General features: G+C 43.4%; 1 protein-coding gene across 1 annotated transcript; it reads right to left on the bottom strand.

Annotated features, from left to right (window-relative positions):
- Positions 1–68,864: 68,864 nt before the first annotated feature.
- On the bottom strand, positions 68,865–274,719 carry LOC126214928 (homeobox protein Hox-B4-like). Its single transcript, XM_049941567.1, has 4 exons — positions 274,480–274,719; positions 274,375–274,443; positions 273,948–274,215; positions 68,865–69,277 (listed from the first exon to the last, which is right to left on the bottom strand). Exons 1-4 carry the CDS (start codon positions 274,717–274,719, stop codon positions 68,865–68,867), a joined length of 990 nt encoding a protein of 329 aa, XP_049797524.1.
- Between the last annotated feature and the right edge of the window lie 13,639 nt (positions 274,720–288,358).

Genomic DNA, 288,358 nt, shown 5'->3' with positions numbered 1-288,358 from the left:
TAATGGGATGAACACGAGCCGTGCACGGCACAGCCTTACTACACTCCTGGAAATTGAAATAAGAACACCGTGAATTCATTGTCCCAGGAAGGGGAAACTTTATTGACACATTCCTGGGGTCAGATACATCACATGATCACACTGACAGAACCACAGGCACATAGACACAAGCAACAGAGCATGCACAATGTCGGCACTAGTACAGTGGATATCCACCTTTCGCAGCAATGCAGGCTGCTATTCTCCCATGGAGACGATCGTAGAGATGCTGGATGTAGTCCTGTGGAACGGCTTGCCATGCCATTTCCACCTGGCGCCTCAGTTGGACCAGCGTTCGTGCTGGACGTGCAGACCGCGTGAGACGACGCTTCATCCAGTCCCAAACATGCTCAATGGGGGACAGATCCGGAGATCTTGCTGGCCAGGGTAGTTGACTTACACCTTCTAGAGCACGTTGGGTGGCACGGGATACATGCGGACGTGCATTGTCCTGTTGGAACAGCAAGTTCCCTTGCCGGTCTAGGAATGGTAGAACGATGGGTTCGATGACGGTTTGGATGTACCGTGCACTATTCAGTGTCCCCTCGACGATCACCAGTGGTGTACGGCCAGTGTAGGAGATCGCTCCCCACACCATGATGCCGGGTGTTGGCCCTGTGTGCCTCGGTCGTATGCAGTCCTGATTGTGGCGCTCACCTGCACGGCGCCAAACACGCATACGACCATCATTGGCACCAAGGCAGAAGCGACTCTCATCGCTGAAGACGATACGTCTCCATTCGTCCCTCCATTCACGCCTGTCGCGACACCACTGGAGGCGGGCTGCACGATGTTGGGGCGTGAGCGGAAGACGGCCTAACGGTGTGCGGGACCGTAGCCCAGCTTCATGGAGACGGTTGCGAATGGTCCTCGCCGATACCCCAGGAGCAACAGTGTCCCTAATTTGCTGGGAAGTGGCGGTGCGGTCCCCTACGGCACTGCGTAGGATCCTACGGTCTTGGCGTGCATCCGTGCGTCGCTGCGGTCCGGTCCCAGGTCGACGGGCACGTGCACCTTCCGCCGACCACTGGCGACAACATCGATGTACTGTGGAGACCTCACGCCCCACGTGTTGAGCAATTCGGCGGTACGTCCACCCGGCCTCCCGCATGCCCACTATACGCCCTCGCTCAAAGTCCGTCAACTGCACATACGGTTCACGTCCACGCTGTCGCGGCATGCTACCAGTGTTAAAGACTGCGATGGAGCTCCGTATGCCACGGCAAACTAGAGATGGGCAAATCTGTTCTTTTCAGAGATTGGATCAGAACTGTTCGCTCCCTGAAATGAATTAGCTCTTTTTCATGACTCACCACTCACTTACAATAGAAAATAAATGGAAGGCACATTGCCCTTTAAACTTGGTTTATTCCAGTACTATACATGTATTTTGATCTTATTTGATCCTATTTTGAAGTAACACAGATAATGAGTAAGAATTTTGTATTGTTTATTGAAATTTCCACGAATTGACAAAGTTTTTGATTATTGATTTATTTTGCACTATCGTGGTTTTTTGGGTGATCGGAAAATGTTGTAACTTGAGATTTACATTAACAATATATTTGGCTATAATGTATTAAAATTTCATTAACCTCATACAAATACATCGCAAGCCATATATTTTTAAAGTGAACGTTTCCTTCCGAAGACGCCTAAAATCGCAAAATCCGTACCAGAATAAGAAAAAAAAATATAAATTTGACTGTAAAACGAAAGTGCTGCATATAGCCTTACGCAGAATAAAACAAGGAAAATATTGGTGTATCACATTTTGCGATACGTTTATCGGTTCGCTCGTAATTATGGCGTAAATTCGAGTATCCATAATAAAAATCCTATGGTAAGAGGAGTCATCAGGAACCTAATCTAATCAGTTTAAACAAATAAAAATAAAATAAAAACGATTGATGTATACATAACATAATAATGTAATATACATAGCGGTATTACTACGAAGAACAATATCCAGTAGAGAGGAACTCCGATGCAGAGGCGCTGAGTCGAGCAGGTCGAGCCGCGAGCTGTATTACTGCATGAGCTGAGACCGCAGAGACCAGAGTGACACCTGAGTCGCTTTGCTCAACGCTCTGGCTAGTCGAGACGGTGGGGTGAGCGTTGAGCGGGCGAGTTCCGAGGGTGGGGGGAGCGGTGAACTCACCCGCTCCGAGCCAAATCGTCGGTTCCCTTGCGAGCAGGTTTTTGCAAGTAGTTCCTATGTTATCCGCATCAACTGCCCAGAGGGCAGGACGTGCGACTGAAACGATCGCCGACAGAGTGCGATGCGAAGTTAAGCTGCGCCAGACACTGCACACGGCAGACGACGCACAGAGACGGCACGGCATATGTGAAACACAAAATCCAATGGGGCACTGCACAATGCAGGCAGCCAAGGTAGAAGCAGGGCAGAGGCCGGCGCTGGCTGTGTTGTGTGGCGTGCACTGTGCTCTGACCAGCAGAGGAGCTGCTGATATGCTCCGTCTCTCTCTCTCTCTCTCTCTCTCTCTCTCTCTCTCTCTCTCTCTGCCGTGGGAAACGTTTGGAGCTACCGTTCTTTTTTTCTGAATCACTGATTGTTCACTCCTTTGAAAGATTCAACTCTATGAATTAGTTCAAGAGCGGATCCCCCATCTCTACGGCAAACTGGCTGACACTGACGGCGGCGGTACACAAATGCTGCGCAGCTAGCGCCATTCGACGGCCAACACCACGGTTCCTGGTGTGTCCGCTGTGCCGTGCGTGTGATCATTGCTTGTACAGCCCTCTCGCAGTGTCCGGAGCAAGTATGGTGGGTCTGACACACCGGTGTCAATGTGTTCTTTTTTCCATTTCCAGGAGTGTATTTTTTCCTCCAGATGCAGTGGTGCGTCTCACCTAATGTATAGTAATGAAATGTCGGGAATACATTCTTCTAGGTAACATGTCAAGTGACTGACACTGTAAGATGACAGGTTAATGTAAAAGCGAGATAAGCGCTGTAAATGCGAATCGCTGGTGCTTTAATAAATTGTGTGATCGGCAGAATGTTGAATTCAAGCACGAAAATGGTCGTGAATTGTGTTCCACAGGTGGCGAATGTCGTTTGGTGGTCTGGAGTTCCTTTCCGAGCACGCCAAGGCAACATGTATATTAAAAATGAAGAAATTCCTCCAGCTGTACTTAAGGTGTCGATTTTACTTTCGCATCTAGTTTCAACGTTGTAAGAACGTCATCTTCAGATCCTATAAAATATGCCATATATACAACAACTAATGTGACATCAGTAACCTATGTTATTATGTAAACAAATATATTATAGACATATTATATAATGGACGACTTCAATATAATTAATTACATTTCGGCACTTCGGCCGTTTTCATAAAATGCAATAATTCTGGAAATTAACAATTTATGTGGTACCAATAAGTACAAATGAAATTATATATACATGATCGTTTTCATTACAGATTAATGTCAAGCATTAAATGAAATGGGAGTATATATATATATATATATATATATATATATATATATATATATATATATACAGGGTGAGTCACCTAACGTTACCGCTGGATATATTTCGTAAACCACATCAAATACTGACGAACCGATTCCACAGACCGAACGTGAGGAGAGGTGCTAGTGTAATTGTTTAATACAAACCATACAAAAATGCACGGAAGTATGTTTTTTAACACAAACCTACGTTTTTTTAAATGGAACCCCTTGGTTTTGTTAGCACATCTGAACATATAAACAAATACGTAATCAGTGCCGTTTGTTGCACTGTAAATTGTTAATTACATCCGGAGATATTGTAACCTAAAGTTGGCGCTTGAAACCTCCGACGTTCAGTTGCGTGTTGCAACAAACACTTCATTGCAGGGGCCCAAACGGCTGCAACATACATCGCGTTTCTACAGAATGATCTGCCAACGTTGCTCGAAAATGTCCCACTGGAAACGCGTCGGCGCATGTGGTATCAGCATGATGGTGCACCTGCACATTCCGCAATTAACACTAGGCTGACCCTTGGCAGGATGTTCGACGGGCGTTCCATAGGACGTGGAGGACGCATAAATTGGCCAGCCCGTTCTCCTGATCTTACACCTCTGGACTTCCTTCTGTGGGGCACGTTAAAGGAGAATGTGTACCGTGATGTGCCTACAACCTCAGAGGATATGAAACAACGTATTGTGGCAGCCTGCGGCGACATTACACCAGATGTACTGCGGCGTGTACGACATTCATTACGCCAGAGATTGCAATTGTGTGCAGCAAATGATGGCCACCACATTGAACATCTATTGGCCTGACATGTCGGGACACACTCTATTCCACTCCGTAATTGAAAACGGAAACCACGTGTGTACGTGTACCTCACCCCTCATGGTAATGTACACGTGCGTCAGTGAAAAAGACCAATAAAAAGGTGTTAGCATGTGGACGTAATGTACTGTTCCAGTCTCTTCTGTACCTAAGGTCCATCACCGTTCCCTTTGGATCCCTACGTAATTCGCTGCTCTCCGATACACACGATCGAACAGCGGAGGAGTGGTACTCAAGCGTCAACTTTAGGTTACAATATCTAGGGATGTAATTAACATTTTACAATGCAACAAACGGCACTGATTACGTATTTGTTTATATGTTCAGATGTGCTAACAAAACTAACGGGGTTCCATTTAAAAAAAACGTAGTTTTGTGTTAAAAAACATACTTCCGTGCATTTTTTATGGTTTGTATTAACCAATTACACTAGCCCCTCTCCTCACGTTCGGTCTGTGGAATCGATTCGTCAGTATTTGATGTGGATTACGAAATATATCCAGCGGTAATCTTAGGTGACTCACCCTGCCTTGCTCATACTGTGGCATCAAGCAGTCAGGCCTGCAAGATGAGTGGTCTGCCAAGCGAGTGGATTCATTCTTATTTATCGAGTAACATGAACTCTCGTACTCACAATTAAGTTACAAATTATCCTCCTGTATGAATAATACGCAACGGAAACGCACATCTGACTATCAGTAATTTACAGAAATCTGACTGTTCACTACGCACTGGAAATACCACATTTTCTTTTTTTTATTTAACGGCTTTTGTCAACACGTGGCCACCGCACTGAATATGAATGGCGCACACATTATAAATTCGGGACATCATGACAACATACAATTCGAAGGAAAAGGCCTCCAATCTTTTTCTTTTCACTATCTTTTTTATTGCGATAAATTCTATAACCTAAACACACAAATTCTATAACCTACAACAATAACGCATGAGAAATTCCGCCCATTGCTAATCAGACATATATACGGTACGATCTATTATTAAAGAATAGTAAAGGGAGGGAAAGGTAGAAACAGAGTTATGTTTGCATAACACTGCATTGACATCATACTAATGTTACAGTGAATCAAGTTACTGAAACAACGTCAATAGTAACGTCGCAATACGAATAATAAGAAACCGGAAAACGAGTATGGAACCTAGTTAATGAAAGGTAGTCTGTAGTGTAAAATATGTCCGATAGCAGGAAGTCCCAGAAAGTGTTTAAGAGGAGGTTTACTATGTTTGGCCCGAAAAAAGCAAGTTGTTTGAGAATTTTTTTCTCGGGATGTGTTATAGTTATCAATGTCAAATTTCCTCAAAATGTTCACTGATATTTCCTCTACAAACTGGAATTTTTTCGATTGAAAATGTCGAACAGCAAAGGCGGAAGTGCCGTCGGAACGAAACAAAATTTTGATGTAGACCTCCACGCGCGGTATGTCACAGGTCAGCCGGCTCGTATGAAATCAAAATTGAGTTGACGTTAGAGAAGTGTGTAAGATTCTTTATGAGTTGTACCTCGCTTAAGTTATTTGGACGGTGGCAAACAAAATGGCGGCCATTTGAAAAAAAGGTTATTTCATCGATTTTTCGACTTCGTCGGCCAAGTAAAAATGTTTATAGTTGATGGATCGGAATAAAAGTGGTACAACTCCTAGACAATTTAGTTAGCTTCGTCCGAAACAAAGAATCATGCCAATCGGTTCAGTAGATTTTAAGTTACCATACCGCGCGATAAAATAAGTCATTTCGAGAAAAACGCGTTTGAAGTTTTGACTACATATAAATACAATATTATGCAACGTACGTTCAATCAGCTACTCCGGGTTCATAAACTAGTCCTTCCTCTTCCTCACAGGGAACGTTCTGCTCGATCTAGGCCATCCTGCGCTGCTCCAGCGCCGCTCGTACGGCCGGTGACAAGCGGTTTTCGGCTGCTTGAATCCGGTGGTCGTCCGAATGCTTGGCGAACTGCGTCGAATAGAGTCCCAAGGTGGCGTCCATCGTTGTCATGGTCTTCAGAATTGCTGAATACCCTTCGTTGAAGCTACTCACTGCCAAGAAAGTCGCAATGTCCATAGTCTTCGCACCAGAATACAAATACACGCGTTCAAACTCTCATTTGAATTTTGTGTGTTTCCTCCGACGCACCGCTACAAGAACTGGTCCTCCGAAAGAGAAAGACTGGTGCGTGAAAATGGCCGATTTCAGGCAGGTGCATTTTTTTGTTCAAGCGCGAATAACAAACATTTCTTTCCGTATTTGGAAAACCGTTTCAGGGATGGATTCTAAAAACTTTTATCGATCCAAAAATGCAATTTTAAACAATATATTTTTGAACCTCCCCTTAACTTCCTTTTACGTATGTTCTAGGCGTTTCAGCCCGGAACCGCGCTGCTGCTAGGGTCGCAGATTCGAATCCTGTCTCGGGCATGGATGTGTGTGATGTCCTTAGGTTAGATAGGTTTAACTAGTTCTAAGTTCTAGGGGACTGATGACCTCAGATGTTAAGTCACATAGTGCTCAGAGCCATTTGAACCATTTGAACCAGCGAAAAGGTGTCTGGAGACGCCCCAGACGGCGGTCGGATACCAACCTCTCTGTGACCCTTGTAACTGCAGTCTGACTTCTGTACAAGTGGTAAATCATCTTTCGCTCCATGTATTTAATCTCTGCTAATTGCAGACTTTCGAATAGTGCATTCCAGGCAATATTGTCAGGAGCAGTGTCTCATATTCGAATAGTGGAAGGGATCGGTTGGTGGGACATGTTCTGAGGCATCAAGGGATCACCAATTTAGTATTGGGGAGGAAGGGTGGAGGGTAAAAATAGTACAGGGAGACCAAGAGATGATTCAGAACAACGTAGGTTGCAGTAGCTACTCTAAGACGAAGAATCTTGCACAGAGTAACATGGAGAGCTGCATCAAACCAGTCTCTGACTGAAGACCACAACAACATCTCCACACACCTACCAACTGTCGAATCCATCATAGGCACAATCGGTGACGTATTAAGCTCCAAAGATGGACAGACAGGTTATTAACCAGGTGGTCATAATGTTTTGGCTTGTCAGTGTATATAGTCTCCACCTTCTATCTTTCCATTCTTTGCTTAGTACTCGCTTCCCTTGAGAGCTCTTGATATTCGTATGCTACACCACTGACCATTAAAATTGCTACACCACGAAGATGACGTGCTACAGACGCGAAATTTAACCTACAGGAAGAAGATGCTGTGATATGCAATGATTAGCTTTTCAGAGCATTCACACAAGGTTGGCGCCGGTGGCGACACCTACAACGTGCTGACATGAGGAAAGTTTCCAACCGATTTCTCATACACAAACAGCAGTTGACCGGCGTTGCCTGGTGAAACGTTGTTGTGATGCCTCGTGTAAGGAGGAGAAATACGTACCGTCACGTTTCCGACTTTGATAAAGGTCGGATTGTAGCCTATCGCGATTGCGGTTTATCGAATCGCGGTATTGCTACACGCGTTGGTCGAGATCCAATGACTGTTAGCGGAATATGGAATCGGTGGGTTCAGGAGGGTAATACGGAACGCCGTGCTTGATCCCAACGGCCTCGTATCACTAGCAGTCGAGATGACAGGCATCTTATCCGCATGGCTGTAACGGATCGTGGAGCCACGTCTCGATCCCTGAGTCAACAGATGGGGACGTTTGCAAGACAACAACCATCTGCACCAACAATTCGACGATGTTTGTAGCAGCATGGACTATCAGCTCGGTGACAATGGCTGCGGTGCCCTTGAGCTGCATCACAGGCAGGAGCGCCTGCAATGGTGTACTCAACGACGAACCTGGGTGCAGGAATGGCAAAACGTCATTTTTTCGGATGAATCCAGGTTCTATTTACAGCATCACGATGGTCGCATCCGTGTTTAGCGGCATCGCGGTGAACGCACATTGGAAGCGTGTATTCGTCATCGCCATACTGGCGTATCACCCGGCGTGAAGGTATGGGGTGTGATTGGTTACACGTCTCGGTCACCTCTTGTTCGCATTGACGGCACTTTCAACAGCGTATAACACTCTCGTCTGCTACTGTTATACCATAACCTTAAAGCTGGAAACAGGTTGTGAAATAGAACTATTTTGTTAAAGCAATTATGGTATTAAGCAGCAGAGCAGTGTTACCCTCTGAGAGGAATTTTGTTATGTTGACCGTGTTGTACCTAACGGAGGTGGCTTATCGGAAATGAAAGTCAGAATTACGTAATTATTTGAACAGTAACAAACAAAATTTTGCCTATCTGCACTGTTCAACGGATAAAGAAAACGGTCGCCAGCCTAACTAGGCAAGAGAATGATTAACATTCTCGTTCAAGAAAGTAGTTATTAGTAACTCTAATGGATAAACACAACCTATACTTGGCCACACGCGAGTGCAATGAACTCTGACACATACATATGTTTACGTGAAGATCGAAGCTAACAACTGGAGCAGCACAAACTATTTGCAAAATTATAAGAGATACCGAAACGCACTATTACTTTCAGGGCTTACACAAACTGAATGTTCTTTATAACGTTATTGTTACTGTACACTGCAGAATCATTAATTGTACATAGGTTAAGTCTCTCAGGTAAATACTTTACTATTTAAAAAAATGAAAATTAATTGGAATCCACTAACAGGTTGCTTCTCATTATCATTTGAATAAAGAAATTATGGTTTTTATAATCAGTGGTCTGCCCATTACTTGTTACCCAGCATTAATGCAATAGACAAACTGTGGATCCTGTTATATTATTAATATGCACTTCCTATACACAAGAGAGACATACACTTAACAAACATGAGTATATAAAGTTACATAACTGCAGTTTTCTACTTTTACTACAGTGAAACACAATGTTGGCCAAATTGCAAGAAACTAACTCATCTTTTAGAATTTACTACTGACAGCAATGTGATCATTTACTAAGCAAAACTTTATAAGCCTCAGTCTGGAGAAATTTTAATTTGAAGTTGGCAACAACACATTAATAAGCAGTTTTACTTGGAAAATTATTTTCAGCAAACAACATTTACTTTAACTCACTCTCTTGCCACATTAACTTTAACTTTCTTTTTACTAAGTTCAAGAGGCATTAATTAGCATAACATTGGTCATAAAAGTTCTTTCAGTAGCGACACTCGGTGATTACTTTAGTTCAAACGTAAAGGAACCTGAGAGGTGTTATGATGAGGAGAAAAATCAAGGTTGGTACATAAATTCAGATATAAATTACCTTATATTTGAGCACAATAACACATCCATTAAGCTGATCCTTCACTGTACATCATTATAGTATTACGTTACAGTGATTGCGCAACGTGGTGGCAACTGCATGTTGGTAGGTGGAATTGCAGGCAGAATTGCTGGACTCTGTCATTTCTTGGTGGCGAAGACAGATACTAATTCCAGAATAGTTCCAGCTATTTATCCATCCATCCGAGGCATTGGAAAGTAGCAGGAAAAGCCTCTCTCGGAACCAGCACAATATGCATCTTTTACATGGCAGTGCACGGACTCGTAGCTCGTCTCCGACTGGTGGCTCGTCCCCGACTGCTGGCTCGTCCCCGACTCGTAGCTCGTCCCCGACTGACTATCAGTTCCACCTTTTCTACATAGGCCAACCACAATTTGCGCGCGCTACACAGTTCCGTTCCCGAGGGGAACCACAACGACTTTTACATACAGAATAACTAAGAGCCCTAAGTGAGGATCAGCAGTTTACATAACAGCAACCAAATGCATTAAATAAAACAAAACATTTACACCTATTGACATCTCTACAAAAAAATTATTCACACAAAATTACAATCATATACAGTAAGTTTTGTTCCCTCCAAATGGGACAAAGCATTTAATAGACAGATACACTACTTTGCATAGAACCAACCCATGACATCAAAGTTTGTATAAAGAAAGCAGTAACAATTTTATGTTATCGATTCAATCACACACATTTACAGAAGCACAGCAATGTAACATTAAATGAAACAAAAGCAAAATAAATCAGTACAGCATTAGAGCTATGGTGTTACAAGCGGACGTTAAATTTCAGATGAGTTACGACCTGTGTCTCTACCCTTCATTCGATCCCTGTGAAACCTTACATTTCAGCAGGATAATGCACGACCGAATGTTGCAAGTCCTATACGGGCCTTTCTGGATACAGAAAATGTTCGACTGCTGCCCTGGCCAGCACATTCTCCAGATCTCTCACCAATTGAATATGTGTGGTCGATGGTGGCCGAGCAACTGGCTCGTCACAATACGCCAGTCACTACTCTTGATGAACTGTGGTGCATGGGCAGCTGTACCTGTACACGCCATCCAAACTCTGTTTGACTCAATGCCGAGGCGTATCAAAGCCGTTGTTGCGGACAGGGGTGGTTTTTCTGGGTACTGATTTCTCAGGATCTGTGCACCCAAATTACGTAAAACTGTAATCACATGTCAGTTATAGTATAATATATTTGTCCGATGTTGTTGTTGTTGTGGTCTTCAGTCCTGAGACTGGTTTGATGCAGCTCTCCATGCTACTCTATCCTGTGCACGCTTCTTCATCTCCCAGTACCTACTGCAACATACATCCTTCTGAATTTGCTTAATGTATTCACCTCTTGGTCTCCCTCTACGATTTTCACCCTCCACACTGCCCTCCAGTACTAAATTGGTGATCCCTTGATGCCTCAACACATGCCCTACCAACCGATCCCTTGTTCTAGTCAAGTTGTGCCACAAACTTCTCTTCTCCCCAATCCTATTCAATACTTCCTCATTAGGTATGTGATCTACCCATCTAATCATCAGCATTCTTCTGTAGCACCACATTTCGAAAGCTTCTATTCACTTCTTGTCCAAACTATTTATCGTCCATGTTTCACTTCCTTACATGGCTACACTCCATACAAACACTTCCAGAAACGACTTCCTGATACTTAAATCTATACTCGATGTTAACAAATTTCTCTTCTTCAGAAACGCTTTCCCTGCCATTGCCGGTCTACATTTTATATCCTCTCTACTTCGACCATCATCAGTTATTTTGCCCCCCAAATAGCAAAATTCCTTTACTACTTTAAGTGTCTCATTTCGTAATCTAATTCCCTCAGCGTCACCCGACCTAATTCGACTACATTCCATTATCCCTGTTTTGCGTTTGTTGATGTTCATCTAATACCCTCCTTTCAAGACACTATCCATTGTATTCAACCGCTCTTCCGAGTCCTTTGCTGTCTCTGACAGAATAACAATGTCATCGGCGAAACTCAAAGTTCTTATTTCTTCTCCATGGATTTTAATACCTACTCCGAATTTTTCTTTTGTTTCCTTCACTGCTTGCTCAATATACAGAATATCCGTTTATCATCTGCATTTCTTCTTGGTGTAGCAATTTTAATGGCCAGTAGGGTAGTATATTCGCAGATGTTGGCACCTCCCTCTTATCGGTGATATTCCGGACCACGCCACTATAGAGCCTGCAGTGCAGTCCATTCAGTCCAGGAATCTCTCCTGTACCCAGCAGCTTTCCGTCTCGGCGGGAGGCCGGCTGCACCCACGCCGCCGCCCCCGCCGCCCGCACCGCCCCCACGGTCCCTGCCGTCCAGATCCGCCCCCACGCCTGCCGGGCAGCCAACCAGATTCCCGGGCCTCGCCCGCAGCGTCCCAGACGCCGTACCCTCGGAGCAGACGCCGCGGTGGCGTCTAGCGGCTCCCGCCGTCTTACGTTCGCCCGAGAAGAGCTGCCGTCCTGCTGTGCTGGGCCTCCATTAATCAATGCGTCTCGCAGTGGTGTCGCGGCCGTTGTCGCAGCCGGCGGGACATGGCTACCACGCAAATAGTAGCGCGCGCGCGCGCGCGCACACACACACACACACACACACATCATACATATGCTGCTGGGAGGACCCGCCTAGACTTCTGGCGTCTCTGCTGCTCCTTTGTCCCACACATGTGGTTTTCATCTGCCTCGTTGCCTACACAGGATCTCCCTGGAGCAGTAATCAACAGTCTGCGTTATTACAGGAAGATCATTTGAAGCGAAAGTAAATAAATAGATAAACTAAAAAATAAATAAAAAGGTGAAAGAGAAAAGTAAAATATGAGAATCGGAAATGGAAATTAAGAAATAACAAAGAAGTTTACGAAAAAAATAGAGCGAATATCAGACACAATGAGGAAGAGAAGAGTTGTATTCGGTGGACACTGGATGAAAGGATAACAAAAAGAATTTTTCACTTCTTTGACGTAAACCCCAAAACATCAAGGACGTGGATAAATGAAGTTAGCCGCGCGGAGTCGCCGCGCGGTTTGAGGCGTCATGTCACGGACTGCGCGGCCCCTCCTGCCGGAGGTTCGAATCCTCAAATGAACGGTAGTTGACTGTGTCTGGTATTTGTAAGTCTTTTATGTGTTAAATCAACTGTGTAGCACTTTTTATAGTTCTATCCTCATGTAATTTATAGTTATATGATAACACTGTCAACATACTCATATGACTTCTAGGTGGGTATATAGAAGCGTTTTTATAGTTTACAGTATGTCTGACTGGAAAGTCTTTCTTGTGTAACTACCATTGTCGTATGTTTGTTTGTCACTGTTTTCTCTTTCGTTGTCTTCCAGTGTGCTTTCCATGTCTTTTAGAGTGTTTCTCACCTTTGAATTTGTTAGCTGGAACTGATTACATTGGGTTGATGCACTCTTAATTATTGCACTTTATCCATGAGTACCACCGTGTTACCTTTATTTGCTTTTTGAGTTTTGTTAGTGTTCTGGAGTGTATATTGCTTTGGTTTCCAATGTTTTCCTTCATTTGCATAATTCTATTTTCGACTTCTTTGCTTCTTAGCCCTCTCGTTAAAGCAATGTTTACTTCATTTGTTGCGTATCTACTTTCCTGTATGAGAATACTCTATGATTCTACCTTAATGTTTTTGATGTATTTTTCGCCTGCCTGTGTATCGACATTGCTCTTCAGACCTTTTGATGCTTGTATTTATCTTTCCTACACAATACGTCTGTATCTGATTTGTTTATCAATTTGTTTTCGGTTGGCTCGTCACATTCTCGTGTCTGGCTTGTTTATTAATGGTGTGGTTTCAGGTATTCAGACGAGTTAATCATTACGTTTTCTAAAGAATATTAGGACAATCAAACCAGTGATCTTCTTCAGGTCCTGCGAGTTGGCTGCACCTAGATCTACATCGCTACTGCTCTGTAAAGTGTATGGAAGAGAGTATTTCCCATCGCATTATTTATTATAACGCTTTCCTGCTTCCATTCATGTAACCAACGTGGTTAAAATGATTTGATGAACGCCCGTGTGTGCTGTAATCACTCTAACATTGTCTTTGCTGCCCCCATGGAAGCCACACGTAGGGGGTTGTTGTATTTTTGTAAGTCCCTAGCTTAACGATTTTTCTGAAACTTTGTAAGCAGATGCACATGCCACAGTTAACATCTATCTTTAAGCACCTATGGGTTCAAGTGTTTCATCATCTCTGCGGCGTTTGAAATTATTTACAGCTGTGTAGATCGCAAGGTACGTGTATTAAAAGGTAACTGGCTTCAGTCATCACATGACATTACAAAACACAGTATATACAGTTCCACACAGTAAATGGAATGACCCCATTAATAAATATAGACTTCGATCAGAAATCGGTAGCTACCGTAGAATATTCAAAATTTCTAGGTGTATGCATTGATGAGGGGTTGAACTGGAAAAACACAATGAGGATCTGCTGAAACGTTTGAGTTCAGCTACTTATGCTATTAGGGTCATTGCAAATTTTGGCGATATACATCTGAGTAAATTAGCTTACCACGCCTATTTTCATTCTCTGCTTTCGTATGGCATCATATTCTGGGGCAACTCATCATTGAGTAAAAGAGTGTTCATTGCACAAAAGCGTGTAATCAGAACAATTGCTGGAGCTCATCCAAGATCATCCTGCAGACATTTAAAGAGCTAGAAATCTTCATTGTAGCCTCACTATTTATATTTCGTGAGGCTACAGTGAAGATTTCTAGCTCTTTAAATAATATATATATATATATATAGTGAGGCTACAATGAAGATTTCTAGCTCTGTAAATAATTTCAATAATAAATAGTGAGGCTACAATGAAGATTTCTAGCTCTTTAAATAAGTGTCTGCAGGATGATCTTGGATGAGCTCCAGCATTTATTCTGATTACACGCTTTTGTCCAATGAACACTCTTTTACTCAGTGATGAGTCTAATATATATATATATATATATATATATATATATATATATATATATATTCAATTATGAAATTTGTTATTAACAATCCGAACGAATTCAAAAGTAATAACAGTGTACATGGCTACAAGAATAGGAGAAAGGATGATCTTCACTACTCAAGGTTAAATCTAACTTTGGCTCATAGGGGGGTAAATTATGCTGCCATAAAAGTCTTTGGTCGCTTACCTAATAGCATCAAAAGTCTGACAGATAGCCATATAGCTTTTAAAAGGAAAGTAAAAGAATTTCTGAATGGCAACTCCTTCTACTCATTAGATGAATTTTTGTATATAGTAAGTGGGTAATTTCCCAACCACAAAAAAAAAAAATTGAGTGTCATGTAATATTTTGTCTAATGTAATATCTTGTATAGACACCTTTTATTAACCTGACACGTTCCACATCATTACGAAGTGTCGTATTCATGATCTATGGAACAAGTACTAATCTAATCTAATCATATTCCATCTTCACATGATCATCTTCTGACCTCTTATAGCCATACTGATGGACAGCGGCCCTAATAAATCTGCCCTGCGATCTAGACTGTTATAATTAATTTCGAAGATTATATTTTTACCGCTGGTATCTCCAATAACGTTTTCGAAAATAACCTCCGTGACGATCCGCAATAGCTCAAATAAACCAATGCCCATTTGTGTCGACGCTGGCTACTCCTTGATAGTATTCTTTGGTATGGATCCTATTCCACTGACAGGAATAGGTCTCCAGTGCTGGGATCGACTTTTTGAAAACGAATATACGGTGATGTAGGTTAAGATCCCAGATATCACGCCTGGCAGCCGTTCACCCCAGTGTGTGCTCGTTTCCAAGTAAGTGACGAAAACATTTCGGCATTTTCCGTGATGCTCAATAACGTTAAAAAAGCCGAAACGCATAGTCTCGTTGCATCGTGTAATGGATAGGATAAGCGATGTATGTACAAAAGTTTCGAGATTCGAATCTCGTCTGGTACAGCTATTATTTTATTTTTAAAACTTTATAGAAATGAGTTTGATCATTATTTTTATTCAGTTAATTGGTTTAAATGTATCGTTTTATTTCTATTCATTTGTCACGTTATGTTAATCACCATTCTTTTTCTCATTTTTTCTTTATTTCACGCTTTTTCCAATCGAAATTTTTGTCAGTATGAATTTATGTATGTTGACTGTGCAGTGCTGTGAAAAATGTGTTTCTCGTTACCAGATGTGCAATATTTTTTTGCTTGGTAATCGTCATACAAACATTTGAAACATAGCCTAAATACCTACTGCACTATGGACAAAATAACGCAGATGAAGATTTACATGGAAGAAGAGTTTATAAGCGTAACGAAATTCAGTCAAAATGAGAAATAGATATAAAGAACACAATAATGCGGACGGAAAGACAGGGTGATATAGCAAAGAAATTAAACAGAAATTATAGCATAAAATTAATTAGAAACACATGAACAAAGATTTCCAGTTAAAAAATGGGAAGAAAAATTAGATCAAATGAGGAAATTGATATTATGATTAAAATGTTATTAAAAATTACGTTTAAATCAGTAATTGAATATGATGATCATCGTCATTTCCCAATAAAGATTTAAGAATAAAAAAAATTACTCTACCTGGCGAGAACCAAACACGCAACCTTCAGTATGTGGAACTACTATCGTATTGACTACACCACGCAGTTAGACTCTTTCACACACATTTTATAACGCTGTTGAGTATCACACGAAATACTGAAATTTTTTTTGTCAATTATTCGCAAATGAGGGGCCACTAGGGTGAATGGCTGCCGTGTGCGATACCTGGAATCGTAACCTACATAACCGTGTATATGGTTTCAAAAAGTCGAAACCACTGTTGCAGACCTCTCCTTCAAAATGGTTAAAATGGCTCTAAGCACTGTGGGAGTTAACATCTGAGGTCATCAGTCCCCTACAGGTAGAACTGCTTATATCTAACTAACCTAAGGACATCACACGCATCCATGCCTGAGGCAGGATTCGTACCTGCGACCGTAGAAGCCGCATGGTTCCGGACTGCAGCGCCTAGATCAGCTCGGTCACAGCGGCTGGCCGGACCTCTCCTTGTAAGTAGGATTCTAGGATAGGGCGCATCAGTGTTTCGTATGCAATCTCCCTATAATAAGTACTCGCTGCATGACGTCCAAACAGACTGTCAAAAATCGTTGATGTCACGCCATTATTTATAACAAGGTTCGACATCTGGCACCTGCTACGCACTTTGGGGCATTTTTTTTTTTTTTTGAGAGGCCGTACTGTGTTTTCTTAAAACGCACGTTCTTTCAGCGTTGAATAAAATGAGCAGCAAGATCATATTAAATTGAGTGCCCAGACACAAATCTCGCTTAAACTGAAGTCTCTGTTCCAGGTTATTAGAGTTCCCTATATCTTTATTTCGATAAATTCATTAGTTACCCAGTGGTAGAAACTTAATGTTTAAAACACGATGCTGGTCTCGTCGTATTTCATTTCGCGGTTATATTCGAGGCAGTGTTGGATGACAGATGACTTTCATGCTTGCTTCAGTCGGGTGTTTGCTGACGCACCTTCCGTCTCTCCTTGAGTCTTCTGTCTGCTGAATACAAGACATGCCAGATTCGCCTTTCGGATACCTAGGTCGTTTTTAACATTCCAAAGAAAAATTTTTGACAATTAATTGAAACCCTCAGCTGCCAACAGGTGTTGTTGTATATACCTCGATGGGGACAGCTGAAAATGTGATCCCCAACTGGGACTCGAACCCGGGATTTCCTGCTTACATGGGAGACGCTCTATCCATCTGAGCCACTGAGGACACCGATGAATAGTAGGACTGCAGGGACGTATCCCTTGCACGCCTCCGGTGAGACCCACATTCCCAACTGTCCACAATCTACATATGTAATGTTCCTAACAGATATTTGCCCATCCACTCATTACTCGCGCCAACTAAGGTGACGATTCCCGTAAGAGTTCGGGCAAGCTGTGCGCATTCGCACAGACGAAGGTCAATGACCAGGCAGCCTTTAACTATATACCTTTGTTGACAGGAGCCGAACGCAATGGACCGAGCGAGGTGACGCAGTGGTTAGCACACTGGTCTCGCATTCGAGGACGACGGTTCAAACCCGTCTCCGGCCATCCTGATTTAGGTTTTCCGTGATTTCCATAAACAGCTTCAGGCAAATTCAGACGTGGTCCCTCTGGAAGGGCACAGCCGACTTCCTTCCCTAATCTGATGGGACCGATGACCTCGCTGATTCCTCTCTTTTCCGAAACAGATTGTATGCCATGTTTCCGTAGATCTTCCAGGAGGTAAGGAAGGTAAGCAATTCTCTTATTTCCTTTTTCTTCCGCAGTCTAACCGTATTTCTCAGGTGGTGATGACTCTGACTAGGAAAGTACTTCAAACCCTAGTTGGAGTGCAGGCAGCAAATAGTTATTGTCACCCTCTATATATTCTCATCCTAATATTCCTACAACGCTCCATGCGAATTTACCCTCGATGCTGTAAGTCTTCCTTTGTGGGCCACTGATAGCATGTGTAGCTTTTTCTGTTACTGCTTCAACGGACTGAAATCTTGTACCTTTCAATGCAGTCTCACCTTGGAGAATACACTGACGATCCAAAACATTATGAACGCTGCCAACCGCAACGCTGAATGCCGCCTGGTGGAGCTGTCGGCACGTTACGCGGTGGTAAAAGTATGTAAGTGGAGCAGATACGGACTGGGTGTCATCCTAGAGAAGATATGGGCTGCAAATGGAGAAATCCATTGAGATAAGCGACTTTTGTCAAAGGACAGATTATTATTATGCAGAGCTTGTGAACGATTATCTCGAAAACGGCGAAGCTGGTGGAATGTTCACGAGCTACTGTCGTGAGCGTCTACGGAAAGAGGTAAAAGGACAGTGAAACTACCACTAGGCGCCAAGTGGTTGGATGTCCAGGACTCGTTGCAGAACGCGAGGTTCAAAAAATGGTTCAAATGGCACTGAGCACTATGGGACTTAACATCTGAGGTCATCAGTACCCTAGAGCTTAGAACTACTTAAACCTAACTAACCTTAAACCTAACATCCATGCCCGAGGCAGGATTCGAACCTGGACCGCAGCGGTCGCGCGGTTCCAGACTGAAGCGCCTAGTACCGCTCGGCCACAGCGGCCGGCCAGAACGCGGGGTTTCAGAGCTTGTCTGCTCTGTGAAGTTGGGCTGGTGATGATCTGTGCCATCTCTGCCTGAAGAGATGCTGGTGTACGCACAAGTGTTTCAGAGCACACCGTTCATCGTTCATTGTTAAACGTGGAGCTCCGCAGCAGACCCAAGCACATGTTGACCAAACGACATCGTCAACTACGATTGCGGTATGCACAGGACCATTGGGATTCGTCCGTCGATCAACGAAAACGTGTCGCCTTTTCGGGTGAATCACATTTGCTACACTAGGTCGCTGGTCGTCTCTGCAAACGCCGTCATCGAGGTGAACGGTGGCTCGAAAAGTGCGGTAGGCCACTGACACAGGCTTGTGGGAGCAGTATTCTGCTATGGTAGACGTTTTCCGACGCTTGCATGGGACCTGTGGTACTAATGGAAGGCACACTACTTGATGTCTTTCCCAGCAGCGATATCATCTTTCAGCAGGATAATTCCCCGTGTCTCCCAGCCATAACTGTGCTACAGTGGTTTGGGCAGCATTATAATGAACTCACGAAGATGTATCAGGTACCAAAAAAGCAAAAGCACTCCATCTTCAGGTCACGAGTGGCCTTCCGGGACCATCCGACCGCCATGTCATCCTCAGCTGAGAATGCAGATAGGAGGGCCGTGTGGTCAGCACACCGCTCTCCCGCTCGTTATGATGGTATTCTTGACCGAAGCCGCTACTACTCGGTCGAGTAGCTCCTCAGTTCGCATCACGAGGCTGAGTGCACCCCGCAAAACGGCAACAGCGCATGGCGGCCTGGATGGTCACCCATCCAAGTGCCGACCACGCCCGACAGCGCTTAACTTCGGTGATCTCACGGGAACCGGCGGCGTATCCACTGCGGCAAGGCCGTTGCCTATCGGCTACCAAATTTGCCAGATGTAAATCCTGTGGAAGGTATGGGGGTCGCTATCGGGCACCATCACTGCGTACGTAAATCAGCAGACAGTTATTTACGGGTTTTACAAGGCCTATGCGTAGACATCTAATGCCACATTCCTCCACAAACCGACCAACAAACTGTCGGGTCCCTGAGATGCAGAATCAGTGGTGTCTTTCGTTCCAAGGACGGACAGACAAAGTATTAACCAGGTGGTCATAATGTTTCGACTTGTCGGTGTAAATTAACGCCACACGGTGCTAGGTCAGGATAATAAGACGTTAACTTCGCTAGAAATCTCTTAACAGGATATGGCATGAACAGGTGCATAGTCTTAAAGCAGAACCCACGACTTCTTCTGTTGTGAATTGGCAGGAGCCAATTCACGGAGCTTGGAGGAAGCCGAAAGGCACGCGTTGAAGCTCACGCAGGCTGGCGTGAGGTCTGGAAAATGACAAGGAATTATAGTAGCCAAAAATAGTTCTTAGCTTCTGGAATACTTAACTTTAATCCATAATTGGAGAACATCGCTCCTGATGATACATAATTACAATCTCAATATAAACTGGTAATGGCGCCTTGCTAGGTCGTAGCAAGTGACGTAGCTGAAGGCTATGCTAACTATCGTCTCGGCAAATGAGAGCGTAGTTTGTCAGTATAGCATCGCTAGCAAAGTCGGCTGTACAACTGGGGCGAGTGCCAGGACGTCTCTCTAGACCTGCCGTGTGGCGGCGCTCGGTCTGCAATCACTGACAGTGGCGACACGCGGGTCCGACGTATACTAGCGGACCGCGGCCGATTTAAAGGCTACCACCTAGAAAGTGTGGTGTCTGGCGGTGACACCACATGTTCTTCCACAATTCGGGAAGTTTTTTGTCATTGAGTTAAGCGAGAACCTCAAGGTAGTAGTTTTTGACTTTCAAGAACCCAGTGAAGATACAGAGTTCCTTGAATATCGAAACAAGCACTGTTCTTGATCGTTTTGAATTCTGATTTGCTCGTTTGAGCTTTCTTTGCTCTCGGCGAAGCTCAGCCGTTCCATTGCATGAATTTATGCTTAGTTTCTGGATCCTAAGTGAAAAACCAATGTTATCACTCTTTCCAACAAATCACGATCATTTTAAATGGTATTCCAAATGTCAGTACAAACTTTTCACGAGCTGCTTCTTGTCCGATCGTGAGAAGTTTGGCACCATAATGAGATTTTCAGTCTATAGCGGAGTGTGCGCTGATGCGAAACTTCCTGGCAGATTAAAACTGAGTGCCGGACCGAGATTCGAACTCGAGACCTTTGCCTTTCGCGGGCAAGTGCTCTATCTACTGAGCTACCCAAACACGGCTCACAGCTTCTGTTTTGCCTGTACCTTGTCTCCTACCTTCCAAACTTCGCAGAAGCTCTTCTGCAAACCTTGCAGAACTAGCACTCCTGGACGAAAGGTTCACTCTTTCCAACAAATCACGATCATTTTAAGTGGTATTCAAAATTTCAGAAGAAACGTTTTCACAAGCTTCTTCTTGATCGATCGTGAGAATTTTGTCACCAGTTTCGCATACACTTTTCTTGTGTTAAATTGGCGATGTAAAATTTGCCTTATGCATTCTTTATCAATTCATACAGTTCCAACAATCGATCGAATGCTGAACCGGTGGTCAGGTCGAATCACATTAACCGACGTTTTCGATATTTTCATCCATTTGCGATGTTGAAGTGCGTCGCGGGCGTGAGTCACCTTCAGCGTCTTCTCGGCTATCTTGGAAACGCTTGAACCACTCACAAACTCGGGTACGTGATAAACAGCTTTCGCGATACATTTCGTTTAGTAACAGACCGGTTTCAGTAGCAGTTTTTCCAAATTTCATGTGAAACTCCACGACAGTTCGTCGCTCTGTTATTAAAATTATGATTTTTCCGGAAAAACAAAATAACAGGTTTTACTCAAACGAAGGCCATCTCAATACTAATTTGTCTACGGACACTAGAGGTGCCATATTCGGCTGAGAGGGCTCCACTCCTTGCAGCTACTGGTCGTTTATCTTTGAAGCACGCGTACTGCATGACAGCTTCAGTCTAATTATTTTGTGGCCACACGTCATAGGCTGCAGAAAAACTAAGTTGACAAGTTCGCTAATACCGTAAAGTACAGAATTAGTCAGTCACGCGGAGAAAAGCGTTCCTGTGTTTACCGTGGATACGACATCTCTTCGTTTGGTTCGTTTCTCTGTTCTGTTTCTGGGTAGCACATCATTTCGCTGTGTGTATTTCCTTTACGCTTCAGCGTCTGGTTGCATTTCATACCTTTGGGTTTTGTTTCCCTTCCTATTTCTGGTGTGTGCTACGAACACGTGTCAAGATGGCGGACTAATTAAAATCTCCAGCACTGCGACATATAAAAAGTGGATGTCTCAAAATGTGAGTTACAAATATTATTAATAATTTTTCAAATAAAATCTCCTCGATTCTAGACCACAATCTGTTATGATGTGATGTACCGGCTACAGCTGTGAGGTCCTTGTAATACTAATCGGGCAACACGACTTTAATGTACCGTCTTCATTTCTGCCCCCATATTTGCGTAATAGGAGTGTAAATAAAATCCATCATCAAATAGCAGGTCAGCAACTGGAAGCAGTTAATTCCATACATTATCTGGGGATAGGCATTAGGAGTGATTTAAAATGGAATGATCATATAAAGTTGATCGTCGGTAAAGCAGATGCCAGACTGAGATTCATTGGAAGGATCCTAAGGAAATGCAATCCGAACACAAAGGAAGTAGGTTACGGTACGCTTGTTCGCCCACTGCTTGAATACTGCTCACCAGTGTGGGATCCGTACCAGATGGGGTTGATAGAAGTGATAGGGAAGATCCAACGGAGAGCAGCGCGCTTCGTTACAGCATCATTTAGCAATCGCGAAAGCGTTACGGAGATGATAGATAAACTCCAGTGGAAGACCCTGCAAGAGAGAGGCTCAGTAGCTCGGTACTTGCTTTTGTTGAAGTTTCGAGAACATACCTCCACCTAGGAGTCAAGCAGTATATTGCTCCCTCCTATGTATATCTCGCGAAGAAACCATGAGGATAAAATCAGAGAGATTAGAGCCCACACAGAGGCATACCGACAATCTTTCTTTCCACGAACAATACGAGACTGGAATAGGAGGGGGAACCGATAGAGGTACTCAAGGTACCCTCCGCCACACACCGTCAGGTGGCTTGCTGAGTTTGGATGTAGATGTAGATGTAGATTTGATGTCGAGAGTGGAGAGTGAGATGACACCCTCTCAGTGGGTGCCGATAACAAAGATATATTCCGTAATGACGTAGAATTGATTAAGAGAAGCGACTGAGATAAAAATTAATGAAAGGCCATTATTAACTGATAAATGCGAGTAACTGAACATAAAATTTTTCGCTATTTTTAACGTTTCCCGTTATTCCTTAGTTGCTTCTCTATTCATGAAGATGTGGTCCATTTGTGCAAATAGATGAAAGACTTTTTATTTGTGCCATACGAATTTTACTTCTTCAAATTTACGTTTGCAATGCCCCATCACACATGTTTGTTTCGTGTGTACAGTAATTGTGGTACATAATGATTCCAGGTAATTTTTTATAGTACAAATTTTTCCTATTCTCTTATTTTCAAGCAAGAAACAACTTTTTCGAACACACTTTTCGTATGGTTAAAATACTATTTTGTTCTGCTTGCGGGTTTTTGATCTTTTTATTCTATATGTATAGCCCTGAAGTTGTACTTAGTTGACCTACGTACACCAGAATGTCCGATTCTCGAAGCCTTTGAACACATTTCTAACGGACATTACACTTTGTGTTGGTATTGTGTGTGTTTATAGTATACAGTTATGCAAACTGTCACTGTGTGCTTTTCGTGCGTTTCTTGTTTGTGATTTCGCCTGCGTATGTTGTTTGATATTCGTCTGCTAACATTTTATTTGCGTCTGTTATCGCGTGTGATGGGGACCTGCTCTGGGGAAAAGTGAGTTTTTGCGTGGAATGAATCGTAATTGTTTTTAGTGCTACGTATCTCAGTCGATAAAAAAGGGACTCGTACAGGGACACTTTGTCTGTTCGTCTCTCCGTCAGTCTGTTAATACACCTTTACTCAGGAACGGACAGACCTATTAAGCAGAAATTTATGCCACATATTAAGATCTACGGTGTCTTAACACTGTAATAAATTTAAGCTTCTAGCCGGCCGGAATGGCCAAGTGGTTCTAGGCGCTGCAGTCTGGAACCGCACGACCGCTACGGTCGCAGGTTCGAATCCTGCCTCGGGTAGGATGTGTGTGATGTCCTTAGGTTAGTTAGGTTTAAGTAGTTCTAAGTTCTAGGGGACTGATGACCTCGGATGTGAAGTCCCATAGTGCTCAGCGCCATTTGAACCATTTTTAAGCTTCTAAGTCAATGTAGTCAAAAGATACGGACATTTATGTCATATATTTTGATAGCCTTGAGAGAGCCAGCCCTGACAAAACTCTACCATCTGGTAGAATTACCGTCAGTCTTCAAGAAGAATATAATAATTCCAATCCCAAAGAAAGCAGGTGCTGACAGATGTGGAAATTACAGAAATATCAGTTTAATAAGCCACGGTTCCAAAATACTAACACGAATTATTTACAGACGAACGGAAAAACTGGTAGAAGACCTCGGGGAAGATCAGTTTGGATTCCATAATGTTGGAACACGTGAGGCAATACTGACCCTACGACTTATCTTAGAAAATAGATTAAGGAAAGGCCAACCTACGTTTCTAGCATTTGTAGACTCAGAGAAGGCTTTTGACAATGTTGACTGAAATACTATCTTTCAAATTCTGAAGGTGGCATGGGTAAAATACGAGGAACGAAATGCTATTTACAATTTGTACAGAAACCAGATGGCAGTTATAAGAGTCGAGGGGCTTGAAAGCGAAGCAGTGGTTGGGATGGGAATGAGACAGGGTTGTAGCATATCCCCGATGTTATTCACTCTGTATATTGAGCAAGCAGTGAAGGAAATAAAAGAAAAATTCGGAGTAGGAATTAAAATCCATGGAGAAGAAATAAAAACTTTGAGGTTCGCCGATGACATTGTAATTCTGTCAGAGACAGCAAAGGACTTGGAAGAGCAGTTGAACGGAATGGACAGTGTCTTGACAGGAGGAATAAAATCGACAAAACAATGATAATGGAATGTAGTCGAATTAAATCGGGTGGTGCTGAGGGTATTAAATTAGAAAAAGAGACGCTTAAAGTAGTAAATGAGTTTTGCTATTTGGGGAGCAAAATAACTGATGATGGTCGAAGTAGAGAGGATATAAAATGTAGACTGGCAATGGCAAGGAAAGCGTTTCTGAAGAAGAGAAATTTGTTAACATCGGGTATAGATTTAAGTATCAGGAAGTCGTTTCTGAAAGCATTTGTATGGAGTCTAGCCATGTATGAAAGTGAAACGTGGACGATAAATAGTTCATACAAGAAGAGAATAGAAGTTTTCGAAATGTCGTGCTACAAAACAATGATCAAGATTAGATGGGTAAATCACATAACTAATGAGGAGGTATTGAATAGAATTGGGGAGAAGAGGAGTTTGTGGCACAACTTGACTGGAAGAAGGGGTCGGTTGGTAGAACATATTCTCAGGCATAAAGGGATCACCAATTTAGTATTGGAGGGCAGAGTGGAGGGTAAAATTTGTAGAGGGAGACCCAGAGATGAATACACTAAACGGATTCAGAAGGATGTAGGTTGCAGTAGGTACTGGGAGATGAGGAAGCTTGCACAGGATAGAGTAGCATGGAGAGTTGCAGCAAACCACTCTCTGGACCGAAGACCACAACAACAACTACAACATTTTGATACTCGCAAACTCACCCATCAAAACCTACAGCGTACTTCGCTTTGACCTAGAATAATTAAATTTGGAAAGAAGCAGGGTTTAACACTACAAGTAAACCAAAAAATTCGAATATTGTTAATCTGTAATTATATTACACGAAAAAATGCTTTTTTCTCGTTTGTTATCCGACTGTTGTCTCTCTGTCCGTCTGTTAAGACTCCTTTTTCTCAGAAACGGGCAGAAGTATGAAGTTTTATTCTTAAACTAAAATCTGTATTCCCTTGGTAATGTAGTAAATGTAAGCTTCTAAGTCAGTGTAATCAAAAGATACCGCCATTTACATCATATGTTCCAAAACTCGCAAACACAATTATCAACTTTCCTTTGATCTAGAATATTCAAATTTGACAAGAAGCGAGCTTTGAAAGTACAGGTAAGAGGCAAAAAATTCGGAAATTTGTTAATACGTTATTACATCTCACGAAAAGAAAATTGTAATTTTTCTGAGGAATGGGTTGACGTATCAAGTCGAAATTTGTGTCACACACTAAGATTTCTGGTCTCTTGGTGGTGTAAAACGGTTGAGCTAAGTCAATGCAGCCAAAGAAAGGGCCGTTTAAGTCACATATTTTGATACTCGCATATTCACTCGTTGAAACCTGTTGGGACTTCCCATTTACCTATAATCATGAAATTTGATAAGAACCAGTGATTCAAATTTCAAGTAAAGGAAAAAAATGACAAAATTGTTAATTTGTAATTACATCACATAAATATTTCTGTTTTCAGTCCTTATGCAACTTGAAATTTAAAATTAATACATTCTCGAAAGTCTAGGAGTTCCCAGCCCCGATATCTTGCCAGTACCAATGTCGATAACGGGCAAAAATCGTTGATATTGTCGGTTCCCCGAACGGATGAAGTTGTTATGTAGTCTGGTTGTGTTCAACATCTCTGTCTCTTATTGCTTTATTGGATAATAATATGATTTGTTACTTACTTATGCTGATTTACACTCCTGGAAATGGAAAACAGAACACATTGACACCAGTGTGTCAGACCCACCATACTTGCTCCGGACACTGCGAGAGGGCTGTACAAGCAATGATCACACGCACGGCACAGCGGACACACCAGGAACCACGGTGTCGGCCGTCGAATGGCGCTAGCTGCGCAGCATTTGTGCACCGCCGCCGTCAGTGTCAGCCAGTTTGCCGTGGCATACGGAGCTCCATCGCAGTCTTTAACACTGGTAGCATGCCGCGACAGCGTGGACGTGAACCGTATGTGCAGTTGACGGACTGGAGCGAGGGCGTATAGTGGGCATGCGGGAGGCCGGGTGGACGTACCGCCGAATTGCTCAACACGTGGGGCGTGAGGTCTCCACAGTACATCGATGTTGTTGCCAGTGGTCGGCGGAAGGTGCACGTGCCTGTCGACCTGGGACCGGACCGCATCGACGCACGGATGCACGCCAAGACCGTAGGATCCTACGCAGTGCCGTAGGGGACCGCACCGCCACTTCCCAGCAAATTAGGGACACTGTTGCTCCTGGGGTATTGGCGAGGACCATTCACAACCGTCTCCATGAAGCTGGGCTACGGTCCCGCACACCGTTAGGCCGTCTTCCGCTCACGCCCCAACATCGTGCAGCCCGCCTCCAGTGGTGTCGCGACAGGCGTGAATGGAGGGACGAATGGAGACGTGTCGTCTTCAGCGATGAGAGTCGCTTCTGCCTTGGTGCCAATGATGGTCGTATGCGTGTTTGGCGCCGTGCAGGTGAGCGCCACAATCAGGACTGCATACGACCGAGGCACACAGGGCCAACACCCGGCATCATGGTGTGGGGAGCGATCTCCTACACTGGCCGTACACCACTGGTGATCGTCGAGGGGACACTGAATAGTGCACGGTACATCCAAACCGTCATCGAACCCATCGTTCTACCATTCCTAGACCGGCAAGGGAACTTGCTGTTCCAACAGGACAATGCACGTCCGCATGTATCCCGTGCCACCCAACGTGCTCTAGAAGGTGTAAGTCAACTACCCTGGCCAGCAAGATCTCCGGATCTGTCCCCCATTGAGCATGTTTGGGACTGGATGAAGCGTCGTCTCACGCGGTCTGCACGTCCAGCACGAACGCTGGTCCAACTGAGGCGCCAGGTGGAAATGGCATGGCAAGCCGTTCCACAGGACTACATCCAGCATCTCTACGATCGTCTCCATGGGAGAATAGCAGCCTGCATTGCTGCGAAAGGTGGATATACACTGTACTAGTGCCGACATTGTGCATGCTCTGTTGCCTGTGTCTATGTGCCTGTGGTTCTGTCAGTGTGATCATGTGATGTATCTGACCCCAGGAATGTGTCAATAAAGTTTCCCCTTCCTGGGACAATGAATTCACGGTGTTCTTATTTCAATTTCCAGGAGTGTAGTTATTTAATGAGCATGTACTTACTGAATGGCACTTTGTTTCCAGATGATGTCCTCATTTTTGAATGAACTCCAGTGGCGAACTTGCTTGGAGCCTAATGTAAGTATGGTTCGTTACATATTGCTGTGATGATTATTTTTGCTTCATGGGTGACCATAGCCACGTAGAATTTTTTTTGAAAGAAATTTTCTCGATTCGACTGTAAACTGTTCATTTATAATGCAATAATGAGTCTCAAATGTATGTTGAAATGTTACAACGTACGTGACGTGTTCGCGACATATCTCCGGGTGTCTGGGTGAAACATATACACTGCTGGCCACCGTACATGCAACACCAAGAAAGACAAGAGGTAGCACAACAAAATTTATTTTGTAGATAACATGTTGACCAAGTATCAAATGATTACGTTTACAGACGTCTGTGACATGTGGTTCCTGCCAGAATCAGTAGCCAGAGTAGCCGCCATTGTTGGAGATCACCGCTGCCACACGTCTCGGCATTGAGTCAAAGAGACGTTGGATGTGTTCCTGGGGTGCAGCAGCCCAAGCAGCTTCCACACGTTGCCAAAGATCATCTGGTGTGGCAGCTGGGGATGTAATCTGGGTCACTCGTTGAGCAACCATGGACCACATGTTTTCTATCGGCGAAAGATCCGGAGAGCGAGCCGGCCAGGGAAGCAATTCAATCTGGTTATTGACGAAGACCCTTTGGACAATGCGTGCCACGTGTGGTCGCGCATTATCCTGTTGAAATATGGCTGTGGCCGAGCCCTGAAGGTAAGGAAGGACAACTGGCTCCAGCACCTCGGATATGTAGCGCCGGCTATTTAAAGTACCGGCAATGCGTACTAGAGGCTTGCGAGAGTAATATCCAATACCGCCCCATACCATAATACCCGGTGCAAGACCAGTGTGGCGGTGCATAATGCAGCTGTCCAGCATCCTCTCTCCACGGTGTCTCCACACTCGAATCCGACCATCGTGGTGCTGCAGACAGAAGCGTGCCTCGTCAGTAAAGACAACGTCATTCCATTCTGCCGTCCACATCCGTCTGTCATCACACCATTGGCGACGGAGACGTCTGTGGTTCTGCGTCAATGGTAGACGAAGCAATGGACGTCTTGCGGACAGACCACTGTGCTGTAAACGGCGTCGAATGGTACGCGCAGACACTGGATGATGCGTTGCAGACGCAATGTGCTGTGCTACGGTTCGGGATGTCACTGAGCGATCCGTCCCTGCCATGCGCACAATTTGCCTATCAGCACGTGCAGTGGTGCACCGAGGTGAATGCGATCGACCACGTCGGTCCGTCGTACCCTCCTGCATCCAACGGTCACATATCCGCATTACAGTTGTTTGGTTTCGTCCAACACGACTAGCGATTTCTCTGTATGATAATCCACAATCTCGGTAAGCCACTATCCTTCCTTTGTCGAACTCGGATACTTGATCAAAAGATGTTCGCTGTTGTCTACGAGGCATAACTGATCGTCTTGTGAAACAACCACAAGGTAAACACACGTGCCGAACGTACACTCGTCGAAATCGCCAAGCCTTAAATGGCGCTATGAGGTGGCGCCACAGGCGCGTGTAATGTGCGTCTGCGCTGAAATTCTAATCAGTTGCATATCTCATCGCTGCAAACCCATGGTGTAAATTTCACTTGATTCGGATGCTTCCTTCAGGGTGTTGCATTTACGGTGGCCAGCAGTGTAGTTACATAAAATGTAAAAACTTGAGAAGTAATTGAGATATTTGCTGTCTGTGTGTTTATAGAAGTGTGGTAACTCAAAATGGTTTTTTACACACCTAATACGCCGCTATACGCCCGCAATTAGTGCTGCAAGAGATATCTAACCTGTATTCCACTTCTGTTCAAGTATTTTGCAGCAATGCCGACACAACACTTGCGGTAACTGTACGAATGCGATGGCGCATATCCAGCAGACCGCGGACTGTGGTATCTGGCACATTAGATTCTTGGTAAACCTCCACAAGTGGAAAAAAGGTCAAATAACCTAATGTCTGCGTTTTTCCCAATCCAGCGATCTGGACATACCTCACAGCGTTCGAAAAATGGCTTGGTGCGCCATCTTGTTGTAAGATCACATCAAGGAATTAGGTTCCTTTCGGAGTATGCTGACGCGTTAGCTCCATACTTAACAGTCATATACAACCGTTCGCTCGACGAAAGATCCGTACCCAAAGACTGGAAAATAGCACAGGTCGCACCAATATTCAAGAAAGGTAGTAGGAGTAATCCACTAAATTACATGCCCATATCGTTAACGTCCATATGCAGCAGCATTTTAGAACATATATTGTGTTCGAACATCATGAATTACCTCGAAGATAACGGTCTATTGACAAACAGTCAACATGGGTTTAGAAAATATCGTTCCTGTGGAACACAAATATCTCTTTATTCACATGAAGTTTTGAGTGCTATTGATAAGGGATTCCAGATCGATTCCGTATTTCTGGATTTCCGGAAGGCTTTTGACACTGTACCACACAAGCGGCTCGTAGTGAAACTGCGTGCTTATGGAATATCGTCTCAGTTATGTGACTGGATTTGTGATTTCCTGTCAGAGAGGTCACTGTTCGTAGTAATTGACGGGAAGTCATCGAGTAAAACAGAAGTGGTTTCTGGCGTTTCTCAAGGTAGTGTTATAGGACCGTTGCTGTTCCTTACCTATATTAACCATTTTGGAGGCAATCTGATCATTCGTCTTCGGTTGTTTGCAGATGACGCTGTCGTTTATGAACTGATAAAGTCATCAGAAGACCAAAACAAACTGGAAAACGATTTAGAAAAGATATATGAATGGTGCGAGTTGACCCTAAAAACCGAAAAGTGTGAGGTCATCCACATGAGTGCTGAAAGGAACTCGCAAAACTTCGGTTACACGATAAATCAGTCTAATCTAAAAGCCGTAAATTCAACTAGATACCTACGTATTACAATTACGAACAACTAGAATTGGAAGGAACACATAGAAAATGTTGTGGGGAATGCTAACCAAAGACTGCGTTTTACTGGCACGACACTTAGAAAATGTAACAGACCTACTAAGGAGACTGCCTACACTACGCTTGTCCGTCCTCTTTAGAATACTGCAGCGCTGTGTGGGATCCTTACCAGATAGGACTGACGGAGTACATCGAAAAAGTTCAAAGAAAGGCAGCACGTTTTGTATAATCGCGAAATATGAGAGAGAGTGTCACAGAAATAATACAGGATTTGGGCTGGACATCATTAAAAGAAAGGCGTTTTTCGTTGCGACGGAATCTTCTCACGAAATTCCAATCGCCTACTTTCTCCTCAGTTTCAATCTGCAGTTCATAACCAATAGATTGTGGTCAGAATCCACATCTGCCCCTGGAAATGTCTTACTATTTAAAACTTGGTTCCTAAATCTCTGTCTTACCATTATATAATCTATCTGATACCTTTTGGTATCTCCAGGATTCTTCCAGGTATACAACCTTCTTGGGGAGAAGAGAAGTTTGTGGCACAACTTGACTAGAAGAAGGGATCGGTTGGTAGGACATGTTTTGAGGCATCAAGGGATCACAAATTTAGCATTGGAGGGCAGCGTGGAGGGTAAAAATCGTAGAGGGAGACCAAGAGATCAATACACTAAGCAGATTCAGAAGGATGTAGGTTGCAGTAGGTACTGGGAGATGAAGAAGCTTGCACAGGATAGAGTAGCATGGAGAGCTGCATCAAACCAGTCTCGGGACTGAAGACCACAACAACAACAACAACTTTCTCCTCCGAGTGCGAAAATATTTTGTTGACACCGACCTACATCGGGAGGAACGATCACCAAGATAAAATAAGGAAAATCAGAGCTCGTACGGAAACATATAGGTGCTCATTCTTTGCGAGTGCTATACGAGATTGCAATAATTGAGAATTGTGAATGTGGTTCGATGAACCCTCTACCAGGCGTTCCATGACCATGGAGACTTCTCCTTAATTTGGTCCGACGGAACAGTAAATAAATAAATAAATAAATGTGATTTGCAGAGTATCCATGTAGATGTAGATGCAGACAAACCTGTGGCACAGCATAAGCTCCAGCATGCCTATGTATATTATTGCATTAACTGTAGGCTCCGTGATGAAAAGTGGGCCTATAGCCCTGTCCTTCAATAATAGACACCGCACATTGACGGTGGTGGTGGGGGGTCAGTTCCTCATTTACAAGAATCGTGAGTGTTTACCGTGCCGTAAGTGTGGAATGTAGTCTCGTCCGAGAAACAAGCTAAATCGAGAAATGCCTTTTTCACCCATTTTTGCTAGAATTGTTTCTGCGAATTCTTTCCGCCGCGTTGTCTTCTCAGGCTTGATTTTTTGACGAAGCTGCAGTTTGTACGCCGGTAGACAAAACGTTTTATGGAGGACATCGTTTACTGTCGAACGAAGTAGCTGTAACTGCGTGATTGGTTGTCGGATTGACTTACAAGAGCTCCGCTGGAAGGACATACGAACGACATTTAAAGCATACTCACAGTTTCTTGAAGTCACTTGTCCCATTTCTTGATTGTTACGTAAATGGGATCATTGTCACTTGGCAGCAGGCCATACTTACGCCGAATACGACGTTGTACCGCTGTAACAAGCTTTAGCTCCACACAGAACATGACTGCGCGTTTTCATGAATAAAGCAGTCACACACATGCGCTCGAGGAACCAGATGCGTCAAGCCAACACATGGCGACGCTTGTAGAAGCAAATCACGAATAAATATCTCGGTAAAATTTTACGAAGGGAAATCTATGATGGCAGAACAGCTGAAATGTGAACCAACGCCTCATACGATTTTTTTGAAATTAAATCATGGGGCTAGTGAGGGGGGGGGGGGGGAATGAGTGAAGATAAGTGATCAGTTTTTACTGTCGAAAGCAATAAGACATTCGCTCTTAATCGTACACGCATAGGCGTTACCAGCATCTGCGCATGAGTGGCCAGTTGTAAATTTTAGCTAATATCTCAATAATGTCTCAAGTTATTAAATTTTATACTATCGTATGTTTAACCCAGATACCCTGTATTTCTTGTCTCGTCGTATTACATGATATGAGTAGATATCTAAGATACATAAGAACATTTCAACATAGACTTGGGAATGGCTATGAAGCCAAAATCATGATTGTGTGAAATAAAATAAACACAAATAAGTAATTGTTACACTTTATTTCTGTCGTACATTCAATGATGTACTTTCCCTCGTTTGGATTTTTTTCCTTTTTCATTAATATCATTAAAATGGTGGAAATTTCCGTACAAAACAAAATTTAAAAAGGCTTAGATGTTGACAGTATTGACATACGGACTGTCATAAAAAGTGTGGGGAACAACATTATTCGGATTTGGAAATGCATTGTTTCAGGGCTATATAAATTAATGAAATTTTCTTCAGCTTCCAGCCATGTCCAGCCATTAAATATGCACAAGCTTTCGGACAACTGCACCTCAAACACTGTCAACTGTTGACAATGGCCAAACAGCCCTCGTCCAAAAGCTTGTGTGTATCTAGTCACTTGATGCTACTCGAGGCTCGAGAGAATGTTTCAACGTCACTGGTAGTCTGACAATGTCAGGTACTATGTCAATTGTAGAGACAGTAAAAGCACATTATTAAGATTTACGTAATTTTCATTTTATAATCACAGTTGCTACTTCTTTTAAACTTCATAGTGTTTAAATGGGAGTAAGGTAGTGTCCGTAAGAAACTGTAAAACATCACATCACAAGCAGTGTTAGATTCTGTAATTTCCTTTATTTACTTAACATATCGATGACACACACATTCTTCTGTTGATGTCTTCCTCGTAATTTTTTTTTTTTTACAATACACACAATTCAGGAACTATCGTTCAGCAAACAGTCTTAAAACACAAAATAAACACAAATAAGTAATTGTTACACTTTAACACAATGTTTATACATTTTTTTCTGTCGTACATTCAATGATCTACTTGTCCTCGTTTGGATTTTTTTTCCTTTTTGATTAATCTCATTAAAACTAGGTTACTTTTAACATCACCCTGAGCTTATCTTTGAACTTACAAATCAAAAATTCTCCATAAGACAGCCGAATGTACGATACGAAGCTACTCTTTGCAAAAACAATGTACCATTTACAATACTATTATCATGCGCGCTTTTCCACAAATACACTCACAAACTTCGATTTACGCTAATGACTTACAAAACTAGTGTGGCACATATTATTATCTTTTCTCATAGTCATTTTTTATCTCTTTCAAGATATTAAATACTCGGTTTCGATCCCAAGCTGTTATTTTTAACCAGTTAAAAATCAACATTCTCCGTTTACATATACACAAAGCTCGCCTGTATTAGACTACAATTAAATTAAAAAAAGTAGTATTAAATAAAGTTAAGAGCTTAGGTGCGGCTCAGTCATCTTCAAAAGCGATTGAATTGATTTTTCATACGCTGCTGAGATTTATGGTAATGTGTCACAACACATAAATGAGATAATTCTTTATTTGTTGATGGTAAAGTAACAACAGATTTATTTAGAAATTGGGTTCGTTTCATAGATACGAAAAGTTTACTCGCTTCAAAACAAGAACAGTTTATAGCGAAGGTGAGTGAGAATATTGTCACTTTAGACAAGTGGGTGAACGTAAACAATATTCCTCAGCTTATCCAAATGTATCTACGAGGCAGTGAGATAACTTTGCAAACTGGCCTACAACAATTTATGGTTAAATTGCGAAAATCAGTTTATAGATTTCCTATTCGAAAATGGAAACGAAGCACTTCACGTTCATAGGAATATGACCGCAAGAAAATATTATTCATTCTTCTATATTCTGTAGCCCTTTTATCGCTAGATAAATTAAAAAATATAAAATATTATACAGTTCTAACGAGACAAAACGCGTCAAATTCTTTTGATATTGTTGCTGGACTGAAAGACTAGTATTTTTCATTGATTATAGGTTCCTTAGTAGCCTCCATCAGGCATTTGATTAACATTGATTAAAAACGCGAATAAGGGAAACAATAAAATCAGAAGTGCGCAAGCTATAAGAATTACCTACGCATTCTCCAAGATAGAGCAATTCACTGTGTCGTAGCAAAGCACCACGTGCTTGCATTTCTAGGTATGCGGCATCTGAACGAATGGTGTTGCAGATATTTTATTTTTCGTCGTATTAGAGAAAACATCATTTGGTTATACGTATTTTCACTGTGTAATCCTTTCACATTGAAAATAAGTGGGAGGAGAATGTGGTGTTCCACAGTTTGTTTCTTTCGCCTCTGCCAAGGTAAGAAACTCTCAGCAACCAGGGTTGTTTCTATTGAAAAGGCACCATATAAATCAAATCAGTGCAACTCAGTAAGCAATATCTAAATTAAACTACAAATTTTGGCATCGAATGTTACTGGTAACTGCTGTAAGTGCAGAGAAAAAAAAGGAAAAAGAGATCAAAATGTTCTTCATCCTAGGGTAAAAATTTTTCAGTAAAATTTGCATTAATGTGTTAAAAATCTGTACAAGTACATAGGTAAGTACATTATCAGTTTTCTGTCATTATATTCGGCTTGATTCCTCAAGTTTCGTCGTTTTTTAAATAATCACATGAGGTCACAGAACTGTCTAATTAAAACAAATGCGCTTAATATGCAGCCTAGTTCGATGAACAAGCTAGTTCTTTTTTGTTAGCATATATGTTCAGCAATATGGTCGTACACAACATGAAAACAAAAATGTATTCAGTGTCAGTGAAACTCAAGGAGCTATATGCAGAAGAACGTTAGGAACGAAGTAGGAAATTAAAAAAAAAAGGAAGTAATAATAGTAATTTAATACCGTTCAGCAGTAGTATTTCAAAGCTAGAGAACTGTTTACGATGTTGCCAAACAGATTTGTGAGACAAACCACATTGTTGCAGTGACCGCTGGAGATGGATTCAAATAAAGTGAAACTGCATGGTATAAGTAAGAGTTTTATTACATTCGCAGAAGACAGTGTTAACCAACATTACTTGTACAAAATTTAGTTCTGATTTCTGTTTCAATGTGTTGTTATTTAATGCTTAGAAATGTGTCGTATTTGTTACAACAACATTTCCTGTCTATACTTAAGCAGAAGTTAGGACATGTGACCTTTTACAGTTCATTGTCAGCAACATTACACCGAACAGTGACCACATGCGCCGGTCTTACTGAATGCTATTTCGGCAGTACAGCTTACTAACTCAATAGGCTAATGGCATTTCGGTACATTTAGTATCGTTGATTTAATAGTCAAACTTTACCCAATAAACATTACAGAACAACCGCGTCTAACGAAACAGGAGTGACTAGGATTTTAAAACTAGCCAAGGTTTGACTGGTCAGAAAGAACCGTCTCCTATATTAGCCAGGAACTGGATACTTTCATACTTAGCTATTGTCACAAATTTGTCTAAAACCACGGACATTTGCGATCTCGCTGCTGATTGGCTGTAGCTTTATGTGTGAAGTTCCTCAAGACGCATAGGACTATACAGGATCCGCTTCTGTACAGAGTAAACTGCAGCATGCAATAGTTATACACACAATGCTGCAGACAGTCACACCGATTAAATGTCTAGTAGGCGTAACGTTGCATGTAAGGACTGTAGGAGGGAAGGCAAATGGCTGACTTCGGTTTACTGGGAGAATTTTGAGGAAAGTGTGGTTCATCTGTAAAGAAGGCTTCATAGACGACCCTAGTCTGACCCATTGCTGAGTACTGTTCGAGTGTTTGTGATCCGCACCAGGTCGGATTAAGGGAATACGAGGTGTGGCTAGAAAAAAACCGGACTAGTACTGGTGAAACAATAAAACGAATGCAATAAGGCTGAAAGTCGCGTGGCCTGTCACGTGACTCTCGCTCCGCCTACTGCTCGAGTTTCATCTGCCTCCTGCACTCAGTCTGCCCGTGGCGTCTGTTTTAGGTAGTTGACGTTTTGTCTGTGCGTCGGAAAATGTTGAGTGTACAGAAAGAACAGCGTGTTAACATCAAATTTTGTTTCAAACTAGGAAAATCTGCAAGTGAAACGTTGGTAATGTTACAACAAGTGTACGGCGATGATTGTTTATCGCGAACACAAGTGTTTGAGTGGTTTAAACGATTTAAAGATGGCCGCGAAGACACCAGTGATGACACTCGCACTGGCAGACCATTGTCAGCAAAAACTGATGCAAACATTGAAAAAATCGGTAAACTTGTTCGACACTTTCCTTGTCAACTCCTGTTAACTCAGACACTGCTCTGATTGTTAAACGGCGATCTTGTCGAACAAGTTTACCGATTTTTTCAATGTTTGCATCAGTTTTTGCTGACAATGGTCTGCCAGTGCGAGTGTCATCACTGGTGTCTTCGCGGCCATCTTTAAATCGTTTAAACCACTCAAACACTTGTGTTCGCGATAAACAATCATCGCCGTACACTTGTTGTAACATTACCAACGTTTCACTTGCAGATTTTCCTAGTTTGAAACAAAATTTGATGTTAACACGCTGTTCTTTCTGTACACTCAACATTTTCCGACGCACAGACAAAACGGCAACTACTTAAAACAGACGCCACGGGCAGACTGAGTGCAGGAGGCAGATGAAACTCGAGCAGTAGGCGGAGCGAGAGTCACGTGACAGGCCACGCGACTTTCAGCCTTATTGCATTCGTTTTATTGTTTCACCAGTACTAGTCCGGTTTTTTTCTAGCCACACCTCGTATATCGAAGCAATTCAGAGGCGGGCTGCTAGATACGTTGCAATACCATGCAAGTATTATGTAGATGCTTCTGGAACTGTAATGGCAATCACTGGAAGGAATGCGCTGTTCTTTTCGAGGAGCACTGTTGAGAAAAATTTTGAGGAACAGCATTCGAAGGAAATGGAATTTGGAGCTGACTGCAGAACATTTCTACTACCGCCGACATACATTTCAGGTAAGGACCACGAAGATAAGTTTATAGATATTAGTCTTGGTACGGAGGCATACAGACAGTCGTTTTGCCCTCGCTCTATCTCAAGTGTAACGGAAAAGCAAACGACCAGTAGCGTTACAGGGTACCCTCCACCACGCACTGTTGCTTCCGGAATACGTATGTAGACGAAGATATAAGGAAAGATGATTAACAAATTACAAAAGGAATAACTCAGGCTAGGAGACTTCCCTTTTGTTTAAAGGGAATCCTTTCGAGTAGCGAAATAGGAATGAAATGGGAATACGTCATCTATGAAACTCTAATTAAAAGCTCTGTGTTGTGTGGAGCAGACATATGGAGAGTTACAGAAAGGAGAAGAATTTGGAGACCAGGGAGAGACAGTCATTGTGAGAATCCAGAAGAGAGAAAATACATAACGAAGACGTTCGATTAGGAATGAACGTAGAAGGGTCATTAAAACTGGCAATGAATGGAAGCAGTAAGCATGGTATGGTCGTTGATTTGAGTGAATTATGATTTCCTGGAGACATATTGACTCTCGACTTTATCGCCGGTAAGGATAGAAGCTGATATAATTAATTAAAATTTGTGCCAATGGTGGGTCTTGAAGCAGGCAATACTGACCATTTCACAAGGGCAAAACCCAAGTGATCCAATGTCTGAACTGAGGTTTGTGTTAGAGAAAGCATTGGACTAAGGATAGACTGTGCATATATGTCAGCTACAACGCCAAAGTGGTGTAGTGTTTGCCTGTCTTTCCAGGAAGAAGAGGACCTGGGTTTAAGTCCCACCCTTGGTACATGTTCTACTTCATTACTTCAGCTTCTGTCCTTATGCTATGGTCATGTCCAACGGATGGACAAATTCAGATTACCTAAGTAGACTATGCTCTGGATACCACGAAAATTGTGGAAAGAGAAAATTGTGAAAGCAATGAGTTTAACAGGCTGAAGTTTCTCATAATGAGGAATGAGAAAGAGCGATCTGTAGCTAAAGAAATTTTTTGTAGCCAAGACCGCCTTCAGAACTGTTTTTTATTGACCGGTTTCGACAGATAAGACTGTCATCTTCAGATCTTTAAAAACGTCCTTGGTTGTACGTCATATTCCACTGAGCGTTCATTGCTCGCGCCATGTCAACATTTTAATGGAGATTATATTGCACATTCCACACAGGTTTCGCCCAAAATAAAATTACAAACAGGAATGTCACAAGTAAAAATATACAAGGCAGAAAAGCACCTTGTGGAACTTGGCATCCGTACATATATACCATAACATTCCTTTGATGCTTATCAGTTATTAAAATCCACAATATATACTAAAAGTCAGCGCTTTTATTCTAAAAAAAAGTTTGAGGGTACTCCGACATGCGGTACAATCCAGCGAAAATCAGTTATAACTGAAGAATGGGATACAACCGGTCTGCTTTTAGCCATGACGTCATCAACATGTCGAACTACCAAAAAAAAAAAAAAAATTGTATCGGACTCTTCAGTTGACTTTACAGCTCAAATGGAGATGGCGATACCGAGAAACACATAAAAATACAAGAGAAAGTGGTATCGAACACTTCAGTTTACATCACCTCAAATGAAGCATGCGATTTGAGCGTACACATGTCCGTTTAGCACTACCATCGCCCAATATTAGCGGGCGAAGGCACTACATGCTTGTCGAACTGCCTGCCAGCGATTCAGTTGTCGAGAACGGTTCCCGCAGCTTCGAAATGCTTGAAACAGTCAATGACATCGATTTTCCCACCAAAAACTGCACTGGTATCGTTCGTATTGCAATTACCAACACGAAAAAATGAAATAAAAAGTTTTCGTCCGTGAAATAAATGTTTGGCACTCTTACAAGTTCTCTACATCGTAAAAAAATTACTTTGTCGACGAAAAAGTTTAGGGGTAGCATCCCCCAGCGTTCCACCAGAAAAACAGCATTTTACGCATGTTTATACCAATGTTTAAATTTAGATGACGAATGAAGCACATCTGGTAACCTTCTCACACTAAATACATAGCGTACTTTTACTGTATATTGTGGATTTTAACAGCTGACAAGAATCAAAGCAATACTATGGTACATACGTATGGATGCAACCTCCACAAGGTGCATTTCTGCTGTGTATATTTTTACTTGTGACAAACCAGTTTGCAATTTTATTTTTGATAAATCTGCTTGGAATGTGCAGCATACTCTCCATTAAAATGCTAACATGGCACGATAGAATATATGTACAACAAAAAACGTTTTTAAAGATCTGAACATGATAGCGTTAGCTGTCGAAACCGGTCGATAAAGAACAGTTTTACTCGCGATCTTGGCTGCAAATAATTTATTTAAGGATCAAGAGAGATAAGAGAAGGCCAGTGGAACGATAGTGCTGGAAACTGGGCATAAGGCAACATCGGAAGGTGTTCTAAAAGTGATACGAAACTAACTCAACGAAGGTACATTTTCGACCTATAATCACTTGCAAAATTTTGCTGTCTGCTAGACTGCGCTAGTAATATTATCGTTCAGTATTCTGTGTACCTGCTCTTCAGCGCGAAAGGTTGTAAAACGATTTGGCAGCGTGACAGCAAGGTACACGAAAGCTAATTACTGTCGTCTGCAGCACGGGCGACACGAGGTATTCTCCTGTTCTAAGACGTAGGCGTTTCGAACCTGCGCACACTTCTTCGTGGCTGCGCGCCCGACGAGGCGTTCCGACGCTTTCCATTATATGTAAATCAGATGCAAATGCGATCGCGGTAGGAGGTGCGGCCCGACTTTTAGCGTTCCGCATTCGAAATGTCGGAAACACCTCGGCCTTATAGTGGGACTCCAGACCGAGATTTCCTGCGAGTTGCGTGCTGTTGAGGTAAAACGACGTAGCCCTACGGTCGTTTTATTCTCGCACGCGGGTCTATGACCGATGTTACGAGGAAAACTGATGTAATTTCCACGGCACGTTTAAAAATCAAATGTTTTTTATTCCAGTCTTTGATCACAATATCAATTCTCTTGACGACGACTGGTTTCAGTCAGTAATGACCATTCTCAGATCTTCAATATAAAAATATATATACACCTAGTGAGCAGTGTGTCTTCCAACACAATACAGCATTACGTATCACAATTATACTATCATACAACCAGGGAAATATACAGGTAAAATACGGTAAAACGTACCTTTTCTACACAGTGTCCTGAAGTCATAAAGCCGTAATGGTATCGTCAATAAATTTAAAATAAGGTGTAGAATAGGCCACATAGTCCACACAGTCATTTTCGCAACTGGCTACTGAAGTCTTTTACTGTATAACAATTGGTTTCTTTAATAGTTATCTATATTTAAAAGTCTGCTACATGTATTTGACCTAACGCGTTTTTATCAGATTACGTTTCTTACGTAAATGATGACTACATGTAAGCCCACAGTAGCGACATCTATGTAGGATGTAGGGAAACATATTTCAGGTAGCTACTGTACTTCAGTAGCCAGTTGCAAAACTGACTGTGTGGACGATGTGGCCTTATTTTAGATTTATGTGAAGATGCTGTGCTGAGTATATTTATACGTTTTGACGATGCCATTACGGCCTTATCACTTTAGGAGATGGTGTAGAAAAGGTACGTTTCACCATATTTAATCTGTACATTTCCCTGGTTATATTGTGATACATAATTCTGTATTGTGTTCAAAGACGCACTGCTCACTAGATGTATATATTTTTATATTGTAGATCTCAGGATGGTCATTACTGACTGAAACCGGTCATAGTCAAAAGAATTGATATTGTGATCAAAGACTGGAATAAAAAACATTTGACAGTATTGGATCATTGTTAATATACGCGAGTATGTTGCAGCTGGTGAAGTTTGAAAACGATTGGTCTAATCCATTACATTTTAAGAACCAGCAGAAAAGGCAATTTTAAGCGCCTACGACCGTCGCTCTCACGTTATTATATGTACCAGAAAATTTTTAACGATATGCACTCTGGACCTGGATGAAAGGGTGATTAATCAATCGCAACAGAAAACGATACAGAAATAAACATTATTAAGATAGACGAAGAAGCCAGGAGTAGGAAAGAAGCTAGACAAGGATGCCCACTATCTCTGTATTTACTAAATGTGTTCATTGAGGACATCATGAAGAAGAAGACAAAGCGAAAAAAAACCAATGGTGAAAGGATATGTTGTATCAGATTTGCTGCTGACAATGTCATAGCAGCAGACTCCTAAATAGAAATTAAAAGTCGTGCCAGACGCTCTTAGACTGCAGAAATTCTAAGAGAAAGAAAGGAAAACGACGGAAGCGATAGTAGGGGAAAATATGGAAGAAATTAAAAGCAATGTAAAAACTGATGATGTCAGAACTGGGCATGCTGAAACTATTGCCCTATCTCGATAGTATAATCATAGAGGATAATAGATGCTTAATGGAAATGGAGAGAAGGATTGCATTGGTAAAACTGGCATTTATGACAAGTAAAGACTTTTTAACCAGCGAACATATGAACATAGAGTCAGAAAATCCTCTGCAAAGTTTTCTGAATGGGATACACTGTTCTATGGGAGCGAAAGCCGGTCTCTGGGTGAAATGGAAAGGAATCGAAGTTGCTAAAATGTCGATATAGCGATAAATGATAAGAACGAGGAGAATGGAAAGAAAATCCACCCTGGATGTCTTAAGGGAAGTGAACGGGGAGAGAAGATACTTTGATGGTCCAGAAAAGAGAAAATTAAATTTATTGGACATGTCATCAGGCATACCATTCGCGAAGGGAAAGTGGTCGAACGGAAAGACGAACTATTTGGAAGACATCGAGAAGAGAACACAATGTGACAATTAGGCCTACATGAGACTGAATCATACAGCCAATAACAGAAGCGACTGCATGCATCGAGAAGGCATTAGCACTTATATGTGTGTACACACTAAGTACCGCCATTTGCAAGCCTAAAAGATTCCTGGAACTCTTCGACACTTCTGTGTGCTTTATTGAATAACACAACCCTCGCACCTCAGCTGCCACGTACTCAATTCAAGGTTTCAGACTTTTCTCTCTTTTCTACTGTCTTGACTGCAGAAGCAAGGAAGTAACTCAGATTAATCCGATTTTCTAATACATATTTGGTAAGCACCGTTATACAGAATCTAACAAAATTATACTGACAGATTTTGAAGGCTTCTAGAAGGTGACTTGAGGAACGAACTGACTGTCCGCAAGTGTCATCATGTGACGATACACCGGGGAAGGGTCATAGACACCTGATTTTTAATTAAAGTTAAGAAAAGCCTAGGAAGAAAGTTAACAATTTGAACCTCCAGGGAGTATCGAGATTGTACGTAGAACTGTCGCGGACATGCTATTATCACAGTAATTATCAGAATACTGCAAAATTTGAACTGGCCGACGTGCAGAAAAACAATACTCCTACTATCCTAGTATATTCCAGGAACCATTTTTCAGGCTTCAACACTACAGCATTGTTCACGAGGTGAGTATAAAGTCCCTGCTGGAAATTCGGAGGTTGTGAGCATCCACTAAATACAACTTCAGTTCCAGATTCACCATGAGAATGGCTCGTGAGAAAATTTCAACAACTAAACAGTAAAAAGACACTCCGTCACAAATGTAGCAGGTATCTGCAGAGAGCGGGAGTAGATGTGGGTGAAACCGGAAAAAAGAAGTGCTCTGCACAATTAGAGAAAACTGGAACAGCGCAAGTAGTAATGAAGTTGCGGTTTTCGAAACGGGAGATCCTGCAGAGAATACATTTTTAATTAAAGTCAATAATTCGCACAAAATTTTAACCATGAACACTATAATAGTATCATTTATTGATTTCAAGAAAAGAATTTGATTTGGTAGACAGAGATATAATACATAAAATCGTTAGAGAACTTGTTGTTAAAGAAAAATTACCAAACATAACTCATGAAACCCTAACCAATACGATGTCTAAAGTTAAATTTATGGAAGAACTATCTTAATCATTTAAAATAAAAACTGGTGTTAGACAAGGGGGTGGTTTCCCACCTTTACTGGTTAATTGCGTTCTAAAAAAAGTGTAAGGATCTGCATTTTTGAGCAAAACATCACAAAAATGAAATAATAATTCTAGGAAGGAAAAGAAATAGAATTAAGGGAAACTGCCTCGCTTATTCAGACGGTTTCGCAATACTTTCAGAAAGTCTAAAAGCGCAGTTATTCAGATAAATGTTCTAAAAGAAATAGCAAACTGAACTGGTCTCAGAATTTCAGCTGAAAAAAAAAAAAACTTAATGATAAATATAAAAAATGCACCGAAATAAATGAATTTAAATAGTTTGGAAACACTATGTAACAGAACGGACTAGTAAAATTTGCAGTAGATGTAAGAGTTAACAAAATGGAGAAGGTGTATGGTCTGACAAAGAATATCTGCAACAAGAAATGCATAGCCAGAAAAACAAAACTAAAACACTATACCACAGTGGTAAGGCCAGAATGATTATACGAATGTGGTTGCCTAACGACGAACTATAAACTGGACGGTACAAACATAGTTGACAGACGGATTGCTAGAACAGTAATGGGTGCAGTACAAACTACAGATAGCTAGAAAATGATAAGTGAAGAGGAAATCTTCAAAATTACAGAGAAAATATCAGAACTGATGGCTAAAAGAAGATTAATCTTTTCCGAATGCTTGAGAACTGGCTCACGAAACAAATATTGCTATATTTGTGGAAGAATATGTCAACAGTAGCATTGATTACAGAAATAAGGAAAGAACTAGAAGGGACTAACATCGAAAGATCAGAAATAACAGACAGAAACTTCTTAATAATGAAATACTAAATTCAGAAGGCTTTCAGTGCAGTAGAAGGAAGGAACTGGGAACAACATGGACAGAGGGAAGGGAAAGACAACATGGGAAGAAGGTGAAGTAGTACTGGAAAAATAGGAAACAACAAAAAAGAGGCGGAGTTGAAGTTGTTACATGATCCTAGTTGGCCAATACGAAAATTTAAAATAAAAGTACTGAAGCAAGTGAAGAAATCCACTGGTTTCCAGTACATACAGTAGTTTTGTGAAAAATGTGTGTACTCAGTGCAGCGCGATATGAGGGAGAACTGCATTCACTTTGGAAGAACTGAAAATGAGCAACTGCAATCTTACTAAAGGAAGTCACAAAATAAGTGGACAGATACAGAAAGAATTTATCAAGTGTTAAACAGATTGGATGAAGAAGTAAGTCTGGGGAAACTGCTTAGAAGAAGTGGACGGCAGATGAATTAAAAATGGAAGGCATGGATGAACGGTAAATTTGACAATGTAGAGAGAAGAAGAGTGTAAAACGAGTTGAAAATTGTAATATTTACGTTGCTTACAAGATTAAAGAAGAACGCAAAGTGTCAATGAACAGAAAATTTGACAGAGATGAGAGAAGAAGACTGTAAAACGAGTTGAAAATTATAATGTCTCGTTGCCTACAAGAAGGGGAGAGCAGATTAATGAGAAATGCAGGGCATCAAAGCACAGCAAATTTAACAATGTAGTAAGAAGAAGACTGTAAATAGATTTGGAAATGGTAAGATTTACCTCGCTTCTAACAGGAGTACGAATAGGGCCTTTATGAAATCTTACACAAATGAGCGAGATAAGCAATGTGAAAGAGTGTTGAATTGTTCGTTGCTGATGTAGCAAGGGAATTAAACATTCCTTTACCGCGCATCTGCAAAGGATACGGAACCTGTGACAATTATAAAAGACGTTCCAGGATCACATGCTACCTCGATTTCAGCGTTGTGCTATTAATACGGAGGACTGAAATTACAACCTCAACAAATGCGTGCAGTTCACACTGGAGCATATTTACAAAATTTTAACACGCCACGAATAATTTAAACCTTTTATTACAGTGATAGTTTTCACTTCCTTTCAAAACAGAAGAGAGCAACAATACATAAGCCTTCCTGTCTAATCATTGTTGGATTATAATGGAATACAGTAAAAATTTCCATGTCATAAGGAACACAAATTCTACCAGGCTACAATCAGTGGAGTTGCCAAGTTCTACGATTCATGTCTATTAAGTATACACTGGTACGTCTCCGCAGCAAGATAGTTGATGTTGCCTATCCGAATCACAACAATATTGCATGTGAAATACAAGTAATTTTTGTTTATCTATTGTTATTGTGAGGCTACAAGATATTGATCATTTTTCTCATACACTATTTCTGGCTGACAGTATATTTGCCTTTTCTGGTGGTTTTATTAATTTGTCTTTGAAGTTGTTGAGAGATGCGGGATTGAGATCAGATCGAGAACTGCCAGTCATATGTCGAGACATATGAGCAGCATGTTTGTCTTTTGGCTCTTAGTGTTTTGTAAGGTGTGTTCGTACAGAATGAGGGCTTGAGTTGCACCGTTGCATGGTTGACGTCAATGGCTGTCTGAAGAGTGTTATTCACATAAGCCAGGTATAACTGCGGACATGCCACATTGCATTTCGACATCCCAACAATTTACATTATAAATGTTCTTGTTGCGAATGTCTTGTGTTCAGTAGCCCTCTGGACTATTCAATTATTAATGCTGATTCTTCTTCAACAATGAGCTCAAATAAAGGAAATAAATATCGTGAAGTCAAGAATTTAAAGAAACTATAGCTTTCTAAAGGACGTTGAGATAATTATCTAGCCGCAAAACTCGCTGCTTTGTCGTCCATAAAATGTGTCCCATACCATAGCAACCGAGTATTTGCGTTGGAAACGTGAAGGTGTGAAATTCATTCGACGTTCCACGGCGTTTATGTAGAGTCTCCGTGGGACTAATTGTAGTTACATACATTACTGCCAGCTGGATAAGAAGCAATGTGGTTTGATAATGACAAGGATAGGAAATAAATATGACGAAGTAAGATATAGTTCTGGCTTTCCAGATGCTATTGATACACTCGCATATCTCGCAACACAGACAGAACTAATGTAGATAGTTTCCCACACTGGTGAGCATTTTGGACTGGGCTGCTGTAGACATAGTAGAGGTCTTCTTCCGTTCTTCTCAGGATGTTCCAAGGCGCTGTAGAAGTCAAAAGCCTAAACAGCACTACCAAACCAGAGCTGTAACATTCCTAATTCGAATACACTTCTATGACTAGTGAATGGTAGTATTTCTTGGGAGCGTTCGTCACGAACAGTGATTCTCAGAACGGCCCATGGCGCCAATTCAGTCAAAAGTCAAGATTGGAGTATCACAACTGCAAGCACAGCATTGCCACTTCTATCACAAACCAGTGATAGCGTTTATTGAGGGGTTTCATAGCGAACTCTTCTTCACAGGAAAGTCTAAGGCGCTGAGAAAGTCACAGTCCACATGGGACTATCACAGCTGCGACCACACCACTGCCAAGTGGACCCCTCTATGACTAGTCGGTGACAGTATTCCTTGAGAGGTTGCACCACGAATGACTCAGAATCAGTAGGCTCTGAGAGAGTCAAAAGTCCGCATGGGACACCAAGAACCCGAGCCACACCATTGACAACTGGAGGACACTTCTGCTATTAGTCAGTGTCAGTGAATCTTGAGGGTTTAATCGTAAACTGTTTGGTCAGTAACATTGGCTACTGTGTAGTATCCCTCGGGAAGGAAATAGGGCGTGAGGCGTTTGGGTGTGCCACTGGTACAAATGAAGACACTCTGCTGATCACTAACTTCTGATGACCAATTGGAACCCAAATCCTGCGTCCTAGAGCAGTGACGGCTTCTCTTGTAAAGGACAGCCGATGTTGAGGAAATCATCGCTCCATTCTCCTGTGGCTTGTGGGCTGGTGAAAGTAAGACCCTACCGACTTTTACATAGATCTCACGAGGACGCTTCCAGCAGTGTATTAGAGGGCAGTGAGACCGTAGTCTGACTTGATGGGCAGCCCCGCTGGACCGCAGACCTGCACGGAGGCCGGAGTCAGCGGCGTCAGGGAGGCGAGCGCCAGTCCCGCCCCCGGGGGCGGTGGGGGTGGCGGCGGGGGCGGCGAGTGCAGGTGCGGGTGGTGGTGGTGGAGGTGGTGGGGCGGCGGCTGCGGCGGCGGCTGGTGCTGCGGCGCCGGCGGCGGGGGCGGTGGGGGCTGGTGGCCCTCCAGGTGGTGGTGGGCGGCGAGCGGCGGCAGCGACACGCCCACCTCCGGCACGACGGGCGGCGCGGGCGGCTGCGGGGGCGGCGGCGGCCTGCAAACACACGCGCCGGGTGTCACGAGCGTGATATCGCACCGCATGCAAAAAGCGAGCAGGGTAAAGCGCGCAGACTGAAAGGTCTCTGTTGGATTCCTTTCATGTTAATTTTTAAATCTGTGGTCATTTACAGCATACATTCCACTTCTAAATTTACTGTGGTGTTTCTATCTGGGAGGAGACTGAGCAGTGGCACGTGTTATTTTTACACATAATCAAGAAGGATATGTCACACTACTACACTTAAAAACACAGTTTATATGTAATTCATGTTACACAGTCTCATGCGGAACCTACATCCGCTTTCTTTTATACAGGGTGTTAGAAAAAGGTACGGCCAAACTTTCAGGAAACATTCCTCACACGCAAAGAAAGAAAATATGTTATGTGGGCATGTGTCCGGAAACGCTTACTTTCCATGTTAGAGCTCATTTTATTACTTCTCTTCAAATCACATTAATCATGGAATGGAAACAGACAGCAACAGAACGTACCAGCGCGACTTCAAACACTTTGTTACAGGAAATGTTCAAAATGTCCTCCGTTAGCGAGGATACATGTATCCACCCTCCGTCGCATGGGATCCCTGATGCGCTGTTGCAGCCTTGGAGAATGGCGTATCGTATCACAGCCGACCACAATACGAGCACGAAGAGTCTCTACATTTGGTACCGGGGTTGCGTAGACAGGAGCTTTCTTTTGCCCCCATAAATGAAAGTGAAGAGGGTTGAGGAGAGCGTGGAGGCCATTGAATTGGTCCGCCTCTACCAATCCATCGGTCACCGAATCTGTTGTTGAGAAGTGTACGAACACTTCGACTGAAATGTGCAGGAGCTCCATCGTGCATGAACCACATGTTGTGTCGTACTTGTAAAGGCATATGTTCTAGTAGCACAGGTAGAGTATCCCGTATGAAATCATGATAACGAGCTCCATTGAGCATAGGTGGAAGAATATGGGGCCCAATCAAGACATCACCACCAATGCCTGCCCAAACTTTCGCAGAAAATCTGTGTTGATGACGTGATTGCACAACTGCGTGCGGATACTCGTCAGCCCACACATGTTGATTGTGAAAATTTACAATTTGATCACGTTGGAATAAAGCCTCATCCGTAAAGAGAACATTTGCACTGAAATGAGGGGTGACACATTGTTGGATGAACCATTCGCAGAAGTGTACCCGTGGAGGCCAATCAGCTGCTGATAGTGCCTGCACACGCTGTACATGGTACGGAAACAACTGGTTCTCCCGTGGCACTCTCCATACAGTGACGTGGTCAACGTAACCTTGTACAGCAGCAACTTCTCTGACGCTGACATTAGGGTTATCGTCAACTGCACGAAGAATTGCCTCGTCCATTGCAGGTGTCCTCGTCGTTCTAGGTCTTCCCCAGTCGCGAGTCATAGGCTGGAATGTTCCGTGCTCCCTAAGATGCCTCTCAATTGCTTCGAACGTCTTCCTGTCGGGATACCTTCGTTCTGGAAATCTGTCTCGATACAAACGCACCGCGCCACGGCTATTGCCCCGTACTAATCCACACATCAAATGGGCATCTGCCAACTCCGCATTTGTAAACATTGCACTGACTGCAAAACCACCTTCGTGATGAACACTAACCTGTTGATGCTACGTACTGATGTGCTTGATGCTAGTACTGTAGAGCAATGAGTCGCATGTCAACACAAGCACCGAAGTCAACATTAGCTTACTTCAATTGGGCCAACTGGCGGTGAATCGAGGAAGTACAGTACATACTGACGAAAGTAAAATAAGCTCTAACACGGAAATTAAGTGTTTCCGGACATATGTCCACGTAACATCTTTTCTTTATTTGTGTGTGAGGAATGTTTCCTGAAAGTTTGACCATACCTTTTTGTAACACCCTGTATACTGTATAAGATAAGATAGTCATCCCCCTTCCCTTCTGTGTGAAAGAATGAATGAGCAAATGTATTTCTAGTTGCGTGCTTGATGGTAGCAGACAAGCCTGTCTGCTAGAGAGCAGTAGGACCAACGTCGGAACAGGGAGCTACCTTTCTAAAAGCAAAGAGGTTTCTATTCTTAGTATGGTCCTGTCCGCCCTAGTCATGTTGGTATAGGAAGCTGCCTCTCTCGTCACTTCCGTTTGTATCTGTGAAGCACCCTCGGGAGGGGCCCACGCCAGTCTGTCAGCGGCGAGCGTCTGAAGCGGTAAGATCTCCGGCTAAGCGCGTCTCTGCTAAGTCCGTAGGACAGTAGAGTTCTTAAATTCAGCCTAACTGAAAATTTAATCACCTTTATTTCAGGTTTAGATCTAAAATATCTAATGTTATCTTAAATTGCAACACAGTGTAATTCGAGTGTGAAGTTCAGAATATCTTCCAGTAGTTGCTTTGTCACTACTTTGTGAGTAAAGTGTGTGGATGATCCGTAACTCTAACTAAGATCATCAATCTTAAATGCAAATGTGCGTGAGATTATAACGTCTCGTCTTGACAATATTTTTCAATATAGCAACTTTTCTTTATGTTCAACCCACGTGGGGTGTACTTTGTGAGACCAGTACCACGTGCTTATACAATTGTTTGACCCATCAGGTTAATAGTAAGATGATAGTAAGCAATTCGAGGTTTTTCTTCTTTAAATTGCATTTCGATGTGATTTATTTTAATCATCAAAATTATTGTCGAGTTACACTCTTTGTGTAAACCAAGTTGACCACGTGAAGCATGTGGCGTAATCATCAAAGTAGCCCTCAGCTATTCTTTTCGGGAAGATTTGACAGAGAGTTAGTATGAATTTAGTATACCAGTGTGTGGTAATTTCATGATGGACAAGATTGCGCTACGAACGTAACTTCTTTGGGTGAAAATTGAATCGGTTGGTTGTGGTTAATTTCCTGTAGCATATGTTTCAACTTTCTTCGTGTGTTATTTTATGAATTTAGTGTTGTATGCAGTCTCCCAATCTTGGCTCCATATTTGATGTGTTCCATAAGATTACAAATTCACATTTTCACAATCCTAAATAAGGCACCAGTTTAGTTATGAATCAATTTTAATATACTGAAATTTTATCGGAAAAATGATCAATGATAAAATAAATGTCTAAATATAAATTGATTTATTTCTTTTTATTTTAATTCTCTTTTATATATATATATATATATATATATATATATATATATATATATATATATATATATATATATATTCCCACATTCCACGTGGGAAAAAATATATCTTAAAAGAAAGATGATGTGACTTACCAAACGAAAGCGCTGGTACGTCGATAGACACACAAACAAACACAAACATACACACAAAATTCTAGCTTTTGCTTTCCTGACGAGGCAGCCGTTGTTTGTGTGTCTATCGACGTGCCAGCGCTTTCGTTTGGTAAGTCACATCATCTATATATATATATATGATGTCGTAAGAGGACTATTAAAAGATTATAATTAATGTTAGTCTGGTTGGGAATTTGGTAAGCTAGACTGGATACCTGGGGAAACAGTTGCTCAGTAATGCAAGGCTAACTTCCCCAGATAGCTCACAGCTTTTAACCCGCTTTTATTGTCTTGAATATCAGCACCGCTTTCAGAACAACTTAATGCATCAACTTTACAAGACTACTAGCTGAAAGTTAAAACCTTGAGCCCATCTGGCACGTACACTTTTTCTGGATATCAGATAATTTAACATCCACTACCGGTCTATTTACGCTATCCTTTTTTTCTTTATTACGAGGGTAATCCCAAAAATAAGGTCTCCTATTTTTTATAGGTACAGAACACTGTTTGTGTGGCAGTTGGTCACACTGTTACGAAGACTGCTTCACGCGCTGTGAGTAAACATGCGCACGCCGCGCTGAGGCGCTCCGTCGTGGCTTGGCAGCCGTTGAGAATGGAGCTCCCGTTGGATGTTACTCCCAAGTGCGAATTGCGCGCAGTTATTCGTTATTAGAACGCAAAGGGCACTGCGCCGATTGAAATCCATCAGCAACTGACGGAAGTGTATGGTGAGTAGTGCGTGGATGTCAAAAATGTTCGTAAATGGTGTAGAGAGTTTGCAGTCTGGCGGTAAAGTCATGACAACAATTTTTTGGGATCGGAAAGGGGTATTCTTGGTCGACTTTATGCCCACTGGGACCACAATTAACTCTGGCAGGTACTGTGAGACTCTGAAAAAACTCAAACGGGCAATTCAGAACCGGAGAAGAGGAATGTTGAGCAATGCGTTCACATTCTCCATGACAACGCTCGCCCACACATCGCTGGACAAACCGTTGCTCTCCTGCAACAGTTTCAGTGGAACATAATCACCCACCGTCCCTATAGTGCTGACTTGGCCCCCAGCGACTATCACCTGTTCCCTAGGTTAAAAGAACATTTGGCCCGAAAGCGATTCAGCTCCGACGACGAGGTGAAAGAAGAGGTTCATAACTTTCGGAACAGCATGGCGGCGAGCTGGTATGACATGGGCATACAAAAAGTGCCGTTGCGTCTACAAAAATGCATCGACAGAAATGGCGATTATGTCGAAAAATAGCTAAATGTTCAAGCTGTAAACTGATGTAGACCATTGTAGAAATAAACAGGTCTATGTATTTATAAAAAAAATAGGAGACCTTACTTTTGGGATTACCCTCATACCTGCACCTCTCACTATGTGGGCCAGGGATGGAGGAGGGGAGGGAGGGAAGGGGGAAGTGGAGGAAGTGAGCTGTGAGCGGAACAACATTCATGGCTTCAGCCAAGAAGAGCTTAAAAATACACTGCCGGGAAAGAAGAATAGTACATCTGGAAAGACGACGTCGGGTTAGATCCGATGACGGCATATGCCACATGCAGGATAATGGGTGTAATGATAATGGTTTCAACGGCGTCTGACAATAATAAAAAAATGGCTCAAATGGCTCTGAGCACTATGGGACTTAACTTCTGAGGTCATCAGTCCTCTAGAACTCAGAACTACTTAAACCTAACTAACCTAAGGACATCACACACATCCATGCCCGAGGCAGGATTCGAACCTGCGACTGTAGCGGTCGCGCGGTTCCAGACTGAAGCGCCTAGAACCGCTCGGCCACAGCGGCTGGCGGCCAACAATGCCGTACGATCATTTCATTTCATTGCGGACTGGTTATTAGCAGTGGGACTATGGCCACGCACACCTCTATCCCGTCTTTCACTTACTCAACAACATCGACGTGCATGGCTGCACTGGTACCGGCAGATGAGCACTTGGAATGGCGCACCCTGGTCTTCGCTGATGAAAGAAGGTTCTACCTGCACGCTAGTTATGGTCGTGTGGACCTAAGACGTAGCGCTGCCTCGTAGAATGCATTCGTTCGAAACACATTCGCACAACAACACTAGCCTCATTGTCTGGGGTGTGGCAAGCTACAACTGTCGTTCACCTTTGGAGTTTCTGGAGGGGACGAAAACCAGCGCTCGGTACATGCAGAATGTTGTTAGATCCGTTCTGCTGCCGTTCTTCCAACAGGAAGGGGATGTGTTGTTCCAACAGGATAATGCTCACCCGCACACTGCCAGTGTAACTTAACATGCTCTGAAGGACCTGCAGGAACTTCTCTGGTCATCACGATCTTGTCCTCAAGCGAGCACGCGTGGGATATGAATAACCTAAATTGGAACCATCACATCGATAATATTGTGAGTAGAGCAAACCAAAGACTGCGATTCATTGGAAGAACACTTACAAGGTGCAGCAGGTCTACTAAAGAGACTGCTAACACCACGCTTGTCCGCTCTATTCTGGAGTATTGCTGTGCGGTGTGGGATCTGCATCAGGTGGGACTGACGGATGACATCGAAAAAGTACAAAGAAGGGCAGCTCGTTTTGTATTACTCCGAAATAGGGGAGATAGTGTCACAGACATGACACGTGAACTGGAGTGGCAATCATTAAAACGAAGGTGTTTTCCGTTGCGACGGAATCTTCTCATGAAATTTCAATCACCAGTTTTCTCCTCCGATTGCGAATACATTCTGTTGGCACCCACCTACGTAAGGAGAAATGATCATAACGATAAAATAAGAGAAGTCAAGGCTTGCACAGAAAAACTTAAGTGCTCGTTTTTCCATCGTGCCGTTCGGGAGTGGAACGGTAGAGAGACAGCTTGAAGGTGGTTCATTGAACCCTCTGCCAGGCACTTCATTGTGGATAGCGGAGTAATCACGTAGATGTACAGTCCTGGAAATTGAAATAAGAACACCGTGAATTCATTGTCCCAGGAAGGGGAAACTTTATTGACACATTCCTGGGGTCAGATACATGATCACACTGACAGAACCACAGGCACATAGACACAGGCAACAGAGCATGCACAATGTCGGCACTAGTACAGTGTATATCCACCTTTCGCAGCAATGCAGGCTGCTATTCTCCCATGGAGACGATCGTAGAGATGCTGGATGTAGTCCTGTGCAACGGCTTGCCATGCCTTTTCCACCTGGCGCCTCAGTTGGACCAGCGTTCGTGCTGGACGTGCAGACCGCGTGAGACGACGCTTCATCCAGTCCCAAACATGCTCAATGGGGGACAGATCCGGAGATCTTGCTGGCCAGGGTAGTTGACTTACACCTTCTAGAGCACGTTGGGTGGCACGGGATACATGCGGACGTGCATTGTCCTGTTGGAACAGCAAGTTCCCTTGCCGGTCTAGGAATGGTAGAACGATGGGTTCGATGACGGTTTGGATGTACCGTGCACTATTCAGTGTCCCCTCGACGATCACCAGTGGTGTACGGCCAGTGTAGGAGATCGCTCCCCACACCATGATGCCGGGTGTTGGCCCTGTGTGCCTCGGTCGTATGCAGTCCTGATTGTGGCGCTCACCTGCACGGCGCCAAACACGCATACGACCATCATTGGCACCAAGGCAGAAGCGACTCTCATCGCTGAAGACGACACGTCTCCATTCGTCCCTCCATTCACGCCTGTCGCAACACCACTGGAGGCGGGCTGCACGATGTTGGGGCGTGAGCGGAAGACGGCCTAACGGTGTGCGGGACCGTAGCCCAGCTTCATGGAGACGGTTGCGAATGGTCCTCGCCGATACCCCAGGAGCAACAGTGTCCCTAATTTGCTGGGAAGTGGCGGTGCGGTCCCCTACGGCACTGCGTAGGATCCTACGGTCTTGGCGTGCATCCGTGCGTCGCTGCGGTCCGGTCCCAGGTCGACGGGCACGTGCACCTTCCGCCGACCACTGGCGACAACATCGATGTACTGTGGAGACCTCACGCCCCACGTGTTGAGCAATTCGGCGGTACGTCCACCCGGCCTCCCGCATGCCCACTATATGCCCTCGCTCAAAGTCCTTCAACTGCACATACGGTTCACGTCCACGCTGTCGCGGCATGCTACCAGTGTTAAAGACTGCGATGGAGCTCCGTATGCCACGGCAAACTGGCTGACACTGACGGCGGCGGTGCACAAATGCTGCGCAGCTAGCGCCATTCGACGGCCAACACCGCGGTTCCTGGTGTGTCCGCTGTGCCGTGCGTGTGATCATTGCTTGTACAGCCCTCTCGCAGTGACTGGAGCAAGTATGGTGGGTCTGACACACCGGTGTCAATGTGTTCTTTTTTCCATTTCCAGGAGTGTAGATGTAGATACGATGTGACGAGAAGTGACTCGTGCGACTTGTCAACCAATAACTCTTCCAAAACTACGTGAACAGGTCGAGCAGGGGTAGCATAACGTTTCGCAGGACAGTATTCGTCATCTGTAAGATCGACTGTATGCAAGAGTCAGCGCCTGCATTGGTACCCGCAGAGGCTACACCACGTACTAATATGGGTGTTTCAACATGGATCAATAAATAGTACCTCAGGACCGATTGTGCCATCGATCTATAAATATAATCATTTCATATACTCTATGCGCACTGTTGCTGCAACGAAATCTTGAGTGAATTGGAAACTTCTAAAAAGGTGTACTATTTTTTTCGGCAGTATAAATAGAATGTCCATTATAATTTTCCAGGCTGTTATGTCGTGGTCTGTTGATGAATTCTGTGTCAATTGCCAACGTTTCGTCCCCGTTTGCGGAGGACATCTTCAAGGGGGTCTTAGCTCGATGGAAGGTCCAACACACCCACTGGCTCGCTACTGACTGCCGCTAAATTCCGTGTCCGCGCGCTCCTGCTCCGCGGCGTGACGTCACGTGTTTTGAAAACGTCAGTGCAATTGACCGCTGTCCGCTGCGGTCGATCGCCGTTGCCATCACCCAGTAGTGGACGAGTGGTACACATCTTCTTCAACACCGGCATCCATATACCGTTTAAATTCACGCCATACTCCTCATTATTGGGGCGTTTGGCGATTTCGACTGTCTCCCTGTAGAGCCTTTCGTAAAATCCGCTTGTGGCCGCTAGTATCGGGTGATCAAAGAGTCAGTATACATTTGAAAACTTAATAAACCACGGAATAATGTAGATAGAGGGGTAAAAATTGACACACATGCTTAGAATGACATGGGGTTTTATTAGAACAAAAAAAAACAAAGTTCACAAAATGCGCGTCGTTTGGTGATGATCGTGTGCTCAGCCGCCACTTTCGTCATGCTTGGCCTCCCAGGTCCCCAGGCCTTAGTCCGCGCGATTATTGGCTTTGGGGTTAGCTGAAGTCCCAAGTGTATCGTGATCGACCGACATCTCTAGGGATGCTGAAAGACAACATCCGACGCCAATGCCTCACCATAACTCCGGACATGCTTTACAGTGCTGTTCACATTATTCCTCGACTACAGCTATTGTTAAGGAATGATGGTGGACATATTGAGCATTTCCTGTAAAGAACATCATCTTTGCTTTGTCTTACTTTGTTATGCTGATTATTGCTATTCTGATCAGATGAAGCGCCATCTGTCGGGCATTTTTTTAACTTTTGTATTTTTTCGTTCTAATAAAACCCCATGTCATTCCAAGCATGTGTGTCAATTTGTACCTCTCTATCTACATTATTCCGTGATTTATTAAATTTTCAAATTTATACTGACTTTTGGGCTACCCGGTATTTATTTGTTCCATTCTTGCAGCTTAAACACAGGCTTCTCGATTCTTACAATAATTATGCAACATATTGTTATTGTTGTTGTTCTTGTGGTCTTCAGATCGAACACAATTTGATGCAGCTCTCCGTGCTGCTCCACCCTGTGCAAACCTCTTCATCTCCCAGTACCTACTGCAGCCTACATCCTTCTGAGTCTGCTTAGTATATTCATCTTTCGGTCTCCCTCTACGATTTTTACCCCTCCAGTATCTCATGTCCTAACAACCGAACTCTTTTTCCATCACGCTGTGCCACAAATTTCATTCCTCCCCAATTCTATCCAGTACCTTCTCATTATTTACCTAAACTTCAGCATTATTCTGTAGCACCACATTTCGAAATCTATTCTTGTCTAAACTGTTTATCATCCATTTTCCACTTCTAAACATGGCAAACATGGCAAAACTGCATAGAAATACTTTCATAAAAGACTTCTGGCACTTACACCATGTTAACAAATTTCTCTTCTTCAGAAAAGCTTTTCTTGTCATATCATCTCCTCTTCCGCCATCATCAGTTATTTTGCTCCCCAATTGCAGATGTCATCTACTACCTTAAGTGTCTCATGTCCTGATCTAATTCCCTCAGCATTAACTGTCTTAATTCGACAACATTCTATTATTCTCGGCCGGCCCCCGTAGCCCAGCGGTTCTAGGCGCTTCATTCTGGAACCGCGCGACGACGGTTCAATCCCGCGTCCGGCCATCCTGATTTAGGTTTTCCGTGATTTCCATAAATCGCTTCAGGCAAATGCCGGGATGGTTCCTTAGAAAGGGCACGGCCGATTTCCTTCCCCATCCTTCTCTAATCCGAGGTTGTGCTCCGTCTCTAATGACCTCGTTGTCGACGGGACGTTAAACACTAATATCCTCCTCCTCCTCGTCCTCCTCTTCTACAATTGCCCTTGTGCTCTTCCATGCGTTTTGAAACAGTTCTTTTAGTGGTACCCTCATAAATAGAGATGAAACATAAGGAAGAGTGTTGTACCTGAAGGATAGTGTATCTAGGAACAAATGATTTTTGTGGCCGTTGTTTCTGTCTAGCGACTGATGAAAAATGTGCACTAACGACAACCATAAGAGGTTTCCGGCATTTTCTACTATTTCCGTTGTTGTGGGACCCGAGACTGTTTTTACCTGTCTTGCAAATGTATTTAACTACCCCTCATGAAAAAGAAAAGAGCTATAGTCTGATTATATTAGAAAGAGTGGAAATTTTTAAATATAAAAAGAAAAAACAGTTCTCGTCGAATAATCAGAATTAAATTACCATAGCATACAGTGACAAATTTTGACTGTTTATGCAATTAAGTATTTGAGCGTAATAAAATTCAGTATTAACCTGGCTTGTAAAGAGAGCGAGGCTCACGAGAAAGACAGGCCGCGGCGCTTACGTCACGAAGGTAGTCCTGAACTCGCTCGCTCGCTCAGCTCGGCAGACAAAATGCGTTTCTAAACCTGTTAGCTGGGCGTCTAAGTACTATCGAGAATTGCACCTTCCACTGGAATCTGCTATTATGAAGTCTTACTGATTAACAATACTACAGCAAAATGTAATATCAATACTCGATATAAATGGTACAACGGCTTGTTTATAGCATTTAGTCTCTTCTGCTTAACAGTACTCATTACATGCTGGAAGTGGTGCCTTATGCAACTGATAATCATTTTAGCATGATTTTATCTTATTGTACGCCAGTACAGCCGAAACAAGTAGGCCCATGGACTTATCATTATAGGAGTAATAACAGTAAGATTCCGTGATAGCGGATTCCAGCAGAAGATTCGTTCGTACGGACACGCCTAGTTACGAGTTAACAGGTGTAGAAACGTAGTTTCTATTGATTTGAGCGAGCGAGCGAGCGCAGGACTACCTTCGTGATGTCTTTCTCGTAGGCCTCGGCCATGAGTCCATGACGTCACACCGTCCGCATAGACAGTTTCCGTTCCGCCAACCTGTTAGTCCTCGTTAGCCGCTCGTGTCGGCCACTTCTACTCTTCCCAACGCCGCGCTGCCCTATCTTCACACCGGTAAGAAAGTGCCGCCTCATACTATTCCACACAGTAATTTGCACTGAACACATTCTGAGTTAAAATGTAATAAATTTGCTTGATACACAAAGGCTTCTGTCCACAAACCAGTACGGATTTAGAAGGCATCGCCCAGTGAAACTGAGCTTGCCGTTTTCGCACGTGTTACCCTACTGTGCAAGCAGAGCCACAGGTAGATTCTATATTGCTAGATTTCCCGAAAGCGTTTGACACTCTGACGCACTGTGCAGATTGTTAACGAAGATGCGAGAATACGGTTTAGATTCCCAGATATGTGAGTGGCTGAAAGACCTTTTAGGTTACAGAACCCAGTACGTTGTATTCGACGGCGAATATTTATCAGAACCAATCGTATAGTCAGGAGCATACCAAGGAAGTGCGATAGGATCGCTGTTATTTTCTGTACCCAAATATTATCTGTCCGACAGGATAAACAGCAGTCTACGGATGTTTGCTCACTATAAAAATATATATATATATATATATATATATATATAAAAATAAAAAAAAGGCTCTAAGCACTATTGGAGTTGACATCTGAGGTCATCAGTCCACTAGACTTAAAACTACTTAAACCTTAGTAACCTAAGAAAGTCACACACATCCATGCCAGAGGCAGGATTGGAACCTGCGACCGTAGCAGTCGCGCGGTTCCGTACTGAAGCGCCTACAATCGCGCGGCCACCGCGTCCGGCTTGCTCAATATCCCGTGGTGTAGAGGGAGGCGTCGTCGTTGAGTGACTGTAGGAGGATACAAGAGGACTTAGAAATTATAGGCGGTGTGATGAATGGCAACTGGATTTAAATGTACAAAAATGTAGGTTAGTGTAGATGAGCAGGAAAAACAAACCCGAAATGCCTTCACAAAAGAAGACGAAGTAAATAGTCCACAATTCGAATCAAGAACAGCTGTCAACATGAGTAACGTAGAAGTAGATATCCTCGGAGTAGTGAAGCAACTTACAGCACTTAATGAAAGTAAGTCTTCTCATTCAGACTGTGTACCAATTACGTTCCTTTCAGAGTATGCTGATCCAATAGCTCCGCATTTAACAAATATATACAACCCTTCGCTCGACGAAAGATCCGTACCCAAAGACTGCAAAGTTCCACAGGTCACACCAATAATCAAGAAAGGTAGTAGGAGTAATCCACCAAATTACAGGCCCATATCATTAAACTCCATATGCATCACGATTTTGGAACATATATTGTGTTCGAAGATTATGAATTACCTCGAAGAAAACGGTCTATTGACACAATGCCAACACGGATTTAGGAAACATCCCTCTTGCGAAACACAACTAGCTCTTTACTCGCGCGAAGTGTTGACTGCTATCGAAAATGGATTTCAAAATTATGCCGTACTTCTGGATTTCCAGAAGGTCTTTTGCCACTGTACCACACAAGCGGTTTGTAGTGAAATTGCGTGCCTATGGAATATCGTCTCAGTTATATGACTGGATTTGCGATTTCCTGTCAGAGAGGTCACAGTTCGTAGTAACTGACGAAAAGTCATCGAGTAAAACTGGCACTGCCCGAGGTAGTGTGACAGGTCCTCCGATGTCCTTATGTATACAAACAATTTCGGAGATAATGTGAGCAGCCGTCTTAGGTTGTTTGCAGAAGGCTTTTGACACTGTACCACACAAGCTGTTGGTAGTGAAATTGCGTGCCTATGGAATATGTGACTGGATTCGTGATTTCCTGTCAGAGAGGTCATAGTTCGTAGTAATTGACGAAAAGTCATCGAGTAAAACAGAAGCGATTTCTGGCATTGCCGGAGGTAGTGTTACAGGCCCTCCGGTGTTCCTTATCTATACAAACAATTTCGGAGATAATGTGATGAGTCGTCTTAGGTTGTTTGCAGATGACGCTGTTGTTTACCGACTAGTAAATCCATCGGAAGCTCAACACAAATTGCAAAACTATTCGGAAAAGACATATGTATGGTGTGAAAATTGGCGATTGATCTAAACAACTCACATGAGTGCTAAAAGGAATCCATTAAACTTCGGTTACATGATAAATCAGTCAGATCTAAAGGCCGTGAATTCAACTAAATACCTAGGAATTACAGTCACGAACAACTTAAATTGAAAGGAACAGATGTAAAAAGGTTGTGGGGAAGGCTAACCAAAGACTGCATTTTATTTGCAGGACACTTAGGAGAGTGCCTACACTACGCTTGTCCGTCTTCTTTTAGAAAACCGCTGCGCAGTGTCGTATCCTTACTAGATAGGATTGACGGAGTACAATGGAAAAGTTCAAAGAAGGGCAGCACGTTTTGTACTATCGCGAAATAGGAGAGAGACTGTCACTGAAATGATATAGCATTTGGGATCGACATCATTAAAACGAAAGCGTTTTTCGTTACGGAGGAATGTTCTCACGAAATTCCAACTTACCCCTCCGAATGCGAAAATATTTTTTTGACGCCGACCTACATAGGGAGAAACGATCACCATGATATTATAAGGGAAATCAGAGCTCGTTAGGAAAGATACATGTGTTCGTTCTTTCCGCGCGCTACACGAGATTGGAATAACAGAGAATTGTGAAGGTGGTTCGACGAACCATTTGCTACGCACTTAAATTTGATTTGCAGAGTATCGATGTAGATGTAGATAATGTTCCGAGTATAGAATTAGTAGTGTGCTGTGTGACACAGCTACTTCTATTAGATATATACGCGTAACGTTGCAAAGCGATATGAAACGGAACGGGCATCTATGGGCTGTAGTAAGGAGAGTGAACGATCGACATCGGTTTATTGGGAGAATTTTTGGGGAAGTGTGGTTCATCTGTAAAGGAGACCGCATACAGGACATTGGTGCGAGACATTCTTGAATACTGCTCGAGTGTTGGGGATCCGCACCAGTTTCTCACTTCCTCTGTTTGCGAGTGGAACAGGAAAGGAAATGACTAGTCCTGGGACAGTGCACCCTCCGCCACGCACCGTACCGCGGCTAGCGGAGTATGTAAGTAGATGCACTAGTAGATGCAGATGTACTCATCAAGCCCTATTTACCAGCGTAATTGGCGCTGTCACTTACAGAATGTCCGATAACCGCTGTTATTGAAAGCTAAGTGCCGTCAGAGAGCCACAGTGGAAAAAAAGTTTCAACGCCATTCTCAGTCACGATAGAAGTGTTCGTGGAAAAGCTCAGCACGGCTTCAGACGTTCGTTAATGAGGCTACGGCTTACAAGGGAACCTCCCCATCGCACCCCCCTCAGATTAAGTTATAAGTTGGCACAGTGGATAGGCCTTGAAAAACTGAACACAGATCTATCGATAAAACAGGAAGAAGTTGTGTGGAACTATGAAAAAATAAGCAAAATATACAAACTGAGTAGTCCATGCCCAAGATAGGAAAGAACAAGGAAACAGCAAGCGTAGTAGTGCCGTGGTCCCGTGGTTAGCGTGAGCAGCTGCGGAAGGAGAGGTCCTTGGTTCAAGCCTCCCCTCGGCTGAAAAGTTTAACTTTTTATTTTCAGTTTATGTGACAAACGCTTATGTTTTCATCACTTCACACCCACAAGAAAACCAAAATCGGGCTAGGTAGAAGAATCTTCTTTCCCATTCGCCAAGTGTACAAGTTAGGTGGGTCGACAACATATTCCTGTCATGTGACGCACATGCCGTCACCAGTGTCGTATAGGATATATCAGACGTGTTTTCCTGTGGAGGAATCGGTTGACCTATGACCTTGCGATCAAATGTTTTCGGTTCCCATTGGAGAGGCACGTCCTTTCGTCTACTAATCGCACGGTTTTGCGGTGCGGTCGCAAAACACAGACACTAAACTTATTACAGTGAACAAAGACCTCAATGAACGAACGGACAGATCATAACTTTGCGAAAATTAAGTAAGTAAACTTCTCTCCCGAGGGTAGACTTGAACCAAGGACCTCTCATTCCGCAGCTGCTCACGCTAACCACGAGACCACGGGGCTCCTGAGCTCACACCGTCCTTGATGTTGCCTATCTTGCACATGGACTACTCAATTTGTATATTTTGCTTATTTTTTCATAGTTCCACAGAACTTCTTCCTGTTTTCTCGATTTATCTGTGTTTAGTTTTTCAAGGCCTATCCATTGTGCCAACTTATAACTAAATCTGAGGGGGGTGCGATGGGGAGGTTCCCTTGTTAGAAAGGAGGAGATGAAGACACCGAAAAAAAATAAAGTTTCGGAGAAAAAGAAAACTTGACCATGTAACAGGAAGTATTGTTCAAATTTTTATAAAACAGTGGGAGACGGTGCAATGAGAAGTCAATCCGTTCATACTCAAGGCAAGAAGAGTACAGTGCTTGATTTAGTCACCCCCTCCCAAAAGAATGGCAAGAATAATTATTATTCCTCTTGCTGAGAGTTGGGATTACATGAGCAGGCGATAGAGAGATTCCTGCTTTTAGATGAGTGGTCTATTTAAGCTTCTTATTAGGTGACTGTGTAATTTCCAAGAATGATTGCCTCTCGAAGTCGCGGGGTCCAAACGATACACATTGAAAGTGCGATCCAAAATCGATCACGCGACTCTGGTGGCGAGGTTATGATCAATTATTTGTGATCGTCATTCTTATATGTTTTCCGTCGTTCCCTTAGTTGCTCTAAGTTACACACGTCCGCGAATTAATGGCAAAAAGGGAACTGTTCCCGTAGCATACACATCACATGGACTTTCACATGACGACAACACCGATAACGACAGAGGTAAGTCGTCTCCTTTGTAATGACTAGTATTTCTGTAACGCTCTTCTTTTGTCGTTGCTGTAGTGACCACCGTAAACATAGTCATAACGTCCGCCACCAAAGTCGCCTGATCAATTTAGGATCGCAAGTTCGATATGTATCGTTTGGACCCCGAGACTTCGAGAGGCAATCATTCTTGGAAATTACCGGTGACTGTAATGTCTTTACGGCTCTATGACATTGTTTTCTGTGTACGGCATTGTTCCTGCTGTACTTGCCTAAGTATTACATAGCTCTGTCTGATTACATAACTTGCTTTACCGCACTCAAACTCCACGTGTTAACTATACGTTTTTCGTTAACGTTGGAGTGTATGTTATTCGTTTTAGTTCTGAACGCGCAGTTCTAGACTGCTATCGTTTTGTCGCTTTAGAACCGTTTTAATACACGTGATTCATTGACAATTCATACAGTAAACATTGCTTTTAATACAGGTGTTAAAATTATTAAATACGAAACTGAATGAAAAGTGCAATAGGCTGCTGTAGCCGTGTTTGTTCAATTATTGACCCAATCAACCAGTTTCACAACTTTTATGTTGTATCTTCTGATATACATAAGTGCTATGTCATATGATGTTGGGAGTAATTACAGAATGCCGCAGACTAACTATTGGCGTGACTAGGCGAAATTCTCAGCCATCAGTTCATCTATGATGTATGTCATGTCCGCATTAAAATCACGAAGTGTCATCGCCATTCTTTTAATGGAAATATGCTATTGTCGGCCTATGTAAATCAACACACATTTCTCCTCATAGATGTGATCCAGGGTCCGTTGGCTTCTGGATCCAGTAAGTTCAAACGTCAAAGACTAAATGGCTTTTTCAGAGAGTAATTATTGTTCCATATATTCTTCAAATCAAAAGAGAGGTTGTACACACGCTTTATAAATTAGCCTATGTTCTTCCTCAGAATTCAAGCTATCTCCATGCCAAATTTTATCAAAATCAGTTCAGCGGTTTAGTCGTAAAAGTGTAACAGACAGAGCTACTTTCGTATGTTCAATACTGGTATGAATTGCGGTTCTACTGTGCTTGTATATGGTACACACGTTTAATACTTCTTCTTAACCCACTTCATTTAACAACAAACGTCAAATTCTTTAGCAGTAAACACTCTGCGATTTTTCCATCCTCTGCAACATGGAAAGTGTTAGTACTGGGAAAAAATGAATAGGATCTTCACTGTAGGAAATTTCATGTAGTTCAATTCAATACCGGAATACATCTTTGCTAGGGACCGCGGTTTTCGAGTTATTCGAGGAGAACATAAAAATATACCTTTAAATGCCCCACTTCTCTCCAACTCCCACGCTGAAACCCAACCTGACAGGGTATTTAGTATGTTGTTCGTGGCACTCTATTCCACTACTGAACAAAGATTTACCGCTACACAAATTTCTTCCCGCATTCGACTGTTTATTGCATGATCTTCGTTGGGTAGGCTATTTGCGTTCTATGCTTTTCTTTTAGACCAGTATTATTTCATTCTTTCTGATATTGCTGCCGGCCGTTGTGGCCGAGCGGTTCTAGGCGCTACAGTCTGGAACCGTGCGACCGCTACGGTCGCAGGTTCGAATCGTGCCTCGGCCATGGATGTTGTGATGTCCTCAGGTTAGTTAGGTTTAACTAGTTCCAAGTTCTAGGGGACTGATGACCTCAGATGTTAAGTCCCATAGTGCTCAGAGCCATTTGAACCATTTTTGATATTGCTTTCCTGTCTTCTTCAGACATTCGGATAATTCGTTTCGTTTTGATTTTGACTTGGAACCTCTCTATAATGTCTGTTTCTTTTTTTCAGTTTGTAAATGAACGTATTTTCTGTGATTTGGAATTCCCTTAATTCATTCCCCGTTTTTTTTAAAACAATTCGGTTTGTTTTTTTCTGTAGTGGAAGTAGTCTGAGATTCTTTTGGTTACTAATTTTGGATTCATTCTGAGGATGAGTGCATATAAATCAGTTCGATTGTGAGTTTTTCGGTTGTGTGGGAAAGATTTTCTTGCTGATGTTGATTAGTTTGCTGTTGTGGACTTTAGGACGTGCGATTTTTTCTAAATATCTTCCTTTCTTCCAACTCGCAGAATGGCAGTTAGAGTCACATGCATGGGACAGTCCATTTCGGAAATCATTAGGGATCCTCAGTGTCAAGAGCATGGCGAGAATACCAAATTTCAGGCGTAAACTCTCACCAGCGACAACGCAGTAGCCGACGGCCTTCACTTAACGACCGAGAGCAGTGGGTTTTGCATAGAGTTATCAGAGCTAACGGACAAGCTACACTGCATGAAATAGCTGCCGAAATCGATGTGAGACGCACAACAAACATTTCTGTTACGACAGTGCGGCGAAATTTGGCATTAACTGGCTACGGCAGTATTCGACAGACGCGAATGCCTTTGCTGACAGCACGGCATCGTCTGCAGCGCCTCTCTTGGGCTAGTGACCATATCGGTAGTACCCTAGACCACTGAAAAGCTGGTCAGATGAATCCCGTTTTCAGACGGTGAGAGCTGATGGTAGGGTTCGAGTTTGTAGCACAGACCCTACGAAGCCATGGATCGAAGTTGTCAACAATCCACTGTACAAGCTGGTATTGGCTCCATAATGCTGTGGGCCGTGCTTACATGGAGTGGAGTGGAACGTTTGGTCCAACTGAACTGATCATTGACTGGAAGTGGTTATGAAACTTCCTGACAGATTAAAACTGTGTGCCGGATCGAGACTTGAACTCGGGACCTTTGCCTTTCGCGGGCAAGTGCTCTACCATCTGAGCATGACTAACGCCCCGTCCTCACAGCTTTACTTCTGCCAGTACCTCGTCTCCTACATTCCAAACTTCAGGCTGTGAGGACGGGGCATGGGTCGTGCTTGGGTAGCTCAGATGGTAGAGCACTTGCCCGCGAAAGGCAAAGGTCCCGAGTTCGAGTCTCAGTTCGGCCCCGAGTTCGAGTCCCGCTCCGGCACACAGTTTTAATCTGTCAGGAAGTTTCATATCAGGGCACTCTCCGCAGCAGAGTGAAAATCTCATTCTGGAAGTGGTTATGTTAGGCTTGCAGTCGTTCACGGACTTCATGTTCCCAAACAACGATGGAATTTTTATGCATCACAATACGACATGTCACCGGACAACAACTGTTCGCGTTTGGTTTGAACAATATTCTGGACAACTCGAACGAATGGTTTGGCTAGCGACATGATAGAATCAGACATTTATGTGGCACAGTCGTAAGATTAGCTGGTGTACAAAATGCTGCAACGGCACCACTTTTCGCTGTGGCCTTGCGGTTGAACGGAATGGACCGTGTCCTCAAAGGTATAAGATGAACAACAAGCAAAACGTATATAGCGGAATTTAGTAGAATTAAATCAAGTGATGCTGAGGGAATTAGACTAGGAAATGACACACTTAAAATAGTATGAGTTTCATCATCAAAGCAGGGAGGGTATAAAAAGTAGACCTGCAGTGGCAACAAAATCGTCTCTGAAGAAGAGACATTTATTAACAGCGAGTATAGATTTAAGTGTCAGGGAGTTCTTTTCGAAGGAATTTGTATGGAGTGTAGCTATGTGTGGAAACACCCGCCAGGGTAGCTGAGAGCGCTAACGCGCTGCTTCCTGGACTCTGGTATGCGCACTGGCCCCGGATAGACTCCGCCTGGCGGATTAACGGCGAGGGCCCGAGGGCCGGTGTGCCAGCCAGCCCGGATGTTGTTTTTAGGCAGTTTTCCACATCGCACGAGGTGAATACTGGGCTGGTCCTCTCGTTCCGTCTGAGTTACATGGCTCGCAGGCGCTTCAGTCTGGAACCGCGTGACCGCTACGGTCCTTAGGTTAGTTAGGTTTAAGTAGTTCTAAGTTCTAGGGGACGGATGACCTCAGATGTTAAGTCCCATAGTGCTCAGAGCCATTTGATTTGGCACCGTTTGCAATTATGAGCTTCAGCACTGTTGTTGTTGCTGTGGTCTTCAGTCCTGAGACTGGTTTGATGCAGCTCTCCATGCTACTCTATCCTGTGAAAGCTTCTTCATCTCACAATACTTCTGCAACCTACATCCTTCTGAATCTGCTTAGTGTATTCATCTGTTGGTCTCCCTCTACGATTTTTACCCTCCACGCTGCCCTCCAATGATAAATATGTGATCCCTTGATGTCTCAGAACAGTCTTACCAACCGGTCCCTTCTTTTTGTCAAGTTGTGCCACAAACTCCTCTTCTCCCCAATTCTATTCAATACCTCCTCATGTGACAATCTAATCTTCAGCATTCTTCTGTAGCACCACATTTCGAAAGCTTCTGTTCTCTTCTTGTCCAGACTATTTATCGTCCATGTTTCACTTCCATACATGGCTATATACTCCATACATATACTTTCAGAAACGACTTCCTGACAAATTTATACTCGATGTTAACAAATTTCTCTTCTTCAGAAACGCTTCCCTTGCCATTGCCAGTCTCCATTTTATATCCTCTCTACTTTGACCATCTTCAGTTATTTTGCTAATTCCCTCAGCATCACCCGACTTAATTCGACTACATTGCATTATCCTCGTTTTGCTTTTGTTGGTGTTCATCTTATATCCTCCTTTCAAGACACTGTCCATTCCGTTCAACTGCTCTTCCAAGACCTTTGATGTGTCTGACAGAATTAGAATGTCATCGGCGAACCTCAGAGTTTTTATTTCTTCTTCATGGATTTTAATTCCTACTCCGAATTTTTCTTTTGTTTCCTTTACTGCTTGCTCAAGATACAGATTACGACTTCAGGAGGTATGCCATGACTTTTGTCACCTTAGTGAGAAATACAGACCGTAGAGACTGACCTGTTGGCCGTCCTCTTGGCGCTGGCGGTGACGGCGGCGCCACCTCCGCCCCCGCCGCCCCCGCCCCCGGCTTCCTTGGCCCTCGACTTGCCCCCCTTGCCCCCGGAGGCGGCGGCGACGGGCGCGCCCGCCGGGTTCGTCTTGCGGCGCACGTTCTTGGTGTTGGGCAGCTTGTTGTCCTTCTTCCACTTCATGCGGCGGTTCTGGAACCAGATCTTGATCTGGCGCTCGGACAGCACCAGCGTGTGCGCTATCTCGATGCGCCGGCGGCGCGTCAGGTAGCGGTTGTAGTGGAACTCCTTCTCCAGCTCCAGGATCTGGTGGCGCGTGTAGGCCGTGCGCTGGCGCTTCGGCTCCATGCCCGGCTGGTACGACCCGTTCGCTGCAACACACACAGTAGGGGGATTAATAAAGGAAGAGGATACGTACCGGAAACTGCCACGGGACCCGATATCAAGAATAATGAGGAAGGCATCAGAGCTTCTAAAACAGTCAACACTGGAAGAGGGCGTTATTAAGAATCTCCTCCCACAGGCGCCGAGACCACCCACGCTTCATGGACTACCCAAATGCACAAACCGGAGTCTTCTCTTCGTCCCATTGTGAACACCATTGGGTCACCCACTTACAGACTGGCAAAACACGTGGCCAGCCTCCTTGCACCACATGTGGATCGTTGTGTGCACCATATCAAAAACTCAACAGAAACAACTGCGTCTTAGCCATGGATATATATTGGTTACTTTTGATGTGGTCACCCTGTTTACACGTGTTCCGGTCAAACACTGCACAGGCTGGTCCATTGATAGTGACCGGGCCAAATATCTCACGAAATAATCATCAAACGAAAAAACTACAAAGAACTAAACTCGTCTAGCTTGAAGAGGGAAACCAGATGGCGCTGTGGTTGGCCCGCTAGATGGCGCTGCCACAGGTCAAACGGATATCAACTGCGTTTTTTTTTAAATAGGAACCCCCATTTTTAATCACGTCGTGTACAGTTCTGCCACTGGGGACACGAGAAATTACGGGACGATGACAGATTTTTTGCACGCGTTCTATTTAGCGACGACGAGTCATTCACCAACAGGGGTAACGGAAACCGGCATTAATATGCACTATTGGGCAACGGAAAATCCACGATGGCTGCGACACGTGGAACATCAGCGACCTTGGCGGGTTAATGTACGGTGCGGCATTATGGGAGGAAGGATAATTGGCCCCCATTTTATAGATGGCAATCTAAATGGTGAAAGGTTTGTTGATTTCCTACGTAATGTTCTACCGATGTTACTACAAAATGTTTCACTGCATGACAGAATGGTGATGTACTTCCAACATGATGGATGTCCGGCACATAGCTCGCCTGCGTTTGAAGCGGTATTGAATAGCATACTTCATGATAGTTGGATTGGTCGTCGAAGCACCATATCACGGCCCGCACGTTTGCCGGATCTGACGTCCCCGGATTTCTTTCTGTGGGGAAAGTTGAAGGATATTTGCTATCGTGGTCCACCGACAACGCCTGACAAGATGCGTCAGCGCAATGTCAATGCATGTGCGAACACTACGGAAGGCGAACTACTCGCTGTTGAGAGGAATGTCCTTACACGTATTGCCAAATGCATTGAGGTTGACGGACGTCATTTTGAAGATTTATTGCATTAATGTGGTATTTACAGGTAATCACACTCCAACATCATGCGTTCTCAGAAATGATAAGTTCACAAAGGTACATGTATCACATTGGAACAACCGAAATAAAATGTTCAAACGTACCTACGTCCTGTATTTTAATTTAAAAAACCTACCTGTTACCAACTGTTCGTCTAAAATTGTCAGCCATATGTTTGTGACTATTACAGCGCCATCTGTTATAAAGCGAAAAATGTGGTCCATTAAAACATTCATCTTTCTTTACGTACTACACGAATATGTAATAAAACTGGGGGTTCCTATTTAAAAAAAACGCAGTTGATATCCGTTTGACCTGTGGCAGCGCCATCTAGTGGGCCAACGGTAGCGCCATCTGGTTTCCCCCTTCAAGCTAGACAAGTTTCGTTCTTTGTAGGTTTTTCGTTTGACATTTATTTCGTGAAATATTTGGTCCGGTCACGATCAATGGACCACCCTGTATATGGCAAAATGTAACTAAAAGACAGGAGACATCAAGGAATCATCGCTTCCGTAAATGACGGGAGTGGGCCGCGGTAGACGTTAAAATTACTGAGGGAATACAGTACGCAACTTCAGATGGATGTAGGCTGCGGTATTTGTGCAATGGTGATAAGACCTGGACAGAATAGCCCAGTGTGAAGAGCCGGATCAAACCAATTGAAATCCTAAAGATGTAAACGATATTCTGATGCTTTTGCGTTTGTATCTGTGCTTTTAGGTCTAAATAACGATATATCGCCGCAACGTTTAAGTTTGATATCACTGACATCTAAATACATAACATACATTATGTTGTACACTAAGATAAATTATTTTTCTCTGGACAGGAACAGTAACATTCAGAACATTACATCGCCTAGTAGAAAAACTCGTCACTTCGAATGCACTGACAATAATTAACAGTTGATGTATTTGTAACTTTGAGGCACCTGACATGCTGATGAAATGTGTCGTGTCAATAAAAAATTGGATAATAGTATTAAAGGTACATAAGTTTAGTTTTAAAATTTTTTTCAACCTATAGTCCCTTTTTTGGATAAGCACATATTCCAAATTCTTGGTACCTTACAATCCATCCATAACATAAAAAATGTTGAGCTCTCTAAAAAAACTTCTAGGAAAACTATATGCTTGTGCAGCATTTTCACAGGTTTTTATTAAATACTAGCTACTATCCACTGCTTAACTCACTTATCAGTAGGTTTGTTATGATGAACGAAGGTGACTAAGCACTCCGTCTGCAGGCAACAAGTGGCCCATCGGGACCATCCGACCGCCGTGTCATCGTAACTGAGGATGCGGATAGGAGAGGCGTTTGGTGAGCACACCATCCTCCCGGTCGTTATGATGGTTTTCTGTGACCGGAGCCGCTACTATTCGGTCGAGTAGCTCCTCAATTGGCATCACGAGCCTGAGTGCACCCCAAAAAAGGGCAACAAACAGCGCATGGCGGCCCGGATGCTCACCCATCCAAGTGCCGGCCGCGCCCGACATTGCTTAACTGCGGTGATCTGACGGGAACCGGTGTATCCACTGCGGCAAGGCCGTTGCCCGAAGGTGAGTAAGCAAAATAGTAATTCTACGATATTTTTGTGTGTATGTAGGTGTAGAAGCTTATGTACTAAAAAGTATGCAGTGCTGGTGTCCAGGTATATAATGAATGTGTTTCTATTATTTTGCTGTATGTTGAATCTGAAAGCATGCATAATATTTTCGAATTATATTTCAAAAATACCTCGATTCTTTACATTTGTGCAGAAGTAGAGTTTTTAGGGCTTTCTCGTTCTCACCTAGTACTGCATGTGAGGTTTTGTCACCAGAGCAGTGCATACCAACAATTTCTCCATTCCACTTTAATGCATTATGGTGTCTACATTTTTGGTTCCCTCCGCCCCCCCCCCCCCTCCCCTATGACGATTAATTTATGATTGACTTAGTTAATAGGTAATAATCAAAGGCAGCCTCAGCAAAAGCCTCCCGCGTTCAACACGTAAAGGTAAGACTCCCTGTACAGCCTTTACATGACGCCGTGGCGTGAGTCTTGGTAGCTCCCGCGTGACGTTTAGCGTCTAAAATGCGACCGGCTTGTGATCGTCCTGACGTGTTGCACCCAAGTCCCGGCGGACTTCTCTGAAGTCTGTTGGTTTTGAGTGACTTTGGCAGCTTGAGGTCTCTTAGTACAATGGGATAAATCAGACTTATATCTGCGAGACTCGTAGTAATAGTTTTAAATATGGGTCTTGGGCTTACCGTCTGATTTTATTATTGTATCTCCAACAAAACACTCCACCTATGCCAGATGGTGTAGGGACTCAATATCATAAACGATGCGCACAATAACATTAGATTTTCAGTGTCACGGAATAATGTATAGACACTAAGAGTCGCCGACCATCGCGCCAGATCCGTCTGCATGTCACTCACGTATGCCATATTTAAAAATGTTGATTATACTGAACAAGACACAGCCCTCAGGGTTGAAGCTGTTTCCATAACAAACCAAATACTACCGGAATACGTTCAGCGGTAGAGTCGTGAAAAGGTAACAAAGTGGGTTGCTTTCGCTATTAGTGATACTGATATTAGTATGGAAGTATTATTAAACACGCTGAGAACTGAAAAAACATTGTATTGATTACGTTGAATCATATTACGTAGAAGAGACCCACCAATGAAAGAATTTACACAAATACGACGAAATTCAAAAGTAAAGAGGAAATAGCCCTTTCTAAGAGTAATTACTTTCATTAATTTGCGTCATATCCTACAAACCAATAAATATCTTGCACTACTCACTCAGGGTTCAAGCTATCTCACACCAAATTTCATGGATATCGTTTCACCGGTTTAGTCGTGAAAAAATAGCAGAGTTACTTTTGCATTTATAAAATTAGTATCGAAGTACAGATTGCCGTGGATTAAACACGTTCATGATTGTTTAAGCATTGTATCGTAGCTCTTGCGTATCAGTAAACTGAAATGACATATTCCATATTCCTAGATTTCCAGAAGGCTTTTGATTCCGTTCCTCACAAGCGACTGTTAACCAAACTGCCTGCATATGGAGTACCGTTTCAGTTGTGTGACTGGATTCGTGATTTCCTCTCAGAGACGTCACAGTTCGTAGTGACAGATGCTAAATCATGGAGTAGAACAGAAGTGATATCTGACATTCCGCAAGGTAGTGTCATAGGCCCTCTGCTGTTGCTCATTTACATAAATGATCTAGGTGATAATCTGAGCAGCCCCCTTACATTGTTTGCAGATGACGCTGTAATTTACCGTCTAGTAAAATCATCAGACGATCAATTCCACAAAGTGATCTAGAGAGAATTTCGGTATCGTGCGAAACAAAGCAAAGTGGGAGGTCATCCAGATGGGTACTAAAAGAAATCCGATAAATTTTGGGTATATGATAAACAGCACAAATCTAAGGGCTGTCAATTCGACTAAATACCTAGGAATTACAATTACGAGCCACTTAAATTGGAAAGACCACATAGATAATATTGTGGAGAAGGCGAAACAAAGACTGCGCTTTGTTGGCAGAACACTTAGAAGTTGCGACAAACCCACTAAAGAGACAGACTACATTACACTTGTCCGTCCTCTGCTGTAATATTGCTGCGCGTTACGGGATGCTTACCAGGTAGGATTTACGGAGGCCATCGAAAAAGTGCAAAGAAGGGCTGCTCGTTTCGTGGTATCGCGCAATAGGGGTGAGAGTGTCACTGATATGATACGCGAGATGGGGTGGCAGTCACTGAAACAAAGGCGGTTTTCTTTGCGGCGAGATGTAGTTACGAAATTTCAATCACCTGCTTTCTCTTCCGAATGCTTAAATATTTTGTTGACACTCACCTACGTAGGGAGAAATGATCATCATAATAAAATAAGAGAAATCAGAGCTCGAACAGAAAGATTTAGGTGTTCCTTTTCCCACGCGCCATTCAAGAGTGGAATGGTAGAGAAGTAGTATGAAATTGGTTCGATGAACCCTCGGCCAGGCACTTACGTGTGAATTGCACAGTAACCATGTAGATGTAGATGTAGATGTAGATGCGTATAGCTTAACTGGCTAGGTGATCCCGGGTTGAGATGTTCCGGAGCTTGGTGCAAATCTTTTCATTTGACTACATTCCGTGACTTGCACACCGATGGTAAAATGATTATGAGGATAAGGCAGATATCCAGACACAAGCAGAAAATAAAAGAAACGACCCAGTTGGGAACTAACCTCGGAAACCCACGATCGGGAAACAGCAACGCTAAACGTATGGCCGCGACGAGACGACATAAATTTGAACGCAACAAACAACTTACGAGGGACGCGTGTCGCTCAGCGGTTAAAATACGTCAGGCTTGTGACTGATATTAGTATGGTAGTCTGGATTAAACAAGTAGAGGAGTGTTTAAATGGTTCAAATGGCTCCAAGCACCATGGGACTTAACATCTGACTTAGAACTAGACTTAGAACTACTTAAACCTAACTAACCTAAGGACATCACACTCATCCATGCCCGAGGCAGGATTCGAACCTGCGACCGTAGCAGCAGCGCGGTTCCGGACTGAAGCGCCCAGAACCGCTCGGCCACAGCGGCCGGCTAGAGGCGTGTGCTAAAGATTATACTCATTACTTTGAATCGTATTACGTAGAACGTGTTAACCAATAAAAGCATGTTCACAAATATGATGAAGTTTAAAAGTCAACGAGTAGGCAGCGATTGCAAAGAGTAATTATTGTTCTATATTTTGTATTCTAAAGTAGTCTATGCTCTTTAAGCTATCTTCACACCAAATTTCATGGATATCGGTTGCGCGGTTAAGTCGTGAAAGCGTTACAGAGTTACTTTCGCATTCATAATATAAGAGGGCGCTCCACAGTTGTAACACGTATGATGAAGAACGTGCTTATAAGTAACTCCACTGTTTCAGAAGACGACTGCACGATAGAAAAAGACATTAAATAGACGTATATTAGCACGGGTGCTCAGTACGGGTACCATTTCTAAGGCAGTAAATACTGTTGCAGAACCAAGTGCGAGCAACAGTGCTGGCTCGTGAATATAATTCTGCGTGTTCATAAATTTTTAGATTCAGATGAATATGAGAGTGTGAAATTAATACCATGTGCTCCATAGCTGTTATGCCTGTCAACAGATTTATAGAATTACAGCCACTGTCAATAATAATAATAATAACAATAATAATAATGCGTAAAATGACTGAAAATTAAATAATTCTTTTTGTGGAATTTTGTTGTTCTATACATAATTAAGTTTATGGGAAGGACGAAATATTGTTTAAGCCTTCGCTACTCTCCGTTCTGCAGTTTTGTTTAAGTGGGAGTTTTTGAGCTTTCTTCATTTTCTCGAACAAATGTAAAAGATTCCCAATCCGTGTATCAGTTAACGAATTAACTTCTGGGCTGAAAATCAGGCATTCTCGCGTTAGAGCCGCATAACGGCTTCAGTTTATTATACACTTCTTTGTTAAATGTTCACTTGAACTCACTTTCGTCACTTTCTCAGTCAACAGATCTGGCCTGTAGGCCCTTGTACGTTTGTGTTTAACGCTTCCTGGTAATTTCCGTTTCTGTTACCACTTAAAACAGATTCAACAGAAATAATTGGCAAACAACGCTGTACAATCGCAATAAAGTCATGAGACGTTCAATTGACTCTTTTATTAGAACATGTTACGCGTTTCGGGATTACACCCATCCTCAGATAACACAAGCTCCAACTCCTTTCTAAATACCAGGCGTACAGCCTTGACATCTCAAGGAAAGTGTCCAATAACATATAACTATAACTGCGACGAATAGTTATAGTCATATGTTATTGGACACTTCCTTTGAGTTGTTAAGGCTGTACGCCTGGTTGATTTCAAAGAGTTGGAGTTTGTGATGTCTGAAGATGGGTGTAGTCCTGAAACGGGTAACATGTTCTCATAAGAGTCAACTGAACATCTCATGACTTTATTGCGATTGTACAGCGTTGTTTGCCAATTATTAACATAAAAATGATCGCAGGCCTCAGACGGGATTTTATGTCCTGTATATCAGATTCAACAGTGCTCATGTTGTCACTGCACACGAAATCCGATTCCTGCACAGTAAACAACCAACTCCAAATGCAAACTGCAATTTGTGGAAATGATTAATTCAAGTAGTACTGTCTACCAACATAGTCATTTGATCAGAATGCAAATGAGGCGCTGATTGCGCTAAGGGCCTAAACCACACCGTCGTCGATTCCATATTTAAGTGAATATCAGAGAAACCAGTGAGACAACTTTTCGTGAATGTCCATAAATATAAAGTCGGCCTACAGCACACACTAACATGACCCACCATAAGGTCAACAGATGTCAGAAGCATGAGTAAATGCTACAGTCTCACAATCGACGATGTTGGGGTTTACGATCTCAGTGCCTAAATAAAGTACTGTATGATAAAGTCCAGAACTTGATATACTATTTCTCGTTCAGAACTGGACAGAATAGGTTTTTATGCCAGTATAACTATAATATATACAGACGTCAGATCTAATTTCACTACAGAGTGAGTGAATTGGCATATCTGAGCAGAGTGATATCGTCTAGCGGGATTTATGCCAAGCGAACGGGAATAAACATTTCCTGCAGCGTGCTGCCACCTGGTGGCATAGACGTAAACTTGTAGTTGAGTGGAGAGAGGTAGCTGTGTACGCCGTAAATAATGCACGTTCTTTATAAAATTTGCGTTTATTTAGCCCGTGAATCAATTACGTCACTCCGGTTGTGCATGCACAAAAACCCCTTAAAACGTGCGCATCTGAGGATGCGCTCATGACCCTGATGCCAAGTTCCATGGTGCGTAGAAGAGCAGCGATGTAGCGTAGCGAAGTAGATTTAGTGCATCTATAATACGTTCAATAGCATTCAAAGAAATATAACCAATTAATGAGCATGGTCTCAAAAGTTAGGGTGCTCACGTACTCCGTGCTCTTACACTACATCCGTTACCGACGAGCTGTACATTGAATTCGCTTTCAGCTTGGGAAGCCGCGGCGGCTGCAACCCCACTCTGTTCATTTGGTTGCCTATCTGCAGGCGCGGACTAATTTGATGCAACAGTACGGAGCGGATAATTTGTATATACGTTCTGACACACCTGCTCCCTAGTGGTTTCTTCTGCAATTACACCATGGCATGTATTACGAATCGAAACTTGGAAGGATGCTGTTTCAACTAATACGAGTAATTTTTCAGCGTGTTTTGTAGTTTTCGCACGATCGCCTTCTGAAACCCCAGAGATACTTCTCAATGACCTTGTATACACTATCAGCTGCTGTATAAACTTTACTGAAATGTGCTACTAGCTTCGGTTTATATGGGTGATGTTCTGGCATTAGACAAAAACTCTTTTTAATATTTTGCTCTGTTATGTATGAAACATACCGTATTTTACGGACTATAAGAAACACTTTTTTCTCCGAAAAATTGCCTCCAAAATTCGGGTGCGTCTTATACTCGAAATTTATATTAAAATGTACAGTGTTTCATTTAAAATTCTCTTCTTCTTCCTTCTTGGCTCTACAGCTCATGATGAGCCTTGGCCTCTTCTACAATTTCCTTCCATCTCTCTCGGTCCTTTACCAATACTTTCCAGTTTCTATAGTCCATCTTCCTAAGATCTTCGATTACTCCATCTTCCCATCTGGCTCTTGGTCGACCACGCCCTCTCTGCCCTCCTGGCTTTCCTTGTAATATTCTTTTTGGTACTTCTGTATCATTCATGCGAGCCACATGTCCCGTCCACCTCAGTCTGGATGATTTCACTATCCTTCTGATGGGTTGGTCTTTGTATATGGTATACAACTCAAGGTTGTATCTCCTCCTCCATCTTCCTCTTTCACAGATTATGCCGATAATTCGTGTAAGTACCTTTCTTTCAAATGCATCCAGTGTTTCAATATCACAAAAAAATAAAAAAGTTGTTATATTAACTTAAGTATGTTGTTAAATTAACCTAATTATGTCATGTATTGGAAAATTTGACTCGTTCCACATCATTACGAAATATCGTATTCATGATCCATGGAACTAGTATTAATGTAATCTAATCTAATCTAATCTAATTTAGTTGTTAATGCCCAGGCTTCAGAGGCATATGTAAGCACTGGTCGTATAAGTGATTTATACATAGTTAATTTCGTGGTACGAGTCAGGAGCCTTGAGGATAGAAGTCTTGTTAGGGCAAAATAGGCTCTGTTGGCTAGTATTAATCTCTGCTTAATTTCATAGGAGGTATCATTTAGATGTGTAACTGTCGAGCCAAGATACTTGAAATGCTCAACTCTCTCAAATGTATAATTGCCCATTGTTATTGCATTTGGCATATTTTCTCTATATGCTTTTCCAGCTGCCATATATTTTATTTTTCGTTCATTAATAATTAACCCCAAGTTCCTACTGGCCTGTTCAAGAGCTGTAAATGTCTCTTCCATTGCTTTTAGGGTTCTTCCTATTGTATCCATGTCATATGCTTAGGCCAGTATCTGCACCGATTTATAGAAGATCGTTCCTCTGTTCAGAAGGTTTGCGTTTCTCATCACCTTCTCCAGGGCGGCATTAAAGAGAAGGCATGCCAATGCATCCCCTTGTCGCACTCCATTTTCAATACTCAATGTGTTGGACATCATTCCTCCTATTCTTACACTACCTTGTGTTTCGTTCATTGTCATTCTCACCAGCCTTGCCAACTTTCTAGAGATTCCCTGTTCATCTAGAGCTTGATATAACTGCTCTCTATTTATGCTATCATAAGCTGCTTTGGGCCGGCCGCGGTGGTCTCGCGGTTCTAGGCGCGCAGTCCGGAACCGTGCGACTGCTACGGTCGCGGGTTCGAATCCTGCCTCGAGCATGGATGTGTGTGATGTCCTTAGGTTAGTTAGGTTTAAGTAGTTCTAAGTTCTAGGGGACTGATGACCACTGCAGTTGAGTCCCATAGTGCCCAGAGCCATTTGAACCATTTGATAAGCTGCTTTGAAATCTATAAATTTGGAGTTGGCACGCATCACCTCTTTAAAATTCTCACCAGTCTTAAAAATGCCCATATATTCGATACCGTGGGAAACGTACCTCTATCGGGCCAACACTGGATTCAACCGGCAGCAGAAGTGAACCGATGCGACGAACATTAATTGAGGGGATCACAAGCTTGCTAACACTGTTTCCCTTCCGTCCCACCATTAAAAACACTGGACACTGTCCAGCCCATGATGCGACATTGCAGTCTACGGTACCGGTGAACTTGAAAGTGATTTTTGTTATCGGTAAAAGTGCAATATTTTTGTTAGTAGCTCTTTCCGTAATGCAAAAAATTAAATGTATACATATGATGCAGGCTATACATTTTAAGCAATGGCATATGCAGAAGAACATGGGAACAGAGAACGTGAGCGGGATTTCGGCCCCACACCAACAGAAAAAGCCATTCGCGATTGCCTGGCTAGTAAAGAAGAACTGAAAAAAATGAGGAAAACTAAATGTGCAAATACAGGGTGTCACAAAAAGGTACGGCCGAACTTTCAGGAAACATTCCTCAAACACAAATAAAGGAAAGATGTTATGTGGACATGTGTCCGGAAACGCTTAATTTCCATGTTAGAGCTCATTTTAGTTTGTTCTTCCACCTACGCTCAGTAAAGCACGTTATCATGATTTCATACGGGATACTCTACCTGTGCTACTAGCCTTTACAAGTACGACACAACATGTGGTTCATGCACGATGGAGCTCCTGCACATTTCAGCCGAAGTGTTCGTACGCTTCTCAACAACAGATTCGGTGACCGATGGATTGGTAGAGGCGGACCAATTCCGTGGCCTCCACGCTCTCCTGACCTCAACCCTCTTGACTTTCATTTATGGGGGCATTTGAAAGCTCTTGTCTACGCAACCCCGGTACCAAATGTAGAGACTCTTCGTGCTCGTATTGTGGACGGCTGTGATACAATACGCTATTCTCCAGGGCTGCATCAACGCATCAGGGATTCCATGCGACGGAGGGTGGATGCACGTATCCTCGCTAACGGAGGACATTTTGAACATTTCCTGTAACAAAGTGTTTGAAGTCACGCTGGTACGTTCTGTTGCTGTGTGTTTCCATTCCATGATTAATGTGATTTGAAGAGAAGTAATAAAATGAGCTCTAATATGGAAAGTAAGCGTTTCCGGACATACGTCCACATAACATATTTTCTTTCTTTGTGTGTGCGGAATGTTTCCTGAAAGTTTGGCCGCAGCTTTTTGTAACACCCTGTAGAAGACTGAATTCAGGATGGTTTGAACTAGAAGAAGTATCGAAATGGATTCGAGTAAAGCGCCAAAATGGCACTGGAATTAATAAAAAGTGATTCAAGTCCCCCCTCGTAAGCTTGCGCTACAGCGTAATGGACTTAGCATGCGAACCAAAACCAAAATATCTCAGAAAGTTCCACAAGGTCACGAAGAGAAAATATTATTTCCATCGGTTTATTATTCAATATCGAAAGAAGACCAGTGTAGAACCAAGCAAAATAGCGAATATGGACGAAACGCTTCTGACATTTGGCGTGCCCAGTAACAGAACTGTTGCCATGAAGGTTGCCAAATCTGCAATTGTAAAAACAAGTGTACACGAAAAAATACTCTGCGCTGTTGTGCTTTCATGTTTGACTAACGGTACTAAACGTAAAACAGCGATTATTTTCAAGCGCAGAACAATGCCAAAACCTTATAAAATACCGCCAGGTGCCGTTGTTCACATACAAGACAACGGTTGGATGGACGAGGCTAGTATAAAATTATGAATTAACATAGAGTGTGGGTGGGAAGTAAAGGTGTTGTATTGAAGAAGAGCTCTCTTCTTGTGCTAGATCAATTAAGAAAAATTTTCAAAGGTGCTATGAAAGAGAAATCGAGACAGGGAAATACAGAGCTTCCTTTTAAAAAAAAATATTTAAAGTGTGTATGAGAGAGGAATGGAAAAAATGGGTGATGGATGAAAACCATCATGAATTCACGGTGAAGGGAACTTTACAACGATTTACAATCAAACAGTGTGTCGTTGGATAAAACAGTCACGGTCTACAGTGAGAAAAGACATTATTGTTAGATATTTCAAGAAGTGCGGCACAAGTAACGCTCTCTATGGCAGTGGAGACCATCTTATGTATGAAGAGGACAACGATGACGACGAAGAGGAAGAAGAAGTTGAAGAAGAAGAAGAAGAAAGTTCAGACGTCGATTTTCTTGAATTTTAAAGGTCTGTTCTGTTTCATACGCAAAGAATTTTTTTTAGTCTGGCTTTTCGGTCTAATAATAAAAATAGTAAAAATGTTACTTAAAAATGCTTAAAAATTAAGGTGCGTCATATAGTCCTTAACGTGTTATTGTCCGTAAAATACGGTAGATCCTTCAATCCTGGCTTAAATAGGCAAACAATATTTGTATTATACATTGACGGAAAAAAATGCAGCACCAAAATATAATTAATGTAGAGTAATGTAATTTGCGGAATACATTTGTCTAAATAACATATTTAAGTGGTTAAAATTAGGCCGCGCGGGATTAGCCGAGCGGTCTAGGGCGCTGTAGTCATGGACTGTGCGGCTGGTCCCGGCGGAGGTTCGAGTCCTCCCTCGAGCATGGATATGTGTGTTTGTTCTTAGGATAATTTAAGTAGTGTGTAAGCTTAGGGACTGATGACCTTAGCAGTTAAGTCCCATAAGATTTCACACACATCTGATTAAAATTTGAAAAGCACAGGTTAATACAGCGCGAGAGAAGCTATTGTGATGGCCCAGCAGTAGAAGCAGGAAGAATTTTACCCAATTCCACCACTTGTTCGGCATAAGCGAGGCACAACTCACTTTTATAAGTGAATGTGACAAAAGACTGTTCTTTGACGGTTTTAGCTAACTCTCAACAACACAAAAGCCTGAAGAAGGTCCCAGCAGAGTGGTCGAAGCGTCTGTCATGTAGAAGGAACTCAATACAGGATTTGTATCAATTGGATTACGATGAGGAATAATTCTATTTATTGCATCAGAAGTACTATTCTTTGTTTCATTTTTCTGAGCATTTTTTAGAAGAAGACTAGCACCTACTATTGAACATGATGGAACCTACCACACTAGAAGATATTACCACAATGAATTTTCACTCTGCAGTGGAGTAAGCGCTGATACGGAATTTCCTGGCACATAAAACTGTGTGCTGGACCGAGACTCGAACTCAGGGGGCAGAACACTTGTACGCGAAAGGCAAAGGTCCGTAGTTCGAGTTTCTGTTTGGCAGACAGTTTTAATCTGCCACGGAACTCCATAGAATATTTGACATTCAGTGACAACAGCCACCATTTACATACCAGAAGAAACTTCTCGATTCCCTACCTTGTTAAATTGACGTCATTATCAACGCTGGAGTTTCTATTACAAAGGATTGGCGTGACTGATTTCACTCCAGCGTGCTACGTTAAAGAGTGCACTCATACTGACATCACCAAAACTTCAGTGGAACTTAGGTGAATCGGGCCCTATACCCCTTGGCCCTATGCAGAAGCAATTGTATGGATGTACATGTGGCTCCGAGCACTATGGCTCTAAGCACTGTGGGACTCAACATCTGTGGTCATCAGTCCCCTAGACTCAGAACTACTTAAACCTAACAACCTAAGGACATCACACACATCCATGCCTGAGGCAGGATTCGAACCTGCGACCGTAGCAGCAGCGCGGTTCCAGACTAAAGCGCCTAGAACTGCTCGACCACAGCGGCCGGTGATGTACATGTGTATGTAGTCCCTTGTAGTGGAAGGGTCTATAATCAAACGACTAATCAACATCAGAGGGGTATGGAGTTAGGCAGTGGTGGAGTGGGAGTGTATTGGGAACTGGTGGCGAACAGAAGAAAATACTGTAGCTGCCTATGGCTCCGGTCCCCGGAACAGACAGGGACCCACCGCGAGAAGCGGCCGGTGCCCCTTAATCCCGCGGGATATCTCTCCCGGGGATCTTAATAGCCACGTCTTGCCCGGCGCGCCAGACAAAAGGAAGAGCCGATCGCTGGGGGATTCCCCGAGATGCCGGGGAAGGGACTGGCAGGGCGGCCAACCAAACAGCAACGACACTCCTGCCGCCCAGCGGAGAACTCAGGGAGGAAAACAATAAAAAACGAGACAAAGAGATGAGCCTTTATTTTTTATATCTACGAGCCCCTCTGTTGTCGGAGCTGCGGCAGGTGGCGGAAGAGTCTGCGAACAGGTAGGGGCGGCGAAGAAGGGAGAAGGAGGTAGCGATGAGGAGGCAGAGAAAAAGAGTAGGAAGGTAGAACTGGGCAGATGAAAATGAAACGGTGCCAGTCGGCGTGCGGCAGGTGGTGGCTATTGTGTTGCGCGCGGCAGGGGAATACAGATCAGGACGGCAATGTCGACTGGGCCGTTTCCCCCGAGATCGATCGATTAATCGATTCAGTGCCGATTGTAGTTATTGCGTGTCTTTGTTGTGACTGTCGGTTTGTGCTTGGAGGAAGGAAGGAGAAGATAAAAAAAAGGCGAGAACAATAGCCGCAGGTGAGGCCGAATAGAGGCAGGCGTGAGGCGTTACACGCGCGAGGTTTATTCCAAGTGTGCGCTGAAGTAAAACGTCTGAGCGGCGAACCTGATGGAACTGCGGGTGTGACTGTGTTAGGTGTCCCAGAAACTCGACCACGCGGTTTCATAAAATTCTTTGGTGAAGAGACACTTCTACTACATAGAATATAAATTGCCTGACGAAGTGGCTAGGTGAGGGTGGTGGCAATGTCTTGTTTATGCCCGAGAAACAGGGAGAGGAGTGAGTTACAAACATATATTCGATTATTCTTACAAGTCTGTCGGAAAGAATTCGAAACAATCTTCAGACCGACCAAGAAGATTAAGGAATAATTAAGAACTGCAAAAGATGCCCGACACCCCCTAGCAACACCTGGGGTATACACAATTCCATGCAATTGTGGACAGGTATATATTGGAACAACAAAAAGCACTGTAAACACCCGCTTGGCCGAACATAAAATAAATTGTCGCTTAGCACACATCGAGAAATCGGCCGTAGCTGAGCATGTTTTTCGTGAAGAGAACCACGAAATTAAAATTCGTTCTAGCACGAACATGGGCGCATGTATAGAGAGGCAATAGAGATTCACAAACACCATAACAATTTTAACAGAAAAGAGGAAGTTTTAAAGTTAGACAAAATATGGATGTCGACGTTGCGCCAGCAGAATGACAATCGATTACTCTTAATCGAGAACGATGACACCTTCCAAAGATAGGCATACAGTCGGCATCACGTGACGAATGGTGGTGCCCTCTATGCGCTCTATGAATGCGAGGGTGCCTGGAGTCTCAGTGGCAGTAGCCGGACGCCCTCAGAAGATGTCTCCCGCAGATGGAGACGAAACGTTAGGTGGAAATTTTATACATCGACCACGGCCTCTCAGCCTGGAAGTTTTAACTGAAGACAACACCGGCCGTGAAAGCCTACATTGTGTAATTAGTACAGGGACTGTTAGTGCTGCTTGTGGATATCGCTGGAGTTCTCGTCTGATGATGGCCCATGCTTGCTCCGTTGGGGCAAATCTGATGGTCGAGGACGCCAAGGCAACAGCTCGACACTCTGTGGAGCAGTATGTGGTCGACCGTTATCCTGTTGGAAAACACCGCCTGGGACGCTGTCCATGAATGGAAGCACAACATGTCGAATCACCAGATTGACGTAAAAATTTGCAGTGATGGTACGTGGGGTAACCACGAGAGTCCTCCTGCTGTTGTACGAAATCGAGCCCAAGACCATAACTGTTGTTGTTGTTGTGATCTTCAGTCCTGAGACTGGTTTGATGCAGCTCTCCATGCTACTCTATCCTGCACAAGCCTCTTCATCTCCCAGTACCTACCGCAACCTACATCCTTCGGAATCTGCTTAGTGTATTCATCTCTTGGTCTCCCTCTACGATTTTTACCCTCCACGCTGCCCTCCAGTACTAAATTGGTGATCCCTTGATGCCTCAGAACATGTCCTACCAACCGGTCCCTTCTTCTTGTCAAGTTGTGCCACAAACTCCTCTTCTCCCCAATTCTATTCAATACCTCCTCATTAGTTATGTGATCTACCTATCTAAACTTCTGCATTCTTCTGTAGCACCATATTTCGAAAGCTTCTATTCTCTTCTTGTCCAAACTATTTATCGTCTATGTTTGATTCCCATACATGGCTACACTCCATACAAATACTTTCAGAAACGACTTCCTGACACTTAAATCTACACTCGATGCTAACAAATTTCTCTTTTTCAGAAACGCCTTCCTCGCCATTGCCAGTCTACATTTTCTGTCCTCTCTACTTCGATCATTATCAGTTATTTTTCTCCCCTAATAGCAAAACTCCTTTCTACTTTAAGTGTCTCATTTCCTAATCTAATTCCCTCAGCATCGCCCGACTTAATTCGACTACATTCCATTATCCTCGTTTTGCTTTTGTTGATGTTCATCTTATATCCTCCTTTCAAGACACTTCCATTCCGTTCAACAGCTCTTCCAAGTCCTTTGCTGTCTCTGACAGACTTACAATGTCATCGGCGAGCCTCAAATTTTTTATTTCTTCTCCATGGACTTTAATACCTACTCCGAACTTTTGTTTCCTTTATTGCTCGCTCAATATACAGATTGAATAACATCGGGGAGAGGCTACAACCCTGTCTCACTCCCTTCCCAACCACTGCTTCCCTTTCATGCCCCTCGACTCTTATAACTGCCGTCTGGTTTCTGTACAAATTGTAAATAGCCTTTCGCTGGCTGTATTTTACCCCTGCCACCTTCAGAATTTGAAAGAGAGTATTCCAGTCAATATTGTCAAAAGATTGCTAGGAACGTAGCTTGGCCTTTTCTTAATCTAGCTTCTAAGATAAGTCTGAGGACCAGTATTGCCTCACGGGTTCCAATATTTCTACGGAATCCAAACTGATCTTCCCCGACGTCGGCTTCTACCAGTCTTTCCATTCGTCTGTGAAGAATTCGCGTTAGTATTTTTGCAGCCGTAACTTATTAAACTGATAGTTCGGTAATTTTCACATCTGTCAAAGCCTGCTTTCTTTGGGATTGGAATTATTATCTACATCTACATCTATACTCCGCGAGCCACCTTACGGTGTGTGGCGGAGGGTACTTATTGTACCACTATCTGATCCCCCCTTCCCTGTTCCATTCACGAATTGTGCGTGGGAAGAACGACTGCTTGTAAGTCTCCGTATTTGCTCTAATTTCTCGGATCTTTTCGTTGTGATCATTACGCGAGATATATGTGGGCGGTAGTAATATGTTGCCCATCTCTTCCCGGAATGTGCTCTCTCGTAATTTCGATAATAAACCTCTCCGTATTGCGTAACGCCTTTCTTGAAGTGTCCGCCACTGGAGCTTGTTCAGCATCTCCGTAACGCTCTCGCGCTGACTAAATGTCCCCATGACGAATCGCGCTGCTTTTCGCTGGATCATGTCTATCTCTTCTATTAATCCAACCTGGTAAGGGTCCCATACTGATGAGCAAAACTCAAGAATCAGACGAACAAGCGTTTTGTAAGCTACTTCTTTCGTCGATGAGTCACATTTTCTTAGAATTCTTCCTATGAATCTCAACCTGGCGCCTGCTTTTCCCACTATTTGTTTTATGTGATCATTCCACTTCAGATCGCTCCGGATAGTAACTCCTAAGTATTTCTTCTTGAAGTCTGAGGATATTTCGCCTGTCTGATACATTTTGCTCACCAGATGTTAGAGTTTTGTTAGGAATGGCCATAACTATAGTGGTAGATCCAATGTGTCTAGCGCGTAGACAGGTTGGTTTCAGGCGCTCAGCTGGCCTATTTCTAACCAACACACAGACATCAGTGGAATCGACGGAGGATCGGCCGTCATCAGAAAACACAACAGACCTATACTCCGCCCTCCAATGAGCTCACGCATGATACCACTTAATTCGCAGTCGGCGATGCTTTGGGGCCAGTGGAATGAACAATGCAGGGCGTCTGACTCAGAGCCCTGTGACCGTTTATTGCGTCACTGCGGTACGAACTGCTGCTCAGACTGCTGCTGCAGATGCAGTACGATGCATCACAGCCACACGCCAAACACGATGATGTTCCCTTCCGGCAATGAAACGCGGCCGTCTGGAGCCCGGTCGTCTTGCGACCCTACCTTACCCTATCCACCGCTGCCAGCAGGCGTGTACAGTGGCTATTCCTGTTAAGCCTTTCTGCAATGTCGCAGAAGCAAGATCCATCGTCTCGTTCAAACTCAGTGAGCTGGTGATAGCGGCGACTTCGTCGTTTTAAAGTCACTCTTGACTAACGTCAACTCACCACGTCAATCTCAAATGTATTTAAGGGTAGGTTTACTACCTTTAGTCCGAAAAAAACACGTTCTTTGAGAGTCTTTTTCTCGGAATGTGTTATAGATATCAATGTCAAATTTGCTCAAAATGTTTATTGATATTTCCTATACAAACTGAAATTTTTTCGACCTGAAATGTCGAACAGCAAAGGCGGAAGTGCCGTCGGAACGAAGCAAAATTTCGATTTAGTCCTCCACGCGCGGTATGTCACAGGTCAGCGGGCTCGTCTGAGATCAAAATTGAGTTGACGTTAACGAAGTGTATAAGATTCTTCAGTTGTACCTCGCTTAAGTTATTTGGACCATAGGAAACAAAATGGCGGAAATTTGGAAAAAAATAGGGCTTTTTGCATCGATTTTTCGACTTCGTCGGCCAAGTAAAAAATTTAACTTTGATGGATCGGAATAAAAGTGGTACAACTCCTAGACAATTTAGTTAGCTTCGTCGGAAACAAAAAATCATGCCAATCGGTTCAGTATATTTGAAGTTACCATACCGCGTGATATTTCGAGGAAGACGGGTTTCAAGTTTTGACTACATGTAAATGCAATATTATGCAACGTACGTTCAATCTGCTATTTCGGGTCCATAAACTAGTGTTTCCTCTTCCTCAAAGAGGGCGTTCTGCTCGATCTGGGCCACCCTGCGCTGCTCCAGAGCCGCTCGTACGGCCGGTGACAAGTAGTTTTCGGCCGCTTGAAACCGGTGGTCGTCCGAATGCTTGGTGAACTGCGTCGAATGAAGTCCCAGGGTGGGGCCCATCGCTGTCATGGTCTTCAGAATTGCTGAATACCCTCCGTTGAAGCTGCTCACAGCCAGGAAAGTCGCAGTCTCCACAGTCTTCGCACCAGAGTGCAAATGTTTGGCGGCTAACTTCGAAACACAAGCGTTCAGGAAGGATGCTCTCTGCAGGAAGCAGTAGGTGGATGAAGGGGAGGTTACTGATGTAGTTAGATGTTGGCTCCGACTTCGATCAGTGGCATCATGTGGGCATAAATGCCCTCCCAGTGAGGTGGCGTAAGGCCATGGCATTGAACAAAGATTATGTTGAAAAATAAGGATTTGTAGCCAAACAACGGGGTATAATTTGGTGCACTGGAATCCCCAATAAAACCGACTCACTTTCAGAAAAGTGAAGATATGGCTAACCGCCGGCCAGTGTGGCCGAGCGGCTCTAGGCGCGTGAGTCTGGAACCGCGCGACCGCTACGGTCGCAGGTTCGAATCCTGCCTCGGGCATGGATGTGTGTGATGTCCTTAGGTTAGTTAGGTTCAAGTAGTTCTAAGTTCTAGGGGACTGATGACCTTAGAAGTTGAGTCCCGTAGTGCTCAGAGCCCCATATGGCTAACCGCACGAGGGCGAGTTTTGCACTCAGCCCACAGAAATCGACGAACAGAGCAAGCAGGGCTGAAGCCTTAACTCTTGCAATTGCTACAAGCCCAGGCTCGCCACGACAAAGCCAGAATTTTCGGCACAGTGCAGCAGCTTTATGGAAGAGGATGGGTTTTGTCAGAAACTCATATTCAGTGATGAATCAACGTTTTTGTGAATGGTACTATGAACAGTCACAATGTGCGAATCTGGGTGCCAGAGAATCCCCATTCTAACGTGTATCGCATTCGAGATTCACCAATTTTTTTTTCTTTTTAGTCTCACTGTTTAAAGTTTACGGTCCCTTTTCCTGCTGCGAAAAGACGGTTACAGGACACATGTACCCGGACAGGTTAGAAAATTGGCTCATGTCACAACTGGAAATCGACAGTGTGGACTTCATCTACCAGTACGATGGTGCTTCAATCCACTTCCAGCACGATGTTCGTGAATTCTTGAACAGAAAATTGAGAAACCGATGAATCGGTCATGGTGGGGTTGATGGTCAGCAATTCATGTCACGGCCTCCACGCTCTCTCGATCTAATCCTATGGACTATTGAACGCCCTTCGTATTATATACAGGGTGATTCAAAAAGAATACCACAACTTTAAAAGTGTGTATTTAATAAAAGAAACATAACATTCTGTTATACATCATTACAAAGAGTATTTAAAAAGGTTTTTTTTTCACTCAAAAACAAGTTCAGAGATGTTCAATATGGCCCCCTCCAGACACACGAGCAATATCAACCCGATACTCCAACTCGTTCCACACTCTCTGTAGCATATCAGGCGTAACAGTTTGGATAGCTGCTGTTATTTCTCGTTTCAAATCATCAATGGTGGCTGGGAGAGGTGGCCGAAACACCATATCCTTAACATACCCCCATAAGAAAAAATCGCAGGGGGTAAGATCAAGGCTTCTTGGAGGCCAGTGATGAAGCGCTCTGTCACGGGCTGCCTGGCGGCCGATCCATCGCCTCGGGTAGTTGACGTTCAGGTTTCATAACCAACCTTTTTCGTAGGACTCTCCATACAGTTGATTGTGGAATTTGCAGCTCTCTGCTAGCTCTGCGAGTCGATTTTCCTGGGCTGCGAACAAATGCTTGCTGGATGCGTGCTACATTTTCATCACTCGTTCTCGGCCGTCCAGAACTTTTCCCTTTGCACAAACACCCATTCTCTGTAAACTGTTTATACCAACGTTTAATACACCGCCTATCAGGAGGTTTAACACCATACTTCGTTCGAAATGCACGCTGAACAACTGTCGTCGATTCACTTCTGCCGTACTCAATAACACAAAAAGCTTTCTGTTGAGCGGTCGCCATCTTAGCATCAACTGACACTGACGCCTAGTCAACAGCGCCTCAAGCGAACAAATGTACAACTAAATGAAACTTCATAGCTCCCTTCATTCGCCGACAGATAGTGCTTAGCTCTGCCTTTTGTCGTTGCAGAGTTTTAAATTCGTAAAGTTGTGGTATTCGTTTTGAATCACCCTGTACATTAACAAGGGGACCCTCCATACTGTAAATCACAGATTTTGATGCGCTTCAAATATGTTGTAGAGGCACTTACGGTCAGTGCCTGGCTATCCGCTTTTTTAGCGACGGGCCTTGGTTTTTGAGAAAATCGATTTTGAAGTTCATTGCGCGCTTTGTATACTCGTAACATGACATATATTCCGAGCAAATCAGCGTATCGCAGCGGTAAAGGTTCAGGGCTACTGCGCTGAAGGTACCGTGTTCGAATCCTGCTCGCGGAGTAGATTTTTGGCGTATTTAATTTTAATTTCGCCTTTTGATTCTTCGTTTAACTCCTGTACTTGTGGATCTTCTTCTGGCTCCACTACTGCAGCAACACTTGGTTCTTCCATTTCACAGAATTTTTCTAACTCACGGCACTAGAGACGCTTTGCGAGCAACTTATGTTGTAGTTAGATGCGGACGTGAAGGAATGCAACTCGCATCCTCATTGGCCGCAACTAGGAGCTGGGGTCCCCGTTACGGCTAACGGTATTCACGGAAGAGGTGACGATAATGGGCCGAGATCGATTTCAGGTAATACAATAAACGAAAGTTGTACGAACATTTCGAACTCCAACTGCGAACCACAAACGGAATGAATATCTGAAAAAATTAATAACTGAATCTATCTTTATAATTTCTCACACTTTGCACTGTTTGTTGGTGTTCTTTTAAATAAAATTGAAAAATTCGGTCGATTTTGAAGGAAAAAAAACATAAGTACATGAGCAGGATTTGAAGACGGTACCTATAGCACGGTAGCTGTGAAATTTTACCGCTGCGCTACGATGACTTTCTCGGAATGTATGTAGCCTAATGTTACAGGTGCACTAACTTCAAAATCGATTTTCTCAAAAACCAAGGCCTGTCGCTAAAAAAACCGAACAGCCAGGTACTCAGGGTAAGAGCCTCTACAACATATTTGAACCGCATCAAAATCCGTGATTTAAAGTATGGAGGGTCCTTTTGTAAGTCGTGCAGTTAGTATCACCTCACGAATTCCTACATTTCTCCAGTACCCAAACTGATCTTCCCCGAGATCAGGTATCAGTGGTTTGGCACCTCTGTAAATAATACGTGTTAGTTTCTGCAAGTGCGAATTATTAAACTGAATATCGTGTTATACTACATTATCTGTTAGTTGATGTTACGAATAAGAAATAAATATTTCGGGAAGAAAAAATTTTCCGTTGTGCTAGATACGGCGTAACTGTTAAAATACTTTCTGAAAATATACTGCCTTACATAAAATGTGAAAGCATGGTCCGATGTCAGTGTAACTTCGCACACGTATGCGATGTCGGAGGGTGCTGGAAGTTGCAATTCTATACGACACGTAGAAAGGCAACCAGATTGTATTAGTGTTGTCCGTGTTTAGCGTCGTTACCACGCCAAGTAGGCTACATAAGGGGCGTGAACAGCGAAATATGCTGAGAGACCACTGTGAAGGTACGGAGGTGCCATATACGCGTGTGAGACAGCGTTATCAGCACCTGGCAGAGTTTCAATGGGACCTCATTGCGGCTCTCCAATTGGCGGGCAGGTCAGGTTTCATCTACATCTACAGAGATACGCCACAAGACACAGTGCGGTGCGTCATGGAGGGTACCCTGTACCGCTACCAGGCACATCCTTTCCTGTTCCAGTCGCAAACAGCCCTATTTTCTAGTGTCTTATCTTTGCAGTTCTTACGCGTAGTGTATGTTGGCGCTAGTAGAATCGTGCGGCTGTCAGCTTCAAATGACGGGTCTCTACATTTTCTCAGTAGTGTTTCTCTAAAAGAACGTCGCCTTCCCTCCAACGATTCCCATTTGAGTTCCCGAAGCATCTCCGTAATACTGGCACGTATTTGGAAACTACTGGTAACAAATCTTCGATGTCGTCCTTTAGTCCAACCTGATACGGATCCCAAACACTTGAGCAGTACTCAATAACGGGTCGTAACAGGGTCTACATGCGGTCTCCTTTACATGTGAACCACTCTTTCCCAAAATTCTCCCAATAAACCGAAGTCCCCCATAATTTCTTCGATGTCGTCCTTTAATCCGACCTGGTACGGATCCAAAACACTTGAGCAGTACTCAAGAATGGGTCGTAACAGCGTCCTACATGCGGCCTCCTTTACAGGTGAACCACTCTTTCCCAAAATTCTCCCAATAAACCGAAGTCCCCCATAATTTCTTCGATGTCGTCCTTTAATCCGACCTGGTACGGATCCCAAACACTTGAGCAGTACTCAAGAATGGGTCGTAACAGCGTCCTACATGCGGTCTCCTTTACAGGTGAACCACTCTTTCCCAAAATTCTCCCAATAAACCGAAGTCCCCCATAATTTCTTCGATGTCGTCCTTTAATCCGACCTGGTACGGATCCCAAACACTTGAGCAGTACTCAAGAATGGGTCGTAACAGCGTCCTACATGCGGTCTCCTTTACAGGTGAACCACTCTCGCAAAATTCTCCCAATAAACCGAAGCCCCCATAATTTCTTCGATGTCGTCCTTTAATCCGACCTGGTACGGATCCCAAACACTTGAGCAGTACTCAAGAACGGGTCGTAACAGGGTCCTACATGCGGTCTCCTTTACATGTGAACCACTCTTTCCCAAAATTCTCCCAATAAACCGAAGTCCCCCATAATTTCTTCGATGTCGTCCTTTAATCCGACCTGGTACAGATCCCAAACACTTGAGCAGTACTCAAGAATGGGTCGTAACAGCGTCCTACATGCGGTCTCCTTTACAGGTGAACAACTCTTTCCCAAAATTCTCCCAATAAACCGAAGTCCCCCATAATTTCTTCGATGTCGTCCTTTAATCCGACCTGGTACGGATCCCAAACACTTGAGCAGTACTCAAGAATGGGTCGTAACAGCGTCCTACATGCGGTCTCCTTTACGGGTGAACCACTCTTTCCCAAAATTCTCCCAATAAACCGAAGTCCCCCATAATTTCTTCGATGTCGTCCTTTAATCCGACCTGGTACGGATCCCAAACACTTGAGCAGTACTTAAGAACGGGTCGTAACAGCGTCCTACATGCGGTCTCCTTTACAGGTGAACCACTCTTTCACAAAATTCTCCCAATAAACCGAAGTCTCCCATTTCCCTTCCCTACCACAGTTCTGTTCCATTTCATATCGCTTTGCAGCGTTACGCACAGATACTTACGATTTGACTGTGTAAGTAGGACACTACTGATACTGTATCAAGCGTTACAGGTTTGTTCTTCCTACTCACCAGTGTTAACTTACATTTTTCCACTTCAGAGCTAGCTGTCATTCGTCACACCAGCTAGGAATTTTGTCTAAGTCGTCATGTATCTTCATACTGTCAATCAACTTCGACAGCTTACCGTACACCACAGCATCATCAGCAAACAACGGCGCACCCTGTCCGCCAAATCATTTATGTATATAGGGAACAACAGCGATACTTTCACTCTTCCCTGGGATACTCCCGACGATACCTCTTTGATGAACACTCGCCGTCGAGGACAACGTACTGGGATCTATTACTTAAAAAGTCTTCGAGCTACTCACATGTCTGTGAACTTCGTTAACAGCCTGCAATGGAGCCCCTTGTCAAATGCTTTCCGTAAATCTAGAAATATGGAATCTGCCTGTTGCCCATCCATAGTTCTCACTGTCTCAAGCTGAGCTTCGCACAAGTGATCCTTTCTAAGACCATGTTGTTTGGTAGACATAACCTCTTAAGCCTCAGGAAAGTTTAATGTATTCAGATTGAGCATATGTCGAAAGGATTCTACACCAAACCGGTTAGGTTTGTGGAGCATTTGGATGCGACCGTGACTCGATGTTGGGCTGTCTGGGAAGGTGAGAGCAGGCATACTCGACGCCTGACCATTACGACACATTACCGACATATTGTGCATCAAGTGCATCTAACCCCTTCACTTCAGCGTCTGCCATCCGAGACGACGTAACCGATCCCCTGTAACACTATGTCATCCCAGACCATTGGTCTGAGACTGGCAGCATCTAGAGTAGGAAATAACGGCCCCATGTGTAAGCTGCTGTTAACACCATACCACAACTGGTTGTGTTGAAGTGGTGCATCGCTGAGAAGCATGGGCGCCTGATGAATGGCATCGCATTGTGTTCAGTGATGAATCGCGGTTCTGCACTACCTGGAATGACTGTCGTCAGCGGCGACCTTGGGAGCGGTCCCAGTCTTTGTTTCGGAGAGGCACAGCTGTCTTATTCTTCGATTCATGGTGTGGGACCCGTTGGGTATGACTTATCACAGCTTGTAATGATTGGGAGTACCCTGACAGCACAACGGTACGTTAGAATCATCTTGCGTCCTCAGGTATTTCGAGCGAGGTGGCACAGTGTAAAACACACTGGACTCAGATTCTGGAGCGCGACGGTGCATACCCACGTCCGGCCAGTCAGATTTTGGTTTTCCGTGATTTCCCTAAATCCAGGCAAATGCCAGGATGGTTCCTTGGAAAGGGCCCGCCCGATTTCCTTCCCCGTCCCTGACACAGTCCGAGCATGTACTTGGTCTCTAATGACCTCGATGTAGACGACACATTAAACCCAATTTTCCTTCCTCTTCCCTTCCTCAGGTGTCAACTCTCATTCCCCAGTGGTGCCAAATTTCAACAGGACAATGCAAGTCCGCAGACGGCCCGTGTTTCTATGGCCTGTCTGCGTGGAGCTTGGTTAAGCCGTGGGCACACGGACCGTGCATCCGAACGTTGAGCGTGCCGAGTTTCTGACGTCATAGCGTGGAATAGCACGGGGCGGAAGTCTTTTCCAACGTGCAGAGCAATATCTGGCGTGTCAGATATTCTGAGCGTACGTCTGAGCGTTGACCAATGAAATGGCACAACGCCACCTACGTCACACGCACGCCGTCTCCCTTCAGTACAGAGTTGTGAGGCGCCATATCGGCGTTCACTTCAAGCCTATACGTATATGTGCCGTTTATAAGCACTAGCAAATTGAGAATCACTGGAAAACCCGTTGTTAACTGTGTGATTCGTTCCAATAAAATAATGAGAAACATCATATTCCTGGCAAAAAAATCATTGTAATTTGCGTATATGAGAGTATACTATTTGAAGGCAGCGACACACTGAAGATCCACCCAAAACGCATTGTTCTTGGTACAATTTGTTATAATTAAATTTCAATTAGAAATATATCTACCATTAAGGGTTTCAGGAAGTTGTAACATGCTAGGATTTGAAAGAAGAAGTGTGTAGTTGGTTTAGCGTAATGAGTAATGCCGGCACGGTAGCTCAGCGTGTTTGGTCAGAGGGTTAGCTGACCTCTGTAATAAAAAAAAATAAAAAATAAAACTGAGTTATTCGATCAACAACGAATTTAAACGGATGTCTTACGACGTCCGCCCCGAGCAGATGCAACGAACAAAAGCGAACAAAGTGAGATTAAGAAAAAAAAAAAGTTGCGTCAGTAATTCGTATCGTGTTGTTTGTTACGGTGGTGGTTCGCGTCTCTACACTCCAAATTTTTTTTCTTAACATTCGCGTTTTTATTAGGTTCTGATACTTTGTTATTAGTTTAATGGAAGTATATAATATTTTATGTTATGTAAATATAAGTTCGTCGTTTTCAGAGGGGTGACTATTCCTTCGGCTTAATCTACAGGATAGCTTGCGCTGCTTGCATAATGATATTTTGTTTTTCTTTTACGCTTCGTAATTCACACGTTCCGAAGATTCTCCTACTGGCTAGGAACAGTGATCAAGTAAGACTGACCTTGGGGTTTTCCTTAAATGTGGGAATGACGAAGTAATGTTTATCTTATACGGAGAAGTATTCCCAATTTGTACCGCACTGTTTGTAATGGACACTTCTACACTCCTGGAAATGGAAAAAAGAACACATTGACACCGGTGTGTCAGACCCACCATACTTGCTCCGGACACTGCGAGAGGGCTGTACAAGCAATGATCACACGCACGGCACAGCGGACACACCAGGAACCGCGGTGTTGGCCGTCGAATGGCGCTAGCTGCGCAGCATTTGTGCACCGCCGCCGTCAGTGTCAGCCAGTTTGCCGTGGCATACGGAGCTCCATCGCAGTCTTTAACACTGGTAGCATGCCGCGACAGCGTGGACGTGAACCGTATGTGCAGTTGACGGACTTTGAGCGAGGGCGTATAGTGGGCATGCGGGAGGCCGGGTGGACGTACCGCCGAATTGCTCAACACGTGGGGCGTGAGGTCTCCACAGTACATCGATGTTGTCGCCAGTGGTCGGCGGAAGGTGCACGTGCCCGTCGACCTGGGACCGGACCGCAGCGACGCACGGATGCACGCCAAGACCGTAGGATCCTACGCAGTGCCGTAGGGGACCCCACCGCCACTTCCCAGCAAATTAGGGACACTGTTGCTCCTGGGGTATCGGCGAGGACCATTCGCAACCGTCTCCATGAAGCTGGGCTACGGTCCCGCACACCGTTAGGCCGTCTTCCGCTCACGCCCCAACATCGTGCAGCCCGCCTCCAGTGGTGTCGCGACAGGCGTGAATGGAGGGACGAATGGAGACGTGTCGTCTTCAGCGATGAGAGTCGCTTCTGCCTTGGTGCCAATGATGGTCGTATGCGTGTTTGGCGCTGTGCAGGTGAGCGCCACAATCAGGACTGCATACGACCGAGGCACACAGGGCCAACACCCGGCATCATGGTGTGGGGAGCGATCTCCTACACTGGCCGTACACCACTGGTGATCGTCGAGGGGACACTGAATAGTGCACGGTACATCCAAACCGTCATCGAACCCATCGTTCTACCATTCCTAGACCGGCAAGGGAACTTGCTGTTCCAACAGGACAATGCACGTCCGCATGTATCCCGTGCCACCCAACGTGCTCTAGAAGGTGTAAGTCAACTACCCTGGCCAGCAAGATCTCCGGATCTGTCCCCCATTGAGCATGTTTGGGACTGGATGAAGCGTCGTCTCGCGCGGTCTGCACGTCCTGCACGAACGCTGGTCCAACTGAGGCGCCAGGTGGAAATGGCATGGCAAGCCGTTCCACAGGACTACATCCAGCATCTCTACGATCGTCTCCATGGGAGAATAGCAGCCTGCATTGCTGCGAAAGGTGGATATACACTGTACTAGTGCCGACATTGTGCATGCTCTGTTGCCTGTGTCTATGTGCCTGTGGTTCTGTCAGTGTGATCATGTGATGTATCTGACCCCAGGAATGTGTCAATAAAGTTTCCCCTTCCTGGGACAATGAATTCACGGTGTTCTTATTTCAATTTCCAGGAGTGTATAAGCATGTGTCATAACAGATTGGACATGGTACTTTCCTTTTCGTGGACGATGGAGGAAATGTGCGTTTTAATAGAGCTAACGTGGGAATTTTACGCGCGCCCGTTTAGTAAACAGTGTGATTTACGAACTAGAAACATCCCGCAACTGCCGCTATAGTGCGTTGTGATCACATATACCACGTTGGGGGGGGGGGGGGGGGGGGGCCCTCAAGTCGCATCATTTCTGAGCGATCGTCAGCACGTTGAACTTAGCACGCTTAACGTTGACGTTCCACAGCACGTTCCGTGTGCCGACGGCTTTACTTCCGTGCCCAGGAAGTTCCCTAGAAATGTCCCCTTCGAACTCGCGCCGGATCAGCTCATACGTTGGATGCCATTCACAACAGTATCAGTGTGTAGATCCAGGCCAGAGAAACTCTATAATCATGTTGACAATTGAGCTCACACTGCCAAATCCTTTATACACTCCTGGAAATTGAAATAAGAACACCGTGAATTCATTGTCCCAGGAAGGGGAAACTTTATTGACACATTCCTGGGGTCAGATACATCACATGATCACACTGACAGAACCACAGGCACATAGACACAGGCAACAGAGCATGCACAATGTCGGCACTAGTGCAGTGTATATCCACCTTTCGCAGCAATGCAGGCTGCTATTCTCCCATGGAGACGATCGTAGAGATGCTGGATGTAGTCCTGTGGAACGGCTTGCCATGCCATTTCCACCTGACGCCTCAGTTGGACCAGCGTTCGTGCTGGACGTGCAGACCGCGTGAGACGACGCTTCATCCAGTCCCAAACATGCTCAATGGGGGACAGATCCGGAAATTGTGCTGGCCAGGGTAGTTGACTTACACCTTCTAGAGCACGTTGGGTGGCACGGGATACATGCGGACGTGCATTGTCCTGTGGGAACAGCAAGTTCCCTTGCCGGTCTAGGAATGGTAGAACGATGGGTTCGATGACGGTTTGGATGTACCGTGCACTATTCAGTGTCCCCTCGACGATCACCAGTGGTGTACGGCCAGTGTAGGAGATCGCTCCCCACACCATGATGCTGGGTGTTGGCCCTGTGTGCCTCGGTCGTATGCAGTCCTGATTGTGGCGCTCACCTGCACGGCGCCAAACACGCATACGACCATCATTGGCACCAAGGCAGAAGCGACTCTCATCGCTGAAGACGACACGTCTCCATTCGTCCCTCCATTCACGCCTGTCGCGACGCCACTGGAGGCGGGCTGCACGATGTTGGGGCGTGAGCGGAAGACGGCCTAACGGTGTGCGGGACCGTAGCCCAGCTTCATGGAGACGGTTGCGAATGGTCCTCGCCGATACCCCAGGAGCAACAGTGTCCCTAATTTGCTGGGAAGTGGCGGTGGGGTCCCCTACGGCACTGCATAGGATCCTACGGTCTTGGCGTGCATCCGTGCGTCGCTGCGGTCCGGTCCCAGGTCGAAGGGCACGTGCACCTTCTGCCGACCACTGGCGACAACATCGATGTACTGTGGAGACCTCACGCCCCACGTGTTGAGCAATTCGGCGGTACGTCCACCCGGCCTCCCGCATGCCCACTATACGCCCTCGCTCAAAGTCCGTCAACTGCACATACGGTTCACGTCCACGCTGTCGCGGCATGCTACCAGTGTTAAAGACTGCGATGGAGCTCCGTATGCCACGGCAAACTGGCTGACACTGACGGCGGCGGTGCACAAACGCTGCGCAGCTAGCGCCATTCGACGGCCAACACCGCGGTTCCTGGTGTGTCCGCTGTGCCGTGCGTGTGATCATTGCTTGTACAGCCCTCTCGCAGTGTCCGGAGCAAGTATGGTGGGTCTGACACACCGGTGTCAATGTGTTCTTTTTTCCATTTCCAGGAGTGTATATTGCAAAACCGCGGTGGCCGACCGGTTCTAGGCGCTTCAGTGCGGAACCGCGCGACTGCTACGGTCGCAGGTTCGAATTCTGCCTCGGGCATGTATGTGTGTGATGTCCTTAGTTAGGTTTAAGTTGTTCTAAGTTCTAGGGGACTGATGACCTCATATATCTTAAGTCCCATAGTGCTCAGAGCCATTTGTACCATATTTATATATCTGACGCTATACTGTAATTACTGAAATAATATCAGATACCATCGCAATTGTGGTGACACCGCCAGACACCACACTTGCTAGGTGGTTGCCTTTAAATCGGCCGCGGTCCGTTAGTATGCGTCGGACCCGCGTGTCGCCACTATCAGTGATTGCAGACCGAGCGCCGCCAAACGGCAGGTCTAGAGAGACTTCCTAGCACTCGCCCCAGTTGTACAGCCGACTTTGCTAGCGATGGTTCACTGACAAATTACGTTCTCATTTACCGAGACGATAGTTAGCATAGCCTTCAGCTACGTCATTTGCTACGACCTAGCAAGGCGCCATTATCAATTGCTATTTATCTTGTGATGCATGTACCGTCAGACCGATGTTCACCAATTATGGATTAAAGTTAAGTATTCCAGAAGCTACGTACTATTTTTGCTACTATAAAGACCTTGTCCTGTTGCAGACCTCACGCCATCCTGCGTGAGCTTAAACGCGTGCTTTTCGGCTACCTGTCATAGTGGATTGGTTGTCTTGCCAGTCCACAACAGCAATTCCCTTTTTTTTTTTTGTTCTGGCAATGGGTTTGTTTCCAGCACAAACGCAGTTCGAAGAATTTAGCGATTTCAACCCTGAGGAGCCATCTTCAGTCCATAATAAGTATATGAATGGCTGACTGTGGATGACCAAATAGTACTAAAGAAAAAGAAAATCATAAGCAAGGAAAGTCACTGAGAGTGAAGTACTGCTTCCTTCCTATGATCAGAAGATGGCCAGTCACGGCAGGAACTAGTAATATCTCGTTGAAACTATACGTGATTGTGCTGGAAAAAAAGATTATTCACGAATAATTATTATTCTCAGAGAGGAATAGTCCGTTCAACCGAGCTTTTTTTAGATTTTTTACTACAACAAAAATATGTATTTGATTAATGCTCTCGGCTCTGACTGGAACCTACAGAAGCTATCATATTCCTCCTGAGAGCAGACTTTGTCGGCCAGACAATAGAGTGCGTGCCAGAGCGTCCGCTGGCCTCTGCTGGAGCCGCCACTCCATCCAAACAAGCTGGAGAGAACTGGACAGCAGTGTGGAGCTGTCGGAATGCTGGGGCCTCGCATTCCCTGCCCTGGACACTGTCCGGCTGGAATCCTGGGGGTGCGGAATCTGGGAGGCCGGAGGCGGCGTGCCTCGCGTTCCGGGAATGGGAGCGGGGGGCGGGGGGCGGAGGCGGAAAAAAAAAGAGAAGGCAGCGCCAGCGGCAGCCAATATACGGCGTCCGGCGGCGTCCCTCCCACAGGGCAGCAGCAGGCTGTTGTTTGGCCGCCGACAGGGGGCGGAATGTGGACGCCGGACGGGACCTGGTGGTGTCAGCGGCGACGGAGGCGGCTGCATGGCTGCGAATTTATCCCGCAGGGGGTTGCTTGCTGAGTCACGAGGGGGGCAGAGACGATGCCAGGGACGGCAGTTCATTCCTGCGAGTCAGTCGCATTACAAAAAAAGTTGTTCCTCCAACCGGACTCTGTGGTATAAAATGAGAACACGGTAACCTATTGCTTGTGCATTAAGAAAGAAAGAAAAATCACATACACACGAAATCCAGTGATACCAGCTGCGACGTAGTCGCTTATATGAACAGTAATCCAATACTGTCTAAAGCTTTTTTTTTTATTCCAGTCTTTGACCACAATATCAATCCTTTTGACGATGACCGGTTTCAGTCCGTAATGACGGTCCTCAGGTCTTTTTTTATACCATGTCCTAAAGTGATAAGGCCATAATGGCATCGTCAGAACATATAGTCAGCACAGGAACATCACATAGATCTAAAATGTGATCTACGTGACGATGCTATGCTGACTATATTTATATGTTCTGACGATGCCATATTATGGTTCAAATGGCTCTGAGCACTATGGGACTTAACTTCTGAGGTCATCAGTCCCCTAGGACTACTTAAACCTAACTAACCTAAGGACATAACACACATCCATGCCCGAGGCAGGATTCGAACCTGCGACCTTAGCGGTCGCGCGGTTCCAGACTGTTGCGCCTAGAACCGCTCGGCCACTCCGGCCGGCTGCCATTATGGCCTTAAGAGGCTCTGGAAAGGCTCAAAATCATGAAAAGTTCAATTTTTACTTTTTTGCGTTTTCTGAATCTGCAGACTATTACCTTTTAATAGATATATAATTTATTCAATTCCGAAGACTACAACTATTTTTAAATTTTTTTTGAAATGTGTTCTACATGGGCGTGACCCACTGTGGCGCTGTTAAACTGCTGTCAAATGGTGTTAGTATTAACGTCCGTGTTCATCAGGTACATTTTAGTGATGTGAGATAAAGTATGTGTTGTGGCTAACCTGTGATGGTTCAATATATATCGCTGGTGTGATTGTCGATTGTTTCATGTTTATTTACTCTGTCGTTATCTCGAAAATATTCGTAATTAATTCTGTTTCCTGAGTCTCTGTTTTGTTGAAGTATAATAATGAGTAAAAGTAAAGTTATTAGAAATCCTCTGAAGGCTTTTAAGAAAAGGAGAAATGTTGGAAAGCCAAAGGTATGTGTTATTACTGTAAACAATAAAGACGATGAAAATCCCCAACATAGCTTATGTCCCAAAGAAGAAAGTTGGTGTAAATATAACAAAGGATTGCTAAATGGTGAAGTGTACACTCATAAGCATAGTCTGCCTCATCCAATAATGGAGGTGATAAAACCTATTTTCAGAGACTTGGCAGCACCTTAACTGTTGAAAAAGTGTATTCACGGAAAAACTCAAAACCCCAATGAAAGAGTAAATAGTGTTATATGGTCGAGAATCCCCAAGACTGTATTTGTTGGAATAGAAACACTTCACTTTGGTGTGTGTGATGCTGTTGCGACTTTCAATGATGGCAACATTGTAAGGTGCAAGGTATTTAGAAATATGGGAATGAAGATAGGTTCTAACATGGTACGAGCGATACTTGCTTTAGACAAGGAACGCCTTCGGGCTGCAGACAGGGCTGTAAAGAGTCTAGAAATACAAGCAAGAGTAAACAGGAGGAGGAACAAGAGGAAGCTGGAGGAGGAGTTTGCAGAGGACGAAGATAATCCATCCTATGGACCTGGAATGCACTAAAAAGTTAATCCAATCTTTGTCGCTCGATTCCCAAAACTTTTATTTTCTCATACTAATTACATGTTTTCTAAGGATCTTCCAAATATATTTGTTTCAAACTTTCAGTAAATGTTACACAGTACCTTCTGCATAATTTAACACAGCCTTTTTCCAAAAAACTGTATATTTTTGAATGTATAAATAAAAAATTGCAAAAAAATGTTGTGAATTTTCATTACAATTGAAAAAAATCATCTTTAATAACTGAACTAAAATTTTGTAAAATCCCTGTGTTAAGTTGTAGCCCATATTCCAATAAATAATCTGTAAAAAGTTCAACTTCCTACCTCAAATACTTTGTGAGGAAAGATGTAATTTATAAGCGTTATTTTAACATTGCAAGTATAGGGCGTTCCGGAGCCCCTTAACACTTTAGGACATGTTGTAAAAAAGATCTGAGAATGGTCATTACGGACTGAAACCGGTCATCGTCAAAAGAATTGATATTGCGATCAAAGACTGGAATAAAAAATCCACTGATATTGTCCAAATTAGCACCCCGGAGAATGGAAACACAGGAACCCCAGCGACGGACATTTTTGTAGTGAGTGGGAATTTTAAGATCTATTTGTATTTTCTTTTAATCCATTTTACCACTTTCGATTCTTGGCGGATCAGTCTATTTATTTACATTTTCAGGGTGAAAAAGTCTTTCACTGATTACAAAAGTGTGTTAGATACAGCAATGTGGTTAGTTGCAAACGGTAGCTTAACCTATAAAGTTTTTTACGCTGTGGCGTTTTCATATGTTTTCTGCCATCGCTAATATTTCACCCTTACTCCGCTGAGACACAGATGCATGAGCGCTCTGGACAAATAGTGGATAAGATCCTTAACTCTGTGTTCACTGTAACCTGTGGTGTGCTTGGTTGACAGTCAATTATGCAGCGTTATACGGCGGTGGGGCATTCTTATTATAGGCACAGTAGCAAGCAGTTGAGTTTTTGAAAAGGACATCTGATATTTGCAAATCTGGGAGAAATTATGTGGAATACTTTATTATGGAGATGCAAATTTCTTAGTAAAGGTATAGATGGAAAAGATTTTTGGAAGAATCTACATCTACATATATACTCCGCTAGCCACCAAGCGGTGTGTGGCGGAGCGCACTATTTGCGCCATGGCCATATCCCCCTCCCCCCCCCCCCTCCCCCGCCTCTGTTCCACTCGCGGATCGCGCGAAGGAAAAACGACTGTCTGAACGCCTCAGTACGAGCTCTAATTTCCCTTATTTCTGAATAGTGATCATTGCTCGATTTGAAAGTTGGTGGTAATAATAAATGGTCTACATCCTCGGTGAAGATCGGATTTCGGAATGTAGTGAGCAGCCCCGTCCGTTTAGCGCGTCGTCTATCTGCAAGTGTGTCCCACTTGAAAATTTCTATGAGATTTGTAACGCGATGGCTAAATGTACCAGTCACGAATCTTGCCGCTCGTCTTTGGACGTTCTCAATCTCTTGAATGAGTGGTAAGGGTCCCATACAGACGACAATAAGACTGGACGAACTAACGTATTGTAAGCTATTGCCTTTGTCGAAGGACAGCATCGCTTCAGAATTCTACCAATAAACTGCAATCTAGAGTTTGCCTTGTCCGTTACTTTTGTAATCTGATCATTCCATCTGAGATCATTTCGAATAGTCACACCCAGATACTTGACTGAAGTTACCGCTTCCAAAGACTGGGTATTTATTTTGTACTCGTTTATTAAGGGCCCGCATCTCGTGGTTGTGCGGTAGCGTTCTCGCTTCCCACGCCCGGGTTCCCGGGTTCGATTCCAGGTGGGGTCAGGGATTTTCTCTGCCTCGTGATGGCTGGGTGTTGTGTGCTGTCCTTAGGTTAGTTAGCTTTAAGTAGTTCTAAGTTCTAGGGGACTGATGACCACAGCAGTTTGAGTCCCATAGTGCTCAGAGCCATTTTTTATTAAGGGGGATTTTGGACTTGTTATACGCAGTAGGTTACACTTACTAATATTGAGAGATAACTGCCAGTCATTACACCACGCATTTATTTTCTACAAATCGTCATTGATTCGTTCACAACTTTCGTGTGATACTACATTCCTGTACACTACAGCATCATCGGCAAACAGTCTAATGCCGCTGTCAATAGCATGAACCAGATCGTTTCTGTAAATCGTAAAAAGCAGCGGACCTATTATGCTGCCCTGGGGCATACGTGAAGTTACGCTTGTTTCTATTGATGTTACCCGTTCAGGACGACATACTGCTCTCTGTCTGTCAGAAAACTTTCTATCCAACCGCATATGTCATTGGATAGACCGTAAGCGCGCACTTTTTGCAGCAAGCGACAGTGCGGAAGTGAGTCGAACACCTTTCGAAAGTCAAGAAATATGGCATCAACCTGGGAGCCGGTATCTAGAGCCTGTTGCGTATCATGCACAAAGAGGGCCAGCTGTGTCTCGCATGACAGCTGTTTCCTAAAACTGTGCTGGTTTCTGCAGATGAGCTTCCCAGAGTCTAGAAAGGTCATTATGTCTGGACACAAAATATGTTCCATTATTCTAGAACAAATCGATGTCAGTGAAATTGGCCGGTAATTATGTGCATCCGATTTGCTACCCTTTTTATAGATTGCAATGACCTTGGCCTTCTTCCAGTACCGTGGAACTTCCCCCTGTTCCAATGATTTCTGATGATGAATACGCTTAGTACTGACGGCAGTAAAATCATAAGTTGACCGGCGTTGCCTGGTGAAACGTTGTAGTGATGCCTCGTGTAAGGAGAAGAAATGCGTACCATCACGTTTCCGACTTTGATAAAGGTCGGACTGCAGCCTATCGCGATTGTGGTTTATCGTATCGCGACATTGCTTCTCGCGTTCGTCGAGATCCAATGATTGTTAGCAGAATATGGAATCGGTGGGTTCAGGAGGGTAATGCGGAACGCCGTGCTGGATCCCAAAGGCCTCGTATCACTAGCAGTCGAGATGACAAGCATATTATCCGCATGGCTGTAACGGATCGTGCAGCCACGTCACGATCCCTGAGTCAACACATGGGGATGTTTGCAAGACAACAACCATATGCACGAACAGTTCGACGACGTTTGCAGCAACATTGACTATCAGCTCGGAGACCGTGGCTGCGTTTACCCGTGTCGCTGCATCACATACAGGAGCGCCTGCGATGGTGTACTCGACGACGAACCTGGCTGTACGAGTGGCAAAACGTCATTTTTTCGGATAAATCCAAGTTCTCTTTACAGCATCATGATGGTCGCATCCGTGTTTGGCGACATCGCGGTGAACGCACATTGGAAGCGTGTACTCGTCATCGCCTTACTGGCGTTTCACTCGGCCTCATGGTATGGGCTGCCATTGGTTACACGTCTCGGTCACCTCTTGTTCGCACTGACGCCACTTTCAACAGTGGACGTTACATTTCAGATGTGTTACGACCCGTGGCTCTACCCTTCATTCGAGCCCTGCGAAACCCAACGTTTCAGCACGATAATGCACGACCGCCTGTACGGGCCTTTCTGGATACAGAAAATGTTCGACTGCTGCCCTGGCCAGCACATTCTCCAGATCTCTAGCCAATTCGAAACGTGTGGTCAATGTTGGCTGAGCAACTGGCTCGTCACAATACGCCAGTCACTACTCTTGATGAACTGTGGTATCGTGTTGAAGCTGCATGGGCAGCTGTACCTGTGCACGCCATCCAAGCTCTGTTTGACTCAATGCCCAGGCGTATCAAGGCCGTTATTACGGCCAGAGGTGGTTGTTCTGGGTACTGATTTCTCAGGATCTATGCAGCAAAATTGCGTGAAAATGTAATCACATGTCAGTTCTAGTATAATATATTTCTCCAGTGAATACCCGTTTATCATCTGCATTTCTTCTTGGTATAGCAATTTTAATGGCATATATAACGTCGGCCCAGTATAGGGCCAAGCAACCGTTAATACTGCTCAGCAGCTGAATAAGATATCTTAAGGACTTATTGCACTAGGAGAAAGTCCTTGAAAGAGAATATTCACTGTTTCATTTGTAGGTAAATTAAGTAGAAAGCTTACAATGTACACACGTGCCTGTGTCTTTTTTTTTTTTTCTTTCAAATAGTAGCTGAACTAACGAAGTTTTTATGAGTACACTTCTACTTGTGCTTTGTCGCCTCAGTTGCAGGAATGGGTAGTGTTTCATTAAGACTGTGCACAGTCACACAGGAATTATTTGTTTTCCAGTACTTGGATGAAACCTTTCCGGACACATGATTCGTTAGACACTGTCCAACAACATGGCCTCCCTATTCACCAGACATGATCCATCTTAAATTTTTTTTGTGCTGCTACGTTAAGGGTAACGTATTGATATGACCAGTTCATGATGTGCAGACTATAGGGGTACGAATGCGAGATGCTGTAGCGGCAGTGCCGGAAGAGACACTGACAAACACGTGCAGAAAAATTGAGTGTCGTGTACACTTTCTACGAGCGACAAACGGTGGAATGGGAAAGTGTAACCATAAAAAACTTGATGAGTTAATCGACCATTTGCAACAAACGGCGCAGCTGTTTCTATATGGTGCAGTTCCTCAGACATAAATTTTTGCTTTCAGGGGAAGAATTCATGCTTACACTATACATTTTTCCCATGTTCCAGTTAGCCGTATTCCATAGTGAATAGACTGGTCATACAGAAGCCAGATGGAGCTATACAACTCAGAAATCGATGACATATTGTATACACAAAGAGCAAAAATAAAGCCAGCTGACTCGATCATGAATAAATACGTGTATCAAAAAGAATCATCCCATTTAAAAAAAAATCACAACTATTACGTTGAGATGCGTAGGTGAACAACGTATTGTTGTAACGACAAACTTCCGAGTTTTACATGGTTCTCGCTAGGTAGCAGCAGTGTCCAGTTCTAGTAAAAATAGTGTAGGGACAACAGAAAGCGTTTTGTGTCCTACGTTTTACGCAGTGCTGGTCAGTAATAACTGTTCAGCGTGACTTTCGTACTGAGTATGGTGTGGATCCTCGTACAGCGCAGAACATTAGACGATGGCATTAACAGTTCCGACTAACAGGATGTTTGTGTGAAGGCAAATCGCCGTGCCGTCCCCGAGTGTCTGACACAGCCATCGAACGCATCCACCATAGTTTCACGAAGAGTCGGCAGAAATCCGTTCGTCGTGCAGCTCGACAGCTCAACATGCCCACGATGTCCGTCTGTTGTGTGTTGCGTCGACGTGTACACGTGAAACAACACAAAATTCGGCTCCTGCAAGCTCTTCCTGAAGGTGACAAACAGCAATGTGTGGAGTTCTGTAATTTCATTCGTGGGAAAATGGAGGATGACAGTTTTCTTCGATGCACAGTGTTCACTGACGAGGCACTATTCCGTTTGCCCGCATCTCGTGGTCGTGCGGTAGCGTTCTCGCTTCCCACGCCCGGGTTCCCGGGTTCGATTCCCGGCGGGGTCAGGGATTTTCTCTGCCTCGTGATGGCTGGGTGTTGTGTGGTGTCCTTAGGTTAGTTAGGTTTAAGTAGTTCTAAGTTCTAGGGGACTGATGACCATAGATGTTAAGTCCCATAGTGCTCAGAGCCATTTGAACTATTCCGTTTAAGTGTAGAGGTGAATCGTCGTAGTGTGAGAATATCCCGGAACAACCACATGGAGCTGTACAACTTGAAAGGGAGACACCAAAATTTAATGTGTTTTGTGCAGTTTCTCGGGGAGAGGTGTACGGTCCATTTTTCTTTGCCGAGAACACTGTTAGAGAAAGCAGATATCTCGATATGCTTCAGAATTTTCTTTTCCCAGGATTGAAAACTGATTCTAAGGACTTTATTTACCAACAGCATGTGGCACCGCATCTGGAAGTGCGGGAATTCTAAAATCTGAATTACTGAATGATGGATCGGTCACCCTGGACCTTACATTACTGGCCTCCAAGATTGGATTGGTTGGGGGAAGAGACCAAACAGCGAGGTCGTCGGTCTCATCGGATTAGGGAAGGAAGGCGGCTGTGCCCTTTCAAAGGAACCATCCCGGTATTTGCCTGGAGCGATTTAGGGAAATCACGGAAAACCCAAATCAGGATGGCCGGACGCGGGATTGAACCGTCGTCCTCCCGAATGCGAGTCCACTGTTAGCCTCCAAGGTCACCGGACCTGACTGTATGTGATTATATCTTGTGGGGGTTTATAAAAGACTATTTATGAGTCTCCATTATCCACAACAATGAATGAACTGAGACACCGCATAACAGGAGCTGTGGATGCTGTAAATCAAGACATGCTCGCTACAGTGTGGGAACAAATTGAATACCGCATTGACATATGTCGTGCATCTCAATGATGATGAAGTCCCATACTCCATGACAGAGCGTAGGGGAACGATGCGGGAGACCCACACTGCCGTACTACGCAAGGTCCTAGTGGAGGTGGTTTGCCATTGCCTTCCTCCGTAATGGGGATGAATGATGATGATGAAGGCGACACAACCAGTCATCTCGAAGGAGGTGAAAATCCCTGATCTCGCCAGGAATCGAACCCGGGACCCATGCTCGCGAAGCGAGAACGCTACCGCTAGACCACGAGCTGCGGACTCCATCTCAAGGGGTGGGGGTCATATTGAACTCGTATGAAAAGGTATGAAAAAAACTTTGTAAGCTTCCTGTTCATAAAAAAAAATCACTGTATACACTGCTGGCCTTTAAAATTGCTACACCAAGAGGAAATGCAGATGATAAACAGGTAGACTATTCATTGCCCAAATATATTATACTAGAACTGACATGTGATTACATTTTCACGCACTTTGGGTGCATACATCCTGAGAAATCAGCACCCAGAACAACCAGCTCTGGCAGTAATAACAGCCATGATACGCCTGGGCATTGAGTCAAACAGAGCTTGGATGGCGTGTACAGGTACAGCTGCCCATGCAGCTTCAACACGATGCCACAGTTCATCAAGAGTAGTGACTGGCGTATTGTCACGAGCCAGTTGCACAGTCAACATTGACCAGACGTTTTGAATTGGCTAGAGATCTGGAGAATGTGCTGGCCAGGGCAGCAGTCGAACATTTTCTGTATCCAGAAAGGCCCGTACAGGCGGTCGTGCATTATCGTGCTGAAACGTTGGGTTTCGCAGGGCTCGAATGAAGGGTAGAGCCACGGGTCGTAACACATCTGAAATGTCACGTCCACTGTTCAAAGTGGCGTCAGTACGAACAAGAGGTGACCGAGACGTGTAACCAATGGCATCCCATACCATCAGGCCGGGTGATACGCCAGTATGGCGATGACGAGTACACGCTTCCAATGTGCGTTCACCGCGATGTCGCCAAACACGGATGCGACCATCATAATGCTGTAAACAGAACCTGGATTCATCCGGAAAAATGACGTTGTGCCATTCGTGCACCCAGCTTCGTCGTTGAGTACACCATCGCAGGCGCTCCTGTCTGTGATGCAGCGACAAGGGTAACCGCAGCCATGGACTTCGAGCTGATAGGCCATGTTTCTGCAAACGACGTCGACTGTTCGTGCAGATGGTTGTTGTCTTGCAAACGTCCCCATCTGTTGACTCAGGGATCGAGAGGTGGCTGCGCCATCCGTTACAGCCGTGCGGATAAGATGCCTGTCATCTTGACTGCCAGTGATACGAGGCCATTGGGATCCAGCACGGCGTTCCGTATTACCCTCCTGAAACCACCGATTCCATATTCTGCTAACAGTCATGCGATCTCGACCAACGCGAGCAGCAGTGTCGCGAAATGATAAACCGCAATCGCGATAGGCTACAATCCGACCTTTATCAAAGTCGGAAACATGATGGTACGCATTTCTCCTCCTTACACGAGGTATCACAGCAACGTTTCACCAGGCAACGCCGGTCAACTGCTGTTTGTGTATGAGAAATCGGTTGGTAAATTTCCTCGTGTCAGCACGTTGTAGGTGTCGCTACCGGCGCCAACCTTGTGTGAATGCTCTGAGAAGCTAATCATTTGCATATCACAAGATCTTCTTCCTGTCGTTTAAATTTCGCGTCTGTAGCACGTTGTCTTCGTGGTGTAGCAATTTTAATCGCCATTTGTGTATATATAGACGTGCCGAATTGGATGATTCTTTTGATACACGCTGTATATCGCCACTTGATAACAAGTAGCTGTGAGGCATACTACACCAAGTGGTTTAATATCACCTCAGCAGGGTTTGCGAGTGGTTGACAGCTGGCGTATAGAAGAATAAAAAGTAAACCTATGGCGGGTGACTAGGACAGCTGTTTTTAGTGACTGTATGAAACGGGTGACGGTGGTGGTTGTGGAGCGCCTAGGTTGGCAGCCATGCAGCGGCCAGTCACGATCGGAGAGGCCGATAGGCCCGCCTCCGCAGCCGGCGGGTCCGTGGGTCCAGATCCCCCGCCGCATCTCCGGGTCCCGCCCCGCCCCCGCCGGGCGGCGGACATCAAAGCGGCCCGCGTCTTGTAATCACGCGGTAGGCAGCCCGCATTGTCTGACGCAGCGACCCCGCGGCGGTAGCAGCGAGTTGTCGGGAGGGACTCTGGGCCCGGCTTGTGGGAACCCGGACCTCTGCAGTGCAGCCTACTGCTGCGAGGTACACGTTTTAGCTCGCAGGCGCACATCTGCTAATCATCATAACTAGTCGTTTAGTACGAAACGTTCCGTCACCCCTGTGTCTCGGAGCATCAGCGGCGTTCCACAAAGACCCAATCGCGGCCGCGGCCAGTATCCTACGTACTATTGGTCGCGTGCCGCACGGAAAACATCGGATGTAATTGGCCATGTTTATTGGCGGACCGGGATTAATTCTGTGCGATACGACGCCAGTTTAATAAGTCACGGTTGCAAAATACTAACGCGAATACTTTACAGACGAATGGAAAAACGGGTAGAAGCCGACCTCGGGGAAGATCAGTTTGGATTCCGTAGAAAGATTGGATCACGTGAGGCAATACTGACCCTACGACTTATCTTAAATTAAGGAAAGGCAGACCTACTTTTCTAGCATTTGTACGCTACGGTCGCAGGTTCGAATCCTGCCTTGGGCATGGATGTGTGTGATGTCCTTAGGTTAGTTAGGTTTAAGTAGTTGTAAGTTCTAGGGGACTGATGACCACAGATGTTAAGTCCCATAGTGCTCAGAGCCCTTTGAACCATTTTTTTCTAGCATTTGTAGACTTAGAGAAAGCTTTTGACAATGTTGATTGGAATACTCTCTTTCAAATTCTGAAGGTGGCAGGGGTAAAATACAGAGAGCGAAAGGCTATTTACAATTTGTAACGAAACCAGATGCCAGTTATAAGAGTTGAGGGACACGAAAGGGAAGCAGTGGTTGGGAAGGGAGTGACACAGAGTTCTAGACTAACCTAGATGTTATTCAATCTGTATATTGAGCAAGCAGTAAAGGAAACAAAAGAAGAATTCGGAGTAGCAATTAAAATCATGGAGAAGAAATAAAACCTCTGAGGTTCGCCGATGACATTGTAATTCTGTCTGAGACAAAAGGACTTGGAAGAGCAGTTGAACGGAATGGACAGTGTTTTGAAAGGAGGGTATAAGATGAACATTAACAAAAGCAAAACTAGGATAATGGAATGTAGTCGAATTAAGTCGGGTGATGCTGAGGGAATTAGATTAGGAAATGAGACACTTAAAGTAATAAAGGAGTTTTGCTATTTGGGGAGCAAAATAACTGATGATGGTCGAAGGAGAGAGGATACAAAATGCAGACTGGCAATGGCAAGGAAATCGTTTCTGAAGAAGAGAAATTTGTTAACATCGAGTATAGAATTAAGTGTCAGGAAGTGGTTCTGAAGGTATTTGTATGGAGTGTAGCCATGTATGGAAGTAAAACATGGACGATAAATAGTTTGGACAAGAAGAAAATAGAAGCTTTCGAAAGGTGGTGCGACAGAAGAATGTTGAAGATTGCATGGGTATCTCGCATAACCAATGAGGAGGTATTGAACAGAATTGGGGAGAAGAGGAGTTTGTGGCACAACTTGACTAGAAGAACGATCGGTTGGTAGGACTTGTTATGAGGCATCAAGGGATCACCAATTTAGTATTGGAGGGCAGCGTGGAGGGTAAAACTCATAGAGGGAGACCAAGAGATGAATACACTAAGCAGATTCAGAAGGATGTAGGTACTGGGAGATGAAGAAGCTTGCACAGTATAGAGTAGGATGGAGAGCTGCATCACACCAGTCTCAGGACTGAAGACCACAACAACAACAACAACAACAACGACAACGAAAATGTCACTGAAAGTCTGCGGATAACTTTGTATGGATGATGGTTGTCACTGAAACAACCGGTTTTTTGTTGTATCGGTTTCTTCAACGTCAGGTTAACCTGCGAGTGAAAACCGCTTAAAATAACCGGTTTCTCAAATAACCGATTTTCGGTATTTTATTTCTCTTAGTTCCTGCAATATTGAAATGTAGTACACTGTCCCTCGCAATGATGACTGCGACCAGTATCCACATGTTCTTGGTCACGTGCCACACGGAAAGTGAAAATTTCATGGCGAACTGTCCATCGGACGTAATTAAAAATGGTCATTGGAGGACCCAGATTAATTGTGTGTGAGACTACACTATCACTGAAACTCAAAAAATGGTTCAAATGCCTCTGAGCACTATGGGACTTAACATCTGAGGTCATCAATCCCCTAGAACTTAGGACTACTTAAAACCTAACTAACCTAAGGACATCAGACACATCCACGCCCCGGGCAGGATTCGAACTTGCGACTGTAGCAGCAGCGCGGTTCCAGACTGAAGCGAATGAAACCGCTCGGCCACTGAAACTCAGTGGACAGCTTTGTATGATGGTGGTTGACGCTGAAACAGTCGGTTTTCGGTTATATTGGTTTCTGCAAGGCGTTTAACCTGGTTTAACCTGAGAGTGAAAACCGCTTAAAATAACCGGTTTCTGAAATAACCGATTCTCGGATTTTTATTTCTCTTACTTCCTGTGATAAGAGTAAAAATCGAACAAGGTTAAAAAATTCTGACTCGGTCTCTTTCAAGGCATGTACAGTAAAAATGGCTCTAACCACTATGGGACTTAACATCTGAGGTCATCAGTCCTGTAGACTTAGAAGTACTTAAAAATTAAACCTAAGGACATCATACACATCCATACCAGAGGCAGAATTCCGGGCTGAAGCGCCTAGAATCGCTCGACCATAGCGGCCGGCGCACGTACAGTAAAAATATTAAAGTAAATGTCAAACAAAAGGAAACTTAGTCGGGCCACCATTCGCTGGTTTTCTCGGAAAGTGTTAAGTGGTTGCATACTACAAGAAAATCGCGAGTATTCTCTTACTGATTCTAATTTTTTGAAACTCTGCTCAAAAATCATGTTGTAAATCGAGGATCGTACCATTATTTGTCCGGGACGAATAGAGGGTGCTAACTGGTGAAGAATTCTGCACCGAGGTGACGGCCGGCCGCGGTGGTCTCGCGGTTCTAGGCGTGCAGTCCAGAGCCGTGCGACTGCTACGGTCGCAGGCTCGAATCCTGCCTCGGGCATGGATGTGTGTGATGTCCTTAGGTAGGTTTAAGTAGTTCTAAGGTCTAGGGGACTGATGACCACAGCAGTTGAGTCCCATAGTGCTCAGAGCCATTTGAACCATTTTTGAACCGAGGTGACGAAAGTCGCGAGATAGCGATATGCGCAGCTACAGATGGAGGTACACAAAGTGTAAAAGGCCAGTGCACTGGCGGAGCTGTTTTTGTACCCAGCTAATTGATCTGGAAAGGTTTCCGAAGTGATTATTGCCACACGACGGGAATTAATAGACTGTGAACGCGGAATGGTAGTTGGAGCTGGACGCATGGGACATTCCATTTTGGAAATCGTTAGGGAAATCAATATTCTCAGATCCACAGTGTCAAGAGTGTACCGAGAATACCACATTCCAGATATTACCTCTCACCACGGACAACGCAGTGGCCGACGGCCTTCACTTACCGACCGAGAACAGCGGCGTTTGCGTAGATGTCAGTGCTAACAGACAAGCAGAAATCAATGTGGGCCTTACGACGAACCCTCAGGCGACACTTGGCATATGACAGCAGACGATCGACGCAAGTGCTTTACTAACAGCAAGACATCGGATGCAGCGCCTCTCCTGGATTCTTGAGCGTGTCGTTGGACCGTAGATGACTCGAAAAGCGTGGCTTCGTCAGATGAGTCGCAGTTTCAGTTCGTAACAGCTCACGACGCCACTGAGCCAAGGACCCAAATTATCAACAAGGCACTGTGCAAGCTGGTGGTCGCTACATAATGGTGAGGACTGTGTTTACATGGAACGGACTGGGTTCTGCGGTCCAACAGAACCGATCATTGACTATAAACGGTTACTCATACAATGCAGGCTTTCACGGCCGGTGTTGTCTTCAGTTGAAACTTCCGGGCTTAGAGGCGGTGGTCGATGTATAAAATTTCCACCGGACGTTTCGTCTCCATCTGCGGGAGACATCTTCTGAGGTCGTCCGGCTACTGCCGCTGAGGCTGCAGGTACTCTCGCATTTATAGAGCGCTTAGAGGGCACCACCATTCGTCACGTGATGCCGACGGTATGCCTATCTTTGGAAGGCGTCATCATTCTCGATTAAGAGTAATCGATTGTCATTCTGCTGGCGAAAAGTTGACATCCATATTTTTCCCACCTTTAAAACTAAAACTTCCTCTTTTCTTTTAAAATTATTATGGTGTTTGTGAATCTCTATTGCTTCTCTATACATGCGCGCATGATATTGGGATGTTCGTGCTAGAATGCTTGTCTTATTAAATTTGGTGCTCTTAGTAGCCTACCTTCTGAGGTCGATTGAGGAGCTACTTGACTGAGCTGTAGCGACACCCGTAACGAAAACTGACAACGGCTGGGAGAGCGGTGTGCTGACCACATGACCCTCCCTATCCGTATAGGATGACGCTTGTGGGTATGAGGATGACACGGCGGCCGGTCGGTGGCCTACCGTCTGACCTTCAAGACCTATGCGGACGGTGTTCGTTTGTTTGTTTGTATAGGCATAACATGTCACATATCTTTGTGCAACGACTTTTGTACAGCTATGTGCTCTCGCTGATGTGTGGAATACCTGTTAAGTATTGAGTTATGTAACGATGGCCTAACAAGCAGAAAGCCAGTTCATGAGGAACTACCAAATAAATATTAGTGTGGAACATTAATAATTTGCGTTCAAGTTAATATTTCTATGTTCCTCCAGGAACCGACGGAATATTCCATAAATATTAAGCCATATAGATTTGTTAGGGCCACTTCCACGCTACAGTCAGGGTACAGTTATTCATTTCGAAATTGTTATCAGCTTCGGAGTAGGTTAACTTTATTTCACATCTCATTTTATGTGCAGCCAGTCTTATTCGTATGGTGCAGATTTATAACTGCGTGCGTATTACACGGCATTTGGAATTTTATTTAGTCGGTTGCTTACGTTGAATCACAGTGCATTTCTCGGGAAACCTTTCTTGGTTATTCATTCTTTCAGAATTCGTTTTGTAATTTCATGAAACATTTTTGTCCGTTAGTTTTGTACGTTCGAGTTTCAAGTCACGTACTGTGACGTCAAGGAATTTAGCCCTGTCCACTGCACTGCACGATACAGTTATTCACTGAACAGCTTATTTAACATACAGTTTTACGTTTTCTAATTAATTTTGAAAATTTTAATTCAAATACAGTTATATAGTTTGAGACAGTTTTGGCAACACCTTCTTATTACACAGCGTTTCCGTGAATACACCACTTGTATTGTTCAGAATAACAGCACAGACATAAAGGAAATTAAAGACAGGAAACCAGTACCAGACCGTTCTAGTTCCCGGCAATTTGACTGGTCCCCGATACATCCAAGAGGTCCTACAAACGCCTGTAAGGCCATACGGGCGTGAAGTCGGAGACAGCTTCATCCTAGTCGATCGCAATGCAAGACCACAGGTCACACCAATATTCAAGAAAGGAAATAGGAGTAACCCAGTGATATGGGTGTGTACTGACCTCAGTTTGCAGTAGGATTTTGTAGCATATACTGTACTCGAACATTATGAATCACCTTGAAGGAAATCACTTATTGATACATATCCAACACGGATTCAGAAAATATCGTTCTTGTACAACACAGCTAGCTCTTTATTCCCATGAAGTAATGAGTGCTGTTGACAAGGGATCTCAGATCGATTCCATATTCCTAGATTTCCAGAAGGCTTTTGATACCGTTCCTCACAAGCGACTATTAATCAAATTGCGTTCATATGGAGTATCGTCTCAGTTGTGTAACTGGATTCGTGGTTTCCTCTCAGAGCGGTCACAGTTCGTAGTGATAGACGGTAAATCATCGAGTAGAACAGAAGTGATATCTGGCGTTCCGCAAGGTAGTGTCATAGGCCCTTTACTGTTCCTGATTTACATAAATAATCTAGGTGATAATTTGAGCAGCCCCCTTAAATTGTTTACAGATGACGCTGTAATTTACCGTCTAGTAAAATCATCAGGCGATCAATTCTAATTACAAAATGATCTAGAGAGAATTTCTGTATGGTGCGAAAAGTGGCAATTGGCACTAAGCAAAGAAAACTGCGAGGTCATCCACATGGGTAATAAAAGAAATCCGATGAATTTTGGGTATACGATAAATCGCACAAATCTAAGGGGTGTCAGTTCGACTAAATACCTAAGAATTACAATTACGAGCAACTTAAATTAGAAAGACCACATAGATAATATTGTGGGGAAGGCGAAACAAAGACTGCGCTTTGTTGGCAGAACACTTAGAAGATGCGACAAACCCACTAAAGAGACAGCCTACATTACACTTGTCCGTCCTCTGCTGGAATATTGCTGCGCGGTAAGGGATCCTTAACAGGTAGGATTGACGGAGGACATCGAAAAAGTGGAAAGAAGGGCAGCTCGTTTCGTGTTTTCGCGCAATAGGGGTGAGAGTGTCACTGATATGATACGCGAGTTGGGGTGTCAGTCACTGAAACAAAGGCAGTTTTCTTTGCGTCGAGATATATTTGCGAAATTTCAATCACCAACTTTCTCTTCCGAATGCGAAAATATTTTCTTGACACCCACCTACGAAGGGAGAAATTATCGCCGTAATAAAATAAGAGAAATCAGAGCCCGAACGGAAAGATTTAGGTGTTCCTCCATTCGGGAGAGGAATGGTAGAAAAGCATTATGAAAATGGTTCGATGAACCCTCTGCACTCAAGTGTGAATTGCAGAATAACCATGTAGATGTAGATGTAGACCACACAATGCTCTAGCAGTGTCTCGGTATATTCAAAGATGTAACATCAACCGAATGAATTGGCTAGCACAGCCTGCAGACATGAATGCAACTGAGCATGCAAGAGACATGTTGAAAGTGGCCATTGCACAGCGACCGAATCCACCTGAGAATGTTCAGGACCTCAATGAAGCTGCCATTGAGGAGTGGGACCTCATATCCCAAGATAAACTTGATGGTCTCATCCAGAGCATGCCTCGCAGGGCGGAAGAACTCATCCGTGTGCGGGGAGAACATACTCACTACTAAAGACTGATAATCATTGTCATGGGATAAAGATTTTCCCTGATTTCGTTTTTAAGATGTACACTTAGGGCAGTGCCTCCACTGTTTATTAATGATTTTTTGTAACTAACCAAATGTTTCAAATGGCTCTAAGCACTATGGGATTTAACATCTGAGGTCATCAGTCCCCTAGACTTAGAACTACTTAAACCTAACTAACCTAAGGACATCACACACATCCATGCCCGTGGCAGGATTCGAACCTACGACCGTAGCGGTCGCGCGGTTCCAGATTGTAGCGCCTAGGACCGCTCGGCCCCTCCGGCCGGCTAAACTACGTACGGCGACATATTTCAACACGCTGTCACAGACTACACTAATGATTTCATTTATTCAGTAGCTTCTCAGGTATTGGAACATACAACTGAATATCGTCGACACCGAATTCGTTTTTTTTTTACCAGCACGTGGCTGATGCACTCAGGGTGTGAACAAATTCCCGACAGAATGAACTCGAGCAGTAACGTCATGTTCCCGCGACAAATGACGTCATAAGCTGGAGCGGTTCATTGATGGACGAGAGATGACTCAGCGTATCCAGCATGAAAGACTTCTTACCGGATTCCTCTTTGACACATGGGCACTCCATTCATCTTCACAGAACGGGGTAAAGTACACCTGTAACACTGCTTCCAAACCATTTTTTTCTTTTTGTGATGCAAATTTCGGCTGAAGCGACCAACAGTTGACAGATGGTTGCAGACGTCGCCTGAAGTGGATGCTGCATTTGCTGATGGGTATCAGAACTGTTTTCTCTCCCTGGCGCCACCGGGCTTCGGGCGCCTGCTGGCCATTCATCATTCCCCCGCGGTGTCTCGCGTCGTTGTTATGACAGACCTCGTCTCGAATCGATAGCACCTGTGTCTTGGTGGTCCTCAGACGTTGTCGACCGCTGATGTTGGACCAGTCTCGTTAGCGTCTGTCGACCCACAGGTTTAGTCCACGTGTTACGGCTCCAGACTCCCTCATCGCAATACCTTGCATTCACGTTCCTACTTTGCAAAAGGTAAAAAAAATGCCTTTCACCAATTGTACCGATCTTCGCAAGACCACTTACTGCGACGGGTCCCGGGTTCGATTCCCGGCCGGGCTGGGAATTTTCTCTCCCCGGGGACTGGGTGTTTGTGTTGTCTTCATCATTTCATCATCATCATCATCATTCGTGACCGTGTCTGGATTGGACTGTGAAAAAATTGGGACTTTGCACGGGCGCTGATGACAACGCTGTTGAGCGCCCCACAAACCAAACAAACCGAACCCACTGCGATTTAATCGGGTGCTTGGTTACCACGCAGCGGAAGTTCAATCTGACTACAGTGTAACATCTACACAGCTGGCTAATAAAATTGCTACACCAAGAGGAAATGCTGATGATAACCGGGTATTCATTGGACGAATATATTATACTAGAACTGACATGTGATTACATTTTCACGCAAATTTGGGTGCATAGATCCTGAGAAATCAGTACCCAGAACAACCACCTCTGGCAGTAATAACGGCCTTGATACGCCTGGGCATTGAGTCGAACAGAGCTTGGATGGCGTGTACAGGTACAGCTGCCCATGAAGCTTCAACACGATACCACAGTTCATCAAGAGTAGTGACTGTCGTATTGTGACGTGCCAGTTGCTCGGCTACTATTGATCAGACGTTTTCAATTGGTGGGAGATCTGGAGAATGTGCTGGCCAGGGCAGCAGTCGAACATTTTCTGTATCCAGAAAGGCCCATACAGGACCTGCAACATGCGGTCGTGCATTATCCTGCTAAAATGTAGGGTTTCACGGGGACAGAATGAAAGGTAGAGCCACGGGTCGTAACAAATCTGAAATGTAACGTCCACTGTTCAAAGTGGCGTCAGTGCGAACAAGAGGTGACCGAGACGTGTAACCAATGGCACCCCATACCATCACGCCGGGTGATACACCAGTATGGTGATGACGAATACACGCTTCCAATGTGCGTTCACCGCGATGTCGCCAAACACGGATGCGACCATCATGATGCTGTAAATAGAACCTGGATACATCCGAAAAAATGACGTTTTGCCATTCGTGCATCCAGGTTCGTCGTTGAGTACACCGTCGCAGGCGCTCCTGTCTGTAACGCAGCGTCAAGGGTAACCGCAGCCATGGTCTCCGAGCTGATAGTCCATGCTGCTGCAAACGTCGTCGAACTGTTCGAGCAGATGGTTGTTGTCTTGCAAACGTCCCCATCTGTTGACTCAGGGATCGAGACGTGGTTGCACGATCCGTTACAGCCATGCGGGTAAGATACCTGTCATCTCGACTGCTAGTGATACGAGGCCTTTGGGATCCACTACGGCGTTCCGTATTACCCTCCTGAACCCACCGATTCCATATTCTCCTAATTGTCACTGGATCTCGACCAACGCGAGCAGCACTGTCGCGATACGATAAACCGCAATCGCGATAGGCCACAATGCGACGTTTATCAAAGTCGGAAACGTGATGGTACGCATTTACCCTCCTTACACGAGGCATCAGGACATCGTTTCAGCAGGCAACGCCGGTCAACTGCGATTTTCGGTTGGAAACTTTCCTCATGTTGGCACGTTGTAGGTGTCGCCACCGGCGCCAACCTTGTGTGAACGCTCTGAAAAGCTAATAATTTGCATATCACAGCATCTTCTTCCTGTCGGTTAAATTTCACGTCTGTAGCACGTCATCTTCGTGGTGTAGCAATTTCAATGGCCAGTAGTGTAAGTGATTCTGTTTACGTATTTTGGGGTCAAATAGCAAAGTTTTGCAGCGAACACATGGTGTGTTGTGGGGCGATCACTCCGTTGCACAAATCATTCAAAAGCAAAGATCGTTTAAACACTGTTTTATAGATGACCGGTTTCAAAACACTAAAGGTGCCATCATCGGATCTGAATGTAGCTGAACATGCATAAATCATTTGGATATAACGATATATGAGGCAGACCAGCTGATATAAAATCATTGTCGTGAAGTAAAAATAGAATGACCATGAGAGCAATTGTTTGTAATTTTTGTTTCTGCGACAATGATGTTATATCAGCTGGTCTGCCTCATGTATCGTTATATCCAAATGATTTATACATGTTAAGCTACATTCAGGTATGTGGTGCTGTACTAATAGTAACGTATATAGTGTAACTCATGGAAGCCCTCCCTCAAACCTGTCATGTTATATCTTCACAGATCCGATGATGGCACCTTCAGTGTGTTGAAACCGATTATCTTGTAAACAGTGTTTAAGCGATCTTTGCTTTTGAATTATTTATGAAATGGGAAAGTCTCTTAGAAATTTGCTACAACAGTAACTTAACACAGAGCTTGATTATAAACAACGGGGCCGGCCGCGGTGGTCTAGCGATTCTGGCGCTGCAGTCCGGAACCGCGGGACTGCTACGGTCGCAGGTTCGAATCCTGCCTCGGGCATGGGTGTGTGTGATGTCCTTAGGTTAGTTAGGTTTAAGTAGTTCTAAGTTCTAGGGGACTTATGACCTCAGATGTTAAGTCCCATAGTGCTCAGAGCCATTTGAACCATTTTATAAACAACACTTTGCATTTCTCCTGCAAGAGGATGAATAAGTCCTTGGGAATACGTATGTTTGAGCGAGCAACACCAAATTATCTTTGAGAGAGGCATGACGATATTACGTGGTTTTCTAGGCAAAGAACTCGTCGAAGGTATTTTCATCTGGAAAGAATGTTCCTTAAACCTTTGTTGACAGAGAGCGGGAAAGGAGAAAATCTGAGCAACATCTTGCTAGATGCTTTGCCTCGGAAGAGAATCCCTTACAAAGGATCGTACGCTTTAATAATAGAGATCCTCTAATTTGTCATCTTGGTTACGCCTCTACTTTTATACGATTATAGCTAACGCATCTTAAACTGATTCTGTCATGATCCATCACGTGGTCTTTGACTATTGATAACATGAAGTCCCTCTATGCACCCACTTCTGAAAGTTGTTTTGGTCCTCATTTCTTGCAGAGTCATCTCGGTATTTTCTGTGATGTTCTCTATCGACTGTCTCTTGATTTTCCACTACGTCTCTGACTTTGTTTTCTTCCAAGGATTACAGCATTTTCTAGTGAACTTTCAAGCCAAAAGTACCTTTGACAGGTCGGGATATTAATTAATAATATTGCGTCGTCAATCACGATTTTTTTATCTATTAATTGCTCTCCAACGGGTTTCGGAGCTACAAATCCATTTTAAAGGACTGTATGGATATAGTGGGCGTTACATCTGCTTTAGTTTTTCACTTAACAGTGACAAAACGAGACAGCTGTTATATTTTGAAATGCGAACATTTTAGGTTAGGCTTTACCATGATTGTTATTGACATTAAATGAAACAAGTTTACTGTTACAAGTCACCGTTTTATTTATTTCCGCGACGTGTTTCAAAGGATTAAACCTCCATCATCGGGTGGATTTACAAAGTTAGTATGACATTTGCGTGTGTGTTGTGTTACGATTTTTAGGAGGAACTTGTGGCACTGCGTAGTGGAGAAGCAAGACACTATTTCAGAACATGATTTTGGATTTCTTCTGACAAAAAATTAAACTGATATCTAATGGCAAACGTAAAATAAGTAAAGTAGAGTACCTCCAGTGGTCAGAGGTTCCTTTCGCTGTCGTAACACATCGCATGTATACTGTCACATTTGTAAACAAATATGGCGTTTGGAATCTGCTGGGTGCAAGGTTCGTATAGCAGAAGAGAAGACATAAACGCAAAGCGCAAAGAATATACATCGTAACAACATTATTAGAGAATAATTGTTTAAAGTATTTGGAGGTGTTTGTTTTGAGGTGTCGAATGTATATGTGTGTACTTCAGGTGGCATATAAATCCAATTTTGACAAGTGAAAGCAGCTTAACATTCGTACTCGTTTATACAGTCAGGTGAAATGTTAAAATGGCTTAACCTTCATACTTGTTAATAACAATCAAGTGAAATGTTAAAGACTTGAAGTACAATAATCATATTGGCTACAGCAGATTCCAGACGCCATATTTGTTTACAAATGTGACAGTATACATGTGATGTGTTACGACAGCGAAAGGAACCTGTGACCACTGGAGGTACTCTAGTTTACTTATTTTATGTTTACCATTGGATATCAGTTTAATTTTTTGTCAGAAGAAATACAAAACCATATTCTGAAATAGTGTTTTGTTTCTCCAGTAGGCAGTGCCACAAGCTCCTCCAAAATATCGTAACGCAACACACACACAAATTTCACTCTTACTAATGTAAATCCACCCGATGATGGAGGTTTAAACCTTTGAAACGCGTCGTGGAATAAAACGGTGACTGGTAACAGTAAACTTGTTGTTTCATTTAATAGCTGTTATATTTAACGAGATAAACTGTATTTCAGGCGAGGTTAGAGAGATAAAGGAAGAGAATTAATAGAAGTAAAGTCCAGTAAGTAACACGTGCGGTGCGGAATAAGTTCCCAACCCAACTCCTGTATAGAGTTTTTTATCAGTCTATTAGAATGCGGGTGGGAGTTACCATAGAGTAGTATCACTTCACGCAGTCTTCCTCATCGTTGTTCTCGGATTGCGTCTGCAAGATCTCTCTGTTGCTGAAAATAAATGGCAGCAGTGATGGTTACTCCTCGTAGTACACCACACCGTCACTGCTCCACCAGATGCGTAACATTATTTTTTGTGGATGCGCGCAGGTTTTTGTGCGGGAAGTTGCTGTTTTATTTGGGTTCAGCCATTTCTTTGTTTTCCGCGTATTGGCATAAAGGCACCATTTCTCGTCACCAGTAACGATAGAGGATAGGAATAGCCGGTGTAGCCGACCGGTGTGGCCGAGCGGTTCTAGGCGTTTCAGTCTGGAAACGCGGGACCGCTGCGGTCGCAGGTTCGAATCCGTCCTCGGGCATGGATGTGTGTGATGTCCTTAGGTTAGTTAGGTTTAAGTAGTTCTAAGTTCTAGGGGACTTATGACCTCAGATGTTAAGTCCAATAGTACTCAGAGCCATTTGAACCAATAGCCGATGTTGTTGAAGTCCCAGTTGATGATGGTTCAAATGGCTCTGAGCACTATGGGACTTAACATCTGAGGTCATCAGTCCCATAGAACTTAGAACTACTTAAACCTAACCCCCCCCCATGAACCATGGACCTTGCCGTTGGTGGGGAGGCTTGCGTGCCTCAGCGATACAGATAGCCGTACCGTAGGTACAACCACAACGGAGGGGTATCTGTTGAGAGGCCAGACAAACGTGTGGTTCCTGAAGAGGGGCAGCAGCCTTTTCAGTAGTTGCAATGGCAACAGTCTGGATGATTGACTGATCTGGGCTTGTAACAATAACCAAAACGGCCTTGCTGTGCTGGTACTGCGAACGGCTGAAAGCAAGGGGAGACTACGGCCGTAATTTTTCCCGAGGGCATGCAGCTTTACTGTATGATTAAATGATGATGGCGTCCTCTTGGGTAAAATATTCCGGAGGTAAAATAGTCCCCCATTCGGATCTCCGGGCGGGGACTACTCAAGAGGATGTCGTTATCAGGAGAAAGAAAACTGGCGTTCTACGGATCGGAGCGTGGAATGTCAGATCCCTTAATCGGGCAGGTAGGTTAGAAAATTTGAAAATGGAAATGGATAGGTTAATGTTAGATATAGTGGGAATTAGTGAAGTTCGGTGGCTGGAGGAACAAGACTTCTGGTCAGGTGACTACAGGGTTATCAACACAAAGTCAAATATGGGTAATGCAGGAGTAGGTTTAATAATGAATAGGAAAATAGGAATGCGGGTAAGCTACTACAAACAGCAAAGTGAACGCCAAGATAGATACGAACCCCACACCTACTACAATAGTACAAGTTTATATGCCAACTAGCTCTGCAGATGACGAAGAAATTGAATAAATGTATGATGAAATAAAAGAAATTATTCACATAGTGAAGGGAGACGAAAATTTAATAGTCATGGGTGACTGGAATTCGAGTGTAGGGAAAGGGAGAGAAGGAAACGTAGTAGGTGAATATGGATTGGGGCTAAGAAATGAAAGAGGAAGCCGCCTGGTAGAATTTTGCACAGAGCACAACTTAATCATAGCTAACACTTGGTTTAAGAATCATGATAGAAGGTTGTATACATGGAAGAGCCCTGGAGATACTAATAGGTATCAGATAGATTATATAATGGTAAGACAGAGATTTAGGAACCAGGTTTTAAATTGTAAGACATTTCCAGGGGCAGATGTGGACTCTGACCACAATCTATTGGTTATGACCTGTAGATTAAAACTGAAGAAACTGCAAAAAGGTGGGAATTTAAGGAGATGGGACCTGGATAAACTGAAAGAACCAGAGGTTGTACAGAGTTTCAGGGAGAGCATAAGGGAACAATTGACAGGAATGGGGGAAAGAAATACAGTAGAAGAGGAATGGGTAGCTTTGAGGGATGAAGTAGTGAAGGCAGCAGAGGATCAAATAGGTAAAAAGACGAGGGCTAGTAGAAATCCTTGGGTAACAGAAGAAATATTGAATTTAATTGATGAAAGGAGAAAATATAAAAATGCAGTAAATGAAGCAGGCAAAAAGGAATACAAACGTCTCAAAAATGAGATCGACAGGGAGTGCAAAATGGCTAAGCAGGGATGGCTAGAGGACAAATGTAAGGATGTAGAGGCTTTTCTCACTAAGGGTAAGATAGATACTGCCTACAGGAAAATTAAACAGACCTTTGGAGATAAGAGAACCACTTGTATGAACATCAAGAGCTCAGATGGAAACCCAGTTCTAAGCAAAGAAGGGAAAGCAGAAAGGTTGAAGGAGTATATAGAGGGTCTATACAAGGGCGATGTACTTGAGGACAATATTATGGAAATGGAAGAGGATGTAGATGAAGATGAAATGGGAGATACGATACTGCGTGAAGAGTTTGACAGAGCACTGAAAGACCTGAGTCGAAACAAGGCCCCCGGAGTAGACAACATTCCATTGGAACTACTGACGGCCTTGGGAGAGCCAGTCCTGACAAAACTCTACCATCTGTTGAGCAAGATGTATGAAACAGGTGAAATACCCTCAGACTTCAAGAAGAATATAATAATTCCAATCCCAAAGAAAGCAGGTGTTGACAGATGTGAAAATTATCGGACAATCAGTTTAATAAGCCACAGCTGCAAAATACTAACACGAATTCTTTACAGACGAATGGAAAAACTAGTAGAAGCCGGCCTCGGGGAACATCAGTTTGGATTCCGTAGAAATACTGGAACACGTGAGGCAATACTGACCTTACGACTTACCTTAGAAGAAAGATTAAAGAAAAGCAAACCTACGTTTCTAGCATTTGTAGACTTAGAGAAAGCTTTTGACAATGTTGACTGGAATACTATCTTTCAAATTCTAAAGGTGGCAGGGGTAAAATACAGGGAGCGAAAGGCTATTTACAATTTGTACAGAAACCAGATGGCAGTTATAAGAGTCGAGGGACATGAAAGGGAAGCAGCGGTTGGGAAGGGAGTAAGACAGGGTTGTAGCCTCTCCCCGATGTTATTCAATCTGTATATTGAGCAAGCAGTAAAGGAAACAAAAGAAAAATTCGGAGTAGGTATTAAAATCCATGGAGAAGAAATAAAAACTTTGAGGTTCGCCGATGACATTGTAATTCTGTCAGAGACAGCAAAGGACTTGGAAGAGCAGTTGAACGGAATGGATGGTGTCTTGAAGGGAGGATATAAGATGAACATAAACAAAAGCAAAACGAGGATAATGGAATGTAGTCGAATTAAGTCGGGTGATGCTGAGGGAATTAGATTAGGAAATGAGACACTTAAAGTAGTAAAGGAGTTTTGCTATTTGGGGAGCAAAATAACCGATGATGGTCGAAGTAGAGAGGATATAAAATGTAGACTGGCAATGGCAAGGAAAGCGTTTCTGAAGAAGAGAAATTTGTTAACATCGAGTATAGATTTAAGTGTCAGGAAGTCATTTCTGAAAGTATTTGTATGGAGTGTAGCCATGTATGGAAGTGAAACATGGACGGTAAATAGTTTGGACAAGAAGAGAATAGAAGCTTTCGAAATGTGGTGCTACAGAAGAATGCTGAAGATTAGATGGGTAGATCACATAACTAATGAGGAGGTACTGTATAGGATTGGGGAGAAGAGAGGTTTGTGGCACAACTTGACTAGAAGAAGGGATCGGTTGGTAGGACATGTTCTGAGGCAACAAGGGATCACCAATTTAGTATTGGAGGGCATCGTGGAGGGTAAAAATCGTAGGGGGAGACCAAGAGATGAATACACTAAGCAGATTGAGAAGGGTGTAGGTTGCAGTAGGTACTGGGAGATGAAGAAGCTTGCACAGGATAGAGTAGCATGGAGAGCTGCATCAAACCAGTCTCAGGACTGAAGACCACAACAACAACAACAAACCTAACTAACCTAAGGACATCACACACATCCAACTGGGTTATATACTACTTTTTTCGGTCCCTTATCATTTCTTCCGTGGTGTTAGGAACGAAGTTGTCTAAGTAAATTACGCCACTCTTACCTTAGTATGACGACAGTACAGAATTTTGCAAACGTAACTCTAGTCTACCTTGCGCACCGTTCACTACTAGTAAACAATGAAGTTTACCTAACATATGTGTGATTGGCAATGCGTATGTTCTCCTTTTTATAGTTCATTATTTAAAAAAAAATAAAAAGAATAATAATTTACAAAGTTCCACGCCTATATTATTATCCATTAGAATAACGGCTTAAGCTTTTATACACTCCCATTTTTTAATCCTGATATTAACCTATAATAAAACGATTGTGCATATACAGCTTCATTTGTATTTAGTGATACCACGTAAATGGCTAATGTCCAGAGTGATGGCATTTTAACGGAAATGACCAAAAATGTAATTAGTTTCATTAAAATTATCCATTATGTAACATGGTTATAATAGAATTGTTATGCATAATAACTCATAAATTACTGTTGTTGCATTGGTTGTTTATGTATGGTATGTTGTATTTAGGGCCTGAAAATGACGCTGTAACAACATCGAAACCAGTTGCCAATAAAACCAACACCTTAATAGAGCTGGAAGAATTACGTCTTTTTTTAGCATATATTATATCAGCTTTCAATTATGGATATACGAAGAGCAAATCTTTCTGGTTGCCTCCGCTGCTGTCACCACTCTAATGAACTCGAACAGAAGAATATGTATGAAATGTCCCAAATGGCTCAAATGGCTCTGAGCACTATGGGACTCAACTTCTGAGGTCATCAGCCCCCTAGAACTTGGAACTAATTAAACCTAACTAACCTAAGGACATCACACACATCCATGCCCGAGGCAGGATTCGAACCTGCGACCGTAGCGGCCACGCGGTTCCAAACTGAAGCGCTTAGAACCGCACGGCCACACCGGCCGGCGGAAATGTCCCAATTTCTCCTCTTAGCACCCCATTTTCTAGCGCCCACAGCTCTATTCGCTATCTCCAAATGACAATATTTAAGCTCAAATAGCAACAGTGAACTATAAATAAAAAATGACAGTCGATAAATAAACCCATAGTAACCGAATCACCAACATACAAAACAATAAGCTACGATCATATCCACCGGCCTAACACATCGTTTCTTTCTGAATGAAACAATCTCGCTGTAGCGGCCACGTGATACGTAAGCGGTACCGTGAGCTGGATGAGCTTGGCCGCCGCTACCCCCTTCGTTACGAGGCAGCGAGCGACCCGGCTTACAGGGTCCAGGCTGCCGCCTACCGCTCCATCATCATCAGCTGACGTTGTCTGGCACGCCCATCGGCTAACACGGCCCGTGTAAACAGCACTGCACACGGCGCCTTACAATCTGGCTCGCAGCGGAAGGTGGCTACCACAAGGCGATTACTAAGAGGTGGGTCATATCGCCTACCTTTGTTACAACGTAAATTAAAGAAGGTTCCAAGCAACATACTTCCATGTGTCATAAAGTTGATTTCCCAAATACAATTTCTGGATAATAAGGTGTACACAGTGTGCTGACGGTGTATTTCCAACATACCTAATTAAAATTTCTAAATATTCGTTATTATTCTAATTATTTATCTCACTCATATTTGTTTTATTTTGTACATTATTATTTTACGTTTTACATTCGTGTGTTTTTTTCTACCGTTATTTAGATTACCGTTTTAAGTATGTGTACTTTGTTAACTGAAAATAATGAGGTTATTATGATACAAAATCATTATAATAGTAACCAGTAAATAAATGCTTTTTACACATGCACATCAAATGAACTTAATTTCTTCAAATAATATACACAATAAGAAAATTCAACAGGATTCCATATAAATTGTCGTGGGCGATCCTCTAAATACTCTGATTTGTATCACGCGTATTTTAGTACAACGGCAAGCCCTGACGAAAAGAACTGATTGTGTATTTGTGTTTGCAGCCTGATTTATCATTCATTAAAACTAGATCTGAAAAACTTCTCACAAAGTTCTTCCAACATCGAAAGTCCTTGTCCTTTCATATTATTATATTATTTAATTATGTTAATTACGTATCAACTTTTATATGAAAAACATTTTTTATATATCATCGTTTCGGAGATATTCCCTCTGAATCCAATATGCCATATTACCATTCAGGGTGCTTCTTACCCTTTAAAAGTGAAATTTGGCAATAACCAACAAGTACGTATTGGATTATTTTGCCCCCTCTACACATCCGCCAAGTTTCATCAAGGTCGTTAATTTACGCTTGTAAATGTACCCTTGTAAGTGACATGAGATTTGTTTATCTTGATAAGTGCCGCAGTAGCGTCTTTCTAGCTGGTCAGCCATGACAATAAACATGTCTCTTAAGGAAAAGAACGGTAAGCCCAAGTAGAACAAAGCTGCAGCCCCATTAAGAAATGTATCTAAGGCAACAAAACGTGAAGCTCCATCGACCCACTGTCGAACACATGGGCTCTGTCATCAAAGAGCTATAAAATATCCAAACCTGTGATCCTCTCCGCGTACTACAAGAATCCAACTACTCGTCCACTCCATCTTCCAATTTACCTCGATAAATTTTGGGTATACGATAAATCGCACAAATGTAAGGGCTGTCAGTTCGAGTAAATACCTAGGAATTACAATTACTAGCAACTTAAATTGGAAAGACCACATAGATAATATTGTGGGGAAGGCGAAACAAAGACTGCGCTTTGTTGGCAGAAAGAAGATGCGACAAACCCACTAACGAGACAGCCGACATTACATTTGTCCGTCCTCTGCTGGAATATTGCTGCAATGTGTGGGATCCTCACCAGGTAGGATTGACGTCCGCTTCTCACCTTTCCGTTGAGGACAAGCTCCAAACACATTGACTTTTGCGTACTTTAATTTTTCCGGAAATCCTGTATTTTGCCGTATCGCTCAACAAACTCGAACTTTCTTTTCAAGTAACTTCTCTGCAAGTTCTACACTGTTATAATAATTATCCATGTAGAGGTAATGCCACATTGCATAAGAAGGTGTCAATAGTTCCATCACTGTTGGTGCTAAAGGCTGTCCAGCACCGAAATATATCTTGAATGAGGAAATGTATCCCGTAGCTCGTTTCGTGTTATGGGGCAATAGGGGTTAGAGTGTCGTTGATATGATACTCAAGTTGGGGTGGCAGTCCCTGAAACAAAGGCGATTTTGTTTGCAGCGAGATCTATTTACGAAATTTCAATCAACCACTTTCTCTTCTGAATGCGAAAATACAGGGTGATTCAAAAAGAATACCACAACTTTAAAAATGTGTATTTAATGAAAGAAACATAATATAACCTTCTGTTATACATCATTACAAAGAGTATTTAAAAAGGTTTTTTTTCACTCAAAAACAAGTTCAGAGATGTTCAATATGGCCCCCTCCAGACACTCGAGCAATATCAACCCGATACTCCAACTCGTTCCACACTCTCTGTAGCATATCAGGCGTAACAGTTTGGATAGCTGCTGTCATTTCTCGTTTCAAATCATCAATGGTGGCTGGGAGAGGTGGCCGAAACACCATATCCTTAACATACCCCCATAAGAAAAAATCGCAGGGGGTATGATCAGGGCTTCTTGGAGGCCAGTGATGAAGTGCTCTGTCACGGGCTGCCTGGCGGCCGATCCATCGCCTCGGGTAGTGCCAATGTGGTGGCGCTCCATCCTGCTGAAATATGAATTGTTGTGCTTCTTGTTCGAGCTGAGGGAACAGCCAATTCTCTAACATCTCCAGATACTGTAGTCCAGTTACAGTAGCACCTTCGAAGAAAAAGGGACCAAAAACTTTATTGGCTGAAATGGCACAGAAAACGTTCACCTTAGGCGAACAAATGTACAACTAAATGAAACTTTATAGCTCCCTTAATTCGCCGACAGATAGTGCTTAGCTCTGCCTTTTGTCGTTGCAGAGTTTTAAATTCCTAAAGTTGTGGTATTCCTTTTGAATCACCCTGTACATTATTTTGTTGACACCAACTTACGTAGGGAAAAATGATCATCATAATAAAATAAGAGAATTCAAGAGCTCGAACGGAAAGATTTTAGGTGTTCCTTTCTCCTACGCGCCATTCGAGTAGCACGAAAATGGTTCGATGAGCCCTCTGCAGAGTAACCACGTAGATGTAGACTGATAAAAAAAAAATAAAATCTCCTCGATCCCGTCAAAAACTGATGAGGGAGATAAAAGGCACTGTGACCAAGCTGTTGGTGGGTGTTGTCCGGCGATCGTTGTCGGTGCCACTGTGAACACAACATTAGAAGCATAGCAAATTCAGCGCTGCAGACGAGCGATGCATTGTATTGGCGACGTGCAACGTCACGGACCAACAGTTCTGCGCGCTTCACCTCCCCTCTCAGCTGATGTTCAACGTTCTCTTCCCTCATGCTCGACACCCAACCATGTTCAATGCCTCCCCCCCCCCCCACTCCACTTGCCGACTCTCCCCTCTCGGTGGGGAAGGGGGGGGGGAGAGGGGGGCTCAGGCGGCCCAACCGTCTACCAGCTGGCTACTCTACTCATTGAGACGTCGCCAGCAACAATGCTCTTTGTCGCCATGACAACCGTGAAGCAACCTCTGCGCCGCTTGGAGGTTTCCGGCTGTGGAGGGGACAGCCTCGTCTTTGAGCCCGATTTGCGACAGTGGTCACAGTCAGTGTATTGTAACGTGCGTATTGGAGGGGGAGGGGGGGAGAGGAGGGTGTTGCAGGGCCAGTGGCAGGGCAGAAGCAGCCGGCGACGACCTGTCTTAATGAAGAAAGGCCGGAAGAGGGGGACCCCCAGCTTGCTTGGCGACTCGCGCTGAATGGGGCCGACTGGAAAATTGATGGAAGTTGCAAATCCGCCAGCCATGGCGGGGTTCTTGCGGGCCAAATCCTCTCTATACAGCCTGAGCTCGCGGACCTTAGCCGGGACAAGGGGCGGAGTACACCTCCTGGCGACAAAAGGGCGGAACGGAAATTGCTGGCGGAAAGTAGTCACTGCGATGCCGGGCGAAATCCTTTCCAGCTGTCGAGGACTGCGCATTGGAGAGCAGTGTCGCGGAAGAGCTGTTTGCGGAAGAGGCGCAATTTCCTGCTCAACGTTGCCGAGCGTCATAGTACAATAGTCTTCGTTTGCTTCTGGCCTGGGTCGTTCTGACTCTATTTCTCAAAGTCTCGGATCCACTTCTTATTTGTACTGTCAATATACATCCTTTCTCCAGGGAAATAATCGAGGTTTTTTTTTTAATTTTTATATTGCCAACTGGAAGTTGTGTAAATGTTCGCATGATAGTTTATTATGTCACGATTTCTTAGCTATATCTAAATATTTACGTTATCGGTTCCGACAAGCAGTTGCCATCTTTAGATGTGCTTAATAGAGTAAACTGCTGTAAGAAGCTTTTTAGTGGATTATGCACGACTGAAGATAACTACCTAGCGAAACTGGTAACTTAATTTTTATTCATCCAAGCAATTATGACCTAACAAATTATTATACGAAACAATCGAGCATTATATTCGACTACCCCGTAACCGTAATTGAGTTGCGTATGCCTATCAGCCAGAACATCAGCTGAATCGCCGGGACCACAATTAACGCTGACAGGTACTGTGAGACTCTGAAAAAACTCAAACGGGCAATTCAGAACCGGAGAAGAGGAATGTTGAGCAAGGGCGTACACATTCTCCATGACAACGCTCGCCCACAAATCGCTCGGCAAACCGTTTCTCCCCTGCAACAGTTTCAGTGGAACATAATCACCCACCCACCCTGTAGCCCTTCTTGGCGCGCAGTGACCATCACCTGTTCCCTAGGTTAAAAGAAGATTTGGCTGGAAAGCGATTCAGCTCCGACGACGAGGTGAAAGAAGAGGTTCATAACTTTCTGTACAGCATGGCGGCGAGCTGGTATGACATGGGCATACAAAAACTGCCACAGCTTCTACAAAACTGCATCGACAAAAATGGTGATTATGTCGAAAAATAGCTTAATGTTCAAGCTGTAAACTGATATAAACCATTGGAGAATTAAACAGGTCTATGTACTTATAAAAAAAATAGGAGACCTTACTTTTGGGATTACCATCATACAAACAAGTGGCAGAATTACCTTTTATTCAGTGAATTGCCACTTCATTGCTTCGCTGTACTTCATCTCAGCCAAAGTCCACAAAAAAAGTAAAATAAATCTGGACGACACTCAACAGTTTGGCAGGAATCGCGTCATTCTGAAGCGATTCATCAAAATTACTTATACGAAATAATCTTAGGGCGTATCGAGGGGCCGGCCGGGGTGGCCGAGCGGTTCTAGGCGCTACAGTCTGGAACCGCGCGACCGCTACGGTCGCAGGTTCGAATCCTGCCTCGGGCATGGATGTGTGTGATGTCCTTAGGTTAGTTAGGTTTAAGTAGTTCTAAGTTCTAGGGGACTGATGACCTCAGAAGTTAAGTCTCATAGTGCTCAGAGCCATTTGAACCATTTTCGTATCGAGGGCCTCAAGTTGTGCCATGTAAACATCCCCTGTGCGAGAGTTTCTCAATTAAAGGCTGTACGTTACAGCTCACACTGCCATATGTGGTTTCCGACATACATGTGTACTACTACCGTGTGATCGTTGCCTTTTAATTCCACGTAAAAGAAGAGTGAGGAGTCATAATAAGAGGATTATCAGAGCTGTTGCAGCTGCGTAAATTTTGAAGCCTAAGCTTGTTGTATTTCAGATCGGCTAGAGATCCTTCCGGATGGGTACATTACTAGACCTCATCTCCCCACGCACCCGACTCGATACAAAATCCCCTCTGAAGGGCAAAGCAGAATTGAAATGATGAATGAAGCAGGATACACTAGCTGCCATTACAAAGAGCGCATCACCAGCTGGAAATTCATGTATTGTTAGATAAATCACATCCTCACAAAAAAATAAATAAGTAAATAAATAAATCCAGATATGCACCGAGTGTTCCGTACAAACTTATTTGTGTACACAGGGTGGTCCATTGATCGTGACCGGGCGAAATATCTCACGAAATAAACGTCAAACGAAAAAACTACAAAGAATGAAACTTGTCTAGCTTGAAGGGTGAAACCAGATGGCGCTATGGTTGGCCCGCTAGATAGCGCTGCCATAGGTCAAACGGATATCAACTGCGTTTTTTTAAATAGGAACTCCCATTTTTTATTACATATGAATGTTTTAGTTGGAACACATTTTTCGCTTTGTGATAGATGGCGCTGTAATAGGCACAAACATATGGCTCACAATTTTAGACGAACAGTTGGTAACAGGTAGATTTTTTAAATTAAAATACAGAACGTAGGTACGTTTGCACATCTTATTTCGGTTGTTCCAATGTGATACATGTACCTTTGTAAATTTATCATTTCTGAGAACGCATGCTGTTACAACGTGATTACTTGTAAATACCACATTAATTCAATAAGTGCTCAAAATGATGTCCGTCAACCTCAATGCATTTGGCAATATGTGTAACGACATTTCCTTCAACAGCGAGTAGTTCGCCTTCTGTAATGTTCGCACATGCATTAACATTGCGCTGACGCATGTTGTCAGGAGTTGTCTGGGGATAACGATAGCAAATATCCTTCAACTTTCCCCACAGAAAGAAATCCTCGGACGTCAGATCCGGTGAACGTGCGGGCCATGGTATGGTGCTTCGACGACCAATCCACCTGACATGAAATATGCTGAATGAGATTTTCACTCTGCAGCGGAGTGTGCGCTGTTATGAAACTTCCTGGCAGATTAAAACTGTGTGCCCGACCGAGACTCGAACTCTGGACCTTTGCCTTTCGCGGGCAAGTGCTCAACCACTTGCCCGCGAAAGGCAATGGTCCCGAGTTCGAGTCTCGGTCGGGCACACAGTTTTAATCTGCCAGGAAGTTTCATGAAATATGCTATTGAGTACCGCTTCAACCGCACGCGAGCTATGTGCCGGACATCCATAATGTTGGAAGTACATGGCCATTCTGTCATGCAGTGAAACATCTTGTAGTAACATCCGTAGAACATTACCTAGGAAATCAGCATACATTGCACCATTTAGATTGCCATCGATAAAATGGGGGCCAATTATCCTTCCTCCCATAATGCCGCACCATACATTAACCCGCCGAGGTCGCTGATGTTCCACTTATCGCAGCCATCGTGGATTTCCCGTTGCCCAATAGTGCATATTATGCCGGTTTACGTTACCGCTGTTGGCGAATGACGCTTCGTCGCTAAATAGAACGCGTACAAAAAATCTGTCATCGTCCCGTAATTTCTCTTGTGCCCAGTGGCAGAACTCTACCCGACGTTCAAAGTCGTCGCCATGCAATTTCTGGTACGGGTGCAATCGATGTTGATGTAGCATTCTCAACACCGACGTTTTTGAGATTCCCGATTCTCGAGCAGTTTGTCTGCTACTGATGTGCGGATAAGGCGCCACAGCAGCTAAAAGACCTACTTGGGCATCATCATTTGTTGGAGGTCGTGGTTGACGTTTCACATGTGGCTGAACACTTCCTGTTTCCTTAAATAACGTAACTATCCGGCGAACGATCCGGACACTTGGATGATGTCGTCCAGGATACCGAGCAGCATACATACCACACGCCCGTTGGGCATTTTGATCACAATAGCCATACATCAACAGGATTTGGTAAACGGTCCATTTTAACACGGGTAATGTATCACGTAGCAAATACCGTCCGCACTGGCGGAATGTTACGTGATACCACGTACTTACTCGATTGTGACTATTACAGCGCAATGTGAGACATAGCCCAAAAAGTGGTCCAACTAAAACATTCATACTTCTTTACGTACTACACGAATATATAATAAAAATGGGTGTTCCTATTTAAAAAAAAACACAGTTGATATCCGTTTGACCTATGGCAGCGCCATCTAGCGGGCCAACCATAGCGCCATCTGGTTTCCCCCTTCAAGCTAGACGTTTCGTTCTTTGTAGTTTTTTCGTGGGATATTTGGCCCTGTCACGATCAATGGACCACCCTGTATGCATTGTTGCTCCATCACGGGATCCAGAGTCTGCACGATTTTTGCATGTTATCAATACTGATACTTTCAAGATATCGATCCTAGTAATTCGCAGACCTTTGGGAATGTTTTAAGTTTAAATTTTTGTCCAGTTTCTCGTTTATTATTGTAATGGCCCCGCGACCAACCGTGGAGTTTGAACGTCCGAACGGAAACCGTTCAGTAGTTACGACGATTTTATTTCATGTAGTTCGATAATTGTTACGCTATATGTTAGCATGCTATGCTAACTGGTAACTGAATGTGCTTTGACATCGTCTGATTTCGTCTGTGTTGCGATTACTGGTAGGATTTGACGGGAGTCTCCAGAGAAGGCAACGATACAGCCGGCCGTAGGGATAATGTTTTTTATGCAAATGTCGAATTGTTCTGTTGAACGCTTCAATGGATATTTTGTGGGATATCGGAACCTCATCCCAAACGCCGGCCGGTGTGGCCAAACGGTTAAAGGCGCTACAGTCTGTAACCGCGTGGCCGCTACGATCGCAGGTTCGAATCCTGCCTCGGGCATGGATGTGTGTGATGTCCTTCGGTTAGTTAGGTTTAAGTAGTTCTAAGTTCTAGGGGACTGATGACCTTAGAAGTTAAGTCCCATAGTGCTCAGAGCCATTTGAACCATTTTTTTCATCCCAAACAATGGCAGTGCAATCCTCTATCAGTTGCCAGTATTACTTTGCCCTGAAACATTACAGATGCCGTATGCTACGTAATTTCACATTTTACTACGGAAATAGCTGTGTCAGATACTGTGCTGTATGTGTGGGAACCAAAGACATTACTCTTTGGATACGAAAAGCGAACATTACCATTACATTATTTCCGATTTTTATTATCTCTGTTGTTGAATATAATGTTAATGTCTCCGAATTTGTTCTTGCTCTGATAAAGACGAGCTGAACTAATCATTGTAAATATTGAAAATTAGGTGGACTGATAATGCAAAGAATGAGGAGTGGGGAGGTTCCTTGCACAGTCGGCGAGGAAAGCAGTATGTGGAAAACACTGAAAGGGCAGCGTGATAGGACAGGGGTTAAGACTTCAAGGAATAGCTTCCATGGTACTAGAGGGGAACAACTGAAGAGGTAGACAGAGATTGGGATACATCCAGCAACTAGGTTGCAAGTGCTTCTCTGAGGTGAAAAGGTTGTAACAAGAGAGGAATTTGTGGCCGGCCGCATCGAACGAAGACTAAACGTCTCAAAAAAAAGAAAAACCATACAACTGACAGCAAACGTACGTGAACTCAGTGTACTGCGATAAACATGGTCGTTAAAACACCCTGTTGACCGAGCATCAATGTAAGGAGTCTGCTCATATAGGCAACAACACTTGTTTGAGCTCCTCCGTGAATAATTTTACGGAGCCAAGTCTATTTAAAATGTTTTTATTGTGTCTGTGAGTATTTCCACCTCTTAACGACTTGGATAGTTTTTTCAATACACTACAGAACTCCAAGCTCCGCTGCGAACTTTCACGTGCCAGTTAAGATATTCCCTGTGTAGTCTCGCCCAGCACAGGAGAAATTTCCTACCAGTGTCAGCGAGTGCGCGGTCTCTGACGCACCATCGACCGCCAGCTGCGAACCGGGGAGCCACGTATCGATAAGCGGCAGTCGACAGCAGCTGTCGACCTCGCCTCGTGGAGGGTGAAGTCACATCGTGTCGCCCCAGCCACTAGCCAAGATATCTCCGCCTGCCGCCGACCACACAATTCCCAAACACCCAGCGTGCCAGAAATACGACAAAGTGTGTCCTCACGTGTGATGCCAGCTGGCAATAACCACACTTGTGCAATGAATACATAAGGCGAGAAATGTACAGAGAACACTGTTAGCACAGGGGACACGGCTTTAACACACTTGTTAAAATATCGGGGCCCAATTATTACAGTCGAACACTTAGATGTACAGATGTACAGTTGTGACGGTTGCTATCGCCTAACAGTTGCAAGACACTAGCGGTCCCAGTGGCGAAGAAGTCGCACGTAGGATAAGTATTTGTTTTTAATTTTTTCTACTTAACATACGAACAAGTCATTAATCCTTAACTCACGAGGTGACTTTCCTGTGACGTGTATAGATTGAACAGTAAGGGAGAAAAATTATAACCCTTCTTGTATATATTTCCCTATATCTTCCCCATAGTTTTCTAATAATTTCGAACATCTTGCCACATGTGACATTGTCGAATGCTTTTTGCAGATCTAACACTCTTACTCTTGACCCGAGATTTTAGCCGCAAGCGATTTGGAATTGCTAATTTCAGTCACACATCATTTATCTTACAATTATTTAAACGTTATTTAAGTACCCTTGTCGATTTTGTTGTACTGAATAAAGTTTGCAGTATTTTACTTATTATCACACAAAATCGCTTACTTCAGGGTGATTTTTTGAATCGTGCACATAAACGAACTGTCAGAAAACTGAATTATGTTCTGAACAATTATAGTATCTCTTTGGTAACTAAATTTTCGTATAAAACTAAACGCTAGCGTTGAAACTTGCACATAAAAATTGCACTCGATAGGTACGAAAGGAAAATCTGGAAAAATGGCATTCAGAGCTGAGATCTACATTTTTCTGTACCAGCACGCACAACACTTTTGATTTCAGTTAACACTTCAAGTATTGTGTTGGAGAAACAGAAATGTTCTCTCACAAGTGTTCTGAAGTTCTTTCTCTGAGTGATCCTTCGCTAGCAGAACTGTGATCATTGGCTCTTGCGAAATCTGCTTTTTCGTCTATTTCCTTATGAATATCACTGACACCACCCTCCATCCACCGACTGACAATTTCATCGTTAAAAGTGGCACGTTACTGCGAACACACTTTGTACCATACTGAAGAAAGCAAGTACGCAGTTAACGAGACGCGATTTAGGAAACCTCAACACGTGTCAAAAACACGTGTCAACAACTAACGAAGTATATGGTAATACGGCCGACGGCAGGACACTGCAGTGTTGGCGATGTAGGGAGGGTAAGCGGGGAAAAGAAAATGGAGAATCTATATGACGACTATCAGTTTGGCTTTAGAAAAGGTAAAGGCACGAGAGAGGTAGTTCTGACAATGCAATTGATAATGGAAGCAAGACTGAAGAAAAATCAAGACACGTTCATTGGATTTGAAGGCCTGCAAAAAGCATTCGACAATGTCACGAGGGTTAGATGTTCGAAATTATTAGAAAACTAGGGGTAAGATATAGGGAAAGACGAGTAATACACAATATATACAAGAAGGGTTATAGTTTTTCTCTCTTAGTGTCCAATCTATACATCGAAGAAGCAATGAGGGAAATAAATGAAAGGTTGAAGAGTGGGATTAACATACTGGGTGAAAAGATATCAGTGATAAAATTTGCTGATGATATTGCTATTCCCAGTGGAAGTGAAGAAGAATTAACGGATCTGCTGAATGGAATGAACAGTGGTTCAAATGGTTCAAATGGCTCTGAGCACTATGGGACTCAACTGCTGTGGTCATAAGTCCCCTAGAACTTAGAACTACTTAAACCTAACTAACCTAAGGACAGCACACAACACCCAGCCATCACGAGGCAGAGAAAATCCCTGACCCCGCCGGGAATCGAACCCGGGAACCCGGGCGTGGGAAGCGAGAACGCTACCGCACGACCACGAGATGCGGGCGAATGAACAGTGTAATGAGTACAGAACGTGGACTGAGAGTAAATCGAAGAAAGAGGAAAGTAGTGAGAAGTAGCAGATATGAACAGAGGAAAACTTAACATCAAAATTTGTGATAGACAAGTAAATGAAGTTAAGGAATTTCTGTACCTAGGCAGCAAAATACCCCATGACGGACGGAACAAGCAGGAGTGGCAAAATGGTCATTCCTGGGCAAGAGAAGTCTGCTGGTAGCAAAAACAGGACTTAATTTGAAGAAGAAGTGTCTAAGAATATGCGTTGGAAGCTCAGCATTATATGGTAATGAGACGTGGACTATGGGGAAAACTGGAAGAGAGGAGAATAAAAGCATTTGAGATGTGGTGCTACAGAAGAATATTGAAAATTAGATGGGCAGATAAGGTAAGGAATGAAGATGTTCTGCGCAGAATCGGCGAGGAAAGGAACATACAGAAAACACTGACAAGAAGATGCGACAGGATGTTAGACCTCTGTTAAGACATCACGGAATTACTTTTATGGTTCTAGAGGGAGATGCAGAGGTTAAAAACTGTAGAGGAACACAGAGATTGGAATACATCCAGCAGGTAACTCAGGAGGGAGATTGCAAGTGCTAATCTGAATGAAAAAGTTGGCACAGGAGCTGCATCAAATCAGTCAGAAAGGAAAAAAAACAATACCACATCTTTACACGTTGATTGTTCCTGGCAAGTCTCTTAAGCTTCATCCTACTCTTCATCTTTACTAAATTTTGATCTGAGTCTATATATGCCCCTGGGTACAACTTACAATGCACTAACTGATTTCGTAATCTCGGCCTAACCATGAAGCGATCTGACTGGAGACTTATCGTATCTCGCGGCCTTTCCCAAGTATATCTCATCTTCTTGCGGTTTTGGAACAGTGTGTTCGCTAAAAAAATGGTTCAAATGGCTAAATAGAACGCGTGCAAAAAATCTGTCATCGTTCCGTAATTTCTAAAAAATGGCTCTGAGCACTATGGGACTCAACTGCTGAGGTCATTAGTCCCCTAGAACTTAGAACTAGTTAAACCTAACTAACCTAAGAACATCACACACACCCATGCCCGAGGCAGGTTTCGAACCTGCGACCGTAGCAGTCCCGCGGTTCCGGACTGCAGCGCCAGAACCGCTAGACCACCGCGGCCGGCCCCGTTGTTTATAATCAAGCTCTGTGTTAAGTTACTGTTGTAGCAAATTTCTAAGAGACTTTCCCATTTCATAAATACCGCTGTTATTGAATGACGCTTCGTCGCTAAATAGAACGCGTGCAAAAAATCTGTCATCGTTCCGTAATTTCTAAAAAATGGCTCTGAGCACTATGGGACTCAACTGCTGAGGTCATTAGTCCCCTAGAACTTAGAACTAGTTAAACCTAACTAACCTAAGGACATCACAAACATCCATGCCCGAGGCAGGATTCGAACCTGCGACCGTAGCGGTCCTGCGGTTCCAGACTGCAGCGCCTTTAACCGCACGGCCACTTCGGCCGGCTGTGTTCGCTATAACTCGGTGATATTTATTGCAGAAATGGAATAGTCTTTCCTTCTCCTGCTACCAAGCTCATACTCTCTCGTAAAGCACTCCGTCTTCAGGCCACAAGCGTCCTACCGGGACCATCCGACCGCCGTGTCATCCTCAGTGGAGGATGCGGATAGGAGGGGCGTGTGGTCAGCACACCGCTCTCCCAGTCGGTGTGATGGTATTCTTGACCGACGTCGCTACTATTCGGTCGAGTAGCTCCTCAATTGGCATCATGAGGCTGAGTGCACCCCGAAAAATGGCAACCGCGCATGGCGGCCTGGATGGTCACCCATCCAAGTGCCGACCACGCTCGACAGCGCTTAACTTCGGTGATCTCACGGGAACCGGTGTATCCACTGCGGCAAGGCCGTTGCCCCATACTCTCTCGTAGCCCTCCCTTTTACAACTCCTCCTATAACCTCATTCCAATCCCCATGATTTTCTTCTCCTTTACATACTGAATTGTCCGTTCAGTATCCTCATATACTTTGTAAGTAGCCTGTTCGTGTGTTGGTAGCGCTATAGATTGTGTTAATATTGTTGACAGCGTTCTGCGCCCTTGGCAAGAAATCCTGTGGTTGGACGGACTAGCAGTTACTGAGTGGATAGGGAAGTGTATGGACGTGATATTCTTAGTGGAGACTCTGTATTGGTAGGACATGCATTGTAAAGTGAGATCAAATGATGTGATTATAAGAAAGTACGCAAGAAAATGAATGATGATGGATGTTTAGTTGATAATGTTTGGGCAGTGAAATTATTGACAACTACGTAATTTTAGGAACAGGATGTCGCATCAATAAGGTAAAATTTTCTAAATACATTGGTTTCTCTTCAACAAAATCTTTCTTTCGCTAACCACATGCCTCCTAGTAGTTAGTCTATAGTAGCTAGAATATTTTTATTCATCTGGCTGTAGTTGTTACTTGCTGTAATTGCTGTAGTTCGTGTTATGAAGATTTTCTGTTTGGTAAGTGACTTATGAAAAAGAATGGGGTTTGCATTATTAGGATTTGTGACTGAAATGAGTTTAGGCAATTATCAGAGTTGGAGGTAGTTTCATATGTCTTTAGTTTTATATATTTTTTGGATTTGTGCTGTTGTTAGGATTTCTTGCAATTCAGAGCGATTCCTTTGTGTTAATTATTGGTAGTCATGTTGTCAATATATAGCAGTCAGCGTTGGGCTTGTATACTGTGGGTAATAAATGACTAGGTTATGTCTGAGTTGACTTTGTAAGGGAAAATTCTGTAGGTCAGCGTTTTAAAAAAAATAATTAAACAAGTAGTTACAACTTTCCCTGTCACTTCATCTTTTGCTTGCGACGGCGGCATGTATACCTGATCTATTGTTGTTGGTGTTGGTTTGCTGTTTATTCTGCTGAGAACAACACTATAACTGAACTGTTCTCATTAACTCACTCTATGCCCTGCCTTCCTATCTATAACGAATCCTAGTCCAATTATACCATTATCTGCTGCTGTTGATATTAGCCGGCCGAAGTGGCCGTGCGGTTAAAGGCGCTGCAGTCTGGAACCGCAAGACCGCTACGGTCGCAGGTTCGAATCCTGCCTCGGGCATGGATGTTTGTGATGTCCTTAGGTTAGTTAGGTTTAACTAGTTCTAAGTTCTAGGGGACTAATGACCTCAGCAGTTGAGTCCCATAGTGCTCAGAGCCATTTGAACCGTTTGTTGATATTACGCTACATTCCTCTGTCCATATATCATTTTCTTCTTTCTGTTTCACTTCACTGATCCCTACTATGTCTAAATTGAGCCTTAGCATTTCTCTCTTCAGATTTTCTACCTTCCGCACCATGTTCAGACTTCTAACATCGTTCGCCACGACTCGTAGAACGTTAGCCTTTATTTAGTTGTTCAGTCTTTTTCTCATGGCCACCTCCCACTTGGCAGTCTCTTCCTGGATATCCGAATGACGGACTAGTTCAGAATCTCCCTTGCAGATTAAAACTGTGTGCCGGACCGAGACTCGAACTCGGGACCTTTGCCTTTCGTGTCCGCAGCTCGTGGTCTCGGGGTCGCGTTCTCGCTTCCCGAGCACGGGGTCCCGATTTCGATTCCCGGCGGGGTCAGGGAATTTCACCTGCATCGAGATGACTGGGTGTTTGTGTTGTCCTCATCATTTCATCTTCATTCATGGAAGTGGCGAGATTGGTCTGAGCAAAGATTGGGAATTTGTACAGGCGCTGATAACCGCGCAGTTGAGCGCCCCACAAACCAAACATCATCATCATCATCATCATCATCTTTGCCTTTCGTGGGCAAGCGCTCTACCATCTGAGCTACCCAAGCACGACTCACGCCCCGTCCTCACAGCTTCATATCAGCGCACACTCCTCTGCAGGTTGAAAATCTCATTCTGGAAACATCCCCCAGGCTGTGGCTAAGCCATGTCTCCGCAATATCCTTTCTTTCAGGAGTGCTAGTTCTGCAAGGTTCGCAGGAGAGCTTCTGTAAAGTTTGGAAGGTAGGAGACGAGATACTGGCAGAAGTAAAGCTGTGAGGTCTAGGCGTGGGTCGTTCTTGGGTAGCTCAGAATGTAGAGCACTTGCTCGCGAATGGCAAAGGTCCCGAGTTCAAGTCTCGTTCCGGCACATAGTTTTAATCTGCCAGGAAGTTTCATATCAGCGCACACTCCGCTGCAGAGTGAAAATTTCATTGTAGTTCAGAATCTTTTGCCAATGGAGAGATCGTCATGACACTTCTTCAATTACAGGCCATATGCCCTGTGGATAAACAATATGTGCCTTTAATGCAGAGGTTTTCATTGCCTTCTGCGTCCTCATGCCGCTGAGAACTGCTCATTCTTCCATCTTTTAGGGCCAGTTTCCGATCCTGAGGGCAAGAGAGTGCCATGAACTTCTGCCCGCTCCTCCACCCTTTTTGACAAGGCCGTTGGCATGACAAGGGTGACTTCTTATGCTGGAAATCTTTGGCCGCCATTGCTCAAAATTTATGCAGTAACGAGGTTCGAATTCGAGACCCAGGACGTTTCGATTAATAGTCAAAAACCGCTAGACCATGCGGCTTAGGAAATGCGAAATTAGCACCGTAACTGGAGATGCATCTGAGGGATCTTCCTAGAAGCCAACAACCGAATTCAAAACCAGACTCGTACCGACTGGTGAAAGAAAGTGATAAAACAATTCGACCGATTAAGTGCAAAAACTGTTTATTAACATTGTAACAGGAGACAAATCTCGGATATATTCCCGTGACTCGGAAATGAAGTAACAATCAACGATTAGAATGTTCCAACACGAACCGAAAGCAACAAAACTATGTAGAAGATACATGAGATTGCTGTCTAGGAAATATTTAGCTAATTTACTATCGTAGTTCTCTATGTATAAACAAGAGTATCAAAATGGTTCAAATGGCTCTGAGCACTATGGGACGTAACATCTGAGGTCATCAGTTCCCTAGAACTTAGAACTACTTAAACCTAACTAACCTAAGGACATCACACACATCCATGACCGAGGCAGGATTCGAACCTGCGACCGTAGCGGTCGCGCAGTTCCAGGCTGAAGCACCTAGAACCGTACGGCCACACCGGCCTACAAAGAAGAGTATCAATTTGTTTGTTTCCTTGTTTATATTTTATTGTTTATAATACCATTACTACGGTTCGTTAGTTTTGGTCCGCTACATAAATGACATACTAACAGAAGCTGGGAGACGCCGATTTTCTTTTATCACAGTATCAGAACCGCACATCTCTGTGTTAGTCTGTTGTGTATTTTATATCCTTACAAAATATAAAATTCATTTTTGCTACAACATGCCTCTATTTCACATCAGTTTTATTCTGATCTTGATGAAATTTTGCACACTTTGCCTTCAAGACAAGCGAAAGGTCACCATCTGCATAAGATTTCGTAATCTGACTTGAAATATATACGCATGTAACACAAAAAGGGAAAGGTTTTACTAAAAATCTCTAAAAGTTCTTGGCTGATATACTTCAGATGTCTACACGATCCCCTAATGAAAATTTGTTGGACATAGGTTATATACATATATTTTAACATATGCTATATAAGAAGTATGTGACCGATTTATTTCAAAGTTCTTGGCCGATTTACTTCAAATTTCTACATTCAGATGAAACAATTAAGAGAATTAATGAAAAGTTAAATCCTAACAAACGATATATATCGCGGTAAACTGTCTGTAATTCCTGTCGCGAAAATAAACTACAGCGGCAATACTCGTCTTGAAGATACGAATAGCATCAGATGTAACTAGATCGCAGAATCAGCGAAAGCTGAAGAATTTAACAGTTACATGATTGAAAACGTTTATTTATCGATTATCCGCCATCGTTATATATGACATACACCTTAGGCGATATTTTAGCCCGTGTTTCACAATTATCTTTATTTTTAAAATCCTCAATGCGATACAAATGCTAAGGCAGGTAGTGGATATAGTACCAACAAAACTCACTAGATCACATACCGATCAAAAGATGGAAAGAACCCGAGATTTCCTGAACCGTGACGTAAGCTCTTCGAACATTTCCAGTCGTGCTCAAACATAGCCCTGTTTGAAAGAGTGAAAAACTAATCTGAAACAATAGAATACGAAATCTCTAAACCTGCAATGACATACCTATCGTAAAATGTAACAACAGATGGCGCAGCTAATCATCTTTCATATTGATGAAGACGTATTCATTCGTCGCAATTCGTTGATACCCAATGATTCAAATATGCCCTTCGATGTAGTTTGCCATGCGGCTTGCATTCCCTATGTATTGCGGTCTACCACAACTGCGGTTGGGTAATTTTGGTCTGGTTCATAAATGACGTAGTAAATAGTAGGATTGTTGGTAGTATTGGTCGAGAAAAAAAACATAATTGAATGTATGAGTGAGAAACTAGGAGGCGACGATTTCATTTTGCTTTTTGGTTATTTGTTTATCATAATATTAGAACCGCACATCTCTGTGTTAGTCCGTTGTGTATTTTATATCATTACAAAATACACTCCTGGAAATGGAAAAAAGAACACATTGACACCGGTGTGTCAGACCCACCATACTTGCTCCGGACACTGCGAGAGGGCTGTACAAGCAATGATCACACGCACGGCACAGCGGATACACCAGGAACCGCGGTGTTGGCCGTCGAATGGCGCTAGCTGCGCAGCATTTGTGCACCGCCGCCGTCAGTGTCAGCCAGTTTGCCGTGGCATACGGAGCTCCATCGCAGTCTTTAACACTGGTAGCATGCCGCGACAGCGTGGACGTGAACCGTATGTGCAGTTGACGGACTTTGAGCGAGGCCGTATAGTGGGCATGCGGGAGACCGGGTGGACGTACCGCCGAATTGCTCAACACGTGGGGCGTGAGGTCTCCACAGTACATCGATGTTGTCGCCAGTGGTCGGCGGAAGGTGCACGTGCCCGTCGACCTGGGACCGGACCGCAGCGACGCACGGATGCACGCCAAGACCGTAGGATCCTACGCAGTGCCGTAGGGGACCGCACCGCCACTTCCCAGCAAATTAGGGACACTGTTGCTCCTGGGGTATCGGCGAGGACCATTCGCAACCGTCTCCACGAAGCTGGGCTACGGTCCCGCACACCGTTAGGCCGTCTTCCGCTCACGCCCCAACATCGTGCAGCCCGCCTCCAGTGGTGTCGCGACAGGCGTGAATGGAGGGACGAATGGAGACGTGTCGTCTTCAGCGATGAGAGTCGCTTCTGCCTTGGTGCCAATGATGGTCGTATGCGTGTTTGGCGCCGTGCAGGTGAGCGCCACAATCAGGACTGCATACGACCGAGGCACACAGGGCCAACACCCGGCATCATGGTGTGGGGAGCGATCTCCTACACTGGCCGTACACCACTGGTGATCGTCGAGGGGACACTGAATAGTGCACGGTACATCCAAACCGTCATCGAACCCATCGTTCTACCATTCCTAGACCGGCAAGGGAACTTGCTGTTCCAACAGGACAATGCACGTCCGCATGTATCCCGTGCCACCCAATGTGCTCTAGAAGGTGTAAGTCAACTACCCTGGCCAGCAAGATCTCCGGATCTGTCCCCCATTGAGCATGTTTGGGACTGGATGAAGCGTCGTCTCACGCGGTCTGCACGTCCAGCACGAACGCTGGTCCAACTGAGGCGCCAGGTGGAAATGGCATGGCAAGCCGTTCCACAGGACTACATCCAGCATCTCTACGATCGTCTCCATGGGAGAATAGCAGCCTGCATTGCTGCGAAAGGTGGATATACACTGTACTAGTGCCGACATTGTGCATGCTCTGTTGCCTGTGTCTATGTGCCTGTGGTTCTGTCAGTGTGATCATGTGATGTATCTGACCCCAGGAATGTGTCAATAAAGTTTCCCCTTCCTGGGACAATGAATTCACGGTGTTCTTATTTCAATTTCCAGGAGTGTATAAACTTCATTTTTGCTACAGCATGCCTCTGTTTCTCATTACGAATGAACAATATTCAAATAAAACCTGAGTTAGTTAAATAATGATAGTTTCAATTTTACTATAAATACTACTTTTGGTGTCTAGAGGAATTTACTACGACACTGATCGCATTCGAGAACTAAGCGATCGAAACGAGGTAACGCCCAATAAGTATGCAACACACCTGAGGTACAAGTAATTCGGTTGCGATCGTAACTGACAAAAGCTACTAGGAAAACTGCTGTAGTTTATGCTTACTTCTGAAAGTCTACAGTAGCCTACTGTAGCTTTATGACTCTAGGGCCAATCACTACGCGTAGCAGATATTAAATATCTCGGGCAACGCCCCGCACTGTAGTTAGAATTCAATAAATGTTACGTAGAGTATTCCTTCTATAAATTTAAACTCCTAGATGTTGCTGCAGTGTACATTTCATTATGTACTAAACGTGATTCGCCTTTTCCTTTGAGATTTAATTTGGAGTAACACAGTTGTGCTTTCATATGTGAGACTTAATAGTTTGGAAAATAGTTGGGGCACTCACTTTTACATTAACAAATTATCACTTATATTCCTCGTTTGTCCGGATGACATCGGACCAGATGAGAGGAAACACAGATTTCGTGAGTGCCGCTTCTCATAATGATGTTGATGGTTGATATTGCTTTCCAACTGAATGCAGTTTGAACACTCGATAGACGTTATATGTTAAAGACCTTCAATCGGTTTCATACATAATGGACTCTAACATCGTGTTGGTACAGGCTCCTAAAAAGGCGCAGTATGCTGTGGACCTCTACTATATCAAACTTTTCAGATTCTAAGTTTTGGGTCGCGATTTTGCCAACGCCCCGTCTCCAAACGAAAGATAAATGGAGCGAAACGCTCGTGGGCTTTTTGCCATAGTTGCACAGGGATCACCGATATTGGTGAATGGATGTACACTCCTGGAAATGGAAAAAAGAACACATTGACACCGGTGTGTCAGACCCACCATACTTGCTCCGGACACTGCGAGAGGGCTGTACAAGCAATGATCACACGCACGGCACAGCGGACACACCAGGAACCGCGGTGTTGGCCGTCGAATGGCGCTAGCTGCGCAGCATTTGTGCACCGCCGCCGTCAGTGTCAGCCAGTTTGCCGTGGCATACGGAGCTCCATCTCAGTCTTTAACACTGGTAGCATGCCGCGACAGCGTGGACGTGAACCGTATGTGCAGATGACGGACTTTGATGGAGGGCGTATAGTGGGCATGCGGGAGGCCGGGTGGACGTATCGCCGAATTGCTCAACACGTGGGGTGTGAGGTCTCCACAGTACATCGATGTTGTCGCCAGTGGTCGGCGGAAGGTGCACGTGCCCGTCGACCTGGGACCGGACCGCAGCGACGCACGGATGCACGCCAAGACCGTAGGATCCTACGCAGTGCCGTAGGGGACCGCACCGCCACTTCCCAGCAAATTAGGGACACTGTTGCTCCTGGGGTATCGGCGAGGACCATTCGCAACCGTCTCCATGAAGCTGGGCTACGGTCCCGCACACCGTTAGGCCGTCTTCCGCTCACGCCCCAACATCGTGCAGCCCGCCTCCAGTGGTGTCGCGACAGGCGTGAATGGAGGGACGAATGGAGACGTGTTCAGCGATGAGAGTCGCTTCTGCCTTGGTGCCAATGATGGTCGTATGCGTGTTTGGCGCCGTGTAGGTGAGCGCCACAATCACGACTGCATACGACCGAGGCACACAGGGCCAACACCCGGCATCATGGTGTGGGGAGCGATGTCCTACACTGGCCGTACACCACTGGTGATCGTCGAGGGGACACTGAATAGTGCACGGTACATCCAAACCGTCATCGAACCCATCGTTCTACCATTCCTAGACCGGCAAGGGAACTTGCTGTTCCAACAGGACAATGCACGTCCGCATGTATCCCGTGCCACCCAACGTGCTCTAGAAGGTGTAAGTCAACTACCCTGGCCAGCAAGATCTCCGGATCTGTCCCCCATTGAGCATGTTTGGGACTGGATGAAGCGTCGTCTCACGCGGTCTGCACGTCCAGCACGAACGCTGGTCCAACTGAGGCGCCAGGTGGAAATGGCATGGCAAGCCGTTCCACAGGACTACATCCAGCATCTCTACGATCGTCTCCATGGGAGAATAGCAGCCTGCATTGCTGCGAAAGGTGGATATACACTATACTAGTGCCGACATTGTGCATGCTCTGTTTCCTGTGTCTATGTGCCTGTGGTTCTGTCAGTGTGATCATGTGATGTATCTGACCCCAGGAATGTGTCAATAAAGTTTCCCCTTCCTGGGACAATGAATTCACGGTGTTCTTATTTCAATTTCCAGGAGTGTAGTAGGTTTGGCTCCGTGCAGGTTGTAAAAGATTGACAACCATAAAGCAACAGGGAATCGTCACCTTGTCAATGAAGGAAATGTGGGGAGTACAAATGTAGAGCGAGACCAAGGGTTGAAACACCAGGCGGGTTCAAGTAGGTGTAGACTGCAGCAATTACGCTGGGTTCAAGAGAGTTGCACAGAGTAGTATAGAATAGAGAGCTATATCAAACCAGTCTTCCAATTGACGACCACAGCAACAAGAGTAATATTCAAGAGAGATCGGAGATCATATGTTATACACCGAGGTGAAAAATGTCATGGTGTACCTATATGCACAATACAGATGGCAGTAGCATCGCGTCCACAGTGTACAACACCACAAGAAGACCGATATCTCACCATCAGTGCCCGCAGACGGCCACGGAGAACTGCAAGTAGCCTTGCTCGGCACCTTAGAGCAACCACTGGAACAGTTGTCTCCAGAAACACAGTCTACAGACGACTGAACAGACATGGTTTATTTGCCCAGAGACCTGCAAGGTGCATTCCACTGACACCTGGTCACAGGCGAGCCCGTAAATCCTGGTGTCATGAACACGGTATATGGTTATTGGAACAGTGGTCACAGGTTATGTTCACGGACGAGTCCAGGTATAGTCTGAACAGCGATTCTCGCCTAGTTTTCATCTGGCGTGAACCAGGAACCAGATACCAACCCCTTACTGTCCTTGACAGGGACCTGTGTGAAGGTCGTGGTTTGATGGTGTGGGGCCGGCCGAAGTGGCCGTGCGGTTAAAAGCGCTGCAGTCTGGAACCGCAAGACCGCTCCGGTCGCAGGTTCGAATCCTGCCTCGGGCATGGATGTTTGTGATGTCCTTAGGTTAGTTAGGTTTAACTAGTTCTAAGTTCTAGGGGACTAATGACCTCAGCAGTTGAGTCCCATAGTGCTCAGAGCCATTTGAACCATTTTGATGGTGTGGGGTGGAATTATGATTGGTGCACGTACACCCCAGCATGTCTTTGACAGAGGGACTGTAACAGCTCAGGTGTATCCGGACGTCATTTTTCACCAGTATGTCCGCCTTTTCAAGGGTGCAGTGGGTCCCACCTTCTCCTGGTGGATGATAACGCACGGCCCCACCGAGCTGCCATCGTGGAGGAGTACCTTGAAACAGAAGATATCAGGCAAATGGAGTGGCTTGCCTGTTCTCCAGACCTAAACCCCATGGAGCACGTCTGCGATGCTCTCGGTCGACGTATCGCTGCACGTCTTCAAACCCCTACGGCACTTCAGGAGCTCCGACAGACACCGGTGCAAGAATGGGAGGCTATACCCCAGCAGCTGCTCGACCACCTGTTCAAGAGTATGCCAATCCGTTGTGCGGCCTGTATACGTGGTGAACATATCCCATGTTGATGTTGGGGTACATGCGGAGGAAACAGTGGCGTTTTGTAGCACATGTGTTTCGGGACGGTTTTGTCAACTTATCACGAATACCGTGGACTTACAAATCTGTGTCGTGTGTGTTCCCTATGTGCCTATGCTATCAGTGCCATTTGTCTGTAGCGCCACGTTGTGTGGCACCACATTCTGCAATTATCCTTAATTTATGAACATGAGTGTAGTAGGTCTACACAGTAGGACGGAAAATGACAGACTAATAAAAATATTATACAAATAGAAACAGTACGATGAGACACAGCCTAAAAAACAGATGGAAGTGCTTAGTAGAATCAGATAAAACAGGGAAAGTCTAATACATGTACAAGATGAAATAGTAATGATATATCACACCCAATGAACACCCTCTTCGCAACTGTATTTCTTACCTGCGGATAAAAGTTGCTTCGGTGTCCGAAAAAAAAAAACAAGAGCAATTTGATTACACAGTGAACTGTTAGTAACACGTGGCATCAATCTTAATTTTCGGACAATGTGTCTGCTGCTGATTCAATGCACTAGCTCAAATGGCTCTGAGCACTATGGGACTCAACTGCTGTGGTCATAAGTCCCCTAGAACTTAGAACTACTTAAACCTAACTAACCTAAGGACAGCACACAACACCCAGCCATCACGAGGCAGAGAAAATCCCTGACCCCGCCGGGAATCGAACCCGGGAACCCGGGCGTGGGAAGCGAGAACGCTACCGCACGACCACGAGATGCGGGCCAATGCACTAGCCTTGTTTTTCTTGCACGATCTTATTTGTGACAATAATGAAGGAGGAAGCAGAGAAGGAGTCTGGTGTTGAGAAGGAAAAGCGAGTGTTCTCGCTGTTCTTATTGGTCGCTTTAGGAGAGCATTTGTTGCGGCGTCAGGGCCTGCTAATTGGTTCGTTTCCAGTCGAAGCTGAGCCGTTGTTATCGAACGCCGGTCGCGTGCCGTGAAGTGAAGACAGCAGGCCGCTGGCCAGTTACGTAAAACTGCTCCCGCCGCTTTCCACTGCAGTCGCGGTTGCTCTGGGAACCGAATGACGCAGTTCTTTGAGAACCGGTTGTCGGCCGTAAGGCCGTAGCTGTTGGAATTTCCTTTCCTCCGTCTCTGCGTAGAGTGCGGCAGAAGTGGATTAGAGATTCAGAGGTGTAGCTTCCACACTTAGGACAAAAGTTCTAGTAAGTCGAATAAGCAATACATCAAGTAGTGAGTAGTGGGAGCGGGGAGGGGGGGGGGGGGGGAATATGGAACGAACACACAAAAGTTTCCGAAGGAGAAGCTGATTTCAACATTGATGTATCCACGTTTTGTGGGAGGTTACCTGTCAGTTTCTATAGATATCTATCTTCACATAGAGCAGTAATTATATGGACTGCCGTCCTGAATATGTTTATTATTATTATGTGCGGTTTGACCCTGTTGGATCACGCAAATCTTCTTGATTCTTTGTTTTCCGCACTGCTCTCATTTTTTCTGCATCGGCTCCCCTCTTCTGTCTATTTTGTTCTTGCTTTCTTCGGAGCTTCGTTCTCCGACCTAACTTCCCATCTGTCAATTTTCTGCTTAAATACATTTCTGTCCAAAATATCTAAATAATTATCTGAGCTTTTTTACCCAGCGTGTAGTCTTAAGTCCTTCTATATATTAAGGAATTTTGTACGTAAATTTTGCTTTGGGAAGCCTAGACACGTTGATATATGCTATAAATTATAATCTTTCATATCACGTCGACGGCGTAAACCGAAAACGGTAGTTACAACGAAAGTCAATTAGATACTTACGCATCTACATCTACATCCATACTCCGCAAGCCACCTGACGGTGTGTGGCGGAGGGTACTTTGGGTGCCTCTATCGGTTCTCCCCTATGTTCCAGTCTCGTATTGTTCGTGAAAAGAAAGATTGTCGGCATGCCTCTGTGTGGGCTCTAATCTCTCTGATTTTATCCTCAAGGTCTCCTCGGTAAAGGTATGTTCTCGAAACTTCAACAAAAGCCCGTACCGAGCTACTGAGCGTCTCTCCTGCAGAGTCTTCCACTGGAGTTTATCTGTCATCTCCGTAACGCTTTCGTGATTACTAAATGATCCTGTAACGAAGCGCGCTGCTCTCCGTTGGATCTTCTCTATCTCTTCTATCAACCCTATCTGGTACGGATCCCACACTGGTGAGCAATATTCAAGCAGTGGGCGAACAAGTGTACTGTAACCTACTTCCTTTGTTTTCGGATTGCATTTCCTTAGGATTCTTCCAGCGAATCTTAGTCTGGCATCTGCTTTACCGACGATCAACTTTATGTGATCTCCCAGATAATTTATGGAATTAACTGCTAAATGTGATTTGAGACTTTCTCGGCGTATTCCATTCGTGAAATCTTCTCGGGTGATCAGCCGAGTAAAGGCGTCGTCTTCTCGCAACGTTTCGAAGGGTTTCGTACCCATCATCTTCAAGCGAAGATGATGGGTACGAAACCCTTCGAAACGTTGCGAGAAGACGACGCCTTTACTCGGCTGATCACCCGAGAAGATTTCACGAATTAACCGCTTCCAGTTGCTGACTTGCTATATTGTATCTAAATGATAAATGATCTTTCTTTCTATGTATTCGCAGCACATTACACTTGTCTACATTGAGATTAAATTGCCATTCCCTGCACCATGCGTCATTTCGTTGCAGAGCATCCTACATTTCAGTAAAATTTTCCATTGTTGCAACCTCTCGATATACTACGATCGTACATTTGAAGCGGGGGTACGTACATGAAATTGACCGAAAGTGTCAATCTTCGGTTGATTTTTTATTTATTAGTATATCTCATATACAATAGGTTCCCAAAGTTACAATGATACAATCGCGTCCAGAGAGCCTCAAAAATAATTAAATGTGTGACGCGACCTTCCAGGCACTCCAATGTTTTGAACAACACTTCAATACCAGCTTAGTGAGCAACGATTCAGAGAACTGCTTTCAAGCAAACGTGCCCTGGATACATCTAGAATGTAATATGTACTCTTTGATTTTATAGATCATCTGTGGCTCTATTCCGTATCTTAGGAACAGTTTTTTTGTTTATGAAGTAGCAATTTTTGCTTTTCCTTGTGCTACTGACGTAGATGGCAAGGCTTTCAGACAGAACCTATTCAGAGTAAGTGTCATGAAAAGCAAAATATGGGCTACATATTGCCATGTGGCGTCTACAGATGAACTTCCCAGTTATCATCTCTGCAACATTACTCGGTGTAAATATCTACAGGCACAGGCGAATAACAACGCCTACATTCACAAGGAGAGGCTTTCTATATTTATCCCTCATGTTGCAAAGCCCACTTACAGGCCTCTGGTCGATCCTGAACTTTTAAAAATGTGTGTTCACGGAAAATACCACTATCTAAATTCACTCGTATGGAAGAGATGCCCTTGAACCACCTTTTTACTGGCTACAGCTCTCAGAATTGCAACTTATGATGCAGTTCTAGTATTAGAGAGATGGTCTTCAAGACAGAAAATTTTTCCCAAGACATCTTGAGAAAAACAGATTTACAGCGCCTCTCTGCAGCTGAAAAGTCAGTTGAAGACCAGGTAAAGGAATGAAGGGAGAAACCAGAAGTCTTGAAAGGAACGAGGTCCCTGAGCAGAAACCTTGGGGCTTCTGAAGAAGCGACATAAGAGAAAACGTTAGGTTGAACTTTAAACCGCATTACCTGAAAATTATGTTTTTTAAATTTTATGTACCTTTCCCTCAGAATTTAGAAAGGCTAGAATTGATTTTGTGCACTTATTTCTACAAATCCAATAAATGTTCTCTTAAGAGGAAATTTCGAAATTCTAAGTGTAAGGTGAGATACACGGCAAAATGTTTGGAATTTTGCTTGAATTTTATATCATACTTGCAGAACTACAAGGTGCAATTATTAAACTACACTCCTGGAAATGGAAAAAAGAACACATTGACACCGGTGTGTCAGACCCACCGTACTTGCTCCGGACACTGCGAGAGGGCTGTACAAGCAATGATCACACGCACGGCACAGCGGACACACCAGGAACCGCGGTGTTGGCCGTCGAATGGCGCTAGCTGCGCAGCATTTGTGCACCGCCGCCGTCAGTGTCAGCCAGTTTGCCGTGGCATACGGAGCTCCATCGCAGTCTTTAACACTGGTAGCATGCCGCGACAGCGTGGACGTGAACCGTATGTGCAGTTGACGGACTTTGAGCGAGGCCGTATAGTGGGCATGCGGGAGGCCGGGTGGACGTACCGCCGAATTGCTCAACACGTGGGGCGTGAGGTCTCCACAGTACATCGATGTTGTCGCCAGTGGTCGGCGGAAGGTGCACGTGCCCGTCGACCTGGGACCGAACCGCAGCGACGCACGGATGCATGCCAAGACCGTAGGATCCTACGCAGTGCCGTAGGGGACCGCACCGCCACTTCCCAGCAAATTAGGGACACTGTTGCTCCTGGGGTATCGGCGAGGACCATTCGCAACCGTCTCCATGAAGCTGGGCTACGGTCCCGCACACCGTTAGGCCGTCTTCCGCTCACGCCCCAACATCATGCAGCCCGCCTCCAGTGGTGTCACGACAGGCGTGAATGGAGGGACGAATGGAGACGTGTCGTCTTCAGCGATGAGAGTCGCTTCTGCCTTGGTGCCAATGATGGTCGTATGCGTGTTTGGCGCCGTGCAGGTGAGCGCCACAATCAGGACTGCATACGACCGAGGCACACAGGGCCAACACCCGGCATCATGGTGTGGGGAGCGATCTCCTACACTGGCCGTACACCACTGGTGATCGTCGAGGTGACACTGAATAGTGCACGGTACATCCAAACCGTCATCGAACCCATCGTTCTACCATTCCTAGACCGGCAAGGGAACTTGCTGTTCCAACAGGACAATGCACGTCCGCATGTATCCCGTGCCACCCAACGTGCTCTAGAAGGTGTAAGTCAACTACCCTGGCCAGCAAGATCTCCGGATCTGTCCCCCATTGAGCATGTTTGGGACTTGATGAAGCGTCGTCTCACGCGGTCTGCACGTCCGGCACGAACGCTGGTCCAACTGAGGCGCCAGGTGGAAATGGCATGGCAAGCCGTTCCACAGGACTACATCCAGCATCTCTACGACCGTCTCCATGGGAGAATAGCAGCCTGCATTGCTGCGAAAGGTGGATATACACTGTACTAGTGCCGACATTGTGCATGCTCTGTTGCCTGTGTCTATGTGCCTGTGGTTCTGTCAGTGTGATCATGTGATGTATCTGACCCCAGGAATGTGTCAAAAAAGTTTCCCCTTCCTGGGACAATGAATTCACGGTGTTCTTATTTCAATTTCCAGGAGTGTATATGAAACAAAATCGTCATAACTTCGGTTTGCGTTAGGAGGTTGAAACTGCGTGGTTGGCCGTGAGGCATGATGGGAATTAGTACGCACATGCAAGGTTTGGTTTAGCGACGAAGCCCACTTTCATTTGGATGGATTCGTCAATAAGCAAAATTGGGGCATTGGGGCGGCTGAGAATCCACATTTCGCCATCGAGAAGTCTCTTCACCCCCAATGGATGATGGTGTGGTGTGCAATGTCCAGTTATGGAATAACCGGTGCGATATTCCTTGATGGCACGGTGACTATCGAACAGTACGTGAAGGTTTTGGAAGATGATTTCATCCCCATTATCCAAAGCGATCCTGATTTAGACACGATGTGGTTCATGCAAGACGCAGCTCGACCCCATCGAAGCAGGAGAGTGTTTGATGTCCTGGAGGAGCACTTCGGGGACCACATTCTGGCTCTGGGGTACCCAGAGGCCACTAGCATAGACCTCGATTGGTCGCCATATTTTACGGATCTGAACAATTGCGACTCCTTTTTGTGGGGCTTATTAAAGACGAGGTGTACAGCAATAATCCCAAAGCCACTGCTTAGCTGAAAAACAGCCGTTCAGAAGGTTCCGACTCTTCAACGGGCCATGCAGAAGTTTGCTATTCGTCTGGGCCACATCATCGCCAATGATGGCAGGCATATCGAACACGTCTTTACCTAAATCCGAATATCCATAGTGACGTTTAAAATGGCTCGGAGCACTATGGGACTCAACTTCTGAGGTCATTAGTCCCCTAGAACTTAGAACTAGTTAAACCTAACTAACCTAAGGACATCACACACATCCATGCCCGAGGCAGGATTCGAAATTCCGACCGTAGTGGTCTCGCGGTTCCAGACTGCAGCGCCTAGAACCGCACGGCCACTTCGGCCGGCGTAGTGACGTTTACATGTTGAATAAAGTGTGTGCACGCAGTACGGTAGTTTGTATCTCATTTATGTTTTTTTTTCTTATAGTTCAATAATTGTCACCCTGTATAAATGAACTACTGCCGGTTTACTGTAGCCCTCGCACCCTCCCATTGATGATTTAACACAGAAATTTCGTCGCTATTAAATACTTAAGGTTCTATGCCGACTTCTCCCAAAGCGAGTATTGCGGCTACGGTCAACGTATGTAGTTTCTGCTGGGAGTGAGCTATCTGTTTTCCGAAGAACCAACGGCAGTTTACTGTACCCGCCGCAACCTCACATTGACGATTTGAAACAGAAACTACGTCGCTATTAAATACTACAGGTTCCATGCCGATTTCTCCACAAGCAAGTAACGCGGCTACGGTCAACGAACTGATTTCCTCCTGAGAGTCAAATATCTTTTTCGTTACGCGCCACTGCCAATTTACTGTAACCCTTGAAACCTCACACTGAAGGCTTAACAAAGGAATTGCTTCGCTATTAAATACTATATGATCCATACTGACTTCCCCCAAGCGAGTAACACGGCTACGGTGAACATATGGATCTTCTCCTGGGAATCAAGTTTCTTGTTTCAGATGCACCACTGAGAGTTTACTGTAAACCTCGCAACCTCACATTGACGATTTAACACAAAATTGCTTCGCTGTATAAATCTCACCATATAAATCTCACCCCCCATGAACCATGGACCTTGCCGTTGGTGGGGAGGCTTGCGTGCCTCAGCGATACAGATAGCCGTACCGTAGGTACAACCACAACGGAGGGGTATCTGTTGAGAGGCCAGACAAACGTGTGGTTCCTGAAGAGGGGCAGCAGCCTTTTCAGTAGTTGCAAGGGCAACAGTCTGGATGATTGACTGATCTGGCCTTGTAACAATAACCAAAACGGCCTTGCTGTGCTGGTACTCCGAACGGCTGAAAGCAAGGGGAAACTACGGCCGTAATTTTTCCCGAGGGCATGCAGCTTTACTGTATGATTAAATGATGATGGCGTCCTCTTGGGTAAAATATTCCGGAGGTAAAATAGTCCCCCATTCGGATCTCCGGGCGGGGACTACTCAAGAGGATGTCGCTATCAGGAGAAAGAAAACTGGCGTTCTACGGATCGGAGCGTGGAATGTCAGGTTCCTTAATCGGGCAGGTAGGTTAGAAAATTTGAAAAGGGAAATGGATAGGTTAAAGTTAGATATAGTGGGAATTAGTGAAGTTCGGTGGAAGGAGGAACAAGACTTCTGGTCAGGTGACTACAGGGTTATAAACACAAAGTCAAATAGGGGTAATGCAGGAGTAGGTTTAATAATGAATAGGAAAATAGGAACGCGGGTAAGCTACTACAAACAGCTTAGTGAACGCATTATTGTGGCCAAGATAGATACGAAGCCCACACCTACTACAGTAGTACAAGTTTATATGCCAACTAGCTCTGCAGATGACGAAGAAATTGAAGAAATGTATGATGAAATAAAAGAAATTATTCAGATAGTGAAGGGAGACGAAAATTTAATAGTCATGGGTGACTGGAATTCGAGTGTAGGGAAAGGGAGAGAAGGAAACGTAGTAGGTGAATATGGATTAGGGCTAAGAAATGAAAGAGGAAGCCGCCTGGTAGAATTTTGCACAGAGCACAACTTAATCATAGCTAATACTTGGTTTAAGAATCATGATAGAAAGTTGTATACATGGAAGAACCCTGGAGATACTAAAAGGTATCAGATAGATTATATAATGGTAAGACAGAGATTTAGGAACCAGGTTTTAAATTGTAAGACATTTCCAGGGGCAGATGTGGACTCTGACCACAATCTATTGGTTATGACCTGTAGATTAAAACTGAAGAAACTGCTAAAAGGTGGGAATTTAAGGAGATGGGACCTGGATAAACTGAAAGAACCAGAGGTTGTACAGAGTTTCAGGGAGAGCATAAGGGAACAATTGACAGGAATGGGGGAAAGAAATACAGTAGAAGAAGAATGGGTAGCTTTGAGGGATGAAGTAGTGAAGGCAGCAGAGGATCAAGTAGGTAAAAAGACGAGGGCTAGTAGAAATCCTTGGGTAACAGAAGAAATATTGAATTTAATTGATGAAAGGAGAAAATATAAAAATGCAGTAAATGAAGCAGGCAAAAAGGAATACAAACGTCTCAAAAATGAGATCGACAGGAAGTGCAAAATGGCTAAGCAGGGATGGCTAGAGGACAAATGTAAGGATGTAGAGGCTTATCTCACTAGGGGTAAGATAGATACTGCCTACAGGAAAATTAAAGAGACCTTTGGAGATAAGAGAACCACTTGTATGAACATCAAGAGCTCAGATGGAAACCCACTTCTAAGCAAAGAAGGGAAAGCAGAAAGGTGGAAGGAGTATATAGAGGGTCTATACAAGGGCGATGTACTTGACGACAATATTATGGAAATGGAAGAGGATGTAGATGAAGATGAAATGGGAGATACGATACTGCGTGAAGAATTTGACAGAGCACTGAAAGACCTGAGTCGAAACAAGGCCCCCGGAGTAGACAACATTCCATTGGAACTACTGACGGCTTTGGGAGAGCCAGCCCTGACGAAACTCTACCATCTGGTAAGCAAGATGTATGAAACAGGCGAAATACCCTCAGACTTCAAGAAGAATATAATAATTCCAATTCCAAAGAAAGCAGGTGTTGACAGATGTGAGAATTACCGGACAATCAGTTTAATAACCCACAGCTGCAAAATACTAACACGAATTCTTTACAGACGAATGGAAAAACTAGTAGAAGCCGACCTCGGGGAAGATCAGTTTGGATTCCGTAGAAATACTGGAACACGTGAGGCAATACTGACCTTACGACTTATCTTAGAAGAAAGATTAAGGAAAGGCAAACCTACGTTTCTAGCATTTGTAGACTTAGAGAAAGCTTTTGACAATGTTGACTGGAATACTCTCTTTCAAATTCTAAAGGTGTCAGGGGTAAAATACAGGGAGCGAAAGGCTATTTACAATTTGTACAGAAACCAGATGGCAGTTATAAGAGTCGAGGGGCATGAAAGGGAAGCAGTGGTTGGGAAGGGAGTAAGACAGGGTTGTAGCCTCTCCCCGATGTTATTCAATCTGTATATTGAGCAAGCAGTAAAGGAAACAAAAGAAAAATTCGGAGTAGGTATTAAAATCCATGGAGAAGAAATAAAAACTTTGAGGTTCGCCGATGACATTGTAATTCTGTCAGAGACAGCAAAGGACTTGGAAGAGCAGTTGAACGGAATGGACAGTGTCTTGAAAGGAGGGTATAAGATGAACATCAACAAAAGCAAAACGAGGATAATGGAATGTAGTCGAATTAAGTCGGGTGATGTTGAAGGTATTAGATTAGGAAATGAGACACTTAAAGTAGTAAAGGAGTTTTGCTATTTGGGGAGCAAAATAACTGATGATGGTCGAAGTAGAGAGGATATAAAATGTAGACTGGCAATGGCAAGGAAAGCGTTTCTGAAGAAGAGAAATTTGTTAATATCGAGTATAGATTTAAGTGTCAGGAAGTCTTTTCTGAAAGTATTTATATGGAGTGTAGCCATGTATGGAAGTGAAACATGGACGATAAATAGTTTGGACAAGAAGAGAATAGAAGCTTTCGAAATGTGGTGCTACAGAAGAATGCTGAAGATTAGATGGGTAGATCACATAACTAATGAGGAGGTACTGAATAGGATTGGGGAGAAGAGGAGTTTGTGGCACAACTTGACCAGAAGAAGGGATCGGTTGGTAGGACATGTTCTGAGGCATCAAGGGATCACCAATTTAGTATTGGAGGGCAGCGTGGAGGGTAAAAATCGTAGGGGGAGACCAAGAGATGCATACACTAAGCAGATTCAGAAGGATGTAAGTTGCAGTAGGTACTGGGAGATGAAGAAGCTTGCACAGGATAGAGTAGCATGGAGAGCTGCATCAAACCAGTCTCAGGACTGAAGACCACAACAACAACATAGAAGCAGAGAGATTAAACACTGAAAATTGAATAGAAATTGCTTGATTAGATTCCTTGAAAAGGTAAATATATTAACTTTTTGAAGATAAAACTCTCGAACGCCATAAAAAAGTTAAACACACATAGCCAAGGTCCTTATCAGTAAATGTGTTAATTTCATTGCCGTATCTCCAAAATTGTGGATTTTGTGCAACTTTTAAACACTGTGTGTTGTTTACAAACTTTCCCTATTACAAAATTCGTACCAGCTGCTGGCAAGCAGCTCAAAAGCTCAGTAAGTTTCAATAGTAGAGTCATTTTTCCTACTACGTACACAATTTGTTCATATATCTTTCTGAGAAAAATTGAAAATTGCTCACTACATTTCTAGCAGAATCTTTCTTCTAGGTGCGGTTATCAATGAAGCGATTCAATACGCGAGTCGCGATTCCACACAGAAGCTAGCCGAATTGGTGGATCACCGAGAAACGTAATTGAAGCGACTTAAGAGCGATGCAACAGCGATACGACTATCTATCGTATCGCTCGGCGCAACGCGGACCTCTGGTTGTTCCACGCAAGTGTTGTGCGTAAAGCGGCGAGGAAAATTTCGAGTCATCAGAAGAGTCTCATGCGGCACGATGTCTGCACTTGTTGTTTGGTTTCCTTATATCATTCTTGTACACGCACTACGAACCACATGGCCGCAGCATCTTATTTCTGAAACTCGCCAATAACGCGATAATTATAACCTTCGGAAAAAGTGCGCTAGGTGCCTGAAACCGGTAAGGGGAAGAAAATTTGTTTTGGATTGGGTTGTTTGGGGAAAGAGACCAAACAGCGTGGTCATAGGTCTCATCAGATCAGGGAAGGACGGGAAACTAAGTCGGCCGTGCCCTTTCAAAGGAACCATCCCGGCATTTGCGTGGAGCGATTTAGGGAAATCACGGAAAACCTAAATCAGGATGGCCGGACGCGGGATTGAACCGTCGTCCTCCCGAATGCGAGTCCAGCGTGCAAATTTGTTTTGTGCAACCTGGTTGCTGATTAGTTCAATAAACCAAAACATTTTCTCATTTACATAAAGCAGTGCTACATCTGACAATATAGTTAAAAACATTTCCTTTTTGCGTAAAAAATTGAAAATCACAATTTTGTGATTCGCGATCGTTCTGTGCGGTGCAATCTATCCTGTTCGATTTTAAGGTAACTATTAGGTAAAAACATTTATTTTTTTCATGTCTTCTAGTCTGGTATCACAACGTGCTAATGAACTGGTTTTCCCTCGCTGTTGCCGATAGTTATTGTGATAATTCGAAATTAAATAAAAGAAAGCGCACATGTGGAAAAGTTTGCAGAAAAACAGTAGCCGCAGCCAGTTTACGTTTGGTGCATTTTAGGTCATACATAGCTGTGTAGCAAATGTAGCTGACTTGTTGAAATTGCTTTTAGCGGTGGAAGGAGAGCTGTTACTCTTTCCAGTATCGCGGAAATAACGTGTACGCCTGACGACCACTTCGTCACGTGTACAGTATTCGGTTCCCTGCTAGGAGACTGAAGAGGCCAAGAAATTTTACTTCAGAAAAAGATCTATATCGGCAAATTAGATCAAAGCTATATTGACTAAGACTTGTTTGTGTAATGAAGAAAGGCCAATATAGGCCAACATATGCCAAAATTAAAATACGTAACAGTTATTGCAGTGAATAGTGTGTGAAAAATAAGTTTGAAAATTTTTGCATGAAAAGTGAGATTAGGTCAGCGCATACAGTGTCATTAGCGAGTAATTCTCCACATGTTGTTCGCGATCAGCTTCGTTCATCCTTTTCGCCATTTGATTTTAAAACTGTTTGAAAATCAGCTTTCAAATATGTTTGCTGGGAGTGCAAAATTATCAGCTACGAACATTGGAAGAAATTGAATAGGTTCAACGAGTAAAGCAATAGACGCAGACGCAATATACACTCCTGGAAATTGAAATAAGAACACCGTGAATGCATTGTCCCAGGAAGGGGAAACTTTATTGACACATTCCTGGGGTCAGATACATCACATGATCACACTGACAGAACCACAGGCACATAGACACAGGCAACAGAGCATGCACAATGTCGGCACTAGTACAGTGTATATCCACCTTTCGCAGCAATGCAGGCTGCTATTCTCCCATGGAGACGATCGTAGAGATGCTGGATGTAGTCCTGTGGAACGGCTTGCCATGCCATTTCCACCTGGCGCCTCAGTTGGACCAGCGTTCGTGCAGGACGTGCAGACCGCGTGAGACGACGCTTCATCCAGTCCCAAACATGCTCAATGGGGGACAGATCCGGAGATCTTGCTGGCCAGGGTAGTTGACTTACACCTTCTAGAGCACGTTGGGTGGCACGGGATACATGCGGGCGTGCATTGTCCTGTTGGAACAGCAAGTTCCCTTGCCGGTCTAGGAATGGTAGAACGATGGGTTCGATGACGGTTTGGATGTACCGTGCACTATTCAGTGTCACCTCGACGATCACCAGTGGTGTACGGCCAGTGTAGGAGATCGCTCCCCACACCATGATGCCGGGTGTTGGCCCTGTGTGCCTCAGTCGTATGCAGTCCTGATTGTGGCGCTCACCTGCACGGCGCCAAACACGCATACGACCATCATTGGCACCAAGGCAGAAGCGACTCTCATCGCTGAAGACGACACGTCTCCATTCGTCCCTCCATTCACGCCTGTCGCGACACCACTGGAGGCGGGCTGCACGATGTTGGGGCGTGAGCGGAAGACGGCCTAACGGTGTGCGGGACCGTAGCCCAGCTTCATGGAGACGGTTGCGAATGGTCCTCGCCGATACCCCAGGAGCAACAGTGTCCCTAATTTGCTGGGAAGTGGCGGTGCGGTCCCCTACGGCACTGCGTAGGATCCTACGGTGTTGGCGTGCATCCGTGCGTCGCTGCGGTCCGGTCCCAGGTCGACGGGCACGTGCACCTTCCGCCGACCACTGGCGACAACATCGATGTACTGTGGAGACCTCACGCCCCACGTGTTGAGCAATTCGGCGGTACGTCCACCCGGCCTCCCGCATGCCCACTATACGCCCTGGCTCAAAGTCCGTCAATTGCACATACGGTTCACGTCCACGCTGTCGCGGCATGCTACCAGTGTTAAAGACTGCGATGGAGCTCCGAATGCCACGGCAAACTGGCTGACACTGACGGCGGCGGTGCACAAATGCTGCGCAGCTAGCGCCAATCGACGGCCAACACCGCGGTTCCTGGTGTGTCCGCTGTGCCGTGCGTGTGATCATTGCTTGTACAGCCCTCTCGCAGTGTCCGGAGCAAGTATGGTGGGTTTGACACACCGGTGTCAATGTGTTCTTTTTTCCATTTCCAGGAGTGTAGTACCTCATTACCAAGTCATCAGAAGATGGACAGAACCAGAAACCCATAATCTCTCTTCCCCCCCCCCCTCTCTCTCGCTCTCTTTTTTATGTATTTTAGGGTTCCGTACCTGACTGACTTATTCACTGACTCATCATTGCGCAGCCCAAACTGCTAAGGATAGAAACTTGAAATTTTGAAGAGGATGTTGATCTTATATTGTAGGCTTCGAAATTCGACTCTTAAGGAGATGAAACACGGAATGAAAGTTTTTTTTTTTTTTTAAATATACCGCTATTAAGGCAGTTTTGATGCAAGCCCTACGAAAATCGGTATTCCGTTTCTCCGCCTGAAGTAAAGAAATGCGCGTTTCAGCATTGTCAGTTTAAGCGCTATGGGAATGAAATAGTGGGTGAAATTTGTTTTGAAAATAAATAATTGTTGCAGGACTAATGTAATATTTTTAAAGCTATATCTATGAAAACTGGTACTTGACTTCTCAATTAGTAATTAAAAAATGCGTGTTTCAGTGCTTTTGCGGATTCAGCTCCTAAGGGGGTGAAATGGGGATGAAATATTTTCTGGAAATATTTTAAGATGAAAGCAGTTTTACAGCTAGATCTATGAAAATATGAATTTGGCTTGTCGGTTAGAAATAAAAAATACATGTTTTTATGATTTTGGCAATTCGACCTCTGTGAGGGCGAAGTGGGGGATGAAATCTTTTATGTAAATATTTCATTATAAATGTACAAAAATTTTTGTTTCGCTTCTTGTTAGAAATGAAAAGTACACATTTCACTGTCTTTGAAAATTCAACCATAAGGGGGTGAAATTGGGGGTGAAATATTTCATTGTGAAAGCATTTTTAAAGCTAATTCTTTGAAAATTGATGTTTTGCTTCTCGGTTAGAAATGGAAAAATATGTGTTTCACTGTTTCTGGAAACTCAGCCACTAAGGGAGTGAAACAGGGGATGAAAATTTTTTATGACTGTATTTCGTTACCAGTATACTATATAAACTTCATACAGCTGAATCTCTGAGAACTGGTATCTTACTTGCCGGTTAGGTATAAAGAAATATGTGTTAGGTAATAAAGTTTCTATAGAAATATCTCCACAAGAAAGCAAAAGGCATGATTAAAAATATCTCGGACTCCAGCTACCAGAATCGCTTCTTGGTCAGAATTGTATAGGGAAAAACCATGCTTCCATTAACTTCATTAGGGTGAAAGGCTTAGAAACTGCTGCAGTATGTAAACAACATAAAAAAATCTATTAAAGAAAATGGGAAAAAAATCTGTGCAGACGAAGAGTCCACGTGACCGAAGGAGTGGCCGCCAAGCTAGTGAATAACAAATTGGTCCAGAAACATCCTGTGACTATTATTCTGCCACCAATCAACTATTTTAAAGCTGTTTTCATCATCGCGTAAATAAACGACAAGTTTGTAAGCTGTCTGCGACGAGGTTGGGTAGCAAAACACCACACGCGTTGCTATCGCCGCCTGCTGCATCTTGTTGCCTGTTGCATCGCCTTGTGGGATCTCCACCGTCGTTCGTATAATCATCGCGTTGCCCTGCCTTTACTTAATCACGTCGTATGGCATATCCTGTCACTGCATTGAGAACCGCGCCTTAGTGATACCAGAAATATGGATGAGAATGAGTGTGAAAGTGCAAGCGCGAATAAACTACCAGAACATCCTGAAGCCCACTAACAAACCTGTAATGTCTTGAGATGAGCTATACAGACTAGAGAAAATGGTTAGTCATGTAATTTGTTCAACTGTGTGCGGCCCATCCATGTATATATAAAGTAGGTTAGGTTTAAGTAGTTCTAATTCTAGGAGACTGATAACCCCAGATGTTAAGTCCCATAGTGCTTAGAGCCATGTGTTTTTGTTGTTATTAAACATCTCGAAAAACACTGGACCGACTTATTTCAGAGTTCTTGGACAATTTACTTCATATTTCTACATCCAGATGAAACAATGGAGAGTATTAATGAAAAATTAAATGATTAACAAAGAACAGATAGGATGTATCAAAAAACTATTATATTATTTGAGAAATTGCTGCTTGTAGTCAAATTTTTCTCGTCTACATACACCGCACCGCATACGCTCTACTAAAGAGCAATAGGACAGTTTTCTTGAGGGAGGTTCCGCAGAGCGACGGATCGTTCGTCCCGCGACATTCACGGAGAAGCACGTCGGGAAGGGCCGATGCTTATCCAGTTTCTCAGAAGGACGGCGCTTCGGCGAAACAGGAAGAAGAGGGCTCGAGACGAGCAAGAGGCTATCTGAAATGGAGATCCGGTTAAAGCCCTATTGGTGGTATGGAGCTCTCTGAAATTCTCCACTATTTCTCAGAATATTGATACTGAATCCGAAGTTTATAAGGATACGATATACTCGTATTTTAGTACCTTGTAAGGTGTGGCACCGTAATGACATTCATAACAAAGCATAAACAATGCAAGAAATAATCAATTAATGACATCAACGTGGAGCCAATACTTAAGGAAGGAGTGAGACTTGTGTGTAGCCTACATTAAAGGCAGTACACAGGTATTTCGGCAAGAAAACTGGTAAGGAACGAGTAGACTACAACTCTAAAGTTTCCGCACAAAATTTTATTATCTTCGTCAATCCCTGGAATCGAGAACTACGACAATTTTTGTTTCTTTAGCTAGATTTCAGTCCGAGGAATGCCAATATTTTCGAGAATGTTTTAAGTCGGACGACAAATAACAATAGAAATCCAGAATGAGATTTTCACTCTGCAGCGGAGTGTGCGCTGATATGAAACTTCCTGGCAGATTAATACTGTGTGCCGGACCGAGACTCGAACTCGGGACCTTTGCCTTTCGCGGGCAAGTGCTCTACCAACTGAGCAACCCAAGCACGACTCACGCCCCGTCCTCACAGCTTTACTTCAGCCAGTATCTCGTCTCCTACCTTCCAAACTTTACAGAAGCTCTCCTGCGGTCCGGCACACAGTTTTAATCTGCCAGGAAGTTTCAACAACAGAAATATTTTTTTGTGTGATACAATTGCAGCTTCACAGCTTCCCGATTTTTTTCCGTTACTTGTACTTTGAGAACTTGCTTATCGTCAAGTTTCATGATTCTTGGTCAACGGGAAGTATCTTATAAGATTTAATGAGCGAGTTTGCGAGTGTCAAAATATGTGACGTAAATGACCGTATCTTTTGACTGCATAAACGTAGAAGCTTCCATTTTTTAATAGCCAAAAGACCGTAGACCTTGGTATGTCGCATCAACTTCAGCCTGATACGTCTACCAATTTCAGAGAGAAAGGCATTTTAACAGACGAACTGACACACATTGTCCGTTTGTAAATGCCAAAATAATTGTTTTTCTTGTAATACACCTGAAAATTAACAATTTATCGATTGTTTCTTTTACTATGGGTGTGAAATCTCACTGTTTGCCGAATTTCATTATTCTACGCCAAAGCGAAGTATCCAACAAGTTTTCATGAATGAATCTGCGAATATCAAATTAAACGCAACCGCCAAAAAAAACTGTTGCAGGAATGTATATTCAAATACAGAGATAAGTAAACATGCAAAATGCGGCGCTTTGGTCGGCAACGCCTATAAAACAGGGTAGTCCATTGACAGTGACCGGGCCAAATATTTCACGAAATAAGCATCAAACGAAAAAACTACAAAGAACCAAACTCGTCTAGCTTGAAGGGGGAAACCAGATGGCGCTTAAAAGTCACAAACGTAGAAGTACGTGGTATCACGTAACATTCCGCCAATGCGGATGGTATTTGCTTTGTGATACATTACCCGCGTTAAAATGAACCGTTTACCAATTGCGGAAAAGGTCGATACCATGTTGATGTATGGCTAATGTGATCAAAATGCCCAACGGACGTGTGCTATCTATGCTGCTCGGTATCCTGGACGACATCATCCAAGTGTCCGGACCGTTCGACGGATAGTTACGTTATTTAAGGAAAGCGTTCACCATCATGTGAAACGTCAACCACGATCTGCAACAAATGATGATGCCCCAGTAGGTGTTTTAGCTGCTGTCGCGGCTACTCTGCACATCAGTAGCAGACAAATTCCGCGAGAATCGGGAATCTCAAAATCGTCGGTGTTGAGAATGCTACATCAACATCGATTGCACCCGTACCATATTTCTATGCACCAGGAATTGCATGACGACAACTTTGAACGTCGTATACGGTTCTGCCACTAGGCAGAAGAGAAATTACGGGACGATGACAGATTTTTTTTCACGCGTTCTATTTAGCGACGAAGTGTCATTCAGCAACAGCGATAACCTAAACCGGCATAATACGCACTATTGGGCAACGGAAAAATCCACCTTGGCTGCGACAAGTGGAACATCAGCGACCTTGGCGGGTTAATGTATTGTGCGGCATTATGGAAGAAAGGATAATTGGCCCCCATTTTTTTGATGGCAATCTAAATGGTGCAATGTATGCTAATTTCCTACGTAATGTTCTACCGATATTACTACAAGATGTTTCACTGCATGACAGAATGGCGATGTAGTTCCAACATGATGGCTGTCCGGGACATAGCTCGCGTACGGTTGAAGCGGTATTGAATAGCATATTACATGACAGGTGGATTGGTCGTCGAAGCAACATACCACGGCCCGCACGTTCACCGGATCTGACGTCTCCGTATCTCTTTCTGTGGGGAAAGTTGAAGGATATTTGCTATCGTGATCCACCGACAACGCCTGACAACATGCGTCAGCGTATTGTCAATGCATGTGCGAACATTACTGAACTACCCGCTGTTGAGAGGAATGTCGTTACACATATTTCCAAATACATTGAGGTTGACGGACATCATTTTGAGCATTTATTGCATTAATGTGGTATTTACAGGTAATGACGCTGTAACAGCATGCGTCCTCAGAAATGATAAGTTCACAAAGCTATATGTATCACATTATAACAAGCGAAATAAAATGTTGAAACTTTCTGTATTTTAATTGAAAAATCTACCTGTTACCTACTGTTCGTCTAAAATTGTGAGCCATACGTTTGTAACTATTACAGCGCCATCTATCATAAAGCGAAAAAAGTGGTCCAACTAAAACATTCATATTTCTTTACGTACTACACGAATATGTAATAAAAAATGGGGGTTCCTATTTTAAAAAAACGTGTTTGATATCCGTTTGACCTATGGAAGCGCCATCTAGCGAGTAAACCATAGCGCCATTTGCTTTCCCCCTTCAAGCTAGACAAGTTTCGTTCTTTGTAGTTTTTTCGTTTGACGCTTGTTTCGTGAGATATTTGGCCCGGTCACGATCAATGGACCACCGTGTATAAGACAACGAGTGTCTGGTGCAGTTGTTAGATCCGTTGCTGCTGCTACAATGGCAGGTTATCAAGATTGAAATTAGTTTGAACGTTGTGCTATAACCGGAGCACGAGCGATGGGACACATCATCTCCGAGGTTGCGATGAAGTGGGGTTTTTCCCCGTGCGACCATTTTACGAGTGTACCGTGAATATCAGGAATCTGGTAAAACATCAAATCTTTGACATCGCTGTGGCCGAAAAATATCCTGCAAGATCAGGACCAACAACGACTGAAGCGTACCAGTTTCTTTTTGCGCTTCAGTGCATTTCGTGATTTGACAGTGTTTACTCGCGTTTCTCCCTAGTTACTTTTTAGTACTGCACCTTCGTACGTTATTGTGGCTTGGACACACGTTTCACAGCATAAATTTATGTTTCTTTTGCCCTTCCGCATGTCGTTTGCTTACTGTTTTGCTTTGGACTGACAAAAGCTTATTTTCCGTGCTTGCAGAACGTAACAACGAATTAAGAATGCGTCTGCCTTTTTGCAGGTATCAAGTTATTGTTTTGCATTAGCACCAACTCAAGCTCAAAATTTCAACAGTTCGGCGTTTTTGAAATGGTTGCGTTTACTCCGTGATCTCTATTGGCTAATTTGTTTTATTTTATCACCCGAACAAGCACAGTTAACACATGTTCTGACTGTAAGGTGAATAGATAAGAAAACTTTTACCCTCGGGTCTCGTCTACCGCTGTGACAGTAATTGTTCGTGATTGGCGGACACATTCGCTGGCGCGGCTCCATGGTAATTACCCCGTGGACTTTCTACTCCAGACACCCGTTAGCAGATACAGTTCATTTGCTTATGTTTGCGTACTCGACTCGTGGAGGACAAAACAGTGTGTCGAGCTAGAGTAACACCAGTGACCCGTTTAGTAATTGCTCTTGGTGAGTAGGAGGAATTTACCAGAAGGGAAGAAATCAAGACTAGCTCAGGAATCCGAGCGTAACATGGAGGTACTATTTGGAGCAGGAGAGATTGGGTTTTAACTTTCACTCGAAGACGGCGTCACAAATGGTTAGTTTGGAACCACGTACCTGGGCCAACTGGGAGGAGCACACCACAGAACTGCTGAAGCGTCTTAACAAATCTCTATTTGCAATGCGAATTGAATTGTGTCAGACATAGGGGATATAAAAATGAATTAGCTGGCATAATATGCTTACTTTCATTCCATAATGTCATATGGGATTATTTTTTGGGGCAATTCATCAAGCCAAGCTAAAGTATTCCGGGCACAAAAACGTGCAGTGAGAGTTATATGTGGTGTGAACTCAAGAACATCCTGCAGAAGCCTGTTTAGGGAACTAGGGATACCAACTACTGCTTCCCAATATATTTATTCCTTAATGAAATTTGTCATTAAAAATATATCACTTTTTCAAACCAACAGCTCAATTCATGGAATTAATACTAGAAATGAGAATAATCTTCACAAGGATTTAAATTCACTTAGTCTTGCGCAAAAAGAGGTACATTATTCAGGAACACACATTTTCAGTGACTTGCCAGCAGCCATAAAAAGCTTAACAACCAATGAAATTCAGATTAAGAGAAGCCTAAAGGATTTATTGGTGGCCAATTCCTCCTACTCCATTGATGAATTTCTCAGTAGAACCATTTCAGTGCAGTAATTTGTTCATTGTAAATAAGTGTGTGTGTGTGTGTGTGTGTGTGTGTGTGTGTGTGTGTGTGTGTGTGTATGTGTGTAAGTACAATCTAACTTCTGCACCAGTTCAGTGCAGTAATGTGTTCATTGTAAATAAGTATTTAGTAGTTGTATTACCTTATAAATAAATAAAAAACTTTATTTTAAATTCAGTGCATTATTATTTGTAAAATGATTCTTTCATACAGCGTTCATTAAAAAATGACGACCATGCCACTTGGGGCCTGTGGAATGGTACATTAGCTTATTTGTTTGAGTTGTAAATATTTGTCATGTATTGTTGTTTTTCTGGCATGTTCTACATCCTGGAGGACCTCCTCACTACGGATCGATTGGAATGAAAGTAAATCTAATTTAATCTAATTTAATCTAATCTGTTTTGTTTCCTCCAGCGCCATTATTCGATACTGTGGCCCGGGGTCTTACATGTGTACGATGCTCGCACACATCTATCTCCAATGGCCAAAACCTTAATTACGCAACTTCATTTTTCCAGTTCACAATTAAGACTTTATGACTACGTCCGAAATGTTGATGTATATTATTACGCCACCACAGGACATGCGCATTAAACACAGTAAAGATCTCTCTACCGTCATCGAACTTCAAAGTACCCCATCCATTGTGACCTCTTACTTTTGTTCCTTCAAAAACCTAATCAAAAGATCTTAAACAACATTCATTGCCCCATTTCATTACGACTAACCCAGTTACTCCTATCTGTGACAAAATTATAGACAAGACTCTCGTTTCTCCAGTGCAGTATCTCTATAGACTAGACTTGTACACTGGAGAGACAAAGAAACTGGTGCACTTGCATAATGTTGTTTAGCGCCCCCGCGAACATGCAGAAGTGGCACAACACGACGTAGCATGGACTCGAATAATGTCTGAAGTAGTGCTGGAGAGGATTGAAATCATGAATGTAGCAGGGCTGTCCATAAATCCATAAGAGTACGAGGGGGTGGAGATCTCTTCTGAACAGCACATTACAAGGCATCCCAGATATGCTCAATAATGATCATGTCTCCGGAGTATGGTCCCCAGTGGAAGTGTTAAAACTCAGAAGAGCGTTCCTGGAGCCACTCTGTAGCAATTCTGGACGTGTGGGGTGTCGCATTGTCCTGCTGAAATTGCCCAAGTCGGTCGGAATGCACAATGGACATGAATGGATGCAGATAATGAGACAGGATGCTCACGTACGTGTCACCTGTCACAGTCGTATCTAGACACACCAGCGGTCCCGTATCACTCCACCTGTACACGCTCCACACCATCGCAGAACCTCCACCAGCTTCAACAGTCCGCTGCTGACATGCAGAGTCCCTGGATTCACTTGGTTGTCTCCATAGCCGTACACGTCCATCCGCTCGATATACTCGTAATTTGAAACGAGACTCGTCCGAGCAGGCAACATGTTTTCAGCCATCAACAGTCCAATGTCTGTGTTGACGGGTCCAGGCGAGGCGTATTGTGTCGCGCAGTCATCAAGGGTACAGGAGTGGTCCTTCGGCTCCGAAAGCGGTGTCGATGATGTATCGTTGAATGCTTCGCACGCTGACACTTGTTAATGTCCCAGTGTAACGCCGGAAATGCATATCCTCCTATTTCCATCTATTGTACCATAATTTTTTCCTTATTTTGTTACCTGAAGATATAACATTTCTGTGTCTTTATATATTGTAATTGTTTTAATATATATATATATATATATATATATATATATATATATATGCATTATGTCGATGTATAATTGGTTTGTTTTGTAAATGTTATTTGTATTTTACGCTGGGTCTTGCCTAGGGAAAACTATGCTATCGAACGAATACATCGAATGGTCGTGTGAAGAACGAAAGTGTGTAGGATCTTTGGTAGTGTTAACTCCGCCGCGTGGAGCGCGGGCAGAGCAGGGAGAGAGTCTGGTTGGAGTAGTGCGATTGAGCAGGTGTGTTGTGTGACGCTCCCGCAAGTTGCTGGGCTTTCGGGGTTTGGCAGCATGTAATTGCGATCGACTGGCTATGGTAGTTTGTAGCACGGTGGCGAGGACGGGAAGCCTTAGCTGGCACACATCAAGAGCCCGTTTCTCCTGGTGATTGTTGAGGTAGTCCAAGACTAACCGTATTTTACTGAATTTCGATGTGCTTCAGAAAGAAAGCTCACTATTAACTTCAGTCACTAAATTAACTTTCGATTTTCCCGTTTTATTAATTCTTTTGCTAAATTAAGTCAGAGTGCAGCGAAATTTATTACTTCTGACAAACTTTCAGTTTTCACACTACACGTGTCAACCTTCAGTTGCCACGCTTCTAGTGCTAATTATATGTGTAATAACCTTTCTTTTTCAGTTACTATAGTAATTGTCCTTAGGACTGGCGACCGTAATTTTCCCCAAATCTCAAGTATCTAATTACCGCTAGTTAACTGTTAACGCAACGGCCGCACATTTACTTTCTTTATTAACTTTACCCCTTTTCAAAATTAATTTCCACCAGTTTCATTTGCATTTTTCCTTTCATTTAAATGTAACCCTTTCCTCCCTCTTTACCGACGGATTAACTTCGGTGACGATTGCTTTTTCCAAATTTCCATTAGGTACACGCGGTTTAATTTTTCACTGTCATTAAGGTCGATAAGTGAGGGGGAGGTTACACCAGTACTGAAATCTGCAGAAATTTGCGGAAGGGTTGCACTTGTGTCAGTTTCAACGATTCTCTTCAGTCGTCCTTGGTCCGGTTCTAGCTTTTTCCGAGCGCAGCGATGTTGGAGATTTGATGGTTTTCCGGATTCCTGATATTCACGGTACACTCGTGAAATAGCCGTACGGGAAAATCCCCACTTCATCGCTACGTCGGAGTGGTGTGTCCTATCGGTCGTGCACCAATATAACAACACGTTCAAAGTCACTTAAATCTTCCTTACCCCCCATTGTAGCAGCAGTAACTGGTCTAACAACTGCTTCAGACACTTGTTGTCCTATATAGGCGTTGTTAACTGCAGTGTAGTATTCTGCCTGTTTACATATCTCTGTATTCGAACACGCATCAGTGATTTTGTCACTTCAGTGTATCAAACAATTGTCTTTCAGTGCTATCGTACCAGGTGGTTATAACTAAAGTGCAACTAACCACGGAAGTCCAGTGTGTGCTGTTATCATTGTATGGTAGCGAAACTTGGTAGATATTGTGATGCGTTGATGTGGAATCGATTTACGCTGGAACGCCGACGCTAAACGGTGTCGGGGTTGACCAATACCTGGACGGGTCACCGTCCGGGCCTGCGGAGTGCTGTTGGCAAGCAGGGTGCACTCGGCCCTTGTGAGGTGAACTAAAGAGCTACTTGATTGAGAAGTAGCGACACCTGTCACGAAAACAGACAACGGCAGGGAGACTGGTGTGCTAACCACATGACACTCGGTATCCGAATTCGGTGACTCGGCAGAGGATGACACGGCGGCCGGTTGGTACTGTTGGGCCTTCAAGGCCCGTTCCGATAGTGTTTGTTTCTCCTAAGTGCAGAACTGGTGCACTGGATGCAAGAAAGCAATCAATCCGTCTTCAGGCCACGAGTGGCTTGCCGGTACCATCCGACCGCCGTGTCATCCTCAGTGGAGGATGCGGATAGGAGGGGCGTGTGGTCAGCACACCGCTCTCCCAGTCGGTGTGATGGTATTCTTGACCGACGTCGCTACTATTCGGTCGAGTAGCTCCTCAATTGGCATCACGAGGCTGAGTGCACCCCGAAAAATGGCAACAGCGCACGGTGGCCTTGATGGTCACCCATCCAAGTGCCGACCACGCCCGACAGCGCTTAACTTCGGTGATCTCACAGGAACCGGTGTATCCACTCCGTTGCCCAGATACAAGAAAGACGTGCAGATGTGGTTCCATATGTCATGGATTAGGAACGGAATGTGGGCAGAAAGTCGAACAAGTGGGAAAGGCATAAGTGTATTTCAACCGCCGCTTACAAAATTTGCTGATTGTGAGCACTGGAAACGTGGACGACAGGCTGCATCCGTAATACGACGTGGTCAACAGCTTCCTGCAAGTGTTTGAGTGGAATCTGAGCCTTCATATACGGTAGAGACCGAACGTGTCCCTGGTAAACGAGGTCTTTCACATATCCCAAGAGTCAGAAGCCACTTGGATTCAGATCAGGTGACCTGCAGGAAACGTTTTTGGAAAACCTCTGGAGATAACGTGGTCGGGTAAGGTTGCATTAACACATCTTTCGTTGGCCGCTGTGGCCGAGCGGTTCTAGGCGCTTCAGTCCGGAACCGCGCTGCTGCTACGGTCGCAGGTTCGAATCCTGCCTCAGGCATGGATGTGGGTGATGTCCTTAGGTTAGTTAGGTTTAAGTAGTTCTAAAAACGGTTCAAATGGCTCTGAGCACTATGGGACTTAACATCTATGGTCAACAGTCCCCTAGAACTTAGAACTACTTAAACCTAACGAACCTAAGGACATCACACAACACGCAGTCATCACGAGGCAGAGAAAATCCCTGACCCCGCCAGGAATCGAACCCGGAACCCGGGCGTGGGAAGCGAGAACGCTACCGCACGACCACGGGCTGCGGACTAAGTAGTTCTAAGTCTAGGGGACTGATGACCTCAGATGTTATGTCCCATAGTGCTTAGAGCCATTTGAACCATTTGGACACCTCTTTCACTAGGCGAATGACATGAAGATTTCACGTGGGGTAGCCACACGCTCTCAGACGCCTTGCACGGTTCGCGTGCCTCCCGCAGGCGGAGGTTCGAGTCCTCCCTCGGGCATGGATGTGTGTGTTGTCCTTAGCGTAAGTTAGTTTAAGTTAGATTAAGTAGTGTTTAAGCCTAGGGACCGATGAAATGGTTCAAATGGGTCTGAGAACTACGGGACTCAACTGCTGTGGTCATCAGTCCCCTAAAAGTTAGAACTACTTAAACCTAACTAACCTAAGGACATCACACACATCCATGCCCGAGGCAGGATTCGAACCTGCCACCGTAGCGGTCGCGCGGTTCCAGACTGTACCGCCTAGAACCGCTCGGCCACTCCTGGGACCGATGCCCTCAGCAGTTTGGTCCCATAGGAACTTACCAAAAATTTCCATTTTCCCTGAAGTGTTGACTGATATTGCATGCAAGCACTGCTTTCTACACAGTTGCGTTCTTCCAAAGCAGTAATCACATACTGTACAAGGAGGTCTCGGAAATTTGCAGACATCGCCGTACACCTAACTGGCTATATGGGTGTATTCTGTTCGAAGAAGAACGGACTGAGAATAAGTGTGATAGTGAATCTACATCACACAGTCACATACGAGGTGCGACAATAAAGTACTGAGACTGATTTTCTTTGCAAGATGTGGCAACCCTGTAGGCTTGCGTAGGCATAATATCTTTGACCTTGGTCTGTAAGCTGCTTCTAGTCCAAGCGGCACATCGATGCAACTGCTCAGTCGTGAGTTGTGCTGTAATAAGTTAACACGTGTTTTGGTCTCTTGTCACGGAAATCGAATGGCAACGGTATGGCATTTATTTTCACGTTAAATTGGCTGAAAACGCGATGACAACTTATGTTAAGCTTAAGAAAGCTTTTGGAGAGGAGGTTATGTCAAGAGCTCAAGTTTCTCGTTGGTATAAAATGTTTAGTGAAGGCAGAATTAATATAGAAGATGAAGACCGCAGTGGACGACCGTCAAACTCACGGACGAATTTGATTCCAATGGAATTATTCATAAAGAGTAGGTGCCTCCTGGACAAACAATATTACTACAGAGATATTTTAGAAAGACTTCGTAAAAGAGTTCTTCGTGTCCGTGCCAACATTGCTGTTAATTGGATTCTGCATCACGATAATGCGCCATCCCATGCTACTCTCTCAGTACAGCAATTTTTAACCTCAAAACATATTTCAGTACTACCACAGCTATCTTATTCACCAGATATCGCTCCGTGCGACTTTTTTCTATTTCTAAGAGTCGAAACGGCGGTCAGAGGACACAATTTTCAAACAACACGAGATGTTCAAAAAGCTGTAACGAGGGTCTTGGAGGATATTACAGAAGATGAGTTCCAGAAATGTTACCATCAATGGCAGAAGCGCTGGAAAAAGTGTGTGCAGTCAGAAGAGAACTACTTTGAAGGAGACAACACTAAACTTGACTAAAACGGTAAGCAACATTTTTTTTCACATCAGTCTCATTACTTTATTATCGCACCTCGTACAGTGAGGGCAACGACTCTTCGCGCAACACGCTTTTAAACAGTACCACAAATTCGACAGTTCTGTGTATTCACTGCAGATTTTAGTACAAAATGTGGCCCGGCATTCCATAGAATATTGCCCTACCACATGTCACCAACTTCAAAAAATGGTTCAAATGGCTCTGAGCACTATGGGACTTAACTACTGAGGTCATCAGTCCCCTAGAAGTTAGAACTACTTGAACCTAACTAACCTAAGGACATCAGACACATCCATGCCCGAGGCAGAATTCGAACCTGCGACCGTAGCGGTCACATGGCTCCTGACGGTAGCGCCTTGGACTGCTCAGCCACCGCGGCCTGCCTCACCAAGTTCCATCCGTGCTAGAAACAGGAGAGTAAATTCAGAACGTTGCTGTAGATCATGAGGTTTCAGATGCTATGCCGTCTGAATCTTGTACGGGTGCCATTGTAAAATACGAGGGCAGTTCAATAAGTAATGCAACACATTTTTTTTTCTCGGCCAATTTCGGTTGAAAAAACCGGAAATTTCTTGTGGAATATTTTCAAACATTCCCGCTTCGTCTCGTATAGTTTCATTGACTTCCGACAGGTGGCAGCGCTGTACGGAGCTGTTAAAATGGCGTCTGTAACGGATGTGCGTTGCAAACAACGGGCAGTGATCGAGTTTCTTTTGGCGGAAAACCAGGGCATCTCAGATATTCATAGGCGCTTGCAGAATGTCTGCGGTGATCTGGCAGTGGACAAAAGCACTGTGAGTCGTTGGGCAAAGCGTGTGTCATCATCGCCGCAAGGTCAAGCAAGACTGTCTGATCTCCCGCGTGCGGGCCGGCCGTGCACAGCTGTGACTCCTGCAATGGCGGAGCGTGCGAACACACCCGTTCGAGATGATCGACGGATCACCATCAAACAACTCAGTGCTCAACTTGACATCTCTGTTGGTAGTGCTGTCACAATTGTTCGCCAGTTGGGATATTCAAAGGTTTGTTCCCGCTGGGTCCCTCGTTGTCTAACCGAACACCATAAAGAGCAAAGGAGAACCATCTGTGCGGAATTGCTTGCTCGTCATGTGGCTGAGGGTGACAATTTCTTGTCAAAGATTGTTACAGGCGATGAAACATGGGTTCATCACTTCGAACCTGAAACAAAAAGGCAATCAATGGAGTGGCGCCACACCCACTCCCCTACCAAGAAAAAGTTTAAAGCCATACCCTCAGCCGGTAAAGTCATGGTTACAGTCTTCTGGGACGCTGAAGGGGTTATTCTGTTAGATGTCCTTCCCCATGGTCAAACGATCAAATTTGAAGTGTATTGTGCTACTCTTCAGAAATTGAAGAAACGACTTCAGCGTGTTCGTAGGCACAAAAATCAGAACGAACTTCTCCTTCTTCATGACAACGCAAGACCTCACACAAGTCTTCGCACCCGAGATGAGCTCACAAAACCTCAGTGGACTGTTCTTCCTCATGCACCCTACAGCCCCGATCTCGCACCGTCGGATTTCCATATGTTTGGCCCAATGAAGGACGCAATCCGTGGGAGGCACTACGCGGATGATGAAGAAGTTCTTGATGCAGTACGACGTTGGCTCCGGCATCGACCAGTGGAATGCTACCGTGCAGGCATACAGGCCCTCATTTCAAGGTGGCGTAAGGCCGTAGCATTGAATGGAGATTACGTTGAAAAATAGTGTTGTGTAGCTAAAGGATTGGGGAATAACCTGGTGCATTTCAATGCTGAATAAAACAACCCCTGTTTCAGAAAAAAAATATGTTGCATTACTTATTGAACTGCCCTCGTAAACAGCAAAACTTTCGGTATTGTTGATCACGGATGGGCAATTCTCGTGACACTCTACGAGCGCTAGCATCACATGTGGCACGTGCTGCAAGGTCAGTTACAGCAACACCATCCTTGTCAATAACTTCCAGCGAGTCAGGGCACCTTCCTCTTCGATGCGACAAACCCAGGTCACCTCAGTTTTCGAACTTATATCATTTTTTTTAAACCGTTTAATGACATCGGGCCTCTCCTCAGACCTTTAAGTTGGCGATGCTCTCTCAATGCAGCACAGTTATTGCGCAGTTCACATAGTTTCACCAACAGCGCACTATCCCGCTTCTCGATAGCCATACCGTTCAATCTCGTTACGGCATGACAAATGGCCGTGACGATGTCATACCGTCATACAGCCTACAGCGCCACATTTTATACCTGGTGGCCACAACTGGAATTAATATTTTCCTGCTTATATGCGCTCCGCATTAACGCATTAGACTAAGTACCAAGTTTTACTGCCACACTATAATTACAGCCGACCTGGATCTATGGCAGTAGCTGCACCTTAACTAAGAGGACGCAGTATTTCGATTTGTTGACAATATACGCTACTGGTCATTGAAATTGCTACACCAAGAAGAAATGCAGATGATGAACGGATATTCATTGGACAAATAGATTATACTAGAACTGACGTGTGATTACATTTTCACGCTATTTGGGTGCATAGATCCTGAGAAATCAGTACCCAGAACAACCACCTCTGGCTGTAATAACGGCCTTGATACATCTAGGCATTGAGTGAAACAGAGCTTGGATGGCGTGTACATGTACAGCTGCCCATGCAGCTTCAAACCGATACCACAGTTCATCAAGAGTAGTGACTGGCGTATTGTGTCGAGCCAGTTGCTCGGCCACAATTGACCAGACGTTTTCAATTGGTGTGAGATCTGGAGAATGTGCTGGCCAGGGCACCAGTCGTACATTTTCTGTATCTAGAAAGGCCCGTACAGGAGTTGCAACATGCGGTCGTCCATTATCCTGCTGAAATGTAGGGTTTCGCAGGGATCGAATGAAGGGTAGAGCCACGGGTCGTAACACATCTGAAATGTAACGCCCACTATTCAAAGTGCCGCCAATGCGAACAAGAGGTGACCGAGACGTGTAACTAATGGTAGACCATACCATCACGCCGGGTGATACGCCAGTATGGTGATGACGAATACACGCTTCCAATGTGCGTTCACCGCGATGTCGTCGTTGAGAACACCACCGAAGGCGCTCCTGTCTGTAATGCAGCGTCAAGGGTAACCGAGCTGATAGTCTATGGTGCTGCAAACGTCGTCGAACTATTCGTGCATATGTTTGTTGTCTTACAAACGTCCCCATCTGTTGACTCAGGGATTGAGACATGGTTGCACGATCCGTTACAGCCATGCGGATAAGATGCCTGTCATCTCGACTGCTAGTGATACGAGGCCGTTGGAATCCAACACGGCGTTCCGTATTACCCTCCTGAACCCTCCGATTCCATATTCTGCTAACAGTCATTGGATCTCGACCAACGCGAGCAGCAATGTCGCGATACGATAAACAGCAATCGCGATAGGCTACAATCCGACCTTTATCAAAATCGGAAACGTGATGGTACGTATTTCTCCTCCTTACACGAGGCATCACAACAGCGTTTCACCAGGGAACGCCGGTCAACTGCGGTTTCTGTATGAGAAATCGGTTGGAAACTTTCCTCATGTGAGCACGTTGTAGGTGTCGCCACCGGCGCCAACCTTGTGTGAATGCTCTGAAAAGCTAATCATTAGCATATCACAACGTCTTTTTCCTGTCGGTTAAATTTCGCGTCTGTAGCACGTCATCTTCGTGGTGTAGCACTTTTAATGGCCAGTAGTGTATTCATAGAGCATCAGACGAGGTGTTCTTCAGTCTCTTTCAGTGTTACCACAGAGAGACAAGTATCATTTTATTTCAGAAAAAGGTAACTAAGTCTTCGTCCAGCGACGAAAAGAAACGCGCCATTCCCAGTCAGTATCTGCAGACTCAGCAACATTTCCCTACAGCAGATTAAGCCCGCAGCGGCATCACCTGTCACCACGATTCGTTCGGCAATACACAGAGCGGGTACCCGCCTACTGTCACACCCTGCAGAATTACGTCACTCAGCCAGATGCCGCTACCAGCTGCACACATCTTGCGAAACACACCAGCTGCAGTGATTTCGCCAGCTCTTCGTGTAGGTATGCGCTGTAATCCAGTCATCATCGACGCTGTCCGCCCGTTGTAGCTGAGTGGTCGGCGCTACGGAATGTCGTACCTAACGGCCCGGATGCGATTCCCGGATTGGTCGGATATTTTCTCTGCTCAGGGACTGGGTGTTGTGTTGTCCTAATCATCATCATTTCATCCGCATCAACACGGAAGTCGCCGAAGTGATGTCAACTCGAAAGACTCAAAGGAGGTGGCTTACAAAACACTTGTTCGACCTATACTTGAGTATTGCTCATCAGTGTAGGATCCGTACAGAGGAGATAGAGAAGATCCAAAGAAGAGCGGCGCGTTTCGTCACAGGGTTATTTGGTAAGCTTGATAGCGTTACGGAGATGTTTAGCAAACTCAAGTGGCAGACTCTGCAAGAGAGGCGCTCTGCATCGCGGTGTAGCTTGCTGTCCAGGTTTCGAGAGGGCGCGTTTCTGGATGAGATATCGAATATATTGCTTGTCCCTAATTATACCTCCCGAGGAGATCACGAATGTAAAATTAGAGAGATTCGAGCGCGCACGGAGGCTTTCCGGCAGTCGTTCTTCCCGCGAACCATACGCGACTGGAACAGGGAGGTAATGACTGTGGCACGTAAAGTGTCCTCCGCCACACACCGTTGGGTGCCTTGCGGAATATAAATGTAGTTGTAGATGTAGACTTGCACCAGGCGAAGGGTCTACCCGACGGGAGGCCCTAGCCACACGGCATTTCCATTTAGCATCGACGTTGGATAAAGACCTTCTGCAGACTTTTCCAACATTCTGGCCTCCAGCCATTCACATGAATGTTGCTTCTGTACATCAATTATGTTATCTAATCACCTTGTCAATCTCTCATTATACCCTCTAAGCACCACAAATGAATTATTCGAATGGGATGAAAGTCGTTAGAGCGATGTACATATAGACACAATCCAATGATTACAAGTTCAGAAAAATTATGATTTCTACAAGAGAAAGATCGTCACAAATTGAGCACAGCCTCTGGCCTTTAAGCAAGCGGTTATTGGGATGACGTTGATTCATAGAGTTTTTGGATGTTGTTCTAAGGGGTATTGTGCCAAACTGTGTCCAAATTGAACGTTAGATCGTCGAAATCCCGATGACTTCCCAAATGATGACGCACTGTGCCTCTCCAAAGCATTGGAAGTATGGGACCTGTCGCCAGGTTTCCGACAATACTCGACCACTGTGGTTATCTGGGGAATGCAGACTGCAATGAGCACAACGCAACGCCAGTCATCAGAGTCCATGGTTCCTGACCACATCACCACTCCAGAGAAGCCGTCTGCGCTGTGGAGCTAATGGTGGCCAACACATGGGACGGTCGTTCACAAGGCGTCGTTAAATTCTTCATTTGTTCGGCCAACAAAATTATCTTGAATTCAATCAAGAATACTACATACAAGGGGTCACCTATTTCAGGAACATTAGCCAATTTTTCATGTATCATATGAAAAATTATTACTTGAATACATAATAACAAAGAAAAACGACGTAATCATCTATTGGTACAAGTACATGGATGACATAGTATGCATAGTTGGATGTCCTCCTAAGGGGTATTTTGCCAAACTGTGTCCAAATTGACCACCTGCATCAGCAACCGTAGTAGTTGAGCGCCTCAGAGAGAACCTGCAGAACGTCGTGAAGAAGTTTCGTGATCATACTATTGTAATAGGAGGAGACTTCAATCTACCAGGTATAGAATGGGATAGTCACACAATCAGAACTGGAGTCAGGGACAGAGACTCTTGTGACATTATCCTGACTGCCTTGTCCGAGAATTACTTCGAGCAGATAGTTAGAGAACCAACTCGTGAAGCTAACGTTTTAGACCTCATAGCAACAAATAGACCGGAACTTTTCGACTCCGTGAATGTAGAAGAGGGTATCAGTGATCGTAAGTCAGTGGTTTCATCAATGACTACAAGTGTAATAAGAAATGCCACGAAAGGAAGGAAAATATATTTGCTTAACAAGAGTGATAGGGCACAAATCGCAGAATATCTGAGTGACCACCATCAAACGTTCATTTCTGAGGAAGAGGATGTGGAACAAAAATGGAAAAAATTCAGAAACATCGTCCAGTACGCCTTAGATAAGTTCGTACCGACTAAGGTCCAAAGCGAGGGGAAAGATCCACCGTGGTATAACAATCATGTACGAAAGGTACTACGGAAACAAAGAAAGCTTTATCATAGGTTTAAGAGTAGTCGAATCATAGCTGATAAGGAAAAGCTGAACGAAGCGAAAAAGAGCGTAAAGAGAGCAATGAGAGAAGCATTCAACGAATTCGAACATAAAACATTGGCAAACAATCTAAACAAGAACCCTAAAAAGTTTTGGTCATATGTAAAATCGGTAAGCGGATCTAAATCCCCTATTCAGTCACTCGTTGACCACGATGGCACCGAAACAGAGGACGACCGAAGAAAGGCAGAAATACTGAATTCAGTGTTCCGAAACTGTTTCACTGCGGAAAATCGTAACACGGTCCCTGACTTCAGCCGTCGCACGGACGCCAAAATGGAAAATATTGAAATAAACGATATCGGAATTGAAAAACAACTGCTATCACTTAGTAGCGGAAAAGCATCCGGACCAGAAGAGATACCCGTAAGATTCTACAGTGATTATGCTAAAGAACTTGCCCCCTTTCTATCAGCAATTTATCGTAGATCTCTGGAAGAACGTAAAGTACCTAGCGACTGGAAGAAAGCGCAGGTCGTTCCCATTTTCAAGAAGGGTCATAAATCAGATGCGAATAATTATAGGCCTATTTCGCTTACGTCAATCTGTTGTAGAATAATGGAACATGTTTTATGTTCTCGTATTATGACGTTCTTAGATAATACAAATCTCCTTCATCATAACCAACATGGATTCCGCAAACAGAGATCATGTGAAACTCAGCTCGCCCTATTTGTCCAAGAAATTCACAGTGCCGTAGACACTGGCGAGCAGATTGATGCCGTATTCCTGGACTTCAGGAAGGCATTTGATACGGTTCCGCACTTACGTTTAGTGAAAAAAATACGAGCTTACGGAATATCGGACCAGGTTTGTGATTGGATTCAGGATTTCCTAGAAGAAAGAACACAACATGTCATTCTTAACGGTTCAAAATCTGCAGATGTAGAGGTAATTTCGGGAGTACCGCGAGGAAGCGTGATAGGACCTTTATTGTTTACAATATACATAAATGACTTAGTTGACAACATCGGTAGCTCCGTGAGGCTATTTGCAGATGACACGGTTGTCTACAAGAAAGTAGCAACATCAGAAGACTCGTACGTACTCCAGGAAGACCTGCAGAGGATTAATGAATGGTGCGACAGCTGGCAGCTTTCCCTAAACGTAGATAAATGTAATATAATGCGCATACATAGGGGCAGAAATCCATTCCAGTACGATTATGCCATAGGTGGTAAATCATTGGAAGCGGTAACGACCGTAAAATACTTAGGAGTTACTATCCGGAGCGATCTGAAGTGGAATGATCACATAAAACAAATAGTGGGAAAAGCAGGCGCCAGGTTGAGATTCATAGGAAGAATTCTAAGAAAATGTGACTCATCGACGAAAGAAGTAGCTTACAAAACGCTTGTTCGTCCGATTCTTGAGTATTGCTCATCAGTATGGGACCCTTACCAGGTTGGATTACTAGAAGAGATAGACATGATCCAGCGAAAAGCAGCGCGATTCGTCATGGGGACATTTAGTCAGCGCGAGAGCGTTACGGAGATGCTGAACAAGCTCCAGTGGCGGACACTTCAAGAAAGGCGTTACGCAATACGGAGAGGTTTATTATCGAAATTACGAGAGAGCACATTCCGGGAAGAGATGGGCAACATATTACTACCGCCCACATATATCTCGCGTAATGATCACAACGAAAAGATCCGAGAAATTAGAGCAAATACGGAGACTTACAAGCAGTCGTTCTTCCCACGCACAATTCGTGAATGGAACAGGGAAGGGGGGATCAGATAGTGGTACAATAAGTACCCTCCGCCACACACCGTAAGGTGGAAGAACGTAAAGTACCTAGCGACTGGAAGAAAGCGCAGGTCGTTCCCATTTTCAAGAAGGGTCATAAATCAGATGCGAATAATTATAGGCCTATTTCGCTTACGTCAATCTGTTGTAGAATAATGGAACATGTTTTATGTTCTCGTATTATGACGTTCTTAGATAATACAAATCTCCTTCATCATAACCAACATGGATTCCGCAAACAGAGATCATGTGAAACTCAGCTCGCCCTATTTGTCCAAGAAATTCACAGTGCCGTAGACACTGGCGAGCAGATTGATGCCGTATTCCTGGACTTCAGGAAGGCATTTGATACGGTTCCGCACTTACGTTTAGTGAAAAAAATACGAGCTTACGGAATATCGGACCAGGTTTGTGATTGGATTCAGGATTTCCTAGAAGAAAGAACACAACATGTCATTCTTAACGGTTCAAAATCTGCAGATGTAGAGGTAATTTCGGGAGTACCGCGAGGAAGCGTGATAGGACCTTTATTGTTTACAATATACATAAATGACTTAGTTGACAACATCGGTAGCTCCGTGAGGCTATTTGCAGATGACACGGTTGTCTACAAGAAAGTAGCAACATCAGAAGACTCGTACGTACTCCAGGAAGACCTGCAGAGGATTAATGAATGGTGCGACAGCTGGCAGCTTTCCCTAAACGTAGATAAATGTAATATAATGCGCATACATAGGGGCAGAAATCCATTCCAGTACGATTATGCCATAGGTGGTAAATCATTGGAAGCGGTAACGACCGTAAAATACTTAGGAGTTACTATCCGGAGCGATCTGAAGTGGAATGATCACATAAAACAAATAGTGGGAAAAGCAGGCGCCAGGTTGAGATTCATAGGAAGAATTCTAAGAAAATGTGACTCATCGACGAAAGAAGTAGCTTACAAAACGCTTGTTCGTCCGATTCTTGAGTATTGCTCATCAGTATGGGACCCTTACCAGGTTGGATTACTAGAAGAGATAGACATGATCCAGCGAAAAGCAGCGCGATTCGTCATGGGGACATTTAGTCAGCGCGAGAGCGTTACGGAGATGCTGAACAAGCTCCAGTGGCGGACACTTCAAGAAAGGCGTTACGCAATACGGAGAGGTTTATTATCGAAATTACGAGAGAGCACATTCCGGGAAGAGATGGGCAACATATTACTACCGCCCACATATATCTCGCGTAATGATCACAACGAAAAGATCCGAGAAATTAGAGCAAATACGGAGACTTACAAGCAGTCGTTCTTCCCACGCACAATTCGTGAATGGAACAGGGAAGGGGGGATCAGATAGTGGTACAATAAGTACCCTCCGCCACACACCGTAAGGTGGCTCGCGGAGTATAGATGTAGATGTAGATGTAGATGTAGATCGTCGAAATCCCGAACTGGTTCAAAGGACCTGCCCATAATGCCCCAGACATTCTCAACACGCAAGAGATCCGGCGGCCTTACTGGCTAAGGTAGGATTTGGCACGCACGAAGCCATGATTAGAAATTCACGCTGTGTGCGGGCGAGCATTACCTTGGCGAAATACAAGACCAGGATGCACAATGAGATTTTCACTCTGCAGCGGAGTGTGCGCTGATATGGAACTTCCTAGCAGATTACAACTGTGTGCGGACCGAGACTCGAACTCGGGACCTTTGCCTTTCGCGGGCAAGTGCTCTGCCAACTGAGCTACCCAAGCAGGACTCACGCCCCGTCCTCACAGCTTTACTTCTGCCAGTACCTCGTCTCCAAGTTTCATGACCAGGATGGTTTGTACCTCTGTGCTGTAAGGGTGTTGTGGATGATAACCAGAGTGGTCCTGATATGAAAAGAAATGGAGAAATGGCAACCCAGATCATCACTCCTGGTTGTAGAGCCGTATGCAAAAAAAATAAAAAAAAACTGTTTCTGAGCACTACGGGACTTAACATCTTAAACGTAACTAACCTAAGGCCATCACACGGATTCATGCCCGAGGCAGGATTCGAACCTGCCACCGTAGCATCAGCGCGGTTCCGGACTGAAGCGCCTAGAACCGCTCCGCCACAGCGGCCGGCGCCGAACGACAGGCGGGATGCTATCCCGCGGCTATCCGGGGCGTCTCCATACACGTGTTCTACCTGGAATCTCATTGACTGGAGGACAATTACCTTGAGTGATGAGTGCCGCTTCGAACTGAGCGCAGGTGACCAGCGAAGACTTGTCTGGAGATCCGCTGGACAATAAAGGATAACAACCTGACGCTCGCTCACCATCCGTCCCGACAGCGAGGAGTGGAGCCATTCCTTTTCATAGCAGGACCTCTTTGGTTGCCATTCGCGGCACCCTAAGAATGCAGCAATACATCAACGATATTCTACGCCCCGTTCTGTTGCATTCATGAGATGCCATCCTCGGCTTACATTTCAGTAACGTTATGCCAGCTCGCACATGGCAAGACTTTCTCCTCTTTCCCTTCGTGCTTGCCTGACCTGACTGGCATCGTCTCCGCATCTCTCCCCAGTTTAGAGTTTGGAGCATTATGACGAGGACTCTCCAAACAGCTTCGGATCTTGACGATCTTACGCGCCAATTGGACAGAATATATGACACGCTGTCCCTCAGGAGAACAAACAACAACTCTATCAATCAATGCCAAATCGAATAACTTCTTACATAAGCGCCAGCGGTGGACCAAAGCGTTATTGACTTGCTCAGTTTGTGAAGCGCTCTCTCTCTCTCTTGAATAAATTATCCAACTGTTCTACAATTGTAATCATTTGTTTTTCTGTACATGTACATCATAAATTTCCATTCCATTCAGATAATTCATTGTGATGCGTCAACTTCTTGTTCCTTTTTTTTTTTTTTTTTTTTTTGTCTAGTTTGTGAAGTTTGTCCAGCGAACAATCCTAAGATTCGGCGAACGAGAGAGCATAGATTTTTTGAGATAGCACGTTCTCAAAAAAGAATCTTCCAAAAGATGCATGATGTTGTTAGCTGTTCATAAATGGTTCAAATGGCTCTGAGCACTATGGGACTTAACATCTGAGATCATCAGTCCCCTAGAACTTAGAACTACTCTAACCTAACTAACCTAAGGACATCACACACATCCATGCCCGAGGCAGGATTCGAACCTGCTACCGTAGCGGTCGCGCGGTTCCAGACTGTAGCGCCTAGAACCGCTCGTCCACTCCGACCGGCTGTTAGCTGTGTGCGCATTAGCGCTAACTTGTTGGAACCTCGAGTAGTTGGTTTCCTCTTCCTTTAGCTGACGAATGAAATCGAGGATCATTGACCAATAACGCTCACAGTTTCTTCAAGAAACAAATCCAATGATGCGCCTGCTGGATGCTGCCAGCGACACTCCAACTTTCTCATCTTCCAATGGGGTTTCAAGCACAGCACAACGAGCCTCCGTTAACCATAATCCTATGTTTTCTGTGCTAACATGACAAGAGAGATGTAAACGATCTGAAGTAACGGATTCGCTTTTCATGATACGCATCTTTCAATTACTGCACCGCTGTACCTACGGGAACAACTTCAGTATTTACTTAGTATTGAGAAAACAGTCTTAACCGCGTTTTTTTGTTTAGTCCCGACCGGTTTCAGCCGATTGCAGGGGCCATATTCAGGGCGATCGAACTGTGAATTTATAATATATTCTTAGACAAAACTAATAACAACCATCTTATAAGAGTCGACTACGTAAATATAATGTTTTACCCGCTGGTCGACTGCTGGTGCAGTCACGTATCAAGGTGTGGCAGGAAACTGTAAAGAATTTACCTTATGCCTCGGTTTATATAGCAAGCTATGAGCACGTGAGCGTAAGCAACGCCTCCATCGATGACCAATGGTAGACGTCTAGGCTTAAAAATTGAAGTATAAATACAGTTTGTGTTAAGTTTACAATTTAAAGAAACCGTGTTCATTTTGAAAAAACACTGTTATATAAATAAACACAAAAGTATATGAAAAAATAATTTTAATTTTAATAAACAACAGCATCAGTTGCACCGTTTAGCCGGCCGGAGTGGCCGAGCGGTTCTAGGCGCTACAGTCTGGGACCGCGCGACCGCTTCGGTCGCATGTTCGAATCCTGCCTCGGGCATGGATGTGTGTGATGTCCTTAGCTTAGTTAGGTTTAAGTAGTTCTAAGTTTTAGGGGACTGATGACCTGAGAAGTTAAGTTCCATAGTGCTCAGAGCCATTTGAACCATTTGCACCGTTTACCTAGAATTTACCTAAGTTTCAGTCGGGATAACCCAGCCTTTTTCAGAGTAACAGTAACTACCGTTTGTCCACAGTGGACATCGTCAAGCTAAAACTACAAATCCATAAATTATCGTCAGACTACAAAACTTACCTGGAACTGCCTCGGCCCCACTTCGCTACCGCGATGCGGCAGCCACGAGTGCTGTACTGGAACCTACGATAATTTATGGATTTATAGTTTTAGCTTGACGATGTCCACTATGGACAAACGTTACTTACGGTTATTCTGAAGAAGGTTGTGTTATCCCGACTGAAACCTAGGTAAATTCTAGGTAAACGGTGCAACTGAGGCTGTTGGTTACTAAAATTAAAATTAATATAGTTGCTGACAGGGCCGCGAAATGTTGAAGATATTTATATGAAAAAACTTTTCAACGGCAAACTTATAAAAGAACGTTAGTTGTCCAAACATCTAACTTCAGTATTTGCCTAACCACTTGATGTGCGCTTGCAAATCCGATATTTTTTCTTTTCCCGACTTGCGTAATGATTCTGCTGGTTTCAGGTGCGTAGCCTCATAAATATCCAACCACTTCTGTTCGCTTCGTTTGTCACCTAATTCGTTCGGCATCCAACACTGAGCCTGTCTGAGGTACAGCAGTTTTCGGCACTTTTTTCTGCAGATGCCTCCTGCTGTAAATCCCTGTAACACCGGTTCCACAAGAAAAATACGTTTCTTCGCTGAAAGCACTGTCTTTTAAAGACAAACAATACATCTGAACTCTACACATCGCATTCGATTGTTTTCATCAGCTGCACCAAGCGGTCAAATGTTACGGAACAGTAGAACGAATTAAACAACAGTCTCGCACCTGTAAAAAAACTGTTCTCCCAACTTGTGTTCTGCTTATGTTCTGTTCTAACTTCCAACTTAACCTGTGTCCATGGTCTACTGCACAGTGACCCTACCATCGCCCTATGCTAAAATCTTAGAACAAGTACAAATATTTTTACTACACCTATTTGTGAATTAAACTATGTCCAGTTTCAGTAATAGTAAACCACAATAATGAGCGGCAGTTGGCAAACAAAGTTTCAATCATTGTCAAAGTGGACGTGATACGAAAAATAAGGGTATTAAGTATATAAAACTAAGTGTGAATTTTCTTTCGCTATTCTTTGCAAAAAATGGTTCAAATGGCTCTGAGCACTATGGGACTCAACATCTTAGGTCATAAGTCCCCTAGAACTTAGAACTACTTAAACCTAACTAACCTAAGGACATCACACACACCCATGCCCGAGGCAGGATTCGAACCTGCGACCGCAGCAGTCCCGCGGTTCCGGACTGCAGCGCCAGAACCGCTAGACCACCGCGGCCGGCGCTATTCTTTGCACTAGATGCGCATGCCCTCTATAAAACTGATGGTATTCGCTGGAAAGGCAATCTTAAAACAACTTTGCAGATGATATAGATTTCTCGTAATCATTTCACGAGTAAATATGCAGCAGTGAGATAGTATATATGACACCGATGTCTTATAGAGAACACCCACATCTATCGAAAATAGTAGGATAAGGAAATCCAAACTTGCGTGTAACTATATAGTTCCCTGAATTTTGGTGTTACGTTAAGGTTGACGACATACAGGTTTGGTCACTAAATGCTGCTCATAAATACGCTACTGGCCGTAAATATTGCTACACCACGAAGATGTGCTACAGACGCGAAATTTAACCCACTGGGAGAGGATGCTGTGATATGCAAATGATTAGCTTTTCAGAGCATTCACGCAAGGTTGGCGCCGGTGGCGACACATACAACGTGCTGACACGAGGAAAGTTTCCAACCGTTTTCTCATACACAAACAGCAGTTGACCGGCGTTGCCTGGTGAAACGTTGTTGTCATGCCTCGTGTAAGGAGGAGAAATACGTAGCATTACGTTTCCGACTTTGATAAAGGTCGGATTGTAGCCTATCGCGATTGGGGTTTATCGTATCTCGACATTGCTGTTCGCGTTGGTCGAGATCCAATGACTGTTAGCAGAATATGAAATCGGTGGATTCGGGAGGGTAAAACGGAACGTCGTGCTTGATCCCAACGGCCTCGTATCACTAGCAGTCGAGATGACAGGCGTCTTATCCGCATGGCTGTAACGGATCGTGCAGCCACGTCTCGATCCCTGAGTCAACAGATGGGGACGTTTGCAATACAACAACCATCTGCACGAACAGTTCGACAACGTTTGCAGCAGTATGGACTATCAGCTCGGAGGCCATGGCTGCGGTTACAGGAGCGCCTGCGATGGTGTACTCAACGACGAACCTGGGTGCACGAATGGCAAAACGTCATTTTTTCGAATAAATCCAAGTTCTGTTTACAGCATCATGATGGTCGCATCCATGTTTGGCGACATCGCGGTGAACGCACATTGGAAGCGTGTATTCGTCATCGCCATACTGGCGTATCACCTGGTTTGATGGTATGGGGTGCCATTGATTACACGTCTCGGTCACCTCTTGTTCGAACTGACGGAACTTTGAACAGTGGACGTTAAATTTCAGACGTGTTACGACCCGTGGTTCTACCCTTCATTCGATCCCTGCGAAGCCCTACATTTCAGCAGGATAATGCAGGAGCGTATATTGCAGGTCCCGTACGGGCCTTTCTGGATACAGAAAATGTTCGACTGCTGACCTGTCCAGTACATTCTCCAGATATCTCACCATCTGAAAACGTCTGGTCAGTGGTGGCCGAGCAACTGGCTCGTCACAATAGGCCAGTCACTACTCTTGATGAACTGTGGTGTCGTGTTGAAGCTTCATGGGCAGCTGTACCTGTACACGCCATCCAAGCTGTGACTCAATGCCCAGGCGTATCAAGGCCGTTATTACGGCCAGAGGTGGTTGTTCTGGGTACTGATTTCTCAGGATCTATGCACCTAAATTGCGTGAAAATGTAATCACATGTCACATCTAGTATAATATATTTGTCTAATGAATACCCGTTTATTATCTGCATTTCTAGGTGTAACAATTTTAATGAGCAATAGTGTATGATATACATATGTTGTAATTGGACAGTACTTACCTCGCAAATACACTTTTAATCCTTTAACTTGTTTCAGCGCCTCAACGCGAGCATTTTAACTTTTCCTGTTGTAGCATCCGAAGTTGGCAATTGTTACCAGAAACCGATAATGATTTTGTCATAAGAAATAATTGTCGAAATGGATATTTTTTTCTAAAAACTTGTCATGTTACAAGGCTTCCTCCCCCCCCCCCACCTCCCCCCATTATCCAGCTACCACAGAAATTGATCCGTTTAATTTCAAGATTTACGGCTACGTTCCGGGCCTCCCTCCCTCCCCCCCCCCCCCCCCACCGCGTCCTCTCCATTGTCTGTCTACCACATTAATTGATCCGTTAGTTTCGTGATTTACAATAAAGTTTATAGTTATTACCAAATAGGAGCTCACCTGAGCAACCGTACACCTGCTACCGCCTTAGTTTCGTTTACCACCGAAAGAGGAAGAGAGTGTCCTCACCGAACAGTGCATTTGGCGAATGGACTGTACCTGCAGTTCTCCGTACTTTAATTCCGTCGAGCACTTGCGGGCTGCGTTGGGGAGACGTATGGAGCACGTCTACATGCTCCAACGCCCATCCAGTGGCTTTCAACGGAAAGGCCCTACCACAAGAACATACCAGCCTTGTGGGGCCAGCATGGGAACATGTTGTGAGAGAATACACTGCCGTCCGTGGTGATCGCACGAACCATTAAGATAGAGTCCCGCCTTTTGTAAAATCCAGGAGACCAACCGAAGTTAAGCGCTGTCGGGCTGGGATAGCACTTGGATGGGTGACCATCCGATCTGCCGAGCGCTGTTGACAAGCTGGGTGCACTCACCCCACGTGAGGCAAACTGAGGAGCTACTTGACTGAGAAGTAGTGGCTCCGGTCTCGTAAACTGACATACGGCCGGGAGAGCGGCGTGCTGACCACGTGACTCTCCATATCCGCATCCTGTGACGCCTGGGCTTTAAGGATGACACGGCGGCCGGTCGGTGCCTTTGGGCCTTCCAAGGCCTGAAATTGGTTGTCTTGCCACTGTGGTTCGGGATCCTTTTGTTAGTTCGCGTCCAATCGCAAGGGAATCTGGCATGAGCGAGAGTAGTGTTGTTCGTGTCTGCATCGCCAGAAATACCATCTTACCATGTCTGTCTCCATCAAGAATCGACTGGTACGAATTGTATGCTTCGCATTGAATTCTGCCGATGCGCTCAACTTCACATTCAGAGGGTTGACGCATAGGGTGGTCCATTGATAGTGACTGGGCCAAATGTCTCACAAAATCAGCATCAAACGAACAAATAAGAACAACAAATCTGTTCGAGCGTGACGGGGGAAACCAGATGGCGCTATGGATGGTCCACTAGATGGCGCTGCCATAGGTCAGATGGATAGAAACTGCATTTAAAAAAAAATAGGTACCCCCATTTTCATCACATATTCGAACAGTACGTAAATAAATAGGAATGTTTGATTTGGAACGTTTGTTTCGCTTTGTGATGGATGGCGCTGTAATATTCTCACAAATGTAGCAACGCACCCGACAGCACTGTGTACAATTCATTATTTAATTATCTATGATAATACGCTTGTTCGGCTGTATGTCACATATTTGTAGATGGTTCAAATGGCTCTAAGCACTATGGGACTTAACATCTATGGTCATCAGTCCCCTAGAACTTAGAACTACTTAAACCTAACTAACCTAAGGACAGCACACAACACCCAGCCATCACGAGGCAGAGAAAATCCCTGACCCCGCCGGGAATCGAACCCGGGAACCCGGGCGTGGGAAGCGAGAACGCTACCGCACGACCACGAGATGCGGGCATATTTGTAGACAATAGGTATATAGGGCCTACGTTTGCATGACTGAGACAACTGTTTTAAAGTTATTCCTGTTAAGTGACTGATGTTCTTCCTTTATGTGTACTTGTCATGCTGTACAGCCATTGCATAACTTTCATTATAACCTGAATATTGTGCTTCGTTACTGGTTTCTTTTACTTATATACATTCATCATCATTTTCTTGGACCTTTTTCCCACTTCAACGTGGGATCGGCCCTGTTACTATGCAATTGGCGATGTTAGTGTCAGTGGCAGGATGCCCTTCCTGTCGCCACCCTGTACCCCCTGAGACGGAATTAGTGTACCCCAGGTGTCTGCATTTAGTGTAAGCCATCACATAGTGTGAACGTTTTCAAATGTCTGCGAGTCGCGTAACTGAGGCAGGACATGGGGACCAGTCCGGTATTCACCTAGTGGGATGTAGAAAACCGCCTAAAAACTACATCCGGTCTGGCCAGCGCACTGGCCCTCGGCTAACCTGGCGGGTTCTTTCACTTATACACATTAAAATGTATAATTTTTTTTTCATTCTTGTAATACTATGTGTGACATCCTATCATGTGTTTATCTTGTAACTTTATTCTATAGGACTGAAGATGAAGTGATTGGAATGTCGAAACTGGCTGCCTCATAAAACATCAAAATAGCGGCTGTTCGTACAGTATTCTTACATTTCATAACCAAGCAAGAAGTGCTCGTTACGCAGCTGAACAGCAATCCTTTCAGAGAGAGTGTAGCTGCTTCAGCGAAATATTTGTGGCACAGCTGGACTTCACGATTTTGAGGGCATATTAAATTGGGTATTGCTTCGCTGTTGCCTGTCGCTGCCTGACAGCGACTAACTGAAAACACCAAGGGCACGAAATCTGTGAGCTGGCCACTTATACATCGGCGCTGACGTAAAGGTCGCTTCGAGCAATTTTCCTGTCGGCAGAATGCAATTCTTTAACTGGACGCAAAGGTTACTAAGACTGCTCGCGAACGGACTCGTGGAGGCGGCTTTCTTCAAGGACGACGACTGCTCAGCACAGATGCGCAGAGTTTCGCAACGCACTGGTCATGGTGAGCGCGGAAACCGCTAGTCGAGTCCGCGTGTTAGCTGGCGTTGCAAGCCACTTCCCGTCCACAGCACTGCGTAGTGAGTAGCAGAGCAGACTGACCCAGTGGAAAAACTGTCCCGTTGTGGGATACATATCCTTCAAAAACAGCTACCAAACTCAGGCTGCACGCAAACTTTACAGATAAAAATGTAGGTTGTTCAGGTATAGTGTGGGCAAAATTAGACAGGGATGAAAAACACACTCTAAAATTTAAAAAATGCTTAAGTAAAAAACTGACTCACCACGAAGATATTATCCGAATGGGACGAAAATCGATAGATGTGATGTACATGTACAGAGAAACAAATGCTTACAATTTCAGAAGAATTGGATGATTTATTTAAGAGAAAGAGCTTTAAAAATTTAGCAAGTCAATAACGCGTTGGTCCACCTCTCTGGCCCTGATGCAAGCAGCTGGTCGGAGGACCCTGCTCACAATGCTCCAGACATTCTCAGTTGGGAAGCGATCCAGCAACTTTGCTTGCCAAGGTAGCATTTGGGAAGCGCGAAGACAAGTGGTAAAAAGTCTCGGCTTGTGTGGTTCAACATCACCTTGGTGAAATGTAAGCTCAGGATGGCTTGGCATGGAGGACACCAAAACGGGGTATAGAAGTCGATGTCTCTGCTGTAAAGATGCTGCGGACAACAACCAAAGGAGTCTGCAATAAATTATGTGAAATTCTGAATGTAGCCGTGGTAAAATGCATGGAGAGAAAGGTTATTTAAAATTTAAACGGAAACCAGACGTCAGTTATAAGAGTCGACGAGGATGAAAGGGACACAGTGGTTAAGAAGGGAGAGCCATCCGGAGTGGGAGTGGCCCGCGGTTCTAGGCCCTTCAGTCTGGAACCGCGCGACTGCTACGGTCGCAGGTTCGAATCCTGCTTCGGGCATGGATGTGTGTGATGTCCTTAGGTTAGTTAGGTTTAAGTAGATATAAGTTCTGATGACCTCAGATCTTAAGTTCCATAGTGCTCAGAGCCATTTCACCCATTTTTTAAGAAGGGAGTGCAACAAGTTTGTGGCCTATCCGCGATGTCACGCAAAGTGTACATTGAGCAAGCAGTGAAGGACACCAAAGACAAATTTGGTGAAGGAATTAAAGTCCAAGGATTAGGAAAAAAAACTTTGACGTTTGCGGACGACATAATTCTGTCTGAGAGAGCTAAGTACTTGCAAGGACAGTAGAATGGAATGGGCAGTGTCCTGAAAGGAGGATATAAGATGTAGGTTAACAAAAGAAAAGCCAGGGTAATGGAATGTAGTCGAATTGAATCAGAGGAGGCTGAAGAATTAGATTAGGAAACGAAACAATGAAATTTGTAGATAAGCCTTTTGCTGTTGGGGCAGTAAAATAACTGATGATGGCCGAAGTAGAGGATGTGGAATGTAGACTGGCAATGGCGTAAAGAGCGTTTCTGAAGAAGAGAAATTTGTTAACATTGAATATAGATTTAAGAGTTAGGAAGATTTTTCTGAAGATACTTGTCTGGAATGTAGTCGTGTATGGATGTGAAACGTGGACGACAAAGAGTTCAGGCAAGAAGAAAATACAAGATTTCGAAGCGTGGTGCTACAGAAGTATGCTGAAAATTAGATGGGTGACCATGTAACTAATGAGAAAGTACTGAACAGAACTGGGGAGATAAGAAATTTGTTGCATAACCTGAGTAGAAGCTGGGATTGGTTGATAGGAAACATTCTGAGACGTCAAGGGAGCACCAGTTTAGTACTGGAGTGAGGAATGAGGAGTAAAAATTTTAAAGGAAGATCTAGAGATGAATTCAGTAAGCAGATTCAGAGGGATGTAGGTTGCAGTAGTTTTTCGGAGATGAAGAACCTCGACCAGTATAGAGTAGCATGGATAGCTGCATTAGTCCAGACTGACTGAAACCACAATAACAATAACATTGGGCAGACCAAAAATAGAAAATCAAACGATAGAACTGGAACCGAAATCTAGAATTCGCGTATTCTAACGCAGAGATCTAACTAATACTTTTTATTCCAGTCATTGATTATAATATCAGTTATTTTGACGATGACCGGTTTCAGTCTGTATTGACCATCCTCAGATCTTTTCTACACCATGTCCTAAAGTGATAAGGCCGTAATGGCATCGTCAAAACATATAAATGCTGACTATGTCGCAGCTGGTGAAAAATATAACTGGTGCACTAAGTACAGTACTTAGTACATCTACACAACACTGCAGTAAGATGCTTGTCGTATGTGTGATGTGTTGCCAACTGCCTCACTTCGACGTCCATTTGCTACCGAAAGAATGGGCGGTGCGAAGTTTTGGTGCAGGCATTTTTGTGCTACTAGTACGTAGCGGATGGTTTGAGAGACGCTACGAGGGAGACATACTGCACCGCATAGAATTTAGTCACAAAATTCCGAGACCCCATGTTCGAAAATCTGTCAAGTCACATACTGTCTCGTCCAACATACACTATAAGGGAATAAAAAAGCGACCCGCCATGAAGGCATTATCCAAATCAGATGGAACTCAATAGATGTACACAGACAAACAAATGAATTAAATTTCAAATTGTAGGCTGTTTAGGTTTTTATATTGGTAACGCCACGTAGCGCTCTGTGCTGTGTGCAGTCTGTGGCTGGGTGGCATTGATGGAATAGTCGCCATTGTAGTGTTGGGCAGTTGGATGTTAACAGCGCGTAGCGTTGCGCAGTTGGAGGTGAGCCGCCAGCAGTGGTGGATGTGGGGAGAGAAATAGCGGAGTTTTGAGAGCGGATGATCTGGACGTGTGTCCATCAGAGACTGTAAATTTGTAAGACTGGATGTCATGAACTGATATATTTATTATGAATTTTGAACACTATTAAGGTAAATACTTTGTTCCTTCTCTATCAAAATCTTTCATTTGCTAACTATGCCTATCAGTAGTTAGTGCCTTCAGTAGTTTGAATGTTTTATTTAGCTGGCAGTAGTGGCGCTCGCTGCATTGCAGTAGTTCGAGTAACGAAGGTTTTTGTGAGGTAAGTGATTGATGAAAGGTATAGATTATTGTTAGTCAGGGCCATTCTTTTGTAAGGATTTTTGAAAGTCAGATTGCGTTGCGCTAAAAATATTGTGTGTCAGTTTAGTGATGATCAGAATAAGTAAAGAAAGAAATGTCTGAGTACGTTCAGTTTTGCTCAGCTGTTTGAAAACCAAATAATGTAAGAGGTTTATCAGCACAGTAATTCATTAATTTTTCTAAGGGGACGTTTCAAAATGGCTCTGAGCAGTTTGGGACTTAACATCGGAGGTCATCAGTCCCCTAGAACTTAGAACTAATTAAACCAAACTAATCTAAGGACATCACGCACATCCATGCCCGAGGCAGGATTCGAACCTGCGACCGTAGCAGCAGCGCGGTTCCGGACTGTAGCGCCTAGAACCGCTCGGCCACAACGGCCGGAAAAATGGTTTTAATTTCATACAAATTGGATGATTTATTCAAGAGAAAAATTTTCACAAACTGAGCAACTCAGTAACGCTTGGCAATGATTGATAGGGTTGTTAGATGTCCTCCTGAGAGATACTGTGCGAAATTCTGTTCAAATGGCGCGTTAGACAGTCAAGACCCCGAGTGGTTGGAAGGTCCTGCCTGTAATGCATTGGGAAGAGATGTGGCCATCTTGCTGGCCTAGGTAGGTTCTGGAAAACACGAAGAAGCAGTAGAAACTGTCGCCGTATGCTGACAGACCTTATCTTGCTGAAATGTAAGCCAGAGATGGCTTGACATGAAGGACATCAAAACAGGGCGTACCATGTGGTCGACGAACTGCTGTGCAGTAAAGGTGCCGGGGACGACAACTGAAGGGATGCTGCAATGAAATTAAATGTCACCCAGATCATCACTCCTGCTTGTCGGGCCATATGGCGTGTGAGAGTCTGTTTGACACGCTACAGCTGTCTGATGCGTCTCCAGACACACCTCCATTCGTCATTGGGGCTCAGTCCGAAGCGGGGCTCATCACTGAATTCTACTCCAGTCTATGAGATTCCAGGCCTCTATTATCAGTGAAGACATGTTGGGAGATGCTCCAGATATTGGTGCAATACCAACATTACTTGTCGCCCGCCATATGGCCCGGCAACCTGCAGTGATAATCTAGGAAGCCATTTAATTTCATAGCATGACTGGTTGTCAGACAAGGCACCCTCACAGCACATCGGTACATCGACGTCATTCTATGCGATGGTTTGTTCCCTTTCATAAGCGTAAAATATGTTGTGCTCTTCAGTCCCGAGACTGGTTTGATGCAGCACTCCATGCTACGTTATTCTATCTCCCAGTACCTACTGCAACCTACATCCTTCTGAATCTGATTACTGTATTCATCTCTTGGTCTCCCTCTACGATTTTTACCCTCCACGCTGCCCTCCAATGCTAAATTTGTGATCCCTTGATGCCTCAGAACATGTCCTACCAACCGATCCCTTCTTCTAGTCAAGTTGTGCCTCAAATTTCTCTTCTATCCAATTCTATTCAATACCTCCTCATCAGTTATGTGATCTACCCAACAAATCTTCAGCATTCATCTGTAGCGCCACATTTCGAAAGCTTCTATTCTGTTCTTGTCTAAACTATTTATCGTCAACGTTTCACTTCCATACATGGCTACACTCCATACAAATACTTTCAGAAACGACTTCCTGACACTTAAATCTATACTCCATTTTAACAAATTTCTCTTTTTCAGAAACGCCTTCCTTGCCATTGCCAGTCTACATTTTATATCCTCTCTGCTTCGACCATCATCAGTTATTTTGCTCCCCAAATAGCAAAACTCGTTTATTACTTTAAGCGTCTCATTTCCTATTGTAATTCCCGCAGCATCACCCGACTTAATTCGACTAAAGCGCACTGAAGATGCTGCAACTGCAGTGAAACATGTTTGGGTTAAAAAACAAAATTGTGTTTTGCTAAAGACGGACCCTATACAAAAACGTATGTATTGTTAAAGCAAACACGGAAAATAGAGCTTCAACCCCAAGATGATTATTGTGAAGCTCTTTTTCTTGAATACAGCAACCAATTTTTTCTATGAAATTATGATAGTCTGTTTGTCTCCTCATGTACCGGGTGATCAAAAAGTCAGTATAAATATGAAAACTTAATAAACCACGGAATAATGTAGATAGAGAGGTAAAAATTGACGCACATGCTTGGAATGACATGGGGCTTTATTAGAACAAAAAAAAAACAAAGTATTGCTCGACGCGTGAAAGATCTCTTGCGCGCGTCGTTTGGTGCTGATCGTGTGCTCAGCCGCCATTTTCGTCATGCTTGGCCTCCCAGGTCCCCAGACCTCAGTCCGTGCGATTATTGGCTTTGGGGTTACCTGAAGTCGCAAGTGCATCGTGATCGACCGACATCCCTAGGGATGCTGAAAGACAACATCCGACGCCAATGCCTCACCATAACTCCGGACATGCTTTACAGTGCTGTTCACAACATTATTCCTCGACTACAGCTATAGCTGAGGAATGATGGTGGACATATTGAGCATTTCCTGTGAAGAACATCATCTTTGGTTTGTCTTACTTTGTTATGCTAATTATTGCTATTCTCATCAGATGAAGCGCCATCTGTCGGACATTTTGTGAAAGTTTGTATTTTTTTTTTGGTTCTAGTAAAACCCCACGTCATTCCAAACATGTGTGTCAATTTGTACCTCTCTATCTACATTAATCCGTGATTTATTCAGTTTTCAAATTTATACTAACTTTTTGATCACCTGGTACATAACATCTACCGATTTCTGTCCCATTTGAATTGTTCCTTCCTGGTTCCTACAGAGAGATATCGTCAGTCTTGCCAGTCCTGAATAGAAGAGGAAGGAGGGCGAATATTATTGCACTATGTTTCCTCCACCACCCCCTGTTAACGCTCTTTGGATCGTTTCTGTTAGTCTGATATACTGAGCCGGCCACTGAAAGGGACGACTGTAATGCTGGAGCTAACTTGGGCAGACGTCCAGACAGCTGCAGCTGCCCTCGGCGGAAACGTCACTCAGCCAGGTGCAACGAAGAGCGGGCCAATTAGGCCTTTAGTTAGCGCCGAGCTGACGCCACGTCTGGGCTCTGCCCGCTGAGTGCGATGCGGCACCACTAGGCTAGCTGCAACTCCCCCCGACAACGAGAACACACCAGGGCTCTTCTGGTAGCCCCAAAAGCTCAAGAGGTTGAATCGTACTAGCCGTTACCAAAATAGTAAACTGGCAACACACATAACACGGTCACATCATATGCGTTTTCACCTTTTATTCAAATGGTTCAAATGGCTCTGAGCACTATGGGACTTAACATCTGTGGTCATCAGTCCCCTAGAACTTAGAACTACTTAAACCTAACTAACCTAAGGACATCACACACGTCCATGCCCGAGGCAGGATTCGAACCTGCGACCGTAGCAGTCCCGCGGTTACGGACTGAGCGCCTAGAACCGCTAGACCACCGCGGCCGGCCTCACCTTTTATTGACGTCTCAAGATCACACACTAGCTTACGATATTTCAGGACACTGTACTGTGATACTTCGACGCATTCCTCACCCCTCTACATGTTTTTTAAATGCATGACACGCAGTAGCGTTTCAGTTTCGCATGTCGGTGTTCCCGTTGCTATAGCTTTTTTTTTAAATCGATTGCGGTTTTTTATTTGTAGTTCAGTGTTGGTATTTGAGTTTGCATACTGTCATCGTTTCATTTGGAGATAGTGAGTGGAGCTGTGGAGCTATGAAATGGACTTTCAGATGGAGATATCGGAACATTTCGAACATATTCTTCTGTTTGAGTTCAGCGGAAGGATGACAGCACCGGAGGCAGCCAGAAATATTTGCGCCGATTATGGGGATATTGTCATTCGACAGATCCCAGCAAGAAAATTGTTTTCTCGTTTGCGGGTGCATCGTTTTCACATTAGTTACTCCGCACGATCAGGAGGATCTTCGGAGCTTGGTGTAAATCGTTTAAAAGCATTAATTCACAATGATCCTCGTAATTGCATTCGAGAACAGGCAGATGTGATTGAGCCGTGTTGGGCTCATGTATGCGTTGGTTTAAACCTTGGTTCCTATTCTGTGTTTGGTTTCCCACAGTTATTGCGATTATGCTGTTGTTCGCTCTCTCCGTGAGAGGCTGCAGCGGTGTGTATCGATATTCGCAAAAAAATGGCTCTGAGCACTATGGGACTCAACTGCTGAGGTCATTAGTCCCCTAGAACTTAGAACTACTTAAACCTAACTAACCTAAGGACATCACAAACATCCATGCCCGAGGCAGGATTCGAACCTGCGACCGTAGCGGTCTTGCGGTTCCAGACTGCAGCGCCTTTAACCGCACGGCCACTTCGGCCGGCCCGATATTCGCATCTCGTACTATCTTTGGTCTGGTGCTTACAGTTTCCGGCTGTGCTGTGTGCGAGCAGTCGGTCGGTTGGCGTGCAGCAGTAAGGAAATCTCTGTGGGGCGTGGTTTGGCCAGGCCCGCTGGCGGTCTCTACGCAGTGTTGGAGTGTTGGAGTGTGTGGGGCTGTTCCCATTGCTACGAGGTCCGTGGCTCTCCGATCCTGGACACGAAAGTTGAGTTTGGATTTAATTTACCACCAAGTCAAGACTGTGTCATTTGGTTCTCGTTGTTGTTTGTTGGGACATTCCTGCGAGCAACAACGTGTGTGTTCGAGTTGGCGAAGGTTTAGCCACCGTCTGGTGGACTCTAACTGTATTTTGTTATTTGCAATTGAAGTGCAACAACGGAATTTTCTGCCTTGTGGCCGTCAACGTCCCGGTTACCTGCCCTGGCCGTTGACGTAAATTTAGGCAGTGTCCTTTCCTCACCGTGTTGTCGCTGTCCAGCACGGTGCGTAGTTTGACAGCTTAATGTATGCTTGGTTGTGGGCGTCCACGCCTTTTACGTTTGCATTGAACTCCCAATTGTGTGCTGGTCGAGTGGAGCGCAAGCCATCTTGTCGGTGGGTCCGTTGACTGCCTGTTGGTTGGGTTGTCGTCGGATCGAGAATGGTTGGGCCGACTGCCTGTCTCACCTAAGTGAACGTTTGTATTTCACGTGCTGGCAGACGCCCGAAACTTCTGAGTGCTGTTACCTGCACTGCCTTTTCTTATTTTCTGTTGTGTGTATTTTTATGGCTCATAGCCGATGGTTTTGAATTAAAATTGAATTGTGTTTAGTGGTGTTTTAAGTCATGGGCCTTCAGCCACTTTAAAATTAAAGTTCCTTGCTTGTCAAGTGTTAGATTGTTTGGGCCTTCAGCCTGATTGAAATATCGTTTAAAGAACAAGCCTTGGGCCTTCTGCCTACTAAAAATTATTTTAGTTATGTTTTCAGTCATGGGCCTTCAGACATTTTAAAATTAAAAGTTTCTTGCTTGTCAGGTGTTAGATTGTTTGGGCCTTCAGCCTGATTGAAATATCGTTTAAAGAACAAGCCTTGGGCCTTCTGCCTACTAAAAATTATTTTAGTTATGTTTTCAGTCATGGGCCTTCAGACATTTTAAAATTAAAAGTTTCTTGCTTGTCAGGTGTTAGATTGTTTGGGCCTTCAGCCTGATTAATATATTGTTAAAGATAAAGCCTTGGACCTTCTGCCTACTAAAAATTATTTTAGTTGTGTTTTAAGTCACGGGCCTTAAGACATTTTAAAATTATAATTCCTAGCTTGTCAAGTGTTAGATTGTTTGGGGCCTTCAGTCCAATTTAAGATAAGGCTTTTGTTGTTTTAAATTTATTTTACCTTGAGTTTTAAGTCATGGGGCCTTCAGCCGTTTTTAAATTATGGAGCTTTGTCTTCAGAGCATCAGACTGTTGAGGACCTTCAGCGTAATTGAAGATAAGGCCTTCTGCCTTGTGTTTTTTATTTAATTTTACCTTGAGTCTTAAATCATGGGCCTTCAGCCGTCTTTAAATTAAGGTTGTTGCTTTTCAAGTGTTAGATTTTGGGTCTTCAACCAAATTATAGAACCTACTTAACGTGAGGCCTTCTGCCTCCTAAATATTCTTTTTGGCGTCTGAATTTTGAGTTAATTTTTTTTTAAATTAAGGTGCCCTTAAGGCATTAGATAGTGTGGCGTATTCAGCCGATAACTAAGTTCAAGAATTTCTACTGTAATGTTTGGTCAAATAAATAAAGTTATATGTGTTCGGGTGTAAGTGACAGCCGCTCATTTTGGCCCCTTTCCACAATCCCAACTACCTGTCCTGTCCTGCGGGTTTAGCAGGGCGTTTCAGTGATGAACTGTGACAATTCTTCCATCTTTCGAAATTTGCATGCAACAGGAAGAGTTAAAAAATCGGGTGTACAAGCTCTAAGCCAAAATCACAAAAATTTGCGATACGTGCATCGCCGCTTGCTCGTCAGCAGTTGGCTCGTGAACAACGCCGACCATTCCTATCCAGTATTGTTACTGATAACGATAAACCGTGTCTTTATGCTAATACAAGGAAAAGAAAGAAATGGTTGAGCCCAAACAAAGCAGTAGCCACCCATACAGAGACCTGCACGCATCCGCAAAATAAAATATTATTCATCGATGCAACAACGAGGGCGTAGTGTATTACAGTTTGTTTCACCGAGGCGTAACCACACCTGCTGACATTTACTGAGACGCTGTTCGGACGCAGTCCAAGAATAACAACCAGGAAGACTGCGTGAAGTGACGCTACTTCATAAAACGCTCGCCCACACTCAGCTAGACTGACAAAAAACGCTTGATTAGGAAGTCAATCCGCACCTACCATTTCCACCTCATCTTGCGCTCTGAGATCTTTCCACTGTCAATCGAACAAACCTTCAACCTTTATCCTTTCCGGATAAAAATGCGCTCTGAACGTGGCTCGACGTATTCTTCTTCACCTCAAAACCGCGAGATTTCAAGAAAAACGGACTCGAGAAGTTACCCCAGCGTTGGTAGACTGTTGCAAATAGTGCAGGGGAGTATATTATTGATGACTAAAATCTCTGTTATGTGCATTTGTTGTGTTTGTTGTCATAAAACGCTATAAACTTCTGTTCCAACCTAATTCATAGGTGGTATAAATTTATACTTACAAACGATCAAATATTAATCACATGCCATAAGATATCGTATCTGTGGAGTCTTCTGAAGAACGAGGCGCCACGCCTTCTAGAGTTTCGCAATGCCACCAGATTTGATGGTCTGGTGATAATGCCGTGTGGCTAGGGCCTCCCGTTTGGTAGACCGTTCGCCTGGTGCAAGTCTTTCGAGTTAACGCCACTTCGGCGACTTGCGTGGCGATCGGGATGAAATGATGTTGATAAGGACAACACTCAGCCCCTGAGCGGAGAAAATCTCCGACCCAGCCGGGAATCGAACCCGGGCCGTTAGGTGTGACATTCCGTCGCGCTGACCACTCGTCTACCGGGGGCAAACGATGGTCTGGTGTCAGCCAAGTAGAGGGAAACTCGCCCCTGCTCGCATGACCACCGCAGTCTTCTCGCATTTCTTTATCAGAATTGTGTGCAGTGTCTACCTTGTGGGGATGATGATGATGATGATGATGATGATGATGATGATGATGATGATGAGGTCCCAAACTCCGAGGAGCGTAGGCGACGATGCGGGAGACCCGTACTGCTGTACTAGGCAAGGTCCTAGCGGAGGTGGTTTGCCATTGCCTTCCTCCGTTCGTAATGGGGATGAATGATGATGAAGACGACACAACAACACCCAGTCACCTCGAGGCAGGGAAAATCCCCAACCCCGCCTGGAATCGAACCTGGGACCCCGTGGGCGGGAAGCGACAACGCTACAGCAAGACCACGAGCTGCATTGACTGTAGTTTTACTTGGTAGACATCTTGGTACTTCGGGATTCAGCAGTGCCTTCGCTGGTGCGTTGATCGAGTGACTTGTTCATCATCTTCGGACAGAATTGCTTATATCTTTCACGAAAGGCTACTGGCCGCTTGCAGTGGTCTCGGTTGTCGTGTCCTCTCACTAGTTGCTGAATGAGTTGGTTATCCTTAGTCTTATTATTGGATATAGGTTCCGCCTTTTTTCCAAAACAGTGTTTTTTATTGTCACCCAGACATGTTTCGGCATCTCTGCGCCATCGTCAGTGGGTTTTGTTTACTGAAAAATTTGACTATATTATATAATTTTGTAGGACCATCTGTATGGTGTCCTGCACCGATAGCTTGTTATGTTTTGTTGTGATTGATCCTGCTTCTTTTGCGTTCTGAGGACACTGCACACACATATTAACGTACGAGGGTTGGAACTTTAATAGTGGCAACTATTTATTTACAGCTCGTACAAAATAGATACGTGTTTCAAAGTTTTACTGACCTTCAAAGTAGTCACCAGCATTGTGTATAACCCGTTGCCAGCGATGTGGAAGTCGTAGGATACTCTTAGCAGTGCCAGTTGTGTTGACAGTTCGAGCAGCGCGGTCTATTGCCCAACGAATTCGTAGCAGTTCCGAAGCGAATGCCGTAAGTGTTTCCTTCAGTTTAGAAATTGAGTTGAACTCACGAGGGCACATGTCAGGGGAGTGCAGTAGGTGGTATAGCCCTTAGCAGCCCCATCAGTCAAACAACTCAGTAACAGCTTGCACTGTACGTGCTTGAGCATTGACCTGCAAAATGATGGTCAGGTCCTGCAGAAAGTGTCATCACTTCCGCCTCTAAGCTGGTCGTAGGTTGTGTTCCAAATATGAACAGCATAGAGACACAGGTGATGACACTTTCTGCAGGACCTGACCATCATTTTTGACAATGCTCAAGCACGTACAGTAACTAAGTTCAACTCGATTTCTAAACTGAAGGAGTCAACTCGGATCTAGGACGAAGAGGAGGAGGATAATGTTCAAGACATCTCGTTTAAAAATCTTACCCACGCCAAACAACGTAACCGAAATTGTTCTATTCTGTTCCAACGTGTCAGAGATTTTGAACGGCTACATCTACATCTACATCTACATCTACATCTACATCTACATGGATACTCTGCAAATCACATTTAAGTGCCTGGCAGAGGCTAGAAAGGTTATTCCTGCTTACAGAATTTGCCTATGTTTTGATTGAGTACAACAGTTTTTGCCACTAAAAGAGAAAGTGCATGCTACAATTTACGAATTAGACAAATACTCAGAATATCGGATTGTTGCTAATCAGTAATGCTGCAGATCTATCGTCACTTGCATGTATTTTCCCATCTAGTAAACATAAATTGTTTTTCCCTTCACTTAACTACTGGAAATGAATAACTCCGAGCTCAGTGAAATTCGATTTCTTTTCCGCATTTGCCAGACTGTGTACAATTATGATACTATTTTGGGATAGAGTGTTTTAGTAAAGAGTACGTCGCACATACAATGTGTAACACGTTTTCTAAAATGTCAATCCTCACTGTAAAGCTTTTTTTAATTCATGACGACAGACAACATGCGAATTCTTAGATGGATGAATAAATAATTAAACACATAAATTAATTTTGATTTCACTTCACATAAAATCTCTTTGCCAACATTAAAAAACATTTGTAAAGGCAAACAAAAACCAGTGAACCCAGACATACTTCAAAAACGGTTGAGAATTTGGGTGGACGCGAATTTCGATTTTGTGGACAACGAATATAGCAACTGAAACCATAATCCCAGAATCGGTATTGGAGTGGTTGGTTACATGAACGACAAGAAGCGGTATTGAGAAATCACTTTACGGAAACCCGAAGCTACAGGCAAACGCCGTTACATATCTTTGTCGTGTATTATGTAGTAAACGGAGGTGTGATAATATCTCTGAAACAGCAGAAAAGTGCTTGTGTAAGGGAAGTTGTCTGCTGTAGAATAATAGTCTTTGGCTTAATGTGGTGAAGCGGTATATTATGTTCAAGCATAATGAGAGAAAAATTACTTGATGACGACGCGGTATGCTGCATATCATCGCTACATCCACATGTAAGATAGTTTTGATTATCATTATGTGTGTTAGTGCAATTTTTCTGCTGTTTTTGGGATTAAATACCCGCCCATAAATACACATTTGCGATTGCTGATTTTGAAAACAGTTGACACATTTTGTTATCGACAGATACATTAATTTTGCATACAATGTCTTTTATTAACTCTATTTTTCAACGTTTAGATGGGAAATACGGAAGCGTCCGATCTAACCCGTCGGCTTTGACCCATGACGTCACAAATATAGCGGAAACGACAATTCCAATATGGCGGATATAGAAACGTTGCATACGTATCACAAAGACGAAAACACATAGAAAAACAACACACACAAAGGTTTCACAAGAACAATCTGCTAACATTGATAGCAAACAAAGATAATAATAAACAAGTGGTACTCAAGGCCAGGCAGGGGGGGGCTGCGCCCCCCCCTGACCCCCCCCCCCCGCCAAAAAAAAACTCCCAACCTAACCTCGTATTCAGGGCTACGCTACAGATCAATGTGTAGGTCAATCAAAAGAAACAAATAAAAAAAAAGAAAAAAAGAATATTGATTCATTAGACATAACGAGTAGCGACAAAACATATAGACCATAAAGATTGAACAATCTAATGGCAAACTGATAAAAGCCTTTAAAACAAAAAGTACAGTAAAAAGGTAAACTATATATTACAGGCCCTAAAACTCCTACTAAGGTAACGTCAACGAGGCAACATCTACAAACACGCCACACTCACAAACCAAACTCCGCGCCGTAATGACGTCACAGACCACAACACCCTTACGTCACGGGTCAAAGCCGACGCGTGAGATCGGAGGTTTCTGTTGACCCTTTAGATGTTAAATAATAGGTGTTGACCGTAAACACATATCTGTTAATGCCTAATTTGAAGACAGTTGAAAATCTTAGTTGTTTAAAGCTGAATCCATGTCTCGAGGTGACAGTCAGTTACGAGACTCCAGTAGAAGCCGTACAAAAGAAACATCTTCAGCTGTTTCATCACTTATTTAGGACAGCGACTCACAGAAATGTGCTGTAATGAAATCTTTCGAAATTGATAATGCTATCGCATTATTTAACATTTGAAAAATGCAACAGTATTTGCCCTCATAAATTTCTGAAAGTCGGAGCCTACAATTTTTTTAGTTTGCAAGATCGCAAAATTACCAATGGTAACCTTCGATGACGCAAGGATGGCAGTTACCGGCAGTCAAACCTATATGATCTGATACGAAAGCATGATAATTCGGTATTTGTTAACGTAGTGCAATTTAATATGAGATAAAAAACGTTATTGCAGTACGTTCTGTTTAGATGAAGAGAAAATTATTTGACTGTAAAGTTAAATTTTTTTAATGTTTTACTAAACTTGGAAATGTTTTGTGACTGAAAGATTAAAAGACCACAGTCGTAGACAATGAGAAATAACATTTGAAGAAACTTTCAGAGGATGAGAATTTTTTACGTAGTTAATATTGCTAAATATTTTTGTGAAACGGATTTTTTAAAATAAATTTATTTAGGTTAATTAGTCCATAAATTACGGAGAATGCTTGAAAAATGCGACGTAAAGAGCTTTTCGTTCTATGGACTGCTCGAGTTTCCCCCATGATATTTATAAAAATTATGCGGAAGACAGCCCGTCGTTTCTTGCTACGAAAAGTTTAACTGGCCCAGTTCAATTCCCTGCCGGCTCGAGTTTTTCTCCGCTCGGCGACTAGGTGTCTTGTTGTCTTTAATTTCATATCGTCGTAGCTAACAATAAAATCGCTCCACTGCAATTTCCATTACCGAGCTGGCTGAATGGGCAAGAACCGAAAGCTAATTTAAAAAAAAGTTTAACGTAAGCGCATTGCTATCTGCCATAAAGCAATAATAAAACGGACACGATATTAGATTAGAGAAATGATCCATTTCATACTGTAGAAAATAATTTAAAGTTTTCAGATATCCATTTGACGTCTGTACTCTTAAAATATGTGCTATAATTCATGGTGTTACTATGGAGAGATGCTGTGCTACATCATGGACTACGTCAGGTGATAGTACCATGTATTGCTCAATCTTTAACTTAAGGAAGACATCATATAATTATAAGATCTTGTAGTGGTTTCAGTCTAGAAAAAAAACTGTTTATTTGTACCGCTCTTAACTTTTTTCTTTCAACAACCAGAAGTAATTTCAATTTTTTACCTGTTTCGTGATATTTTATTAGGATCTGTTCCCAGTTATTACAGGCTCTATGTCCTTATATTTTTTTATCATCTTATTAATACCATGGATTCTCTTTCGTCAAAAAATAGTACGAAGCATGAGTATTATAGTAGTAGCGAAAATATACTTCGCACGGTCTAAAACCACTTAACATTAAAATAGAAAATAGTAAAATACATGGGTAAATAGCACTAGCCATACTAAATTCCCTGGGGAAACGTGATGAAGCTTAAGACCACAAGATTACTGATTTCAGACGCTGTCACTCATCTCCAGATCTGTTAAAAATATAAAAGTAAATTACCACACTATATTCGTAGGTAGACACTACTCTATCTTAGAGGAGAACTATTAGTTTCACTGACATGCATACAAAAATGAAACTGTATTCGACTTCTTACATTTCAGATGCATTTCGATTTTTGCCAAAAATTCTTAAAATAAACGTTTTAGGTTTTTTGTTGTTAACATTTGTAGCATGACCTCCTTTATTTCATGAACTGTTCGGAAAATGGAAAGGGAGATTTTCGGCTAATGAGAACACGCAGCAAGGCACGATTAAACCTCTTAACTTTTGTACCATGCGAGGAACTGAAGCAAGTATTTTTTAATAGAACTGTAATCTTTTTTACTGCTTACGGAAACTTTCCTTCAAAAGATAAGGACATGAATGGAACGCTTGTTGATGTTAGCTTTGAAAGTTTTCGAAAATTCAGTCAGAAAATGTTGTAAAATTGCAAGGCAACGCTGTCAGAATCGGTTACTGAAGTGTAAAAACCGCCAAGTGAGATTCTCACGTCCGACTACGTCGCTATAATGCAAAAAGAAGATAAACGTGCTTCCTCTTGGTCGTACTTCGTACGACACATGTACAGGATCAATTATGATTTTTGTAAACGGAAATGTGTGCTAACTCCTAGCGTATCAGAATGAACTATTTCGGATGTGTAGTGTAGCTCCTCGTGCTAAAGTGAGTAGCTTTTGTGAAAACAAATAAAAAGTCGAAAGACCTGATACAAGTACGAAGACTGATATGACAGCTCCATTTTTCTGAAAACTTGGATAACTACCCCTGAACAAAAGCAATGAAAGAATGAACCCCATAATATCCACTTACACAACTAGTGGTAAAAGTCTGGAGCCTCTCACATCATTTAAATATCTAGAAATAAAAATAGTTGGCGTGAAAAGGAAAGATAATTTGTAAGTAAAAGTAAAGAAGACGAACGGGCACCTACATTTGTTGGGAACACTGTAAAACCTCATCGCATCCATTACCTTAGCACATGGTTGACGCCCTTGTCACTGTTTATAGTGGATATCAAGTACGTGTGACCATATATCGAACTATTTTAGAGATGAGTTACTAGACAGGTAATATGTCAGTGTAGCCCATACCAAAGAGTGGCCCCTCTGTTAAGTTGAAACAGTTGTAATAAATTACAATATCTGATTGAAGACTTAGAGGCAACAATAAACTACGGATATTTTTACATTCGTGGTCCCGCATGTTTATTTCCGACAAGACAGCAACAACGTGCTTATCAAACAGTAGTTACACTCTAAGACAAATAAACGACGCACCATGAAGGAATTATCCGAATGGGACGGAAATGGTGGTGCGTCGTTTTTCTTTTTTTGTTTATTTTTATTTATTTATTTATTTATTTGTCTTAGAGGGTATTTTGATTCAGCACAGTTCACAATGCCTCCCGTCCGAGTTTAATTTATTATCAGATCGACGCTGACAATATTATTTCAGACTTACTGCGTGTACATACTCGGAACTAACTTCGAAGTAGCAGTCATCTATTCAGTCACCAGCTGAAAAAAAATTGCTTCGTCTGGCATTTATTTTCATTTGTTTTCTGTAAACATTCTAGGTCACTCGAGAACATAGCAAAAAATTAACATTGTGCTACTGTAATGCGTCGTTAAAACTGCTTTAAAATTTGTCATTTGTTATTGTTAAATCAAAGACAAATTAGGAATTGATCGCGTAGTTTGCCTGCAGTGAGCCTTTAAGGAGACAAAGTGCAAAAAATGGAAATTTCCCTTCGAAGGCTTTCGTTGTAAGTTTTCTTACGATTTTCGTTAAGATATAATTGAACAACAATGCCTCAAATCGCTTTGTTCATCTTTTGGTAATCTGTCCTCCTCTGATGGGACTGTTTACGATTGCTTACTTGGCTGAATCATGGAAGTTTTCTGTCGGCAAAAAATTTCGGGAAAGTCGACCACTATTAGTAACATTTACTATATCTCATATCAAAGATTTTTTACTGGAATGATGTGAAACGAGTCAGATTATAGGATATGTACACATGATTAGTTTTAACATCAATTGATATATTCTTTTTCAATCCTACTCAAGCAACTACAGTTAAAATAAATTTTGTTACAAGCTACCAGTTTGTAAATAAGATTTCATTTATGGAAAAGAAATGATTTTAGGCTAATTTAGAGCTTGCTTTGCTACCAATCAGACTTTTATGTTGTTATGTAAAATGGTTCAAATGGCTCTAAGCACTATGGGACTTAACATCTGAGGTCATCAGTCCCCTATACTTAGAACTAATTAAATCTAACTAACCTAAGGATATCACACACATCCATGCCTCTGGAACCTGCGAGTGTAGCAGCCGCGTGGTTGCGGACTGAAGCGCCTAGAACCGCTCGGCGACACGGCTGGCTGTTGTTGGGTAAATGATCGAGAAATTTTCATGATGCATGTCGAATTACTTTGAGACACTGACTGCTTTTAAAGATCAGTTTACTTCTGACAATGTGGATAAGGACATTCGGCTCAAATTGTGATTTGAAACCAACTCTATGGAGAAGTACCTACAAGATGTCTAGAGGACAAGTCATCCAGTAAATCAGGAAACTCGCCACTTAATTTTAGAAGATAACTAAACGCTCACAATGTTACGGGGCGTATTTAAAGCAAACATGTTTTGCATCGTCATAGTGGCGCTATTACCGGCAGTCTTACGGGACTAGGGCAAAATTAGAATAGACATCATTTTTCAGATGTAGAAACACGCCTATCAACTTTCGTTTATTTCACACAACTTGTTGTTCGTTTTGTGATTTTATTTTCCCGTCGATGTTTGTTCGTATTACTCGGTAACTGTGTTTAAGCGCTACACTCAGAATGGAACGACTTGGCGTCAATCCTCTGTCAGCTCTAGGATATTTATCTGCCACCATTAGATTTTTCACCTCTGACCATGTTTCTTAGTGGGTAAAATGACGAACTGCACCGAGGTTCCTCAAAGGTCGGGCGAAGGCAATAGCATAGCAACCCTAACAAGGTACGAGGCGTGTTTTTTAAGTAAGAACCGGTTTGAAATTAAAAAAAGACGTGCTGAGATATCTCAATAATTTTATTTTTACATGAAAGCCTGTGCCTGAAGGGGCTCCGGAAAGGCTCAAAATCATGAAAAGTTCAATTTTTACTTTTTTGCGTTTTCTGAATCTGCAGACTATTACCTTTTAATAGATATATAATTTATTCAATTCCGAAGACAACAACTATTTTTAAATTTTTTTAAAATGTGTTCTACATGGGCGTGACCCACTGTGGCGCTGTTAAACTGCTGTCAAATGGTGTTATTATTAACGTCCGTGTTCATCAGGTACATTTTAGTGATGTGAGATAAAGTATGTGTTGTAGCTAACCTGTGATGGTTCAATATATATCGCTGGTGTGATTGTCGATTGTTTCATGTTTATTTACTCTGTCGTTATCTCGAAAATATTCGTAATTAATTCTGTTTCTTGAGTCTCTGTTTTATTGAAGTATAATAATGAGTAAAAATAAAGTTATTAAAAATCCTCTGAAGGCTTTTAAGAAAAGGAGAAATGTTGGAAAGCCAAAGGTATGTGTTATTACTGTAAACAATAAAGACGATGAAAATCCCCAACATAGCTTGTGATCCAAAGAAGAAGACAGTTGGTGTAAATATAACAAAGGATTGCTAACTGGTGAAGTGTACACTCATAAGCATAGTCTGCCTCATGCAATAATGGAGGTGATAAAACCTATTTTCAGAGACTTAGCAGCACCTAAACTGTTGAAAAAGTGTATTCACGGAAAAACTCAAAACCCCAATGAAAGTGTAAATAGTGTTATATGGTCGAGAATCCCCAAGACTGTATTTGTTGGAATAGAAACACTTCACTTTGGTGTGTATGATGCTGTTGCGACTTTCAATGATGGCAACATTGTAAGGTGCAAGGTGTTTAGAAATATGGGAATGAAGATAGGTTCTAACATGGTACGAGCGATGCTTGCTTTAGACAAGGAACGCCTTCGGGCTGCAGACAGGGCTGTAAAGAGTCTAGAAATACAAGCAAGAGTAAACAGGAGGAGGAACAAGAGGAAGCTGGAGGAGGAGTTTGCAGAGGATGAAGATAATCCATCCTATGGACCTGGAATGCACTAAAAAGTTAATCCAATCTTTGTCGCTCGATTCCCAAAACTTTTATTTTCTCATACTAATTACATGTTTTCTAAGCATCTTCCAAACATATTTGTTTCAAACTTTCAGTAAATGTTACACAGTACCTTCTGCATAATTTAACACAACCTTTTTCTAAAAAACTGTATATTTTTGAATATATAAATAAAAAATTGCAAAAAAAAAATGTTGTGAATTTTCATTACAATTGAAAAAAATCATCTTTAATAACTGAACTAAAATTTTGTAAAATCCCTGTGTTAAGTTGTAGCCCATATTCCAATAAATAATATGTAAAAAGTTCAACTTCCTACCTCAAATATTTTGTGAGGAAAGATGTAATTTATAAGCGTTAATTTAACATTGCAAGTATAGGGCGTTCCGGAGCCCCTTAATCTAATTTTCTACATAATTTCTGTCAATATTGAAGCACTTGTCATAACGTTGTACCAGTATTTCAATGTCCTCCTCATAGAAGCCTGCCACCTGACTTGTTAACCACTGCACGACCACTGTTTTGACTCCATCGTCTTAAAAACGCTGACCGCCCACGTTTTTCTTCAAACGCAGGAACAGATGGTAGTCAGTGGGGGCAAGATCGGGGCTGTACGGAGGATGGAGTTTCCCATCGAAAAGTTGTGATGAGATCTTTGGTCTGGTTAGCCACATGCGGACGGGCATTGTCTTGCAGCAAAACGATGCCCTTGCTCAACTTGCCACGTCTTTTGTTCTGAATTGAACGGCGCAGATTGTGCAATGTCTCACAGTAAGCTGCTGCATTGATTGTCTCATTAAAAGTCAGAATTATCACAAGCAATATTCCTTTTCTGTCCCAAAAAACTTTGCACATGATTTTCCGGGCAGAAATTGTTTGCTTAAACTTCACTTTTCTGGCTGAATTTGAATGCCGCCATTCCATGGACTGTTGCTTTGGTTCTGGTGTGACGTAGGCCACCCGTGTTTCATCGCCCGTAACAATTTGGCTTAAGAAATCATCACCGTCGTTGTGGTACCGCTCAAGGAAAGTCAATGTACTATCTAAACGTTTGGTTTCGTGGACACCCGTCAACATTTGCGGTACCCAACGTGCGCACAATTTTCGGTAATTCAAGTGCTCGGTCACAATGCCATACAAAACACTACGAGAAACACTAGGAAAGTCATCCCGCAAGGAGGAAATCGTAAAGCGTCTGTTTTCTCTCACCTTATTGTCCACTTCCGCCGCGCGGGATTAGCCTAGCGGTCTCAGGCGCTGCAGTCATGGACTGTGCGGCTGGTCCCGGCGGAGGTTCGAGTCCTCCCCAGGGCATGGGTGTGTGTGTGTTTGTCCTTAGGATAATTTAGGTTAAGTAGTGTGTAAGTTTAGGGACTGATGACCTTAGCAGTTAAGTCTCATAAGATTTCACACACATTTGAACGCTTTTTTTTTTTTTTGTCCACTTCCTGCACCAAACTTTCATTAACGACCGAAGGACGCTCACTCCGCTGTTGATCATGCACATTTGTGCGGCCGTCTTTAAATACTCTCACCCACTTTCTTACCATTCCATCACTCATAATGTTTTCTCCGTAAACTGCGCAGATCTCACGATTAATATCGATCGCTTTTAGGCCTTTAGCACTAAGAAATCTTATAACAGCCCGTACTTCACAGTCGGCGGGACTCACCATTATCGGAGGCATCTTAAACACTCAGTACATAACGTAAACAAGGAAGAATCAGACTGTAACGGCGTCAGTGCGTAGATTGAGGTACAGGCTTTCATGAAAAATAAAATTATTGAGATATCTTAGCACGTCTTTTTTTAATTTCAAAACGGTACTTACTTAAAAAACACGCCTCGTAATAGGACCACTGCGGTGTGCAAATGAATCATCGGGTTGATGGCAGCTTTATCTTTTTTACTTATAAACTACAGTCCGAACAGGCTTGGCCTACAGACGTCGATGGATACGAACATAGAGGGGCGTGTCATCAGCATACCGCGCTCCCGGCCGTTGTCGGTTTTCGTGGTCGGTCTGTTTGGTGATATAAGTGAATGACCTTCCACAAGACATTCAACATTCATCAAGCAAGATTGATATTTTTTTGTAGACGATATTGATGATGTATACTTAGGTGACAGACGTCATAGGATACATTCTATACTACTGGCCATTAAAATTGCTACACCTAGAAGAAATGCAGGTAATAAACGCGTATTCATTGGACAAATATATTATACTAGAACTGACGTGTGATTACATTTTCTCGCAATTTGGGTGCATAGATCCTGAGAAATCAGTACCCATGAAAACCACCTCTGGCCGTAATTACGGCCTTGATACGCCTGGTCATTGAGTCAAACAGAGTTTGGATGGTGTGTACAGGTACAGCTGCCCATTCAGCTACAACACGATACCACATTTCATCAAGAGTAGTGACTGGCGTAATGTGACGAGCCAGTTGCTCGGCCACCATTGACCAGACGTTTTCAATTGGTGAGAGATCTGGAGAATGTGCTGGCCAGGGCAGCAGTCGAACATTTTCTCTATCCAGAAAGGCCCGTACAGGACCTGCAACATGCGGTAGTGCATTATCCTGCTGGAATGTAGAGTTTCGCAGGGATCGAATGAAGGTTAGAGCCATGGGTCGTAACACATCTGAAATGAAACGTCCACTGTTCAAAGTGCCGTCAATGAGAACAATACGTGACTGAGACGTATAACCAATGGCTCTCCATACCATCACGCCGGGTGATACGCCTGTATGGCGATGACGAATACACGCTTCCAATGTGCGTTCACCGCGATGTCGCCAGACACGGATGCGACCACCATGATGCTGTAAACAGAACCTGAATTCATCCGAAAAAATGACGTTTTGCCATTCGTGCACCCAGGTTCGTCGTCGAGTACACCATCACAGGTGCTCCTGTCTGTGATGCAGCGTCAAGGGTAACCGCAGCCATGGTCTCCGAGCTGATAGTCCATGCTGCTGCAAACGTCGTCGAACTGTTTGTGCTGATGGTTGTTGTCTTGCAAACGTCCCCATTGCTAGTGATACGAGGCCGTTGGGATCCAGCACGGCGTTCCGTATTACTCTCCTGAACCAACCGATTCCATATTCTGCTGACAGTCATTGGATCTCGAGCAGCAATACCGCGATACGATAAACCGCAATCGCGATTGTCTACAATCCGACCTTTATCAAAGTCGGAAACGTGATGATACGCATTTCTCCTCCTTACACGAGGCATCACAACAACGTTTCACCAGGCAACGCCGGTCAACTGCTTTTTGTGTATGAGAAATCGGTTGGAAACTTTCCGCATGTCAGCACGTTGTAGGTGTCGCCACCGGCGCCAACCTTGTGTGTATGCTCTGAAAGGCTAATCAGATGCATATCACAGCATCTTCTTCCTGTCGGTTAAATTCTGCGTCTGTAGCACGTCATCTTCGTGGTGTAGCAGTTTTAATGACCAGTAGTGTAATATCGTACCTGACCTCCTTATGTCCAGCGTAGGGCAGCATTTCGGCGTGGCATGGACTCAACATGTCGTTGAAGGTCCCCTGCAGAAGTGTGGAGCCATGATGCCGTAATTGCAGGATTTTGGGCATGAACTGATTGTCCTATAAATGTTCGATTGGATACATGTCGGGCGATCTGGTTGGCTAAATCATTCGCTCGAATTGTCCAGAATGCTCTTCAAGCCAGTCGTGAACAACTGTGGCCCGAGGACATGGCTCACTGTCATACATAAAAATTCAGTCACTGTTTGGAAACATGAAGTCCTTGAATGGCTCCAAATGTTCTCCAAGTAGCCGATCATAACCATTTTCAGTCGATGATCAGTTCAATTGGACCAGAGGATCTAGCCCATTCCATGTCACAACCAGCTTGCACAGTGCCTTGTTGAGGGTTCCATGGCTTCGTGGGGTCTGCGCCAAACGCCAATCCCACCATCAGATCTTACCAACTGAAATCGGGACTCATCTGTCCAGGCTACGATTTTCCAGTCGTCTAGAGTCCAACCTATATGGTCAGGAGCCCAGGAGAGGCACTACACGGGATTCTGTGCTGTTAGCAAAGGCATTCATGTCGGTCGTCCTGTGCCATAGCCCATTAACGCCAAATTTCGCCGCACTGTCCTAACGCATACGTTCGTCGTACGTTACAGACTGATTTCTGCGGTTATTTCACACAATGTTCTTCTCTGTTAGAACTGACGACTCTACACAAATGCCGCTGCCCTCGGTCGTTAAGTGAAGGCCGTCGGGCACTGCGTTCTCCGTGGCGAGAGGTAATGCCTGATATCTGGTATTTTCGGTATATACTTGACACTGTGGAGTTCGGAATATTGAATTCCCTAATGATTTCAGAAATTGACTGTGCTATTCGTCTAGCTCAGATTATCCCTCCCTGTTCAAATTTAGTTAGTTCCTGTCGTCCGGCCATTATCACGCCGGAAAGCTTTTGGTTCAAACGGCTCTTTGCACTATGGGACTTAACATCTGAGGTCATCAGTCCCCTAGAACTTAGAACTACTTAAACCTAACTAGCCTACGGACATCACACACATCCATGCCCGAGGCAGGATTCGAACCTGCGACCGTAGCGGTCGGAAAGCTTTTCACAGCTCTGTTATACCTAGTGTACGCGATACTACCGCCACCTGTATGTGTCCATTTCGCTATCCAATGACTTTCGTTATCTCAGTTTAATAAATCCCAATAGAAAGAAAGCAACAGAAGAAATTGCAGCCAACGTCCTCAGTTATTTTCTGTCTCCCCTATAGTTTTTACCCTCATAGCTCTCTCCACTATCGTGGAAGTTATTCGCAGATCTCTTAACACATGTCTAATCATACTGTCTCTCCTTCTTGGAAGTGTTTTGCACGTGTTTCTTTCGTTATCGATTCTGCAGAACGTCTCCTCAGTTCTTATCAGTCCACATAACTTTCAACACCTTTCCACAGCACCCCATCTCAAAGGCTTTGATTCTGTTCTATTCCGGTCTTCCAACAGTAATATGATTTTCTTGTGTGCAATGATGTGCACAAAGCGAACTTTCTCGGAAATTTGTTCCTCAAATTGACAATGGTGGTTAGTACTAGTAGATTTCTCTTGGTCAGGATTGCATGTCCTAGTCTGATTTTTATGTTCTACTTGCTTCGTCCGTCATTTTGACTCCAAGTTCGTAAAATTCTTTCACCTCATCTACTTTGTCGTCACCAATTATGACATTAAGTTTATCCTTATTCTCACTTCTACTATCCGCATAACTTCCGACTTTCTTTTGTTTACCATGAATCTGTATTCTGTTCTCATCAGACTCTTCGTTCCATTTAACAGCTCCTCTCATTTGCCTTCTCTTTCACTAAGGACAATAATGTCATCAGCGAATCCTCTCATTGATATCCTGTTAGCCTTAATTTTAATCCTAATCCTGAACCTTTATTTTTCTTTCCTTCTTCGCTGCTTCGACGTATATATTTAATAGTCAAGGAGTCAGTATCACTGTCTTACCCCCTCTTTAATCCGAGCACAACTTTTTTAGTTTGCTATTCTGTTGACCTTTCTTAAATAGCCTTATATTCTCGTTACACTGAGAATATCAACAATGTAATTCATTCGGAAGTCGTATTTCACTTCGGACACAACAGGTGCATTCACGGAATTACTGGTTTTATAAATCTGAATCACAGTTGTAAGCCTATGTATCGCCATGAAGGAGTTATACTCTTTATTGAGAAACAAAGCATCATATCTCAGAGGCAGATCCACAGTCACATTCAACTTCTACATTACAATACATATGATTCGAAATAAAAATGGTTATCAATGTGTAATGTACACAATGGACACATCACGAACGGGTGTGTTTCCGTTTTCAAGATAGTGTAACCAACGTTGATGCTGCAGGCAAATGTTTATGACGAAACGTAAGCAGTATCTGAAACACACTACTCACTCGAATGTTTGTACGTTTTCAAGACAGTATAACCAACATTGATGCGGCAGGCAGATGTTAGTGATGAAACATAAGCAGTCTCGAACGCACAATTGATTCGAATCGTTGTACGATACTTTTCCGCCGTGTAGTTCCTTACCTCAATGTACATATATATTCTGCTGTCAGAATAATTTTGAGCCGGCCGGAGTGGCCGTGCGGTTCTAGGCGCTACAGTCTGGAGCCGAGCGACCGCTCCGGTCGCAGGTTCGAATCCTGCCTCGGGCATGGATGTGTGTGATGTCCTTAGGTTAGTTAGGTTTAAGTAGTTCTAAGTTCTAGGGGACTGATGACCTCCGAAGTTAAGTCGCATAGTGCTCAGAGCCATTTTTTTAATAATTTTGATGGTAAAGTTTTCGGCCAGTCTGCTGGAGTGACTTTTAACTTAATTTTTTGGTTACGTCGATTTTTCCTGATTATTACCACACTTATCGTAAATGCTGATCTATTGTCGTAGGAGAAATAGTGATTGGCGAAGTTTGGAATACGTTCTACGAGATGTGCTCAAAAGAAATTGTTTACTGGAAAGAATTTTGTTATTCGTCTAGATCAATGATGTCACCATAAAAATGGCCCCATCTGACACTGAGGCCAGCGTTTTCTCCAATACCCGAGACACTTTTGGCACTCGATCTTTGGGATACCTTTTATCTCACTCAGCGGAACATTTTTAGTCTCATCAATACTTGTGAAGCGTCGGCCACTGAAGCCCTTTATTTTAGGAACAGAAAAAAGACATATGCGGCATTTTCGGGAGAATATGGTGGCTGGAGCATCATTATAGTATATACATACAAGATATGTAACGGGAGTTTTTTAATTTATACATGCAATTTTCAAAGATTTCTTTTTTTGTCTTGTTGGTACACGTGTTCCTGACGTATGTCTGCATTTTCAGCTGTCTTTTAATGTTTGGTTTATTGTTGACAGCCGAGAAGGTTGTACGTGTTTTCGTGTGCTCGGCGGTTTTTGAACAAATTTTGGAACAAATATTGCTGTCACGCGTTTCATATCCAACACATCTGTAAACATCACTCCATGAGCCAGTTTATATTCCAACATCATCAGCGACGTCTCTCACTGTCATTCAGCGATCGTTCATAATCATTCTTTCCACTTTTTCATCGTCTGATGTGCTGTGGTTTCCAGGGCGCTCGTCATATTCAACGGATTCACGGCCCACTTCGAAACCCTTATACCAATTGCAAACTCTTGTTTTACTCATAGCAGAATGACAAAAAGAAATGTGTAATTTTCTAAAAGTACGCTGCAGTTATTTCATTCTTAAGCAAAATTCAATGCAAATTCTCTGATATGTTCTCATAGAAACTAAATAATCGCCGATACTATCAAAACACACTTGAAATTTTTGACAACTGAGAACAGACTAAATATCTAGTTTTGCTAACACTGTACTCATACATTTCAGACATGTTTACGAACACAAAAACGGAAAAATTTCTAGGATCGGAGTAATGCGCGAAATCAAAAAATTCGTTTTGTTTTTTCAACACACCTCGTATTTTTACATCGGGACAGCTCGACTCACCTGGTAATCTCCAGCACGCTGTTTGATGTACGATGTTCTGATAAGAAACGATGCTGTAGAAACACAAAATCAATCGTTTCTATTAGATAGTTCGTCCAATCAAATTGCAATTAACTTGTGTGCCTCTGAAACATCATCTCAGCTATGCGACTAGAATCGTGATTTTTTTTTTTTATGAGAAAGGACATAATCTGTATCTAACTTTCTCCAAGGAAGTGTGTTAGACTGTATGTCGTTCTTGATCTATATTAATGCTTTGAGTGACAGTGTGAGCAGCCCTCTTAGAGTGTTTGGCTCTGATGCCGCCGTTCACCTTGCAGTTAACAGGACATCAAAACAATCAACAAAATGATATAGACAAGACATCTGAATCTTCCTTAAAGCGGCAATTGACCGTGAATAGCAATAATGTTCTCCACTTGAGCACTAAGGAAATTCCATTTAATTTCTGTTCATGATAAATAACACAAATCGAAAGTTTTCAAAAATGGTTCAAATGGCTCGGAGCACAATGGGACTTAACATCTGTAGTCATCAGTCCCCTAGAACTTAGAACTACTTAAACCTAACTAACCTAAGGACATCACACACATCCATGCCCGAGGCAGGATTCGAACCTGCGACCGTAGCAGTCGCGCGGTTCCGGACTGAGCGCCTAGAACCGCATGACCACCGCGGCCGGCTGAAAGTTTTCGATTCATCTGAAATAATCATTTATTTATCATTTAAACTGGAACGATTACATAGTCAGTGTTGTGGGTTAGCCGGCCGTTGTGGCCGAGAGGTTCTAGGCGCTTTAGTCCGGAACCGCGCTGCTGCTACGGTCGCAGGTTCGAATCCTGCCTCGGGCATGGATGTGTGTGCTGTCCTTAGGTTAGTAAGATTTAAATAGTTCTAAGTGTAGGGAACTGATGACCTCAGTTGTTGAGTCCCATAGTGCTCAGAGCCATTTGAACCAGTTTTTTGTTGTGAGTTAGGCGAATAAAGATTATTTTTTTGGTAGAACCCCTAGAAGGTGCAACAAATTCATTAAAGATGCTGATTACACGCCAATTGTCCGCTCACCGGTCCGTAGTACTGAGAACCATGGGATATTTATTTATCTATTTATCTTTTTTCTTCCAAGAACCATCTCACAATGATATAGGATTTGGCGACGTAATGTAGTGCCAATCAATAGGCCAAAATATAACACAACAGCATACATAACGAGCTGCTAAAAGACAAGACTAGTAGCCTGTGGGGGGAGGACAGGTGTTCTGGCGTGGCCTTGATTAAGGAACCATCCCCGCATTTGCTCTAGCGATCCAAGAAAACCACAGAAAATCCAAATCAGAATGACCGGACTGGAAAGCCCCATCCTCCTGAAAATGAGGTCATCATCCTAAAAGCTGCACTGCCTCATTCATTCTCTGTTGTATAATGATCCTTTATTTACGCACAAACTGTTTCGGGCAACTTGCAATATAAAACGGAGCTTCCTTCTTTACTGCCCACACGCTGAGGACACACACACCAATGATTCCTGGACTGAAAAGATGCTGATGTTCCCCTTGCCTGAATTCTGAACCCCACACTCAATTGTCCGCCTGAAAAACTAAGCCAACGGACATTACTGTCAAGCATTATACTTCTTAACACATGATCCTTGTGAAAGTAGTAAACCATATGCATGTACTGACTGTGACAAGGTACTGTAGTTATCATTTTTTATTACATCTACATCTACATCCATACTCCGCAAGCCACCTGATTGTGTGTGGCGGAGGGTACTTTGAGTACCTCTATCTGTTCTCCCTTCTATTCCAGTCTCGTATTGTTCGTGGAAAGAAAGATTGTCGGTATGCCTCTGTGTGGGCTCTAATCTCTCTGATTTTATCCTCATGGTCTCTTCGCGAGATATACGTAGGAGGGAGCAATATACTCCTTGACTCCTCGGTGAAGATATGTTCTCGAAACTTCAACAAAAGCCCGTACCGAGCTACTGAGCGTCTCTGTTGCAGTCTTCCACTGGAGTTTATCATCTCCATAACGCTTTCGCGATTACTAAATGATCTTGTAACGAAGCGCGCTGCTTTCCGTTGGATCTTCTCTATCTCTTCTATCAACCCTATCTGGTACGGATCCCACACTGGTGAGCAATATTCAAGCAGTGGGCGAACAAGTGTACTGTAACCTACTTCCTTTGTTTTCGGACTGCATTTCCTGAGGATTCTTCCAATGAATCTCAGTCTGGCATCTGCTTTACCGACGATCAACTTTATATTGTCATTCAATTTTAAATCACTCCTAATGCCTACTCCCAGATAATTTATGGAATTAACTGCTTCCATTTGCTGACCTGCTATATTGTAGCTAAATGATAAAGGATCTTTCTGTCTATGTATTCGCAGCACATTACACTTGTCTACATTGAGATTAAATTGCCATTCCCTGCACCATGCGTCAATTCGTTGCAGATCCTCCTGCATTTCAGTACAATTTTCCATTGTTACAACCTCACGGCATACTACAGCATCATCCGCAAAAAGCCTCAGTGAACTTCCGACGTTATCCACAAGGTCATATATATATATATATATATTGTGAATAGCAACGGTCCTACGACAATCCCATGCGACACACCTGAAATCACTCTTACTTCGGAAGACTTCTCTCCATTGAGAATGACATGCTGCATTCTGTTATCTAGGAACACTTCAATGCAATATACAATTGGTCTGATAGTCCATATGCTCTTACTTCGTTAAACGACTGTGGGGAACTGTATCAAACGCCTTGCGGAGGTCAAGAACACGGCATCTACCTGGGAACCCGTGTCTATGGCCCTCTGAGTCTCGTGGACGAAAAGCGCGAGCTGGGTTTCACACGATCGTCTTTTTCGGAACCCATGCTGATTCCTGCAGTGTAGATTTGTAGTCTCCAGGAAAGTCATTATACTCCAACACAATACGTGATCCAAAACTCTGCAACTGATCGACGTTAGAGATACTGTCCACTATCCTAAGTCCTCTAAGTAATCTTTAACTGAAACTTTCTGGTAGATTAAAACAGTGTGTTGGACAGAGACTCGAATTCGGGACCTTTGGCTTTCGCGGGCGAAAGCTCAGCCACCTAAGCTACCCAAGAACGACTCACGACCAGTCCTCACAGCTTTACTTCCGCCAGTATCTCGGCTCCTACCTTCCAAGCTCCACACAAGCTCTCCTGCGAACCTTGCAGAACTAGCACTCCTGGAAGAAAGGATATTGCGGAGATATGGCTTTACCACAGCCAAAAATGGCAAAGCCATGACTCCGCTATGTCCTTTCTTCCAGGAGTGCTAGTTCTGCAAGGTTCGCAGGAGAGCTTCTGTGGAGCTTGGAAGGTAAGGCACGAGGTATTACGGAAGTAAAGCTATGAGGACGCGGCTCGCGCCTGGGGAGTTCGGTCGGTGCCGGCACGATAGCTCAGGGTGTTCAGTCTGTAATAAATAAAAGTGAGTGAACGGATCAACTATGAACGTTCGCCCCGAACAAATGCAACGAATAATAACGAACAATATGAAATTTTAAAAAAAGTCGGTAGAGCACTTGCCTGTGAAAGGCAAAGCTCCCGAGTTGGAGTCTCGGTCCGTCACATAGTTGTAATCTGCCAGGAAATTTCATATCAGCGCCCACTCAGCTGCAGAGGGAAAATTTCATTCTGCTAATCTTTAATTGTGTAACATTTATTAATTGTGAATAACCTCTTACTTCCTATTTAACAAATGTGTTTCAGTAATCCTTTTCACTTCCTTTGGCAATTTATTGTACAATTTTATCCTCTCATATAAAGTGCTGTATGGTGTTTTGAGTCTTTTATTTTTCCTGCATAAATGTAACTCCAAACAATCTTTCGTTCCGTGAAAATACAACTGTTAGTGCAGTATTTAGTAATTTGCTGGATAGGATTCTCAGAAGACAGCGATACACTTCAAATGAGGGACTGCTATTCTGAAACGAAACGCCATAGACATGATAAATGAGTTGGGATGGCAGCCATATAAAAACAGGCGTTCTTCACTGCGATAAAACGTTTTCTGAGAAAATTCATTCGACAGCTATCGAATGCCAAAATATTTTAAGGTCTCCCACTTACATAGGGAGGAATGACTAACGCAGGTACTTAAATGACCATTTCTCTCATGCGCTAATCGAGAGTGGGAAAGCAGAAATATCGTACGGAAGCGGTGTCTTGTACAATCTGCCAAGTACGCAAGCTTGACTTCCAGATGTCTGCTAATATTTTTTCAAAGCTGTTATCACTTTGAGTAACAAATCATATTGTTTCGCCTTTATGTAACTTGCATGTTCATTATAAGAAGTACAATGGTTCATGGATTTTACTCTTACCATCCGCGTTCGCCCAAAAGAGTGATTCTTATTTTCTAAACAGTGATATCTCCGGCAATAGTAAAAGGGTATACATCTGCACGTCATTAAACTATCATCCTACGACAAATAACGCATATCTAATAATTTTTTCATAATGTGGGGCTACAGTCATAATATATTTCTTTAAAGTCAGTACCGCCATTAGTCTGTTTTTTATTTGCAGTGTTACATTTACACGATCATTTTGGTTCAAATGGCTCCGAGCACTATGGGACTTAACTTCTAAGGTCGTCAGTCCCTTAGAACTTAGAACTACTTAAACCTAACTAACCTAAGGACACCACACACGTCCATGCCCGAGGCAGGATTCGAACCTGCGACCGTAGCGGTCGCGCGGTTCCAGACTGTAGCGCCTAAAACCGCTCGGCCACCCCGGCTGGCAAATTGCCATTATCAAGTGTTTTAAAACTTTGAACATAGCTGCTATGGTTCAGTGACCGTGTCAGAATTATATTAGAACAAATAAGCCCTCGGTCACTTGACTTAATATTTGTGACCGAGGGCTTATTTGTTCTAATATAATCAAGTGTTTTAATGTTATACAGTCTCTAAGATGGCATACTGTCGTATTTAAGATATTATGACTGTGGCCCCACATTATGGAAAAATTATTAAGTCTCTGTATTTTAAATACGACAGTATGCCATCTTAGGCTCTGTATAACATTTAAACACTTGATACTGGCACTCTGAAGCCAAAATCACGATCGTGTAAATGTAACACTGCAAATAAAAAACAGTCTAATGGCGGTACTGACTTTAAAGTTACACATATCTCTCAAACGAATAATGGCTTGTCCACCATTATAGATGCAATAGCGGAAACTGAATAACCGTAGGCAGTTATGTGATACCGTGCAGAGATTATGGTACCACGCCAAAATTGCCATTGAAAATAGATATCATAGACAGAGAGGGCTCTCTAAAATCTGCAACGATGTATGGCAGGTGCTCGAGAGGACCACGCCCCCCTCTCAGCAACACAGCGGCCGCGTTCCCGGGTTCGATTACCGGCGGGGTCAGGGATTTTCTCTGCCTCGTGATGTCTGGGTGTTGTGTGATGTCCTTAGGTTGGTTAGGTTTAAGTGGTTCTAAGCTCTAGGAGACTGATTACCATAGATGTAAAGTCCCATAGTGCTCAGAGCCATTTGAGCCAACACAGCGGCCTCACACTGACGTCAACATAGTGTTGAGCGTGCAACAGGTCAGCCCCAGTTCGAGACTCTACTACAACAGTCAACATAACAGTATAGGACTAGAAGTGAACGTACGCTGATCAGCCGGGATATTATGGCCACTTTCCTAATACCCGATATGTCCACTGTGGGACAAATAACAGCGGCGACGTGTAGTGGCATGGAAGCAGTGGGGCCTTGGTAAGTCACTGAAGGGAGTTGGCACCACATGCCCACACACAATTCACCTAATTCCCGCAAATTCCGGGGAGGGGAGTGATGAGCTATGACGCCACATTCAATTGCATCCCAGGTGTGTTCACTCGGCTGCAGATCTGGCGAGTTGTGGGCCCAGCACATCAACTGGTATTGGGTTGGGTTCTTTGGAGGAAGACACCAAACATCGAGGTCATCGGTCTCATCGGATTAGGGAAGGACAGGGAAGGAAGTCGGCCGTGCCCTTTCAGAGGAACCATCCCGGCATTTGCCTGGAGCGATTTAGGGAAATCACGGAAAACCTAAATCAGGATGGCCGGATGCGGGATTGAACCGTCGTCCTCCCGGATGCGAGTCCAGTGTGCTAACCACTGCGCCACCTCGCTCGGTCAATTGCTATTCGCCACTGTGTTCCTCGAACCACTCTATCGTACTCCTGGACTTGTGACATGGTGCATTATCTTGCTGAAAAATACCATAGCCACTGGGAAACATGATCGTCGTGAACGGGTGTGCGTGGTCTGCAACAATTGCACGACAATAGTTGGCCATCATGATTCCTCGCATGAGTTCCACTGGACCCATGGAGGCCCGTGCGAGTGTTTCCCAGAGCATAATGGAGCGGCCGCCAGCTTGTCTCCATCCCGCAGTACGGGTGTCAAGGGGCTCTTCCGCTGGAAGACGACGGATTCGTGCCCTCCCAACGGCATGATGAAGAAGGTATCGGGATTCATGATACCATGCAACGCTCTGCCACTGCATCAACGTCCAGTGTCGATGTTCACTTCCCCATTTCAGTCGTAAGCGCCGGTGTCGTGGTGTTAACATTGGCACATACATGGGTCGTCGGCTGCGGAAGCCGATCTTTAGGACTGTACGGTGCACTGTGTGTTCAAACACACCTGTAGTCTTCCCAACATTATTTTGGATCTTAGAATGAGATTTTCACTGTGCAGCGGAGTGTGTGCTGATATGAAACTTCCTGGCAGATTAAACTGTGTGCCGGACCGAGACTCGAACTCGGGACCTTTGCCTTTCGCGGGCAAGTGCTCTACCATTTGAGCTACCCAAGCACGACTCACGTTCCGTCCTCACAGCTTTACTTCCCAGAGCACTTTCCCGCGAAAGGCAAAGGTCCCGAGTTCGAGTCTCGGTCCGGCACACAGTTTTAATCTGCCAGGAAGTTTCATTATTTTGGATATTTGTGGTAAAATCTTATGGGACCAATTGCTGAGCTCATCGGTTCATAAGCTTGAAATAAAATGAAGTCCCATGCTTCTTTACACAGCGTAGGGGAACGATGCGGGAGACCCGCATCGCTTTACTAGGCAAGGTCTTAGTGGAGGTGGTTTGCCATTGCCTTCCTCCGACCATGATGGGGATGAATGATGATAATGAAGACGACACAACAACACCCAGTCATCTCGAGGCAGGAAAAATCCATGACCCCGCCGGGAATCGACTCCGGGACCCCGTGCTCGGGAAGCGAGAACGCTACCGCGAGAACACGAGCAGCGGACTCCCTAAGCTTACACACTGCTTAATCTAACTTAAGCGATGGACGACACACGCACCCATGCTCGAGGGAGGACTTGAACCTCAGACGGGGTGAGCCGCGCGGACCGTGACAAGACGGCTGAGACTGCGCAGCTACCCTGCGCGGCTACCCAACATTAAAATCAGATGTTAGTTCCGCCACAGTTCGCCGCCTGTCCTGTTTCACAAATGTGCTAGCCTACGACGGCCGAGCCGGCCAGTGTGCCGAGCGGTTGTAGGCGCTACAGTCTGGAACCGCGCGACCGCTACGGTCGCAGGTTCAAACCCTGCCTCGGGCATGGATGTGTGTGATGTCCTTAGGTCAGTTAGGTTTAGGTAGTTCTATGTTCTAGGGGACTCATGACCTCAGAAGTTACGTCCCATAGTGCTCAGAGCCGTTTTTGATCGACGCCCGACATCTGTAATGAAGTGTGGCCGTTCAATCTCACGACGTCTGGGCGTGGTTTCACCTTGTTTTCGCCACGTGTTAGAGACACTCGCCACAGCGATCCTCGACCACCCGGCGAGTCCTGCAGATTCCGAGATCCTCGTTCCGAGCTTTCGGGCCATCGCAATATGCTCTAGGTCAAAATCAGATAGATAGCACACCTTCACCATTCGACACACGCACAGCACGCATCGTGCGTGTGGCTGACCAGCAGTCATTCCTCGGCAGGTGACGCTGCTGTCGGCTGGACGGGTTCATATCGATAGTAGACCAGTGTTTCTAGTGTTCCGGCACATCAGTGTACAGATTGGTCCATTGATAGTGACCGGGCCAAATATCTCAAACGAAAAAACTACAAATAACTAAACTTGTCTAGCTTGAAGGGGGAAACCAAATGGCACTATGGTTGGCCCGCTGTTTGCTGAATTTCATTATTCTACGCCAAAGGGAAGTACCCCACAAGTTTTCATGAATGAATCTGCGAATATCAAATTAAACTGAACCGCCAAAAAAACTGTTGCAGAAATGTGTATTCAAATACAGAGATATGTAAATAGGCAAAATGATGCGCTGTGATCGCCGACGCCTATAAAACAGAGTGGTCTATTGATAGAGACCGGGCCAAATATATCACGAAATAAGCATATAACGAAAAAACTACAAAGAACGAAACTCGTCTAGCTTGGAGGGGGAAACCGGATGGCGCTATTGTTGGCCTGCTAGATGGCGCTGCCAAACGGATATCAACTGCGTTTTTTTAAAAATAGGAACCCCCATTTTTATTACATATTCGTGTAATACGTAAAGAAATATGAATGTTTTAGTTGGACCACTTTTCTCCCTTTGTATAACTACGTGGTATCACGTAACATTCCGCCAGTGCGGACGGTATTTGCTTCGTGATACATTACCCGTGTTAAAATGGACCGTTTACCAATTGCGGAAAAGGTCGATATCGTGTTGATGTATGACTATTGTGATCAAAATGACCAACGGGCGTGTGCTATGTACGTTGCTCGGTATCCTGGACGACATCATGCAAGTGTCCGGACCGTTCGCCGGATAGTTACGTTATTTAAGGAAACAGGAAATGCTCAGCCACATGTGAAACATCAATCACGACCTGGAACAAATGTTGATGCCCAAGTAGATGTTTTGTTTTAGCTGCTGTCGCGGCTAATCCGCACATCAGTAGCAGACAAATTGCGCGAGAATCGGGAATCTCAAAAACGTCGGTGTTGAGAATGCTACATCAACATCGATTGCACCCGTACCATATTTCTATGCACCAGGAATTGCATGACGGCGACTTTGAACGTCGTGTACAGTTCTGCCATTGGGCACAAGAGAAATTACGGAACGATGACAGTTTTTTTGCACGCGTTCTATTTAGCGACGAAGCGTCATTCACCAACAGCGGTAACGTAAACCGGAATAATATGCACTATTGGGCAACGGAAAATTCACGATGGCTGCGACAAGTGGAACATCAGCGATCTTGGCGGGTTAATGTATGGTACGGCATTATGGGAGGAAGGGTAATTGGCCCTCTCTTTTTCGATGGCAATCTAAATGGTACAATGTATGCTGATTTCCTACGTAATGTTCTACCGATGTTACTACAAGATGTTTCACTGCATGACAGAATGGCGATGTACTTCCAACATGGTGGATGGCCGGCACATAGTTCGCTTGTGGTTGAAGCGGTATTGAATAGCATATTTAATGAGAGGTGGATTGGTCGTCGAAGCAGCATACCATGGCCCGCACGTTCACCGTATCTGACGTCCTCTGGTTTCTTTCTATGGGGAAAGTTGAAGGATATTTGCTATCGTGGACCACCGACAACGCCTGACAGCATGCGTCAGCGCATTGTCAATGCATGTGCGAACATTACGGAAAGCGAACTACTCGCTGTTGAGAGGAATGTCGTTACACGTATTGCCAAATGCATTGAGGTTGACGGACATCATTTTGAGCATTTATTGCGTTAATGGGGTATTTACAGGTAATCACGCTGTAACACCATGCGTTCTCAGGAATAATAAGTTCACAAAGGTACATGTATCACATTGGAACAACCGAAATAAAATGTTCAAACGTACCTACGTTCTGTATTTTAGTTTAAAAACATACCTCTTACCTACTGTTCGTCTAAAATTGTGAGTCATGTGTGACTATTAAAGCGCCATCTATCACAAAGCGAAAAAAGTGATCGGCCTGAAACATTCATATTTCTTTACATACTACACGAATATGTAATAAAAATGGGGTTTCCTACTTAAGAAAACGCAGTTGATATCCGTTTGACCTATGGCAGCGCCATCTAGCTGGCCAACCATAGCGCCATCTGGTTTCCCCCTTCAAGCTAGACGAGAGTAGTTCTTTGTAGTTTATTCGTTTGACTCTTATTTTGTGAGATATTTGGCCCGGTCACTATCAATGGACCACCCTGTATAGTATAGTTTATGATGAACGTTGTAGCTCAAGAGAACAGTTTGTTAGTTACTGCATCAAGTGATGGTTTGCTATTCCACGACAGTTGTAAATTATCCAGCACTTCGGTGGCAAAGAAGTGTCTCAGAGTTAAGTAAATATTTTATTCCTATATGTAACAAAGCGAACTAATATTTCATGTTCTAGTTTGGTGATCCCTCTCCAAGAGCAATCGACGAACGCACATTTGTGCCGGACGAAAGTAGTTTCGCCTGGTCACAACAAGCTTCACTCAACATTAGAGTGCTATGCGCTAAAACATCCCTAAATGGCTACCTATCACGTCTTGTTAAATAATTAAATGTAATGTAAGTCTGCTAGCTTTCGTGCCCATTGTTATTGAAAAAATATTCTGGAGTGTTAGGCCGAGTCATATTTCTTTTAAACGATCGACGTTTCGACCCTTCTGGTGCAATCTTCTTCAGAATCTTGTGGTGCCCACTGTAGATTGAGCCCTGTCAGTGTCGTGTTGTCTTATAAAGGGCTTTTCCCGCACTTGTACTGGAGAAGTGCGGTTATTGGGTAAAAATCTTGTGGCTGCCAAGGGTGGGCCGTTGTCATTGGAGAGTAAGGGAAGTTTTCCCGCGTCAGTGCCGAAGAAGGCACTAAAACTGTTGCTACCACTGGTGGGCCAACGTCACTGTACAGAAAGGGAATTTTTCGCACTTACGCTGGAGAAGAGTTATTGGTTAAAATTCCTCCGGCTGCTATTGGTGAACAGTGAGCATTGACTAGAAGCGAGCCGGCTTGGGCGGCCGAGCGGTTCAAGGCGCTACAGTCTGGATCCGCGAGACCGCTACGGTCGCAGCTTCGAATCCTGCCTCGGGCATGGATGTGTGTGATGTCCTTAGGTTAGTTAGGTTTATGTAGTTCTAAGTTCTAGGGGACTGATGACCTCAGAAGTTAAGTCCCATAGTGCTCAGAGCCATTGAACCATTTTTGATTAGAAGCGAAACGGGCAGAGGGAGAACGTTTATCCAAAATATTACGTCCGCAGAGGTGGCTACTAGGCGTTGTTTATATACGCCGCGGCAGTATTCACTCTTGTGATCCTGTGGGATCGGGTATACTGCCAGTTTTCTGCGTCTTCCCAACTCCATGTTTCGACGTCGTAACTCGGCGTCTTCATCAGGTGTTTCATCAGGTAGCAGGAAACACCTGATGGAGACACCGAGTTACGACTTCGAAATATTGTGTTGGGAAGACGCGGACCACCAGCACTCGATTCCAAGAGATGACACCGTATCGCCGGGGAGGTCTTAGAAGTTACACATTCACTGTCCCTCGATGGCTGGGGGGCCACGATGATGTAAGCCTATAGCCGTCCTCTCTATTGAATACACCATTTCATTAACGCCTGGAGTTTGGGGGCAGTCAGGTGCATCGGTTTTCCGTCCGAAAAAGCCTTTTATTTTGTTTTGTCAAAAAAACGGTAACTTAAAGTGAGAAGGTGGTTCCTCGTCATTTCTATTAGCGTAACTAGATTAGATTAGTACTTGTTCCATATATCATGAATACGACACTTCGCAATGATGTGGAACGTGTCAGGTTAATAAAAGGTGTCTATACAAGATATTACATTACACAAAATATTACATGGCAGTTTTTTTTTTTTGTGGGGGTTGGAGAAATTACCCACTTACTATATCCAAAAATTCATCTAATGAGTGGAAGGAATTGCCATTAAGAAATTCTTTTAATTTCCTTTTAAACGGTATATGGCTGTCAGATTTTTGATGCTATTAGGTAAGTCACCAAAGACGTTTGTGGCAGCATAATTTACCCTCTTCGGAGCCAAAGTTAGATTTAACTTTGAGTAGTGAAGATCATACTTTCTCCTAGTGTTGTAGCCATGTACACTGCTATTACTTTTGAATTCGTTCAGATTGTTAATAACAAATTTCGTAAGTGAATATATACATGGTGTTTCAAAAATGACCGGTATATTTCAAACGGCAATAAAAACTAAACGAGCAGCGATAGAAATACACCGTCTGTTGCAATATGCTTGGGACAACAGTACATTTTCAGGCGGACAAACTTTCGAAATTACAGTAGTTACAATTTTCAACAACAGATGGCGCTGCAAGTGATGTGAAAGATATAGAAGACAACGCAGTCTGTGGGTGCGCCATTTTGTACGTCGTCTTTCTGCTGTAAGCGTGTGCCGTTCACAACGTGCAAGTGTGCTGTAGACAACATGGTTTATTCCTTAGAACAGAGGATTTTTCTGGTGATGGAATTCCACCGCCTAGAACACAGTGTTGTTGCAACAAGACGAAGTTTTCAACGGAAGTTTAATGTAACCAAAGGACAGAAAAGCGATACAATAAAGGATCTGTTTGACAAATTTCAACGGACTGGGAACGTGACGGATGAACGTGCTGGAAAGGTAGGGCGACCGCGTACGGCAACCACAGAGGGCAACGCGCAGCTAGTGCAGCAGGTGATCCAACAGCGGCCTCGGGTTTCCGTTCGCCGTGTTGCAGCTGCGGTCCAAATGACGCCAACGTCCACGTATCGTCTCATGCGCCAGAGTTTACACCTCTGTCCATACAAAATTCAAACGCGGCAACCCCTCAGCGCCGCTACCATTGCTGCACGAGAGACATTCGCTAACGATATAGTGCACATGATTGATGACGGCGATATGCATGTGGGCAGCATTTGGTTTACTGACGAAGCTTATTTTTACCTGGACGGCTTCGTCAATAAACAGAACTGGCGCATATGGGGAACCGAAAAGCCCCATGTTGCAGTCCCATCGTCCCTGCATCCTCAAAAAGTACTGGTCTGGGCCGCCATTTCGTCCAAAGGAATCATTGGCCCATTTTTCAGATGCGAAACGATTACTGCATCACGCTATCTGGACATTCTTCGTGAATTTGTGGCGGTACAAACTGCCTTAGACGACACTGCGAACACCTCGTGGTTTATGCAAGATGGTGGCCGGCCACATCGCACGGCCGACGTCTTTAATTTCCTGAATGAATATCTCGATGGTCGTGTGATTGCTTTGGGCTATCCGAAACATACAGGAGGCGGCGTGGATTGGCCTCCCTATTCGCCAGACATGAACCCCTGTGACTTCTTTCTGTGGGGACACTTGAAAGACCAGGTGTACCGCCAGAATCCAGAAACAATTGAACAGCTGAAGCAGTACATCTCATCTGCATGTGAAGCCATTCCGCCAGACACGTTGTCAAAGGTTTCGGGTAATTTCATTCAGAGACTACGCCATATTATTGCTACGCATGGTGGATATGTGGAAAATATCGTACTATAGAGTTTCCCAGACCGCAGCGCCATCTGTTGTTGAAAATTGTAACTACTGTAATTTCGAAAGTTTGTCTGCGTGAAAATGTACTGTTGTCCCAAGCATATTGCAACAAACTGTGTATTTCTATCGCTGCTCGTTTAGTTTTTATTGCCGTTTCAAATATACCGGTCATTTTTGAAACACCCTGTATATATATATATATATATATATATATATATATATATATATATATATATATATATATATATATATTGTGAGGCTACAGTGAAGATCTCTAGCTATAGCGTCCACAGGATGACCTTAGATGAGCTCCAGCAATTATTCTGATTACACGCTTTTGTGCAATGAACACCCTTTTACTCAATGATGAGTTACCCAGAATATGATGCCATACGAAAGCAGAGAATGAAAATAGGCATGGTAAGCTAATTTACTGACATGTATATCGCCAAAATTTGCAATGACCCTAATAGCATAAGTAGCTGAACTCAAATGTTTCAGCAGATCTTCAGTGTGTTTTTTTCCAGTTCAACCCCTCATCAATGCATACACCTAGAAATTCTGAATATTCTACCTTAGCTACCGATTTCTGATCGAAGTCAATATTTATTAATAGTGTCATTCCATTTACTGTGTGGAACTGTATGTGCTGTGTTGTGTCTAGTTCATACAGCATAGACACAATGAGGTAGCTAGGTGCACGCTAAACTAACGCAGACGGGCTTGAAGTTCTGGAACAGGAGACTTATTAATGCACTAAAGAAAAGTACGTAGTTTTATAATACTTAACTTTATTCTCTTGTTGGAATACGTCTCTCTTGAATATTAGTAGGCTATAAGCACTGATACAAATGGCGCCTTGCTAGGTAGTAGCTATGGACTAAGCTGAAGGCTATTCTATCTGTCTCTCGGCAAATGAGGGGAAGACTTGGTAGGTCTAGTCGCAAGCAATGTCGTCCGTACAACTGGGGCGAGGTCTAGTCCGTGTCTTGTGACCTGCCATGTGGTGGCGCTAGGGTTGCGATTACACAGTGGCGACACGCGGGTCCGACATGTACTACAGGACCGCGGCCGATTTAAGTTACCACCTAGCAAGTGTGGTGTCTAGCGGTGACACCACATGCTGTGTTTTGTCAAAGTTTAATGAGAGCCCATTTGCAGAGAACCACTTAATGATTTTCTGAAAAACATCGTTTGCAATTTCACCAGTTAATTGTTGTCTGTTGGGTGTGACAGCTATACTTGTATAACCGCAAAAAGTACCAGCTTTGAATCTTTGTACTACCAGCTTTGCATCTTCACCAACACGACAAACAGTAACAGTAACCTAGTTCTGACCTAACATGGATGTCACTTGAACAAGAATGAAATTTGAATCCCTTAACAACATATACCGCTTAAATGCTGAATCACAAATGGTGAGATGTTTTTAACAAATTTCTTGTGGTCAGGGTAACTAATAAGAGTCACATTTCATTCTGCTGCAAACTGTAATTACGACATTTTGCTATTACTCACATTGCGATCAAAACTTTTTTTTTCTTTCCTGTCTCTGTCCAGAACACAATTTTAAGTAGCCAGAAATATTTACACACAACCGTAGCAGGAATTCGTATTTCAGAATGAAATTCACAAAGATACGTTTCTAAGGGAGATGTTCGGACATTTGAAATATATGTTACAGCAGTTTAATATCGCAAAACAGAATGTAAATAGAACAACGGCAGTATGTCTAACACAAAACAGTTGCATAGATAACATTGCAGAAAATAGGCAGATTCGCAGTTAAAATATTCAGGGCTGACATACAATTTATGACTGATATTTAATGTTCAACATTCTCTTATATTGTGATTTTAATATTAATACCGCTCGTAATTCAATTTTGTTCGTAGTTTCATCTTTTTTATTTTATTTTTTTAAGATGTACAAACTTACTTCATGCTGATGTGCTACTCACAGAAAGCGATACGTCCAAATTTCATGAGCGAGCGGTGTGGCGCAGTGGTTAGCACACTGGACTCGCATGCGGTAGGACGACGGTTCGATCCCGCGTCCGGCCATCCTGATTTAGGTTTTCCGTGATTTCCCTAAATCGTTCCAGGCTAATGTCGGAATGGTTCCTTTGAAAGGCTACGGCCGACTTCCTTCCCCGTCCTTCCCTAATCAAAAATGGTTCAAATGGCTCTGAGCACTATGCGACTTAACTTCTGAGGTCATTAGTCGCCTAGAACTTAGAACTAATTAAACCTAACTAACCTAAGGACATCACACACATCCATGCCCGAGGCAGGATTCCAACCTGCGACCGTAGCGGTCACGCGGTTCCAGACTGAAGCGCCTTTAACCGCACGGCCACACCGGCCGGCGTTCCCTAATCCAATGGGACCGATGACCTCGCTGTTTGGTCTCCTTCCCCAAAAACAACCTAACCCAACCCCAATTTTTTTTTTCATATCAATCGAGAGGACTTCAAATGTAATTACACATGCTGCCCCACGCTAAGACCATTGCGCAACAAATGTAGCTCGTTCGTTCTACATGCATCTGCATCTACATGGGTGCTCTGCAAATCGCACTTAAGTGCCTGACACAAGATTCATCGAATCATCTTCAAACAATTCACTATTGTTCCACTCTCGAACAGCGCGTGGAAAAAACGAACACCTATTTCTTCTCGTGCGAGTTATGATTTCCCTCCTTTATGATGATGATCGTTTCTCACTTCTAGGTCGGCGTCAACAAACTATTTTCGCATTCGGGGGAGAAGGCTGGCGATTGAAATTTCGTGAGAAGATTCAGCCGCAATGAAATGCGCTTTTGATTTAATGATGTCCACCCCAAGTCCTGTATCATTTCTGTGACACACTCTGCCGGCCGGAGTGGCCTTGCGGTTCTAGGCGCTTCAGTCTGGAACCGCATGACCGCTACGGTCGCAGGTTCGAATCCTGCCTCGGGCATGGATGTGTGTGATGTCCTTAGGTTAGTTAGGTTTAAGTAGTTCTAAGTTCTAGGAGACTGATGACCTCAGATGTTGTCGCATAGTGCTCAGAGCCATTTTTTTGTGACACACTCTCCCCTATTTCGCGATAATACAGAACTTGCAGCTCTTCTTTGAACTTTCTCGATGTACTCGGTTAATTCTATCTGGTAAGGGACCCACGCTGCGCAGCAGTATTCTAAAAGAGGACGGACAAGCGTAGTGTAGGCAGTCTCTTTAATAGATATGTTACATTTTCAAAGTGTTCTGCTTCCCCCACAGCATTTTCTGTGTGTTCTTTCCTATTTAAGTTGTTCATAATTGTAATTCCTAGGCATTTATTTGAAATTACTGCCTTTAGATTAGACTGATTTATCAAGTAACCGCAGTTTAACGGATTCCTTTTAGCACTTATGTGGATGGTCTCACACTTTTCATTATTTAGGGTCAATTGCCAATTTTCGCACCATACAATTAGCGTTTCTAAATCGTTTTGAAATTTGTTTCGATATTCTGATGACTTAATTAGATAATAAAAGACAGCATCAGAATGAGATTTTCACTCTGCAGCGGAGTGTGCGCTGATATGAAACTTCCTGGCAGATTAAAACTGTGTGCCCGACCGAGACTCGAACTCGGGACCTTTGCCTTACGCGGGCAAGTGCTCTACCATCTGAGCTACCGAAGCACGACTCACGCCCGGTACTCACAGCTTTATTTCTGCCAGTATTTCGCCTCCTACCTTCCAAAATTTACTTTACTTTTTAAAGACAGCATCATCTGAATACAACCTACGACGGTGGCTCAGATTGTCTCCTAAATCGTTTATGTAGAAAAGGAACGGCAGAGCGCCCATAACACTAACTTGGGGAACACCAGAAATCCGTCACTTAGTACGAATTGTGACCTCACTTACAGGAAAACGGGTTGGCAGAAGTGAGTAGACATATGCCTTCTAGATTTCCTAGAGAGACATTTCTGCTATAGTATGGGTAACAGGTGCATCACAGTATATGAACGAAATGGCGCGGCAACTGGCAACGTGCTCCAAAGTTCAAGTACGCGCTGCAGTGTGATTCTTGTGGGCAAAACGTCTAAACCGCACACAGATTCACCGAGAAATCCTGTCGTTATGTGGACCAAATGAAGTGTGACGTCTCCTCGTAGCGGAATGGTGCCATAAACTAGACCAAGGCCACACGGACGCACAAAGGATAATGATCAAGCAGTCGAGGGACTGATTAGCAGCAATCACAGGTTTCCCAACGATATGGACGTTCAAACAGCGTTTCTCCAGTGATTTCGCGACCTAGGACCGGTTTTCTATAGTCGAGAAATTGAACGATTGGTAAGAAGTTCAGACAGTCGTTTATAGAGACTCGGTGACTCTATTGAAACATAGTGTCGTATGTCTGTGTCACTTGGAGGTGTAGGGCAGCATTCACTTGGTCTGCCATAATGATTTGTAACTTACTTTTTCAAGTCCTATCATATAAAGGTCTATTCGTCTAGCCCTCTATAAATTCCGTCCGCACCCATACCGTGCGCCTTATTGTCTCACGGACCCTGTACAGATCATATGCAAATAGGTGTTCTTCAACTACCGTGGTATCGCTGAAGAACCATCCTTCACTTTATTACAAATATAATGAAAAACTAGGTGTTTCCGGCCACATGTTGCTGTGTCTCACACCCAAACCTCTAGAGCTGCACTAAATTCTTATCGGTTACTGACTGCACAGGCTTGTGATATCAGCTACCGTTTCACCCACCGCTATAAAGCTATGTCACATGCGAAACTTCATATGCTCTGTATATAGCCCAAGACATGGAGATACCAGTAGCCCCGGAAAGCCGTGAATCTCAAGCCACAGAGCTTGCTTGCAACATTCCTTGTCACACATTCTGTCGAAGTCGAAGGACAGTACCGCACGCAGTTAGCGCTTCTGATGTAGGCACGTCACGCTTTCGACTCATATTTTTAGGCTCTTTAAATACGTTCATAAATTAAATTCATCCGCAATAATAACAACGAGCAGCAGCTCGTATGACAATAATCAGAATATTTCCGATGCGTCATTAACCACAAGAATGTTGTTGTTGTTGTTGTGGTCTTCAGTCCTGAGACTGGTTTGATGCAGCTCTCCATGCTACTCTATCCTGTGCAAGCTTCTTCATCTCCCAGTACCTACTGCAACCAACATCCTTCTGAATCTGCTTAGTGTATTCATCTCTTGGTCTCCCTCTACGATTTTTACCCTCCACGCTGCCCTCCAATGCTAAATTTGTGATCCCTTGATGCCTCAAAACATGTCCTACCAACCGATCCCTTCTTCTAGTCAAGTTGTGCCACAAACTTCTCTTCTCGCCAATCCTATTCAATACCTCATTAGTTACGTGATCCACCCATCTAATCTTCGCATTCTTCTGTAACACCTCATTTCGAAAGCTTCTATTCTCTTCCTGTCCAAACTATTTATCGTCCATGTTTCACTTCCATACATGGCTACACTCCATACAAATACTTTCAGAAATGACTTCCTGACACTTAAATCTATACTTGATGTTAACAAATTTCTCTTCTTGAGAAACGCTTTCCTTGCCATTGCCAGTCTACATTTTATATCCTCTCTACTTCCACCATCATTAGTTATTTTACTCCCTAAATAGCAAAACTCCTTTACTACTTTAAGTGTCTCATTTCCTAGTTTAATCCCCTCAGCATCACCCGATTTAATTTAACTACATTCCATTATCCTCGTTTTGCTTTTGTTGATGTTCATCTTATATCCCCCTTTCAAGACACTGTCCATTCCGTTCAACTGCTCTTCCAAGTCCTTTGCTGTCTCTGACAGAATTACAATGTCATCGGCGAACCTCAAAGTTTTTACTTCTTCTCCATGAATTTTAATACCTACTCCGAATTTTTCTTTTGTTTCCTTTACTGCTTGCTCAATATACAGATTGAATAACATCGGGGAGAGGCTACAACGCTGTCTCACTCCTTTCCCAACCACTGCTTCCCTTTCATGCCCCTCCACTCTTATAACTGCCATCTGGTTTCTGTACAAATTGTAAATAGTCTTTCGCTCCCTGTATTTTACCCCTGCCACCTTCAGAATTTGAAAGAGAGTATTCCAGTTAACGTTGTCAAAAGCTTTCTCTAAGTCTACAAATGCTAGAAACGTAGGTTTGCCTTTTCTTAATCTTTCTTCTAAGATAAGTCGTAAGGTTAGTATTGCCTCACGTGTTCCAACATTTCTACGGAATCCAAACTGATCTTCCCCGAGGTCCGCTTCTACCAGTTTTTCCATTCGTCTGTAAAGAATTCGCGTTAGTATTTTGCAGCTGTGACTTATTAAACTGATAGTTCGGTAATTTTCACATCTGTCAACACCACAAGAATAAAGGTATCGAATACTTCCCTTCTCTTTCCACGAGAAAAATACGGTAATACTACAATTAAGTAACTCTTCACGCGAAGATACGGAGTTGTAGTGCAATTTAAAATTCATTTGCTCCCTTCTTCTTGCGGCTTTCCCGCAATTTTTGCCCCTTTCGACAACGAAATGCAGCGCCGAGATAGGTCCACCACGAATTGCGTACAGCTCCACCAAAGGATTTGAATGAATTGTTATGAAAGGTAAGTGTACCTACACCGAGTCTTCTGAAAGATATGATGAAGCTCAATTACAATGTGTTTCATGTAAAACGCTTGTATTACCCAACTGTCATTACAAAATAAGTTTTATGATTGTCAATTTCGCTAATGAATAATCAGCCATCACGTTGTGCCACCAAATTTCTCTTCTCTCCAGTTACAGTGTCTCATCAGTTATTTCATTTAACCTCCTAATCTTCAGCATTCTTCTGTAAAAAAAAAAAAAAAAAAAAAAAAAGAGGTTCAAACGGCTCTGAGCACTATGGGACTTAACATCTATGGTCATCAGTCCCCTAGAACTTAGAACTACTTAAACCTAACTAACCTAAGGACATCACACAACACCCAGTCATCACGAGCCAGAGAAAATCCCTGACCCCGCCGGGAATCGAACCCGGGAACCCGGGCGCGGGAAGCGAGAACGCTACCGCACGACCTCTTCTGTAGCACCACGATGCAAAAGATTCTATTCTCTTACTGTCTGAACTGCTTATTGTGCACTTTTCATTTCCCTTCACGGCTACATTCCGGAGAAATCTCTTCAAAAAATATTTACTATCATTAAATTTGTATATATGGTGTCTGTTCTCTTTGGACATGTCCGAAAGAACAGACACCACGTATGTAATTAAGGCGACGACGGCGAACGATTACTTCAGTGCGGATGCACATCACACACTAACTCCTACGAGAATCGGCGAATACCACGAGTAATAGGTATAGTGGGCGAGGGGCACTACATCAGTAAAATGTGGATAAGTCGAGAATTTGGGTCTGACGGAAGCTCACTAGCCTAGTCGCGATAATTACTGTGTCCAGATGGCACAGTGGCCAGTGTATCTACCTCATAAGCAGAAGACCTGGGTTCAGATACTGGTCCGGCACAAATTTTCACTTTCCCCGTTGATTTAAATCAATGCCCACTAGCAGGTAATGCCATTAATTCCCTTGTATCTTCACATAAATTTATATCAAAATGTTAACTAATTTCTTTTTTTTTCAGAAATGCTTTTCGTATTGTGGCTAGACTGCATTTCATATTCTCTCTACTTCCGACACCATCATTTATTTTGCAACCCAAAAAGCCAAGCAACTACTTTCAGTGTCTCGTTTCCTAATCTAATTCCCTCAGTATTGTCTGACTTAATTCGACTACCCTCCATTATCATTGTTTTACTATTTTTGATGCTACCTTATAAGCAATTTTACAGTCTGTCAGCGACTCCTCCAAGTCCTTTACTGTTTTTGACAGAATTACAATGCCGTCGGCAAACCTAACAGTTTTTATCTATTCTCCCTGAGCTTCTCCAATTTTTCTTTAGTTTCCGTTACTGTATGCTCAGTATGCTGGTTGGGCGACATGTTACAATCCTGCCTCATTCCCTTCTCAACTACAACTTCTCTTACACGTCTTTCGACTCTTATGCTGCAGGCTTGTTTCTGTAGTTGTGTCTTGACATTTGTCTCAAGGCGATTTACTATTCTGGAGGGAGAGCGAGAGAGAGGGAAACACACGATATTCAGATTTGAAAAGCCAACCACGATGTCTAATGCACTCAAAAATATGCAGCCAGTAACGCGGAGATTTCCATAGACCATCTCCGTTTAAACGTCTGACCAACGTAGGCGGCGCTCGACCTTAAAACTCCCATGAGAACTGAGCATCACAAATAATCAATCGCACCAGGACAAAATTCCATGTGACCATTACATTTCGGAACGATGTCTCTCACAATATCAGAAAACTGGAACACATCTGTATCATCACAAGAGGTATCGCCTAATACAAAAATAACATCTCCTCTTGCTTTGAAACGCAAACTTTATTCCCTTACAAAAAAGCAGTTTAAAAGCCTAAAACTTGTATTCCGTATGTGAGAGGAAATTAGTCTAATCAAGTTGCATAAATAAATAAAATAAATTATTTTGCGAGAACCTTCTGACTATTCATCAAGAAATTCGATTAGCAGTGTCTTTAAAGAATAATTGAGCAGAAAAACTTTTAGTGTCCGTACATAACATATTTACGAAATAGTCAGCCTCTTTGTATGTTCGTCAGGAATGGTGTGGCCCGGATGCAAGTAAAATCACTGGATGAGTGCAGAAAAAAAATGCAGAAGACTATTTCCAGACGGTGTGATCGACAACTCAGCTTGAGAGCATGTAGCCATATAAATAAATTTTATATAAATAAATATAAATAATTTTTTAAATGCCTCTCCAAACATTCGTTCGGTTAACAGGGAGCACGCCATAACGTTTTACCGTGGAAGTAATCTATCGAAAATGTAACTAAGTAACTATGTGTTTACAAGTAGAAAATATGCTAATTAAGGAAGAAAATGTCACACAGTATTCGATTAAAGGACTGGCGACACACATCATCAGTTTGTAACGTTAGATAATGGCATTATGCAAAATGAAAGCATAAAATCATTAGCTACCTATATACTCCGCAACCAGTCGTACTACTTTTTTATTTATTTATTTATTTTATATTTATGTTAGGGACTGAAACCCCATGAAGTCAAGATTTGAACAAGAAATCTTCTTCATTTCGTTGGATTACTATTTTCTGCTGACAAGCTGGCCACCTTCAGATCATAAAACATCCTTGCTTAGTGTTGGTGCCCTTACAGCTTCACGCATCATTAAATTACTTCTTAAGGTAACAATATCCGCACATGAGACAGTTAAACACAGGTTTTCATCGTTCGTGGCTAGTGTAATTGAACGATGGTCCTGAAACAAAAACGCTGTGCCTTTACAACTTAGTAATTCACACAATGCAATGCAATGATCTCTGTTACGAAATGATGTAAATTCTGATGGTGTCAGTTACTAAGACGTAACCGCATAATGCGTTCAATTGCACTGGTCACGAACGACGAAAAGTTGTTTTTAACTATGTCACGTATTTATGTTGTTATTTAAAGAATGATTTTAATGAAGCGTGAAGTTTTAATGGCACCAACACTAATTAAGAAAGTTTTAAGATCTGAAGATGGCTAAATTGTAAGCCGAAACTAGTAATCCATCCGAATAAAGAAAATTTCGTATGCTATCTTCAGTTCCTGCGTTTTCAATCCCGAACGTAAACAAAAAATTTACAACGGGTCACGTACTTCTAGCTGACAGTCTCAACAATCAGGACGTGCTATTTATGGTGGATAATACTAATATTACCGACTTTCTGCTTTATTCCATGCGTGTATGGTGCAAAAGATAATTTCTAAAAAAATATTATGTTGTTAGTACTTGTAGCTATTTTCTACAGTTCCTATTTCAGTTACACTTTATCATACGGAGAAAAATTTCGTCTTTTTCAGCTGAATGCTTTATCCGTGTCCATCAAATATGACTCGCCTATTTATAGTTGGCATCGCATTGACCTATAATATAAAGAAAATTATTTAATTACACCTATTTTGATATGAGATCTGTAGTGACACTCGGAAGGTGTGTAGGTACATGACGAAAGACCCCCCCCCCCCCCCCCCCCGGGATATCATAAAGTTAATATGTATTAAAAAAAAATTGAAACACCGATAGATAACAAGCATTAGCAAAGACGTTAATTATGAATACGCGGTAAGGCGCAGACAAATGAAAGAAGAAACTTTCAATTTTTTGCACAGTTTTTTTTTGTTTTTTACACACAAACACGCTCTCGATTGTAGATGGGCGATGAAGATGTGCGATTTCAAATATGAAGTATTACGAGTCCTGTGTATCATATTTGTGCATGAATAATAGAATATTGAACAACAGTATCAAGTTTTTTTTATTTATTTAAGTGAAGTGAAAACTATATAAGGAGGACTTTCTTGATTATGGCAAGCGCCAATGTTCTCGGAGTCGGCTCCCCGCAACTACAATTGAAATGTAAGAGAATCGTATTATATCCTACTAAATTGTTTTTTCATATGAATATTTAATAATATTTAGTAATAATATTTTATTATTTATTTATTTATTCTTTTTTATCAATACAACACAAAGCTCACTTTATTATGTAACTAGTATACGTGAACATTCGTCACTTAACTGTGTTCCTCTCACAGCCTCTGGTAGAGTACATCATAAACTTATGGATACAAATCAGAAAAACACCTACTTTTTATAGAGAACTTATAGTGGAATCAGACAGCACAGTTAAGTTTGACAGTGAGGTCGCTTTGTCAATATCTGCATGGGAGATCAATAAGGATGCTTCTGTCACCCATGTTATTCAACTTGTACTCACAAAGTACCTTTCACAAAGCACTTGGTGACACAGAAAAAGGGCATAAAGATTAATGGAGTCTTCATCAACATCATTCGCAAAGCTTGTGATATAACACTGATTGCTGATAATTTAGTGATTAACAACCCGTCAACATAGTAGATTACAGCAGTAACCTAGGTCTGAATATCAACACGAAAAAGATGCCCTTTGTGATTGTCACATGGACAGCCCGATTCATTTACTAATGCAAATATACGATGCTAGTTAATAGAAAGAGTAGAGAAATGTAACTGTCTTGGAAACGACTGTCTGAAGATTGCTCGCACATGGCGACCAAATGTCGCATAGAGGACATCCATAATCTATACTAGTAGCCTACATAAAAACAAGCCATTGTTTGAAGTTGTGACCAAAAATCTCCAAAAGTACTTTAACGATTCACTTCAGATTTTTCCCCTCATACTCTTATGAACATTTAGAAGGAAATAGGCAGTGTATTTTCTCAATTTATATAGTATATATACATATATGAATACATAAAGGAGAAACGTTGTTACCGAAAATCTTAAAAATTTATCAACCGAGTAACTTCAGATTTTCACATGTTCCTCTACTGAACGTTCGGACGGACATAGAGTACATGTTATTAATATATATGATACGTGAATATATATGTAATATGTAAAGTGGAAACGTTGTTGCCAAAAATCTCGTTCTCGATTGATTCACGTCAGATCTTCACATGACACCCTAATGAACATTCGGACAGACATAGGCTATATGTTTGTAACGTATAAAATCTACATTTACTGGGCCTATAGAAGGGGGAAACGTTGTTTCAAAAATCTTGAAAAGTACTTAAGCGATTTACTTCAAATTTTTATACAATACTCTATTGAACATTTGGTCTGACGTAGGCTATATGTTTTTTACATATATGTGATATATACATGTATTACCAAAAATCACGAGTGAGTGGTATCAGTAACGGCATCCGGTCATCAAATAAGGACAAAAATCATCTTACTGAATTACACAACCAGTTATTGAGTAGGGGCCTACTCACAATTAGCGAAATAACAGGTTAACTGTATCAGGCAGTTATTTCAGTAACTGCTAGTACCGTGGTCATCTTTTTGCCAAAGAACGTATGTTGCACTTCACTATTTTCCTTTCGGTCTTGCTCTGTCTCAACACGAATAATGTTGACATTGACCATGTGATATTCGTAGCAGCAAGGTAACAACTGGTAACTTCTAACAATGAGGGTGACCTGGCTTCCGATGAATGTACTTGTAATGCAATTCGGTTCATCTGGCCGCGGAAAACGTCCACACGTGGACCACATTCTCCTTCAGCATGACAACACGTGCGCCACATCTGCGACAATCCGACGTCTTGGGTTCACTGTCATCGGTCATCCTCCATCCGATTTTCGTCTGTTTCCAAACCTCAAAGAATATCTTCGCGAACTGCTCATTGATATGAAGCGATGCGGGCAGAGGTGAGGTTGTGGCTTCGGTAACAAAGTCAAATATTCTACAGTGACAGTATCAACGAAATGGTCTCTTTGGGAGGAACACGTTCGTTGCCACGTTGAGAAATACCTATCTTGAGAAATAAATCTGTGGACATGAAGAATAAGAATGTAGCATGTTAATAATTTTTGTTTTATTTACAAATCTTTACAAGTCTTCGCATAAAAAATTGGGAGGCATCTCTTTTTAGCACGCACTAGCATACCAATTACATTCGTTTCACAGTACGATGATATAGTAGCTCTCTCGACGAAAAATCCGTACCGGTACCTCAGGACTAGAAAGTTGTACAGATCATTCCAAAACTCCCCGATGAATTGCGGACCCATGTTATCGGTGTAGATTTGCAGTAGGATTTTGGAACATATGCTGTACTCGTACATTATTTGTTATGTAATACAGGTTGATTCTCGCAGAATCACTTTATAGCCGCGCGGGATTAGCCGAGCGGTCTGAGGCGCTGCAGTCATGGACTGTGCGGCTGGTCCCGGCGGAGGTTCGAGTCCTCTCTCGTGCATGGGTGTGTGTGTTTGTCCTTAAGATAATTTAGGTTAAGTAGTGTGTAAGCTTAGGGACTGATGACCTTAGCAGTTGTCCCATAAGATTTCACACACATTTGAACATTTTGAACCACTTTTTATAATGTTATTTATTTACATAGATAGCGCCGTTACCGGTTTCGAACCGATAGGTTCATCACCAGACGACTTGGTCACGTTCAGATACATTTTTGCTGTAGTTTACATTAGTTTTCACTTTCTCTTTCCCCATACCATGAAAATTCTTTGGGATGGTGCTGCCCTACAACCAAAATATGGTATTAGAAACTGTCTGTTCAACTGCAGTTGTGCCTCGTAACGATTTCAAACGATGTAAACAAATTATTAATGTGAAAATGTTTTAGTTGCTTACGTCGACGTGCTTCTATGCAGATGTAGTCCTAACAGAATAATGAAGCATTCTTACAAAATTCGCTGTATGAATTATAAGAACAAAGGATGAAATGTTACAATCGGAAAATATCCGCCACTAGCACTTGAGTTATGGCTCACTACGGAAAATACCCAATCCGACCAAAACTTGATATTGAAAACACGATACTGGAACGAAGCCTTAAATTTTATGATGCGATATCAGCTTGAATAAAATCAATAAATTTCTGCACATATGTGGAACTATAATTAAAGAGTTAAAGAACAAAACGAAGAAAAATAAAAATTAAAGTTTTACAAAACAATGTCTCTGCCTGTGTTACTCTATTGGAACGAATCTTGGGTTTAAAAAAAAGAAAGAAAAGATAAGAAAGAAAGCATTCTGTAGCTGAAATTTCTATAATGTCGAAGGTTACTTAATGAAAGATCTTATAAGAAATGAGAATATATGAAAATTAGAAATATTTAACTTAAACGGCAAAGTGGAAGTATATAGGGAGAAACAGAATTCCAGTCATCGTAAACAAGTACAAGCCCTCGGGGGAAAGAGATGCGTGAAGTCTGACAAAAAGTTAGTCTTAAAAATGTGAACTAGGAACAGACATGGAGCCTAAACCTTGAAATGGAGAATAAAATGAATACGCTTTTTTGAACGTGCGCTCTCGAAACTTCAATATTAACCTTCTCCGTGATATTAGAACGGTGCATAAGTTCGTAGCGTTTTTGTTTTGTATGTCTGTATTCTGATTCTCACTTTTTATCTGTAGTTCGCTGTTGCTGTTTGAGTTTACATATTGTCATTTGGAAACAGTGACTGGAGCCGTGAAAGCTAGAAATGGAGTGCCAAGTAGAGAAATCGGAACATTTCCGACATATTCTTCTGTTTGAGTTCAGTGGCTGGGTGACAGCAGCGCAAGCATCTAGAAACATTTGCGTCATGTATGGGGATAATGCCATGGGACAGAGCGCGGCAAGAAAATGATTTTCTCGTGTTAGGAAGATCGTTTCCACATTAGTGACTATCCACGTTCAGGAAGTCCTTCGGGGTTTGATAAAGATGGTTTAAACGCATTAACCCACAACGACCCAACGTATCAAGACAACGCATTGTTGTCCAAAACACCATCAGTGCCTAAACTCATACAAATAGTTCGACATGGTGCAAAGTAAACAATTTCATCAGTAAGTTGCGTTAGGGACAGTATGCCTATGGCATCAGGCAAATTTTTATTCAATAACTTTTATTGAAACACGCATTATTTAACTGACACGTTTATAAATTTTTTGTTAATACAGAGATTCCCTTGTAACAAGGTCGCCGGTGTACCATTGTAGGCTGCTAGGTTTTGATAACAGGAAGTAACACAAATCGAAAGGAAGCACTAGGTAAATTCGAACCAGAACGTTAAATTAAAAAATTATTGACCTGCGTGAAATTTTCATATGCCACGTAACATAGCTTTTTACTTTATGGATAAAATTCCCATCTCCATACCTTCACTCACTCGTAGAAATTCCCTCCTGAATAATGCTACGGGGCCTACAGCAATAAAAAAGTACGTGGCTTCCAGACTCCTGTCGGAGAATAATTCCATTCTTCCGCCCGTCAGTTAACTACAGTTCCCTTCAACGCTTTATTTTAAGCTACGTCCGTACGCTTTCTGCCGCTTCAGGTAGAATCTCTACTGTTTTCTTCGCTTATCTCGTCTCTCACCATCTACACTTTCGGTCGCCTAACCCATTTCTTCATTTTGATGTAAGATAATAAAGAAATCAATGAAATTTGAGGATGTGCGTTTCTGGCGTGTTAGAATCGCAATGAGGTTCTTTGCCAGTTACAAAAATCTCTGTTGCTGAAGTTGTGACTTCGAAATGTAGGCTAACACAATACAGACGCTGTAAGCGCAATACGTGCAGTTTATTAGGAGAAGGTTGCCGCCGATGGGTCACCTAAAGAAAAGGTGTAATAAAAGACTCGGGTATTGTAATATTTTATTTTCGGCGTAACTTGAACACTCTCTTTTGCATTTTTACTTTAGAAGACAAAGAAGCAATAAATATTGACCGTTAACGAGATATTTGAAAAATAAAATCATGTCTTGTCGGCCCATTCAACGGGACTGATTTTCTTCATTGGGTCACGTACATCCCGTGAATGGTCTCTAGTGTAATAACTGTCGAATACTACACACATCTAAATAAGTGTCAGTACATTTCATATATTTTTACTTTTAGGAAGTTATTGTCGGCGTCTGAAACCGAATAGCATGTATTCGAAACCAAGAAGGCTAAAGGTAGATATTTCGCTTTCGAATAAAAAAAAGGAAAAAGAACATTATAATTACTATCAAAATACTTCTAAACTATTAGAAAATATACAGTGAAAACAATTTCTTAAATTTTGTTCATAGTGCTCTACTTAGGTCTAAGATTGATATGTTTCTTTGTGTCTTCATGATACAACTCATCACTAAGACGGCGAATCTTTCGCAATACTGGGTTCACTTAGTGACTCCTAGAATTCAACTGTTGTCAATATCCACAGAGAAATTGAGCCTGCCCATCTACAACAACCTTACCCTATTAACCAAGGACGAGGTACTGGCAGAATTGAAGCTGTGACGACGGGTCTTGAGTCGTGCTTGGGTAGCTCAGATGGTAGAGCACTTGCCCGCGAAAGGCAAAGGTCCCGAGTTCGAGTCTCGTTCCGCCACACAGTTTTAATCTGCCAGGAAGTTTCTTACCCTATTTCCATTTACTTTAGTGTCTCGGATTACCCAGAATAGCCACTCCGGCTACCATGGATACGGATTTTCTGTTTAAAAAATTGTAAAATAGTAGGCAACTAAATTAAAAATCAAACTAACTTCTATACACGACCATACCTACTCGAATACGTCGCGTAATGACATGTCAGCTGAACACGCCACGAAAAGTACTCGCCAATATATTTCCGTTCCGACTATTTGAGCTGAAGGCTACGTACCTTTTGTTAATTTTCTGTTCATTGCGACCGCAATCGTGCAGTATTTTAAAAATGAAAAATTTTCCGCTTAGACTGTTGAACATTTGACTCCGGGCCCCGTCTTATAACGGACCAATCAAAATGTGCCTACCATGACGAGACGAAACAAAAAGTTCGTTAGTTAGTTGCATGTTACATAAATCATTTGAACAAGTTCTTTATCTAAATGACGTGGCACTAGTCACTGTTCAGTTTATGTAACATGAACAGTCATAACATGTTTTAAACCGTTCCACCTGTGGACCAGAGGACTTAAACCTTTATTCAGTGATTTCAGCTAATTTGCTACACCGAAGAGTTGACAGCAGCTCTTCATTCAAAATCAGGAATATTTACTTCGTCTTCTTTCGTGAAGGACTTTCGAAAAACTGTATTTAGCAACTCCGGTTTGGTGGCGTTCACATCCGCAACATCTCCTTCGCCATCGCGTGGTGAAGGCGCTGATTGTGTCTTTCTGTAAGTGTTGTTTACGTTCGACCAGAATCTCTTTGGATTTTCTGCCAGATTTCGAGACAGAGCTTCGTTGAGGAAGTATTTAAAGCATCTCGCACTGATGTTTGCTTTAAGTTTCGATCTGCTGTAATACTTCGCCAATATGAAGGATTTTGCTTTCTTTTAAATTTGGAATACTTTCTTAGTTCCTTCTGCGACAGGGTTCTGACTTGTTTTGTGTACTATGGGGCCCTAGTTCGGTGAATTACTAATTTATTTCGTATAAATATCTATATTGCTGTCGATATTATTTCTTTGAACGTAAGCCACATCTGGTCTACGCTTTCATAGTTCGGAACGAATGGAGGCTGTCTCTTAGGAAAGACTCAATCGAATTTTCATCTGCTTTTTTAAATAGACATTTTTCGCGTTTATTTTTGGGTATTGCGGTATTCAGTCTCATTACAGCGACCTGGTGGCCACTAATCTCTGTATCCGTCATAATACTCCAGATTTGCTACGGGTTATTTGTTGCTGGTAGGTCGAGAATATTTTCGCAACCATTTATACTTCGAGTGGGCTCCTGAAGTAATTGTTCGAAATAGTTGTATTTCCTATGTACTGCTTTAAAGATCGACTAATGTGCACAACTTGTAATATCCAGTACCTATTCAAAAACGACGAGATGGAATCGAACACACACATTCCGAAATTCCGATGTATTGCAAATGTCAATGCCTCGCTGGAAAAAAAATACACACACAGATTAATATATTATTTATAATCATGTCAGGAAGTACTGATAACATCGTTCTAACATATTTTTAATAAGCTGCAATGCTTACTGTGTTACATTTTCGCTTTTGTGGACTACATTTCTCCCTCGACCCATATGTGACGCCTAATGTAAACAATATGTAGATTTGTTGTATAGCGCCCCTGTGTGATATCAGTGCTTCCTGAAGCACGTGTTGTTAATGTAGAATCAGCATGTTCATTGTCGACGTGCAAATGGTGACCTACCATCTCGAAACATTTGTGACTGTAATGACAAACTCACTCATTATAACAGTAAATGCATAAACGTCACATTTCGCGAAGCACGTACTATGCAAGTTTTCGGGAATAACTGGGAAGCTTTTACCACAATTACATAAATTATACATTAATTCAGTTGTTTTCAACTTGAGTGTGTTACAGATGCTTCATTTCCATTTCAAACATACCTCAATTCGAAAAGTGTTTCTTACACTGTACGAGAACATACTGTAAACATCCTACAGCTGATCATTAAATGCGATGGAGCCATCTGATGATTATCAAAGTATTCGAAACAGCTAGTGTGGCAGGAAACACTAAAATATTTCAAACATATGTCGCGAACTGATTTGTAATTGGTAGCAGTTATACAACCTATAACACTCCAGTGGCAGCTGAATATAAAGATATGTTTTGTAGAAATATAAAATAGCGATCATATCACGCAAAAGATGTCACATTGCGTGTGACTACTCCAGAGCACATTCTACTTGTTTTCCGAACCTCTGAAACCTATAACATAATGGCTCTGAGCACTATGGGACTTAACATCTGAGGTCTTCCGTCCCTTAGAACTACTTAAACCTAACTAGCCTAAGGACATCACACACATCCATTCCCGAGGCAGGATTCGAACCTGCGACCGTAGCGGTGGCGCGGTTCGAGACTGAAGCGCCTAGAACCGCACGGCCACACCGGCCGGCCTATAGCATAATGCTCGGAACCAGAGACCGTGCTTTCATTCGCAACGTCAGACGAAGTACTAATCGAGTATACTCGGAAAAGCACGCAGTACCATTAACTGGCACTTGTTGCACGAAGTAAAACACCATATTCAGGTGCGCTTCACAGCTGACTGACGTACGAACTACATCACGTGTAAAACATCGCCAGAATTTTTAGATTTGCCTTTTCAGAGTTACAAAGTTGTTTGAATGTGAACGAAAAAGAAACAAGCTTTTTTCTCTTACCTTTTCTATGGTCATATTGATGAATACGCACATAAGTGAATGGTTCTATTCTGAATCAGAATTTACGAGGCATTTTCGGAAAATAAGTACCGTTTTGAAAAAAGAACATAAAAACATTTTTCAAACCAAAATTTATTTTTACATGAAAGAGCATTTCTTAAGTTATTTTTTTACATAATTTTCACCATTGTTCAGAGATTGGTCGTAGCGGAAAATTAACTTTTCCATGCCCTCTTCATAGAAAGATGACGCCAATGAAGACAGCCACTGGTGTCCAACGTTTTTTACGTCATCCTCGCAAACAGAGCTTCTTCCTCCAATATCACACTTGAAGTTCAAGAACAAATGGTAGTGAGAAGATGCGAGGTCGGCGCTGTACGGTAGGTGATCGAACTGCTCCCAACTGAATTGGTGCATAAGGTTTTGAGTGACACCAGCAGTACCGGGGTCTGCGTTGTCGTGAAGTAACAGAGTGCCTTTACTGAGTCTGAGCATTCCTCGCCTTCTGTTTTGAACTGCGCACCGAAGTTTTGTACCGCGTTGACTGTCTCTCCTCTAGGTAGGAACTCAGTAAGCAGAATGTCCTGTCTGTCCCAGAACACAGTGTACATGATTTTTATGCTCACAACGTGGTTTTAAATTTTGGTTTTTTGGGGGATAGTGAGTGGCTCCACTCCATCGACGGTCGTTTTGATTCTGGAGTGACATGACAAACACAAGATTCATCATCAGCCACAATTTAAGAATTCGTCTCCCTCATCACTACATCACGTGGGAAATGTCAAAGCACTGCCAAATCCCTTCGTTTTGTGGAAATCCGTGAGCATTTCGGAACCCAACGGGAACACAATTTGCGAAAATTTAACCTATTTGTGACAGTGTTGCAATTTGTGGAAACTCATCGCAAAGCATTATTATTATGAACTATCCGTTTTCACAAATTTTCTCACTCACTTTCTCATCCACACCTCCATTGACAACAAAAGGCCGATGACTCTGTGCTTCGTCATGAACACTGGTTCGTCCATCAGCCACTTTCTCACCATTCCATCAGTCATTACATTTTCACAATAAATCTCTACAAGTTGACTGTGAATTTCAGCTGGTTCTTTGCTTTCAAAAGCCGGCCGAAGTGGCCGCGCGGTTCTGGCGCTGCAGTCCGGAACCGCGAGACCGCTACGGTCGCAGGTTCGAATCCTGCCTCGGGCATGGATGTGTGTGATGTCCTTAGGTTAGTTAGGTTTAACTAGTTCTAAGTTCTAGGGGACTAATGACCTCAGCAGTTGAGTCCCATAGTGCTCAGAGCCATTTGAACCATTTGCTTTCAAAAACCGTATTAGGGAACGCACTTCACAGCTGGCGGGCTCAGAGATTTTCTTAAACATTTTGAATGATCACTAACAAATGTAAACACAACACCATCCAACAGAAAGCACTTCACAGGTGACCAGCTCAGAGATTGTCTTAAACATTTTGAACGGGTACTAACAAATGAAAACACAACACCGTTCGGCTATAATGGGATCAATGGAGAGACGTGTGTGAATGTGTGGAACTGCGACGCTGGTGCAGTGGCGACGTTAGAAGGAAACGGTACCTACTTTTCGGACATGCCTTACATGTTGATTCCTGGACACCAAAACTAAATAAATATAACTCAGGAATTTTTAAAAAATTTTGTCTTATAGATGGTCTGATGCGCCCAACCTCCGACTGTAATGACCTCGATGTCGACGGAACGTCAAACCCTAAAGTTCCTTTCGCGGCTAACGACTACAGTCATTTTTTGCATATGTTCTGGTTTCTTTAAATCATACCTAACTGGAAGAGTGCAGAAAGTTGAAATAAGCAGTTCACATAATATTCAAAAAAACTGGTGATTTCTCAAACGGGGAACAATCAAGAATGGGTGCCGCAAAGTTCGGTCCTGGGTCCTCTGCTGTTCTTAATATATATTAATGACTTGCCATTCTATATTCACGAAGATTCAAAGCTGATACTTTTTGCCGATGATACAAGTATAGCTATTCCACCCAACAGACAAGAATTAACTGCTGAAATTGTAAACGATGTTTTTCAGAAAATCATTAAGTGGTTCTCTGCAAATGGGCTCTCATTAAACTTTGACAAAACACAGTATATACAGCTCCACACAGTAAATGGAATGACACCATTAATAAATATAGACTTCGATCAGAAATCGGTTGCTAAGGTAGAATACTCAAAATTTCTACGTGTATGCATTGATGAGGGGTTGAACTGGAAAAAACACACTGAAGATCTGCTGAAACATTTGAGTTCAGCTACTTATGCTATTAGGGTCAATGCAAATTTTGGCGATATACATCTGAGTAAATTAGCTTACCACGCCTATTTTCATTCTCTGCTTTCGTATGGCATCATATTCTGGGGCAACTCATCATTGAGTAAATGGGTGTTCATTGCACAAAAGCGTGTAATCAGAATAATTGCTGGAGCTCATCCAAGATCATCCTGCAGACACTTATTTAAAGAGCTAGAGATCTTCACTGTAGCCTCACAATATATATATTCACTTATGAAATTTGTTATTAACAGTCCGAACGAATTCAAAAGTAATAGCAGTGTACATGGGTACAACAGTAGGAGAAAGGATTATCTTCACTACTCAAAGTTAAATCTAACTTTGGCTCAGAAGAGGGTAAATTATGCTGCCACAAAAGTCTTTGGCCACTTAACTAATAGCATCAAAAGTCTGACAGATAGACATATAGCATTTAAAAGGAAATTAAAAGAATTTCTGAACGGCATCTCCTTCTACTCATTAAATGAATTTTTGGATATAGTAAGTGGGTAATTTCACCACCCCCTCCCCCCCCCGTCCCCACCCCTCCCCCCCAAAAAAACATTAAAAATGTTAAGTGTCATGTAATATTTTGTGTAATGTAATATCTTGGATAGACACCTTTTATTAATCTGACACGTTCCACATCATTACGAAGTGTCGTATTCATTATCTATGGAACAAGCACTAATCTAATCTAATTTGTATTTCCTTATAGTTTTTGATCTCTATAGCTCGCTCTAGCACTATGGAAGTTATTCACTGCTCACATGACATGTCCTATCACCCAGTCACTTCTTGTCCCTGTGTTCCACAGATACGTTTCCTCGATTCTACAGAAAATCTCGTGATTTCTTGTCTTATCAGCCCAATTATCATTCAGCGTACTTTTGTTATAACAAATCTCAAATGTTTCGATTATTTTCACCATTTTATGAACATTACTAGATTCACTTCGATATTATACTGTGGTCCAGACGTACTTTCCCAGAAATTTCTTCCTCAGATTAAGGCCTATGTTCGATACTAGGGTATTTCTCTCAGCGAGGAACGCCCTCTTTGATTGTGGCAGCCTGATTCTTACACCTCCTTGCTTCATCTATCACTCGGTATTTTGCTTCGAAGGTAGCAGAATTCCTATTTGGTACCCAGTTTTTATGCTAAGACTGTCTCTAATATCATTTCTGCTACTTCTCAACAGGCCGTACTTGCGTCTTGCTTTAGTGAGAAAGTCTTTAGTTTACTGTCCTTTAAACATATACGTATAATTCAGTTGTCCTTCTGGCGATTAAATAAACTCCACATGTTAACTGTGAAAATCTGTTTTGATAAAAACAAAGTAGACATTTGGTCTACTGCAATAGAAAACGTTGAGCTGCCGGCTGCTGTTTCTCAAGCAACACAATCCTAATCTGATTTCATCCATTATAAATGGTTTGTAAAAGCCTGCCACTGTGAAAACAATAGGTTTGTTTACAAATAACTTTCCTGCCAACAGTCACGATTTACTTTCATTTATGTTTTATATGACTCGTTTCGTAGAATGATTCCCGTTTTCAAGTGCGTTTTTCTCTGTGTACTATGCAATTTTTGATGTTTTTGATGTGTGAGGTTCTGCTTTGTTTTGTTGAGTTTACTGCAATGTATAAGAAACGCGCAATTTTTTGCTGATTATCTATCTTTATATGTAGTTACCGACGAAATTTGTAAGACCTTGTACAGTTTTCCTATGGTCCATTTGGCAGAGTCTCACACATGTTAAACATCACATGCAGATTTTCTGCTCACAGTATCCATCGAGATAACTTATATAAAAAAAAAACAGTTACAAAGATGTTTTGAGATGTAGTCGACAAAGATAATGTTATACGTCTTCCACAGAGTACAGCATGCTTTTTTGTACAGAGGGTATTTATCTTAAAAATCTGTATCATAATTTCCTTATATCTAATTTACAGTGGTGCTTATTACTATGTGTTATTACTTTTGTTTAATGTCGAAGTATCTGAATAAATTTACTGATTCACTTTCAAGTTTTTCGTTTAATATTGTATCTTTATATTTTCTGTAATGCGAATATATGTCCAATTCCTCTAACAGATCCATTTTATGCCCTTTATTTAGTCGATGGAGTACTTTCTCATCCTGCTCTACTTTTCCAAATATGTGTCCTGTATTATGCCGGCCGCGGTGGCCGAGCGGTTCTAGGCGCTTCAGTTCGGAACCACGCGACTGCTACGGTCGCAGGTTCAAATCCTGCCTCGGGCATGGATGTCTGTGATGTCCTTAGGTTAGTTAGGTTTAAGTAGTTTTAAGTTCTAGGGGACTGATGGCCTCAGTTGTTAAGACCCATAGTTCTCAGAGCCATTTGAACCATTTTTTATCCTGTATTATGTATGTGTGTGGCTACTGCTGATGTGTGTCTGTTGGATGTCTACGCTTTAATGAGCTCTGTGTACTTACTGTTGAAATTTCGGCCCTTTTGTCATACGTATAACATGGAGCATTTCTGGCTTGTTACTTTCTATATTCCAGAGTCTGACTATGGGTCATGATTAGTTTTTGGGAATCATGTTCTGAAACGCGTCGCGTGAAATATAAATAAAAGAAAATCGTGACGGGTAACAGAAAAGATATTTATAATCAAACCCAAGCACCTAATCGCTGTTATACGTTTTAACAAACTCGCCTTACAGCTTTAACGTACTAAAATGCACGTTTCCGTGACGATTTGTATCAAGTTTCACCTCATTAATTTACATCGTTATTCTATAAGCGCAGAATCTTGTTCTGGTTGTGTTCTCTATCAACAGCCTTTCATTTCCTCTGGCATTTAAAACAAATGCATTCTCCTTTTAAGACATTTTTCGAATATCAAAATTCCTTCCAAGCATGATGTGAGTCAGATAAAATTGTTATTATTACAATAGTCACGATTAAACAACACATGCGTAAGCGTCATACTAGATAGATATGAAGCGTGAGAGAAAATTGTTTTGGTTGGCAGGAGAGCCAACACCGTGTTACTAGAAGGAGGCCGAAAGGCACGCGTTTTAGCTCACGCAGGCTGGCGTGAGGTCTGGAACAGGGCAAGGAAATTAGAATTTAGAAAAACGGACGTAGCTGGTGGAATACTTAACTTTAATCCGTTAATGAAGGACGTCGGTCTTGACGGTACATAATTAATAATATCAATAGTAACTGATAATGGCGCCTTGCTAGGTCGTAGCAAATGACGTAGCTGAAGGCTATGTTAAACTATCGTCTCGGCAAATGAGAGCGTATTTTGTCAGTGAACCATCGCTAGCAAAGTCGGTTTTACAACTGGGGCGAGTGCTAGGAAGTCTCTCTAGACCTGCTGTGTGGCGGCGCTCGGTCTGCGATCACTGACAGTGGCGACATGTATACTAACGGACCGCGGCCGATTTAAAGGCTACCACCTAGCAAGTGTGGTGTCTGGCGGTGACACCACAAAAATCATATTAATGGTCTTTTCCGTCCTCCTCGTCAGAACCATTTCATAATGAAGCTTGATAAGCAAACAAGCTGTCTTTTCTTCCACTAATATTAGTAGAAACAAAAGGGAAGTTCGTTTGCTCTCCAACCACATAGATGAGGTATCGCAGGAGGAATCTTTAATATTCAGGGATACGACAGAACCGGTCATACAAACTAAAAAAAAAAAATTATATTCACTGTCTCTAAAATGTATACCTTAAGAGCTGTGAACACTTGTTTATATTTGCTACCGTGAAACACGTCTCTTGTACTGAACGAATGCTCTTAGTTCTTCAAGGTATGCATTTAAGAGCTAGTGATTTTCGAATTACCGGTTCTGTCATATCCCTGAATATTGAACATTACACCTAGGACACCCTGTATAAAATTGACAGAAACTATTAGGATGACAATTTTTTCTTTCCTCAAACTACAACAGGACGTAAAATGAAACGAAAGGGCATTTCAGAATGCATTTACGTAAAGATATCATCTACCTGTGTACCTAGTTTTCAACGTGATGAGTATAGCGTATGATACATTTGTCACAGCGTTCTCTCTTCTGCGAAAATATGTCTCGTGCCTTCAGCGCAAGCATGAGGTCACGGTTCATTGCACTCCCTCACGTGAGGAAGCCACAAGACTTCGTGGCAACAAGGCAAGCCGACGGTGAAAGAACTTTTTCGGTACATGTGATCCCATGCCTTTTGCAAAATAGTATTCTGGACCTAAATTTATCAGCATAGTGTAAGCATGCAACACATGAAGCCTCAACTCAGTGACGTGTGTCTCTAACTGTATATGTAAACTACCGTAAATTTTGACGTCTGATTATCGTTCCTTTGCACTTGCAAACAAATCACTTCCACAAGATGATGACGTAACAATAATTTTCAGTAATAAAATAAATAAAGCCCAACTGAAGATAGCATAGAAAGTGCTAAGACATGTCTAGGTATAACGAAACAAAAGAAAGTGAATCGGAATTTCCTTCGAATTATAGAAAAGGCTGTTAGCTGACAGTTTATGATACCTTTGTGTGAACTCAGACTGAAATCCAAAACATACTCGTAAAAGTGAAAAAAAAATGGTTCAAATGGCTCTGAGCACTATGGGACTTAACTGCTGAGGTCATCAGTCCCCTAGAACTTAGAACTACTTAAACCTAACTAACCTAAGGACATCACACAACACCCATGCCCGAGGCAGGATTCGAACCTGCGACCGTAGCGGTCGCGCGGTTCCAGACTGTAGCGCCTAGAACCGCTCGGCCACTCCGGCCGGCGTAAAAGTGAATGTCAGGCAATATGACACACAGCGACATTCAGTTTGGCCGAGATAATGGTGTTTTCATAGTTTGCCTCCCTTCTGACTGCACTGATAAAATGTAACCACTGGACGTAACTTTTATGTTCGCACGAAAATCATACCATGCCCAAGAAGCCGGAAGATGGTAGGATGTGATTGAAAATAGGGCTGTTACTCACTGTAAAATAGGTGCACTGATGGGTAAGCTTACTACCATCAATGGCTTTAGATCCACTGGAGTTTTCCCCTTGGATGAAAATGCCTTCGTTGCAGATTTTATGCAACCAGAACTAGCTGCCTTTGTTGTTAATTAATGCATATAACCTCAGGAAATTTGATCTGTGCCTGTCATCGAACCAAGTACTTCCAGCGAACGAGGTTCAGCTACCCTCATCAGAGGCTCGCCTCAAAAAATAATATTGTGGACTCGCATCAGAAGAAGCAAGACAAGGACAAATCAAATAACATTATAGGCCTGGCAACCACAGCTAACAAATTTGTTACATCGTGTGAAGGACAGTCAAACAATTTAATATCAAAGGTGGTAAAATAATCTATAATAAAAATTAGTGAAAGTCCAAATCCGCAATAGCTGTTGTCTGTGTTTCTCTCGGAATGACGACCGGTTTCATACCCTGGAGGTATATCTTCAGGTCATGTAAAACTAAGACTACATATGTCACGAATTCCAGGGAACAAGTGCGCGAAAAAACGTGTTACTCCAATGTAAAGCCTTGGATGAAACGGCAAATGGGCATCCGATCCGAACCATACGTGATCACTAATACATCTACGAAATACATTCAAAAGGCGAACCGGGCAGTACCTGACAATCCACGTATGACAGAATAAAACCATCGTCTAAATCCGCGGGTGATTTTAGTATGCTGAAGGCTCCCAAGGATTGCGTGTCTTAATTCTATGTCTCTCCCGCAGATTTTGACGATGGTTTTACCCTATCACATATGGATTGTCAGGTGCCCTCTCTGATGTCACATGGAATAATATTTTGGGGTAACTCAACACTTAGACAAAAAGTATTCACTGCTCAAAAGAAAGTGTTTAGAATAATGTGTTTGGTTCATAGTCGCACATCTTGTAGGCATCTTTTTAAAAGATTGGGAATTCTTACAACAGCCTCACAGTTCATTTACTCACTAATGAAATTTGTTCCCAACAAGATGGACTAGTTTAAGACCAACAGTGACATTTATGATATGACTGTGTTTTGGAGATGTATTAGTGATCACGCATGGTTCGGGTCGAATGCCCATCTGCCGTTTCATCAAAAGTTTTACCGAGGAGTGACATGATTTTAGGCGCACTTCTACCGTGGGATTCGTGGCAAATATAGTATTAGTTTTATGTGATCTGAAGATATACCTCCAGGGTATGAAACAAGTTGTCATACAGTGAAAACACAATCAACAGCTATTGCGGATTTTGACTTTCATTCAGTTTTAATATAGACTATTTTACCATCTCTGATTTTAAATTGTTTGATTATCCCCTCACATTATGTACAAGGAGGAAACAGCTGTAACAAAGAAGAGAGATTGTGAAAACCGAAGGGGTAAAAGGAAAGTTTCTCCCTCTGAATCATTTGAAGACTCTGATGCTGCAGAAGATTTCGATTCAGATTCTGATGACGTAGCTGTTGATGACGAAAGTGACGACGATGAAAATGCAAAATGTGCAGTGTGCAGGACAACAACGGACAAAAATGGATTAGGTGCATACAGTGGTTTCTGTGGAGCCACAAAAAATGCGATGGACAAATTTCACATACAGCTACATTTATTCGCACACTTTTTTTTAAACGTAAATGTTAATACTCGTGCGTTTCCTAGTAGTAATAAATTTTTGCAATTTCTTCTGTGTCTAGTGATTTCATTACCAACTCTCAGTATTTTGCGTGCCTTTAATGCACAGGGACCATATGTGGATCACCTTCCTCACAAATAAAAGAATGCCAGTTTTTTGTATCACAAGCTGCGACATGGTCGCGAATCGTACAGTGGCCCAGAAACTGTACAAAAAATTTGGTTCTTTCCGTCAGTGATCACAAATTCGTTACGTCTTCAGACTACCGGTATCTTCACAACTGCAAAAAACGTTGGAAAAACACAAATACAACTAGTGGATAGTCTACAGCTTAAAGCAATGAAATAGGACACAATGAAAAATGTTACTGACATACATGTGAAAATTATGCGCTTTAATGACGAGGCATACCTGTTTTAAAAACATATACAAATATAATGAACTCATAGTGGCATCGTCAAAAGATAAACAAAATCAGCTTATCATCGTCGCACGAACATAAAATATTGTGCCCACTAGAGTTATCTTGTTAATAGCTCTACTGTTCATAACAACCTGCTGAACAGCAACCACGAAATGTTTTTGTCGTAAGCTCTTTAGATGTCGCTACTGTAGTTGTACACGTATTCTTCAGTCATGTAATTGTACAATTTGGAATAAAAAGAAGAATACAATTGTTAAAATACGTAGTGGGCTTACAACGTGTATAAGTCATTACAGTAAAAAAAATGCCCATTAGCCTATTTTTTTTGTATTTGTGTTTTTCCCATGTTTTGCTGCAGATCTGAAGATGTTCATTTCTGACACTTCTGACCGAAACAGATAGTCTGAGGAACTAACAAATTTTTGATCTTACGCGGAAACAAAGAAATTTATTCTACTTTTTTGTATTATCATCACTCTTGAGGTGCTTCATTAAGGTGTCGCAAAAGCTGAGCTTAGCACCTATAGTAAACATACTTGGGTGTGTAATGAAGCATGTAGTGTATTTTTATCCAGCGTTATGATGAATTTACAGGTGATAATGAAAATAGGGTCCATACCTGGGTACTTTACCTTAAATACCAAGAGGTATACAGGGTGTTTCGAAATTCCCGCTACAAACTCCTAGGGCTTGTAGACGGGAGTGAGTACATGATGTTTCCAATAGGAATCCACGTCCGGAAACGTTTTGTTTCCGTTCTGCTACGGTTTCAGTTGAGACGTGTAAGTGCTGAGGGAAAGAAAAAATGGCTCTGAGCACTATGGGACTTTACTTCGAAGGTCATCAGTCCCCTAGAACTTAGAACTACTTAAACCTAACTAACCTAAGGACATCACACACATCCATGCCCGAGGCAGGATTCGAACCTGCGACCGTAGCGGCCGCGCGGTTCCAGACTGTAGCGCCTTTAACCGCTTGGCCACCCCGGCCGGCTGAGGGAAAGAGAAAAGTCTCAGAGTTGCTTAGCATCGTAAGCAATAGCGCAGACAGACTGACGTTAATACGTCACACGGTCACCTGATGTCACTTAACGTAATATGCTAGACTCCTGTAGAGACAGAGGAAGATCTGGTGGCACTAGAAACTGACACCAGGTTGGATGAAGAGTGTATACCAGAAGTGTTAATACAAACAGACCTGGTTAAGTGATAAATGGATGTTTCGCTGTTTCATTTCGAATTGTTAACAAGTAACTGTACTGCATCACCCGTAATTCCTTTCCTCAAGCAGCAGTGGCTGAGTTAAACATCTGAACTGAAACCATCGTATAACGGAAATGGTGCGTTTCTGACAACACGGGTTCCTATTCAAAATATTATGTGCTCACACCCCTCTACCAGTTCTAGAAGTTTTTAACGGAAGTTTCTGAACAACCTCTAGACATTTTATGTTTACATATTTCGAGAACGATCAGGGAAGGCGATTTATAAATAAAAGCGAAACGCGTCTGACGAAAAACACACTTTAATTATTTGCAGTAAGCTTAAGACTGAAAAGCCAATAACAATTGATTCTAACATTTGCTGCAGAACATGCCCACACAGAGTAAAGAAGTTTATTGAACGTATTGTTTTCTTTATGCGGCCTGCTGTGCTATGGACACGCTTTATGCTTGGTGACTAAAAAATTGTCCAATATAGTATTCAAAAAGTTCGAGTTACTAGCTTCTTTCTAGGCGTGTATTAACTTATATTTTAAAGTTTTTAACCGTTTGTGAAAAAGGAATTCCTAACACGCGAAACAAACCCGCACCTGTCTTATTACCGATAGCTTGAGTTTCATACTAGCACCATCTCTCACACGTGGCTCGTAATACCAAACCAGCTGTACTGTTCACGGTGGCTACGTGCGTACTTCTGTAATGTCTGCGGCATGGTGAGACAATCGAGACTCTATTATGCTTCTTTGTCGAAGTTAAGGCATGCTAATGAGATAATTTAAGTTAATTCCCATAGTTGCACGGGAGACAGAAATTTAAATAATTTTATCCGGCCTCCCCTCACATAACAGGTGTGGCGCGATTCCAGCCGCTATTGATTTAATCTTGACTATGAATGATGGAACTTCACTCGTAAAATTTACTTTCCCGTTACATAGGTGTTTAAAAAATTAAAAAAAGTCTTGTCAATACTCAGCTCTCATTAATGGCGCTTTATGGTGTGACACATCCATTTTCAAAACCACTGTAAATCTGTAATGTTACACTTTCTTGTAGATATCACCTGAAGACGCATCTCCACTGAGGCGAAACCTGTCGTGACTTTTAATAAATGTATTTTAATTTATTCTTTGATATTGTCGAGGGGGGGGGCCAATATGTAACTGTCGATTTAAAACACGTGGGAGTAGAAATCATACATTAAAATCGCAAATTTTCTTTACTGATTATTGGTTTCTGCTTATTGCTGAGCCATCTTCAGATCAATCTAAAATGTTGTTCAGTGAGTGACACTCGCTACACATCATGGTATTCTTTTTTCTTTTCTGTATTTTTTTAGAGCTAAGTCGGCCATGTTAAATAAAATCCTAAAGTGAAAATTTTAGTTGGTTATGTAATTGATGAAACGTTGTTACCGCGCCCATTTTGTCACAGATATGTACGAACGATCGACAGTAATGACAGTTGCCTCGCCCATGAGTGGTTGTAAACAAGATATTATTTCTAACACTCATATCACCGAGCGAGGTGGCGCAGTGGTTAGCACACTGGACTCGCATTCGGGAGGACGACGGTTCAATCCCGTCTCCAACCATCCTGATTTAGGTTTTCCGTGATTTCCCTAAATCGTTTCAGGCAAATGCCGGGATGGTTCCTTTGAAAGGGCACGGCCGATTTCCTTCCCAATCCTTCCCTAACCTGAGCTTGCGCTCCGTCTCTAATGACCTCGTTGTCGACGGGACGTTAAACACTAACCACCTACCTACCTACTCATATCAGGAACAAGAAAGTGTCTATGCGATAGCTCTTAGTTGGCTGACAGCTGCCACTCAGACGCTTCCTTGTTCCTGATACGAATGTTGTAAACACGAAGGACATTTCGTAAATAATGCACAAGTTGGTATTACTGTGGACTGTTTGATGCTGCAACAATGAAAATTATGCAGTTGGGAACTTGAGGAACAAACACGTGTTTTTGTTTTTTCACTGAGTACTCCAATCTAAAATTAGCGAAAGATAGAAATGTACCCTGCAGGCGTCTCGGGTACTGTAAGTGTTGAAACCAGAGGTCGTATATCAAGAACGAAACTTTACGCAACAAAAACGTGACATAAATCAACAGTGCGTTAAGTGAAGTCTGTGGTGAGTTAACAGTGGGCTGTAGTACAGTTTCACATTGGGTTAATCGTTTTCGTAGTGGTCGTATGAACACAGATGATAACACAAGAATCGGAAGGCCAAAAACGTCAACAAATGAACGAAGTGTGAAACTTGGGGAAGATTTTCTTAAAGGAGATCGCAGTGTGACTTGTGAGGAATTATCTAAAGCCAAGGGAATTTTCTCAACATCAGTATTATGTATTGTGACAAATGATTTGCAGAAGAGAAAAATGTCTACGAGATGGTCCCCCACTATCTGACTGCTAAAGAAGAGCAAAAAGGCAAGTACCGCTGCAACCTTTCTCAAACAATGATTCGACCTTGAAGGTTCAAGGAGTATTATGTCGAATTGTCGCTATTTATGAAACGTGGAGTTGAAATCCAATGAGTGTAGAGCTTCAGATTTTCCGCGTCCAAAAAAATATCGACGCGCTCAATCAAAGCTCAAGCAAATGACTTTTGTTTACGATCACCTAGGAATCATACTGACAGATAGAGTCCCATGTGGAACACGTGTCACAGCAGTGTATTAACGTAACTTCATGCAAAACCTACGCAGAAAGACGCACAAAACCTGACCTTACTTGCTCGAGGCTGCGCCAATCATTCTCCACGACAATGCTCGTCCGTATATCGGCAATGTTGTAGCCCAAAAACTGCGCGACTACGGATGGGAAATGATGCCGAATTCTTCTACACCCCAGACTTAAGTCCACCATACTTCGACTTGATCCCAAAATTGAAAAAAACCTATGCGTGGGCGTCACTATCTTCCCCTGGAAGAGCTTTCTACCACCGTTAGCCCGAGCCAGTAGACAGATGAACAGGAGTGGTGTTCTGGATGGAATAATAGTGCTTCGGAGACGTTGGGATTCAGACGCAGAGAAGCAGGAAGACCACACTGAATGAATGAAAACAGATGTTGAAAGAACCGTATAAGTAAAAACATTAGTGTACATTATTCACGAAATTTCCCTCGTAAATTCAACTAAATACCTAGGTGTTACAATTACGAACAACTTAAATTGGAAGGAACACATAGAAAATGTTGTGGGGAAGGCTAACCAAAGACTGCGTTTTATTGGCAGGACCTACTGCCTACACCACGCTTGTCCGTCCTCTTTTAGAATACGGTGTGGGATCCTTACCAGATGGGACTAACGGCGTACATCGAAAAAGTTCAAATAAAGGCAGCACGTTTTGTCACAGAAATGATACATGATTTGGTCTGGAAATCGTTAAAAGAGAGGCGTTTTTCGTTGCGACGGAATATTCTCACGAAATTCCAATCACAAACTTTCTCCTCCGCATGCGAAAATATTTTCTTGACACCGACATACACAGGGATAAAATAAGGGGAATCAGAGCTCGTACGGAAAGATATAAGTGTTCATTCTTTCGGCGAGCTGTACGCGATTGGAATAATAGAGAACTGTGAAGGTGGTTCGATGAACCCTCTGCCAGGCACTTAAATGTGACTTGCAGAATATCGGTGTAGATGTATAGACGTAGACGTAGATGTAATATTTCGCTTACAACCACTCATGGGCGATACAACTATCATTGCTGTCGATCATTTGTACATGTGTGTGGCAAAATGGGCACTGTAACAACGTTTCATTAGTGATTAATGCTTTCAATTACATAACCAACTAAGATTTTCACTTCAGGATTTTATTTCACTAGGTCGACTTAGCTGTGAAAAATATGAGGGTCACACACTGAACAACATTTTAGATTGAGCTGAAGATGGCTCCGTAATGAGCTGAAACCAATAATGAATAAACAAAATTTGCAATCTTGAGGCAGGATTTTTATTCACACATGTTTTGAACGCTGTTATGAATATCAGTCAGCTACTCTGGCCTTCAAGTAGTTTTCATTGTATAAATCACTCACGATGACCCCATTTCCGCATACTAACATCATCTGGTGCTCTTGCATGTAATATCGTTGCTGTCATGTCCTGTCTTTTAATTATTGGTCTCCTGCTTACATATAAGGAGAAACTATTGATTGTATAATAAACAGGACATAGCAGCGACGATATTACGTGTAAGAGCACCTGATTATGGCAGATTGCAGAAATGGGCTCATTTACATCTACCATCAACATATGCATACTCTGCAAATCACATTTAAGTACTTCGCAGAGGCTTCGTCGAACCACCTTCACAATAATTCTTTATTATTCCAATGTCTTACAGCGCTCGAAGAAACGAACACCTATACCTTTCAGTGCGAATTCTGATTTCCCTTATTTTATTACGGTGATCGTTTCTTCCTATGTAGGTCGGAGTCAACAAAATATTTTCACATTCGGAGGAGAAAGTTGGCGATCGAAATTTCGTGAGAAGATTCCGCCGTAGCGGAAAACGCCTTTGTTTTAATCATATCCACCCCAAATCCTGCATCATATCAGTGGCACTGTCTCCCCCATTTCGCGATAATACAAAACGTTCTGCCCTTCTCTGAACATTCTCGATGTACTTCATGTAACCTCTCTGGTAAAGATCCTACATAGCGCAGCAGTATTCTGAAAGAGGTCGGACAAGCTTAGTGTAGGCAGTCTCTTTAGCAGATCTGTTAAATTTTCTGTATCCTGCCAATAAAACGCAGTGTTTGCTTTGCCTTTCCCCACAACATTTTCTATGTGTTCCTTCCAATTTAAGTTGTTTGTGATTGTAGTTCCTAGCTATTTAGTTGAATTTACGGCTTTTAAATTTGATTGATTTATCGTGGAACCGAAGTTTAACGGATACCTTCTAGCTCTCATGTGGATCACCTCACACTTTTCGTTATTTAGGGTCAATTGCCTGTTTTCGCACCATACAGATCTTTTCTAAATCGTTTTGCGATTTGTTTTGATCTCTTGAGTGAGTTATAAATCAAAAATTATTTAAAGAACAGTGTAGCTGGCTGATACAATAATCGTGGTATTAGAAGGCATATTTTGCACTGCAGGAGCCAAAGAAGAAATTTTTTCTTTCTAAAATTCAGTCTTGATCGCACCACGTATACTACAAGAACATAGATGATCGGTTTCGGTCCTATCACATGAGCATCATCAGACCCATGGCATCCTTCGAAGATGGTAGGTGACATCACAGCAGCTGAGAAGAGTGCACCACCTACAATCTTCGAAGGATGACACGGGTCTGATGTTGGTAATGTGATATGACCGAAACCGGTCACCTATGTTCTTGTAGCATACGTGGTGCGATCAAGACTGAATTTTAAAAAGAAAATCTTTTTTAAAAGTTTTTGATCGCTGTTCCAAAAAATGTTTATTGAAATTGTCCAAAGAAGAAATGTTTTCAAAGTGTTTTAACGGCCAATACGGACGATTTTATTCGCCATGTGAAGTTTATTGAGGTACGGGAGAGATGAAATGCGACTCACCGACTCCAGCGACGTGGATCTTCTTCATCCACGGGTAGATGATCCGCTCCCCGGAGCCCGAGCTGTCGTCCGGTTCCGCCTCCTCCGCCTCTTCCTCCTCCTGGTCGTCTTCCAGGTTATCCGCCCCGCTGGGCGGCCCCTGCGGCTGCGGCTGGGGTTGCGCGGCGGTCACCGCCGCCCCCGGGGGCGGCTGGGCCGCCTGCGGGGGCGGTGGAGGCGGCGGCGGCGGGCTCGGCGTGCCGCCTCCGCTGTTGGCGGGCGTCAGCGGCTGTGGGGGAGGATGCGGGCCGCACGGCTGCTGCGGGCTCGCCATGTCCGGGGGCGGCGGGTAGTAGTAGCCGCCCCCGGCGCCGCCCCCGGGGCCGTAGCCGTTGGCGGTGACCGCGACCGGCGTCGCCGCCGCGTAGTGGTGGTGGTGCGGCTGGTGCACATGGTGGTGCTGCTGCTGGTGCTGGTGGTGGTGCTGGTGGTGGTGGTCGTGCTCGTGGTGGTGGTGCTGCTGGTGGTGGTGGTACGCCTGGTACTGCGCCGCGGCGCTGCCGAAGAAGTCGGCCGGGATGTAGTTGCTCTGGCTGTACTCCTCGCTCGGCGGAAACTTGGGGTCGACCAGCAACTGCTGCGGCTGCGGCGCCAGCTGCTGGTGCTGCGGCTGGTGCGGCGCGTGGTGCTGGTGGTGCAGCTGGTGGTACCCGACGGCGGACACCGCCGTCGCCGCGCCCGCCGACGCCTGGGCTCCGCCGGACGGGTTCATCAAAAACGAACTCATGATCATTAATTTTTCCTGCCGGGCGCCGGCCGCGAGCGGTGCTCTCTGTTCGCCTCCTCCTCTTCCCCTCCCTCTCCCCTCCACTGCTCCCTTTCCCCGTCTTTACCCCCACCCCTCCCCTGCACGACCTACTTTGCTTAGCACTGCCGCACAAATCCCGTATCCTCCAGTCTCTCAAATCCCTCAGCAATCCGCCGCCACTCCCGACACCGTCGCATCCATCATTATTCGCTACACTTGTCAAAAATCACTCCGAACATCCGAGTTTCCGCAGACTACGCTTCGCTTCCATCGCGCGCAGCACGTCACCCGTCAACGCTTCCCGTGTATACAGTCCGCCGCATTCTCTCCGCAATAACTACTACGCCGCTCTATTTCCTCCTCCGTGGCGACGATAGTGCACACGTAGACGCTCGCCGCACGCCGCCAGTAGCGAGGAAAGAAGGGGGCGCGGTTACGCAGACAGGGACAGAGAGAGCGGCACAACGAGGAAGGAAAGAACGCCGGAGTGGGGAACCGGGCGAGCGGGGATAGCCGCAGCGCGCGACAGGGGAGGGGAGCAAAAAAAGCGACTCGCGGCGCTGCCGTCACCGCCCACCCCGCTGCCAATTAGCATACCACGTGACGACGGCTCGACCAATTAGAGCGCGCCGGCGTCAGCCGCCATGATGGATCACCGTCGCCGGACCTCCCCCTACCGGGCCGTCCGCGCTGCCGCCTGGTGGCGAGCCGCGCAACCGACTCCCGCGCGAAAGGCGTGACCCCAAACACCTGTATTTTGTTTCCGCGAGATTTTACGCGCGCCCGTTTCGCAACGGTTTCCTCGCTACTAGACGCTTCTTTATCACTAACAACAAGATAATTTAAATTTTTCTGTTGCTATTTTGTAGAACACAGAGATCACTCTGCAGACCAGAATATAATTGTCAACACGTCGCACTTCAACACAGTGCGAAACTGGTCGCAATTTTTAGACAAATGAACAATGAATTTATATCTCTGCCGAACACGTTTCGCCTAATCAGCAGCGTCTACCACAAATATTGCTGTAGACGTAACAGATAGTGATGCATGAAACTACTTTTGACGTCACTCGCAGTTGAACATCCAGTAGTCACCACCCTGACATGGCAGTAATATTGAAGATAATTGCCATAAAATTAATGACGCAACTTTCCACAGACCACAAATGAACTGATAGGTTAAGTTCAGGATACTATCCAAAAGTCAGATGTACAAACTGCTCACATGAATATCAGCCTGTCGCTGGTGCAGGGAAATAGTTCTGAAGTCATTAAAACACACTTCACACACTGCTCTTTTGATGTAACCCCAGACAAAAGATCATACGAATTTACCTTACAATGTAGGTCCTACATCATTCCAGTATTTTGGAGGTCTCTTCTGCAACACTGTTTCTGTTCGTGACAGTTCTTCTTAGTACAGAAGTGAAGGCACAGAATATGTGGCGACACACTATTCGATCTGCTTTTAGGTATTGTTGTCGGACACTTCCGCGGAAAGCAGTTTTGCGCAAACTTCTCGTCTTCGGTCAGTCACATATTTTTTGGAGGTCTCTTCTGCAACACTGTTTCTGTTCGTGACAGTTCTTCTTAGTACAGAAGTGAAGGCACAGAATATGTGGCGACACACTATTCGATCTGCTTTTAGGTATTGTTGTCGGACACTTCCGCGGAAAGCAGTTTTGCGCAAACTTCTCGTCTTCGGTCAGTCACATATTTCTTTTAAGAAATTAGAGAGATGTTAAAATTTTGTCACCTGTCGCTGAGTAGAAACGGTCGTGCACTTGTCGAATCAGCTGTTCGAAATGAACGCAAAGATAGCTCCGCACATCGCACAAACGCGAACAGCTGTTTCAGGGCTGGCTGCGCTGAGATTTACTGTGTATAGAATTCGTCACGGGTTCCGTCGTACGCGCCTACTCCACGGCTACTGTTAGCGGCCGGGTCGGTTCCACACAACTGAACCGACAACAACGTCCGAGCGCCACACGCAGGAGGGGCAACTCAGTTCGGGCCAAAGCATTTCGTTGCCCACGCGCGCGCCGAAGATAGTAACGCGGGCGGTCCAAAGCTCGGTACTCGCGAAGACGCGCCACCCCGCCGATCGCCGCGAGCGCGGGTTGGAACTCGGCACCCCTCCCTCGGTCTACCGCCCCTCCAGCTCGCTGCACCCCCCACCTCTGTCGCCTCCCTATCACACACTCGCGGAGTTCCCCCATACTACCCGAACGCAGCCCCATTGGACGCTCTGACCATTTTCGCCGCTCCAGGTTTCAGCGGCCGGGAGGGCTGTTGGGGTGAGAAGAGGGGTAGAAAATAATCACTTCCAGCCACCATCTCTTTCCACCCTCACCGTGGCGACGTCCTCAGCAGTTCCCCGAAAAACTGCATCACCCCCGGGTACGACGCACGCATAAAAAAAATAAAAAAAAGAATTACCACCCAGGCTTCGGGGCGTAAATGGAAGAAGGAGAAAAAGCATCTAGAGAAGAAGTAGGGCGTAGGAAGAAGGGAGGGAGGAAAAGAAAAGAAGAAAAAAAGGAAAAAAGGACGCCTGTGGCTGATGCGGTGTTATTGTTTTCAGCCCCTACGTGCGTGGGCTGCGATTCCGCCCGGCGGAGTTCGCCAAAAATGTCGTCGAGATTGAGTTCGTCGGTGCGTTTTTCGTTCTCTCTCTCTCTCTCCTCTCTCCCCCTTAAATCCTTCACCTCCTTGCCACGTTCCCGCCCTGTTAATAGCTTGTGTCTCTCATAGCCAGCAAGGCATTTTTTTTTTTACCGTACAACATTGTCCAGTCGCCAAGTTATAATTAAAAAACTCGAAGTGGCCCTTACACGTGGACCTACCAACGCGGTCATACTTGACAAGTAGATTGCGCCCTGCGCACACACAATATCCTCCGCCCTCTGCTTTACACCGCCTACTGAAACTGTGCTTGCCCGCTAATCTGGGACGCGTTACTCCAGATGTAATTTGTCGCAGACGCGCAGCAATAAGAGAAAGAAACCAGTCGCGAGCAGCAGATGTTTATCCGGCGGCTGTGGATATGGAAACGGGCCGGGAGAGCGCGAAAATAAAAAGAAAACAAAAAAAAGGGGAGAATGAAAGGAAGTGGCTGAGTAGACACTCGGGTTTTTAAGTAAGATAAATGGTGTGTCCCGTTGTCGCATGGAATGCGCGACCAGTAACATTCGCCGCTGCCTGCGTGAGTTGATTTGCGTGTCACACGAACTGTTTCAAGATATCGCTCTGCGCTCGCCTTTTCTGTTTATCTTGCAGATAAAACCCGGCTCTGTTCCAAATTTCTTCCCGCCGCCTGTCTTTATCAATCGCTCGTATGCGACATCACACGTTTTACCGTTCCGTGAAAATTCAAGGACCCCTCATCGAAAATTAACTATTATATATTACGTCCTTGGCCAGTTCCGACACTTCTTTCTGTCGGAACAAACGCCACAAGTGCAGCACGTCTATATGTACCATTTTTAGTACATCGTACCTCAATTGGTAAAAACATAACCCTTATAAAATCGCTTTGTTTACCGTGTGTCAGTCAAACCCTTTTTCTCAGGAATGGAAAGACGTATCAATTTAAAATTTATGTCACATACTAAAGTCTACAGTTCCTTGGTTGTGTAAGAAACAGACCCTTGTAAGTCAATGAAATCAAAGGTACGGCCATTTATGTCACATACTTTAATACTCAAAAACTCGCTCGCTAAAACCTATTGCTTAGGCCCTACTTCCCGTTGACCTAGGATCATCAAATTTGGCAAGCTGCAAGGTTTCACAGCAGAAGCAAAGGAAAAGTTCCGAAAATTGCTAATTTGAAAGTATACCACACGAAACTTTTTTTTTTTCATTTGTATTCAGACAGTTATAAAATTGAATTTGATGTCACGTACTAATGTGTACGGACCCTAGCGGTCTAATAAACGTTAACTTCTAAGTCAACGCAACCTAAAGATATGGCCGTTTATGTCACATATTTTGATAACCGAAAACTCACTTCTTGAAACATGTAGTATAATTCCTGTTGACGCAGGATTATGAAATTTAGCAAGAACCAAGGTTTCACAGTACAAGTAAAGAAAAATATCAGAAAATTGTTAATTAGTAATTATAGGCTATGATACGAAAAAAATATTTCTTTTGTCATTTGTTATTCGGCTTCAAACTTGAAAATTAAAATGTCTCGGAATTCCTGGGACCAATATCTTGCCAGTATCAATGTTGGTAACAGACAAAAATTATCAAGATTCTAGATTCCCAAAATGGATGAACTGTCAATATACATAATTAAGTTTATATGGAACCCTCACTTGCAAATCCGATTTGCACTTGAACAACTTTTTAATTTTTTTTAATCGCATTGACCAACTAGGATCACGCTAACAACTTCAATTCCTCTTCTTCCTTTGATGTTGTTTCCTATTTTTCCAGTATTCCCTCATTTTCTCCCCATGAAGTCTCTTCCTTTGTTCTGTCCATGTTGTTCCCGATTTTTTATTTCTTCTGCTTTGAAAGCCTTCCAAATTTAGTAATTTGTTTTTAAAATGGTTTCTTTCTGCTATTTCTGATTCTTTAGATTTCGTTGACTCAGAAGTTAACGTTTACTAGACCGGTAGGGGCCATACACATTAGTACGTGACATCAAATTCAATTTGATAATAAACATTATGAATACAAATGCAAAAAATGTTTCGCGTGATATACTTTCAAATTATTTCATTAATTAATTTTTTTTTCAACCATCAATCTACTGACTGGTTCGATGCGCCCCACCACGTATTCCTCTCTTGCGGCAACCTCTTCGTCTCAGAGTAGCACTTTCAACTTACATCCTCAATTGTAATTGTTGACGAATTCCAGTCTCCATCTTCCACTGCAATTTTTATCCTCTAGAGCTCCCTGTAGCACCTTGTAAGTTATTCCCTGATGTCTCACACCTGTCCCGTTATGTTGTCCCTTTTTCTTGCATTGTTTTCCATACGTTTTGATTTAAAATTCCTTAAAAATGTGGCAATTTGATTGCAGTCGCCCGCAGTTTTAAATAACATTTTCCATAAGTTCGTTTCTTCGACGATTCGGCAAAGAATCGCGACATTTCTGATCTTATCAGTTCACCTAATTTTCAACATTCAGCTGTAGCACCACACTTTATCGCCCCACTTCTCCTCTGCTCTGATTTTCCCACTATCATACAATGCTGTGCTCCAAAAGTATATTACCAGGAATTTGTTCTTCAAATTAAGGTCTGTAAAAGTATTTGACAGCTGTAGGTTTCTCTTGACCAGGAATACCTGCGCTAGTCTGATTTTTATGCTCTTGTTTCGTCTGTCATGCGTTAATTTTGCTCCTAAGGAAGCAATACTCCTTAACTTCGTCTATTTCGCGATCCCCAATTTCATATTTAAGTTTATTGTTCTTCTTATTTTTGCTACTCCTCTTTCATGTGTTTACTCTCAATGCACATTCTGTACTCATTAAACTGTTCATTCCATTCAGCACGCCCTGCAATTATTTTCCGCTTTCGCTGACAATGGTAGTATCATTAACGAAATTTATTATTCATATCCTTTCATGAGCAAGCAGTAGAAGAAACCAAAGAAAAATTTCGAGTAGGAATTAAAGTCCAGAGAGAAGAAATTAAACCTTTGAGCTTTGCCAGTGACATCGTAATTCTTTTTTTACATTTACATTGATTCTCCAAGTCTGGCCACCCTTTGACTTTACTAATATCGGCACTTGTCTCCGGTTTACAATACGTGACAAACTTATATCGACATCGATTACTAAATTTTCTCCATGGAACACCAGATGATTTGTCCGGTCTCAAACTAAATGGACCTAACTTATTAGTACAAGCAAGTCTCACTTTCTCCAAGGCCCCTTGGTCTTCAAAAATCTTTTTGTTAGCACGATCATCAAGTGTAAGCCTTTCTATACGAACATTTACCCTATACACATAGGTTACAATTTTATTAATAATTACAGCATCATATTTGTTAGAAAAGAACTTAAACTCATCTGTTATATCGTAATGACTTAATTTACTAAAATTGTGAGCATTCTCATCAAATTTTTCAACTGCTCCCATTTTGCCATATTCAAATCGAACACCGTCTGCCTGGGTATATTCCGTTCGCCATTTGCACATACGGCCAAAGTAAGGCCTAGTCAGAAGCGTCCGACGGCGTATCCAGCGCTTCGGGCGTGCACGGCGCAGCCTGCTCATCGTCCTCATCCGACGATAGGCAAATAACTTCCTCCTCGGCCTCAACGTCCGACGTATCCGACGCCATCTCATCCTTAACATTGCAACAATGAAGAATATGACAGCATGAATAACATTCAGTCGTGAGAGGACTTGAAAGAGTAGTTGAACGGAATGGACAGTGTATTGAAAGGGTAAGATGAAAATCAACAAAAGCAAAACAAGGATAATGAAGTGTAGTTGAATTAAATCAGGTGATACTGAAGGAATTGGATTAGGAAACGAGACACTTGTAGATGGGTTATGGTATCTGGGCAAAAAATAACTGATAGTGGCCGAAATTGAGAGAACATAAAATGTCGACTGGCAATGGCAAGAAAAGCCTTTCAGAAAGAGAATGTAGATTTAAGTGTCGAATGTAGATTTAAGTGTCAGGAAGGAGTTTCTGAAAGTATTTGTATGGGGCTTGGTCATATATGGAAGCGAAACATGGATGATAAACAGTTTGGACAAGAAGAGGCTAGAAGCTTTGAATGTGGTACTACAGAAAGATGATGAAGATTTGGTGGGTAGATCACGTAACTAATGAGGAGGTACTGAACAGAACTGGGAGAAAAGAAATATATGGCACAATCTGATTAGACCATGGGATCGCCGGCCGCTGTGACCGAGCAGTTCTAGGTGCTTCAGTCTGGAACCGCGCGACCGCTACGGTCGCAGGTTCGAATCCTGCCTAGGGCATGGATGTGTGTGATGTCCTTAGTTTGGTTAGTTTTAAGTAATTCTAAGTTCTAGCGGGCCTGATGACCTCAGGCGTTAAGTTCCATAGTACTCAGAGCCATTTAAACGATGGGATCGGTTGGTAGGTCACATTCTGAGACATCAATGGGTCACCAGTTTAGTACTGAAGGGAAGTGTGAGAAGCAAAAATCGTAGAGGGAGACCAAAAGATGTATACAGTAAGCCGATTCAGTGACATCATGTCACTGCAGTAGTTACCTGAGACGATGTGGGTTGTACAGGATATAGTAGCAAAGGAAGGTTGCATCAGTCTTCGGACTGAAGACCGCAACAACAACATCCTTTCATCATGAATTTTAATTCTGCCCCTGAACTTATCCGTTATTTCCGTCATTACTACTTCGATATATAGATTGTGGGCGAAAGGCTACATCCCTGTATTACACTCTCTTTAATCTGAGCATTCTTGGTCAATCTTTCTTGTTTCCTCTCGGTTTCTGCACGTATTGTACATTATCCGTCTTTCCCTGCAGCTTACTCCTATTTATCTGCACGCTGGTGAGCAGATAAATGAGGTATTTTAACTAATGGATCCCAGCAGAGGTTTTCTCTTATGAAAATGGAAATAATCAGTTATTATAGTTTTATTAGAGGTGACTGACAACAGCTCTTAAATATTTCATGAAATGCGTGGATCACTTGCAGCTGTCGTTACGTCCTTGTGACTACTGGTTCTGCTTAATAACATAATCACAGGGAAAAATTTCGTATATTATTTACGCCCCACATCATGTCACTGCCATGTTGTTATGACGTGTCATGATACATAACTAATGTAAGCAATTTTATGCTGTGATAATGGTTATTATGTATGTTTGTATCTGGAGATATCCAGCCACCATATAATTGTACAATTCGCTACTAGCTTCGGTCAACGACCATTATCAAGCTTAGCTGGCATTAACGGCAGTGAAATTATGCCATAATTTGAACAGACGTAGGACTTTCTTCTTGACGAAGATTTCGTACACAGTTGTTGTTGTGAGAAATTTTTTAGGTGCTGTGGTGGGCTTATAAGACCAAACAAGTTTTTTTCAAGTTATGGCGTAACTTTCCTGCCTTTTATGACAGGTAAGTTTGATAACGGTCATTGACCGAAATTATTAGCGGACTGTGCAAAATAAATGACAGCAGAATGTTTCACCATGAATTTTAGCATGATGGTTATTAACCACAACCGGTGCTCATAATAAGGAACACATCGACAGCTACGTGTGATGCATTTCATTAAAAAAATTCTATTAGCTGGCAGAGGGAATACTGACATCGACAATTTCAATTTTAGAAGAAAAAAAAGTCCTTCATTAAAATTGAGGGCTGGTCAAAGACTTTGACCCTGATGAGATCGCCACCGAGGTGCTGAAAAACCTGAATTAGAGACGTTAATGACAGACGATAATTATACTGTGAAAGCCTGCAGAGAATCAGTATTAAGTGAAACAAGAGAGCTTTTTGCTTCGAGTAAAGACAAACGGTAGGTGGCCAGCCGAAAATTCCATCCGCACTGAAATATTGGTATCTTCCACTATTTTGAACATTAATAGAGTATTCGCTACGACTCGAATGAGAATCAACCATGACAGTACTGCACACATAAACAAGTTTTCCTGTCCGTACTGGTGCATATATTCCTACTCCGAAAATTTAACTGTGATTACGAATTAATTATTTATGATACATTTTTTTAGTTAGTTTCGAGTTCTATCGATCATTTGTACACTTTTCACAATGATGTGGAGTCATTTTACATTCATACGACACGCACATATAAACATTGTTACATACTGATTATTTACAACTTGTTTTTATTTGCAGGTACGAATAAGTAATACGTAGTCACTACCTCTCACATATTACACAAACGGAAATTCGTCTACGGAATAGAAGAGTTGTCTGGCAGAAACTTTTTGGTTCAAATGGCTCAAATGGCTCTGAGCACTATGGGACTTAACATCTGAGGTCATCAGTCCCCTATAACTTAGAACTACTTAAACTTAACTAACCCAAGGACATCACACACACCCAAGTCCGAGGCAGGATTTGAATCTGCGACCGTAGCGGTCGCGCGGTTCCAGACATAAGTGCCTAGAACCGCTCGGCCACAGAGGCCGGCCTTTTTGTTTTGTTATAGAATTTAATTTTATTGTCTGGCACACATTTCATATCATCCGGCTAAGTGTTCAAAAATTTTGGTGACTACATTGCGCGTCCCTTTCTGTGCTAAAAGCAGCTTCAGTGTGTAATAATGAATAGATGTAGACGATATTGTTGTTTAGCAAATTTTACGTTTTTTTAACTGGGAGCACGCTGCGTGCATGGCTTGTGGTGTAATGCATAAATAATCTAAAAAGTAAACACAGCCTAATCTGTAAAACGCTCTTCTGCACGAAACAAATAGCGTGTTTCAAAAAGTATTATTATTATTGTTATTATTATTACAAGCGAATTGTCCCAATAAATGGAAGACATTAGGCACACAACTCAATCAGCTTCTCTTTAGATTCTTCTTGTTGTTCCAATGGGTTTTCATTCTTTTCGAGAAGGCTCGCTTACGTTCTTCCGACCACTTTGATCTGTACTGTTTCATTGTTGCTCTGATGTAACTTCCCATTTGTCTGCCTTGTGTCGGAAGATGTCTCTTTCTGATACATCTTATGTTTACATTTTTGAGGTCCTTTCGAATTTCGTTCAGGCCAGGTGTTGAGTTCTTAAGTCACATTACATTATTAACTTTTTTTTTGTAGTCTGTTGAGATAACCAAGGAATTTAATTCCCCTTTTCTTAATGTCAATTTCGATTTTTCAAAACTTTTCCTTTATTTTGATTGACTGTAGTCTCTGACAGTCTTGGCTATGTCTAGCTCCTCAAATTTTCCTAATGATCTTTCTCTCCTCTTTCTTGATTTCTTCTGATTTTTTCCCATTCGTGTTTTCCGTTAAGCGTCAGCGTTTCTCTTGCGTAGAGGACTGTTGGTTTTATGACTAGTGCCAAATTTTTGTCTGTCTTGACATGGATTTCTTGTTGTAGAGGTCAGACTAGCCCTAAGCTTTTTTTAGTTGTTGGAGGCGATTTTGCTGTGAGATATTTTCAGGGTCTGTGGTTCGATGAATTCTCGTAGGCATTGAAAGTGCGGGACCGTGCTGATTTTGTTTTCATGCTCGCGATTTCTACCTTTGAACACAAGAATGCAGTTGTCTCGAATGAGATTTGTACCCTTGCTTTTCCTGCTAATTCTTTAAATGTGTCGAGTTGTTTGAAGGCAGTCTCTTCGTCCTCTACAGGTACTGCCAGGTCGCCTGCAGACACATGGTATGGTAGGCAGTGGTTAGTTTTAGAAAGCCCTCTAGGATTGGTTTTCAAAATCCACGTTTTTTGAGTTCTTCCTCCAATTCTTCCACATCCTTTTCTGTGAAAACGTCGAACAGGCTGGGAGACAGTCCATCTCCTTATCTCACACCTATTTCTATCTCAAAGGATTCTACGTTTTATTATTATTTCTTTCCTTTCTCAGACGTTATGTCTGGTTAAAAATGGAAAATGACGTGGACGTTGTTCAATCGTGACTTCCATTTAACTGTAAGGTATATGTTACATTGCATTTAGGAACTTTCGGGTAATTGAACATGTATCAATAATTACAGATTTCTGTAGTTGTATATATACCTTTGGATGTAGCTGTATTGCGTTGATGTACTGGTGGATATTGTATGGTATGACTCCTGTAGTTGATAGTATGATTGGTATAATGTCAACTTTATCCTGATGCCACATGTTCTTGACTTCCTCAGCCAGTTGGATGTATTTTTCAATTTTTTCTCCTGTTTTCTTTTGTATATTTGTTGTATTGTGTATGGATATTTCGATTAGTTGTGTTAATCTCTTCTTTTTATTGGTGAGTATGATGTCAGGTTTGTTGTGTGTTGTTGTTTTATCTGTTATAATGGTGTTCCAGTATAATTTGTATTCATCATTCTCTAGTACATTTTGTGGTGCATACTTGTATGTGGGAACGTGTTGTTTTATAAGTTTATGTTGTAAGGCAAGCTGTTGATGTATTATTTTTGCTACATTGTCATGTCTTCTGGTGTATTCTGCATTTGCTAGTATTGTACATCCGCTTGTGATATGGTCTACTGTTTCTATTTGTTGTTTGCAAAGTCTGCATTTATCTGTTGTGGTATTGGGATCTTTAATAATACGCTTGCTGTAATATCTGGTGTTTATTGTTTGATCCTGTATTGCAGTCATGAATCCTTCCGTCTCACTGTAATATTGCCTTTTCTTAGCCATGTGTTGGATGCGTCTTGATCGATGTGTGGCTGTGTTGGATGATACGGGTGCTTGCCATGTAGTGTTTTCTTTTTCCAATTTACTTTCTTCGTATCTGTTGATGTTATGTGATCTAAAGGGTTGTAGAAGTGGTTATGGAATTGCAGTGGTGTAGCCGATGTATTTATATGAGTGATTGCTTTGTGTATTATTATTATTATTATTATTCGTTAACATCTGGTGGCAATGCCAACACCACCCTGAAATTATGTCCTAGGAAAACGGAGCACAAAGCAAACAAGGCTAGTACCATCGGTAAAGCATCGTATCAGAAATTAACTTTCGCATAAAAATAGTTTAGTGCATTTATGAGCATATGTAAGTAAATTAGCAGTTAATTTGTACAAACAAAATATCATAGTGGCAAAATTAACATCGAACGACGAAACACTATTGGATTAACGAAAATACTTTAACGAAACACATTTATAAGTAGGCTGTTCAGAGATTGTGGTGATTACGATTAAATTAGATTCTGAAACACTGTGGCACTGACAAGGCAAGTCTAATTAAGCCTGCTTGGGGAGATGTGGTCTAATGTTTACTTACTTCTGTGGCAGTTCGTGCTATCAAATCTGCCTCTAGATCAATAGCCAAAGTCGCCGCTGTTCGCTTTCCACGCCACTTTCATTCACCAATCAGACATTTGTCTTCCACTTCAATGTAATTCACAATCACCAGTTCATTTAAAATTCCATTACTCTACAAGCTTCATTTTCGTAATTACCTTGTTCGTGCGAGATCCATTGCCATACGACGGTGTCTTCAATTAATCAGGATCAAAGTTTCAACGCGAATACTGCCTTTGTGTATTCCCTTTACAATCATATGGACACATAGACAATTAGCTAATTTTTTTTCTCGCTATTATCGTGAAGCGACCTGAACCAAAGCACATCTTGGAGCGAGTCACTAAATATACGCAGAATGCTGATAAAAGAAGTTACAAAATCAGTAAATTAAAAAGAAAATACAAACAAGTGAAAGCCTATACAAATTGGAAAAGGAAAGCTTTAAACTGCAACGGGTAATACTTGTATAGAAAAATGGAATACGTTAGAACGAACCTTTTCGGTTTTGGTCTAAAACTGTCTAATTAGTGACACATATACAGGGTGTTTCAAAAATGACCGGTATATTTGAAACGGCAATAAAAACTAAACGAGCAGCGATAGAAATACACCGTTTGTTGCAATACGCTTGGGACGACAGTACATTTTCAGGCAGACAAACTTTCGAAATTACAGTAGTTACAATTTTCAACAACAGATGGCGCTGCGGTCTGGGAAACTCTATAGTACGATATTTTCCACATATCCACCATGCGTAGCAATAATATGGCGTAGTCTCTGAATGAAATTACCCGAAACCTTTGACAACGTGTCTGGCGGAATGGCTTCACATGCAGATGAGATGTACTGCTTCAGCTGTTCAATTGTTTCTGGATTCTGGCGGTACACCTGGTCTTTCAAGTGTCCCCACAGAAAGAAGTCACAGGGGTTCATGTCTGGCGAATAGGGAGGCCAATCCACGCCGCCTCCTGTATGTTTCGGATAGCCCAAAGCAATCACACGATCATCGAAATATTCATTCAGGAAATTAAAGACGTCGGCCGTGCGATGTGGCCGGGCACCATCTTGCATAAACCACGAGGTGTTCGCAGTGTCGTCTAAGGCAGTTTGTACCGCCACAAATTCACGAAGAATGTCCAGATAGCGTGATGCAGTAATCGTTTCGGATCTGAAAAATGGGCCAATGATTCCTTTGGACGAAATGGCGGCCCAGACCAGTACTTTTTGAGGATGCAGGGACGATGGGACTGCAACATGGGGCTTTTCGGTTCCCCATATGCGCCAGTTCTGTTTATTGACGAAGCCGTCCAGGTAAAAATAAACTTCGTCAGTAAACCAAATGCTGCCCACATGCATATCGCCGTCATCAATCCTGTGCACTATATCGTTAGCGAATGTTTCTCGTGCAGCAATGGTAGCGGCGCTGAGGGGTTGCCGCGTTTGAATTTTGTATGGATAGAGGTGTAAACTCTGGCGCATGAGACGATACGTGGACGTTGGCGTCATTTGGACCGCAGCTGCAACACGGCGAACGGAAACCCGAGGCCGCTGTTGGATCACCTGCTGCACTAGCTGCGCGTTGCCCTCTGTGATTGCCGTACGCGGTCGCCCTACCTTTCCAGCACGTTCATCCGTCACGTTCCCAGTCCGTTGACATTTTTCAAACAGATCCTTTATTGTATCGCTTTTCGGTCCTTTGGTTA

This window comes from Schistocerca nitens, chromosome 12, assembly GCF_023898315.1.
Source record: "Schistocerca nitens isolate TAMUIC-IGC-003100 chromosome 12, iqSchNite1.1, whole genome shotgun sequence".
Lineage (NCBI taxonomy): Eukaryota > Metazoa > Arthropoda > Insecta > Orthoptera > Acrididae > Schistocerca > Schistocerca nitens.
Note: the sequence above shows the minus strand (reverse complement) of the source record. Positions and strands in the feature narration are given on the sequence as shown.

Coding starts and splice junctions, on each gene's coding strand:
- LOC126214928 (XM_049941567.1), bottom strand. CDS start 274,719: ATGATCATGAGTTCGTTTTTGATGAACCCGTCCGGCGGAGCCCAGGCG. Junction 274,216..274,374: donor AGCAGCAGCACCACCATGTG/CACCAGCCGCAC, acceptor CCTCCCCCACAG/CCGCTGACGCCCGCCAACAG. Junction 69,278..273,947: donor GATCCACGTCGCTGGAGTCG/GTGAGTCGCATT, acceptor TGTGTGTTGCAG/CGAACGGGTCGTACCAGCCG.